At 41.8% G+C, this 288,358-nt stretch overlaps 18 protein-coding genes and 1 long non-coding RNA gene across 24 annotated transcripts in view; 12 read left to right on the top strand and 7 right to left on the bottom strand.

Moving 5' to 3' along the window:
• The first annotated feature begins 11,194 nt into the window (after positions 1-11,194).
• LOC135088047 (protein abrupt) lies at positions 11,195-25,259 on the top strand. The gene is made up of 10 exons (XM_063982925.1): positions 11,195-11,210; positions 18,128-18,279; positions 19,209-19,324; positions 19,403-19,544; positions 19,690-19,856; positions 20,161-20,290; positions 20,418-20,577; positions 20,682-20,726; positions 24,511-24,652; positions 25,118-25,259. The coding sequence occupies exons 1-10, from the start codon at positions 11,195-11,197 to the stop codon at positions 25,257-25,259; spliced, it is 1,212 nt and encodes a 403-aa protein (XP_063838995.1).
• Positions 25,260-25,419: 160 nt separating this feature from the next.
• On the top strand, positions 25,420-31,268 carry LOC135088072 (protein abrupt-like). The gene is made up of 4 exons (XM_063982956.1): positions 25,420-25,565; positions 26,220-26,416; positions 26,959-27,141; positions 27,431-31,268. The coding sequence occupies exons 1-4, from the start codon at positions 25,420-25,422 to the stop codon at positions 27,832-27,834; spliced, it is 930 nt and encodes a 309-aa protein (XP_063839026.1). The 3' UTR covers positions 27,835-31,268.
• Positions 31,269-31,397: 129 nt separating this feature from the next.
• Positions 31,398-36,215, bottom strand: LOC135087356 (mitochondrial fission 1 protein). The gene is made up of 5 exons (XM_063982141.1): positions 36,031-36,215; positions 35,826-35,939; positions 35,117-35,287; positions 32,468-32,604; positions 31,398-31,774 (listed from the first exon to the last, which is right to left on the bottom strand). The coding sequence occupies exons 1-4, from the start codon at positions 36,073-36,075 to the stop codon at positions 32,482-32,484; spliced, it is 453 nt and encodes a 150-aa protein (XP_063838211.1). The 5' UTR covers positions 36,076-36,215; the 3' UTR covers positions 31,398-31,774; positions 32,468-32,481.
• A 163-nt stretch (positions 36,216-36,378) lies between these two features.
• Positions 36,379-41,656, top strand: LOC135087422 (ubiquitin-like-conjugating enzyme ATG3). Its single transcript, XM_063982187.1, has 7 exons — positions 36,379-36,593; positions 36,941-37,129; positions 38,020-38,133; positions 38,599-38,739; positions 39,399-39,566; positions 40,255-40,382; positions 41,455-41,656. Exons 1-7 carry the CDS (start codon positions 36,522-36,524, stop codon positions 41,606-41,608), a joined length of 966 nt encoding a protein of 321 aa, XP_063838257.1. The 5' UTR covers positions 36,379-36,521; the 3' UTR covers positions 41,609-41,656.
• A 1,990-nt stretch (positions 41,657-43,646) lies between these two features.
• Positions 43,647-122,504, bottom strand: LOC135088093 (bridge-like lipid transfer protein family member 1). Its single transcript, XM_063982981.1, has 77 exons — positions 122,349-122,504; positions 122,001-122,230; positions 121,014-121,157; positions 115,449-120,581; positions 115,217-115,362; positions 114,644-115,137; positions 114,333-114,513; positions 114,200-114,289; positions 114,067-114,156; positions 113,934-114,023; positions 113,801-113,890; positions 113,668-113,757; positions 113,535-113,624; positions 113,402-113,491; positions 113,269-113,358; positions 113,136-113,225; positions 109,687-109,848; positions 108,558-108,683; positions 105,680-105,779; positions 102,593-102,685; positions 101,802-101,947; positions 101,263-101,437; positions 100,184-100,360; positions 99,399-99,610; positions 98,515-98,644; positions 97,819-98,070; positions 96,740-96,914; positions 96,354-96,488; positions 96,067-96,234; positions 94,850-95,027; positions 92,865-93,041; positions 92,639-92,827; positions 91,355-91,501; positions 91,198-91,299; positions 91,041-91,148; positions 90,884-90,991; positions 90,727-90,828; positions 90,570-90,671; positions 90,256-90,390; positions 89,456-89,740; positions 88,171-88,293; positions 87,946-88,089; positions 87,734-87,833; positions 87,402-87,619; positions 87,215-87,319; positions 86,178-86,448; positions 85,639-85,755; positions 85,479-85,558; positions 84,896-85,119; positions 84,029-84,220; positions 80,598-82,384; positions 80,445-80,553; positions 79,703-79,858; positions 79,103-79,298; positions 72,627-72,840; positions 71,689-71,896; positions 70,653-70,899; positions 70,428-70,458; positions 69,497-69,647; positions 68,885-68,964; positions 68,173-68,311; positions 66,963-67,120; positions 62,393-65,624; positions 61,502-61,689; positions 60,542-60,777; positions 60,272-60,491; positions 58,596-58,754; positions 57,507-57,689; positions 50,947-51,170; positions 50,667-50,778; positions 49,912-50,042; positions 49,065-49,181; positions 48,712-48,926; positions 48,476-48,604; positions 48,240-48,368; positions 48,004-48,132; positions 43,647-47,410 (listed from the first exon to the last, which is right to left on the bottom strand). Coding segments are annotated over exons 1-77 (21,462 nt in total). The 5' UTR covers positions 122,351-122,504; the 3' UTR covers positions 43,647-47,226.
• Positions 122,505-123,004: 500 nt separating this feature from the next.
• On the top strand, positions 123,005-162,892 carry LOC135088095 (uncharacterized). The gene is made up of 18 exons (XM_063982983.1): positions 123,005-123,126; positions 123,388-123,457; positions 126,794-126,957; positions 127,032-127,130; positions 127,888-128,050; positions 128,817-129,027; positions 129,857-129,985; positions 130,133-130,320; positions 130,811-130,913; positions 132,683-132,832; positions 149,063-149,173; positions 152,439-152,574; positions 155,786-155,949; positions 156,924-157,077; positions 158,110-158,328; positions 160,470-161,119; positions 161,577-161,723; positions 162,680-162,892. The coding sequence occupies exons 2-18, from the start codon at positions 123,399-123,401 to the stop codon at positions 162,860-162,862; spliced, it is 3,030 nt and encodes a 1,009-aa protein (XP_063839053.1). The 5' UTR covers positions 123,005-123,126; positions 123,388-123,398; the 3' UTR covers positions 162,863-162,892.
• On the bottom strand, positions 145,845-148,300 carry LOC135087331 (uncharacterized). Its single transcript, XM_063982129.1, has 7 exons — positions 148,221-148,300; positions 147,742-147,986; positions 147,467-147,520; positions 146,901-147,053; positions 146,345-146,431; positions 145,913-146,226; positions 145,845-145,850 (listed from the first exon to the last, which is right to left on the bottom strand). Exons 2-7 carry the CDS (start codon positions 147,977-147,979, stop codon positions 145,845-145,847), a joined length of 852 nt encoding a protein of 283 aa, XP_063838199.1. The 5' UTR covers positions 147,980-147,986; positions 148,221-148,300.
• Positions 162,893-162,900: 8 nt separating the features above from the next.
• Positions 162,901-185,838, top strand: LOC135088101 (cilia- and flagella-associated protein 43-like). The gene is made up of 15 exons (XM_063982988.1): positions 162,901-163,009; positions 163,810-164,899; positions 165,424-165,544; positions 166,041-166,159; positions 166,641-166,808; positions 167,871-168,044; positions 168,510-168,637; positions 172,260-172,385; positions 172,842-172,947; positions 174,261-174,419; positions 176,642-176,755; positions 182,294-182,437; positions 182,895-183,047; positions 184,042-184,178; positions 185,697-185,838. The coding sequence occupies exons 1-15, from the start codon at positions 162,933-162,935 to the stop codon at positions 185,836-185,838; spliced, it is 2,958 nt and encodes a 985-aa protein (XP_063839058.1). The 5' UTR covers positions 162,901-162,932.
• Positions 185,839-188,168: 2,330 nt separating this feature from the next.
• On the bottom strand, positions 188,169-191,378 carry LOC135087519 (uncharacterized). Its single transcript, XM_063982239.1, has 6 exons — positions 191,067-191,378; positions 190,877-190,991; positions 190,697-190,782; positions 189,517-189,640; positions 188,968-189,089; positions 188,169-188,502 (listed from the first exon to the last, which is right to left on the bottom strand). Exons 1-6 carry the CDS (start codon positions 191,076-191,078, stop codon positions 188,371-188,373), a joined length of 591 nt encoding a protein of 196 aa, XP_063838309.1. The 5' UTR covers positions 191,079-191,378; the 3' UTR covers positions 188,169-188,370.
• Positions 191,379-191,549: 171 nt separating this feature from the next.
• On the top strand, positions 191,550-205,977 carry LOC135087508 (phospholipase A2 group XV-like). Its single transcript, XM_063982230.1, has 6 exons — positions 191,550-191,966; positions 192,051-192,425; positions 192,592-192,819; positions 200,054-200,225; positions 204,970-205,092; positions 205,561-205,977. Exons 1-6 carry the CDS (start codon positions 191,882-191,884, stop codon positions 205,847-205,849), a joined length of 1,272 nt encoding a protein of 423 aa, XP_063838300.1. The 5' UTR covers positions 191,550-191,881; the 3' UTR covers positions 205,850-205,977.
• A 1,284-nt stretch (positions 205,978-207,261) lies between these two features.
• On the bottom strand, positions 207,262-218,793 carry LOC135088114 (TBC1 domain family member 20). Its single transcript, XM_063982999.1, has 10 exons — positions 218,569-218,793; positions 218,282-218,410; positions 218,017-218,123; positions 217,786-217,923; positions 214,750-214,952; positions 213,334-213,557; positions 213,042-213,151; positions 212,246-212,355; positions 211,394-211,600; positions 207,262-207,333 (listed from the first exon to the last, which is right to left on the bottom strand). The coding sequence occupies exons 1-10, from the start codon at positions 218,717-218,719 to the stop codon at positions 207,303-207,305; spliced, it is 1,410 nt and encodes a 469-aa protein (XP_063839069.1). The 5' UTR covers positions 218,720-218,793; the 3' UTR covers positions 207,262-207,302.
• Positions 218,794-224,242: 5,449 nt separating this feature from the next.
• LOC135087526 (putative uncharacterized protein DDB_G0271606) lies at positions 224,243-247,682 on the top strand. Its single transcript, XM_063982254.1, has 6 exons — positions 224,243-224,366; positions 240,186-240,300; positions 244,431-244,646; positions 245,481-245,717; positions 246,298-246,498; positions 247,023-247,682. The coding sequence occupies exons 1-6, from the start codon at positions 224,356-224,358 to the stop codon at positions 247,191-247,193; spliced, it is 951 nt and encodes a 316-aa protein (XP_063838324.1). The 5' UTR covers positions 224,243-224,355; the 3' UTR covers positions 247,194-247,682.
• Positions 247,683-247,818: 136 nt separating this feature from the next.
• Positions 247,819-254,915, top strand: LOC135087527 (phosphatidylinositol-glycan biosynthesis class W protein-like). Of its 2 annotated transcripts, none has more exons than XM_063982280.1 (2): positions 247,819-247,836; positions 253,387-254,915. In XM_063982280.1, exon 2 carries the CDS (start codon positions 253,578-253,580, stop codon positions 254,913-254,915), a length of 1,338 nt encoding a protein of 445 aa, XP_063838350.1. In that variant the 5' UTR covers positions 247,819-247,836; positions 253,387-253,577. The 2 variants fall into 2 exon arrangements, with proteins under 2 accessions (XP_063838350.1, XP_063838340.1); XM_063982270.1 differs by lacking the exon at positions 247,819-247,836 and adding an exon at positions 247,850-248,009 and having other exon boundaries at positions 253,219-254,915.
• Positions 254,916-254,928: 13 nt separating this feature from the next.
• LOC135087539 (metallophosphoesterase 1) lies at positions 254,929-257,741 on the bottom strand. Its single transcript, XM_063982291.1, has 6 exons — positions 257,621-257,741; positions 257,295-257,510; positions 256,908-257,070; positions 256,501-256,743; positions 256,136-256,358; positions 254,929-256,048 (listed from the first exon to the last, which is right to left on the bottom strand). Exons 1-6 carry the CDS (start codon positions 257,635-257,637, stop codon positions 255,855-255,857), a joined length of 1,056 nt encoding a protein of 351 aa, XP_063838361.1. The 5' UTR covers positions 257,638-257,741; the 3' UTR covers positions 254,929-255,854.
• A 343-nt stretch (positions 257,742-258,084) lies between these two features.
• Positions 258,085-265,714, top strand: LOC135088117 (uncharacterized). The gene is made up of 3 exons (XM_063983000.1): positions 258,085-258,456; positions 265,007-265,109; positions 265,523-265,714. Exons 1-3 carry the CDS (start codon positions 258,350-258,352, stop codon positions 265,712-265,714), a joined length of 402 nt encoding a protein of 133 aa, XP_063839070.1. The 5' UTR covers positions 258,085-258,349.
• On the top strand, positions 261,423-262,332 carry LOC135088215 (uncharacterized). The gene is made up of 2 exons (XR_010260972.1): positions 261,423-261,651; positions 262,170-262,332. It is a non-coding gene; the product is annotated as an uncharacterized LOC135088215 (long non-coding RNA).
• A 349-nt stretch (positions 265,715-266,063) lies between the features above and the next one.
• On the top strand, positions 266,064-269,491 carry LOC135088216 (uncharacterized). The gene is made up of 2 exons (XM_063983099.1): positions 266,064-266,157; positions 267,738-269,491. Exons 1-2 carry the CDS (start codon positions 266,084-266,086, stop codon positions 268,036-268,038), a joined length of 375 nt encoding a protein of 124 aa, XP_063839169.1. The 5' UTR covers positions 266,064-266,083; the 3' UTR covers positions 268,039-269,491.
• A 3,434-nt stretch (positions 269,492-272,925) lies between these two features.
• LOC135087550 (G2/mitotic-specific cyclin-B3) lies at positions 272,926-282,451 on the bottom strand. Its single transcript, XM_063982298.1, has 8 exons — positions 282,282-282,451; positions 281,765-282,077; positions 281,104-281,396; positions 280,555-280,774; positions 278,124-278,375; positions 277,438-277,593; positions 275,322-275,496; positions 272,926-274,644 (listed from the first exon to the last, which is right to left on the bottom strand). The coding sequence occupies exons 2-8, from the start codon at positions 282,062-282,064 to the stop codon at positions 274,481-274,483; spliced, it is 1,560 nt and encodes a 519-aa protein (XP_063838368.1). The 5' UTR covers positions 282,065-282,077; positions 282,282-282,451; the 3' UTR covers positions 272,926-274,480.
• A 1,510-nt stretch (positions 282,452-283,961) lies between these two features.
• LOC135087566 (peroxisomal ATPase PEX1) overlaps positions 283,962-288,358 on the top strand; it is a 9,828-nt gene continuing 5,431 nt past the window's right edge. For 3 of the 5 annotated variants that reach the window (XM_063982300.1, XM_063982302.1, XM_063982301.1), the window contains exons 1-5: positions 283,963-284,222; positions 284,366-284,584; positions 284,797-285,898; positions 286,132-286,372; positions 287,075-287,228. In XM_063982300.1, the coding sequence (XP_063838370.1) occupies positions 284,130-284,222; positions 284,366-284,584; positions 284,797-285,898; positions 286,132-286,372; positions 287,075-287,228 (1,809 nt within the window). In that variant the 5' untranslated portion in view covers positions 283,963-284,129. Of the gene's footprint in view, positions 284,223-284,365; positions 284,585-284,796; positions 285,899-286,131; positions 286,373-287,074; positions 287,229-288,358 lie in introns of all 5 variants that reach the window. The other 2 variants (XM_063982299.1, XM_063982303.1) reach the window with 1 other exon arrangement.

Raw genomic sequence — 288,358 nt, forward strand, 5'->3', positions numbered from 1 at the left:
AGCACTGTCATACATTATAAATTATCCCGTAACAATTAAAATTATACGGGATTTATTACTTCTTAGGCTCATCAAAGTAACAAATAACTTAAATAAGCATGTCTTTTCAATAAACGTCATCGCCTTAGACCTTGCAAAAGACTTAATTATCACCCCAACAAACATGCCAACGAAAATATTCTACGCATAAGGCTTTAATTTCAGGTATGTAGTGACTCCACGTGAGTCATAGCATTACTCACGACTCCGTATCTCAAGCTTTCAGGAATCAATTACGACATTGGAAAAGCCCAGTTTTACATTACAGATTTCTATAAGGCTGAGTTGCACCACCTAACTTTGACCGTAACTTTAACGATAACCGGTGTTAAAGTACGTAGTTTTGAATACCGCTGTTGCGACGAACGCTCTACAATTTTTTTCTACTGCCTCATAGTTCCGAATGATGTAGTCGCGAACGATGCTGTTTCGAAAATCATTTTACACTGCCTAATACGTTCCAATGCTTATGAGTTTAATTTTTGACGTAAGTAGTAGTAGTACCTATACTATTTTCAGAAATAGTCTTTACAGACTAAAAGTGTCATAAGATGTATGAAATCTTTATAAGACGTTTCTAAGCATTTGTATTAAAATAATTACTGTTCATTTCTCCTGCTCAACACAGACATTTTATCACAAAGAAATATGAAATGGATGATAGCAAAACACTTTCACCACTGCAAATCAAGCACGCTTGACCGCGCCTCCCCGGTTTACGAACCCGCACCCCGCGAGGCGCAAACCCACGGTGAAACGACCGAGCGCTCCCGACACCGAGGGCTGATCGGGGCCCTTTGTATCGCATTGTCGGCGAAGTAACGCCAAATATTAAGTACTACTTGTCTGAGGAAAGTCTATAAAAGGTTAATAACCTTTAGATAAACTGCGATAATTAGAGGTTATGGTTTAATTTGCATGGAAAATCAATTAGAATTCACTAAATTATGTTATGGTACGCTGAAATATTTATATGACGTAGGCAATCCAATATCATTAGTAACTTTAACTTTAAAATGTCATTTGTATTTTCAAGATCATAAATTAAAGACGAGGCTTAAAGCTTTCATCTAGTTCTTACTACAACTATAAAACTCCAGTAAAAAATAACAATGGCTCACGCAGTCCTAAATCCAAATTTCAAAGCTGAAATTAGGCAGGAGTTTCCCGACTCGGTTAGATATAGCTTTACGCACATCCGGTGCGTGAGCCTCAAATAGCCGGGGTGGGGGCAGACAGACAGGTGAGTGGGAGGGGGCAGGTGATAGCATTGAAAATAATGGCAATTCACGGCGTTGCGTTGGTATAATTGGATTGATCGCCTCTGTTTGGCAAGGGCATAAATACGGGAGCTTGTCCACTGCGGTCGCGGACATGCCTACGTTATTGGCGGGTGAATCATGCGGTCACTGCTGTACAGCATAACTAGCACAGATTACGCACTGGGTTTCGAATTTTACAGTTTTATGGTTGGTTGTGGTTACTAAAGAGATCGGAAAACGATGATGAAAACTGTGTTTTTTGAGCTTGTACTTGGAAATGCAGTAAATGATTGAGTATTGAGAGAAGTAGATTCCGATAACACTTCAGCGTTGAAATACTGGAAATATCAGAAAGTTGTAATGAAAAGAGCATTTTTATTTTGAAATAACTCCCACTTTTAATCCAAAAGTAACTGTGAATACAAGCTAAAATACAGTACAATATAAACCGCACCGTACCGCCGACCACTAACGGTGTTTCCTTCTGAATAAAACATTTGGGTCTTCAATCCTTCAAGGAAAAAGTTAAGGACGCTTTTCTTTCTATTTTAGGACAGACATCTACAACTATATTCATGGGAGATTTTTTCTACAGAAGCATCCATGATACTGAGTTTAATGAAGTTTCCACTTCCCCTGACATATTTATCAAAAACCAATCTTCATTTTTCGAAAGAGTATCACAAAAGCTCTCAAAACAATAGTACTCCACAAAAAAGCAACATTGTTCATCCCTTTATGTCAATAGAGATATAGCAGCCATGTCTGCTGCCATCGGCGATGCATGGGGTTGCGGTTATGCATCTATAAAGGCAGGGGGAATTATAATTGGATCGTTTACTGTCGGTTTTTAAAACAGAACCTTTAAAATTGAAATAACACTCTTTAGAGGTGGAAGTAAATGAGATTTCTAATAGCCTGAACCATTGATGGTTAATGATTAGGAGACACTTAAGCTGTACTTTGGAATGGTCAAAGCATGCATTTGATACGGTGTCTTGAATTTGGTCCTGTTGGCTACCGCATAGTCTTATAACACCTCCTCCTCAGCTAAGTCTAAATGTGTGCAAAAGTAGGTACTACGCGATTTAGTTGCTACAGACAGACATGCTTTTAATTCTTCCCGTAAACGATGTTAATATTTACGCCCTATATCACACGTGAAATGCAATTAATGTATTTATTCACTGACGATCAAGCGTTGTAAATTAGTGTAATTTGGCTGTGTCGAACGCATCGATTGACTCCGTAATGCATCAAAAAAGCGCTTTCAATTGTTTATGCATCAAAAACAAAGCGCATTCAATTGTTTTCAGCGCAATGACACACGAGTGGAAAACCTGACAGTGAGAAGTCCTTTAGAACCGCAACTATAGATAGGTACTCTGCAATAACATTGTTCATCCCTTACAATGGCGGCTGATGGGGCCGCGACGGCCCCCGGCGAGCGGCGGTGAATCAGGGGTACGCGTAATCACATGACTCATGATTGAAGGGCTACTTGCGGTTCTCATTTGCTTTTGTTTTAGTTATTATCGATTACTTTGGTATAATATTAGTTATATCTGGAGGAGGCAAGAAATAACAGCGATGCAAACTAAAATTCCAAAGAGCATGGTATGCATGAAATCTGTTGGCCAAGCTGAAAGCTATTCAAGTGGAGGCAGAGCAAGGGCAACCGCAGTCTGTGTAATAGACAGACTGTGTAATACTAGGCCGCTATGTACACATAATATTATACAACATACTGAAATTGTGAAGCATTCCAGCTATGTAAAGTTTCACCACAATATCAAATACCAAGATTTTGAAAAGAGAGAAAATGTCATGAGCTCAGTCTTCTGCAACAGTTATTTATTTACCAACCTACGTCTTGCATGTTACCAAAACTAAAACGTCCTCTATAAAAACTTATGTTCCGCTGTGCTACACGGCCAATAGCAGTATTTCTAAGTGCTTTCCTAATTGCAATACAGGCTGTATAATCCTCAGCTAAAAAGCGCGAATTTGAATAGGTACGTCTCCGTAATGAAATGGCCGGCGGAGGGAATTTGTCACCTCCTCCGGCCGCGTGGAGGATGACAGGAGGTCTGCTAGGGGGAACTGCGCCGTAGCCTCCTTTTTTATAGGATCCAATAACAACACATAAACAACGCTGAACGAAAATGATTCCGGATCGAAGAGAAGACTATAATATTTCGTTGGTTCGTTTCAGTCAAATGACGTCTACTTCTGGATAAAGGAGTCCCCCAAAAACATCTCTGCCTTGGATTTCGACAATTTTGAAATGCTTAAAATCTTAGCACTTTTAATTTCGAAAAACTGAAAGATAATTTTCAACTTATTCAAATGATTCTAAAAATAGACTTGTTCTTAGTATAATGAAAAAAAAATAAGCCAATGATGACAACAAAATAACCGCTTATCAACGTCACATCATTGGTTTACCCTGAAGTGTAAGCAGCGCACTCATCTTTTACAATATCTAATGAAGTGGCGGAGGAGCGTTGTTGCCTCCTCCCATGATGGATGACGCATAGGGATGAGGGATGCTCGCGGATTGGAGCACAAACTGCTCACTGCTCACTTGGTGCAGGATACTTATTTAGAACTAAACGAACTAATATGCCCTATAATAGAGCTATGAAAATATGTTTCTAGTATAAGAGGGTTTCCATAGAAAGCTATATCATGAAGTATATAAAAGTAGTAGATTATTATTTCATGAAGAATAATGGCAATTTTTAATGCACCTTATTAACACAACATCTTAAAGAAAGAAAACTGATGATGAAAATAATCAATATTTACCACAGTTTAATAATTTTCCCTACGATATACCTATTTTTAACAATAGTTAATAAACGCTACCGTGAGAACGTGATGTCTTTTCCACACCCTAAGAAAAAACCTGATAACTTATTTGCTTTAAAGATATCACAAAATTAAATTCCAAACATTCACGATGCAGCATTCGTCCGCCTGCATGTTACTTATGTCGACGTTATTCTGCAGCTAAAAGTAGCAGCAACTAGCAAGTCGGCAACTTTAATAAAGTGGCTGGCGGGGCATTTGTCACCCGGTCACGTAACAGATGAGGAGGCGATGACACGCGGAGGGGGCCGCTGCGACGACACTTCTGTTTTTATATTCTTTGGCTAAGCATATACGAGTATACTACTCAGTCACTAATAGGTAATATTACAGCATAAAAAATATAGTGACTGAAAAAATATTTTACATACTACGACGACCCCCGTCATTCAGCTACGAAAACTTAATTTGACTACATCTTCAATTTACTCGCGCTACGGGAAACTACGGGAAAGCAAAAGTTTAAAATTAATGCTTAGTGTTTAAACATAACCTAAACCATGATATTTTTAGCGTGTTTGTTTTACACCCCGTAATTACAAATTAAATTCTAATGTTTGAAGAAAAAATATAAAATATACTATGTAAAGAAAACCTATTTTGAGGTTGTCTTTGGTTTATTTTTTCTTTAAGAGTAAAATGTCATGTCACACGAGCATGTCATGTGTCATGGAGATGTATTTTATAAATTACCGATAAAATGTTAATATTGTTTTAAATCGGTTAATGAAACGGAATAAGAGCTTTGAATGTTAATTCTGTTATTTATTTTCAGAAACGCATAAATGCTTTTATTTCGAACAATATCATTATAAATTAACATTCGCTGCAATTATTTCAAGAAAAATGGAGACGTTGAGATTTGACTTTATGGTGAAGCCAACGGCAGATGGAAAGTCAAACACCATTTGGATTGTATCAAAAATTTCAAACTAATGCAAGATGAGGAATTAAACATCATAGGTACAGGGTAACAATCGAAAACAAAGAGATGAAACTTGTATTGAAGAGGACTTAAGTAACATAGACTAACTACCAGCATAATGTTTGTTTAAATTCACAAAATGTCAAGACTCCTGATGTACTAGGTGACAAAAATGAAGAAAATTTACAAACTGGGGTATTAAAACCAGAAAACAGTTATGTAAATAAATGTAAATTTAATGAACACATTGATGCTGAAAGATTTCTGTCAAGATTCCTGATGTACTAGGTGACAAAAATGAAGAAAATTTTGGTTTACTCTGGAAAACACAATAAAATCTCACAATTATAATAAGAAGATATTCGACCAGCGTAGAGAAGACTATAAATTGGAAGAGGGAGATAGAGTCTACGTAGAGAACGGAAATCGATTGAATAGGAAGAAGATGGATGAATTGAGAATTGGTCCATACAAAATTTTGAAGAAGATATCAAATACAATCTATGAAGTAGATACCGGCCACCAGAAATCGGAATCAAATTTCTATCACATTACAAAACTATACCCAATGCATAATGAATGAACAATTACTTAAAATAATTGTTCTCTCCTAGGGGGGGAGATGTAAAGAAAACCTATTTTGAGGTTGTCTTTGGTTTATTTTTTCTTTAAGAGTAAAATGTCATGTCACACTAGCATGTCATGTGTCATGGAGATGTATTTTATAAATTACCGATAAAATGTTAATATTGTTTTAAATCGGTTAATGAAACGGAATAAGAGCTTTGAATGTTAATTCTGTTATTTATTTTCAGAAACGCATAAATGCTTTTATTTCGAACAATATCATTATATACCTATATCTACAGTTTCTTAAGTTGAAGGACGTAAGATGTAATAAAATCATCTGAGAGCTAGATCGCCGAAAAATAACAATAGCATTTTGCACCGTCGTCAAAGGTCATATGGTTCAGATTAGAAAAGCATTCTTGGGTTTTCTGGCAATATTATAAAATGCAGCATGTCTCTGGGATCTCTACATTCATCGACAACTGCCATAAATTAAGAAAAAATATTTAATTTTGGAATTATTTTTATTTTATCAAATAAGAAACAAATGAACGTAAAAAAGACAGAAATTGCATCTTTATTATATTTTTTCATAAGCAAGTGATACCAGTTGTCACTGAAAACCAGCATTCATTCGTTTCGTATTTCCTGAAAACTGAGTTTTGCAATATAAAACTACTTTTCAGCTATGTTTACTACGTTGGTATGCTTTTTTCTTTTCAAACTGACTTAACAACATAATCCTGTGTAATACAAAAAGGAATTTCAGCAAATAAATATCAATAAGCAAAATAATTCCATCATCGCTCAGCAGAAACAATTCGCGCATCGGGCAGCGCAGCGCGCGATTGCGATACAACTATCATTACGGCGCACTATTGATTCCTAATCCGCACTTCCGGATGTTACGCAACCCGCGGGGCGCGGGCGGGGCCCCCTGGCGCCCCCACAAGATTTACAGCGGCCGGCCCGCTTGACGGATGATGGCCAGTCAAACGCTGGCCATGCTATTGTATTGGATGTGCACTTCGGAAACGTTCGGGTATTATTATTTGTGTTGCTTTGTTTTTCCTATTGTTAGACAAAGAACGGTGGGTGTGGGGGATTGATGGACGCTCTGATTGATTTACATTGCAATTTTGCAAATATAATTACAGTTTAGAAATTGCACGCGAGAAAATTTTGTATTCAATTTTATATTAACACGAATATTACCGATAATTGATAGGGTAACATGATTTTTTAAGTAAGGCAAGACTTGAATGATGCGAAAAACAAACGTGACCTACTTTAAGTTGTAGTTTTACAGACCACATTTAACTTCAGATTTCAGTTGCTATTTCGTAGTAGTTAGTACGAGTAGGTATAAGACAACTTTATTTTAGCAAATATTAGGTGGGTTATGTTACACGAAAATAAAAGAAACTTAATTACATTCTTTACACAACTCACGCTTTAAAAGCTTAGCTTAGCTCTACAAGAGATCGCAAAAGAACAAACAATCAAACTAACTAAAGCTTAGTAAGAACGTCTACACTTAATACACATCTTTTCTGCGATCAGACACAAGATCTTCAATAAAATAAGGTGAGTGGGTCAATAGGGTGTCCATAAGTACCCCATAGCGGGGCGTACAGAAACCCCGCGGGGCCGTGGGGCGCGGGCAAACCGATTAAAAGACGAATAACTAGGGACTTGGGCGAAATTCACGAAATTATTCCACTTCGATAGCCGGGGAGTTTATAAAACGGCCCTCCATTATGAAAAATGCATAACCATTTTACTGTGTTTTGTTGTTCTAACATTGTAGCGTTTGAAACTTTTCAAATTGTTAGTAGCATATTGAAAAATTAAACTTAAATTCGAAAATGATCAAAAGACACCTACCTACTCGAAATAAAATATTGCATTAAAAAACAAACAAACAATTGGAATAACAGATCATCTCGAACATTATTGTTATACTTTATAGGTCAATTATGTCTTGATAGTTTAGAAATAAAAGACTTGTAACGATTTTTCTAACACCCATTCAGTCGCACGATACAGTCAATAATACCAGTTTCATTCATAATGTCGCATGAATACGCAAATGTAGAAATTCCACATGGAGTATACTAAAATGTGCTATACGTATTAATGTAGTGACTCTACCCGCGAAACCTCTGACGCATGGAGGGGTGACTAATAAAGCAAATGAAAGCCTATCTTAAGGTTAAATTGTAACTGTAAGACAATATACATCTTTCTTGTGCAATCCGTATTTTACTAAAACAACAATAACTGAGTTTCTAAGACAAAGTTCTGATTGCCGCGATAAATTTTCTTCATTAAGCAATCAATTGTGCAACCAATAGCTGAAAAGGTTCAGGGACGATTTTTCAATAACCAGCAAATTGTATGGAACTAATTTCAATTGACTTTTGTACATATTTTCTATGAAAAACTTTACAAAAGGCAAGACTTCTTACTACGAGTACTGTGTGAACTTGTGAATTCTGGACTTTTTGGCAATGCTGTATGTGCTATACGAGAACGAAACTTTTTACTTAAGAAAGAATCCACTAATACTACCTTTGCTACAACTATTTACCTAACAACATAGAAACAACGAACAACATCTCCGTAATGTAGATTGATTAAACGTCAATGCCAACCTCAAGCGCTCTACCTACCCCAACATATTACAGGCGCTACACACGCCTTACAATGTGGTATCATTGTAAGGCGCATGTAAGAAAATTGCGACGCACATTGCAGAGTCGCAGTTACGACTAGGTACCAAAGTCATACTACGACGTAAAGCAAACAATTTTGAAGCCAACAAAATAGATCTGTTAAACTAATTTAGCATAAGTCAATATAATTAATAGCTCAATTAAACTACTAACTACACAGATTACATTGATTGCACTGATAAGTCAATAACATTTTGATATCGACAAAACACTCGCACATTTAGAAATAGTCAATAGACGTCATTATCAATGCAATACCTTTCCGATTTAAGATTAAACGGAATTATTCAAATTTGCATTTTAAAACCGTCCCTTAGATATGACATTACAATCAGATCTTGCATTTTTGATCATGTTTTCTCCTCCTGAGGGAGCGGGAGGGAGTCATTTATCTCCGTTCGCCCCTCTGTCTTCCTCGCAGCCTCCTGCTTTCGTCGCCGATAATACGCAGTCTCAAGAACCCGGCGTTTTTATCAACAAAATTGGAGCAACGTTACGCAAAATCTTTCAATGTTCATGCTAGACCTCGCTTTAAACTAAAAGACAAATGTTTTCCGTTTGATTCCAGTACATGAAGACTCCCTGACAAAAAATTGTAAATACTTATGTATACTACAAACATCACACACATTAAAGACCCAGTGATCCAAAAATGTGAAAACCAGAAATAAATCGATATAAAAGTGGCTAAGGAAATGATAGTCGTGTTCATACGAATAACTCTACAAGGGTAATAAATACATATGTGTTCCTTGAAGCATAAAGGCCCAAACTCCATTGATTGTTATTTTTAGCAGTCCAAATTGTATATATCGTGAATAAATTAAAGAAAGGACATTGAAATGTCAATAGCCTCGGCGACAATTAAGTGAGATTTCCAGTATAGTGGGATTAAGGATTCGAGGAGTGTGTCGTAATACCACCGGCCCATATGACGAGTGCGGCTTATCAGTCCGCTGCGTGACGCGCTAAGCCGCGGGTGACGAGTGGTGACGCCGCGAGGCGGACGAGCCAGCGTCCTGAAAAAGCTCTACGTCACGCTTCCTGCGGCCGAGCTTCCTGGCAGGGGTGTCAGGCACTTTGGCACAGAAAGTTACAAGACTTTTTCGAAGACGATGCTTTTAAGAAGTTGCAATATGGAAAAACTTAACAATAATAAACAATTGATTTATGTTATTAGAAAAATACAAAATGCAGTATCTTGTTTGTTTTTCCTCATTGCCTACCATTCACAAATTTAACAGCGCGATATCTGATGATTCATTTGCAAATTATTAACAGATCCAGTGATACGCTAAAATCCATTGCATTATCAAGTACCACGTCAAATTAGGATTGAGGGATCGAGCAACCCTGCGAGCGATCGTCCGGCGTTCCGGCGTCCGGCGTCCGGCGTCCGAGCGGTGTCCGGCGGCGTGGGCGGCCGCTGTGGGCGTGCAGCGCTGCACCGCCCCGCCCCGCGCGCCCCACGCTGTTTATTCTCGGCCCGACTGGCGGGGCGCCAGTCGCCCGCGTGACGCGAGACCGTACGCACGCGTGCGTCAGGTAAACCTCGAGCGGACCGAGCGGTGCATCCAATACCGGACATTGCAAAAATTCACTATCATCGTAATTTTCGGGTTTCAACCGGCGGGTGGGTGAAAATCGGTCGCGGAAGGGAGCAGGGCGGCGGTGTGGCAGAAATGCATTTCCCGACGGGTGCAAGGCGCAGGCGGTGCGGGTCGGGGGGAGGGTGCATGCGATGATGGACATCGTATTGATTTCTATCTGGCCGCTCCTCCCTTATTGTGGCGGTGCAGGGCGGCATCGATCGCTGCACCCTCTAAATTAACAGAACGCAATCGATGCAGTGGACGTGACCGTGTGTGTGCTAACTGAACTGTTCTCGCGTCACGTGGTTGTAAGTACGTGAGATAATTAATTTCGACAATAATGCACATTCGACTCGCGGATTCAATAATTGATCGTTAATCATTTAATTGTGTATCGATGATGGTTAATTGGAGATGTAATAAATTGAGTCAATATAAATTAGCTTGTGTCTGCTGGCTAAGTGCAGTTTAATTTTGTTTTATGACTTTTCCACAATATTTTCCTCAAATAGTGCGACAAATTATTACGCAATTTGTTTAATTACAGTGCGTTTTTTTTTTAATTCTAGTGTTTAACATTACATTAGCTATTTTCAAGTGTATTTTAATTTATCATTCAAAGTTTTAAATTAATTTTCAAATTGAATGTGTTTTATTTGGTGTTTTAGATTATTGCATTTTAACGATTCCGATTATTTTGAAATTGATTTTTCTTGGTTCTATTTATTTCACACGTACTTATAACAACCATTTAGCACAATTCGCAATAGCAGTAATTATTTTATTGCAAATTAAATTAAACTCAGTGTAAACGTCGCCGCCTTAGCCCTTCCGAAAAAAGTGCATAGAAAAAAATGAGATTCCGGGTGAAGCACCGCTCGATCCATGCGCGATTTACCAAAAATCGAAACATCGAACTAAACACCGTTTTCCCCTACAGATAAACAAAACACTAAACGCGATTCGTAATTCAAAAACAAAAGAGACGCACAAATAAAACAAAAAAGGATCGCGCGCCGTGGAAAAAGAAGAAATTGGAGAGAAAAAAGAAAAAAGGAAGGAGGTTGGAGTGTGTTTCGGTAGTCAGTCAGCAAAGTGGCGGCGACAGTGGGCGCGCGCGTGGAATGCGCGGGCGTCGACGCGTACAGCGCTCGCGCACGCCCCGACACGGTGCCGCCTTCGGAGCACCCGGCCATGGCGACCGACACCGGTGAGTAGCCGTAAGCTTTCCACGCCGTGAAAATGCACAAAATTTGCACATAAAACAAAGAGAAAATTCAAAAATAATCGTAGTATACGAGTACATCAAACAGAGAATGGGCAGCAGCGCTCTTTGAAAAACATCAACCGCCTGCCAAGCGTGGAGATTATGGCAAAACCCTCCACTATACTGGAGGAGGCTCATAGTCCAGCAGTGGACTGTAAAGGGCTGTTGATGATGATGATGATGAATCGTAGTATAGTAAAGTTTAACAACTTTAATTGATTCAAGGCTAAGCAATGCTGATTTTTCGTAGTCACCTGTCGAGATCCGAGTGAAAAGTCGAAGGAAATCTGTTTTCGACGAGATTATCACAGCCACGATGCTTGCAGAGTGCGATATTTTTGATTGATCTCAAAATAATACATGTTACATTTTTATTTATAACAATCTAATAAGCTATCTAAAAATGTATATTTAATGTGTATAGATTTACAGTTGATTGCTGGTAAAAACATTATCAGTGACTATTCTAAGAAAGACTCTTAATTACTCAATTATTAAGGTTTTATTGCGTCTTAAGGTCTGAGTTTGAAACGGTTTTAAATAATTAACTGGCCACTTTAAGTTTTCTCTCTAGTTTTAGACGCGCGATTTAGAGGCTGCCGCATACAAATACAAAACAGGTACAAGGAAGGGTAGAAAGTCTCTACATATAAGTATAACTCAACCCACAATCCATGTGCAACATACCTAAGTTGAAGCCACAAAATTTTCGGACCCGCACCGCAACCCGAAGCGGGAACAGAAATAAAAAACCAACCCCCGATTACAATATTTACGTAAAACAGGCCGAATTGTTTACCAACAGAATCTATACGTACAACGTGTCGTCCACCCGTCACACACGAACATGAGTTCGTTGATATTCACCCCACCCCCGATCCTGCGGGATCATCCCCCCATCCTGGGAGGGTGGACACCCGCCGCTCTTGTTTAATGATGTTGCTGTCGTTTACTCAAGATTACGGAGTGTGATTTTATGTTTTTCTAAGATTCTTTTTAAGATGAAAATGTACATCTGAAAATACACGTTTATTAATTTGTGTCATAAAAATACATACTTTTATGAGTATACTCGTAATATCATGTGGATTTTGTTTTTATTTTACAGCAGAAAACAAATGCTAGCGTTAATCTAATACATATTATAACGCCTGAGGCTGATTAAGAGAAATATTAGAAGAGAGTTTATAATCCAACCTGTCCATTATAAGCTACGTGATTTTTCATTTGTTTTGTATAACAAACGACATCATTAAACGAGCAAAATCATATTAAAACAATTTATAACGTGGAGACAATAAATCACGGTCCGTGCGAGTTATAAAGTGACTTAGTCACTACCGCGGCACACGCTCGAGGGGCGACTTGATTGGGGGCGGACAACGTGCCCGGCGAAATATTACAGAACAAAATGCATTTCATTCTTATAATATTACTACACAAGTTTTAGGCAACAACAAAACCGAGTCAATAAACAATTTATCTAGCTTTTTAACTGTTAAATAAAGTTATAAAAGACTCTACATTACCAAAATTGGCTCGTTTTTAACCAGCATTTGCGTATCGATTTCACTAACTCAAAATTGAAAGTAAATTTCAGTTCTCGCCGCATAGTTTGCGTTCCCCGTCTTTCGAAGTGCAAATAAATCGAAGTCGTCTTAAATGAATTTCCTGAGATTAATTAGGTTTCCAAATCTTAGCGAGCGAACCGCGACAATCCGCCGTCAAAGTTTCCAACTCGGGCTTAATTTAAAAGTTGTTCGTCTCCCGATTCGCGCCGGGACGTTTCACCCATTCTTCTCTGCAGCCGTGTTTAGACGCGGTCAGCTATGCGAGCCCGACTTAATGTTTAAGCTGGAACAATCAATAACTCAATGCCTCTGAACAAAACTGTCTTCTTCGAGTGCGTATTACGACGTCGGGTTTTTGGTGGGGAATTTGGACGGTGGACAATACAGCAAAATGTACATTTTACGATTACAAACAAATTGATAGACAAATTCTTACAGCGTTCCTATATTTTGTATGAATCCAAACTCTGCGTGAAAGAGAAGGAATATTTGAAATATTGGCACAGTGCAAATAACACTGCATGCGAGGGTTAACATTTGTCGAGGTTATAAGTTCGTCCTCTTTATTAATTATTTACTACGTTTAGATTGCGTCTACAAAGACGATGAAAACACCGAAATAAATAGCAGATGTTTTCGCGGGTGACGCTTTACGGCTGCAGAAATCCCACTAATGTTATTTACGAGACAAATGTGTTTTGTTGGTCTTCGCCGGACATTCTGAATTATTGCATTTTTCATTCATCCTTCAAATAACTTACGAGGTTTGTTTTCATAGTGAGCTCAAAAATTACGAAATTAAAATAAATATGAGTTAAAATAAATGAAGTGTCGCGTTTACGATTTTTGGTATTTAGTTTCGTTTATCTGATTAGGGTTTCCGTTTTCTCGTCGCATCTAGATCGGTATTAATTACCGTTGATCGTACACGTTAATTAATGCTATTAGTATAAATTACTGCTCTAATCGAGCTACAGTGCGGATCCCGCGGGCCCGATTATGGCTCACATCAACACTGCGAACATTTACAGTCCCTCTGCAGCACCAGTGAAGACTGGGAATACTTTACCACCGATTATAAATTACTAAAAGCATAAACTAAAAGACTAGTCACTTAAAAATTTCCGAACGGAAGGACAGCAAAAAAGCCCATTGTACCTACTACTGAAAAATACTTTATTTTAACGACTACTGCAAATTCTACACAACAACAGGGAATACACCGCATCAAGATTATTCTTACAGCAATACTGAAGTATTTTGAGTCCGAGTTCGTTACTAAAAGTAATTTAGCATTACAACCAGCGCTAATACAGTTATAAAATATCCTCAAATATCGCAATGTCTTCCAGAGCCCGTCTATTTCCGAACAAATATAATTGTACAGTGACAAATCATTCGCCGCAGCACTCATTTTCCGTCATATTTTTTACTAAGTGGTTTGTTGATATATTAACTGGACGTGTTTTCTTTACTTGCGCATGTGAGTTATGAATGAAAATATGAAGAAATTGTATCCTGGACGTGTATAGACACGGGAGTTTGTAAGATGGATGAATGTTTGTTTATCTTTCAACAGCTACTAAGATAGATAAATAAATAGAACACACATTATTGTACACAAGACAAGTAAATAACAAAAAAATGTACAAAAATTATACGGCACAATTTAATCTAAGGGATTAGATTTCGATGAAATTTTACAAAGTTAAGAAGATTAATTGACTGACAAAATCAAGGCTTATGAACTTTTCAAACAATAAAATTGAAGCATCCGCTAGGCTCTATATAATTTAACTGGAAAATATGACCCACATTTCCGGTCACTCACTCTTCTGTCTAAAAAAAATGTATCAAAATATAAAAATGAATGAGAAATAGGAGGCGTAACGTTACGTGGTGACTTTCATACATCTCTCGGAGTTATTGACACATGCAAAGCGGTTTCAGTAAGTAGCATTAATAATGTATGGCGATCTTTCAAGGCGCGATTTTAATTTTAAAACGCGACGACCGTTGTTTCTGTGATGTTTTTGCATCGTTTACGCGCAAGTAATCATAATGTCGTTCAAATAAATTCGGCTAAATTTAGTTTTTTGTGGCTGTGACTCGAGCGACGGCTTCTTAAATTCAATGGGTTTTCCTTATCATTGTTAGATTTGTGAAAAGTTATTGAAAGTAAAGGTAAAGTTTTGATAGAGGATTCCGGGTGAAGCTCGCTTCCACCTTCGGCCTGATCGTCACTTACCATCAGGTGAGATACAGGCCAAGAGCTCGTCGTTGTGGATAAAAAAAAACTAAACAAAATATCGGATTTCGTTATAATCAACTGCAATCTACGAGTAATGAAGCAAGGGCCGGTAGCGATCAATATAAAAATTGATAAACAGGATAAAATGAACTTTTTAGATTGAATTTCTATATTTTGGGCTTTCCGAACCCAAACAAAATACAAACACTAAATTTTTTTCCATTAGACATTAAAATATTTTTTTTTTTTTCTGTTGAAAAGGAAGATTAACATGATTGGGAATCGTGATTACAATTCAGAAATGTAGAGTTTTACATCGTAAATTGTTTCAAACATGAAAATCGCAAAAACGAGAAAAACTCCGTAAAAATGTATAAGTATGCTGCTGAGATGAAAAATGACAGCGCGCCCCGGCTCTCCGCGGACTGTTTTCCTTCGCTGAAGAAATTGATATTTTATTCAGTTTTATTCATATTGTATGATTGTCGTAAATTCGTATCGGGCATGAATCATCTTATGTATTAGAGCTCGGGCTTGTGTTGCGTAAAAGATAAATTTCTTTAGACGCCACGTTTCACATTACTGAGGCTTGAAATACCATTTGAAGTTGAATAATTAAACGTATCAAAACTCTACTCAATTAAAGGAAGACTACAGAATTCATTTGGAATTTTCTTAATATTATACCTAATTTGTTATGTTTTTAATAATGTAGAGTTCAAAAAACACACGTTCGACAGAATTAACTTGCCTTGAGTTATTTATTATGGCTTTACGTAATTTAAGTATCGCTGCAATTTGTTGTCTAATTTATAACCGTGAACAGTGAGATACAGTTTTTATTTATAGCTAAGTTTATGTTTTCTAGCGTAATAAAACCTCCTAATTAAAAGTTATGTTTCGAAGAATCGTTTATTGCGAGATACAGTTAGATACTTAATAGAAAACACTTTGTTGTATGTTAAATGAAATGAGCTTTTAGATTTCAATGCAACTTTCTTATAAAATTCTAGATGGTCTTTTACCTGTTTTATGGATTTATTGGTATAAATAAATCATTTTAATTAAATTTTTAATTTTAAGTTAGATTGAAAGGAAAACCATATACTTATCTTCCCTCCATGTTAGCGGGTATAATAGCTTTTTAGCGATACCTACTTAAGTATATTGTAAAGCTGAAACGTTTAGGTGTGTGGCGATCGATAAAGAATATCTAGCGATCAAAATGGTTTTAATCGATATTAATAAATAGATAACTGAAATCGTTTAATAAGAGTTTTTTAATATGTTTTGTTTGACTAGTGAATGATAACTCAGGAGATTATTAAAATAGTGAAGTTAATTTACGCTATTTTTACGCTACGCGGGAACCAAGGGACAAATCACAAAATAAATAAATACAAACTGATTCGATACGGCCGCACATCTGCGCGTTTTGCGAGCGCTTGTTTTCGCGGTCGCAGGCGCAATGTATTTATGGTATAGGTACACCAAATTAAACGCCTCGACACTTCCACAGTACACTTCTTATGCTCGAAGGCTCACATTTGCCTAGCAAGTACAATGATAAGGATCGTGATAACGACATCTGTATCGGTAGCATTGGCACACATTGATAGGAACTCTGAAGTTTCAGGCTATCAGCAAATCGCTTCAAACCTCATTTAAAGAAAGTAAGAACGAATGGATGACGTAGCTGAAAAGTTTAATGAACATTATTTTTATAAATTACGCAATTGTCTGTTGCCAAATATGTTAAAGAACATAATCGTCGTAAGCGCGATTTTAATATTCCAATATGTGCATACTAATACTGAAGCATAAACCGTCTGTTCAGTTAGGTCATTTAGGCGTTTCACTTCCTTCTTTTTTGCAATATTATAATAACTAATCATGGTTGCTTCGAACACCGAGTCATAAAATTATTAATCTTGCGCACCGAGCTGATTTCATTTGGCCAAATAAGTCACAGCGATTGTTCAAATCCTTGACATTTGCTCATTGCCGGATCATCCTTTAGCGTTAGAAGCGTGTTTTTGGTTACCGTTATAATGTCATTTTTTTAGGTCTTAGGTATTTATCGCATATGAAAAAACCAAGCCCACTTGATTCAAAGTTTCGACAGTCATAATGGTTAAAATATTCGCGAAAATAAAAAATAATAATGCAAATGTAATGAAGAAATACACTAACGAGACCGAATTTAAACTTAATATTAAGTTTAGTGTCAAAACAATGTAGAGACCTTCATTATTAAAGTCGATCCATAAATCTTCGATACGATCTGCGACAGAAGTGCAATAAAGTCAAAACAAATAGCTTGAACTCATTCAGAGATCATCAAGTAAGGTAAAATGACCTAATAAATTGTTAGTGGAAGTTAAGGCGATCAATCACAATTGACCTTGAGTCTAATTCAATTTTGCACTCAAAATCATTGAAGTCAAACTCTAAAATTAGTTTTATAATTATTTGGCTGCATCTTGTGATTCATGATTGAGGCAAGTGTGCACTTAAAGGTTTCACTTTGCCGTGCGCGGATATTATAATATCGATCTGGCAATCGATCTTAATACCATGTTAGCTTTTTGCTAAGCTTACTCAAACTTTATTGAATATCAATCTCAAATATTCAGCTGAGTTGCAAGGTTGAAGACGAGCGCTGAATTTTATTAATTACAAACATTAAAATTCAATTGTTTGCCCTCACTACGTCTTTCAGTCCGTGATCTCCACTCGAGAACTTTTCTGCCCCAGAAACCATCATGCAGCTCTACGAGCTATGTGTCCCGCCCACTGCCACTTGAATGTCGGTCACTTTGGTGCTCCTGCGGATCTCATTTCTGATTCGATCACGTAGGGAAACTCAGCATAGCACGCTCCACTGCCCTTTGGTCACTGCCGCATGGATTCAAATTCAAATGTTCTTTATTGCTTCATGTTGGTATACATAGGTTCTTACTAAATACTCGTAGATAAGACCCGTAACATGAACCTTGCTAGCTTTAACTTTAATGTTGTTTTTTGCTTGTGCGCAGGCGGCGCCGCGGCCGGCGGCGAGCAGCAGTACTCGCTGCGCTGGAACGACTTCCACTCGGCGATGGTGTCGTCGTTCCGGCGCCTGCGCGATGAGGAGGACTTCGTGGACGTCACCCTCGCCTGCGCCGGCGCTACCTTCACCGCGCACAAGGTATACACTACTACACACTCTTACCAGAGTGGTCGTGGTCGTCACACCAGGTCCGGTGGCAAGCCTCACAATCCGTCGCCATTCCTACCGCACAGCCTGCAGCCTTTCTTGTGCACTCGTGGAGTGGACCGTTGAGTGCGGTTTTAACCTGGTCAGTCCAACGCATGGGTGACCTGCCGCACGCTCTTGTGCCCTCAACCTTCCCCTGCACGACAAGTCGTTCAACAGAAGCGACGTCTCCACGTGTAATATGTCCAAAGAAAGTGAGAATACGACTTTGGACGATGGAAGAAAGACGCTGTTTGACATCAAGCTCTTGGATGGTACTGTATCTTTTGGCTTCAAGCTAGCGAATGTTAGCTGCATCTTTCGCTGAGCTATACGAGCTAGCGGTTGCTCTACTTGCCAATCAGCTGCGTGACGAGGACTTCGTAGACGTCACCCTGCGCCGGCGCTACCTTCACCGCGCACAAGGTAATAACGGCTTTTGGTTTCATGCTGGCGAATGTTAGCTGCATCTTTTGCCTTCACGCTAGCGGATGTTAGCGGTATCTTTCGCTGAGCTATACGAGCTAGCAGTAATTGCATTACATGTCAATTAATGACAAGTATATGCGCCCAATAATTAGTAGAGTACACATTAGTATGCTGAATCACAGATAGTCAATTGACTGCCAAAGTTGCATCTATTGCATATTAATTATGTGAGCTCATTAGCAAACCACTTGTTTTGTGGCACCAACATTGTAAACATTTACTTTTTTTTTTATAATTTTCATATACAGGTATTTTATAAATAAGCTCTGCTTTTGTTAATACCTACCTTATGTACTTTATACTAATTTAATTTTAAAAAACTAATTTAAAATGTAAATTATGTATGTACCTAGCATCGAGTTGCTCCATTCAATGATCCTCGTTTTATTCAGGTGGTGTTATCAGCGTGTAGTCCGTACTTCCGAAGACTGCTGAAAGCGAATCCTTGTCAACACCCTATTGTTATCCTGCGGGACGTTCACGACAAAGACATGGAAAGCTTACTCAGGTATGATTTCAGTCCTTTTTTCTTTTAAATTGTTTAAGAAAAAGAAAGAAGAAAATTAATCCTTTTTATTGTATACAGGTTTATGTACCAAGGGGAAGTGCACATCGGCCAGGAACAGCTAAAAGAGTTTCTAAGAGCGGCTCAGCTACTGCAAGTTCGAGGTTTAACTGATGTACCAGCGCCAGCCCCAATTCCCACCTTGGATCAGAAGGCTTCACCGGTAAAGAAATAGCTACAGACATCTTACCTATTACATATTTGAACAACACCATGTCGGGCCATCAACGCGTTGGACGCCAAACATTTTTGGACAGAACTTAGTTAAATTTTCTCTAATTAAAATATCTTCTTTTATGCCACAATAGTCGGCGTCATCATGGACAGAGACAGGCAGCGGAGGCTCACGAGAAGGGCGGGAAGCTCAACCACGTGAGGGTCGAAGATCTAGGAGGCCGGAGGAAGGCTCAACCAGCACGCCCCCACCGAAACGCGCGAGATCCTCAGACTTGTATCAGGCACAAATGAAAACTAGGTAAATTTAAACGATCATATAATTACGGAATATTATTTGAAGAAAAAGGTTAGGGCCAGAACAGACAAGTGAAACGCAACTGCAACGAAACTGCAACTGCTAGTTACTTTTGAGTTGCATCTAAGTTTCTGCCATAGCGTCCGTTGAGAGACCACACATGACGCGACCAGTTTGAAACTTTCAGTTTCATTCATCAGAATCATCAGAAAGTTGCAGTTTCGTTACAGTTGCGTTTCACCGTCTGTTCTGGGCCTTATTACGCTCCTGGATATTGTTTACCTACTTAAAAAAGTTACTTTTACAGGACAGAGCAATTGCTGGCAGCTACAGGCAGTCCAGAACGCTTAGGGACAAACGGACACGAACTAGCACTATTTGGACAGACACTAGACAACGTGCAAACCGCGCATTTATCAGGAGTCTCTAATAACTTGGTAAGTGTTAACAAACACTTCATCTGAGTTCTTTGGATTCAAGACTATTTTTCTGACCAAAACGTTCCGTAGTTCTAAAAATTTCTAAGCGTTAATTATCGCGTCTCAAACTACGTTCCCTTTCCAGTCTGGTGATGGAGAGGAGTCATCATCAGACGCTGGTGCGAGTGACACGGAGGGCGAAACGCGCGCCAAGCAGGAACCCCTGGACTACGACGACCCCGCCACCATGGCCAACACCAACGGATCCCTCCCCCACAACTTCCCAGGACTTCTCAATTTGCCAGGTAACAACAACGCACAGTAAAGGAAAAAACCTAATACAACATTCATAGCTTTTCCTCAATTAAAATGAAGTTGATTTGCGATTAATTTATGACGTTTCCCACAGGCTTTCCCGGATTACCCGGACCATCAGGAATGCCAGATAATTATGGTGAGTTACGTTTCATTTGCACCTCTAATGCTTAACTTTTCACATGACTTGATGATGACAACAGTTATAAATACCCACCACAAATGCGTGTACGCGTCCGCAATGAAAAAGCAATTAAAATTACCAGAATTAATAAATTCTAATCTAATATTTAATAATGACGGTTCACGAACAAAGAAATCAAGTGTATCATTAATTGTATTGTACATTATTGAGTCATGTAACGCATGCTGTAAACAACACTAACAACTAAATAACGAGAACAGTACCTAAGCACTTAATTACTCCAATAAACCGTTAGATAAATTCATCGTTTTGCCCCAATGAATAATATTCGAGTAGGAATAGCAACAATGGAAGTTAGGCTAGGCCGCGTTGAAGGCGTCACGCATAGGGTCTAGGAGCGAGCACTGAAGCGACCTCGTCTGCCCCAGGAGCGACCTGGCCGGCCGGCGCGGAGGCCAAGCCGAGCGTTAAGGCAGAGGAGCGGCCGCCCTACGCGCCCTACGCCGCCGCGCCGCCCTACGGAAACGGTGAGCCGGCGCTCAAGCCCGCCTGCCCCGAGTGCGGCAAACTGTACAGCAACAACAGCAACCTCAAGCAGCACATCCTCAACGTGCACGCGGCGCACGGCCTGGCGCACTGCTGCGCCGTCTGCGGCAAGGCCTTCAAGACGCGCCAGTACATGCAGATACACATGAACTCCATACACGGCGTCAAACAGAGGAGGCGCGACCCCGCCCCGTCCGCCGAATACTGCGAACGATACACTCACAATAGCGCTTAAACGATTTTACCGGATGACTGTGTCTAACCGCCGCCTCTGTGTTACAGGGGCGGCTCTCGCGGGCGGGGCGGCGATGGGCTACCGGCCGCAGTGCCCCCTGTGCGGGCGGGTGTACTCGTCCACCTCCAACCTGCGCCAGCATATGCTCAATGTGCACTCGCAGACGGACCGCGACCAGTGGTTCCCTTGCCAGCACTGCGGCAAGAAGTGCAAAACCAAGCACTACCTCATCAACCACCAGCTGCAAGCGCACGGCATCCGCCAGCGGCAGAACTCTTAGAGACGGCGCGACGCCGAGCGGCCCCCGCCCCCCGCGCTCCCGCTCGGCGCCTGGTGGTGACCGCCGGCGTCACGGGAACACCACGCTCGTACAATAATAGGAACAGTTGTGCCAATGGACCTACGCGAACGAAGACGTAACGGAACCGTATATCGATATATTGTATTTAATATGACGTATTTTTAGAGAGTTTATTGCGGTCGTTAGGGGTTAGGGTCTCGTCGGGTTTGCCAACCGCTTCGCCGAATGCTTGAGTAATATGGTGCTGTCGGCATTGCAGATGCCGCGGCGCGGGGCGCGTTGGCAAACCCGGCGGGCGATAGCGTCCCGGACGAGGGCCCGTGGGCGGCGTGGCTGGGTGAGGCGGGCGCCGGGTGCGCGCTGCGCTGCCCGCTGTGCTCGGCGGCGCTGGCGTCGCTGGCGCTGGCGCGGCGGCACCTGGAGGCACACTACCCGCGCGACAGCCCGGTGTGCCCGGTGGCGGAGTGCGCGCGCTACTTCGCGCACCCCAACTCGGTGCGCAACCACATGCGCATCAAGCACCGGCGCCAGTGGGAGCGCATGAAGACGCTCAAGTGGAGCTGCGGCTGGGCCCCGTGAGCCCGCGGGCGCCGTCCGCGCGCGCTGGACGTTTACATTGAAAAACGGCTGTGAAACGGAACTACAAGTGGGGCTTATAATTTTACCACATAAAATCAGAGTCAATGATCTCCAGGATGCATTTTCATATTTCGGTGTCATGTTCATAAGTATTGTATAAAGCGGTAGGATAAATCGACTGAAAATTATTTTTGTAGTAGAATAGACTGATATTAATATTGTTTAAGTAAGGATATAATGTAAGCGCATTATGACATGTGATGATTGGTGCCATTGATAGATTACGAAGTGCAACTAAGAATGTCGATCATTCTCGTGACTTCCTGAGTGTCTAACTTCCATTGTTGCTTCGATTCTTGATCATTTATTGGAGGCTATTTCTCCCGGCGAGATGTCCCGTCCTGAAGAATCCTTGCGGTAAAGTTTGTATGTGACATTTTATAACTGAGCTTTAAAGTGACGAATGTGTTCAGCGCTGGCGGGACATCCGCCGCTCTTCCTCTCCAGTCGGTACCATGGTTTTCGTCGGTATCGCGTAGAATAGAACCCTTCAGGAACTGTAGTCGTGTCGTAGAATCGTGTTTCATGCGTTTCGTGTTCGCGCTGAAAGCCATCGTACCGCGTCTTCTTCCGTGACTCTAATTTCGACCATAGATAAGACAATACGAAATATAAGTAACAAATGTAATGCCTTCAAACGCAATAGTTAAGGATGTGTTTCTTCCAATGATAGAGTATTTATTTTCGAAAATTGTTCATGACGCCATTTACGCAAGTGCACAATCTAAAACATATCTAGTCAACGTAGACAAACATACGAAAATACAAGAGGGATTTATTTAAACTTTTATGTAAATAGACTATTCCATTCGCATATATTTTCGTATCGATAAACACCAAGCGAAAAGTATATTTTAGTGTATACATTTTGTTGTAAACAACGATATAAAATTTAATGTTAGATACTAATAGACTGGACTCAGTTTTTAAACATTTATATTTATGGTAATAAGTATATAGAATTATATTAATGTAGGCGATTCCAATGCAATAATGAATATTTAGCCTTATAAAGATCTATTTCTACGAGAGTACGGTCCCTGCACAAGCGCACGCTCTGCGCGGAGCTCGACGATAGTGACAAAGAAAACTATATCGGTGTAGCGACGGACTAAATCGAAAGATATATCATTCAGTCAATAGTTGTAAGTGTGGGTGTCTGTTTTACACAATAGGAGTTTAAACATATTTTTCAGCGTCAGCGTTTTTCTCAGTCAAAAGAAAACAAACGATAAATTAATAAATACTCCAACAACCTTATGAGGAGAACGTGAGTTAGCACAGATATAGATGCAAAATTTTTGATGACGATTCAAAACAATCATTTGCCTGAGCAAAGCGTTGAGCTGACAGATAACTGAGCTCGCAAAACGCATGTAGTTCACAAAAAGTTGCCTTTAAAATATATGCGATAGGAACCGCAACATAGATCTCCAAAATAATAAAGATATTGGTTATTAAACTTAGCGAGTAGATGAAATTGTTCCTGACGCCTGAGAGGCAATCTCGTATATCTTACTGTAATTTTAAGCGTACAATATATTATGTATTAGTCTTGAATAACCAAATGTTCAATGTGAGTAAACGATACTAGTTGCGATTGTATTAGTGATACGATATATACGTAATAATTTAATTTTTACCCGAAGAAAGTGTCTGCTTATATAAATACATAAACAATAAAACTACCAAGTAGAACGATTTGTTTTAGTACACGATCGTAGGCATTAACACCCGTAACTAACGATGGAAAGGTAAGGATTAACCTGAGTCGCTTCAATGAGGGCTATCGTTTTTATACTTAACAGTTGGCACCCCTGGCGATTGACAGGACCTTACTTTACAGTGGCGCCATCTTGATGAGTGCAAATACGATAGTCCTCCTACCACTTTAGCGCTCACAAGTTGGCGCCACTGTCCTCGCTACTAGAAAGTGACAGGACCTTACTCTACAGTGGCGCTAACTGGTGAGCGCTAAAACGATAGCCCTCATTAATTCCGTTACTGTCTCTCTATTTGAGCCCTAGGCATGTTAACAATAAGGTTCATTGTCGCAGGTGGCTGCCGGCGGACACAAGACCTGCTGCGCGTGCGAGCCACCGACCCGCGCCCGTGCCCCAAATGCGGCAAGATCTACCGCTCGGCGCACACGCTGCGCACGCATCTGGAGGACAAGCATACTGTCTGCCCGGGATACCGGTGAGGACACGCTATATCTCAATATTAGAGCCTCCGATCTATGTTTTTTCACTTAATGGTCCCATGGGGATGACACGGTTTTTGCAATTCTGGCTGTCATCTGGCTAGAGGGATACCAGAACTTACTATCCAGAAGAAAAATCATCTACATCAATCAAAAAGGAACATCTGTCAAAATCTTCTAAAATATCCTGACCTAAATTCTGACTGGCCTTGTGCGATGTCCAGAATATAAATGGTCTCAGTATTTTACTCTCAATTTGCCCAGAAATCACATCACATCAAACGATGTAAACAGAAACTGAAAAGCAATACCAGAAGGTAGAAATGTAGATTTAAAATCTCTCGCAAGCTTGCTCCTCCATTTGTCTCTGGTAAATTGAAGAGGGCCAAATTTCTGGAGCAGACACTAAATATCCCGATGCTAATATTTTTCTGTTTACAAAAACTTTGCGTGCTTTACAGCTGCGTGCTCTGCGGGACGGTGGCGAAGTCGCGCAACTCGCTGCACTCGCACATGTCGCGGCAGCATCGCGGCATCTCCACCAAGGACCTGCCTGTGCTGCAAATGCCCACTCGCTTCGACCCCGAGCTGGCCAGCCAGTGAGTATCATGGGAAACTACATGTCAACCTTGAAGTTAGCGAAGTCGCGCAACTCGCTGCACTCGCACATGTCGCGGCAGCATCGCGGCATCTCTACGAAGGACCTGCCCGTGCTGCAGATGCCCACCCGCTTCGACCCCGAGCTGGCCAGCCAGTGAGTATCATGGGGAACTACATGTTAACCTTGAAGTTAACGAAGTCGCGCAACTCGCTGCACTCGCACATGTCGCGGCAGCACCGCGGCATCTCCACCAAGGACCTGCCCGTGCTGCAGATGCCCACCCGCTTCGACCCCGAGCTGGCCAGCCAGTGAGTATCATGGGACTACACGTTAACCTTGAAGTTAACGAAGTCGCGCAACTCGCTGCACTCGCACATGTCGCGGCAGCACCGCGGCATCTCTACGAAGGACCTGCCCGTGCTGCAGATGCCCACTCGCTTCGACCCCGAGCTGGCCAGCCAGTGAGTATCATGGGAAATTCAAAGGTCAACCTTAACCTTCAAACCCACTTCAGAACATTTGCAGGGGAAGAAAATTTTAGATAGCAACATTTTTAATATTATTAGAAATGTGTGGTATACAACCTTTCTAGCTAAGCTTTCTAAAATGTTCAGAAGCTAGCTTGTGTTAGGAGAGGGTAGTCCACCACAATAGTCCAGTTTAGAAGCTAGCTTGTGTTAGGTGTGTTAGGAGAGGGTAATGCCCGTTTTCACCATCAATCCCTAATTTTTAAGTGATGGTAACACATAACAGGCATTTTGTTTTCATAGGGGTCACTTAAAAATTAAGGATTGATGGTGAAAACGGGCATATGTCCACCACAATGGTCCAGCAGCCAATATAGGAATATTTACGAATCCAGACTCATATGGTTTTGTCTTAAAACAAAAGACACCAGCCCCAACAATCACTACTTGCTATAAAACATCGCAACAAGCACTAAAAACATCCCTATCTTCCAGACTACTAGCCAAAGCCGGCGTGAAGGTGTCTCCCGAGCAGCTACGAGCGCGCGCGTCGCCCACCGGCCCGCGGCGCTCCGACATCAAGCTGGACGCCAAGTCCGCCGCCTCCGAGACCAGCTCCATCTGCGGCGACAACGACAACGACGACCTCAGCCAGTCGCGCTACCAGGACAGCGTGCCCGTGTCCCCGCCTCGTAAGTTGACCCAATATTTGATCCACTCAATCATTTACAAGATCTTACAAAGGTAGACAACAGACAGTCTTTGACGCCAGTGTCGTGTATGGGCATGCCTCCCTCTAGATGAACCGATGAACTGGTGAAGATCGCAGGGAGTAGATACCAGAAGATCTTACGAAGGTAGAACAACAGACACAGTCTTTAACGCCAGTGTCAGCTATTTTCCAATAAATACCTAATGAAACAGCAATGGTATGGTAAGCGTAGTGTGGACAGGCCTACCACTAGGTGAACCGACGATGGTGAAGGTCGCGGGGAGTACCTGAATGCTTAGGACCGATTGTTGTGGAAATCCTTGAGGAGGCCTTTGTTCAGCAGTTCACTGCTCATTTGGCTAAAACGAACGAACTAGACTGCATGCCTGCAACTCGTCACCGTGTTTCCACATGGAATAGTGAGAAAAATCTAATTAAGAACTCTGCAGTTTAGGCCTACTCTGTGACAACACTATTCGGACAATCTCACTTTACAACCTTAACCATTTTTTTCTACTCCAGATATTAACAACCTGGCGAACACGACCATCACGAAGGTGCCTGCTGTGCGCGCGGTGACGGCCAAGGCAGTGGAGAGCCTGCCGCACGGGCTGGCCGGCCTCAAGCACGACGACTACCCGCCGCACTACGGCAACTCCGCCATACTCGACACCTACATGCAGTATTTTGGAGAAAACCTATTTGGTTAGTGTTCTGATCTGACACGATTTGTATGGTGTACCTCACACATGTAACTGTAAATAGAATAGAATAGAATACCCTTATTCAGCATTAACATTTATGTGCATACATGTACAGAGGTTAAATTACTGAGCCATGCTGAAAAGGCGCCCCGCTCAGCGAAAATCGTGACATGACACAAGTCGTCAAGTCACGAAGCTGGTTTTCAGCGGGTACCAACATGGGGGTTATTACGCCAAATAAGCGCCCTTTTGACAGTGACGGAAATACTAATCAACTTTTTTATTCCTAGGTATGAACGCAGCAAAACTCGCACAAATGACAGCTATAAACATGGACAGGAAAACTTACGATGAACCGTCTCCCCAAATGGGCTCCCTGCCCCCGACACATACGCATACCCTCGCCCACCAGCGCTTCTTGAAGCAGATGCAGCGGCAGTACACCGAGAACATGAGCAAACCCGACATCATGCGCAACTCCGATGAGCCCCTCGACCTCGGCAAGGAGCGGCAGCGGAACGACAGCATGTGCGAAATGGACACCGACAAAAACGACATGACTGACAGGGAAATGAGCAAAGACTACAATGACGGCGACAGGAACAGGACGAACAACTCGGAGCAGGAGCACGACAACAGCGGGCAGGACGAGGGGGATTACTCCGAGGACGAGCAGAAGAACGCGTCCTCATGAAATCCCGATGCTACGGTAGGCGTGTTGGATTAGTCGCGTAGACTACGAGTAACACAGATAGGACAATGTTTTGTTGAAGGTATTTCAAACGGTGCTTGAGTGTTATGTTTTGTGGTCATTAGCTGATTCGTTTTGCGGTTTAATTGTTGACCCGTGGAATGTCGTTGGTGCCATTTCCAATAATGTAATGTAAATTAAACGTTAGGATATACGGTGTGAGCCCGCGGCAGATGTCGGTTTGGTTCTTGTTCAAATGTTTTGCTGGATCAGATGAGAAGTTAATGAAGGCGTGTTGGTACAGAGCTCGTCGGCGATACTTTTGTTGGATAATAGGTTGTCGCATTCATTCAGTCAGGAGTTGAGATGCAATTGCCTTTAGTGCACTTTTGGGCACTTGATCGACGTCACAGACCCATCTCGTCACGTAGACCCGAGTACACACTAGATAGTATCGTCGACTCGCCACTTGTTCGTGAGATTGTTTTAGTAGTTTAAAAAACTAGTGAGTAGTGTTTTGTATTGTGTATGTAAGGTCCCTGTCACATAGTAGGGCCTCTTACATAGTAATTCCATCCATCTACCTCAGCATTTGGGCCAATGCGGCGACGTTATAAATAAAAAAAAATATCCACACAAATTGTGAAATTCCATCCATCTACCTCACTTCAATAGATTTTATTTAATATTTTATACAATTTATAGATATAAATAACTGTTGTTTTATGCATTTTGCAGATTGCATTTATATATATACTATATAGAGTATATCGTAGGTAAATATATGCAAGTCATTAGGTCATTGTTAGTGCTGCCCGTAGATACTCGGTAACCGTTACTTTGTATAGAAGCGCACTCACTAGACGACGGTAGTCTGTGTCACGTAGCGAGTATTACATACCCTCTATATCAAGCACACTAACTAATACTATATTGATATCTTTGTATACGAAAGAACATGACAGAGCTTAAAATGTTAATATTGTTAAATAATAAGTGCGTGTGTTGAGACGCATTACAAATTATACCACGATAATAATTTTAACGATAATAAATGAATGAGAATTAAATTTTTAGATCATGTTTTGACATCTACAAACGTTTAGTTCAACTCCTTGAGACTGAGTATACCCAAGGAGCGCCGCGCGCAGGCGCCCGCGCATATACGTGTAAAGTTCAAATTGACCGTTGACAAATCTTATTGAGCATGTATGACAATGTATATAAAATGAGGTGATATGTATAGTACATAATAATATAAACAAATAGAAACAAAAGCAATAAATAAAGTATACCTTGATGTTGCCTTCGGATACGTGTAAATAGATTGTGGGTAGTGAACGGTTTGTGTTGGTTTGCGAACAAATATGAACCTTGTAATAGTAACAAGAAGGTTTATTTTGTGGTAATGATGTGGGCTCGTTACTTAAATAACAATTACTGTGATTACAATCTCAAGTTAGCCTTCAATACTTATACATATTTTTTAGAGTACAATGTTATAGTTATTTAGTATATTGTAAGATTATTTGTAAGTGAAGTCACAAGAATATATTTACTTCCCTAAGCATTAGAATTCACATTATTTAAGCATTTAGAGCAATAGGTGAAGCATTTAACCTTTTATATGAGAGATATTTGACGTCTATGAATTTTTTGTGACACATTATTAGAGAATAAATGATAAATTAGTCCCGATAAATTATTTATTTTTAAAAACAATATAAAGGGACGTTTAATTAAATCAGTGTAGCAGTCTTCCCAATTAATACCGAACAGTAAATATTTCAAATACATCTTGTTAAGTATATTTTCTAAGGGTATATTCACAGTTACGTAACCGGAAGTGTCCCCAAAGAGTTCATAGACGTGCATCCTAGTGTAAGAGCTACGGGTTAATAATTTTGTTTAGTGTGTTAGTGAGATTTGTCAGGTTAAGTCTGTTTGGTTTGCGTACTTATTATAACCTTGTTGACAGTTTACAGTGTTGCCATAGTGATTTTTGACTGTATATAAGTTTTGGTTGTTTAGAGAAGAGTGCTTCATTAATTATTTAGTTGGTATAGAATACACTTCTTTATTTAGATTACTCTGTGAGTACATTATTATAATATTGTTACACACGTGTTGCTTTGGTTGGCTCGTCTTCATAATAGCAGATGCAAAAATACTAGTAGATGATAGGGCAACATTTACATTTAGTGTGAATGTTACCCTAAAGACATCCTGCAACCAAAATAATCCTTGTGTAACCGCATAAAATACAAATACGAATAAAAAATAGATATTTGCACGACATACATAAATATTAACCAATAGTCAGTTACCAGAATGTGATTAAGAAATAAATACGTATATATTTTTTCAGAACACACTCATTCACAGATAAAATAAGTTACAGTGCCAAATATTTAAGTTGCATCGAATGTTGAAAAACAGACGCTGTTGTAATATAATTATGGTCAAAATTTGTTTGACCACGAATCAAACTCGATGTAACTTGTACGCACTGTACAGTTGTTGACTCTGCAAAATATTATTGTACCAGTGAAACATATTATAATAGTTAAGACTTTAAGTCGATCTTTACGGTCTTGTATAATACTTATTTTTAGTTACCTTAAGAACTTTGGAAGTTCGCATTTAGTTTTTTTTTGTGTTTATTGTACAACTATACCTCATTAGCATGACTGCTCATGTAAAACTCATTTTGTTACATTTCTTATACTATAATGTTGCTGCTAAATCTGTTGTGGTATCTTTGTTACATAAAAAACACGCAACATTTCATCAGTTTATCTTAGTCGTTTTGAACGTTGAATAACATTTCTTCTACAATCATAATTTGTATAAACTTATGGGATTTTGCGATATGTAACACCCATGCCACGACACGGCGCGACACAAACGTTAGCGCTTCATAGCGAGCACAAATTTATCTTAACCCTGGTTGGTGTATTTGAATAGATAGTTGATTTCAACATTTTGACTTAATATTTACCACCGGTAATTTTAAGCGACTTAATTTTTTCTGATTAAATCATATGAATGAAAACTAAATTTTCAATACTCAGTTGATTGATTTAGTTTGATTTCGTGATCTCGTTAAATCTTTTGTTTGTTGTCTTGTCCAATTGATAATTTACTAAATTGTCATGCGTTTTCATTTCTTCTGTTTTGTATCGACGCCAAACAGAGGCGCAGGGATAACTTATATTGAAAACGAGGGTACTTTTACGTTGCTATAAGTTGCCATTTTAATAAGATAATCCTTGTTTTTGCACCGTAATGACCCTAGCCATACGCAGAAGGTAACGTGTTAATTTGCATTGTTTTACGAATGGACACGCCTTTGCCATTGTGTACATTAGTGTACTAGCTGTACGCCGCTTCACATCATTATTATACGAGAATAAATAAAAATAATTGTTTTGAAATTCGGTAGTTTGATTTTCAGTCCAGCTCTCAATTGGTTTTAATAAGGTTTATTTTTAAAATTACAAATCTACTTTCTACAATTTGATACAACCCATCACCAAGATACAAGAAAGTATAAAACATCTATCTAAAACAAAACAAATTTATTTAATGGAATATTGACAATTTTCTTTTAAATATTAAATCGATCATGCTCTTAAATTATAGAGTAGTGCCTAAAGCTAAAGGAATAAATACATTTCACATTTATCACATAAATAACATCTATAATATTCATAGAAATACTAAACTACCCTTATCGACAGAAACACGTTTTGGTTTGCGTAGAGAACATTTTTTATGTATTTTTTTTTAATCTTAAGTGATATTTGTACAATAAAAAGTCTATTCTAATGCACACTGAAAGCTGTGTGACGTGTGATGTTGCGACAGTGGCGTCCCCTACTCTGGTTTGGTGTCTTTCTTCTTTTTGAGGAAGCAATGAACGCCTATGAGTGCGTTCACACTGCAACAACGTTAAATATTACTTATTTTAACTAATTTAATGTTATAATAAACCCTATCGCAATAAGAGCGTATTCTTATACGTATACTTAGTACCAACCGTGTCTTAATTAAGCTGTGCATTCATTGATTGAGTTTTCATTGTCCTTAAAAAGAGCGACATCTGTTACAAAATCTACAAAGTATTACATTACATCACTACTCTACTACCAACACAACTATCTACAATTTCCAGTCAATTCTGCCTAAACTTGAATATTTTTTTTTACTAAAGATAAGTTGATAATAGTAAGTAAACTTTATAACTTTCGTATCTACAGTATAAACAGTTGTAGCAAAATAAACAAATTATTTAAAAAAACGTGGTAATGTAACTTTTAATCCAATTGCTTTCTTATATTTTTATAAAATAAAATCAATGAACGTCAATAAATCATATCAATCAATCAATCATAAAATAATGTCAATCAATCAACAATATTAATTATGTTACTAGTTAAGTAAGTTGTGGAAGCAATAAACAAATTTATTTAATTTTTTTTTTCAAGTGAGAACTCATAATTCAAAATAGTAACTTGTTCCCAAATCTAGTAAAAATACTTCAAAAATTCTTAAAAAAAATTTTGAAAATATTTCCACCACCAACTAAATCAAATGTAATATCTACCATCTACCCCATAGTTTCGGTACTCACAGGAAGGCCAAATGCTATTTTTTGCTAGATGCGAGCGCGATGCCGAGCCCAACGAGACCGCCGAGCGCCAACACGGCGCCGCCTGCCACCGCCATGCCGATCAGACCCTCCTTCTCCATGCGTTTGTTGATCTGCCGCTGGAAACAACCGCCACAAGATTAGTGTCACGCACCACCGCGGCGTAGCGTGTGGACAGCGCCATCTCTTGGTTAAAAAAGGAACTGGGATATCTATCTAAGCGATAAACAAATTATTCATATCCGTGATAACTCCTCCAAGTAAAATTATGCTTGCTAGGAGTGAGTCCAACACAATAAACCAAGTGTAAACTTGCTCAATAAAAGTATGTGAATTTTTTCATAACTAAATTGCATAAAAATACAAGTACCTGATAAAGGACACGTAGAATTACAATACTAATTACAATAACGATAGCAGCACTTAATTTAGCACCATTGATATAAACAGCAAGAGAGTTCAGAAAAGAGAATTGGAAATAAAAGTTCATGACTGATTAATACAAAAATAGAATAGTGATTGAAAAACTATACACAATGCACAACACAATGCAATAAACTGCTTCTGTTTGATAAATAATACTATGGTACAACAGCACCTGTACAATGTACAAGAACTGATAAGATAATAATGACTGATATAAAGGACATCATCCATTTTGGTCCAAAATCAAAAGTGCCGGCCAAAAAATAAAAGTGCTGTATTCTGATAGAATACGTCCGCCTTAGCATTTATTACTATGGCACCAAAGCTGTAGCACCACTGTGCATCGTAGTATTTGAGTTCTAAAAATATATGAAACGACTGACTTTGATCTCAAATACTACGACGCACAGTGGTGCTACAGCTTTGGTGTCATAGCACAGAATAATAATAAGTACTACGTACAGAAGTTTTACTTCGCGAAGGTATTTAAAAAAATGTATGCTCAATGTCATTAACAATATGGTGTAATTTAGCTTGTTTCAAGAGTCAAGCAAGTTTGTCAGAAGTTTTGTTGACAAACGTCAGTGATCGGTACTGCACCGAAGCTATAGGGCTGACTTCGGTAAAATGATGTGACGTGAGGTGCCAATCTGCAGAAAATGGCGGAGGAAATACATGATTTAGCATGAATTATCATGAATAATATTAACTACTTATTTACCTCTCAGTGTCTTGAGGCAACTTAAAAAAGTACATTCTGTGTTTTTATTATTATTTAGGCAGTTAAATACTGCACAGTATTTAGTACACCATTTTCTTTATTTTTTTCCATCATACACAAGAATACGCGTGCGTGAGTCAATGTTCGCTCGTATGTGAGGCCTTGTCGAATAGTACTCTTGTAGGGGGCAATCGTGCGTGTTTTGTTTTCGATGTAAACTCGCGGAGATGAACAGGCCTGGTCATAGTAACAAATGCTAAGGCGGACGTATTCTGTCAGAATACAGCACTTTTTTTTTTATTGGCCGACATTTTTGATTTTGAACAAAAAATGTATGAATCGTCGATGAATTTTAGATCTCAAATACTCGACGCACAGTGGTGCTACAGCTTTGGTGCCATAGTAACAAATGCTAAGGCGGACGTATTCTGTCAGAAGACAGCACTTTTTTTTATTGGCCGACACTTTTGATTTTGAACAAAAAATGTATGAATAGTCGATGACTTTTAGATCTCAAATACTCGACGCACAGTGGAGCTACGGCTTTGGTGCCATAGTAACAAATGCTAAGGCGGACGTATTCTGTCAGAAGACAGCACTTTTTTTTTTATTGGCCGACACTTTTGATTTTGAACAAAAAATGTATGAATAGTCGATGACTTTTAGATCTCAAATACTCGACGCACAGTGGAGCTACGGCTTTGGTGCCATAGTAACAAATGCTAAGGCAGACGTATTCTGTCAGAATACAGCACTTTTTTTTGTTGGCCGGCACTTTTGATTTTGGACCAAAAATATATGAAACGTGGATGATGTCCTTTATCATATTATGTATACATTAATTTTGATATATTAATCCCATCCCAACTAATCCCAACTAATATTATAAATGCGAAAGTAACTCTGTCTGTCTGTCTGTCTGTCTGTCTGTTACGCTTTCCCGCTTAAACCTCGCAACCGATTTTGATGAAATTTGGCATAGAGATAGTTTGAGTCCCGGGAAAGAACATAGGATAGTTTTTATCCCGGTTTTTGAAACAGGGACGCGCGCGATAAAGTTTTTCTGTGACAGACAAAATTCCACGCGGGCGAAGCCGCGGGCGGAAAGCTAGTTTTGATATAAAATCAAAGATGTCAGTTACAAATCCAATACCAACAAACAAAAGCATAAAAATATAGCAGTTAGTCAGTTACATTTTTCTGATGCCAATAAAATTTTAACACATCTTTTCCTCTTCTATAAACTGACTTGTATATAGAAAAGGAAATTGCCTTTTTAGAGCATTAATTAGTCTGCTCATGCAACTTTGTTTGTCCATGTAAGGTATTTTTACAGTTATTCCCTTAGATTACATAGATATATGGAATCACAAAGCAATATAAAAGAAGCCCCTGGGAAATCTTGACACAGGGTTTGAGAAGCTCTGACTAATGAGAGAGGTGTTGTATTAAACATAGAAATTCATAAAATATAATAAAATTACCTCTAATGCCAAAACTTGTTGGTTCGCTGGTTCAATTTCAAGGAATGACTTAACATAGTGCAGTGCCTTGTTGTACTCCTTGATTCTTGCGTTGCCAATGGCAAGGTAGAACAGGTAGTCTCGTTTGCCATCCGGATGAGAGTTGAATAGCTCTTTCAGTAACAGAATACCCTGAAATACACAATCAAATCAAATCAAAATATTTTATTCAGTTTAGACCAATATTTTGGCACTTATGAACAACATTTAGGTACTGTAGAAGTCCTGAAGTTATTGTTGTGTCCTGAAGTAAATTTTGTATTTGGAACGAGTGTATCTGCCAAGGAGTTTTAGATTGGTTAAAAATTGGTTTGTTTAAACAACAAATAAAAAATAAAAAAATAAAAACACTACAATGTGAAATGTAATGTTTAGGATAAAGTATCTGTAAAATGTAGGTACAATTCCAAATAGAATGTCATTGTTGCATTTGATTCAATTTTCCTTCAAGATCTGTGGTAGGTATAAGATGATAATGACTAGTAATGAGACACACATAGGTTGTGCACTAACATAACAAAAAGAACTAACAAATAACTGCATATGTTGTAAAATTAATAATATTATGAAATTAATGTGTAATTGTATGCTTTACTCTTACAACTTAAACTATTAATATTGGATCAATATGACGTGGTGTTAAGCAACAAAGTACAATGTTGAATCAGACCTTCCTGATGTCGGTGGGGTATCTGCTGCGCACCAGGCACCACGCGTACTCAAACTGCGCCTTATGCGTCACTTTACCCTGATGCAGTTGTTCATGAAACACTTTCTCGAACTTCTACAGGACAAAAGAAATAATGAAAAGAAACAATGATTGCAAACAACGCAAGAAATGAGTCACGTACGCACAACATTTCAAAAATGCTTACTTGCAAATCTTCCGAAGATACAACTTCATCAAGAACGTCCTCCATAGTGATGTTTACAAACAATTTACTGAAAATACTAAACTAATTCGTATTGGACTAAATGGTGCATTATTTTTCCAAAACTATGGTACAAAAATCGAATCCAAATTTTTTGTCGGTGTGACATTTGTTTGACGCTAACTAGCTGTCAAGCTGACATTATTTTACTTCTTTTTTAGGCACAGGCATACTTTGTTCAGCCTATGAATACTAGTAGACACCACACAACAAAAAACAACTTCTATTCCTGAACGTTTCCTATATGTCACTACTGTCAATTTCCCAGATGTGATGTGTCAGTGTCAAAATTTCGTTCGTCACGTCAATTTCGTGTATCTTTTTCGGCACCCAAATTATTTTAATTCTTTGTGATTTGAGTGTGTGCTATCAGTTTAAAACGTTTCTTGGAGTTTTTAGTTGGTGCTTTAATATTTACCAATTTTTTTTATACAATGCAAAGTGTAATTAACACAGTAAAGGGCACCGCTCTGGGGGTGGCTGGGTATTTGACTCCGGTGCTCAAGGTTCGTGCAGCATACGTTGTTGCTATTCATCATTATCTTTGTTTACCATCCTTACAATGTCAGCTAGTCGCGCAGATGTGAATTATGTGCATGTTATCGCACACGACTCTGTTTACCTTTGCATTCCTAAACAAAGAGTTTAGGAAACTTCCCAATACCTAATTAATTAATTAAGATAATGTAAATTATCATGACCTAGTATTATTTATTTATAACCCTATTCCGCTATTATTTCTTTGTTGATAAGTAAAAGAACTTATGAATCTGTATTATTGAACTATTTTTTTTAATTTATTCTAAATTACCATTTTTCTACAAACTATTAACCACAATTTAATTTTAAACAGGAGTCCAAGTTCCACGAGACTGGTGTGCTGACCCCCGAGGAGTTTGTGGCGGCGGGCGACCACCTGGTGCACCACTGCCCCACCTGGCAGTGGGCCAAGGGCGAGGAGGCCAAGGTGCGGCCCTACCTGCCTGCCGACAAGCAGTTTCTCATCACTAGGAATGTGCCATGCTACAGGCGATGCAAACAGGTAGAAAATTATGTGAAATAAAAAGAAGTAAGAGTATAAAGTGTAATAACACCTATAGGGTTAGTTAGATTAGTGTTGTAGGGCAATCAATTGCCACACTTAAGCCTCATAATTAGGCCCAATGGCCTAATTACAATTTGTGGTTCCACCCCAGATGCCCCAGAAAGGACTACACAGGAGTTGCAGTGGTGGGAACGAGAGGTGGGAATAGTCCCGTATGCCCCAGAAAGCAAGCAGCCTGTCTAGGCCGCTACAGGCCTCCTTTTTTTTTAATGTCATCATCATCATCATTTCAGCCACAGAACGTCCACTGCTGAACATAGGCCTCCCCCAATGCTTTCCATGTTGATCGATTGGTAGCGGCCTGCGTCCAGCGCTTCCCTGCTACCTTTACGATGTCGTCGGTCCACCTTGTAGGTGGACGTCCCACGCTGCGTTTTCCGGTACGCGGCCTCCATTCCAGAACCTTTCTGCCCCATCGGCCGTCAGTTCTGCGTACTATGTGCCCTGCCCATTGCCACTTCAGCTTGCTAATAATACGTCGGGCTATGTCAGCGACTTTGGTTCGTTTACGGATCTCCTCATTTCTGATTTGATCTCGCAAAGAAACACCAAGCATAGCCCTCTCCATAGCACGCTGTGCAACTTTGAGCTTCTGTATAAGGCCTATAGTGAGAGGCCACGTTTCCGAGCCATAAGTTATCACTGGTAACTCACTGGTTTTTTTTATGTGTTAGGAGGCAAACGAGCAGACCTCCTGCAGCGACTATGGTGATTGGAGAATTTGAACCCCTATTGTAAATCCTTGAAGTTTCAAATCTTTTTTATCATTTTTGATTGTGAGTGTGAAATGACCTCTTATTTCTATTTGTAAAATAAATAATTTTCAGATAGAATATTGTGAGGACAAAGAGAAAGTGATAGAAGATGAACATGATGCAGATGGAGGTTGGGTGGACACACATCACTACGACAACACTGGCTCCCCCACTATAGAAGAAAAGGTAAATCAACACACTTAGTTCATCTGTTTACTATTTTTGATAAGTTGGTTGGTGATTACAAATTCTTATTTGTACATTTTTTGTTAGTTAATGACTATTAAACAATTGAGATGAATAACTTAGGAGACTATCTTTGGTACACAAAATAAGCACTGCATACACTGTTTTACACTTGTTGTTAAGTGTTCATTTAACTGTTATGTTAGAAATCTTTTTTTATCTGATGGCAAACAAATTAGTTTAAAAAAAATCTAATTAGTATGATTCTGTCACACGATTTCTAAGGCCTGGTTTAGACGCAGCGTTAATCGTGCAGGTACAGGGGAGTTCTCGTACATTTGCATGAAACCACTTCAGGGCCTCACCATAGGTAGCTTCACTCAGAAACCGCGCGGTTATCGCACGTGTGTGTGATACGTGTCTGAACCAGGCCTATGACTTGAAAATCAATAAATTCGCCATCAGGTGTGCGAGATGACGCTAGAAGCAGCGGACACGGGCGACAGCGAGCCGGCGAGCGGCGACGCGGACGACGACGACGACGACGGCGAGCCCGAGGACATGGAGCAGTTCCAGGAGTCCGGCCTGCTGGACGAGGTCGACCCGGTAAGTACTGGCAGCTAGTTTTTACCTATACTTGCTACGTCTCACTGCATTATCTTCCCCCTTGTTTAGCAGAAGAAATACTTTACGTATACTCGTTGCATTAGGGATTCTTCTTCGTTGCTAAACTCTTGCCAGAGTGGCCGTGGTCGTCACACCAGGTCCGGTGGCAAGCCTCACAATCCGTTGCCATTCCTCCCGCACTGCAGCCTTTCTTGTGCACTCGGGATAGCAATGGTTTATGCGGAATAATGTTGATGAATGGAACTTAGCCTCATGTCTGAAACTGAAACACTGAAACCTCCGCGTGTTTCCTCAGGTCGAATGGTGGAGCACACACTATAACAATGCTTAGACAATAATATTGCCTACTGCTTACTCACCTGACATTTGGACCGGGTTGACATAGACTATAATCACAAGTTGATTGAAACTGAAATAGTCTGGAATGTTGATTCATCTAAATCTAATTTATCATTGATGCACCAAACGCCATCACTCCTTTTTTTCCAGCTATGTTATTTACTACAGCAACTGTTTCTTCTCTAATCTAAATTAAATAAAACCAATATTGTTATAAATGTAACTAAAAACAGTATCTTAAGGGCTCAAACAAGCAATGGGAATAAAAACATCCAGGTTACAATAAAGATTATTTCCAGTCAACAGACCTAGCGCCGCGCAAGGAGCCGAAGAGCGCGGCGGCGGGGGCGGGGGCGGGCGCGGGCGCGGAGGGCGACGAGATCGTGCGCACGCGCACCTACGACCTGCACATCACCTACGACAAGTACTACCAGACGCCGCGCCTCTGGCTCATCGGCTACGACGAGGTGAGCTGATCCTGATGATGAGGCTTGATTTCTTTTTAAGCTGACCGGATCCTGACATACGTCAAGCGTGCGAATATACACTAGTTCTATGGACCGTATAACGGATGTATATTCGCATCGGTCACCGACTTCAGCCTAAGAGGAAATCAAGCATGCGTGGTTGGCCGATTCGGAAACTCTAGGACACAGCGAAAATTAGGGGCGGAAGTCTCGGCTCTGTGAGTTCTTTGACGTCGAGCTGGCATTGTGTAAGCCATGCCCTATGATGAGAATAAATATTTGGAACATTAGCAACATGCTACATTACAGATTTGGCAATTACATAAATGGAAGTAAGTTTCGCTTGTTCCCAACGAGTCACACTCAAACGAGTAACACTGTTACTCGTGTTTCTTACGGGATTTTTTTCCCAACGAGTAACAATATTACTCGTATGAGTTTGAGTAACTATGTAACTCGTTTGAGTGTCTCATCGTTGGGAACAAGCAGTAAATAAGGTTGTGTGTGTGTATAGTCTGGCCTGTGAGCACGTGTTGCTGTCGCGCTCGCACACTCACTGCGGGCGACCGTCGCACAGTTGCGACAGCAAAATAATTACGCGCGAGCGATAAGGATGTGTAGCTTGGGGTCATTGGACAAAATTCTACGTACTCACAGACCGGGCTTTACACGTGCACGTTTGTTACAGGACCGCACGCTGCTGAGCGTGGAGCAGATGTACGAGGACGTGTCGCAGGACCACGCCAAGAAGACCGTCACCATGGAGGCGCACCCGCACCTGTCCGGGCCCAGCATGGCCTCCGTGCACCCCTGCAGGTCAGCGCCATACTTGAAAGGGTTCTTTCAATTGGTCCTTTTGAAGCGGACGTTTGTCGTGCGTTTGCAAGACCGCACACTAACTTATTGGTAACTAGCTGACCCGGCGAACTTTGTTCCGCCTTAATGGCAATAAATAAGCAGACTTTTTTTTTATTTCGAACGGGATAAAAAGTATCCTATGTCCTTCTCCTGGCTCTAAACTACCTCCCTGACAATTTTCAGCTAAATCGGTTCAGCCGTTCTTGAGTTATAAGTGGAGTAAGTAACACGACTTTCTTTTATATACAGGGTGTTAGGTAAATGGGTATATGAGCCGACACTAGCCCATGTTAACATGGTCATATAAATGGTATGGTGAAGTTAGAAAATTGATATCTTCATTTTAATTATTTTATTTTTCATACAAATCAGATTTAATAAAATTTATTTTGGATGAAAATTAAAAAATTAAAATGATCATATCAAATTTCTGACTTCACCATACCATTTATATGCCCATGTTAACATGGGCTAGTGTCGGCTCATATACCCATTTACCTAACACCCTGTATATAGATATAAAGATTGTCAATTTTATTCCGACGCAGTTGCCATACAATTTACCATGTGCGGTCCTGCAAACGCACGACAAACGTCCGCTTCAAAAGGACTAATTTTAAAGAACCAGATTATTATAAGTCCGGCTCAAAACGTCTAATTTGAAAGAGCTCTAAGGCTCATCTCGTGGATCAACAGTCTCCTTGAATGCGTGATACTTGTTGGATGTTGGGTAGTTGACGTTTTGGGTATTACGGATAGTAAACGAGTCAAAAGGATAATTTATTTGAGCTATTGGATTTAATTGATAAAACACGACCAGTTGTAGTAATGTTCTCGCCCTTCAACTAATCTTAATAACGATGTTCAAAAAGTGTTATAAAGTAACATAAAAAGTATATTTTCTTCATCGGAACCTAGTTCATCTTATAGGTCGTGTAGTGTTCGGGTTTCGTGAGAAATCACAGTCACTGGCGATCTTCAAGTGCTCAGCTTGTCAGGATAATAATATCAATAAACTTCCTCCCACCAGGCACGCCGAAGTGATGAAAAAGATCATCGAAACAGTGACGGAGAGCGGCGGCGAGATGGGTGTGCACGCGTACCTCATAGTCTTCCTGAAGTTCGTGCAGAGCGTCATCCCCACCATCGAGTATGACTTCACGCAGAACTTCGCCATGAACTAGCCCCGCCCACTCAGGCCACGCCCACCGCACGCCACGCCCCCTCTGCGCCGGCGCCCGACGCATACGGGTATGAAAGAAACGGCTATAGTCGTATCGTATACTTGTCTGGAGTTAAATGTTCAGAGTGGATACACTTTCGTGCAAACGAGGTTTGAGTTGGGCACGAAACTGTATGCAGTATCTACTGCGGCATAGCTTTACGTGTAGCTAGCTTTAGGATATGGCGGGATTGAAGTGCACGGCATCTAAAGTAAAATTGTTTTTATTTATGTTTCCTAGACACTATCAGCAACAAAACAAACAAGGATTTAAAGCATTTGTGCTACATGTCACCTCAATAAGATAAATATTTGCTCAAGAAGTAGACGCTTTGAAATTTCGAATAAATCTTAACTTTGATGCTGACACATCTCTAGTTAATAATGAGGTATTGATACGCCCCAATTTTTATGGTAGCATTTATACGCACTTCCCGCCGTGTCCATATTATAGGCCAGTTTATTAGATTTTATACAATTACTAGTTGTCTGCCCCCTGGCTACGCCCGAATTCTGTTTTATTTTTGCGTGAGATTGAGAATCAATCTACATATATGTTACTCCGAATTATATCAATGCAATGAATCGCATCGCTTCGTTTCGGTGTGTTATAAAAGCACACTTTCATATTAACAATGAGGGCTATCGTTTTAGCGCTCACCAGTTGGCGCCACTGTAGAGTAAGGTCCTGTCACTTGCTAGTAGCGAAGACAGTGGCGCCAACTGGTGAGCGCGAAAGTGGTAGGAAGACTATCGCATTTCCACTCATCAAGATGGCGCCACTTTAGAGTAAGGTCCTGTCAATCGCCAGGGGTGCCAACTGTTGAGTATAAAAACGATAGCCCTCATTGATGTCTCCCATCAGGCCTTAGTATATTATAGGCCTGCTGATATGCCTGATGACTGTCCTAAGATATTATTCAAGTTCGAGGATAGTGTAAAATTGCCAGTACTGTGATGTTTACTGCTAAAACTTGTGTCTTCGTCACTCGTCTCGACTGCCCATAAAGTGGGAATATTAAATACAGACTGCTAATTACGGTGCCATAAAAGATGCTACATAAAACTGAAGTAACTGTCCGTTTTACTAGAAGATATTAAATAATAATTGTCGATTTACATAATTATTAATTTCACTTGCTCATTTTGGCGGATGCTGGCAGTTCTCCACTATGCTTGGGCCCTATTTAACACGTTCGGCTACTATTCGCATTAGGCCGAATGCAATTTTATTAACGTGAAGTCTTAGAACGGACCGTATCTTATGCAATGTACCTAAGTCCCAAAAATGTTAGCTATTGTAAACAAATTGTACAAATATTCGTATGTTGATCGTTATTTTACGTTTTATTTATAAGTTTTGCTTACAAGTTAAATATTTCATATTCATTTACTTCATATTTATGTTCGGCATTTAGTAAAAAGTAGACTTTCGGGATTATTATATTTATACGTGAACTACATAATCTTGAAAGTTTATTTTCGTATAATGAATCGTAAATTCTTTGTACCTATGTAAATATTTTGAACATTATCATTTGAAAGGTGCATTCCGTATATCGTATAATTGCAAGCACAAAAATTCTGTTCACGTCTTTGTGTATACGTCTCTCAATGTAATTCGGGACATTCCTAAAAAAAGACGAATAACAACCATGGTTGGACTTGGATTTGTATAGCTTCAGATTAAATGTCACGTACATTTAAAGTTATTAAGAACAAAATATCTAAGCACGCTAAACGTTTGTGTGAACCTTGCCAATATTTTATATATCAACGTGGTAAAGTAGTACATAATTTAAAGATTATCTTCATATCTGCGCGTTACAGCAGTACTTCATCGTATAAGATTATAATTACTCAGCGCTACAATGATATTGTATTATTTAAGTTTGAATAATTTTATATTCAATGAATTATTTTGCTATAAAGCGTCTTTTATTTGAAATTAATTCTATTTATTTTGTATTCCAGTGTTTATTTGTCAAATAAAAAATTAATAAAATTTCTAAATTCCTTTATTCATATACATATCACTTTCATTATGTACAAATCATCATTTCTCATAATAAAATATACGAATATAATCAGTACACATTATAAGAAAGCCCACTACATTATAAATACAATAATTCTCATTTTACATAGCAATGTACAAAATAATACACTACAGTTGCAACACAACTGGTAATAATATTAAACATTTCAAATTCACTATTTATCGCCAACAACAGGTCATTTCTCTAATATTAATTTTCGGTGACATACAGAATTTACTACTTATTCGAAGAGTTAGTTTATTGGCTATGTAATTATGAAATATTTTCGGAGGAATGTAGGCGCAAATTTTTATCTACAACAATTATTACAATTCTATGTTTCTATAAAACTGGTTGGTTGTGTATCCTTAAAAAAATTCAAGAAAACAGTACTGGATAGGTAGCACCCATGATGTGTTATTATTCCGAATAATTTAAAGCTGTTTTCAAAAGGTACATAACTGGGACAGCACGAAATCCGCTTAATTTGGTATTAACATTTATCTAACAATAATAAATCACAGAACATCTAAACGTAAAATCAACTTTATATTTTAATCTCGATAAGCGATCTATTCCCTCCCTAGCCAAACACCGCAGCCGTAGTTTATGCATATAAATATTTAAATAATAAGTAACGCGGCTTCGACGTTTGTGTAGGGTTGAAACTGTGTTTTGTATGTTCAAAATATCACTTCACATCCATAACCATAATTCTCCCATCCCATTTCAACTCCCCATTTCCCGTTTTCGTTATAAACTGTCATAAAGACAAATAATTATAATTTCATGCAATCATGCAAGTCGTATAAAATAGACACCCTATCCATTACTACAAATAAAACATTAATAATATCAAAGTAATTGGAATTATAATATTACGATGATAATAACTCAGTGCACAAAAGGAACTAACGAGATAATAATAGAATTCTTAATAAATAATTATCAGGCATTGATTATAAAACAATAAAATACACGTTTATTTATGGGCTGATTGGCCCACTACAGCACTGTTGTGCTACGATGATAATGGTTGGATTCCAACGCCGGCGACATACAGCAGATTGATATAGTTAAGATTTATAAAATGTATTTAGAAATTGCCGCCGGCGCCGGGTATCTAATTTTGGCTTTTCCCAATGAATGCAGCAAGCCCAAGTCTTATCACATGCACAATAGGTGACTAATAGATATGGTCTCTGTCTACCTAGCCTATGTCGACGATGCGGGATGCTGTCATTCTATTCGTCGATTTTACTATCGCGATCGTATAATGCAGAATATGTATGTTGTCAAGAGTATACATTGCATCGTGAAGCATCAAAGTAAAGTGAAGATGTTTGTCGTTTAATACTGTAAAAATACTCAAAAGTGAGAAGACTGAAATAGTCTAAAGTACAAACTGTTAGTTTTTTTTAAAGTAAACGCTAGAATAAAATTGTACTTTGCTTCCGATCAGAATAATGCAACTGTAGAGCATTTCGAATGTAAACTCATTAAAGTCTGTAATAGTCTTTTGAGATGAACAAACAATACAAGAGTCCGAGTGAGTAACAACAATCTATTCATTATCTTTGTTCTCAATTGTCATATTAAAATTCATATTCGATCGGGCACGCACGCCTATTACTGTATGACAATATCTGTCAAGACCTATTCCTAACTTTTTGCTACTGATAATCTATCGTAATCCGTTTAGTTTTATGATTCTGTTTTAGAATTTAGGTCTCTTCTGCCAAATTTTCGATTATCTTTCAATCAACAGTATACCAACGTACGAAATCCTTTGGCCAGTGAAAGACAATCAAAATTAATTAACTCGTATTAAAATATCGTACTCATTAAAGTGATACATTTTTATTTACCTACGTTTATAAATTACCATGTAAGTAAATATGTCAAACCCGAGTATTCGTACTTGAAAGTTGTAGAAATAATTGAAGCTTTCAGTCCATCTAGTTTTGTCACTGCTACATGAAATTATAAAACATTGTGATAGCCACAACTGAGTAGAACATTGGTGGCAGTGTTGTTTTCAGAATCGAATACGAAAAAGTCATCTCATAGATATAATTAATTACGAACCAAAGTAAGAAGACGTCAAGTGGTTAACGGAATACCTTCGCCATTTAAGGATAAAGGTATAATCACGGTAACTATTCGTGTTATGCCTCGGCCGCACTCATCACGATAACCCGAATATTCACGTTATCGCGTTATGTGTAGCCAAGTATTCGCGTATACTTCGGTGCTATTTTGCATAATCGCAAGAACTTCGCTCGGCTGTCGCCCGAATGTTATCGCGATGTGTGTGGCCCAGCCGTTAACGCGCTAGTTTTCGTGCCATTGAATAAAGCAATCGTTATAGCGTCTCATCTCAACCGAGCTACAAGTTGGAAAGGTATGTATGTATACGCGCACGTGTTAAAGTTACAGCCAGAGTGAACGAGCACGAATTTATATGACTTTCGTCGTGTCGTGAAAGGTCAGACTACCGAACGTTGCGCTTACGTCGTGCAGCAGTCACAAGGGGTTTTACGGAGAGCACAGATCATGAGAATATCTAGAATATGGTGTCATAGCTGTTCGCCTTAAACGCAACGTATTGCCCGGTTTCAACTATAAAGTTAATATTCCTTTGGAATAGAGTTTCAACTATAAAGTTAATATTCCTTTGGAATAGAGTTTCAACTATAAAGTTAATATTCCTTTGGAATAGAGCAACAAAGAACTGAGCTAGCGAGATGTCACCAGCAGCAACACTGTGTGATAAAAAGAGATGTGTGATGCCGTCGCCGTTTTGCAACTATTTGGCAGTTCATTGGCACGCTAAAAATATGAGCTCTGATTTTTTAAGATTTTACGTGAGTGAAATGGTGGATGTTTATGAGAAATAGTGCTTGAGAAACGTGGTGACGGGTTCAGTGATTGATTTGTTACAACAGTGAAATAATTCTGACCACTGACACACCAATGACATCCAGTGTCATCCATCCTGAATCGATTTCGTTTGACAGCTCGTGGTTGTTGCTCTATTCCGAAGGAATGTTAACTTTATGGTTTCAACACACACTAGGCTACATCTCCGAGTATTGAAAGTCCATACTTGTTATCACTTGCTGGGCATGCTGGGCAGGTGGTGCATTGTTATCACTTGCTGGGCACGAGCGCGACGAGGCGGCGCAGCGCGAGCGCGAGCAACGTGTCGAGCGGATCGAGCGCGCCGCGTTGAAGCCACTTGGGTATGGTGGTGCGCGCGTTACACGCTAACGGAATACATTGAGTATTGAAAGTCCATACTTGTTATCACTTGCTGGGCATGCTGGGCAGGTGGTGCATTGTTATCACTTGCTGGGCACGAGCGCGACGAGGCGGCGCAGCGCGAGCGCGAGCAACGTGTCGAGCGGATCGAGCGCGCCGCGTTGAAGCCACTTGGGTATGGTGGTGCGCGCGTTACACGCTAACGGAATACATTGAGTATTGAAAGTCCATACTTGTTATCACTTGCTGGGCATGCTGGGCAGGTGGTGCATTGTTATCACTTGCTGGGCACGAGCGCGACGAGGCGGCGCAGCGCGAGCGCGAGCAACGTGTCGAGCGGATCGAGCGCGCCGCGTTGAAGCCACTTGGGGATGGTGGTGCGAGCGTGCCGGAAGCCCAGCTTCTGCAGGATGTAGTCCACGCCGTACGGCTCGATGGACTTGCCCGCCCACGAGAGCAACCTGGAAGAATACCGCCTCGTTAGAATTCCTTTAACAATAGGGATGATGACTGGGTAATGAAATCGAAATTCTATTTAGTCCGTCAGACAGATAATTAGAAAATAATACTCATATTTTTTATTTTTTTCCATAATCGAATAATTACAGTATTATATTGAGTTGAAATGTCGCGTGATTTCACTTTTGAGTAAAAATTCTACTCAAGCGTGACGTATCGCGCCATTTCAACTCGATGGCACTGTTATTATTTAATTATGAAAGAAAATAAAAAATATGAGTCTAATATTTTCTAATTATCTGTCTGACGGACAAATAATTGAAATTTTGTCATCTAAAGCCTGGTCCGTGAGCACGTAGAATCCTGTCCAATGACCCCAAGCTACCCATCCTTATCGCTCGCGCGTAATTATGTTGCTGTCGCGCTCGCACACTCACTGCGGGCGCGCGTCGCACAGTCGCGACAGCAGGGTCATTGGACGGGATTCTACGTGCTCACGGACCAGGCTTTAGCCTATTCTTAAAATTAATAGTTAAACTGGTTCCGTCGTCTCCTCATCTTCGGCATCTGAGCACTAAGGTAGTGTGCGACTCACCGCACGGTGGGCTCGAGGTGCCAGGTGACGCAGCGGTAGTCGCGGTAGTCCTGCGGCGGGCCCTCCGCGCGCCCTCGCCCCACGCGGCATCTGAGCACTAAGGTAGTGTGCGACTCACCGCACGGTGGGCTCGAGGTGCCAGGTGACGCAGCGGTAGTCGCGGTAGTCCTGCGGCGGGCCCTCCGCGCGCCCTCGCCCCACGCGGCATCTGAGCACTAAGGTAGTGTGCGACTCACCGCACGGTGGGCTCGAGGTGCCAGGTGACGCAGCGGTAGTCGCGGTAGTCCTGCGGCGGGCCCTCCGCGCGCCCTCGCCCCACGCGGCATCTGAGCACTAAGGTAGTGTGCGACTCACCGCACGGTGGGCTCGAGGTGCCAGGTGACGCAGCGGTAGTCGCGGTAGTCCTGCGGCGGGCCCTCCGCGCGCCCTCGCCCCACGCGGCATCTGAGCACTAAGGTAGTGTGCGACTCACCGCACGGTGGGCTCGAGGTGCCAGGTGACGCAGCGGTAGTCGCGGTAGTCCTGCGGCGGGCCCTCCGCGCGCCCTCGCCCCACGCGGCATCTGAGCACTAAGGTAGTGTGCGACTCACCGCACGGTGGGCTCGAGGTGCCAGGTGACGCAGCGGTAGTCGCGGTAGTCCTGCGGCGGGCCCTCCGCGCGCCCTCGCCCCACGCGGCATCTGAGCACTAAGGTAGTGTGCGACTCACCGCACGGTGGGCTCGAGGTGCCAGGTGACGCAGCGGTAGTCGCGGTAGTCCTGCGGCGGGCCCTCCGCGCGCCCTCGCCCCACGCGGCATCTGAGCACTAAGGTAGTGTGCGACTCACCGCACGGTGGGCTCGAGGTGCCAGGTGACGCAGCGGTAGTCGCGGTAGTCCTGCGGCGGGCCCTCCGCGCGCCCTCGCCCCACGCGGCATCTGAGCACTAAGGTAGTGTGCGACTCACCGCACGGTGGGCTCGAGGTGCCAGGTGACGCAGCGGTAGTCGCGGTAGTCCTGCGGCGGGCCCTCCGCGCGCCCTCGCCCCACGCGGCATCTGAGCACTAAGGTAGTGTGCGACTCACCGCACGGTGGGCTCGAGGTGCCAGGTGACGCAGCGGTAGTCGCGGTAGTCCTGCGGCGGGCCCTCCGCGCGCCGCGCCGCGTTCTCGCCCCAAGCCGCGCGCGCGCCGCCCGGCATCTACACAAAACCAAGCGTTTTTAATCAAATTCACTGGGAGAGTGAGAGAGACATTCATTTTGTATTGATTTTCCTATACATTTACTGTTGATAAGCAAATTATTGAGATGAAGAGGACAGTTCACACCGTGACATAACACACCGTCCTCCATTAGATTAGCAATGTTGTGAAGTGTTTGCAAAAAAATATTTAACTTCCATACGTTCACTGGAAATCATTGTTTTGCGCCAACACGAGAATTATAGCTCTAGTAGCGCTAAATTCAGGAAGTGCCTGAGGTATAGAAGCGGCACAGAAGGGTGTCTGTATTACAGACGTTTGACATTAGCGAAACCACAGATTTATATGCTCTGTCACGTCGTAATATTATGTCAATGCTCCCATCTCCCGTGCCGCTCCCATATCTCAAGCACTATCTGACAGTGCTTGAGTTAGCGCTAGAACTATAACACAATCATATCGAAAGCATATAAAAAATACTTTTATTCATTACTAGCTTTCCGCCCGCGGCTTCGCCCGCGTGGAATTTTGTCTGTCACAGAAAAACAATATCGCGCGCGTATTTGCTCACCGTTTAGACCTACCCTGGACTACGACAAACATTTTAAAACCAAAATCAGCTCAATCGGCCCAGCCGTTCTCGAGTTATAATCAGACTAACGAACATCAATTCATTTTTATTTATATAGATTATGATCAATGAAATAACTAAACAATAATGTCACTCACCAGTCTATCCTTCTCCTTGATGTATGAAGATATGAGATCGTGGAGGAACAGGAACGCCTCGGCGTCCACCGACACGAAGATGTGGTCTTCGAACTCCGTGATGAAACTGCATTCTACTACCGGCTTCTCATCTATAACGAAAACAGAAAAAAAAATTAAATGGTTAAAATAATGGTTATCAGAAATCAGAATACAATTTGTTTATTAATGTGACCTTGATTCTTCGAGCCGGATATTTTTTGACAACTGATACGTACCTCGCGGCGAAGTATTTTCTACCGTAATGTGACAGTTGTATTCACATTAATGCACATAATCATGTGTACGCACAATGGCCCGATCAGGGGGCTTAACATGGAAAAGCACGACATTTGTATGAGATACGTGTCGTTAGTTTCCACGTGCGTTCATAGCAATAAGAATTTTTATTTTATTTTTATTTATTTGTAATACACGTATAATAATGTAAAGCGTTATATGTACCAGAGTAAATACAAATGAGTAGATCATCTTCATAGAAACGCACCGAGCGCGGTTTGTATGTGAGCGCGCCAATATACGTATGCGGCGCGCACGCACACACTGACAAAATTCGGCGCAACCACGACTGTGACGCCCGTGCGTTTCTATGAAGATGACCTACTCATTTTTGTATTTCGTTTGTATGTACTATCCTGTATCTCATATAAAATCAGGTATGATTGAAGTGTAATATCTGTTTTGTTCCGCATAAAAAGTGTGGTGTTAGTGTGTACCGTGCTCGCTGGGCGGGCGCGGGCGCTGCAGGTGCTGCGTGCGCAGGTGCAGCTGCAGCGCGGGCAGCGCGAAGATCACCTCGCGCACGTGCGCGTCGCCGCCCGGCTCGCGCTCGTATAGTGTGTACAGTTAGTGTGTACCGTGCTCGCTGGGCGGGCGCGGGCGCTGCAGGTGCTGCGTGCGCAGGTGCAGCTGCAGCGCGGGCAGCGCGAAGATCACCTCGCGCACGTGCGCGTCGCCGCCCGGCTCGCGCTCGTATAGTGTGTACAGTTAGTGTGTACCGTGCTCGCTGGGCGGGCGCGGGCGCTGCAGGTGCTGCGTGCGCAGGTGCAGCTGCAGCGCGGGCAGCGCGAAGATCACCTCGCGCACGTGCGCGTCGCCGCCCGGCTTGCGCTCGCGCTCCCGCTCGCGATCGCGCTCGCGATCACGCTCCACGCTGCCGGAGCCGCCGCCGCCGCCACCGCCGCCCGTTTCGCGCTCCAAGGATGGGAACAGCTCGATTGCTGCCAAATGAATATTTTTTGGTTTTAAATAAAGCCACGTTCAGATGATGAGCGTTCAACGCGCGTTTACAACTACATGAATTTCATTCTCGGAGTACACATGCTAACGCGCGCAGAACGCTCATTATCTGAATGTGTACTAAGGCAAAAACTTATTAGCATCACTGCCTAATATCTAAATATTAAAAGTATCTGAAATAACATGCAAAAAGAAGAGCAAGGAATTTGTTATAGTAAACTGCAGAAACTGTAAATTGCTGATTCTTTCAAGGATTTAGACCGTTACGCGTTAGGCAATTCCCTTTGCTTCGATGCTTAAAATTTTTAAATATTTTTAATTTTAAGGGTATGATTTCGTAGGTGATTCCATGCAGCCTCAGAATAAGACGACGTATCGCTGCGACGTTTGAACGAAATTTACGTCTTTCACTACGAGGGATATTTATTAATTGAAAGGCTTTGTTAAATGTAAAATGTAAAATTATATTGCTTCAAATAAAATAAATTACATTTCGTTTTGGTAGAAAATTCAAGACAAAAGAGAAAAGTGACAATCGATGAAAAAACGCAAAAAAGTAAAAAGTATTTTCTAACCGGCCAGGCGCGCGACCAATGAGTTTGGTATGCAACCTTACAATTTAATTTATTAGTTCTAGGTCATCAAAACGGACCTGAACATTTCCGCCCGCTAAAGGACATAATTCCAGAATGTCCTTTACTTACTTTGTTAAACAAACAAGAAACAAACAAAATTCTAATCCATACTATACAATTCAAAGTTAAAGTTAACTATGTACACGATAAGCTTAACCAAAATAAACTTCCTTGCCTTCAGCGGGCATAATAGTAACAAATACTACTAAATAGTTTACGTAGCACATACTCTTAACTAAAACATACTTACTCATTCTGATTAAAAAATTAATAATAAAAATTTAACTTCAACTATACAAAGTTTTGTGAAGATTGCTACAACAAAATATCAATCATAAGAATTAAAGTTATTTTAACATACACATCATATTTACATTTCAACTTAAAATTACAATAATTAATTATTCCGCTAATGGAAGCACACAAATTTTGGACACAGGTCTTTTGATCAAATAATTTTGTGTGAGAACAGTAACCACTCGGGTGATCTGATCAGGGCCAGGATATTTCTGCTCGACTCTACCCAACAAGCCAACAACCACCTGCCAGGAGACATGCCATCTACTTTGATCAAAATTCACGTCACCCAGTTTATTTAGTTACCTTCGGCATCTTTTTCCTAATATACACTACAGCTGCATAACCTGTTTTTGACACATCCGAAACCATTGATTTGGACTTGTTTATCAGAAGTTTTTGTGTATAACCAGCGCAGGATTTTCACATTCTTCAATGCACTCAAACTATCACGGTAAGTACACCATTTGCTTAATAATTCGCTTGGCAGCTCTTCATCCCAGTCAATACCAGCCAACCATAGTTGTTGAAACATCGTTTTTGCTACAATGATGCTTGGAGCCAGCCAGCCTAGCGGATCAAATAGTCTACTTATATCAGATAAAACTCTTCTTTTTGTTACAGGTTCTATTAGAGCAGCAAGATCAACCGAGTACTGAAAGGAATCAGTACGTGGATCCCAGGTAAGTCCCAAGATTTTTGTTATATTTGCATCCATTTCTATCTTGATACCTTCATCTTTGTCTCTTACATCTTCCTTTATTTTATGTAGTGATTCTATACTATTACTTATCCATTTTTGTAACTGAAAGCCACCCTTCGCTAATTTAGCTTTTATTTCACTGTAAATTGAATAACCATCATCTACATTTTCAGTTCCTGTCATGAGGTCATCCATATAGAAATCATTCAGAATGATTTCCTTTATCCTTGGAGATTCCTGAGCTTCATCGTACGCTACTTGCTGCAACGCGCGAACTGCTAAAAATGGCGCGCAAGCGGTTCCAAATGTAACCGTTAGGAGTTCGTGCTCTTCGATTTCCTTTTCAGGATTATCTCTCCACAGTATACGTTGAAAAGACGTATCTTCTCTGTCTACGAGCACCTGTCGATACATCTTTACAATGTCGGCTACTATGCAGATAAGATGTTTTCTCCAACGCATAACGATGTGTCGAAGATCCGCTTGCAGGGTAGGCCCTACCATCAAGTTATCATTCAAAGATATTCCATTACTACCTTTGCAGGATGCATCGAATACGACACGAACCTTTGTCGTTGCTCTGTCTTCGCGGATTACAGCATGATGGGGTAAGTATAAACTTGTTTTATTAACTTCCTGCTTCGTTACCTTTACCGTGTGGTTCAATTCTGTATATTCATGCATCACTTGACTATAGTCAATTTTCAATTTAATGTTCTTTAACAGTTTAGATTCCAAACCCTTAAATCTCTTTTCAGCTATTTGTTTAGATCCACCTTCTGCACAGCTTCGAATATCATCCTTGAACGGCAGTCTGACTACATAACGACCACTTTCATCACGTCGTGTGGTGGCTACGAATAACTGTTCGCATTTTACCTCTTCTTCAGACAACATCTTTTTGGCCACACAAGGTTCTCCTTCAAGCTCCCAGAATTTCTTCAACATGTCATCATTCTCCATACTTACATGCATAACTGTAGTGTTAGTAAATGAATGGAAATCTGCTTCAACGAGTCCAGACAGTATCCAGCCAAAAGTCGTTTCTTGTGCTAACACCCGGCTAGATGCACTGCGTTCGATACCTGCTCTAACTACTTGGCTGTATACTTCAGCACCTAGCAGAACGTCAATTTTATTTGGCTTATAATATTCCGGATCAGCAAGGTCTCCTATTGACAACCCTAACAAATCTACAGGGCATGCTTCTACTGATGGAAGTAGAGATGTTATTGCCTTTAAAACGTAAACGTTAATCTGCATGTTGAAAGTTGGATCAAACCTCGACTTTAAGTGTAAAGTCACGTATGATTTAGACAACAAAGTATTGTCTCCCCCTACACCTGTCACAGTGTGTTTACTAAAGTTTTTCTTTAGTCCTAAGTACTGAACCATTGATTCAGTTATAAAAGAGCCTTGCGAACCTTGGTCTAACAAAGCTCGCATATCACGGTAAGTGCCATCCCTCGACTTGGCTTTAACCAATGCTGTTGGTAACAGAACAGTTTCTTTACAATTTCCAGTCGATAAACATGACACAACTTTATCATCAAGATTTCCTACCTTTGTGCTTGAATTAGCCGATAAACCTTCCGCCCGCATGGCAGAATTGACGCCCTTCGTCGAGTTATCCCCCATAGATTGCGATAAATCGCTGGGATGCAACAATGTATTATGACGCTTTTTGCAAATATGGCATCTGAAAGTAGTTTTGCAAGCCTTGGCAGGGTGATTATTGTATAAACAAATAAAACACAAACCTTTCTCCTGAGCAAAACACCGGCGAGCTTCGTTACTTTCCTGTGCAAACTTTTTACACTTTGTAATTTTATGGCTATCGTTACAATAACTGCAAGTTATACTATAAGTATTATTTTGTGCATGATACGAATGTGAGCTTTTACTTACAGCCCTATCAGAACTGGTCCTGTCTTGTAAGTTTTCTAAACAACGGAATCGGCTCGTTAAAAACTGAGAAAACTGATCATAAGTTGGCAATTCATCAGTTCCGACTGATGAAACATTTAACTCCCATGCCTTTTTAGTTTCTTTATCGAGTTTTCCGCCGATTAAATGTATGATAAATATATCCCAAGAGGAGATATCTACCCCTAAGTTTTTCATGGATTCTAAACAATCAGAAGTTGTGCTTAATAATTGTTTAATTTCCTGAGCCGATTCTGTGTTTAGACATTTTTGATTGAACAACCGTTTTAGTATATTGTTAGCTAAATATTTTTTATTATTATACATACTCTCAAGCTTTTCCCAGCTGCTCAAGTAGTTTTCAGCTGTAACTGAAATATTTCTTAAGAGTTGAGCAGCATCTCCCACAAGATAAGCTTTCAAGTAGTATAATTTTTGTGCTGAATCTAAATTATGATTATTATGGACCAGTCCTAAGAACAAATCTCTGAAAGTTTGCCACTCTAGGTACCTACCTGAAAACGTGGGTATTTTAATTTCAGGTAATTTGAACTGCGTTGTTTGCGGAGCTGATTCTTTATGTGATTTGAAAGTAGGCAATGAAACTAACATGTTTAATTTCTCTTTAATATGTGACTTGTAGTCCATGTACAATTCCTCTACCTCGTCAAACAAATTGTCTTTGTAATAATCAGACTCTTGCAGTTCATCCTCGTCAATGCTACTGACAATCTCTTGTTGAGTTTTAAAAAAGACTGCCCAGTGCTGTTCTAATGTCTCCAACCTAGTTTCAAGATAAGCTTGACTTAACCTGTCTTTTGGACATTTTTTGAAATTAGTAAAAGCTCTTTCGATTGCAGCCTTAGTGGCCTCTTGAACCTTAGCTAATGGTTCCATAGTTGACAAATAAAATCAACAATATACACAACAAGTAAAATAAAAATACAAAAATACAAACGCACAGCAGCAAAATATACAGCTAATAAAACAAAAAACAAGTAAACATGAAAAAATGCAACGTTAGTAATGTAAATGTTCAATGTTAGTTTTCAATCTTCTTTCCGTTTCAAAGTAAATAATGTTTAAACTACTCACGATTGCACTCTCACAACACACACTTGGAGATGATATTACGTGCACCATCATCGCTCCTAGGCGCGTACTTCTTACTCACGCTCGCTTTGCTCGTTCGAATTTAGCGCTCCCTAGCGCTCCTTGGCTGCCGCCAACCGCTGCCAACGACTTAACTGCTCCTCCCGTACGTTTATTATCCAGTCTCCATCCAGAGAACAGACCCTTCCACTGCTGTGTGGACTCCGAAATAGCAGCTTGCTATCCAGTTATTACGTACAGGCGGTATTCCACAATGGACTACCGAAACTTCCCTACCACTTTCAAAGCCAATCCGACTCGTAGGACCATGAACGAAATTTACGTCTTTCACTACGAGGGATATTTATTAATTGAAAGGCTTTGATAAATGTAAAATGTAAAATTATATTGCTTCCATGGACCTATAAAAAAAGTCGGACGGATTCTCATCAACAAAATACTGTGACATTAGGATACACCAGCTTGCCTGTACGTACAGGCCGGCACGCACACATTCACACCCTGATACACCACTTCGAGTGCAAACTTCACACAGTTGACACATTTAGGCGGCGAAAAAACAATACGAATACGACATGTCTTGTGTGATGAAATTGTGTAAAAACCGTTCTGTTCGAACAAACAAAAATTAAGGAATCACATTTCACAGGCAAAATAATAATCCAATCACTTATTTCCCGACATTAAAATATTGAAATTAATTGAAATCAAACGTCATTCACTCGAAAAAATAATACGTCAAAGACCAGTGTTCTCAGTTATTTACGTGGGAAAATTACTCGAAATATGGGAAATTAATAATAATTTTAGGACTTTTCAGTTATTTATTACGCATATGGAAATAAAATAATTTATCATAATAATTGTGTTTTAATGGGATATATTTTCATAGGCAAATTTGATCCTTCCCAAAAATTTGGAACTGCGAAATTCAAATTTTCTTACATTGATAGCAAGTCAGTGTCAGGTTGTATGTTTAAAAAAATCTATCAGAGATAATAATAATATATTGATGATGCATAAGATTATGATTATAATGTACACAAGATTCGTAATTTGTAACTGCGTGAATCATTTTTGATCAACATTATGTATGTACGTACATACCCTGACACACTGACTTGCAAACAATGTAAGAAAATTTGAACATTGAAAATTTCGCGCCTACCTCAACGCATTCACCTTTCATCCTTTTAAAATGGCACGGAATAATTCTGTCTACATTTCCAAGTAACATCTGCCGATCTATGTTTTTCTTAAAATAAATGGGTAAAATGTTTTGGCTAACATGGCATCCCTAAATTCACTCACACAATAGACAAACGCCAAAATTTTGCGTCACAGTTTTGTTGTAGCGCGAGTTCCGTCCGCCTTTTTTTATAGGTCCATGATTGCTTCAAAATAAAATAAATTACATTTCGTTTTGGTAGAAAATTCAAGACAAAAGAGAAAAGTGACAATCGATGAAAAAACGCAAAAAAGTAAAAAGTATTTTCTAACCGGCCAGGCGCGCGACCAATGAGTTTGGTATGCAACCTTACAATTTAATTTATTAGTTCTAGGTCATCAAAACGGACCTGAACAACGTTACCTCGTGCCAGAAAAACCAAAAAAACATCAGAAAACAATAAATAAATACATACCGTCGATCTCGCTGTTGGCGAAGGCGTAATGGAACCATTCGCGCAGCGTCTTGAACTGCGGCGGGAACAGCAGCGCGCGCGTCATGCGGCACACCGTGGCCATGGACTGGTGGCCGCCCGCGCCGCCGCCGCCCGACCCCAGGCTCGCCGTCAGGCTCTGCACCACGTGCACGTCCAGTTCACCTGCGCATGCGCATAATAATATTTTACCACATTTAAGACAATTTTTAGTACTGAGGCTCAGAACTTATGAAGCGGTTTCCACCCGCGCTCGGTGTATAATTTCCAAAGCCAAACTCACGTTGCGACTGTCGCACATGAACTTGGTAAGAACCGCTGATCGCCTGCCAACCGATCGCAGAGATCGCGACCCGAGTGATTCTACAGCAGGGTACTCATCTAGCCGTGTAGCATGTATTGTATCAGATACTGTATCAAGCGAGTACATAGGCATGAGCCCGCGCGTGGTTCTCGCAGCGATCCGCCGAGATCGTAGCGAGCCGCCGAGTGACGGTATCACTGCGAGCACAAAGGCGGCTCGCAGTAAGATCCAGGAGCTCGCAGCCAGATACGCGATGACCGTGGACGAGCCGTACTTACTTGAAGGTTGGTTACGTTACATGCTACGTTACGTGCTACATGGCAGGTGAGTACCTTGCCTACCAGTTGCCCGTTGGACATGAATGAGGAGGATTCCAAACTGGATTAATTAATGTACGCAAGTCATAAATAAAGTTGCGTTACACACGGAGCGTTGTGGATGCACCTGTCCTCTTTTTCTATCATCCTGTCCTCGAACAGATCACAATATAGCTTTTGTAAAGCTAGTAATTTGACATCAGAACCGTCATCTTCAATAACTCCTATTGGCAACAAGCTAGTTCAGTTTAGTGACAAGCTATGAAGCTAATTCAAATGGCGCAGTTACACTATGCGAGATATTGATTAAACAGAAGCGCGAACACGCATTCCGAAGTATGGGCGCCCTACGGTAAATGAACTGAACTGTGTGTTTACACTGTCTCAATCAATCTCCCGCACAGTATAACTACGCCAAAAGACGCAGTATTGTGTGACACTTGTACTAACCTTCCTCGTCCGCAATCTGCTGCGCTTCCGTAGCGAAGCTGATGCAAGGGTCCTTGAGGCTGAACAGCGCCCAGGACTTGGCCTTGAAGCTGTTGCCGTGGAAGCACGCCAGCGACACGTTGGTGCCGTGCAACTCCATCGTGCCGCCCAGCACCGTGCCTGGAGGAGGAATACAGTTCAACATACAAATAAATTGACTTACTAAACGGGTAAGTTACACGTCAGTCAAAATTGAGAATGTTACTAGGTATGCAAAATCACTTGAAACGTTTGTAACGGTTAAGCTTTAACATTATACAAATACATTGGTTTTTATTTCATTCAAAAATATCAAGTAGTTATGATTTTATAGGCAATCAAAGTTCGCTTAAATATCGAGTGCCGCCGACGGTCACGTGACCCCGCGTGACGTACATTCACAGTGTCCGCTCACTAGACAACGGATTTAAACATACTTAAATACATTTTTTTTTGTAAATACATACATATTAACACCCAGACCCATCACAGAACTTAAAATTGAACCAAACCCAAACTTGATGCGATTGTGTCGTTTTATTGCGAAGTACCTTCCAGCTCCATCATCAGACCCTGATTACTATTTAGAATTGAAGTACTCGTCAATACAAAACGAACGAGCCCAAACTCGATGGAGCTAAGTCGTTTTATAATGGAGTTCCTATGGCCACCTTCCAGCTCCATCATCAGATCAGCTCCATGTCATCATAATATTGCATGGTCATCCAAATTACATGTGTATGCGAAATTTCAGCTTAATCGGTTTTCCGGAAGTGGGTCTTAATTCAGCTTGCAAGATTCCACCCATACAAATTTGATCCAGTCACTGTAATATGACGTCACGCGCAGAAAATGGCGGGCCGGCCACCGCCCGCACCTTTAAATTTCAATATCTTGGAAACTAATTGACGTATCGAAATAATTCTTTCACGTTTATTTTTTATTTTTAACAGAGAATACAGAAAGCTAAAGAACAAAATTAGTGAACATTCTTCATTGCGGGAACCTACTTGTAGGCAGGCCTAGGATACGCGGTACAAAACTTTTATTGAGGCATTTAATCGATTCGCACGATAAGCATTTGTCGTCTCAAATCGTCGATAAGATTTTGTCATGGCACGAATCCTGGCCTGGTTGCTTAGGATATAATAAAAAAAACTGACAGTTAATCGTTGTACGAGTGTGACGGCATCATGGTGATTGGTGATAGCTTCGAATACCGCTAGGCGTTTTATTGGGTAATTTCGTCTCTCGTTAAGAGGCTTGCAATATGCAGCACCATTGCCGCCATTGTAGCTCATACTCGTACGAGTTATAGTTGTTGCAATTCACGAAGGCGAGTGAGCTTTACATGCGTGGTGGCTCGCTACTGTTCGTTTTTCAAATGTTTTGACAGACATTACACTATCGTTATGTGCATATACACGTACACACACAAGTGAAGCTCACTCGCCTTTGTGAGTTGCAAGAAGTATACATTACATACCGGTGGCGGGCAGCGGCGCCGGCAGCGTGGAGGGATGCATGCCGGACACTAGTTGTAGGACGCGCTGCCAGTGCCGGTGGTGGCGCAGCTCCGCTTGCGGCGCGGGCTCGGCGCCGGCGCCGGTGCCGGGAGCGGCGGCCGTGGTCAGTGTCGGTGGTAATACAATACGTACCGGTGGCGGGCAGCGGCGCCGGCAGCGTAGAAGGATGCATGCCGGACACTAGTTGCAGGACGCGCTGCCAGTGCCGGTGGTGGCGCAGCTCCGCTTGCGGCGCGGGCTCGGCGCCGGCGCCGGTGCCGGGCGCGGCGGCCGTGGTCAGTGTCGGTGGTAATACAATACGTACCGGTGGCGGGCAGCGGCGCCGGCAGCGTAGAAGGATGCATGCCGGACACTAGTTGCAGGACGCGCTGCCAGTGCCGGTGGTGGCGCAGCTCCGCTTGCGGCGCGGGCTCGGCGCCGGCGCCGGTGCCGGGCGCGGCGGCCGTGGTCAGTGTCGGTGGTAATACAATACGTACCGGTGGCGGGCAGCGGCGCCGGCAGCGTGGAGGGGTGCATGCCGGACACTAGTTGCAGGACGCGCTGCCAGTGCCGGTGGTGGCGCAGCTCCGCTTGCGGCGCGGGCTCGGCGCCGGCGCCGGTCCCGGGCGCGGCGGCCGTGGTCAGTGTCGGTGGTTGAGCTGTGGGGAAACAATATGGTCAAAATTTTAAGCCACGATAGCCGAACGGTGAAGGCGTTGGGACTAGCTGGCTCGAAATCCGAGAAACGCGAGTTTGAATCACGCCGTCACTCGACTATTATGGTGCGCCTATTTAGTGCGAGGGGCTTAAAAAAAAACAAAAAAACATAGTCTATCTAATATCTTTCTTCTGTCTTTCTAGTCACTTTACTTTTTCACCAGAAATAACTTGACCTTCACTGGATGGGTTTTCATTGGCGGTCCAGCTGTAGATCTTGGCTACACAGGTGGTGCAGCGGTGGGAACGAGAGATGGGAATAGTCCCGTTCTGTCTTTTAGAATCATCAGCTCTACCAGTTCGCACTAAAAATTTGGCTAACTCTTTTATAATGCGAACACTCATGGCCTGGAATTCGCTGCCTGCTGCTGTCTTTCCAGGACACTACGTCCCCCCTAGACAATTATCAAAACGTGACAGTTGTAATGTCAAAAGACGGTCCAAAGGCCGTTTTTTTGTATTATATTGTATTGTAGTTACATCGCCTCGTTAACGGATTCGATTTTCGATTCGATCAGAAAGTGCCACTTACTGAGCTGGTATCTTCAAGGTAGCGAATAGGAACTAATAGGACAGGTATGTACCACCCTAGACTGTATCTAACCTAACATCAGGTTCGATTAAGGTCAAATACCTGCCTTATTCTACACAAAAAAGAACACTCACGCTCGCGCCTAGTCCTGGTGTAGTTAGGATGCAGCGAGCTGAACACTCGCTTGCTGGACTTGAACTGCTGCGTGAAGAACTCCTCGAGCTTCAGCTGCATCTTCAGCAGGTCCGGCGTGGTGCTGCGGCTCATCACGATCTGCAGCTGCTGCCAGCTCAGCGTGCCGTGGGTTAGGATGATCGCTGGCCTGGGGAGGGAAGAATCTTTTAGTTAAGCACTTTGCCGCAAACTAAAGAAATAAGATCATGTATGATCGAATTAGAAATGAGAAGAAAAACCAAAGTAACCAAAGTGTCAATCAACTCGTAGAGTTGATGGGCGTCGCGTCGGGGCAAAAAAGTTCTTGAGTGGCGACCACGGCCTAAAAGATTTAGTGTGGGCAGGATTTCCATTAGATGGACTGACGATTTTATGAAGGTTACGGGAAGCACCTGGATGCAGGCAGCGCAGGAGCAGTCTTAGTGGAAATCCTTAAGGGCCTCAGATGAAATTCGCGCGGGTATCTGCATACGGACGGAAGCGCAAAATAGTTTGAGTATCCATACGCGCTATGGGAATGAGCGCATATAGTGCGCCCGCGTAAGTTTAAGCGTAGGCCTTAAAAAGCCTCTGTGGTTTAGTGGTAAGACCACATGCTTCAGACGCAAAGGTCCCGGGTTCGATTCCCAGGGGGGCAGATTTTTCTGTTCGGTTTGGTTGGTGGTAGGGCTTGATCTAAGTTCGCCTGGCTAGCTACCACCATCTTACCTAAGTGTGTCGCCATAACAACAATGTTAACAGCATTGTTGTGTTCCGGTAGTTAGAGGTAGGATAGCCGCATAAGATAGACAGTTCCTCCGTGGTTGAGGATTACGGGTGAAGCTCGCTTCCACCTTCGGCCTGATCGTCACTTACCATCAGGTGAGATACAGGCCAAGAGCTTTCTCGTTGTGAATATAAAAAGAGGCCTATGTCCAGCAGAGTCTAAAAGGAAGGAAGCAAGTAAGAAGGCAAGTATACGCAGCACGGGCGTGCCCATGTACTCCAGCCGCAGCTCCAGCGCCGCCGGCCGCACGGGCAGACGTAGGAAGCGAGTGAGAAGGCGAGTGTACTTGAGCGCGGGTGGTCGCTCGTGCCAGTGGTCGCGCAGCGCGGCCCGCAGCGCCGACACGCGCGCCAGCAGCACGGGCGTGCCCATGTACTCCAGCCGCAGCTCCAGCGCCGCCGGCCGCACGGGCAGACGTAGGAAGCGAGTGAGAAGGCGAGTGTACTTGAGCGCGGGTGGTCGCTCGTGCCAGTGGTCGCGCAGCGCGGCCCGCAGCGCCGACACGCGCGCCAGCAGCACGGGCGTGCCCATGTACTCCAGCCGCAGCTCCAGCGCCGCCGGCCGCACGGGCAGACGTAGGGAGCGAGTGAGAAGGCGAGTGTACTTGAGCGCGGGTGGTCGCTCGTGCCAGTGGTCGCGCAGCGCGGCCCGCAGCGCCGACACGCGCGCCAGCAGCACGGGCGTGCCCATGTACTCCAGCCGCAGCTCCAGCGCCGCCGGCCGCACGGGCAGACGTAGGGAGCGAGTGAGAAGGCGAGTGTACTTGAGCGCGGGTGGTCGCTCGTGCCAGTGGTCGCGCAGCGCGGCCCGCAGCGCCGACACGCGCGCCAGCAGCACGGGCGTGCCCATGTACTCCAGCCGCAGCTCCAGCGCCGCCGGCCGCACGGGCAGACGTAGGGAGCGAGTGAGAAGGCGAGTGTACTTGAGCGCGGGTGGTCGCTCGTGCCAGTGGTCGCGCAGCGCGGCCCGCAGCGCCGACACGCGCGCCAGCAGCACGGGCGTGCCCATGTACTCCAGCCGCAGCTCCAGCGCCGCCGGCCGCACGGGCAGACGTAGGGAGCGAGTGAGAAGGCGAGTGTACTTGAGCGCGGGTGGTCGCTCGTGCCAGTGGTCGCGCAGCGCGGCCCGCAGCGCCGACACGCGCGCCAGCAGCACGGGCGTGCCCATGTACTCCAGCCGCAGCTCCAGCGCCGCCGGCCGCACGGGCAGACGTAGGAAGCGAGTGAGAAGGCGAGTGTACTTGAGCGCGGGTGGTCGCTCGTGCCAGTGGTCGCGCAGCGCGGCCCGCAGCGCCGACACGCGCGCCAGCAGCACGGGCGTGCCCATGTACTCCAGCCGCAGCTCCAGCGCCGCCGGCCGCACGGGCAGACGTAGGGAGCGAGTGAGAAGGCGAGTGTACTTGAGCGCGGGTGGTCGCTCGTGCCAGTGGTCGCGCAGCGCGGCCCGCAGCGCCGACACGCGCGCCAGCAGCACGGGCGTGCCCATGTACTCCAGCCGCAGCTCCAGCGCCGCCGGCCGCACGGGCAGACGTAGGGAGCGAGTGAGAAGGCGAGTGTACTTGAGCGCGGGTGGTCGCTCGTGCCAGTGGTCGCGCAGCGCGGCCCGCAGCGCCGACACGCGCGCCAGCAGCACGGGCGTGCCCATGTACTCCAGCCGCAGCTCCAGCGCCGCCGGCCGCACGGGCAGACGTAGGGAGCGAGTGAGAAGGCGAGTGTACTTGAGCGCGGGTGGTCGCTCGTGCCAGTGGTCGCGCAGCGCGGCCCGCAGCGCCGACACGCGCGCCAGCAGCACGGGCGTGCCCATGTACTCCAGCCGCAGCTCCAGCGCCGCCGGCCGCACGGGCAGACGTAGGGAGCGAGTGAGAAGGCGAGTGTACTTGAGCGCGGGTGGTCGCTCGTGCCAGTGGTCGCGCAGCGCGGCCCGCAGCGCCGACACGCGCGCCAGCAGCACGGGCGTGCCCATGTACTCCAGCCGCAGCTCCAGCGCCGCCGGCCGCACGGGCAGACGTAGGGAGCGAGTGAGAAGGCGAGTGTACTTGAGCGCGGGTGGTCGCTCGTGCCAGTGGTCGCGCAGCGCGGCCCGCAGCGCCGACACGCGCGCCAGCAGCACGGGCGTGCCCATGTACTCCAGCCGCAGCTCCAGCGCCGCCGGCCGCACGGGCAGACGTAGGGAGCGAGTGAGAAGGCGAGTGTACTTGAGCGCGGGTGGTCGCTCGTGCCAGTGGTCGCGCAGCGCGGCCCGCAGCGCCGACACGCGCGCCAGCAGCACGGGCGTGCCCATGTACTCCAGCCGCAGCTCCAGCGCCGCCGGCCGCACGGGCAGACGTAGGGAGCGAGTGAGAAGGCGAGTGTACTTGAGCGCGGGTGGTCGCTCGTGCCAGTGGTCGCGCAGCGCGGCCCGCAGCGCCGACACGCGCGCCAGCAGCACGGGCGTGCCCATGTACTCCAGCCGCAGCTCCAGCGCCGCCGGCCGCACGGGCAGACGTAGGGAGCGAGTGAGAAGGCGAGTGTACTTGAGCGCGGGTGGTCGCTCGTGCCAGTGGTCGCGCAGCGCGGCCCGCAGCGCCGACACGCGCGCCAGCAGCACGGGCGTGCCCATGTACTCCAGCCGCAGCTCCAGCGCCGCCGGCCGCACGGGCAGACGTAGGGAGCGAGTGAGAAGGCGAGTGTACTTGAGCGCGGGTGGTCGCTCGTGCCAGTGGTCGCGCAGCGCGGCCCGCAGCGCCGACACGCGCGCCAGCAGCACGGGCGTGCCCATGTACTCCAGCCGCAGCTCCAGCGCCGCCGGCCGCACGGGCAGACGTAGGGAGCGAGTGAGAAGGCGAGTGTACTTGAGCGCGGGTGGTCGCTCGTGCCAGTGGTCGCGCAGCGCGGCCCGCAGCGCCGACACGCGCGCCAGCAGCACGGGCGTGCCCATGTACTCCAGCCGCAGCTCCAGCGCCGCCGGCCGCACGGGCAGACGTAGGGAGCGAGTGAGAAGGCGAGTGTACTTGAGCGCGGGTGGTCGCTCGTGCCAGTGGTCGCGCAGCGCGGCCCGCAGCGCCGACACGCGCGCCAGCAGCACGGGCGTGCCCATGTACTCCAGCCGCAGCTCCAGCGCCGCCGGCCGCACGGGCAGACGTAGGGAGCGAGTGAGAAGGCGAGTGTACTTGAGCGCGGGTGGTCGCTCGTGCCAGTGGTCGCGCAGCGCGGCCCGCAGCGCCGACACGCGCGCCAGCAGCACGGGCGTGCCCATGTACTCCAGCCGCAGCTCCAGCGCCGCCAGCCGCACGCCGCACACGTGCCCCGGGCTGCAGCCCGGCTCCTCCTCGATGTGCACTGTAACATAACAAAGAACGTCGTCACAATCTAAATGGATAGACACGAGTCACAGACAGTCTGCTTGTGACTACGAAACGTCAAGCTGTGAGTACATTATGCAACTCATTACATAGTAAAAGTCGCGTTAAAACTCGTGTCTTTCTATTTAAGTCGAAATGGAACGCGAAAGTTAGAATCTTATATCGTCACAATCTGGTCACAACACTTTGGCGCTGTGAGGACTTGAGTACATCTGAAACCGACGGTTTAATCTTCACACATTACAGCACACTGCATTGGAACATATCCAAATCACCAAGGTAACCGGTTCTTCCATGATTTACCAAATGGTGGCCGGCTAAAGTCCAGTCGCCGAGCACGTAGAATTTCGTCCAATGACCCCGAGCTACCCATCCTTATCTCTCGCGCGTAATTATATATTGCTGTCGCTACTGTGCGACGGGTGGCCGCAGTGAGTGTGCGAGCGCGACGAAATTCTAAAACGAGGGCTTTAAATAACAAATTTGACCGACCAATGTCACTGCCGCGCTATTCTGGTCCGATCGCTATGGTTAAGACCATGTTGAATGGCCGCTTGAAACTTAGACACAATGTGGTGATTTTTGACGTCTGCTGCTGCCGATGCACAGCCACCCGTAGCCGCGAGCTCTATGTGCCCCTGTGTGACGCACCGTAGGTGTCGATGTGCGCGAGCGTGATGGCGCCGCCCACGATGCCGCCGCGCGCGTCCAGCGCCGAGCCGGCCAGCGCCACGCCCAGCAGCATGTTGCGGCGCCCGCTGCTGCCGCTGCTGAGCCGCCCGGAGCAGCGAGCTCCATGTGCCCCTGTGTGACGCACCGTAGGTGTCGATGTGCGCGAGCGTGATGGCGCCGCCCACGATGCCGCCGCGCGCGTCCAGCGCCGAGCCGGCCAGCGCCACGCCCAGCAGCATGTTGCGGCGCCCGCTGCTGCCGCTGCTGAGCCGCCCGGAGCAGCGAGCTCCATGTGCCCCTGTGTGACGCACCGTAGGTGTCGATGTGCGCGAGCGTGATGGCGCCGCCCACGATGCCGCCGCGCGCGTCCAGCGCCGAGCCGGCCAGCGCCACGCCCAGCAGCATGTTGCGGCGCCCGCTGCTGCCGCTGCTGAGCCGCCCGGAGCAGCGAGCTCCATGTGCCCCTGTGTGACGCACCGTAGGTGTCGATGTGCGCGAGCGTGATGGCGCCGCCCACGATGCCGCCGCGCGCGTCCAGCGCCGAGCCGGCCAGCGCCACGCCCAGCAGCATGTTGCGGCGCCCGCTGCTGCCGCTGCTGAGCCGCCCGGAGCAGCGAGCTCCATGTGCCCCTGTGTGACGCACCGTAGGTGTCGATGTGCGCGAGCGTGATGGCGCCGCCCACGATGCCGCCGCGCGCGTCCAGCGCCGAGCCGGCCAGCGCCACGCCCAGCAGCATGTTGCGGCGCCCGCTGCTGCCGATGCTGAGCCGTCCGGAGCAGCGGAAGTCGCGGCTCTGCCAGCTGATAGAAACAAAACCATATTATAAGCAAATAGCAAACAATGGCATGGCAATTCAATATACACGGCAAGGATTGACCTACAAATGCAATGAGGGTTTTCGCGAATGAAAAATCCGCCAGATGGCAATACGTAGACGCGAGGTCCAAATGCTGCATGATGGTTATTTTTGACATAACATTGACAGATATGTCAAAATCCACCAATCACGACGCAGCAGTCAGATCCCACATCCACGTCCCGCCATCTAGCGGATCATTCATTCGCGAAAACCCTCATTGACGATGACATCATCATTTGGTGTACGAATCGACAGAAAAGGTAGGTGAAATGGCTTGCTAAATTAAAATGCTACTCTTAGGCTGCGTTTCAACCAGAGATGTGCGAGCATGGGTAGCGAGGGATGTGTTTGTAAAGAATATCAATAGAATCGCTTCATTTACTGAGGCGAAACGCAGGTTTAGAGAAACAGACCGTAACCGCCATGTCTGTCAAGTAACGTTTCAAACCGCCATGTCTGTCAAGTAACGTTTCAAACCCAAAACTGATTACAGGTATTCTAGCGCATAACTGAGTCCGTGCTTGAGGTATGAGAGCGGAACGGGAGGGTCTTTTGTGACGTCAAACGTCAGCGAGACTTCAGACTTGTATAGTCAAGCGATTTTGAAACCTCAAGTGGCAAAAATCAAAAACTAACAATCCTTATTACGCCCTTCTGTAAATGTCATAAATATGGTTGTCTATTCTGGCAAAAATTATAACTAATAATCCAGTTTTAAACTGCGATCTCCAACCCGCCTGCCAAGCGTGGAGATTATAGCAAAACCCTCCACTATAGTGGAGGAGGCTCATAGTCCAGCAGTGGACTGTAAAGGGCTGTTGATGATGATGATGAATCCAGTATTGATAGTAGCGCCCTCCTGACAATGTCAAAGCTGGGAGGGTTCAGTGTTGGACATCTGCATGCTCTGTCACAACACAATATGTCAAACCTCGTACCACTCCCATGACTCACTACGTTGGAGTACGTGTCACACAGCATGGTGTTCGTTACCTGACGTTGCCCATGACGTTGCCCATGTTCATGTGGACGTTGAGGCGCGTGAAGTTGACGGCGAACAGCACCAGCGTCTCCCACGACGGCGGCGCACCCGCGCCCGCGCCCGCGCCAGCACTAGCCGCCCGGCTGTCGGCTGGGGAGAACATTTCTTTTTATGCATAACAAGGCAGGTATTTGACCACAATCGCACCTGATATTAAGTGGGGTGCAGTCTAGTATGGTACATATCTGCCCTGTAAAGGCCTATTCACTCTCGCCTTGAAAAGGCCCGGATAGTCTTAGGGAAAGACAGCAGCAGGAATTACATTACATTACGTAAGGCTTCAAAACTTCGGTTTGAAGAATCTTTATTCTCATAAAAACAGGTAGTTCACTTATATGAAATTATAACAATCTTAAAAAAATGTTTAAACTAAAGTCGCTGACATAGCCCGATGGATTGGCAAGCTGAAGTGACAATGGGCAAAGCACATAATACGCAGAACTGACGGCCGATGGGGCAGCAAGGTTCTGGAGTGGAGGCCGCGTACCGGAAAACGCAGCGTGGGCCATCCATCCCACAAAGTGGACCGACGACCTCATAAAGCTAGCAGGATGGCGCTGGATTCAGGCCGCTACCAACCGTGCGATATGGAAATCATTAGGAAAGCTAAAGAATATGAATGACCTTTTCTTCAATGAAGTTCAAAATCTACTTATAATTTACCTTTGGGTTTTTGTGAATCTACAGTCTTTGTTTTCTCTCTCTGGGGCAGCACCGGCGATACGGGCACATTGGCGCTTGTGCTGTAACAATAATCAAGTATGTCAAGAAATACGAACACTTTAAAATTCACACGTTGTGCAGGTTGCACTGCTGGTAATAAGAACATCTGCTTTTCCTGTCGGTGTACAGTATCGCTTCATATGAAATATCTCACCTACGCGGCGGCTACGGGACGGGAATATAGCCACCTCCCTTTCCCGCCGGTGTGACTCCTGTGTAACCAGGATCTACACCTTGACCGCCAATAAAAACCCAACCAATGAAGGTCAAGTTTGTCCCGGGGAAAAGTTAAACTGTCATTGGACCCGCAACATAATTAATCAGAAGAACATAGGAGGATGTTTAAGGGTAGTACTACCCAACATTGATGAAATAAACCGCGGCCGTAACAGCGTATTACACTTGACAAATTTCGACGGGTTCATCCAGTGTCTAAGTAGATCAGTTGGAAGAGTAGACGCCCGGCAAGCAATAGGGTCTTGGATTGGATTCCTGCCTTAGGCAGTCCGATTTTTTCAAGTTGTTTATTTAAAACATAGGAGGAGTTCAAACCTGGGCGTGGGCTGCTGGTTGTTGACGCTGAGGTCCCCGAGGAACATGCGGCGCACGATGGTGCGGCGGTACCACGCCTTCGGGAACGCCAGGATCTCGCTCAGCCGCCGCATGTCGTACTTGAACCACGCCGAGCCCACGTCCACGATCGCTGCGGAGAAAAAAGAGAAATATATTGAGAAACTTTCACATTTACTTTGTATGCTTCCACAGTACGATGATGGATGATAGGACATGGTCCATTTTGTATAGACCAAATACCCAAAATCGTTTAAGACTAAATGGGTATCAGAAGTTTCATCTTAATGCACATTTTACCTCACCGAAAACTCAATGTCAAAATAAATGGGGTATAGAAGTTAGAAACTGACAAATATTGTATGAAAAGTCATGGGTTACTTGTGATTTTTAAGTTTTTAAAAAACAATAATAAATTAGTAGAAGTGATACCCATTTAGTCTCAATCGATTCTGGGTTTTTTCGGACCATCTCTTTTAACTTACTCGAAAACCGCACAGTAGCCTTCGACTGGTCCTGATCCGAATGGAAGTCTAGCTTCCTGGACCGCGATAGATGGAACTTGACAAACTCCACGTTGATGCTGAGCGAGTCTTTGCGTTCTGAGTCGGACAGCGGCGACCACTGCGCCTCCTACTTTGGGTGTCAAAACTGCCACGAACTATTTGACGCTGACTACAAAATTGGCCGATGGCAGGGCAGCAAGGTTCTGGAATGGAGGCCGCGTACGGAAAACGCAGCGTGGGACTTCCACCTACAAGGTGGAGCGACGACATCGTAAAGGTAGCAGGAAAGCGCTGGACGCAGGCCGCTACCAATCGATCAACGTGAAAAGCATTAGGGGAGGCCTATGTTCAGCAGTGGACGTCCTATGGCTGAAATGATGATGATGACAAAATTGAAAAGCACTTACTCGAAAAGCGCACAGTAGCCTTCGACTGGTCCTGATCAGAATGGAAGTCCAACTTCCTGGACCGCGACAAATGGAACTTGACGAACTCCACGTTGATGCTGAGCGAGTCTTTTCGTTCTGAGTCGGACAGCGGCGACCACTGCGCCTCCTACTTTGGGTGTCCAAACTGCCACGAACTAGACGCTGACTGTACAAAATTGAACTGCACTTACTCGAAAACCGCACAGTAGCCTTCGACTGGTCCTGATCGGAGTGAAAGTCTAGCTTCCTGGACCGCGATAGATGGAACTTGACAAACTCGACGTTGATGCTGAGCGAGTCTTTGCGCTCGGAGTCGGACAGCGGCGACCACTGCGCCTCCTTCAGGCTGGACTTCTTGCCGCCGTACGGGTGGAACACGTACACGGAGAAGTCGGCCAGGCAGCCGGTCACGGATAGACCGCCCATTGCTACTGCTGGTTCTGACATTTCCCTGCAAAGACGGTTTTTGTTACTGCCTCTTTGAGAACTGGTTACAAATTAAATAAATAAAAAAATGGAAATGGACGTACTCTACTTTACATGCATGTATCACTCTATGTTAGCAATGACAAATGATAGATTGAATTGGCATTCACGTGGCCGTGATGACGTATGAAAATACGCGACAGGGACCTTAGTACCGTCATTGGTGGGTTGGTTGCTCAATCGCTATGTCAAATCCATCCACATGTATTCACGCGTCTATGCATTTCGCGCGGTCAAAGCGACTAATTAAGGTGAGTATAGATTAGAGAATTTACTTGTTACAGAACAACGAGCCGCTCTATGTAATGTACAGTGTTTCACCCTGTTCGAACTCACTATACTCACCTTTAGGGAGAATGTGCAGTAGTGGGAAAGTAGCATAACAGAAATCATGTGTTCTGTGGATCGTCCGTTATACAGGGTGTTAGGTAAATGGGTATATGAGCCGACACTAGCCCATGTTAACATGGTCATATAAATGGTATGGTGAAGTCAGAAAATTGATATCTTCATTTTAATTATTTTAATTTTCATACAAATCGGATTTTATAAAATTTATTTTGTATGAAAATTAAAAAAAATAAAATCATGATATCAAATTTCTGACTTCACCATACCATTTATATGCCTATGTTAACATGGGCTAGTGTCGGCTCATATACCCATTTACCTAACACCCTGTATACCCAGCTAATGTCCTTCTGTAATGGACAACAGAACTGAAACCGTGTATCCTATACGAGTGTATACTGACTCGTCGCCGGCTCGCTTGGAGCTAAACACGATCTGCAGGCTGGGCAGCTGCAGCAGGCACTCGACGCGCGACGCGGGCAGGCACGAGAAGCGGAAGGTGGACGGCTGCATGTGGAAGTGCACGATGACGTCCACGGGGAACGACGCGTACACGTACTGCCCGTACGACGCGCCCTCCGCCGAGCGCGAGCGCGACCCGCTCTCCGCTTCTGCGGGGCGAAAACAAATAAATAAATATCCTTGAACCCAAACTAAGCAAAGCTTGTATTATGGGTACTAGACAACGGATATAAACATACATAATTTTTTTGTAAATACATACGAGTACATAGAAAAAACCCAGACCCGTCACAGAAATGAACAAATGACGGCACGTCAAACATTGTCATTTTTTGGCGCAAGTACACTATGCGAAAAATTGTCCAATCGGAGCGCTAGTCCGCACACCGAAATATGGACGTCGCATGGCATGGGTGAGGAAAGGAGAAAGTAATCGAGATGGTGTTCACACTATTACGTCTTGGTCAATTTCCCGCATAGTGTACTTATGCCAATGCTAACCTACATTAAGTAAGAATATACAGGCCCGTGATATTTATACACTACCCGGAGCGAACCCGTCAGTTACCACGTGAACACGTGAGTTACAATTTTCAAACAACACCTGGCAATGCGAACATAATTATAGTCCCTGAGTTGAATAAAAAATATTTAAAAAAATACTTCACCAATGTGATGATTTTGTCGCACGACGAAATCAAATAATTACAATTTTAGATTAGAAATCAGTCTTTTTGAAGACCAATAAATACATAAATAGATAACAGAAAGTAAAAGTAGAAAAGCCTCACTACTTTTGTAAATTAAATCAAAAATATTTATTCAATTTTGACCAGTATTTGGCACTTATGCAGTTAGCTTCAATCCAAAGTTACTTACCCGGGGTAGGCGTCGAAAACGACTTGGTGGGTATCGGCTCGAGGGTCTGCTCCAGGAACTCCAGGATGTGCGGGCTGATGATGGTTTCCTCGGGGATGCTCTGCAGCGTGATCCAGGCGAACAGCGCCGCCTTTTTCGTGGCCACCTTGCGTGGAACTCCGCTTATTTGCGGCGACGTGGCTTCCTCGGGGAGGGTCTTGGATTCGTAGTGGACCTGTTAAAATGCAATTGTTCCTTCCGATAGCTTGATTTAGGGTTGTTATTTGCGTAACTAGTGAATTGAAACACAGACGTGATGATCCTTTAGCTTTGTATTATTGACTACTGACTTTTTACAATCGACAACGAGTTTTATACAGGCGCGTAGGCGTTTTGAACTAACATACACCGCCCACCAAAAGGCCTATGCCTTTACACTTATCAGTATCACTTAATAAATGTAATTAACTTTAAAAAAAAATGAAATGCATGCACACATTAATGTTCAATGTTCATTAATTTTATCATCACTAATCGTCTTTAGCACTTATTAATGGACACAATTTAGTAACACATCTTTTAGTAACACTGTCACCACACTTCACACTGTACACACGCGTAGCTCCATCAGGCCCAGGATGTTTGGCCACAATGCGGCCCATCAGCCACTTTCCAGGAGGCAGGCCTTCATGTTTGATCAGTACTACGTCATTTATGTCAAATTCAGGTTGCTTTCTCAGCCATTTTGGACGTTGCTGTAGACGTGTCAAATATTCCGCTTGCCAATTCTTCCAAAATGATTGTAACAATCTTTGTGTATACTGCCATCTTGCCAAATGGTTGATATTTAAGCTGGTTAGATCTGGAGTTGGTACTTCGACTGTAGGTTCGCCGATCAAAAAATGTGCAGGTGTCAGTGGGCTCAAATTGTTTACATCTGTGTCATCAATTGGTGTCAATGGCCTTGAGTTAAGAAGAGATTCAATTTGACATAGCAATGTGGTCATTTCCTCGAAGGTCAAGTTGGTAGTGAGAACCTTTTTCAGGTGGGACTTCACGGACTTCACGCCGGCTTCCCAAAGCCCGCCGAAGTTTGGGCTGTAGGGTGGTATAAAGTGCCACTGCGTACCATCTAGTGCCAATGTTTGAGCCACTTCGTTTTTGAATTCAAGCTGTGCAGCCTTCCAAGCTTCTATTAATTCTTTATTCGCACCTACGAAGTTGCGACCTTGGTCACTATACATGTGCGCGCATCGTCCTCTTCGTGCGACAAACCGTCGAAATGCTGCGATGAAAGCTTCAGACGTAAGATCTCCCACCAATTCCAAATGTATGGCTTTAGTGCACATACATATAAATACAGAGATATAAGCCTTTCGTGTCTTCCCTCCACGGCCTTTGGACATGAGCACGTTGAATGGTCCTGCAAAGTCGACGCCAGTGTATTCAAATGGACGTGAAATATTGACTCTCATGTCAGGTAAGTCACCCATAACTTGGCTTCTTGCCTTGGCATTTGCTTTGGCACATATTATGCATCTGTGTACATGTCTTTTTATTACATTTTTAGCCTTTATGATCCAGAATCGTGACCGGAGATAACACAACATCAGCTGAAGCCCGCCGTGCAGAGTCTTCTGGTGTGCGTCTGCAACTATTAACAAGGTAAGTGCATTTTTATTACTTAATATCATTGGATGTTTTGTATCTCTTTCCAGATTCGCGTGTCGCAGTCTACCGCCCACCCTGAGAATCTGTTCTTCATCTAGGTACGGATTTAATGATTTTAGTGTGCTATTTCTCTTAACTCTTTTGTATTTCTTTATGTCTTCTATCTCTTCTTCAAAATCGACAATCTGTGCCTTTTTAATGCATATTTTCAAAGCTTCATCTAATTCTTTTGTACTTATTGCTCTCATTTCTTCATTTATTTTTAATCTTTTGTAGTTTAGAAATCTTTTCATGTAAATTATAATTTTTTGAAGTTCTTCCAAATTGCTATAGTTTTCAAAATGTAGGATTGTGTTGTTGTTCATTTTGTCTTCTATTATGTTCATATTTATCAATTTGGTTTTTCTTCTCTCAATATCCGTTGGTAGTATGTTTAGTCTAGAAAATGTAATCTGCTCTTCTAACAGCCAGCTGGGTCCGTGCCACCATTGTTTATTTTGCTTCAGCTCAGTCAATTTAGCACCTCGTGACGCGATATCGGCTGGATTTTTATCAGTCTGAACATGATGCCACTGACTGTTAGGAATGTTGTTTGCAATCTCAACCACGCGATTAGCGACGAATTGCTTCCAGCGGTTGGGCTCGCCGAACAGCCATGATAGTACTACTGACGAGTCTGTATAAGCAAATACCTTACTAGTTGGAATTCTCATCGCTTGGGCTGTGTGATACAAGAGTTTGGACAAGAGCACAGCAGCGCATAGTTCTAGACGCGGCATTGAAATCGTCTTTATAGGGGCTACCTTCGTTCGGGCAGCGACAATACTGACATCTATGGTTCCATCGGTTTGAATTACTCTACAGTATACAACAGCAGCAATGGCGTGCATCGATGCATCACTGAAACCATGTAGAGATATGTTATCTTTTGAAGCATTTAGGGTGTTCAGCCATCGTGGAATAGTTATTTCATTCACATTTTTCAGATCATCTCGAATAGACTTCCACTCAGCTTGTAAGGCATCATCAATAACATCATCCCATCCTACTCCTTGTAACCATAATTTCTGTACAAATATCTTTGCTGAAATGATCGCTGGGGCAATCCAGCCCAGTGGGTCGAATAGTTTTTGTAAATCTGATAATACGTCTCTCTTTGTTATGTCAATAGATTGTGCAGGTAAGTTAAGATTGTATTTGAATTCATCATTTCCCAAATCCCATGATACGCCAAGTGCCTTTACGATTCCATCTAATTTCATATCTATGTGTGCTTTGGCTGACTTTTCTCCTTCATCAAGAGATTTTAGAAATTCAGGACTGTTTGAACACCATTTTTGTAATCTGAATTTTCCCTTGCTTAGTACAGTCTTCAATTGCTTGCTTGCCTCTATGGCTTCTTTGACAGTATCACACCCAGACATCACATCATCAACGTAGAAGTCTTCGCGTATAATTCTTTTGGCAATAGGATGGTCTTCACCCTCGTCTTCTGACAGCTGCATTAGTGTTTTTATAGCGAGATAGGGCGCTGATGCTGTCCCAAATGTGACTGTAAGTAGCCGGTAGTGTTTGACCTCGTCAGATATTGAAGTATTCTGTCTCCACAATACTCTCTGGAAGTCGGCGTCTTCTTTTTGAATGAGAATCATTCTGTACATCTTCTCTATATCGCTCACAAAACAGACCTTGTGCATTCTCCACCTCATGATGATACTTCTAAGATCTTCTTGCAGGACAGGTCCATTCATCAGTTCATCATTGAGCGATATATTGTTTGAGCCCTTGCACGATGCATCAAAAACAACGCGGGTTTTTGTCGTTTCCTTTTCAGTTCGCACGACTGCATGGTGTGGTAAGTAAACAGATTTATTGTTTAGTTCGTTTTGTGGTACTTCCTGCATGTGATTTAATCTAATGTATTCTTCCATGACTTCTTTATAATTGTTCTCTAATTCTGGCTGTCTATCAAATCTTCTTTCAAGCATTTGTAATCTTTTCATTGCTATATTGTATGTATTTCCTTCTACTGATTGTGGTGTTTCTGTTTTAAAAGGTAGTTTGACTATGTATCTTCCTTCTTCTGTTCTAGTGTAATTTTCCTTGTAGATTCTCTCACAATTTTCTTCTTCTTTTGTTAGTTTTCGATTCATATCTGTATCAACTTCCCACAGTGTTTTCAACATATCTTCCATTTCTATTTGCTGATGCATGACTATTATCGATTCTTCCCTTACATCTTCACAATCATTTACTTTTCCAAATAAGATCCAGCCCAAAGTTGTTCTTTGTGCAATAGGAGACCCAGGTGGACCCTTTATAACTTCACTTTGTATGATTTGTGCGTATTCATTTACACCAAGAAGTAAGTCGATGTTGGCTGGTTGACTAAACTTAGGGTCAGCCAGTGTTAACCCATCTAAATGATTCCAGTTGTTTGTTGGTATTTTTTGAGTCGGTATCTGAGTAGTCAGTTGCTTTGCAATTACATATGCTTTCACTCTGAGGCTGAATTCTTCATTTCTCGATGAGACCTCTATCTGAACTACTTGTTTTAATCTTGATTTTACTTCACCTACTCCGACAATGCTTCCCTTCACTGGATACCGTCTCGCTCTAATTGTTTGTGCTGCTCGTTCACTTATAAAACATCCTTGTGATCCAGGATCAATTAAAGCTCGCAGAACTGTGGTGTGGCCATCTTCACTCTTGCATTCCACCAGGGCTGTCGCTAGCAACGCAACAGCTGTACTGTGAGTTGTGTTTGTTTGTGACGTCATCACTGCTAAGTTTATTTCTTCTCCTGATTCTGACTCTTCATCTACATTTGCGTGTAAAACCTTTGGCTGTTTCGTATCATTCGTTTCAGTGGGGCCAGAGGCATCGTTTGACCTTTTCGAATGTAGAAGGGTGTGGTGACGTCGCTGACATAATCTGCACTTGGTGAGTAGTCGACATGCTATAACTCTGTGTCCAGGAACCAAACAGTTGTAACAAATGTACTTTGACTTCACAAACTCGCTTCGTTGTTCCGGTTCCATCTTTCCAAAGTCTTTACAATGACTGAGTGTGTGAGTTTCTTCGTATAAAGGACATGTCTTCTCGGCAGCAGCGCCAGATGTGTGGTAAGATCTCACTATTCTTTCTTTGGACGAAGTTGGTTGTTGCACAAGCTCGAGCGTTCTAAATTTAGACTCCAAAAACATCTTTAATGACTCAAATGTAGGTAATTCTTCACTTCCTTGGTTGCTAACATGTTCTTCCCATTCCTTGTGTGTGTTTGTGTCTAATTTTTGCACCACCAGATAGTTGATAAGTGGATCCCAATCATCAGTTCTTATATTCATATTTTTTAGACTATTTAGACACTCAGATGTTGTATCAATAAGTGACCTTATGTGGGAGGGATTCTGGCTATTAAGTTTCTTTTGAGAGAACATGCGTTTTAATAAAGATGTTACAATAAGTCGTTTATTACTATACCGCCTTTTCAATGTCTCCCAAGCTTGCGTGTAATTTGCTTCATTAATTTGAATATGTCGCAATAATAATTCAGCTTCGCCAGTAACGCTCGTTTTTAAATAGTGTAATTTCTGCACGCCGCTAATTGTGTTATTCCGATCCACTAGTGAAATAAATAAATCTTGAAACGTAGGCCACGCTTCATAATTCCCACTAAATTTCGGTATTTCTATACGCGGTAATTTCACTTCTGGGGATTGTGTAGTTGAAGATGTATAGTGTGTTTCTTGTCTCGTTGATTTTTGTTGCGATTCAATTGTAAACAACAAATCTTTCATATCAGATTTCGCTTGCATAGCTTGTTCTTCACAAATAAAGTACTGGTTTTGTTCAAAGTAAGGCAATAATTTCCGTTGTTCTTTTGTCACACTTTTCATTAATGTAGTATGTGCGAGACGAAACTGATTCCAATATTCTTCAACAGATTGTAATTTCACTGTCACATAACCACGTGTAAGCCGCACCTTTGGGCATTTCTTAAAGTTCTCGTACGTTTTCGCAATAAGACGATATAAATCTTCTAATTCACATAAAGTTTGTTCGACGATTTCCATGGTTATTTATCAATCCTTATGCGTAAAAATACAATCACTGTGTAGCTTGTATGTCCAGCAACGCCATTAAAATAATCTTGAAGTGAAATTCCGATGATAAAATGTCCAAAATCCGCAAAATAACGATCAAATCCAAAGTTATAAAATAATATTCTTCACTCGTAAACAACTTTCAATCTTCAATGCTAATTTATGCAAAAAAAAGGGTCGCCTTTTGTTCTCTTATCGCTCGGGTCCGACCGCTTACGCTCCGGCTCGCTAGGCCACTATGTTCCTTCCGATAGCTTGATTTAGGGTTGTTATTTGCGTAACTAGTGAATTGAAACACAGACGTGATGATCCTTTAGCTTTGTATTATTGACTACTGACTTTTTACAATCGACAACGAGTTTTATACAGGCGCGTAGGCGTTTTGAACTAACAGCAATGAATATACAAATCCGATCACTGTTGCCGTTTAAGTTGTATTACGAATGACCAAGTCAAAATGGCGCGACCAACCAGTCCAGGGCGGGGCTACGATAAAATGTTATCGTCGATTTAAGATGACAAAGTGTCCATACAATTTCATTCATCATTGAACCGGCTTTGCCAACCAATAAATGCCTCGATAAGATTATTTCGTGATGCGAATCCTAGGTTGGCTGAGCGTTAAATAATGATTGGACACATTTACATTTGAATTAGATAGGCCTCGTGTAGATATTGATATAATATTTCTTGGCACAACTAAAGATCAACTCATCTAACCTTAAGATCCAACCCAGGCATGCGGAACACAGTGAGATCAAGGCTGGGCTGGTGTCGCGGCACGTGCTGCGGCGCTTTCCGGCGTGCGCCCGGCGGCGAACCGCCCGCCGCGCCGCCGGAAGTCGCGCCCGCCGCCGCCGCCGGCTCCGACAGCCCGCCGGACGCCGATCGGCCCACGCGCATACGAGACCCGCTGCTAATAATAATCAACTCGGTAAATACAGAGCTATAACAGAGTAAATACAAAAGAGTAGGTAATCTTCATAGAAACGCACCGAGCGCGGTTTCGCAAATTCGGCGCAACTCCCCGCTAATCCACGCTAAATTTTGTCAGTGTGTGCGTGCGCGCCGCATACGTATTGGCGCACTCACACACAAACCGCGCTCGGTGCGTTTCTATGAAGATAACCTACTCATTTGTATCTACTCTGGCTATAATTATACATGATACTTGAAATTAAAGTTCTTATAGGCCAAAAAATATGTAAAAAGGTGAAAGCAACATTTATCTCTTTGAAACACCTTTTTGTAAACCCTATTTATTTTCAAATAAATAATTTGAATAAGAAGAATAAATTAATAGAAGATTTTATTACATACATGTTCATATCTTCCCGAGAAGGCTCCTTTGTGTGCAAAACACACTTCCCACTATTGATATGCACTTTGACGTCCAATTCGAAGTCAATGTTGGGTTCAGCTGTTTTTGACTTATTCTGTTTGCCCTCTGAACTCTGTCCCTCCGATGATGGCAAGCTGTAATAATTAAAAAGAAATATGGTGAGTGACGAATATTTACGTCTTTGTCGACGATACAATGACAAACATTTATTTCGGTATCTGGATGTCAAGATCTTCGTCTGTTATTAAACAAAATGTTTATTTATTAATTACGTTCTTGCGACAACTGGCACATGGTTTGTTTATAGAGAGTTAAGGTTCGGACAAACCAACGCGATCACACGCGATCAGCCGGCGTGCAGCGATGGCGATCAATGCATTTAAGTCTGGTCATATCCTTCAACGTTTGCACTGGAGTAATCGGTGCTTTTTTAGAAAAATCTTTCTGTTACAACAACTGCGCAGTTTTAAGATCCTATGACAAGTGGTGTGCGTGAGTCGGCAGTGAGCTGTATCAAGACGGGTTCTAGTTAGCAAGTATCAGGGTCAAGAAAGGAAGTCAGATAAGTAGTGGTTGCGACTGAGTCAACAGTTCATCTGTAAGTAACCATAATATTATGGTCGGGGTGCGCGGGCAGCGAGCTCTGGCTGCACGGGCGGCGGCTGCAAGGTCTGCACTGGCAGGAGCTCACGTGGCAGCCGCTGAGCTCGCTGTACTCACTTGTCGGGCTTCCTGCGCAGCTGCACGGCGTCCAGGTCCAGCGGCCAGTGGTCGGGGTGCGCGGGCAGCGAGCTCTGGCGCTGCACGGGCGGCGGCTGCAAGGTCTGCACTGGCAGGAGCTCACGTGGCAGCCGCTGAGCTCGCTGTACTCACTTGTCGGGCTTCCTGCGCAGCTGCACGGCGTCCAGGTCCAGCGGCCAGTGGTCGGGGTGCGCGGGCAGCGAGCTCTGGCGCTGCACGGGCGGCGGCTGCAAGGTCTGCACTGGCAGGAGCTCACGTGGCAGCCGCTGAGCTCGCTGTACTCACTTGTCGGGCTTCCTGCGCAGCTGCACGGCGTCCAGGTCCAGCGGCCAGTGGTCGGGGTGCGCGGGCAGCGAGCTCTGGCGCTGCACGGGCGGCGGCTGCAAGGTCTGCACTGGCAGGAGCTCACGTGGCAGCCGCTGAGCTCGCTGTACTCACTTGTCGGGCTTCCTGCGCAGCTGCACGGCGTCCAGGTCCAGCGGCCAGTGGTCGGGGTGCGCGGGCAGCGAGCTCTGGCGCTGCACGGGCGGCGGCTGCAAGGTCTGCACTGGCAGGAGCTCACGTGGCAGCCGCTGAGCTCGCTGTACTCACTTGTCGGGCTTCCTGCGCAGCTGCACGGCGTCCAGGTCCAGCGGCCAGTGGTCGGGGTGCGCGGGCAGCGAGCTCTGGCGCTGCACGGGCGGCGGCTGCAAGGTCTGCACTGGCAGGAGCTCACGTGGCAGCCGCTGAGCTCGCTGTACTCACTTGTCGGGCTTCCTGCGCAGCTGCACGGCGTCCAGGTCCAGCGGCCAGTGGTCGGGGTGCGCGGGCAGCGAGCTCTGGCGCTGCACGGGCGGCGGCTGCAAGGTCTGCACTGGCAGGAGCTCACGTGGCAGCCGCTGAGCTCGCTGTACTCACTTGTCGGGCTTCCTGCGCAGCTGCACGGCGTCCAGGTCCAGCGGCCAGTGGTCGGGGTGCGCGGGCAGCGAGCTCTGGCGCTGCACGGGCGGCGGCTGCAAGGTCTGCACTGGCAGGAGCTCACGTGGCAGCCGCTGAGCTCGCTGTACTCACTTGTCGGGCTTCCTGCGCAGCTGCACGGCGTCCAGGTCCAGCGGCCAGTGGTCGGGGTGCGCGGGCAGCGAGCTCTGGCGCTGCACGGGCGGCGGCTGCAAGGTCTGCACTGGCAGGAGCTCACGTGGCAGCCGCTGAGCTCGCTGTACTCACTTGTCGGGCTTCCTGCGCAGCTGCACGGCGTCCAGGTCCAGCGGCCAGTGGTCGGGGTGCGCGGGCAGCGAGCTCTGGCGCTGCACGGGCGGCGGCTGCAAGGTCTGCACTGGCAGGAGCTCACGTGGCAGCCGCTGAGCTCGCTGTACTCACTTGTCGGGCTTCCTGCGCAGCTGCACGGCGTCCAGGTCCAGCGGCCAGTGGTCGGGGTGCGCGGGCAGCGAGCTCTGGCGCTGCACGGGCGGCGGCTGCAAGGTCTGCACTGGCAGGAGCTCACGTGGCAGCCGCTGAGCTCGCTGTACTCACTTGTCGGGCTTCCTGCGCAGCTGCACGGCGTCCAGGTCCAGCGGCCAGTGGTCGGGGTGCGCGGGCAGCGAGCTCTGGCGCTGCACGGGCGGCGGCTGCAAGGTCTGCACTGGCAGGAGCTCACGTGGCAGCCGCTGAGCTCGCTGTACTCACTTGTCGGGCTTCCTGCGCAGCTGCACGGCGTCCAGGTCCAGCGGCCAGTGGTCGGGGTGCGCGGGCAGCGAGCTCTGGCGCTGCACGGGCGGCGGCTGCAAGGTCTGCACTGGCAGGAGCTCACGTGGCAGCCGCTGAGCTCGCTGTACTCACTTGTCGGGCTTCCTGCGCAGCTGCACGGCGTCCAGGTCCAGCGGCCAGTGGTCGGGGTGCGCGGGCAGCGAGCTCTGGCGCTGCACGGGCGGCGGCTGCAAGGTCTGCACTGGCAGGAGCTCACGTGGCAGCCGCTGAGCTCGCTGTACTCACTTGTCGGGCTTCCTGCGCAGCTGCACGGCGTCCAGGTCCAGCGGCCAGTGGTCGGGGTGCGCGGGCAGCGAGCTCTGGCGCTGCACGGGCGGCGGCTGGAAGCTGACGGAGCGCGCGCCGCCGTGCCCGCGCAGCGACGCCGAGCGCGACGGGCCCGCGCCGCCGGGGGTCGACTTCAGCTCTGTGGAACGTCTCATGGTTTAGCAACCCGATCCAGTTAATTGCGCACCTGGCGGCCGTGACGTCACATCGACGCTCTGTAGCCTTATTCACGTAACAAAACTTCAACGACAATAAATCGCCGAGTTGCGATCCTATCGAGTAATCGTTCTGTCGAAATGACCCTTATGAATACGGATTTAGAATTGTTTTGCAATAGGACGACTTCTACACGTCAACGAGATTTTGTGACGAGACTGTGTCAAAATACGTGAATTAGGCCACTGGTACAGACGGGGCAAACACGGGGAAGTATGGTAAGTGGGAGGAAGAGTCGCATTCAACGAGATGCGCAGATAACTCGATTGGGTTGTACAGATGATAGTCGTAAAATTTTCTTACAATAACTGTCTGAAATGATGATCACGATGATGATGAGCAAACAATACACAAAAATTCTGGATAATAAATCGAAATGAATGAGTCGATTTAGACCATGCTTTGTTGACATTTTTTTTATGTGACAGGAGGCAAACGAGCAGACGTATCACCTGATGATAAGTGATTACCGTTGCCCATAGACACCCGCAGTTTCAGGGGCGTTACAAGTGCGTTGCCGGCCTTTAAAGTGAAGATACTTTAAGATAAGATGTTTTCCTAAATTCTACAAAATGGATTCAGAAGTACCGTTGAGCGGCTCGCTCTCCATGGAGCTCCAGCTGCCGCCTTCGATGATGTCGGCGAGGCGAGTGTCGTCGTCAGCGAGTAGCAGCGTCTCGCCCGAGTCACCCGCGCAGCCCAGAAGTCCGAGGCTAGGCTCCAGGCCACTGTGATAAAGACAAATACATTGAAGCTAAATGATTTTTTTACCTACAAAACATTTATAGGCAATTTTGAAAGGCTTTATCTCGAAAATTATTGGGTCTGTAGAGGCAATTCGAGTCTCATTGTAGTTTTAATTTACTTAGAAAAAAAGTTCTGAGTAAACTATAAAAACTGAAACTAGTCCAAAGTGTTAAAATCACCAAAATCTGAAAAAAGTCGCAGATGTCGCGGTTTTTTAAGTTTTTGAAAAAGTTACGTTTGGTGCTCGAAGTCACAAGCTTGGTTTATTTTTTAAATGATCCAACAAAAGTCTGCAAAAATAAGGACTACCAGAAATGACGCATGTTACCCCCCCTTCCCAGACTACAAGTTAGTTTGTTACAAAACTTTCATATAGTTGGGACAACATTTATTACGAGAACAGAACTGATTTACTACCTTTTAGCTTTTTAGTTTCCCAATTTTAGACAATAAGACACAAATACATTGTACCTAAAATATTACTTAAATATAAAAGTTTGTATCTAATGGAGCGACATTGTCATCTTGACAAAGCTCCCTAAATAAAGAGAGAGAGAAAAAAAAGAACTGATTTATTAGTTGTCACTCACTTGTCGAAATGTCGTCGGTCAGGCGAGTCACGTGGCTCAGCGCGTCGTGGTGAGAGCGGCGAGAGAGGCGAGCGGGGCGAGTCAGGCGCTTCAGGCGGCGGCAGCGTGCGCACGCGCCCACCTAACCCCAGCTTCCCCTTCGTGATCGACGACGCGCGCACGCTTTGACGACGCAGCTTCTGGATCATATCTCTGCAAACACATAATACTTACTCAGCCTGAGAACTGACACGAACTAAAATAATAAATAAATTCTTTATTGAATAACTTATTGACAGTTTTTAACAATAGGCTAATATTAAACTATAATAGGTAAAAGTACATACGTGCCTGAACTAAGAATTATAATTTCTGTATCTCAGGCAAAAAAAAGGCTTACATTACTTTATTAATAGAACTATTTCTAGCAAAATATATAATCTAATATGTATACATAATAATATTTAAATTAAAAATTAAAATCTACACAAGTTACATTTAAGATTTAAAATCAATACAATGTGCTACACAAAATGCTGAGTTTTTTTTATCTTAATTTCAAAAACAAAACATCGATTTCAATGGAGATTACTAACCCAAATAAAAGTGATAAAAGAGGAATACATATCTTTCCAAAGCATCATTTATGAAGTCCAAGATTCTTTATTTATCAATGCAACTTTGGAAACTATTCTTCTGTTTCAACTTTGACTATACATACGGTCAAAGATGAAACAGAGGAATAGTTTCCAAAGTCGCATATAAAATAGTAAATCAAACTCCATAAACCGATATACGTCTTGATCAATCAAAACACTTACATTTGACATAAATAACTTCGAAATAACATAACAACAGTAAGCACAAAAGTTCTTCACAAATTATTACCTCCTGAAGTCCTTGAACACCAGCGCCTCCAAATCATGCAGCCTCTTCATTTCATACTCTATGGTAGAGTGGGAGGCGCCCAGCGTACGCAGGTCGTTGATGATCTTGGCTTGCTCATTCATTTCTTTCTCGATGAGCTTAGACCGCTTCTTGGCGTCGAGGCTCGTGTCGAATACGAACGCTGGCAGGTGGTCCGTGTACTTGCGACGGAGGACTATACTTTCCTGCAATATCAATGTGTGGTGTATTTGCTCAACGTGACAAAAAATCGGAGCGGTGAGATAGTGGCGCCCTCCTGTCAATGTTATGTATAATTTAAAATGTTGGCTGGACGAGGCAACAGCTGAAAACCAGCGTCGGGCACGCGTCTCGATTAATGCTGAGCGGGCGCCTTTTTGGTACAAAAATATGCGTGTATAGTTTTAAGTCCCGTTGTTCTTTTTTGATTTTCTTTTTGTGTCAAATAAAGTTTTTCTTATCTGATCAATAATTTAATAAATATTAAATAATCGAGTACCTATTCAATATAAGTTATAATTCTAAGCGAGTACATTCTTTCTTCGAAGAAGTTTAAGTTACGTACTTGTGAATCTTTACTGTTGTCTGCTTCATCATCGAAATCGCTTTCGTAGTCCATTTTCAAGGGGTCTTCTTCTTCGAAACCTAAAATCCAAGTTGCATTTATATTAACATTTGACAAATCTTTTAAAAAATGTTTTAATATCAAGTGTGTGACGTCAGACCTGTGAGCATTGTGAGCGTGTGCCCGAGCGCGGACAGTTGCTTGCCGACGTTCACATCCAAGTGAATGTCCACTCCCTCCATTTGCCACGAAACGTTCAGGAACCATTTCGCATTTTCTGAAAGAAAAATCCATTTTAAAAAAGTAGAATTTCTCACACAAACAAATCAAAGTTGTAAAAGTTCAAGAAATCCTCCAGAGGCTTCATCCAGATAAAAGTGCTTATTAAAAGTCTTTGTACTTGCAAAAATAAAATTAGCTTTAATTCTCATAAAAACTTTTTATGAGAAGTAGGTCTTCCAAATCCAACTGGTCTATCTAGAAATCATTAGAGCAGGAAGCCTGGCCGACACATTAATCGTCCGTGAATAAACTCCTAAGTCACATTTTATTTTTGCAAGTAGGCTCTTATAAAGCACTTTTACAATCGCAAACAAAGTCCGTACTCTATAAACTCTCGATTCCTAGCCACGCCGAATAAAATACTATACCTGACACATGTTCTGCAAGATAATGTTTTAATGTCGTCATCAGCCTCACCGTTCCTCTTGGCGGCAGCGGTCCGGCTGCACACCTCGTAGGTGCCCTCAGAGACGCTGCACACGTTGATGCACGCCTCGTCGGGGTCGGGCTTCCAGTCGTCGAGCGAGGCCTCGAAGTCGTCGGCGAAGCGCAGGCACAGCCCCACGAAGCGGCCCTTGCTGACCAGCGCGCCTGAGCTTACGGCGCCCACGCTGGTGCTTTCTAGCGTCACCACCACCGCGCCGCGGCCTTCCGCCTCGTAGCCGCGCCCGCCGCCGCCCCACGACGCCTGAAGTATCGAACCAGGGCCCGTGAGAATCACTATAGTCTGGTCTGCGAGCACGTAGAATTTCGTCCAATGACCCCAAGCTACCCATCCTTATGGCTCGCGCGTGATTATGTTGCTATCGCGCTCGCACACTCACTGCAGCCGCCCGTCGCACAGTCGCGACAGCAATATGATTACGCGCGAGCGATAAGGCTAGGTAGCTTGGGGTCATTGGACAAAATTCTACGTGCTCACAGACCGGGCTTTAGTCCAAAAGTACTACAGGTTCAATGGATCCTGCGTAGTAAAACGGTGCAAAGGGGTGCGTTTATGTTACATAAAAATTCAACAAGACTTTTAGATATGCCTCAGACATGTAGTACGTACTGACCGTGACAGGTCTGTTAATCACATGTCACTGCTGCAGACTGCAGTACCTAATACCTAACATACTCAGTAGTGCACTGTACTGAGCCCCGATTACGGTAACTTTTAACGTCTACAATCCAGACACGCTTCATCGATTCTGCGATAGGATTGGTCAAAACAGCTGACGTACGCTGTTGAACGACCAATCGTATCGCAGAATCGAGAAGCGTGTCTGGATTGTAGACGTTAAAAATTACCGTAATCGGGGCTCTGACCGCTTAACTGAATTTTATAAATATAATCATATAGATATTTTTATCATGATACAGGAATATATTATTTATATTTTGTGATGAAGATGAACAATGAAATACATCTAAGTTTTGGTTGCACAAAATACAAAATAAAAATATCTTACCATTGGCGGTTGGTTCAAAGGTAAGCAGATGCCAATATCATCGACATTCAACTGCAGGAACAGGGTGCTGAGGTGCGGTGTCGTTATTTGAGACGTCAATTGGACCTGTCAAATGAAACAATCACATTTACTATCATCATTTAGCACTATTAAAGTTTGTTACAAGCAATTATTGAAGGTTACATACCTTCTCGAAGACCTGCTGCGTCGCTGTAAGCACTTCTTTGTTCAAATTTAGCCTCTTTTCGTTCCAGTATTCATAAGCGTTCTTGTAGTTAAGCCACACCAGAATCGCCTTGTCGATGGCCACGGGCTGGATGTATATCAGCGGCCGCTTCAGGTTTATCAGAACCACTTCCTTGTCCTCGCCGGCTACCATCTCGTCTTGGAAGGCGTTACGCATGGCTACACAACGTACAAATAAATATTAATAAATGTGAAAACCATATCATTGAGTACAGGGATCTTTACATTAGTGACAGTTCCATTTCATGTGATATTAACATATTCTTAGCTTACCAATTCTCGTGTTGAAGAAGGCGTATTGCTGAAACTCTGGTTCCGCTTCATCAAACATAGCATTGCGAATTAATTGGCCTAGACTGAGATTGACGTCCACCTAAAACAAATTATAATATGCTCACAAAATAATTCAGTAATTTACATATTAAACATCGCTTTACAATATAAAACTTATGAATATTTTAAGTCAAAAAAGTACAGTTACGTACCTGTGCTCTCGCGAACAATCGTAGGCCATGGGGTTCAGCGGGCTGGGGTACATTTTGTACCCGATTGGACAACTCGAACTCCACTGCGCCCGTTTCTAGCCGCACGGCGCTGTTACTTGGTGTCGTGGCGGTCAATTGGATACGCTAGAAAAAAAGGGATCATATCACATGACGTGTTCATGAGTACATTTACTTGTTAGTAAATAAATAGTTTGAATAACTTACCTTTATCCTAATAATAAGTGAGAATAAAATCCGGCTGAGGGCAGAGGTAGACGCCTCCTCCTCGTTCCATAGCGGGACCGGTTTTTCACCTCCGTATACTTTTTGGACCACTTCATTTACTTCCTGTAATAATGCCAATGATTAGTACTCCATTCCAATAAGAGCTATAGTCCGGTCGCCGAGCACGTAGAATTTCGTCCAATGACCACAAGCTACCTAAACCTTAATTCTTTAGAAATTTCCATCGATGTAAACAAACACTTGTGCACACAATTACACTATAATACTCACGTTTTCTTAATATCATACACATTATTTCACAAGCTCATGAAACCAACTTTATTCTCATGATGAAACAAATATGAAATCTAACATTGAAAACAAAATATTTTAACAAAATATTTGGATGGTGAAAATTTGTGCTTCATGTTAAAATGTCAAATCGACATTTGACGTTGAAATTTAGGTCCTATCTCTGGAAAATCTGTAAGTCATAGACAATATTCATAGATAATAATCTGTAAATTTTATCGATTTTATTTCAAGTATTCAATTATTTCAATTACCAATTACTTTGATAATAAAATAAAATATAAACGAGGTTATATTCAACAATGTATTTTTTCTTCATTGAATGCAACAACACACTTTGCGAAGAAGTCTTTGAATTCAGCTTTATTATACAGACGAGTGTCACATAAAAAAGGCATTTCGACCACTTTTCGACTGGTTTACGATTTTATTGTGCACTTTGTCTAGACCCACAGCATAATTTAAATTATATTTCCTAAACAATTAAAAAAGGGAAAATTAAATTTTCTTTGATTAAGAAGATCCTATTTTGACGATCACATTACTGATCACAACATCAATCAGAAGAGGGATTGATCTTAATAATTACAAACGATCTTTAAAAATCTAATAATCGTCTGTTGCAGTCCGTAAATGACATTTACAGAATTGCGATTAACGAGAGATTTTGTCGCATCACTAGTAGATCAACTGACATAGACTAAAAATACGTCAATGTCAGTTGGCCATATTTGTTTACATTTAGGGAAATTTCTAAAGAACTAAGGTATATCCTTATTGCTCGCGCATAATTATATTGCTGTCGCGACTGTACAACGGGCGGCAGCAGTGAGTGTGGGAGCGCGACAGCAATATAATTACGCGCGAGCGATAAGGATGGGTAGCTTGAGGTCATTGGACGAAATTCTACGTGCTCGGCGACCAGACTTTAGACGATTTTAGCTCGTATATTTATATGGCAAAAGGAACTAACCTTCATGAAAACTTTTTGCACAAAGACGAGATGGTTGAGCAGATCGGTTGATAACGTATGCTCAAATAGGCCGATGTCAGCTGTCGCGGCCAAGTAGCGGCCGGCTCGCAACACCACGCCTTCCGCGTCGCCGGGGCCCGCGGTGCCAGTACTGGGGCCCGCCGGGGCGGCAGCAGGGCCCGCGGGGCCCGTGGTAGAAGCTCCGGCGTGTTCAGCCACGCGAGCCCGCACTTGAACGCCGGGGAGCGCCACCGATGCGGCAGCTGGGAGCTTGGCCTCGGTCATCTAGATAAACATCATGTATGAATTCAATATTTTTTGTTGTTGTAAACTTGTTACGGAACCAAATATATTTATAAATATTGTTTAGGGTGTCTTGAAAATAGAGGCGTGAGGAAACGTTGCAGCGCCACTGCACCACTATTAGTTTTTATACAATTAATTTCTGGTGGGTTGCGCTCTCTTACAATAATATCAGTTTCTTAGTGAAACCAGTCAAAATTTGCACACTACATTAATATTGCGGACAACAACACAGGACCGGTCGTGGTGAGAGATTTTTGTCCAGCAATGGACGTCATTTGGCTGAAACGAACGAACTCCATATTACCGACAGCAACTAATATGTCAAGTATTCTCTGACCTGGAGCTTGGTGACGAAGCTGAGCGAGTGCTGAGGCAGGTCGACGGTGAAGTGCGCCTTGGTGCCCGTCACTCCTGAGCTGTGCACGTGCTCCATCTTGTACTGCGCTTGTAGGGACGGCAGCAGCGCCGCTGTTATGTATCAACTATGCTCTGACCTGCAGCTTGGTGACGAAGCTGAGCGAGTGCTGCGGCAGGTCGACGGTGAAGTGCGCCTTGGTGCCCGTCACTCCCGAGCTGTGCACGTGCTCCATCTTGTACTGCGCTTGTAAGGACGGCAGCAGCGCCGCTGTTATGTATCAACTATGCTCTGACCTGCAGCTTGGTGACGAAGCTGAGCGAGTGCTGCGGCAGGTCGACGGTGAAGTGCGCCTTGGTGCCCGTCACTCCCGAGCTGTGCACGTGCTCCATCTTGTACTGCGCCTGCAGGGACGGCAGCAGCGCCGCTGTTATGTATCAACTATGCTCTGACCTGCAGCTTGGTGACGAAGCTGAGCGAGTGCTGCGGCAGGTCGACGGTGAAGTGCGCCTTGGTGCCCGTCACTCCCGAGCTGTGCACGTGCTCCATCTTGTACTGAGCTTGCAAGGACGGCAGCAGCGCCGCTGTTATGTATCAACTATGCTCTGACCTGCAGCTTGGTGACGAAGCTGAGCGAGTGCTGCGGCAGGTCGACGGTGAAGTGCGCCTTGGTGCCCGTCACTCCCGAGCTGTGCACGTGCTCCATCTTGTACTGCGCTTGCAAGGACGGCAGCAGCGCCGCGGTTATGTATCAACTATGCTCTGACCTGCAGCTTGGTGACGAAGCTGAGCGAGTGCTGCGGCAGGTCGACGGTGAAGTGCGCCTTGGTGCCCGTCACTCCCGAGCTGTGCACGTGCTCCATCTTGTACTGAGCCTGCAAGGACGGCAGCAGCGCCGCGGTTATGTATCAACTATGCTCTGACCTGCAGCTTGGTGACGAAGCTGAGCGAGTGCTGCGGCAGGTCGACGGTGAAGTGCGCCTTGGTGCCCGTCACTCCCGAGCTGTGCACGTGCTCCATCTTGTACTGAGCCTGCAAGGACGGCAGCAGCGCCGCGGTTATGTATCAACTATGCTCTGACCTGCAGCTTGGTGACGAAGCTGAGCGAGTGCTGCGGCAGGTCGACGGTGAAGTGCGCCTTGGTGCCCGTCACTCCCGAGCTGTGCACGTGCTCCATCTTGTACTGCGCTTGCAAGGACGGCAGCAGCGCCGCGGTTATGTATCAACTATGCTCTGACCTGCAGCTTGGTGACGAAGCTGAGCGAGTGCTGCGGCAAGTCGACGGTGAAGTGCGCCTTGGTGCCCGTGACTCCTGAGCTGTGCACGTGCTCCATCTTGTACTGCGCTTGCAACGACGGTAGCAGCGCCGCCGTTATGCTGAGGCTCTGAAAATTGCACAAGATATACATAATATACAATTTCAGTCGCATTCGCATCGTTTTAAACCTTGACTATAGTTCTAGGGGATAACTCAGTCAGTGTGTACGAGTCAACTCGCACATTTTTATTACTAAATATTTTATTGTTAACTTGCATTTATTCCTGCACTTTGGCCAGCTGTGCCTGACCTACATTTGGGACTTTGGTAGTTCTAACGTTTTTAAAATCAGTGCAATTAAAGCATTCGGAGGCTATACGTCTTTTCAATAAATCCCATCAGCAGTTGATACGGCGTCGTTGTCCGACATCTTGACATCAGTCTTACTTTGACACCACAACTTGCACAGTGTTTGAGGTATGGGAGCGGCACGGGAGGGTGCTTTTTGGTAAGTCAAATGTCAGCGAGACTTCAGATTTGCATGCTCTATCACGTCATAGTCAAAATCACGCGTCCTGTGCCGCTCCTATACCTCAGGCATTGACTGAGATCAATTAAATCTATAGTTCGATTTCAGTATGTCTACTGTGAATAGAGATAAAATGCAGGCTTTGTTTTTGCAAGCAACATAATTTCAATCAATATGATTATTCGCAGGTAACTCTGTTATCAATAATTTATCAGCGTACCTGCAGCCATCGTCTCTACGAGCTATGTGCCCCGTCCACTGCCACTTGATTTTAGCAATTCTGCGAGCTATGTCGGTTACTTTGGTTCTCCTGCGGATCCCGTTCATTGTGGAAAACCTTGGGGGAGGCCTTTGTCCAGCAGTGGACGTCATTAGGCTGAAACGAACTGTTATATCCGGTATATGTATCTCTTATTGCTGCCCTGGCTGCCCATCCCGCCATGTCAGCAGTTTGGCATCGAAAGCCCTGTCCCTTAGCCGTTCGAGTCTTCAGTCCGTGTACAGATCTCGAAACCGGCGGTTGCTCTCGGATAAATAATCCAAAAATCTATTCTAATTCAAGTTCGAATTAAAAGTTGTTTTTAAAAACTTAATTTCAATTCCCCGCGTAACATTTTGGTGGCAGCGGTGGGATCCGGAAATCTCCAGTGCCCAAGCACCGCCCCACGGACTCGCTCCGGATTCCTATCCTGAAATAAATAAAAACGTTATCCTTGAAAACTTGAACGAACGTACCTGCAGCACGATGGAGAACTGCAGATGCAGCGGGTGCAGCAGCGGGTCGGCAGCGGTGCGTGGCGGCGGCGGGCGCGGCGGCGGCACGCGCGGCGCCTCCTCGTCCTCGCCACCGCCCGCCGGACCCGCCGCCGCCGCCGCCTCGCTGCCGCGCGACAGGCGGGACGACGTGCGGGTCACGCCGAGTTCCTGGTTGGTTAGTGAACACAGTGTGTACCTGCAGCACGATGGAGAACTGCAGATGCAGCGGATGCAGCAGCGGGTCGGCAGCGGTGCGTGGCGGCGGCGGGCGCGGCGGCGGCACGCGCGGCGCCTCCTCGTCCTCCGCCCCGCCCGCCGGACCCGCCGGCGCCGCCTCGCTGCCGCGCGACAGGCGGGACGACGTGCGGGTCACGCCGAGTTCCTGATTGGATACGAAAATGGAGGTTAGATTCAAATTAATTTTCAACCGACTTCAAAAAAGGAGGAGGTTCTCAATTCGACCCGTATGTTTTTTTTTTTTTTCTATGTTTGTTACGCGATAACTCCGCCAATTATGAACCGATTTGAACAAATCTTTTTTCGGCGTATAGGTAATACCTCAAGGGTGGTCCCATTTAAATTTAATAATAGAAAAAACAACCCCCAAGGGTGGAAAATTGGGGATGAACTTTTTTATACGCAATATTTTTAATTTTTAGTTTTTTTTTGTGTTCACGCATTTGAAGTCGGTTTTATTTTTTTTAAAAAGTTAATTATAAACTATGCTTACTACTTTATGCTACTTTAAACTGTGCTATGCTCGGAGTTTCCCTGCGTGATCGAATCAGAAATGAGGAGATCCGTAGGAGAACCAGAGTGACTGACATAGCCCGTAGAATCGCTAAAATCAAGTGGCAGTGGGCGGGGCACATAGCTCGGAGGGCTGATGGCCGCTGGGGAAGGAAAGTTCTTGAGTGGCGACCACGAGCTGGAAGACGTAGCGTGGGCAGGCCTCCCACTAAGTGGACCGACGATCTGGTGAAGGTCACGGGAGGTGGCTGGATGCGAGCGGCGCAGGACCGGTCTTTGTGGAAATCCTTGGGGGACGCCTTTGTCCAGCAGTGGACGTCTTTCGGCCGAAACGAACGAAATTTTAAGTGCAAAGCAAAGCATTTCAGTATTTCAAAGTGTGTAGCAGTAAATTCGTTTTTGACTACAAATGTATGTCACAAAATCATGACGTCACATTACTGTATTCTAAAACCATTACACGAATCCTAAAAAGTATTTCAATTGACTGTGTTATCATACCTAAATGTGAAAATCTAAAACTAAAATTCACATGCCAGCTTCGCTGATAAGCTGCACCTCTTTTTAACTTAAGACCACATTTACTGTACCACATTATATCTCTGTGAATAAAAAAAAAGCAACTGTAAAATCCGAATAAGATAAATGCGCATATTTGAAATGCGACTCTCTCGCACACCTCCCCGAATTCATCCCGTCCGTACCGGAGCGTCGATGGACATCACGCCAAGTGCGCAGTTAATTCGATCATATTGTAGTAACGGTTTTTTCACCAATCATCGGCATCGGCGATATAATAGTGATTCACACGCATGTCACGTGAACAACTTTTACAAGGACTTCGTGGCGGGAATATGAAGCGTCATGTTAGCGGTTTTGTTTTATTTTCTAAAATTCGTGATTAGATGACTATTAATGTGTAATAATGGTGGGTCATTGACCATTGTTCGTGAACGTGCATGAGTGTGGGCAAATGAAACAAAACAGTGCAGCGTGATTCTTCGGGTTCTCTCAAGTATTCCATTATGATGATAATATGATCCAAAGGATGGGAAGGGATATCATCTATCATCCTTTATTAATTGGTCCTAACTCGTCTCTCATAAAACTTGAAAATGGTACAAATCAAGTCGACCTCGACGTGTATTCAAAAAAACAAAAAACAAGAAAAAAATACGAAGAACTTTTACATCGCCTGAATGTAGCACGTACCTGTAGAGTCGAGGACAGCTGGCGGCTGGAGCGCGTCATGACGCCGTGCAGCGCCACTGGATGCTGCGGCAAGTCCACACGAACACCGCCGATCGACGCCAGCGCCGCCGCGCCCGGCCGCCCCGCCTCCCACGAGTATAGCGCCTGGGACTTGCCCACGTTCACACGGACTACGGTCCTGTGCTAAACAGTATTTGGTCGTCTACAGCACTTGAATCTAGCACGTACCTGTAGCGTCGAGGACAGCTGGCGGCTGGAGCGCGTCATGACGCCGTGCAGCGCCACGGGATGCTGCGGCAAGTCCACACGAACACCGCCGATCGACGCCAGCGCCGCCGCGCCCGGCCGCCCCGCCTCCCACGAGTACAGCGCCTGGGACTTGCCCACGTTCACACGGACTACGGTCCTGTGCGGTAACAAACAAGACTGGATTAGATAAAGCTCTGCTTAATATACGTTATAGTTCTTGCAACTCACGAAGGTGGGTGAGCTTTACTTGTGTGTGTACGTGTACATAACGATAGTGTATTGTATATCAAACAGTAGCAAGCCACCACACATGCAAAGCTCACTCGCCTTTGTGAATGAGGGCTATCGTTTTTATACTTAACGGTTGGCACCCCTGGCGATTGACAGGACCTTACTCTACAGTGGCGCCATCTTGATGAGTGCAAATACGATAGTCCTCCTACCACTTTCGCGCTCACCAGTTGGTGCCACTGTCTTCGCTACTAGCAAGTGACAGGACCTTACTCTACAGTGGCGCTAACTGGTGAGCGCTAAAACGATAGCCCTCATTGCAACAACTATAGGATAAAATGTCGCCCTACATGACAGAGTATGAATGCTCCCTGCCCTCTGGGTTGCGTTTAGTATTCAATGAGGGCTATCGTTTTTATACTTAACAGTTGGCACCCCTGGCGATTGACAGGACCTTACTCTACAGTGGCGCCATCTTGATGAGTGCAAATGCGATAGTCCTCCTACCACTTTAGCGCTCACCAGTTGGCGCCACTGCATCGCTACTAGCAAGTGACAGGACCTTACTCTACAGTGGCGCCAACTGGTGAGCGCTAAAACGATAGCCCTCGTTGCGCTGACCCAAAACAACAACCACACGGATTCGAACTGCGCGGGCGTTCGAATTTTAAATGTCATTTGAAATTCGAACGAGGTGCAGTGAACGCGGTAACCACGCAAAGAATGCGCAGCCCCCTCGCGATTACATAGGAATTTAAGCACTGCTGCTTAGAAAACAAAATTCACACGACTGCAGCGACGTGGTGGTGCGGCCGAGGTTGCCGGTGAGCGACCACTGGCGCGGGCGAGTGTGACGTCAGACTCACTGGTGGTTGGGCGCGCGGCCCTCCAGCAGCACGATGGTGGTGCGGCCGAGGTTGCCGGTGAGCGACCACTGGCGCGGGCGAGTGTGACGTCAGACTCACTGGTGGTTGGGCGCGCGGCCCTCCAGCAGCACGATGGTGGTGCGGCCGAGGTTGCCGGTGAGCGACCACTGGCGCGAGCGCGATGCCGACAGCGACGCCTGCAGCGACGTGATCTCTGCTTCAAGCTTCAACCCGGATAGCGAAGCGAGTAGACGAGTACGGTGGATTCTGGAAACAGAAACACAATGTCAATACATGGTTAAAAGATTCAAAGTTATCACTTTGTAGAGTTAAATCACAGATTTTACGCTAGAGAGAGAGATTTCTACTTTGTAGAGTTAACGCACCTGGCGCGTCCAACAAGAACCAATGCCAGCGAAGGATGCTGCGCGCTCGACGACGAGTTGCTGGCGTTTTGTTCTCTTGAGCTCGGTCTTCCGCGGCCTCGGCACGACTCGGGTAGTTCTCGGGACACAGAGAATCTGCATAAATGCAAAAAAACAATTGAAGTAAGACCTGCCGTGCATACAGTCAGCGTCAAATAGTTCGTGACATAAGCCAAAAAGTTCGCAACACGTCTTTGTTATAATTGAAATAAGGTTGGGTTGTCAACTTTTCGGCCACTTTGGGTGTCACGAACTATTTGACTCTGACTACAACGAACTTTGTTCGTTATTTCTGAATTCTCAATAAGATTTTAATATTTAAATAAGTGTCGGTAAGGTGTCTAGACCTGTGCGTGATGGTCTCTGCGTCGGGCATGTTGGCGTAGAGGTCGAGCAGCAGGTACACGGTGCGCCAGCAGCGCGGCGCCAGCTTGCCGTCGGGCGCCGGCGTGGGCGGTGCGGGCGACGCGCCGGCGCCCGCGAACATCGGCGTGTGCGCGCCTTCGTTCAGCGAGCTGTAGCCTGCACAACACGTATTGTATCTAACGCCCGTATTCACAAACATTACTATGTGGACGCACAGGGTGACACACGAACCAATCACAGAGCTCTATTCAACGCTGTGCGTTAGATTTGCTGCTTCACTTAAGCAGGCATCGTTTGTGAATACGGGCGTAAGTGGATGGGTTTAAGTAAAGCGGTCAACAGCCGCATACGGCTGCCTATTGATGCACGGAAATGCACACGTGTGGAAGTCCGTTACACGCAAGCGAGTCTAACACGTGCGGACGCCTTAAACGAAACATATTACACTTTTAGTCCCACCACTGCAATTTCTGTACAGCCAGGATCTACAGTGTGGCTACCAACGATACTCAACTAAGTTAAAGTTAAGTCAGAGGGGATAAATCTTGGAACCTACAACGAACTTTATCAAATGAAATACGAGAGGAATTCTAAGTATAATATCGACTTCCATGCGTGACGTAAATCAATCGTCGTCGTCGTCGTCGTTTCAGTTAAATGACGTCCACTGCTGGACAAAGGTCTCCTCCAAGGCTTTCCATAATGAACGGTCCTGCGCTGCCCGCATTCAGATTCTTCCCGCGACCATTATCAGATCCACCACCTAGTAGGAGGCCTGCTCATGCTAGGTAAATCAATCAAGCGAAGACTTGTACCACTAGGCAAGTACTGGACTGAGACATTGCTTACCCAGCTTCCCCTTGACACTCTTGCCCGTAGACCTTAACTTCTGCGCAAAGGACTGCGGTCGCGGCCGGGCCTGCGCGTGGCTCGCTCCTACATGCGCTACGCTCAGCTTGTGATGACTAAGTGACGGCGTCACCGGGCCTAGCTCCGGCCTGGTGTTCATCCAGACAAACGTGTCACAAGATAAGCTATCCTGGACTGAGACTTTGCTTACCCAGCTTCCCTTTAACACTCTTGCCCGTAGACCTTAACTTCTGCGCAAAGGACTGCGGCCGCGGCCGGGCCTGAGTGTGGCTCGCTCCTACATGCGCTACGCTCAGCTTGTGGTGACTGAGCGACGGCGTCACTGGGCCTAAGTCCGTGCTGAGGGCCGGCTGGACCACCTCCCACTTTGGGTCCAAGGCACTGTACTGGGACTCCTTGTCGAGAGACGTTACGCTGACTAGGTTCTCTCTGAAGTCTGACACTGGGGATGGAAAAGAGCAAAGATTCATTTAACAATGTTAATAAAATCAAAGGCACAATTTACAACTGAACAGAAAATTCCATACAAGCATTTTATGGCTTCGCTGCAGGACAAAGTTTGTCGTCAGCAGGTATGTCTAACATTTACAATAAATAACTGAGCATTCTAATTGCTAGACTCTGCACGAAGTTGCACATTATCTCAGCAGCAGCACGCCTGCAGATGAGATCATAATGTTTATGACCATTATGTTGACAAAGGTGACTGAGTTTCTTCCGCCACTTCTCAGTACCAGCCCATATGTTGTCCTGAAGTAGTGGTAGGGCAAGCCATATTTTGGACCTGTATAAGTGCCCTGGAAAGGGCCTATGTACTGAATAAGCTAATTTTATTTTATTTATTTTAAAATAGCACTTATCACAAGCATATAAGGTGTCAGCTCACCCGAGGAGGAGGTGTGCTTGTCCTGGCGGTGCTGGCTCTTGGTCTGCGAGCGCAGCTCTGTCTGCGCGTCCTTCACGTTCTGGTACATGTTGCTGATCTGGTGCAGCAGCCGCAGCAGAGGCATGTTCACCTGGGGGATGGTGAAAGAAAGAAACATTTATTGCTATGAACATCACACAAGGACAAAACAAAGGTAAATAATAAAAAAGACAGAGACAAAACATAACAATGGAAGAGAAAGTGGACTGAGCAGTGCCACCCTGTCGCAACAGCGATGCCCATCGCAATGGGACCCCACTCAACAGATGCCGTGACCCAGGTGCCGGTGGGGAAGGCCACGACGCTGGTTTTCAGTGTGCCTCATGCATAAGTGAGCGGAACTACAGATGCAGTTCAATTACAGCAGATTTTTTTTTTACTCTTATACCAAGCTCTGATTGAATTATGTCAGTCAAATCAGTTATGTCTAACAGCATTATGCATTAAGATCAGGGTCTCTCCCCGTCACCTTAAGATAAAAGAATTAGGGTAGGACTTCGAAACTGACAACTTTGCGTGATTGTCAAACTTCGTTCGTTGCAGGCGAATAACGTCCACTGCTGGACAAAGGTCTTCCCGAAGGGTTTACACAACGACAAGTCCTGCAGGCACTTTTAGGTCGTCGGTCCACCTAGTGGGGTGCCTGCCCACACTACGTCAATCATAAGTGACCGACGACCTAGTGCAGGTCGCAGGAATTTAAGCTGGATGAGGGAAGCACAAGACCAGGCGTTGTGAAAATCTGTTAGGACTTGTTGACCAGCTGTGGACGGTATTTGGTCGAAGAGAACTCTGGCAACTGACAGAAAGGTCACAGTACGCATATTGTCAGCGGCGTTCATTACCTGCTGCGAGATGAACCGCACGCTGATGTTGAAGTTGATGACGGTGCTGATGTGCTTCTTGAGCTGGCCGCGCGAGATGTAAAGAACGTTCTGCCGCTGGATGAGGTCGTCCACCGCCATGTCCGCCACCTTCTTTAGGTCCACGTCGATCGACACCTTCTCGCAGAGGAACGCTGGCGTCTCGGACGGGATGTCGATGTATGATGGGTTGCCTGGTAATAATGTTTGAGTTTTATTAGATTTCGAATAAAAAAAACTGATTTTATTTTTGCAAGTAGGCTTTTGAAAAGCACTTTAACACGTCCCATTAACCTTACCACTGCTTCGGGACAATAAATGGGCCAGTGCTAAGAAGAAGCAGCACAAGAAACTCAGTTAAGAATTCGATTAATTCTGGTATTGAGGGATTCTTAATCATTATTATCACGAGAAAAGGGGAAGATTTCGCGGTATAGACCACAATAATCGCAAGGTTGGTACGTCCATTGGCGCTTACTGTATACGGGGGTTTGAATCCTAAGGCTCGATGGCATAGTTCTTTTGACGCCGAGTTCAGTATCCTCGGTCATTTCAGCTACCTGGTCTGCGTACTGTTTTTAACTCAACCTTTCACTTTACTTTGTGGAATATAATTAAGAGAGAGAAGAGAGACAGATAGAGAGAGAGGGGGGGAGCAAAAAGTAAGATGCGAGAGAAAGAGAGAAGATTAAGAGGAGTTGCAGAACTTGTAAAGAAGGCGTTACTATGAATTATACCAATACCACATTTCTGCAAGCACAACTCACCCTTGCCCTTCTGCTGCGGGTGGCGGCGGTCGCGCGCGGCGAGGTCGCTGACGACGATGTCGATGCGGAAGGTGTCCACCCACGCCAGCAGCGACAGCATCGAGCCCAGCGACTCCAGCGCCGGCGCCGCCGCGCTCGAGCCCGACCCGCCTTCGCCGCCGCTCTTCTTTGACTCGCCTGGCAATCGTAAAATTAAATACATAAGTAGGTAATTAAATACATATAATGTACTCTTTCTCAGAGATAAAATAAACGCATGTGTTGCTCTGTAAAATAAAAGAAACGACATTTAAAGTTTATTATTATCTCTTAAAATATCTTCACATTTTCCACAATGACTTTTCACTATGACATTCATTTGATAGACGTCAAAGTCATAGACAAACCATAGACCTTAAAGTAAAAAAGTATTTACTTTACATACATTAGAGAGCATTTATGACTCTTAGGCTGGGTGGCACCACCTTACTTTGACTTTAACAAAGTTAGGTGGCGCAACTCAGTCTTATTTTTCTGTTTATAAACATCAACTTTGTATATTGCTCACGTAGTCGCTGTTTCAGCGACAAACGTCACCTTATTTGTGCCGGTTAAACGTAACGCACGTGACGTTGACGTAAGCGCGTGACGTTGATGGGATGGGATTGCAGATGCGATGGGACATCCTACACTTACAACGATGTTTTATTTGCTGTTACTGCTAATTTAAAACGCTGTAAAAGTATCTCCTTTGAGCTTTGGCATGGACGCGGTCCAGGGGTGCATGCGGAACGCCAGGTCGCTCGCTGTGGCTCCTGCAGGTCTACTCCGAAAGACGTTTACGTAACTTCGAGTCTATCTGTCACCGACGTTCATGCTCGCATCTCGCGTTGCGTGAAAGAGATGACAAAATTCTTCGGATGTTTTTCGAAGAAACCCCGCTGTCTCCATGTCTATAGTCTGGTCTGCGAGCACGTAGAATTTTGTCCAATGACCCCAAGCTACCCATCCTTACCGCTCGCGCGTTGTTAGCCGTTGACAAGGATGGGTAGCTTGGGGTCATTGGACAAAATTCTACGTGCTCACAGACCGGGCTTTACCTTGCGTGATCTGGTTGGGAGACACGCCCAGCGCGGCCAGGAAGGGCTGGAACACGAGGTGCGCGTCCAGCAGCATGAGCGAGCCCTGCAGCGGGTACAGGCTGCACGCCGGCATGGACGCGGGCCGCGGGTTCATGCGGGACGGCGGGATGATCGGCTTCTTGCTCTTTGGCTCCTGGATATGCAAGAAAAACTCATTAAATGGCTTGGTTGTGGGTGTGTGATCTCACTAACAGAGTGTATTTGATCAATATTTCTTTAGTAATGCGCATAATTCGGTAGGTTTTGACGGAGGTGGAGCGGTGAAATGCCGCAAAAATGTTATCACGGTCTACAAGTCTGAAAACTCACGGTATATGACATAACCAAAGAAATCTCTCCCGCACACCTTCACTAATGAAAGAAGAACCTACTCAAGTATGATGAAAAGCTTGCTTACTGCAATTATTTATTATCCATGCTTAACACTTGCGTTTTAATATCACGAGATCACAATAAATTCGCAACATCGGTCACGAGGTTGAATCAAAACCACTTACCACTTTGATCGGCTCTTGCTTAGCCATCCACTGGTAAAGGTCTTCTCTCGCGCGGTCGCTGCGGAGGTTCTCATCGCTGTCGTGCGGCGAGTACAGCGACGGGTTCGAGCCCACCGTCGGCAGGTCCTCCTTCAGCGTGCCGTAGTCTGCGTGCCGGGATATTTACACGTCATCATGATAAAGCACTCTTGACACAATGCAGGGTGAACGTCAAACCAAACTTTAGCTTCAACTATGCATCTGCAAAACAAGCTTCAATCCCATTCGGATGTCTGATGCACAGATGGCTTTTCTATGGCTCGTGGATATTGAAAACAGAACATTCAGATAAGGCCACGACCCAAAGAAGTTTCAGAAAAAACAAGCAACACAGAAGTTAGCAGAGGTCAGCCTAAAGCACGTGCCAGCCGTGCACTGATGCGGCTGCGCTCGAGGAATGATCACTAAAGCGCTCAGCGGAGCGGGTGTGTCAACGGGCGCGCCCGTTCCTGTATCCGTAAACTGAGCCGGGAGCCTGCTACAACTAGGCCGAGATCCACAAAGAAAACGAGACTTTAATAACGTACAAATAACTAAACCATAAAATATTCCAGCAAGTCATAACTTGGATTTAGCAAACCAATGTTTCTTGTTGAACTCGTTTCTCCAGCGACTCGTTTTGAATAATAAGCACTTTTTTAATAATAATCCTTTTATCTAAGCGTACTAATCTATCACTTGTCTCATCTCATTTCCTGCTCAACAAACCACGCTTAGCTACGACACATGGGCGGACAGAGGGCGCTACTCACTAGCGATGGCGTCGTCGGTGAATGGCGGCTTTCGCGCGGAGAACGGCAGCGGGGGGAACGCTAGGCTCGCGCGGCTGCTCGGCGCGCCGCGGGCTGCGACACACGCTCGTTAGCCACGCGAATGTGGTACTAATGTACGCGCACATGTATTTGACTCACGACCAAAATTGCCGAAGGTTCTTATTCTTACGCTTTGTAAAGCCTGGTCCGTGAGCACGTAGAATTTTGACCAATGACCCCAAGCTACCCCATCCTTATCGCTCGCGTGTAATTATATTGCTTTCACGACTGTGCGACGGGCGCCCGCAGTTGGTGTGCGAGCGTGACAGCAACATAATTACGCGCGAGCGATAAGGATGGGTAGCTTGGGGTCATTGGACAAAATTCTACGTGCTCACGGACCAGGCTTTAGACACTGTCTTTATCCCAATCGGAGGAAGACCCAAAGCCTTGTATAAAAAGGCAACGATAAAGAAGCCAAATATATGTGTGCGTAACGTAAGATACTTAATAGGATTGGCTTATGACAAAACTTGGAATCGAAGTCAGATGAATTGAAATGAAAAAGTTTCAAACAAATAATGACCATAACATTGCGATTGCGAAAGGTATTTTAATAAAATGGAGATGATGACGATCATGGCAACCGGGGTAGCACAAACACTTAATACTTGAATGACTGTGACATCGAATATGACTATGACGATGAAAGAGATAGCTAGTTGGATAAGAATGCACGAGAATTTGAATGGAAATATTTTGGACAACGATAAACATACTTTGAAATTAGTGCAATACCAAAAACAATGAAAAGAATTATGATATTATATAAAATGAAGTAAGAAAAATAAAGATTCAAAAAGCAGATTCGAAAAAGTTAATAAAAAAAACACAACAAAACAGAAGATAACTTCAATATTTAAGCCAATACAAAATTAATGACTCCACAACAAACATATGACACTCACATACACCAAACTTGAGAAAATAAGTACCTGTATGCAGTCCCGAAAACAAGTCATACAGCGTGAAGGGTGCATTGGATGCTAGACAAAGCTAGAGAGAGACAGACGACCATCAAGAGGGAGACACGACTAGAAGAACATCTACAGTTTTTGCTGTATTCGAGTGCACGCCTACTTTGCTTGTATGATTTCATGCATTTGACCATTTGTCCCGAGTGTGTTTTTTTCTTTAATTTTAAATTTCATACTTATAGTGATTGATCTCAACCATCCAGGCGTGATAGTGCAAGGCCACAGATCAGCAAAATACACGCGCTCCCGTGGACAAAAACTAAACAATCATAGCACAAAACAACACACCATGCTGTCAAACTAAACGTTTCCAATCAAACCAACGGCGCACGTGACTGAAAGTCGTTTAAAATAATAATGTGCGGTAAACTATAATAGTACTAAGACAGAAGGCGGAGACGTAGTGGAAGCAAAATACAACTTCGTCAACTCGCTAACACTCCTCTGTACTACAATACAAATTACAAATTATGTTAGGCAACCATTCGCCAACTTACAACAAACTCGTTCGTTCGTTCGTTCGTCTCAGCCGAAAGACGTCCACTGCTGGACAAAGGCCTCCCCCAAGGATTTCCACAAAACAAACTCATCTACTTAAAAATGGCACTGATTGAGATCATTTTTTATGCTTTAATTACCACTTTTAAAGGTATTTAAATTATAATTTGCCTTAATATGTGCCACTTACAGCATTTAACATTACATAAGTGCATTTTAAACGCCAGGCGAAGGCTGTTAAGCTACATTACACTACACACCTCCAAAGGTGTAAAATAAACCATAACAAACTAATAAGTAACTTAAAAAAACTTGTGCACAATATCCATCATCTATAAATATTCATAATGTATCACGTCAGTAAAAAAACTGCCACTCGATTTTCCATAGACACGGATCGTCATTATAGTTATCCCATTTTCACATCGACTCCGTCTACGCCCTACTCTGCCTAACATTTCCAACTTCATTTTATCATTAAGTTTCTTAAACGACTTTGATTAGCTTGAGATTTGTGAATCAGCTGCAACCCAATATTTTTTTATATAATATCAGTATAGTTGTAGCAATTCACGAAGGCGAGTGAGCTTTACATGTGTTGGCTCGCTACTGTTCGTTTTTCAACATTGTTGATAGACATTTAACTTCGTTATGTGCATGTAAGTACATACACGTACACACACAAGTCGCCTTCGTGAGTTGCAAGAACTATATTCTAAATTGGGTTTTAAGTGAAACGCATAAGGTCCACAAATGTCAAGCCAGCGCGTGCTCGGCTTACGAACCGGACGGCGGCGTGGAGGGGAAGGAGTGCGGGCGCGGGGAGGCCGCGGCCGGCGCCGGCGCTTCACCAACAACACACATTATTACAACACCCGTTGTCGTCAATTGTGAAGGAAGAACAGATTCTGTTGGGTTCTAGAAGTATTTGACAGTTCGAGAATATGAACGCGTTAGAGTGGGAACAAAATGTTGTAACTCTGAATTCTCGCTCTTTAAAATGTTTATAAGAAACAAGCCGGTGCGTGTCCGGTCATCTCCCCAGTCTAATACAATTACTAAGATGCTTTTAACTTGTTTCACTTTTGAGATATTTACATTTAACGTGAACCATGTTCTGATTGCGAAAAGAAATCTTGCTTCACTAAAATATGTTACTAGAATACCTTCATAATCTGTTCTTGTAATGTTAATGTCCATAAACCAGTGTCGAATGCAGTTATAAGTGTTTGATAGATATAATATTGTATCGTGATTCTGCGGTATGTTTGTGTATCGTCTGCTGAACATGATTTGCAATGACGTCATTAAACTATGAATAAAATAAATTGTTATGTCTTTGAAATAGGTATCTGCATTGTGTTATATGGATTTAAATACATAAATTAGAATTACATTATTATTATGACTTTTTTATCTATACTAAACACACTGATATGTGAACTAAGAAAAGAAATATAAGTAAATCTATCAACTTTAAATCTCAACTGGTTTTTTATAGATCAAACAACAAATTACTATTAGGAATGAACATAATACATAGTAAACTCACCGGGGATGTTGATCTTATCTGAGTCCATGTTCAGAAGGAGGCAGTTCTCATCCAGTGCCTCGTTGTCCAAGGGATACTCCTGCCAGCCCTCGACAGAGTCCTTAAAGGGACAAAGCAATGCTTATTAACAACACTAATTATTTCACTATCTCTGAGTAACGTGTCAAGTAGGCTACTCGTTTTTTAGTCATGAGTAGCAACAAAACCTATTGATATTATGAAATTGTGAATAAAGACTTCTTGTTTTTACTTACTAAATTGTGTTCATCAGAAAGCAACTACTTACACTCGGCATCAAATAAATCGCACCTCCCGCAACAAGCACTTCTCAAACGTATGCATCCCCACTTCCCACCAACATTGGGTCCATTTGAAAGCCTAGTTCTAAACTTCATTTCATTATAGGAAAGGTTTTTACCCCAAAAATGTGTTTTTAGAAGGATCCAGAGTCACTTCTTCAAAAAATAGGTAGTTACGCTTGAGCCAACTTTTATGGCTATAAAACTGTTAAATTGGGATTAATCGCTATCCATCTGTTAAAAAGGACACGTAAGATCATTATTTCGTCTTATAACCACAAAAAATGGTCTAAATGATCCCAGAGGTGAGCCCCAAGTGAGGCCTTTTTTCAAGTCACATTTATGGTACCTGTTAATTGTTTATAAAAAAAAATAATGTGTTTTTCTTTCAGTTTATTTATTATTTATTGGGCTTTCAAATAACAATATTGTTGGGGCACCATGATTGTGTCAGAAGAAAATCTTTAAAGTTCGCGTCGCGGAAGGTGCGATTTATTTGATGTTGAGTTACTCGGAAATCGTGAGAGGCCGTTATACGCATACAAGTGAATACACAAACGTAAGAATTGTTATCTTGAATGTGTTTAATAGTAAAGACTAAAAAAAGATTATTACAAAGTTACAGGTTTATAACTTAATAAGCTGAGCCATTGTAAAAAATAACTTAAACTTTTTACGTTTTGATTTGGTCGAGATTTAACATTTTCTCTTGGTTTTTGAAATCGGTACTATTTCCACCTCTCGTTCCTGCCGTTATAACTCTTGTGTAGCCAGGATCTACAGCTTAACCGCCAATAAAAACCAAACAAGTGAAGGTCAAGTTTGTCCCGGGGGAAAGTTAATCAGAAGAACGTAGGAAGAGTATAACTTCGAACTCATCTTATGTTATTTTGATTATCTTTTGGTTCAACTTCTCTTCAGTGCAAAGTGGAAGACAGGTAACAAATAATAACCTCTAAGAGTAGGCGCACACCGTTGATTTTTCGTCGGCCGATGGTTTAGTCGGGCAGTTGATCAGTATGGGTATGTATGTAGTACGAGAGCCCACGACCAAAACCATGTCTCATAGCAATACGGCAAAAACCCTATAAAATCGTTAGATTGTATGATTCTGAACCCGACTAGGTGTGTAGTAACGGTCGAAAGTGTAGCAACTGCGTGGGAGGCCATTTCTGCTGTGTCAAAAAAAAAAAGACAGTCGGTATTATAGCAATACGTCTGATAGTGAAAATGTACATAGATTTTATAATTGTATTACGAAAAAGTTTGTTTTCAGACATTTTGCGCGTAGCATATAGCCTGAGCGCATTTTTGAAAATGTCAACAAATTTAGGCGACCTGTATCATAGCAATACGGATAAATTTTATTTTCAACTTTTCGTATTGCTGCCATGATTACCAAAATCCTGTTTTCAGACACTTTAAGTGTAGCATATACTCCCAAAAACGAAAATAACGTTTCGGAGTCGCCTGGCCGACGCCTCTGTTAAATGTTTTTTTAAAATTTACAGCCTTCATAGATATTCAAGAATCTCCCTTGTCTATTATATGTACGATGTTTATTTTACAGAAGAGGACGTTGAAGATCTCCCGAGCGACGTCGAGAGTGATTTCGAAGACGACGATTCCGAATCCGACAGCGATTGAATACGAGAATATTTTGTAACTTTGAATAAACCGTTTTTTTTTCAACTTCATCCCAGTTTCCTTTTGTGCGATTTATTTCAGTCCTTCAACTTCAATGTTACGGTTTCGGGTAAACTCTTTGTTAATTATCATCTAATAAATTCAGGGTCGCAACGTATTCATTGGTTTGTAACAGAAAATTCAAGATGCCTCAATACGATTTTTAAATCATATCTGAGTATCGAAAAGTTGTCTGATAGAGAAGGTGCTACACTTAATTTATCTGATATAAATTTTTTGCACATGTGGACAACTTATTTTATCATGTCCAACAATTTTCAGACATATTGCTATGATACCGATCGGTAAAATTTGTTAACATTTTCAAAACGGTCTCAAAATTTAATGCGTTCACATTTCCGTCTGAAAATTGTTTTGTTCGCATCAAATAACCAAAATTTACTAATAAAAAAGATTTTCAGACGTATTGCTATGAGACATTTTTTTTGTCTCATTTTTAATTTTTTTAAGTGATTTTACGGGTTTGCGCTACACCACTAACGTCTGAAAAATATGTTTCCGGTATCTCAGAACTATCATTCAACTACAGTCTGCAAATCAGACATATTGCTATGATGCAGTTCGGTAAAATTCTTTGACAATTTTGAAAATTCGGTCAGATAAAACGCTACGCGCAAAATGTCTGATATTGGTATTTTCGAGTTCAGGATAATCGTATCTATCGATTTGATGCGGTTTTGGCCGTATTGCTATGAGACAAAAATTTTGGTCGTGGGCTCTCGTACTAATGGGAGTGCGCACACTACGCCGATTCGATTTGGCCGATTCTTCATACAATTTGAAATCGGGCACAACTATCGGACAACTAAAAATCAACGGTGTGCGCCTACTCTAAGAAAACATGGTTTTTGAAAGTAGAACAATGCAGTTACCTCGAGCAGGTCGGGCAGCGCGAAGGTGACGTTAAGCGGCTTCATGACCTTGCTCTTGTAGTTGTGCTCCAAAAGCAGCGGCGTGTACAGGATGTTCTTCCACTGCCGGCTCAGCACGATCACGCCCTGCGGAGTGAGTCAAAACAAAGCTGTATTATTCGAAGTTATAATTTTTGCGATTACCTGTGTAATGAGACTCACTATAGACCCGCATTGTTATTCAAACTTCCCGCGTACAAACCCTGGCACGTGAGTAAAATGATACACTATGGTTTTTTAAAAAGTTAGAATTGACAGATTGTTTTTGTTTAATGGCGTCTGTACGGAAAACTAAAGGAATATTTTAATTGTGAAGCAAATAGCTTTAAATGTTGTTTCTCTTTTCAGGTAGGTAATTACCTATTTAATTCTATGTAAAATATGTGATTGTTACTAAAAAAGCAGTTTATTAAAAATAAATATTCTCTTTTCAGAGCAACACTTTTGGCTTTTTGTATTATATCTGTATACGGCTAAGTAGATAAAATTTAAGTTTTCATTATTTGTATTGGTTGCTGTTGGTTTTCCGAATAAAAAAAAGTTAAGACTGTATGTGTATTAAAAGTAGCCGAGTTCGGCGCGTGAGTGTCGAAAACGGTTGAGAGTTGATGGGCGATAATCGCTCGACCATTCAGCGGGTGCATCGGCCTGCGTCAGCCGCGCAGCGCTACGGTTGCTAATGGTTCGTTCGCGGTAGGTATAAAGCTTCAACCACACCAACGCGTCACGCCATCGCCGGCGCGATCATAGGCCAATGACAGGTACCGTGACCTGTCATCGATAGCGTGTCATTAAGCTGTATCCACCGGCTTGTAGATTATATTTCGGGCCTGTATTTACAGTATGACCACGTGGTAGATCACCAATGAGATGGACGGACCAGATCAAGGCCGCAACTAAGTGCTCGGTTAGCGAAAGTACCCGGAAAGCTGCAGTCCGCGAGGAATGGCGCCGTATTACGAGGAACATCACTCTGAATCGTGATTCAAAATGATGACCACGACCACTCTGACAAGAGTGTACCGACTGAGAAGAAAGAAGAATTTACAGTATGACAGCTGCAGCGAGGCTCCTCACACTACACACGCACCTGGCGCAGCGTGGACAGCGAGGGCAGGTGCCGGTCGGCGAGGTCGGCCTGCACCGCGGCGGCGTCGGCCTGCAGCGCGTGCCGCAGCAGCACGCCGCACAGCTGCAGCGACGGTTCCTCGCGAAGCTGCTTCGCCATCGGCGTGTGGCGGCCGTAGCGACTCTGTAACCACAATCATAAAGATCACAGAACACTTTCAACTTAATAAAAAGCAAGAGGACACTCTTTCTATATCTTAATCACTTTTTCTCCATCTCCGATTCAGTGCCAGGACCCGAAGAGTCTCGTCAGATGTTAATAGGTAGGCCCCATCCTTCTGCGCTCTGGCGAAGACGGCTGGGAGGAAGATAGAGGGGGTTTGCTCTCCTCGTTCCCTCTCCCTAGGTGAGACCAGTGGGTGTTAGGAGGCCCACTCACATTGCACGGTCTCACCGTGTCTGGAGAGTCTACCAGTGTACCACCAAGCCTGTTCATCTCCGTGAGTTTATGTCGGAAACAAAACAAGCGCGATGGCACCTCACAGGATTACTATTCATATACACCGTGTTACTTTGCATTCTTGCCATATTCACAGAGATAAAAGTAGGGAACAATACCTATTATTTAAGATAAACAAGAGACTCCCATAAAGAAAGTACACTGAGTTTTTAGTAAATTTGGTTTTGCAGTACAAATTGGAATAAACCAATTTTGTCTCGCACGTTCTACAGGCGCAATTGGAATAAACCTAGTGGGCGTGGCCTAGTTCTTATTAATCTGTGATGTGTTATGGCTCTGGGTACCAGCCTTTTTATCCAGTCATAATAATTATTTTAAAATACTCTACAGTTGATTTTAGATTTTCCTTTCTACTCTCAGTTTCTACTTTACGGGCTTAGGACCGCCAAAAATACATGGGAATTATTAGGCTTTTAATTAATTTTTAACATTTTTCCCTATTTTTACAAATTAATAAATTAAGTATGAAATGAAATCAGCTTATTCACGATTAATTATTTATTTATAAGCTCCTACTTACAAAGTTTACGTAGGTACTGTGAAGCAAGTGTTCAAAGTGTCCTCCGTTCTGATGAAGGCACAGTCTAGCACGGCGAAGCGTAGGTTTAGTTTTCGCAACTAATAAACGTTTTGTCTCACAGTTTCGCTGAAACAATCCTTTCGTGTAACACGTTTACACTGTTTGTCTCTTCTGCGCATACCAGTCGTTTCATGTCACTCCAAAAATAATAGTCCATTGGTGTTAGGTCCGAGGATCGTGGTGGCCAAGCTACTGGACCCCCTCGTCCAATCCACTGTTCACCAAACGTATTATTCGCGCACTTGACGTCCTTAATGTGGGGGAGCACCATCCTGCTGGTAGTAGAGCATTTGGTGTAACGCTAAGGGTACGTCATCAAGCATTTCGTCTAAGACGTCTTGCAGACACTCCAAGCACCATTTTGATTAAATAATTCGTTGTTTGAATACACTTCAGTCATGTTTGTATTATTTATAACGTGATTTGTGATTGATGGATTTCTCAGTTTTTTACAAAAGTGTCAAAAAGACATTTTAAATAATTGTCTTTAAAATGTCTTTTTGACACTTTTGTAAAAAACTGAGAAATCCATCAATCACAAATCACACAATAGACTGCAAGAGATATTTAAAAATACAATAAAAAGTAAAAAAGTCTCCATCGCCATCGCTAACAAGTGATGTGCATGCGTTACGATAATTAGTGATGTGTTTAATAGATTGTCGATAAAATAAAATATTCAAAATTAAAAATTAAAATTTTCGGGCATTATTTTTTAATGGATTTGTGTTCAGTATCAGTAATATAGTTACCTCTGTAAATATGGCAAGAATGCAAAGTAACACTCTGTATATCACAGGAGCGAGCATTGACTCACGCAAGCGTAAAAAAAACGGTGTACTAAATACTGTGCAGTATTTAACTGCCTAAATAATAATGAAAACACAGAATGTACTTTTTTTAAGTTGCCTGAAGACACTGAGAGATAAATAAGTGGTTATTATTATTTGTGATAATTCATGCTTTCATGTATTTCCTCCGACATTTTCCGCAGTTTGGCACCTCACGTCACACATCATTTTACCGAAGTCAGCCCTATGGCTTTGGCGCAGTGCCGCTGGCGCCGATCACTAACGTTTGTCAACAATATGGTGCTCGACTCTTGAGACAAGCTAAATTACAAAAATATAATTTTCTTTAACTATTTCAAGTTTCTTGCGGGCAAACATCTTTAAGCCAGACCGTGACATTTAAAAAATGAATTTGTAATCTATGGTAGGAAAAGTCTATGGCCATAACCTAAAAGCGTCTCGTACCTCTGAAAAAACAATATTTAATTTTATAGAATTGAAATACCAATTACCATTGGATATTCTAATTGTGGTTTTGGAACCGACATTGTAATTGATAACATTAAATGTCGTTTCTTTCTTACAGGTACGTAAGAATTAAAATTCTGTTACTAAAAATATTATTATCCATTTCATGTGTAATTTGTAAACTATAGCCTGACCAGGAACATAAAAACCCTGGCATAGAGGCGCGTCAATTGCATTTGATAGTGCAACACTGAGTACAGTCGTACCTGTGTTAAATTAATAGGCTAACTTTATGTATCAGGATTCAGGATTACGTCCTAATTTGATATTTTCATAAATTAACGAATAAAGATTATAGAGGTAACCTGGTTTAAATAAATTAAATGAAACCATCAATCGAGCTAGTAGGATTTATTTTATTATTCATCAATAATCAAATTCAAAACTTGAATAATCAACTGCAATGTCTGCTCATGAACGCTTCAAACTCGGTACTTCTTTCCCAATTCCATAAAATTCAACACTTAGAAAGTGACAACAATCTTTAAAATAGGTATAGTTGAAACAAACCACAGCTAATTTTCATAGTGGACTGTACTATACGATAAACATGTCAGTCAATTTGACAACCTTTGTCGGAAACATTATTCAATGAAAATATTGTCCGAACCTTTAGTATTTCTCTTCGAGAAATACTTTAACACATTGTGAACCACTTTTCTTTCACGACTATAAAAAGATTTTAGCAATTTAATTCACAAAATCAATTGCGCACATTTAAAATAAAGTTTGTTTACACTTTGACAGCAATAGACTGACCTGCAAGGTGACATGTCAATGAAGTTTTCAGTTACTGTTGCCATTAAAAGAAATTAGTACCATTAGTTTTCCGCAACATGGCGAGGGTTTTTATGTTCCTGGTCGGGCTATAAAGAATAAATTCTTTCTTACAGAGAAACTCAATTGTGTTATTTTGACTGTGTCGTCCAAATCACAAAGTATATTGGAAATCATCTTATATATTGTTAATGACATTGAGCATTTTTTTTTTAAAAACCTTCACGAAGTAAACCTGTACGCCTCTTATTATTATTCTGTGGTATCACACTGACCTTGGGCGGCGTGTGGTGCGGCGCGAGGTCGAGCGCGGCCGCCATGAGGCTGGCGGCGGTGGCGGTGAGGCGGCGCGGTGAGTGCTGCGACTCGTGTCAGGTGTCGCATGGTGGCGGGGCGAGGGTCACTGACCTTGGGCGGCGTGTGGTGCGGCGCGAGGTCGAGCGCGGCCGCCATGAGGCTGGCGGCGGTGGCGGTGAGGCGGCGCGGTGAGTGCTGCGACTCGTGTCAGGTGTCGCATGGTGGCGGGGCGAGGGTCACTGACCTTGGGCGGCGTGTGGTGCGGCGCGAGGTCGAGCGCGGCCGCCATGAGGCTGGCGGCGGTGGCGGTGAGGCGGCGCGGTGAGTGCTGCGACTCGTGTCAGGTGTCGCATGGTGGCGGGGCGAGGGTCACTGACCTTGGGCGGCGTGTGGTGCGGCGCGAGGTCGAGCGCGGCCGCCATGAGGCTGGCGGCGGTGGCGGTGAGGCGGCGCGGTGAGTGCTGCGACTCGTGTCAGGTGTCGCATGGTGGCGGGGCGAGGGTCACTGACCTTGGGCGGCGTGTGGTGCGGCGCGAGGTCGAGCGCGGCCGCCATGAGGCTGGCGGCGGTGGCGGTGAGGCGGCGCGGTGAGTGCTGCGACTCGTGTCAGGTGTCGCATGGTGGCGGGGCGAGGGTCACTGACCTTGGGCGGCGTGTGGTGCGGCGCGAGGTCGAGCGCGGCCGCCATGAGGCTGGCGGCGGTGGCGGTGAGGCGGCGCGGTGAGTGCTGCGACTCGTGTCAGGTGTCGCATGGTGGCGGGGCGAGGGTCACTGACCTTGGGCGGCGTGTGGTGCGGCGCGAGGTCGAGCGCGGCCGCCATGAGGCTGGCGGCGGTGGCGGTGAGGCGGCGCGGTGAGTGCTGCGACTCGTGTCAGGTGTCGCATGGTGGCGGGGCGAGGGTCACTGACCTTGGGCGGCGTGTGGTGCGGCGCGAGGTCGAGCGCGGCCGCCATGAGGCTGGCGGCGGTGGCGGTGAGGCGGCGCGGTGAGTGCTGCGACTCGTGTCAGGTGTCGCATGGTGGCGGGGCGAGGGTCACTGACCTTGGGCGGCGTGTGGTGCGGCGCGAGGTCGAGCGCGGCCGCCATGAGGCTGGCGGCGGTGGCGGTGAGGCGGCGCGGTGAGTGCTGCGACTCGTGTCAGGTGTCGCATGGTGGCGGGGCGAGGGTCACTGACCTTGGGCGGCGTGTGGTGTGGTGCGAGGTCAAGCGCGGCCGCCATGAGGCTGGCGGCGGTGGCGGTGAGGCGGCGCGCGTGGGCGCGGTACAGCGACACGACGCGGATGCCGAGCCGGTTGCACGGGTTCATCCACGCGTTGATGGCCGGTGACGCCGTGCTCAGCAGGTTCCAGTCCAGTCTGCAAACGAAACAATAGCCTGCATGAGCAATTTTTCTAAACTACTCTAGACGATTTTGTGGAATTTTAAGGTCAGTGTTTATTTGGGTCTATCAAAAAACTAATATAAAAGAAAAATCCATTTCAATACCTGGTATAATCGATCTTTTTTGTTATCGGCGTCCGAGGCGGCGCTGCGAAATTGAACCAAACCACTTTCAAGTCGATAGCGCACGATGACGTGTTCCCGTTGTCTTTGACCGGCACCATGGTAGTGGTGCTGTCATTATTCGACGGCTCGTCGGGTCCGGGCGTGGACGGCTCAGGCGGCACGGGCGGCGGTTGAGCCGTCCCCAAATTGGGCGTGCTCGGCTTCGAGGTCGACTCTCTCTTCCTAAAAAGATCTTCGATTCCTGAAGTCCGCCCTTTGGTAGTCTTCTCCTTGTCAGGTTTCAACTCCTCGGCCGATTTCACGGACTCGCGGCAGCTTTCGTTGTCGTTTCGCGGAGGTTTTTTCTCCTCGTTGGGTTTGTGAGACTGGGAGTGTTTGGACACTTTGATGGATGTTCCTTCCAGTCCACATTCGAACATGATGTAGCCGATTGCGTTCTCTTTCTGGGTATCTGTTCCTCCATTTTGACAGCACTGCAAACACAAATAAAATAGTGACATTAAAAAAATTAAAAACCCAGATTTAGCAAAATTAGTCGTACACCTTACTTACCATAGACTCGCAGCCTTTAGCACATGAATCAACTCTGATGAACTTGAAGCACACTTTGGAATGTTGGCACGGGATACCCGTTATAGTCGCGTCCTTGAGCTGCGATGATTCGTTGCGGATCCTACGCAGTTGACCGTGAACTTTTCCTGCAATGAAAAATTACATAATATTAAAATCATACTCCTCCAAATAAAGTTATGATGATAAATTAAAAATGTGATATTTTACTAACCAACGTTCAATGTGATAGTAGTATCTTCGCATTGCTGCTGCGAAGTCTCGATGAGAACCGGTTCACCCTTTTCAGGGCCTCTCTTTCTGCCCGAGCCCGAGGACTGTGCAGATATCAACGATCTGGGGCCCTTCATTATGCCAAAGCTTTTCTTGCTGCCCAAGGCTCTTAAAGTAGGTCTGTAATACAACTGCACCGACTCCAGGGTCTTCTTGGAACTGACGTACTTGGCTATTATATTCTCAACAGACACGCCAAACAACGACACGCATGTCAAGTCTTGGATGTTATCCAAAGCAGAAAACGATATCATATCCTCTACAACAGACGACTGGATGAAGACCATGTTGACCTTGGGCACGGTCACCGTCGCCTGGAGCTGTTCGCAGATCGTCTCTTCGTAAACGTTCGTGTGTGGTATGGTCGCCAGCTTGCATTTGTCATCTTTATCGAAAACCACGTTCGATTGGTTCCGGGCCTGCATCTGCGGCAGCCAGTTTTGGATGTACTGCTTCTGTTTCAAGATGTTACCACTTTCGACGGACGAAATGCAAAGAAGACGTAAATGGTTGATGACCGTAATCGGATGAATATTCGCTAAGACGGGTGTCAGTGATTCAACAAACTTCTGGGTGCTTTCCAGAACTAATGGCGTTAACATAATATCGATTTCTCCTTTTAACTTTACGAACAAACCGTTTTTGCTGTCGCTTGTGGTGGTAGCTGTCGACGTCGTGCTCTTATCGGTGGTATTCTCTTGGTTGTCCTGGACGTTTTGTTGGACGTCCCACCAGCCCTGTGGGTACGGATGGGCTTTGACTTGGTTGTTGAAATGCGGCGTCAAGTTCGAGTACGGCCCGTGCTGGTTCTGACTGTTGTGGCCTTCTTTTTTCGCAATCAACTTCAAGATGTTAATCTTGCCGACTTGCTCGAAACTGGGTAGGTATTTCTGTCCAACGTATACAAGAGTCCCGTCGTCAGCTCTCTTGAATAGAGGCAATGTGAACACGTCGCTGCCACTTGGGAGCGAGCAGGTGTTCCAGTTGGAGCATTTGTACTGCGGCAAGTTCTGCATGTAGCTCGCCATAAGCAGTGGAGATTCTACAATAGGCTTGTTAGTTTGCATGTGCAAGTTCACTAAAGTCATGTCCTCTTGTGAAGAAATTGCCGAGATGAAGGAAGTCGACGATACCGACCCACTCTCGGAGTCTGGCTGCGCGCCGGTGCTCAAGTTGCTTATGGTGTCCGCAGGCCCATCTCCGACTTCAGACCGAGGCATCGAGTTGGTCCATTTCTCATTAGTAATGTCATTAATGCCGAAGGAGCTTTTATCTTTGGGGTTACTGTGACGACTGCCGAAGGAATGCTTCAAGCTTGACGATCGACTCGGGAACATGTCCTCGTCTGCAGAAAAGAAGGCTTCCGAATGATTTTCACTAGTAATTGACATTGTTCGTTGCACTTCCTGCTGCAGGGAGTCATCGTGAGGCACTTGTGAATTGAGAGAGTAGTGGGATTCGGACACTCCCACGCTGCGAGCGGGCACCTTGGGTACCGCGAAGGCGTCAATTTCAGTCTGGTGCGGTTTCTTGGACGTCACATTCGAATTGTCTTTCACGACACAGTTCAGTGCCAGCTTGGAGTCCGAGACGCTGCTCTCCATTTGAGGCACATTCAGTATAGTCTTGTTTAGCTTAGAGTCGCTATCGATTTTGGTACTGCCCAGGGGCACTGAGGAGTCCACGAGGCGAGCGTACGGTACGTCGCTCTTTGTGCTCGAAACTAGAATATTGGTGCTACCTTTACCCATGCTTGTGTAAGAAAATCTTCGTGTCAAACTTCGCCGTTCCACGCTTTGCGGCGATTTGTTTAGGGTCTGAGGTAAAGGCGACGGAATCAAAGTTGCAACATTGGTGGGTTGCAGGCAGACATTTAGACTATTATAGGGCGGCGTATGAAATACGAGCTGTCCTGGGTGTAATAGACTTTGACCATATCCATACTCTCCGGGGGTGGTTTCAATAACGTTGAACATAGCGATATTGATGCCCTCGTTGAGATCAGCAGGACTCGGCTTCAAGAAGTTAGGCCCATTTCGATTGGAACCGAAGAAAGCGCAGCCCCCCGTGCAGCCGCATTGCGACGATTTCCCTTCGTTGGGCCACAGGAACCATAGCCGTTTAGTTTTGTCATCGTGAAGTTTTAGAAACTTTTGCTGTACTAAATGGATGTTTTTGGGGCTCTGAGGCAATGACGATGCAGCTTCAATCAACAGTGGACCGAGCGAGGCAGAGCCTACTCCTACCCAGTTTTCTCCATCGGGCGGTTTGTTTTGGCTGCTATTGCTGCCATTGGAGTGGTGATGGGCGTTAGTTTGCAGATTAGTTTGCGTGTAGAGAGCTAGTTTTATGTTAGGCAACAGCCCCGTAACACCAGTTCCGAAACCAGAACCGTGAAGGTTACAATAACTCAGTCTAACCGGGGAAAGCCACGTCTGGAATGTGGTGTTTGAATCGGCGATATAGATATCGATTAAATCAATCGCCACTCGAATCATCTTGTATTTGATTTCATTTGGAGTTGGGCATCGATACTTCAATATCCCGTCAGTCTCGGGACACATGACTGTGTTGAAGCCGTGATGACAGTGCTTGACAGGGTTCGGCGGAATCAGCTCATTTTCGCTGTCACATATTAGTAGCAAAAACGTTTCTAATGAAGAAATTATTTGATATAGTTGAGGTAGCGTCAAACGACCTGTTAGTTGACCCAGCTGAAGTTCCATCATCCAGGCATATTCGACGGTGTCTTCTTCGACTGAGCGATTGGCATCGCTGAAAAAACCGTTGCCCCGCAGTTGGAATGAGGACAGCATCAGGTGTCCCTGGTAGAGCGCCCCGGAATTGACGGGATTCGTCCTAGACAAATTATTCGCTGACACCAATATCGAAGGGCTCAACAATAGTTGTAATTTTGTCTCTCTAAAGCTTTTGTCCATCTCAAATCCAAATCTTTCTATTAAAATCACGGGACACGGAGGTTCGTTCTCGCTACAATTTTTTACTAAGTGTGCTTGAATGTCGTGAATTATAATCGACACTGTCACATCTAAAGGCCTACACTTTCTTGGATCGAATGGACCCTTGTTTTCGTCTGTGGAGTCATCAAATGATATGTCTGCATTTTGATTGATACTACTTTTGTCATTCACTTTAGTAGTATGCTCATTGGACCAGTGAAATGTGTCCGTATTGGGCGACTTCTGCATGTCTGTGAAAGTCTGATCCTCTCCAAATATGTTTTCAAGTAAGTTCATGAAACTTGTAATGATGGTTCCATACGCTAGCAATATGGATGGTCCCACTTCAAGCTCGACACTCACTTTGTCGGGGGGAAGAGATGTTCTGTCGAATTTGTTGCCATCTAAGGGCCAACTTATTTGAGGTTGTTTCCTCATTCTTGGTATCCTCATGGGGGACAAGAGAATCTCTTCTTTCTCTGGAGTCGTGATATCAGCCTGAGGCTCGGGGCCGAGAGGTGGGATCGGGTGGTAGTTGTACCGGACGCTCAGAGCCACGATAGGCACGGACCAACAGTCCACCCAGCCCTGAGATTTAACGCATTTTCTTCGCCACTTCGACGCTTTTAATCTGCACGGTACCAATTTCATATTTTTGTCAATAGACAGCAAAAGCAACCTGGACGTGTTCACTTCTGGCAAGTACAGGCTCATATCGACGGCTTCGCCTTGTATCCATATCTTTAGGGGTATCACATCAGGCAAGAAATCGATAAATGGCAAATCAAACGACACGTCCAGGAGGTCGCCACAGAACGCCACGTGATTGTTCTCTTGGTTGGTAGAACTGCAGTCTATCCAGTTGTACTGATTGCTCACCGTCACAACTTCGCACTCTTTCAGCAAGAGGGAAATTTTCCATGTGTAAGGAACAAAGTGGAGGATATCCGGGCGCGCCTTGCTGGCCCAGTCGTTGATCAGGTCTTGAAAGAAGTCAATGTGGGTGTATACAAGATTGACCGTCGCTTTACAACCCGTCAGGCCGAGCTGCCAGCACTGGTGGTGATTCCACACCAGAGGATAGTGGCACTTGACCGTGTACTCCAGCGTTTCACTCTCAGCTAAACTTCTGTATTGGAGACTCGTCGTGGCTTCGAGATGGAGGAGCTGGCCCGTGATCTTGGTCGTGTACCCGTCCTGGAGCACGATCCACGGCAGCGTCACCTCCAGGTACGAGCCCGCGCCGATGTTGATGTGCACAGCGTTGGTCTCCTTATTTTTTGTGAACAGAATATCTATGGTGGCCTCGTTGAGCGTCGACAGTCGTATATCGAAAGACTGCATCTGTCTTCGGTCGCCGGGTTTCGGCTGCGGCGTCACCTCCAAGTTTTTATAATTCGGTGGGAAAAAAAATTTGAACAAATGGTCCCTCTGCCTGTCCGCCCACGGGCCGTAGCTGAAGTCGGTGCCCTTCCCGCACTTTATGTCGACGCCCCAGATGGGAGGGGCGGACTCGACGATGTCGCCGTTGGCCAGCTGAAGGAGCACCGGCCGCTCGGGGACCAGGCCGGGCTCGTCCATATAAAAGTAGACCTCTATGTAATTGGAACTCATAACGACGAAACCCTCGCCCATGTACCTGGGGGGTTCGTCGACCATGGCGGTGTAGTTGGGACTGGGCGCGAGTATGACTTTGCAGTTCTCGGCTTTGGCTTTGACGAAGTGCATGAGGTGGTCGAGGCTGGAGGCGGGCGGCTTGGTGCTGTAGACCAGGTGCGCCTCCTCCACGCTGATGGAGAGCGTGGTGGGCACGAGGCGGTTGCCGAACACCACGCGGCCGGAGCAGACGTCCAGCTTGATGACGGGGATGAGGTCGCGCCAGGTGCGCGCCATGGCGGCCTCGGAGCGCACGGTGTCCTGCGCGCGGCGCCGCTTCTCGTTGGCGTCGTTCATGGCCTTGTCGCGGTCGGCGCAGTCGCCGTCGTCCTGCTGCTTGATGACGGGCTCGAGCCCGAAGGTCTTCTCGAGCTCGTTGTAGAGGTCGCATCTGTTGTAGAAGTGGAGTTCGAAACCGTTCAGCATTATAGAGAGCCGCGTGTCGGAATGAGATAAATCTGAAACCAAAAATTAAATAATAATTAAGTCACTTCAACCTTTGCTGAATCTGCAACATATTCTTGCTGGTGCATTGCCGTTGATCTAATAAGATTGTTTTAATAACCAACCGAGACCTATTATCAAGATAGAAGTCACAATGACACTCTAGGTATTTTACTGCTTGCCTGTAGAACTAATTTATAAGCACAAACCAAAATTATGGTTATAATTTGCATTAAGATTTAATAAGTACCTAATTATGTAAATAAGTACAAATACTCATGAAAAACCTAGCATGTGAAATCTAAAAATGGAACTTGAATTATTCAAATACAAGCACATTAAAACCAGTAAATTCATACTCCAATTAGATTCATAAAACATGTAGAAAGCCGATGACTATATGTTAATTAAGTTATACTTTGTGCATACAAACACTTATTGTTTACCTTCAGAAACATCTTTGGGCACATACGAGCGCCACCATCGGAATATCAAGTAGCCGTCTTGAATACGAAGCGTGTAGTCATAGTTGATGTACACAATGTCCCGAAACATAATCTTGCCAGACAGCGCATTGAGTGTAAAGGAACCTGAAGCAGATTTAATTAGTTCAATGATTAAACAACACAAAACAAATAACTAATTGCACTTCATTTAAAGGAAACAAACAAAATATCAGTGTCCTTTTAATGGTCATTTAGTGTAATAGAATGATGTTTTGTTTGAGTCCAAATATAACAATTAGTGCATATTAATGTTAATTTGCCCTCATCATTTAGTAATGCATGCAAAAGTTAATAAGGACATTTATAATAATATAATATAATAATAAGCAATACTCCTTGGAATGAATTATTGTGTATTAATCAACACCTTTTTTTTTATGCATAACAAGGCAGGTATTTGACCACAATCGCACCTGATGTTAAGTGTGATGCAGTCTAGGATGGCATAGCCTAGGCAGGTGGTTGTAAGGCTACAATTTTATTTAATAACATTTAGAGACAGACATTGTTTATTTTTAATTATACATTTAATATACTGTTACTGTTCATAAGATAATTCTAGTTTTGGTATTTTTTGTTAATAAAAGCTATTATCAACTATTTTACATTAGTAAAAGTTCAAGGTGAGAGATTTTCTCAATGAATAATACAAAAACATATTAGAAATCGTTTTTAAGACTTAAGTTCAAGTTAATAACATAAAAAAAGAAACATGCATTAGCATGTTACCTAGGTACATGATTCATTTTACATTTTATCATTGTTATTCAGATTTCAGATAACAATTTCGTCCTGTCAGTTTTATCAACAAAACACTCATTACTGATAGTTGAGAACTATTGATATGTCCAGAAATACAAATATGAAGCCTTAATTCATAGATTTCTTTATTTATAATCTGAAAACAAAATGTAACAAGTTACTCACCAATTTTGAAGTTTTCATCTTGGAAATAAAATTTGTTTATTAGCCTCGTCAATATGTAGCCGAGCACGCGACTGTTGTAGTAAGTTATATAAACGATCCATGCCATCGCCGATATCAGGGACACCAGCAACAGAATAAGATTCTGGTCTATTGGGATATGACTGAAGCTGTCCAGGGATGAGTTCCATCTTTGGGCCACAGGGTCGTCTACGAATCCGGTGATATTATCCCTGCACATACACAAATACACTTTACCAACAAAAACAACAATAGAAAGACTGTGAGTAATCTGCATTTAGGACATAAACAAGAAAAATATACAAAGCTACGCAGGAGGCAATAACTTACATTGTAGTAGGATAATCAATCACTGATATATTTCACATTTTACACTGTAATAGGGATATAACAATCCCAGCCTTAATTGCATTTCCTAAAGCTTTTTATTGTTTCTTTTCTTATCAAATAATCACTCCCCGATCATCCATCCGTCCGTGGTTCAGCCTTTTTTGACAGCTACTGATTCTTGTAGTTTCGTTTTACACAAAGCATAGTCCAGATTTCGAAAATAGTCTTTAAAAAATATCTGAATTGTACTAATATAATTTAATTTAATTATATTTGACGTATTAATATTTTATTTATATTATAACACTTTTTTTATACTATGCCTCTAATGTACAAAATTTACAACAATTAAAATATTCTTTTTGATCAACAAGTTCTGTGTGTAGAGAATAACTGATAATAAAACAGGTACTTTTAGATGCCAAGTAATGATAAATAAATCACATGATGTAGAAAATCCAAAAATTCTCAAAGTAGTCTCAAAAAAACAGTTTAACAATTGATACTTGATATGAATTTTATAATTTTGATGAATCTTGTACATTTGTTTCCATTTATAATTGGTAAAAACTCAATCTTATTTTACAATCATATAATTGACATTAAAAAATACTTTGTTTCAAAATAGTTTTGCTCAGTATTGTTTTGATTTTGGATTTTATGATTTGTCGGATTTTGGGATTTTGTTTGTTTATCCTGTTGCTAAGAAGTGTAAATAAAATTATTTCTATTTAGTTAAAGCCGTAAATGTGAAGTCGTACACTATCTTTTTAAAGACGTAAGTAAATTCACAAGCTTTAAAATGGTTTTCATTGCAATTTGGTTGGTTTGGTAATATTACCTACCTCCCAATAGGTGTTCGCTTTTCTTGTCTTTGTAAGTTTGTAACTCATACAATTTTGCTTAAATGTATTAGACTTGGCGATAAATAGTTTCTGTAAAAAAATATAATGGGGTGATTGTGATAACTGCATTCAAATCCGTCAGGTATTTTTATAGAATGCTGCTCAATGAAACTTGACATTTTCTCGCTTTTCAGTAGGTATCACCATGCCTGATAGTAATCCAGAGCCCCACCCAGATGATTCCGCTTATCAGCCAAGAGTAAGGTAGGTGGATGACATGATTGACACTACGCTGCTGGAAAACAATAATGAAAATATTTTTTTTATAATATTTATAGTAAAAAAAAACTTTTAAATGACCTCATTCATCTTTTCTTGTTTTCTTAGATTGATGTCTTCACCACGTAACAATAATATTACATTACACTTTTTTAATTTCATTTGTATAAAAATTCTTAAAATAAAGCTGGCTAATCCATCATCAGGTAATAACAGTTAAGGCGATTAGAGTCCTCAATGACCTTGGGCGTTTGACCTTCACGCCACGCGCAACACCCGCGTACCCCGCACGAAAACTCCGATTTGACACCGATCAAAAATACACGGGCATAAGTAGATACAGAATAGAAGCTCTTTCTTCATACATTACTGCCTATTATTTTAAACTTGAATTGATGAAGCTTGATGTCGGTTTCATTTAAATCAGGCGTGAAGGTATTTAATAAAATTAACAAAATCCATGAACATTTTGTACGGGATAAATTTTTTTTTATATTTTTTTTTTTGTAAATTTTCTAATATTTTTGTCGGTTCAGCCGTTCTCGAATTTTGAACAAACCCGACTTTATTACAAACTGTTATTAAGCTTGCAATTAATGATTTATGTAGGTAACTACATAAATGTTTGTTCGGGTGGAATCTTGCAAGCTGAATTAATTACATTCCTGACGACAACCTACAGTTGTTGTGTTCCCAGCGGTTCCATAGCGCTGTTAATATGCGAAAATGCACTGCCTGAAAGAATCACACAACCTATTCCGACTACACATGACTAGCTGCGCTAATGAATCGCTGGAAAGGGGGGTATCTTTATTCAACAATTACGTCAAAACTAATGAACGTAGACTAATGAATTTACATTTGTTTTGTAGAATAGCTCAAATACTAATACATAATACAATGCAAAGAAAACATACTTTAACGACCTGGTTTTACTTGTGTTGGAAGAAAACTGAAAAAGAAGTGAAAAAAGTCATATTTCTTTCTAATTAAATCTATTCTTACTCCCTCAAAATGTATTCAAAACTTGTGTCTGTTTTCTACTTCTACTAATAAATAATTTTATTGACTATTGCATGATATAAAATATTTGCTTATTAGTGTTAAGTTTCCCACACTTTCACTTGTTTTTAAAGGAAGAGATGAAAACTAAAAATTAAAAACTTAAACCCTTGTAAATTTGCGAGAAATGGGTCAAGCCCCAAATTTGAAGTATTTTCATCGATAAAATTGTCTAGGTATAGATCATGCCCTTAAAGTTTGATCACTACATGCCCGAACACACTGTATAGGTACGTTTCATGGTTAGGTAATTTAGGGAAGTTTATTTGCACTTAACATGAAAAATATGGTATCAATGTACTCGGCTGAACCATTTAAGAACCTAGTAAGGGACACTTTTGCAGATTTTCGTTTTTTGTCATAAATCACCTTAGAATTAAGGTCTCCACAGGATGTGAAGACAGAAATCGCTCTATTACACTTAACACCGGAGAAACGCGTTGCTAAAAACCTAGTAAGTCCAATTCAAATCTGCAAAAACCATTATCAAAACCTAGCAAGTTACAATGACCATTTAAAACCTAGTAAGTGCATGGACTTACTAGGTTTCAAAATGGTCAATGTGACTTACTAGAGGTAAAATGCTACTGTAATTTAAATATTATTTCGAGTTCTGTTGGCTGAGACTCGGTAACCATATCAAAATCTGGGGACTACATGAGTACTGATTCATATTCGATTTTGATTTTGATTTTTACGAGGCACTTTTGTCAAAAAAATAATTTTTAGTGTTAGTAAAGAGCATAAAACTTGCAATTTTTAACTAAATATATTCTTTTATTCCATAAAGTATACTTTAGTAACTAATCTTTAATATAAACATCGGAAGTTATCCAAATCTTTAAGCATCTTAGCAGGGCAAATGAAAATGCGTTTTTTCGCTCTCCTGTAAAATTTGCTCCGCTGCACTTACTAGGTTCTTAAATGGTTCAGCCGTACTGTCTATGCACCTTCAGTGGCAACAACAAGGTCTAGTGAGTACCTACCTATAGTCTACTAAAGGCATGAATAGATTAATTTTCACTAAAAATTAAAACCAACTCCAAAACGAATCACCAAAACGTAGGCTGCCACCGACTCCGAAAATATCAATCATAATATACGGGCTAATTTTGTAATCAGTATCCAATTTTTTTAATAAGCTGTATAGAAAAACGAGCTTTATATCAATACCACTTTATATTAATTATTTTTAATTGTGGTATTTTCGCGAATAAACATATTGAAAATCTAATTCTAAATGGCCCATTTGCGCCGAGCCTAAGTATGAAAAATATAAATTGTTTTCTTCACGTAAATCGATTAAGTTACTGATTCTGACTCGCTCCTAATTTGGATACTGATTGCAAAGGCCTAGTAAATAAATAAAGTAATAATTTTTCTACTTTTACTTATCTAGTGCAGTTGTTTTGGAGTCGATTTTAGTTTTATTACACTAATAGATTATATTTAGGTAGATAATAGCGTTTAAGCGCGTCATAATTCAATCGTATCGTCTGGCTGCACGTACTCTATGAACAACTCTGACATAAAATCTATTGTCGAACAAAAGCTGGGTTGCAACATCTTATTTTAAATTTGACAAAAGTCAAAAATCTGTCAAACTCCATACAAAAAAACACCGGTTATCGCCAAAGCTACGGTCAAAGTTAGGTCACGTCAGGTGGTGCAACTCAGCCAAAGGAAAAATTTATTTTGATCGCTAATGTCAGTTTGCAGCGAGTGACACAACCTCCCCGTCTGAAGGCCAGCGGCCGACTGCCGCCCGCACCCCGCGAAGGCCCCCTCAACAGCAAAACGTTCGGAATTTATCAAAAGTAAAATTTATGAATGAAAGTAATGTTCGATTGAAAAACGCAACGTATCATTTAAAGATTAAAGAATTCCTAATCTATTCGTGCAAAAATCTTTTAAATTAGCATAGCCGTTTGGGAGGAGTAGGGAATTTAAGTAAAAAATCGATGTCCCGTATTTATTTTTTTAATCCAAAACAAAGAGACGTAGCGAAAATTCAAACGTCACAAATGTAGTCCTTGAACTGTTGTATAACATATATTTTTTTCAACTACTTCTGTCCAGCAGTAAAAGAGGAGTAGGCTTTACAAAATGCCCATTTGACGCGGATTGAGGACTCTAATCGCCTTAATTGCAGTTATTATTATGGTGTATCACCCGATGGAAAAACATATTTATTCTACTTGACATAAAACTTACAGTTTGCTCAGAAACCAGATTTACTTATAAACTTTTTTGTTGTAGATGGGTGTTGCCCAACAGAGTGGACTTCGTGACTTTCATGGGCAAAGATGTGTTCATAATAGCACATGACATCTACATAGTATTTTTCAACTTGAAAACTCATTCAGAACTGGTGTATGTTGCCAACAGCCAGAAGAATGGAGATGGGGTTGATGTTGTTGCAGGTAGATATTTTTAAAGACTAGAAATTATACTTATGCAGGTAAATAAATCTTAATTCTTTTATTTCTTTTTACAGGACACAGAAGTAATACATTTGCATTTGCTGAAAAAGTCAAGCATGGAAGAATATTTATTGTCAATTATCCTGCATTCAATATTGTTGCTGAGTTGAGAGGTGTGTTTCGCTAACAATCACTGTTAAATTAAGTATTAGGTCATTATTGGCACTCTGAGACATAAAAAAATTGATGCCACATTATTTCGTTATGGGCTTCATTATTCCGCGTTCTCTGGGATGGGATATAGTCACGTCAAAGCACACGCGCAGCATTGGCGAGTCTCATCGTTCATCGCGACGCCTATTTAGTGTTGGCGTCGCGACGCTGGCGAGACGAAGAAGTTCGAAAGATGCTATCTAAAGTCTGTTCGCCGAGAGTTGATAAATATTATGAAATGTCTTGCAATAGCGACTGTCGCTTAATTATCGCATTCTGTATGGCGGGCGTCGTTTGTCACAACGCGCACTGAGTACTATGGTACGAGCCACGCAGCTGCCGTCAAGCGCCCCGGCCGGCGGGCCGCAATGTGTGAAACGGAATAGATTTATTTTACATAAGACCGAAATGAATGGTATGACAGTGGGTAGGGCTTTGCCCAACATTGGGATACACTATAAGCCACTTGATAATAATAAAATAATTTTTATCCAACACATGGACGCCACGTGTTTGATCCGTATCCCCACGTATGCCCATAACCGGAATAATTCCTATTAAATTAATAAATAGATAATAATGATAATCTACCAACTTTTTCATTATATCGACAAAAATAATTAGCGGGCCGCAATTTATAATGAGTTTAGAACCTCTGATATATTTTTTTTTTTATCAACTCTCGGCGAACAGACTTTAGTGTGGTTTACTTTCCAGATAAGACAGTGAACCGGTACAAAGGGCTCTGCATGATGGAGTGCGAGCTGGTGGCGGGCTTCAGCGGGTTCCCCAACTACGTGGTGTCGGTGTGGAACTGGCGCACGCACCAGCGCCTCGTCAGCGCGCCCACCGGCGTCGTGCGCCGCAGCCAGATCTACATGTGAGTGGGGGGCATCGCATGTTGACAGTAGGGGGTCGATAAAATTTCATCATGGTGTGATTTTTTTTTCGACTGGAAAATACATTGAATTGCACAGCCAATAGTGGGCTAATGGGTTATGTAGGGCTCTCCCTGCCAGAAGAGCAGTGTGGGTAGGCCCACTAAAACCAGTCGGGTCCCTCTGGTCGCGCTTAGTGGGGCATGATAGAGTCAAAGGAGTCGTTTGTGCATGCCCCACCCACGCTACGGCCGCAGCCTCTCCCTTTAGGCGCTCTAAGCAGGCGCCTTTTCTCCGAAACGCGCGGGGATTCCGCGCGCACTTCAAGCCTCAACGTTAGCGAGGCGGATGCACCCGCGTCCACCTCCATGAGGCTAGCCACCATGCCATTTCATGGCACCGGCTGCGGCTTTTGCGGCGGCTGAGAGCAGTTTTTCGCCCCTAGTATACCTATGTGCTCCGAGCTCCTTCCATTGCCTTCTGTCCTCCGTGGCGGAGGACAGAAGGCAATGGAAGGAGTTGGAGGAGGCCTTTGCCAATAGGCACACCGAAATCTTAGACATTTTGTGAAAGTTTTTTTTTAAGTGAAGAAAGCGTCAAATGTAAAATGTAAAAATGTTTCGGAAATAAAAGGCTTATTATTATATGTGCTCCGATGACTCCCCTGCCGCTACGCACAAAAGGCAGGGGGGTCCTCGGCCGAACACATCTTGAATACCCAGCCGAATTATTATGGGGCGACCAAAACTGTCTTTTAATTAATTCCAGGGCCAGCCGCACTCACATGCTAATCTGCGAGTGCTGGGGCGAAGGGCTGATCGTGTGGGAGGTGGCGCAGTGCTACAAGCGCAGCCTGCTGCTGCAGCGCGCCAAGCAGGAGGTGACGGGCTGGGAGGTGTCGGAGCCGCCGCTCGTCGGCGTCTGCTGGAGCGGCGAGGGCCAGCTGTACGCCATCGACCCTGCCGCCAACCTGTACAGCGTGAGTGCAGGCGAAAAAAACTTAAATTTTTTCACCTACGGCGTATTTCCACTCACTAGATGGCAACTCACTACTAGCCAGTAACAGAAGCTCATACTCTCCAGTGGCGCCAAGAGGCCATCCATAAAGTATGTCACACGAATTTCATGATTTTTTGACCCCCCCTCTGTCCTTGTCACAGGTGGTCACATTTCTGAGACCCCCCCCCTCCCTAGTGTGACGTCACATGTTTTGCAATTTCACATCGAAAAATTATTAAATTAACAGCAATTAGTTTTATTTCCATTTAAATTAAGTACTTTTTTTATGAAATCAACATTACATCAAATATTTGAAACAATTGAAATGTGATGTCACGAAACTTAGGACCCCTCCCACCCCTTGTCACACCATGTCACACTTTGTCAACCCCCTCCCCCCCTCTTTACGTGTGACGTACTTTATGGATGACCCCCAACTGGTAAGTGTAATTAACATAAATTTTAATCATAGTCTGCGGGCACGAAACTAGCGTAGGCCGAGCGATTGCGACAGCGGGGCGGCGAGGCGCTGGGCGATGCATACAACATCATGATAGTATAATGGTGACGCGCACGAAACAAGCCGGCGGCGGAGCGGGCCGATCGCAATACTATTCCTCATCGCCGCCCCGCCCGTCGCTCGGCTGTCGCCAGTTTCGTGCCCGCAGACTTACAAACAGACGAACCATAACAAATATTTTTTCACTGTAACTGTAGGACTCAAATTACAGCTCATATTTGGGTTCAGAAGTGCAGTGAGAGCCATTGTGCAATTTCAATCCGTAATTTAAATACCTGTTCCTTTCTAGGTGCTGTCAGACGGTATAGGCATGGTCACCAACCTGGAATGGTCTGAGAATTTACATGGAAAAATCAAACCATGCATATGTGCGTTCGGAAACGGGTTCTTGATCTACGGCCCCGACAAACTTCTTCGTGTAAGCTGATCTCATGCTTAATACAACTTTTTCAATCCTCATTACTTTACATCACTTCAGCATTCTGCCACATAATACATTTCTCCAATTTATTATGAGCCTTACTTTAACGACATAACGTTCAAATTGCAATGAAAAAAATTTCAGGCGCTAAAAAAAGCCGAGCACAAATGGAAGGTAGCGTGGAGCTACAAACCTCTGGACGTGATTACTCGACTGGTGGCCAACGCTACCTGCGACTTGGCCGCTATGTGGGCGCGCTGCGGGCTGGGATACAAGATCACCGGCGAGTCCGAAGACAAGCTGGATGTCAAGATCTTCACCTTCAAGCAGAGGTAACGGGACTATTCCCACTATTCGTTCCCACCGCTGCAACTCCTGTGTAGCCAGGATCTATAGCTTGACCGCCAACAAAAATCCAACAAGTGAAGGTCAAGCAAAGGTAAGAGGGGCTTCATCATCTGAAGAATGACCTGATGGTCATTTAGTCTGTAGCAGGAGCACGACCCACTCCTAATTTACCAGAGGAAAATTGAAGACTTGGCTTACAATTCCCAAGCTGGCCAAAGGCGTTAGGAGGGAGGCCTGTTGAGTTTCTGAGCGAGATGAGTCAAAACTCGCTTGAAATGGAACTCTTCATCCGATTTCTCTGTAGGTTTTAGAAAAAAACAAGACGTTACGACACAACTACTTTCGAACAAAATGTTGCCCGTTTAGTTAAATTTTTATTTACACAGTAATTGAAATAGACCAGTTTGCAATTTTCCTATAGTAGTAGCATTTACCCGAAAGAGCGCTGAAATAATACTTTTGTCTGAAATACAGGAACATCATAAAGGTGCAACTGATAGCACCCGACTACAAGTACGTGGCGACGATGAACGACTCTGGTGTGCTGTGCATCTATGAAGCAGTATCTGCTAAATTAGTAAGTTTTGCAAACACACATAAAAGGTTCACTTAGTTTTATCAGGCCTGTTCATCTCCGCGAGTTTACATCGAAAACAAAACACGCACGATCCCCCACCTACAGGATACTATTCGACAAGGCCTCACATACGAGCGAACATTGACTCACGCACGCGTATTCTTGTGTATGATGGAAGAAAATAAAGAAAATGGTGTACTAAATACTCTGCAGTATTTAACTGCCTAAATAATAATAAAAACACCGAATGTACTTTTTTAAGTTGCCTCAAGACACTGAGAGGTAAATAAGTATAGCCTGACCAGGAACATAAAAACCCTCGCCATGTTGCGGAAAACTAATGGTACTAATTTCTTTTAATAGCAACAGGATGACCCACGCTGAACTGTCCCGCCAAACTCAATGACAGGGGGGCGCTACCATCGTTCAACTATATGGTTTCCAACATGGCAAAAATCTGAACCAGCGATCCGGTATTGACGGTGGCGCCCCACTGTCAATGTCATCGACAGGACAGTCCAGTATTTTGGAACTATAACTGAAAACTTCATTGACATGTCACCTTGCATGTCAGTCTATTGCTGTCAAAGTGTAAACAAACTTTATTTTAAATGTGCGCAATTAATTTTGTGAATTAAATTGCTAAAATCTTTTTATAGTCGTGAAAGAAAAGTGGTTCACAATGTGTTAAAGTATTTGTCGAAGAGAAATACTAAGGGTTCGGACAATATTTTCATTGAATAATGTTTCCGACAAAGGTTGTCAAATTGACTGACATGTTTATCGTATAGTACAGTCCACTATGAAAATTAGCTGTGGTTTGTTTCAACTACCTATTTTTTTTTTTGTCACTTTCTAAGTGTTGAATTTTATGGAATTGGGAAAGAAGTACCTACCGAGTTTGAAGCGTTCATAAGCAGACATTGCAGTTGAATATTCAAGTTATGAATTTGATTATTGATGAATAATAAAATAAATCCTACTAGCTCGATTGATGGTTTCATTTAATTTATTTAAACCAGGTTACCTATAATAATATTATTTCGTTAATTTATGAAAATATCAAATTAGCCCGTAATCCTAAATCATGATACATAAAGTTAGCCTATTAATTTAACACAGGTACGACTGTACTCAGTGTTGCACTATCAAATGCAATTGACGCGCCTCTATGCCAGGGTTTTTATGTTCCTGGTCAGGCTATAGTTAATATTATTAATGATAATTCATGCTAAATCATGTATTTCCTCCGCCATTTTCCGCAGTTTGGCACCTCACGTCACATCATTTTACCGAAGTCAGCCCTATAGCTTCGGCGCAGTGCCGATCACTGACGTTTGTCAACAAAATGGTGCTTGACTCTTGAGACAGGCTAAATTACACCATATTGTTAATGACATTGAGCATACATTTTTTTAAATACCTTCGCGAAGTAAAACTTTTGTACGTAGTACTTATTATTATTCTGTGGTTTTATTATTTTTTTCCTGACCAAATCAGTAGGTATGAGAGGTCGCCACAAGACGTGTCGAAGTATAAACCAACTATGTTTTTTTTTAAAGAAACAGAAATACCAATATCAGATCCAAAATCAGAAATGCCTGAGCAGTAGATGCCAGACTGCCGATTAGAGGTTTCGTATTTCGATCGTCTCCAACAACAATGAGCACGTTCAGCTGAGCCGTATCTGGAAATTCTTGTGGAGGTCTTTGTCCAGCAGTGGACGTTATTTGGCTGGAACGAAACTACGATGTCTTCTAAATCAACAGGTAGCGATAAAGTCCATCGAAGGCAACGACATATCGTTCGAGGCGAGCCCCGTGGAGCCCCTGCTTGCTATATTCGGCGAGGTGGGCCCAAACTACGGGCTTATGCTGGCCGCCATACGAGACAATGAAGATCGCGTCGAGATTGACAAGGTGGGTTGAACAAGCTGGAAATAGAGACGATTCTGAAACGTCAAGTGGCAAAAATCTAAACTATATCCCCCTTATTACAAAATTATTATTATTAGACTCAGTTTGAACCCTGGTTTAAATTGACTTTTAGTATGGAAATGTCATTTTAAACCAGAGTTCGTCTCGGGTTTATCTTTTTTGTAATAAGGTCCTAGATGTCCAACACTGAACCGTCCCAGTTATGACATTGTCAGGAGGCTGCTACTATCAATACTGAGAAATCAAAGACCGTAGTGTATTCGTATCGCGTTTAATATAAGACTAAACTGTCAACGGCGCTGCACACATATTTATATAGTGGTGTTAAGTCTACCCTCTTTATTCTATACATTACACCTCCCTCCTTAATAAACGTTTACAGTAAAACTATAAAATATTATCACAACAAGTAACTTACAACTAAGTATACAATTTTATTATTACATTTCATTATGAGTAGCCGTATCTATTAGGTGGTTTCCTCTCCCTTAAGGGGTAACGGCGTTCACCGGTGGACGGTACAACACTGTTTGTGTCTGTACTATGAGTACCACTGCCCTCCACCCCGCCGCCCAGCTCAGAGCCAATCGACCCGCTCACCGAGTCCGAAGACGACCCCCCAGTCTCCGACTCCACTGGCAACTGTGGCCACCCTACTAAGCCTTGCTTACTTGTACCGTTTGAATGAGTTGTTGTGCCTTTTGGTAAACTTGGTTCATGGTGTTTTGACTTAAGTTTTATTTGATCAATGTGTCGATGTACCACTGTGCCGTCTAAGGAAATAATATTGTAATCCGTACTGCCTAGTCTTTCATCGATTGCACCTTCTAGCCACTTAGTTGGTCCCCGGTACGTGCGATACCACACGGCGTCGCCCGGCTGCAGCTCGCGGTGCCCCCCGCCGGCCGCCCGCAGCTGGCGCTCCTGGGCCCGCTGCACTCGCTGCTCCCGGGAGGGCTTCAGTCGGTCCAACCTAGTACGCAGTGACCGCCCCAGCAACATCAAAGCTGGGCTTTCCCCGGTTGTGCTATGTTCAGTATTACGGTACATCAGTAAATACCACTGTAAAGCCACTTCTGTATTCACCCCCTGTCTGACAGCTTTTGTGATGACCATTTTACACGTTTTTACGGCATTTTCAGCGGCTCCATTCGAAGCTGGATGATAAGGGGCCGATAATAAATGCTCCATACCGTTATGCATAAGAAATAATCGAAATTCCTCGCTACTGAAAGGTGGTCCGTTGTCACTTACAATCTGTCGGGGAATGCCAAACCTCGCAAAAATCTCCCTTAATTTATTAATGACTGAATTCGCTGTAGTTGTGTTCATTTGACATATTTCAATCCATTTTGAATAAGCATCTATTAAAACTAAATAACGACGCCCGTCTATAGGCCCTAAAAAATCCAAATGCAATCTGGACCAAGGTCGACTTGGCCAGGGCCACGGCTGGGGTGCGTGGTGGGGCGGCGATGCCGCGGTCTCGGCGCACACGCTGCAGGCGCGGCACATCGCCTCCACGGCCTCATCGATGCCGGGCCACCACACATAACTACGAGCTATACATTTTGTCTTAACAATACCCATGTGAACGTCATGAAGTTCTTGTAAAATTTTATTATGACACAATTTAGGTACTACCAACCTATGACCCCACATTATACAACCTAACTCAGAATATAATTCGAGTCGTCTATTAAAGTATGGTTTCAGTTCCTTGCTGTCAACCTCATCTGGCCAACCATCTCTGATAAAGCTTAACACCCGGCCGAGGATTGGATCCCTTTGTGTTTCCTTTTTTATTTCCCTGAAATCTAACATCAATGCCTCCGACGCAAAATGTAAATACGTTTGCTCTGGTTCATCATCATTGCTGCTACTCCTATCTTTTGCTTTATAACTATCAACTAACCGCGATAAAGCATCAGCTGTGTTGGCGTTTGTATTTATATACTCAATAGTGAAGTTATAAGCCGATAATAACAGCGCCCATCGTTGCATACGACTCGCCGTCATACTTGGAATGCCGTATGCAGGCCCAAATATGCTTACTAAGGGTTTATGATCACTCTTTAACACAAACGACCGCCCATATAAATATTGGTGAAATTTCTTTACTGCGAAAACAATAGCTAGTGCTTCTTTGTGTATTTGACTATAATTAATCTCGGCCGGCGTGAGAGCGCGCGACGCGTATGCAACAACGCGCTCCCGGCCCGAGGCCCGCTGCGCCAGTACCGCGCCGACACCGCGCGCGCTCGCATCGCATGTCACCACAATAGGTAATGACTCATCGTAGTGCGCTAACACCTCGGACCCCGTTAATATTTTTTTTACATAATTAAATGCATTGCTATGTTCTAAGCCCCAACACCAATGCTTACCCTTTTTTAATAAATCGTATAACGGTGCTAAGTGAAAACTTAAATTCTTAATAAATTTTCCATAAAAGTTAATCATACCCAAAAAAGACTTGACTTCGGATACATTCTTAGGAGGAGACATTTTCAAAATAGGCTCAATTTTACCAGAGTCTACTTTGACTCCATCTTCGCTAATAATAAAACCTAAGTACTTGACGGAATCGGAAAAAAATTCACATTTACTTTTTTTAAGTTTTAGGCCCTTTTCCATGAGTATGCTCAATACTTTGTTTATGGTATCAATGTGTGATTTTATACATGAGCTGCTTATCAAGATATCATCTAAAAATACCGTGACATTAGGTATATTTTCAAATAACTGAGACATAATTCGTTGAAAAATACCAGGACTCGACGCGAGTCCGTATACTAACCTGTTGTATCTAAATAAACCTTTATGAGTGTTTATAACTGTCAGATTTCGTGTATCATCCAACATAATTTGATTATAGGCTTGTGATAAATCTAACTTCGTATAATACTTACTGCCATGTAAACTAGAAAATAAATCCTCAATTTTAGGCACTGGGTACTTATCGACTCGTAACGCGCGGTTCAAAGTTACTTTATAATCGGCACAAATACGCAAGGCCCCATCGGGTTTGTGTACAATTACCAGTGGGGTCGCCCAGTCGGAGCAGTCCACGGGCTCGATGACGCCGGCGCGCAGCATGGCGTCCAGCTCGGCGTCCACGCGCTGGCGCAGGGCGTAGGGCAGCGGGCGCGCGCGGCAGAACACCGGCTGGGCCTCCGGCCGCAGGCGCAGCGTCGCCCGTCCACCGTTGAAACACCCCAGTTGACCATCAAACAGCTCCTTAAATCTAGAAAAAATGCCATTTATAACTTCTGTTTTCTGATCATTTATGATATTGTAATTATGACAAGTTGACAAAATAGGTACGGTCATTTCTAACTCCGCTAGCCATTGCCGTCCTAATAAAGTTGTCATACCGTTTTTAAAAACATATAAGTCCAATATTTTTCTCCTATTCTTGTAATTTACATCGACCTCTAAGTAGCCTAATGGCTTAACTTTGGAACCGTTATAAAATTTAACAGATAAATTACATTTTTGTAACGGAACATTTTTAAAATATTTATTGTAATCTACAAGAGAAATGCACGATAGTGGTGAGCCTGTATCAATTTCCATTTGTAAATTAACGTTATTTACATTTAAAATTATGCTCACCGGTTTGTAACTACTCAATGACATCTGGTACATTGGCTCCTCCTCTTCTTCATCCCGTTCTGCCGTCTCCCGAGCGTCCTCCAGGTAATGGGCTCGGGTGGATGCCGGGGTTCTGGATCCTCTGCTCTGTGCAGCGCCGCGATTGCCTCGGTGGGCAACTCGGCTCCCCTCATTCTTCCCGCCAAAACGTGCTGTCGCCGTTTTAGAGTTTTCTGGACACATTCGACGTAAATGTCCCACTTTCTTGCACCTACTACACTCGTATTCTTTGAATTTGCACTCGTTCCGCCTATGTCTGTAGTCCCCGCATGCAAAGCAACCGCCAATTTGTAGGTTGTTGATGGCATCTTCACCGCCGACTGAAGAAGGCCGTCCCGCTGACAGCCGTGAGCGGGACCCCGAGAACGCGTCTGTGGAGTACGCGCCCGCGGCCGCCCGGCCGCCCGCGCTGGCTCCGTCCGCCGCCGCCTCCACGACTGCCGCGTCCCTCACCGCCGACTCGAATGAAACCGCTATTGCCACCGATTCCTTGAATGTTATTTGGTTTTTTGCAAATAACTGTTGACGAATTCCATCATCACGTATGCCACATATAAACTGGTCTCTGAGATTCTCTTCCAAATTCGCTCGAAATTCACAGTTTTTAGATAGTTTTTTGAGTACCGCCACATACCCCAAAATATTTTCATCCGCCTTTTGTTTCCTTTGCCGGAACACAAAACGTTCTGCCAAAAACGATGGTTTGGGGTTCAAATGTTGTTGTAATATTTCACTCACTTCCTTGAAAGTCATGTCGGCCGGTTTCCGTGGGCTCGCCAAGTTCGTCAATAGTTCGTATGCGCGGTCTCCCATTGTAGTGATTAGTGTTGGTAATTTCATTTCTTCACTAATGCCGTTCACTTTAAAATACATTTCCAGCCTTTCCGCGTACAACTGCCAGTTTCCGCAATCCAAATCAAATTCCGTTATCTTGCCGACCGCCATATTTAAACTTAAAATCCTGTCGCCACTGAGAAATCAAAGACCGTAGTGTATTCGTATCGCGTTTAATATAAGACTAAACTGTCAACGGCGCTGCACACATATTTATATAGTGGTGTTAAGTCTACCCTCTTTATTCTATACATTACAAATACTAGATTTTTAGTTCCGATTTTTACCACGTCGGACAACTTTGAATGTTAATAAAGATGTGGTGACACTTGAGAACTTGAAAACTGATGTTGCACTGTTTTGTTTAATTTGCTTACACTCATGCACGATCACGAACACTTAATGTTAATAATCCACCATTATTACACATTGAAGAAAAATAAAATAAAACTGCTGCACATGACGCTTTACGTTCCCACCAAGAAGCCTTTTTGTTTCTTTCCCAAAAAAAATCAATCACATATAACCCGATCGAGTTAACTGCGCACCTACATGGAATGCGACTCTCCCTCGCCTCGCTTACCTCCCCGAGTTCGCCCCGTCCGTACCAAAGAGTCTACGTGACGTCACGGCTGCCAGATGCAGTTAACTCGACCGGGTTGTAGCTTATTTGTAATGTCTGATCAAACCGTCTCGACCAGAGGGGCGTGCAATCCTCATCACGCGTTGGTTCCCGCTGAAAACCAGCTTCTCGACATGACGATTGTGTCAAGTCGCGATTTTTGTTGAGCTCCTGTTCATCATATTTTTATTTTTAAGATCATGTCTAGGTACTCTTGCTTTGTCCGCCTCATTGTGCTGAATAAAGACTTTTTTAGAGCGCTTTCACATTAGGCGTTATTAGCGCGACAGCAGCGCGGCAGCGGCGTTTTCATAATGTGAAGGCATGCATCCGCTGTCACATAGTATGAAATTTTCGGCAGCGCGTCTGTCGCGCGTTTGTCGCGCTGCTAAAGGCCGATTCACACATATCAGTGAAGTCACAGTTCAGGCTCAGTACGAAATATTTTTTCATACAGTTTCTATGAACGCATCCCCACTTGTCAGTGTCAGTGACGACACAGTGCTCTCAGTGTCAGTGCCGACACGGGCAATCACGGACGTATTCGTTGACGACGATATTTTTTGTCGGATCACGGACGCCGCCGCGGCATCAAAAACAAAATAACTTACTTCATAGTTTCTGAGCAAGAATATTGAAACAGCTCTCTGACATTTTAAAATATTCAAAATATTTCACTGACGCAACACTGTAGCACTGATACTGAACTGAGCGGACACCAAAGAGCATAAAAGAGTAAGAGACGGCACTCCATAGATATTTTTTGAGCTCACGCACACATATGCATTTTAGAGAACGACCCGCAAATCTTTACCAACCGCACAAACTACAGGCGGAGCTACCAACATAATGCCTTATTTTCTGACAGTATTAGTGACGTTCGTAATAACTTATCGATTATCGATACTTTGCTAGGGTTGTAATTGCATATCGATATCTAGTATAGGAACCTTCAATATTTTAATGATTACTATTTTTATTTTATACTATGTGTAAGTAAAACGAAGTTTTGTAACGTAAATTATTTATTTCGAAATAAAATAGGTATATTACAATAAGTATTGAACATGACATAGCAGTTGTAGGCATGAGGAATTATTGAAAATTATAACAAAGTACAGAAATGATAATTTTGTAAACTTTTATTTTCACAACTTTTTCTAAGAAAAAATAGGATTTTTATTTATAAACATCTTTAATTTTCTTATCAGCTGATCGAACCTCAGCCCTAAGATTACTTTTCAATGCTTTGTTGCTGTGCTTTTTTACTTTTGTCAGCAAAATTGTTTTCACTTTTTATGAAGCTGTCATTAATGATTTTACAACTTTTTCTTAGAAAAAGGTAACTTAATATTTTAAACATCTTATCATAAATTTCTTTATTATGTTGTTGACATTTAAACCAACTAAAATTACAATTTGTACTCAACATTAAGAAAATGAATTTTCCAACATTTTCCATATATATCTGGTCGGCAATATGGTCATGATAAAATTGTTTAGCTTCATTTACGGTGGTACATAATTGAATTGTTGGATAAACGAGACTTTTTTTATCATGCCACCATTCGCGAAGAGATATATATGCATACAAATCATTGTCAACAGGAGTTTTCACGCTCAAACACTCTTCACAAATTAAACAAGAACTGTTCTGTAATAGTTTGGCAGCTAAATACCCGCTTACATATACTACTGGTTGGTTTTCAAGGCTACACAAATTTTCAATGGGCTGTTCTAAGTTTTCAGGGTCCGGGATAGACAACACAGGATAAAATTCAGTGTCTGTGGAATCTTGAACATTAATTTTTATTTCTGTTGTTTTTAAATTAGTTTTTAAAATGTCTTTATATTCCAGCATATGTTTATTGTTGTCTGCTTCACAATTAGCACTTCTGCTATGAGGCACTTTCAGCCCAGTAACCATGCTTGTTTTAAGCGCTGCAGTAAAGTGCGTGATAGTGGGATTTCTATTGGTTACACTGTGTTGCCTAATGATTCCAAATAAGTTTTCCAGAGAGTCTTGGTTAAACTGTCTAAGGTTCATATATTTAAACCCTTCATTCTTTAACTTTTCCCAAATATCGTTTAAGGATTTGATAGATATTTGATATCCCTTTACGCATTTAACATTTTTTAGTATCGTGTTTTCTGCTGTTATAAATTTTATGGTTTTTAACTTATCAGTATAAAAGGTCCAAGACTCAATGTGATTACTTGATGTGGAAACATTTTCCCGGATCCCTTTCTTTACGTCATTTAAAGATGATGGACCATTTGTACAATCAAATAGTTTATCTAACTGTTCAATCACAAATGCTGTATCATTGCAATCAGAAACTTCTTTCCATGCCATCATTTTTAAAATAGCTGCCACGGTATTACTCAGAGCATGCGCAGCATACTTCACCCTCATCTTAGTTTTGAATGTTGGATTTACAATGGTACTATTCAGTTTTTTAAAATTTAAAAAATTTCTGTTGTGTTCTTCTGCAACTACCAAATGCCTCCATTGTGCAATTTTTCCATCGAAAGACATATTTCCACTTTTAAAGAAATTGTTTCGTAATGATTTGAACAAGTGAGGGATGACATAGATTATAAAAATTTTGTCATTATTTACAGAGAAAAAGTTGCTATCTATGCCTTGTCCACAGTTTCTTTTTAACATGTTAAGAGCTCCTATATTTGTAGATCCCTGATCACAAACTGTTGTTAGAACCATAAATCCGATTTCTTTTAATTTTTTGATGATATAATTTTTGCCAGTTTTGCTGTTGATATTGTGCCTTCCACAAAATAGTGCGCAATATATTGCTTGTATTTATGTTTAGCACCCTGTATCATAAACACTAACGCATGGTCTGCAATTTTCTTTTCTCGTCCCATGTTCTCGCCCTCTCCATAATCCACGTAGCCATCCACTTTATCAGCAATTTCGTTATAAATTATCCGTTTCTTTAACGCCATCTCGTCAAATATTAACGAGCAATATTTATTTTCCTTTGGCATACTTGATGCTTTTGCCTCTAACATATCAATTATATTTTTATTTATACCAGGCTCCATTGGGGAGTAAGGGGAGAATGGACTTAACAGCTTATCCTACCCAACCGTCAACCTCACCTGCACGCGCCAGATGGCGACACTACCCAATAGGTTACTGTGGTGCTCCCTGCTAGATAACAGACGAGGCACTGGCGACCGAGCCATGGCGGTATAACCATACACCTGATCAGGCAACTGTTCGGAGGAGGCTACAGCGAGCCTTAGAGCCTAAATAGCTCTTAAAAGGTCTGGAGTAAAGAAGGGAGTTAAACAACTATGAAAGCAAATTTGAAAGAGAAACTACCCCAGGAGGGTACCGCTGATACCGGAGAATCCCTCTCTGGGCTTGAGTCAGCCCAGCATAACTTGACTGACCCAAGCCCAGGCTGCCCTTCGTATTCTGGGGGGGGCACAACTTTGCTTAATGAAGGATTGACTACCAAGGAAACACCAACTGACAAACCAAGGAAATTACTCACACAACAACTATTCCACCCAGGGCTATTCAACCGTCAAAGATCTGCATCCTTTGGTGAAGCAAATGAAAACAGCATGAGAAATGAATGCAATCTGAATAGACCGCAAACGCTTACACAGAAGCGAACTCGCTCTCCAGATGAAAAAGAATTAAAGAGGAACCAAGCAAAAAGACATATAGCCAACCGAGAGATAAATAGCCATGCCCACAATGCCAACCTAAATATTGAGACAAGCAACAGTTTTGCCTTGCTTGATGAAGAAGGGACAGACATCCCAGTCAAACGCATACCAAAACCGCCACCGATCATTCTCTATGGGGTGGACGACCTGAGCAAACTCACCGAAACAATTGAAGAAGTTGTAGGGAAAGAAGACTTCACCTACAAGATACTCTCAAAGAGCAAACTCATCATAACCACAAACACCATAGAAAAATACAAAGAAATGATAGAGCACATCCGATGCAAGGGTTTAATAGGATACACTTTCACGCGAAAAGACCAAAAAAGTATGCGGATTGTTATAAAACACCTCCACTTTAGTACACCAAAAGATGACATTGTTGCTGCAATAGAGAAAACTGGAAACACTGTACAGGGAGAAATTGTAACAGCCCGAAAACCAGGAACCAAAGAACCATTAAATACATTCTTTGTTAACATAGCCCAACATGAGAACAATAAATTTGTGAAAGACATAAAAGTAATCTACAACCAAAGAGTACTCATAGAAGACCCGAAAAGAAAAAACTCCGTAGTACAATGCAAGAGATGTCAACAATATGGGCACAGCAAAAATAACTGTATGCGACCTTACAGGTGTGTTAAGTGCGCTGGAGCCCACGAAACCACTAAATGCACTGTTGATAGAAACACCCCAGCACAATGCGCCCTATGCTCTGGATGCCACCCTGCTAGCTACAAAGGATGTCAAGTATATAGAGAAGTCTTAGCTAGAAAACGACTCACGAACAAATCTTTAGTACGGCAAAAAGCGAACATAAATGACGACTATGACGGAGATCGGCAGACTTCACCGTACAAGAATAACACTCCAACAACTGCTACAACCGAGCCCAAAGACACTGTTAAAAAACTATCAGACCAAAGCAAAACACAAGAACTGACTGCAGCTCAATGCCATCAACTCTATAGTGAAATAGTTAAAAATAGACGATCGAAATATAACCAAAACACAAAAGAAATGGAAAAAATTATAGACCTTACAAACACACAATATACAGAAAAAGACCCCAAGCCCCTAAAATCGCAGAAACAAAATATAAGAAACAAAGGAGATCACATGGAAAATAAAAGAACATATACTGAAAATAAAGAAGATTACACTCAAAGAAAAATAACATATACAAGAAATAACGATGACATTGTGCAGTCTCAGAGAACATACGCAAGAAATAACGCTAGGCATGAGCCACAGAAACCAGAAATGACAAAAACGGAACCTGAATATACTCCACGTGAACGCAGACCGAATCTAGAAACGCTAATAATGTCACAAACTGAAAGAATAGACCAGCTGATCGCCCAGCTAAGTACTATGATGAACCTTATCATCACTCTCATGAGTAAACTATCCCAATGACTTCCCTAAGAATCGCTACCTGGAATATAAATGGTCTTGCGCCAAACAAACAAGAACTAGACATATTGCTGAAGGAAAATAAGGTTGATATAGCTCTAATATCAGAAACTCATCTCAATGATACAAAAACATTCAATATGAAGAATTATAAAGTATACTGTACAAACCACCCTGACAGTACCTCTCACGGTGGTGCTGCTATCATTTTAAAAAATAACATAAAACACCACCTGCATAGTCAATTCCGAGAAGACTGGATGCAGGCCGTTACTGTTACTATACATGAGAAAATGGGCCCCATAAATGTTAGCGCTATTTACTGCCCCCCAAAGCATAACCCAAAACAAAATGAGTTCGATGGATACTTTGAGAGTCTGGGAAGCCGATTCATAAGTGGCGGTGACTGGAATTGCAAGCACACGTATTGGGGTTCAAGATTGACGACTACCAAAGGAAGAGAACTAAAAAAGAGTATCGACAACCAGAAACTAATAACACTGGGAACAAACGAGCCAACGTACTGGCCGACTGACGCGAATAAAATTCCTGATCTTGTGGACTTCTTTGTTGTGAAAGGTCTATCAGAAATGTACTTCAAAATTGAATCCTCACTTGACTCTGTATCTGACCACACACCAATTATAGCAACGTTTAGTACCTCAGTAATAACTAAAGAACCGATATCGACATTATTTAACCACAAAACCGACTGGGACTCATTTGCAAGATACATAGAACAGGAAATAGACTTGAAAGTTAAATTAAAAACAGCAGAGGATATAGAAGAAGCTGCCTTCTATATAACAAATCTCATCCAGGTCGCCGCGTGGCGTGCAACACCGGCCCTAAATAACCCTGCCCCAAAAAATAATATTCCACTTGAAATACGTAACAAGTTGGTAGAAAAAAGAAAACTACGAAGGCAATGGCAGACAGGTAGACATCATGGTGACAGAGCAAAATATAACAGAGCCTCCAGAGAGCTGAAAGAACTTATAAAAGAGAATCAAAATGAAGCATTCCAACATAAGCTGTCCAATTTATCCGCTTACAAAAAAGACGGCTACTCCCTTTGGAAAATAACTAAAAACTTCAAAAGACCACAAAATCACATTCCACCGATAAGAAAAAGTGCAGCTGAAGCGTGGGCCAGAAGCGGAAAAGAGAAAGCGGAGTTGTTTGCAGAACACCTTAGTCAAGTTTTCACTCCGAACGAGTCATCCTCTACAGAATTCGAAGCAGAAGTCGAAATGATGATCCAAAGTGATCAACAATTGACATTGCCACTGGCTTTGGTGACTCCTAGGGAACTCAAAAGAACAATATTTAAACTAGCCAACAAAAAAGCACCAGGCTTCGATCTTATAACGGGGGAAATTCTCAAACAACTACCCAGAAAACCAATAGTATTTCTAACAATGCTATTCAATGCAATCCTCAGAATACACCATTTCCCAAACATCTGGAAGATATCTACCATATGCATGATTGCGAAGCCAGGAAAACCTCCAACTGAACCCAGTTCATATAGACCGATAAGTCTACTTCCAATCTTATCTAAGTTGTTCGAGAAGATACTACTGTGGAGACTGAAGCCTATATTGGATGAGAATGGGATCATACCGGATCACCAGTTTGGGTTTCGGGAGAAACATGCTACTGTTGAGCAAGTGCACAGAGTGGTCCAAAAAATCAGGCAATCACTTGAGAAAAAAGAATACTGCTCTGCTGTATTCCTAGACATACAACAGGCATTCGACAAAGTCTGGCACAAGGGTCTACTATACAAACTAAAAACCCTACTACCGAACTCAATCTACATGATCCTAAAATCCTACCTGGAACAAAGAAGGTTTCAAGTAAAATATGAAGAAGAATTCTCCAAGCTGTGTGAAATCAGAGCCTCAGTACCGCAAGGATCAGTGCTGGGACCTGTCCTATACTCCATATATACGGCAGACCTGCCTGAGACACCTGATGTAGTGACGGCTACCTATGCAGACGACACCGCGTGCCTCTCAAGCGATACAGACCCGGAAAAGGCATCAACCAAATTGCAGACCCAGCTTAACAAAATAGACTTGTGGCTGAAAAAATGGAGAATCAGGCCCAGCGTAACTAAGTCCACACAAATAACCTTCACCCTTCGAAAAGGTGATTGTGCTCCTGTCACCTTGGAAGGCAAACCCTTGCCAACCAATAACACTGTGAAGTACCTGGGCTTGCACCTCGATAGAAGGCTAACCTGGGCAAATCATGTTAAAGCCAAGAGAACTGAAGCAAATATGCAACTCAGGAACCTGTCATGGCTGATAGGACGACAATCCCGACTCTCTATCAACAACAAACTGCTCGTCTACAAGTCTATTATCAAACCAATCTGGACCTACGGAATAGAACTCTGGGGATCTGCTAGCAACTCCAACCTGGAAATAATACAGAGATTCCAAAACATCGCATTGAGAACAGTCTCCAGCGCCCACTGGTTTGTGAGAAACGCAGAAATACACGAATACCTTGAGATGCCGACTGTAAAGGAGGAAGTGAGCAACTACAGCAAAAAGTACAGACAGAGACTCGACAGACATAGCAACGCGCTGGCCAAGAACCTGCTAATGGACGAAGATACAAAGCGCCTCAAGAGATGGCACATCCTCGAGCTCAGCGAGAGAAATTAGAGCTCTTACCAGTGATGGACTTTGCTATTCAATGGAATACCAGTCAAATAATCCGCTCCCAGAACACATCTAATTATGGCTATGGATGGCCGATCGTAGATAATAAGAGGAGAAAAAAAAAAAAAAAAAAAAAAAAAAGGCTCCATTGGTATTTTTTAAAATCCTTTGGAGCGTTTTAGTGCTTGGTAGCGTAAACAGCTTTTGCATATAGCGGTATGCTTTAGGGGACCGTTTAAATATAGCCAAAGCATATATTTTGTTGGCTAAAGTCCACCTTTTTCCTTGTGACTTTTTTTTGTTATTCTGCACTACATCCTTTACTAACGATGTCAGCACTTCCGAATCTAACTTGTCTAAATTCACTCTTGACTTCGCTATATTCCTTATTGTTTTTTTTGCATTTTGTAACTGTCGCCAAAGCCTCTTCTCTTTAATTGTAAATGTTGATGAAGTGTCTGTAATAAAAACATTTCCATTAGTAAAAAAAACAACATTAAAGCAAATTGAATTGAATATTGGTTAATTAATCAGCAATTTTACTTAGTTTTTTAAATTAGGTATGTTTTATCTTACCTTTCATTTCAATGTTTTTCTTAGGTCTTTTATAACTGTGGACTAATATTTCTGCCTGTGCATCTTGATGGCAAATGTTTTTATCATCTGAAATATTATAAATATGCAAATTAGTTTAAAATTTATTTTGTTGTTTTATGAAACATATTATTTCCAAATCAATCAATCATTATCAAGTTTTAAAAAAATGCAAAGACAGGATAATGATAGCTCTTCTCATAAAATATGAAGCGTGGGCCCACCTTCAATAACAATGACAATATTAAATTAAAGGCATTTAGAGGTTTTAATGTTCTGCATTCTGGATGCGGTCTGCGGGTATGTCAAGACAATCTGTAAGTGGTCGTGATAAGGCAATCAGTCACGTGTGCTTTGCGTTCTTTGTTCGTATCCGCACGGTCAAATCGCATTAATATAAAATGTACAGAAACCTAGAATGTTGTACATATAAGTTCATTTTGACCTGACTGCAGACTGCAGAACGCATCCAGGGTGGCATTCTTTAGTTTGAGGGAAGGCATATTTTAGAAGGTAAATAATTAGTTTGTACACTTACCATGAGTAATGGGTTTATAGGTCATATGTTCTGGTGCATTGGAAGTAGAAGGAAGAGGTTCAAAAGTTGTTTTCGCAGAAATACCAGAATCTGGTATATCCACAGCTCCCAAACATGTTGAATTTAGTTGTTTGGTTGTAGTTGTAAGGGGAACTGAAAGCAGATAATGAAATGTGAATTGGGTAATAAAATGTCATGTTCTTACCCAACTTTAGGGTACAATCAGTCTAGTACCTACATGTCTTGCTCACATTAAAAATTACTAGCTTATAAATATTATTAAACTAGCTGACCTGGCTAATTAATGTAGATTGCCTAAAATTTTTCAAATTGGTCCGGTACTTTTTTTGAAGAATTTGTATTACACAAATTACTAAAGTCCCTCTAACTCAACACACATTCTAAGCTAAATTGTGTTACGAGTGGGTTTACTACAATATTCAAGCTGTGGGGTTCTAACCCGCACTTTAGGCTATCTTGGCTTCGAGTTACGGAGCCGATCAAATACAAACAAACAATTAAATATTTCCTTTTTATATTATTAGTATAATTTTAGATAAACATACCTCGTTCAACTGGATTTGACTTCTTTGGAATGCAATATGAATGATCATAAAGAACTGTAACAAAGTATAGATATTATTAATAATTGAAATTATATATTATTTATTGATAAGCATACAACACATGTTTGTGGTTACAAAGAAAGAACCTTGTTAAATTGCATTCGGTTGGTTTGTTTTGGAAACCAAAGAAAATTAATTAAGACATCTAAATAATTCAGAAAAATTGATAGATAGTAAATTAAATTTAAAAAAAATAATTGAAGTCATCATCATACCTGTCTTGAGGTTTTCTTTATTGGAGTCTTTTACATGAAGAGGAAACTCTGTCAAAACTTCATCTGGCAAGATGGGATTGCTCAATTCCAGTGTTGGAATAGCTGAGTTCTTCAGCCGAGTTCCTTTGGAATTGAAGGATTCAGGAGTGAAGTGCCCACCACAAACAAACTTCAGTTGGTGTAACTTTTCAATAGGTACATATGCTAAGTCTTCTAAGCCAGCATTTTTAACCCACATTCGACAACTGAAATAAGAAATACCTATTAGAAAAGAAAAAGAATAACAAACTGAAATTTATTCATCAACTAATTTCTTTTAGTATTGTTATGCAATTCATTTGCAGAGTACGAAACAAAATACTGAAATTAAAAATTGGTTATGGTTATTTACTGTATGATTAAAAATATTAATCCCAGCCTTTAAGTTTACACAATCAGTAAAATTATCTTGTAATAAATGAGTGTTATTAGAAACTTACCGGTCAGAATCCAGAGGAAACCTACTCAAAAGTAAGGGTGATCCACCACGACTTCGCCTCTTATTACAAATAACGCACTTCTTGTTGTTTCTACTCTCCATTATCAATAGAAGCCTAAAATGAAATAGGTATTAATTAAACAAAGCCTATAATTTCTCTCCAACCAGTGTCAATGCCCTGGTTCATGCATTTACCAGTTTTGAAAGTACATTTACATTTTCATCACATAGGGTTGTTTTTAATGAAAATTTATTTGTAATAGATGTAATATTTCAAGTAAGTAGATAACATACCCATTAAACAGAAAAGTAAATAAGAGTTTAAACTTCTGTAGAAGTTGAAACACAGCTTATTTAAAAGAGTCTCTATCTCACAAAAAACATAACACTGAACAGAAAACTTTATCACGCCCGATACGGAGGAACTTAATCAACTCAACGTAAACGACAGAAAAGTTTATTTACAGTAATATTGCACCAAATCTGAGAAAATAACTTCACACGAATCAATTCGCCGGTTAAAAACTCAAACTCAATTGACAGACATTTTTTTTCATTTGTCAAACTAACAATACTACCAACATAAGGACACTAACAATTATTTTTAGTATGGTGGTATTGATCCGCGGGTTCCCCTGCTATAGTGAAATCAATCCAAAATGCACTTTATTGCTTAAGGGATAAGGTTGTATATCAATTGCTACATATAGAGACTAGTTTTTGTATGAGAAGTGTCTACCCACTGGCGGACACTGTGACGGAACTGTGGCTTCACTGATATGTGTGAATCGAGCTTTAATCGCCTAAATGTGAAAGCGCTATTATTGTAATGTCCATCGGCAGGTGGGCCGCATGTGCCTGACGCACCAGATCGTGTCGCTGGTGGCCTTCTCGCCCACGGGCAGGGAGATGGTCGCCGCCGCCATGTCCGCCGGACACATCTTTGTGTTGAAGGTAGGCAGTAGGCACGAGCAACATGAATCCAAAGTCCGTTCGCCGAGAGTTGATAAATATTATGAAATGTCTTGCAATAGCGACTGTCGCTTAATTATCGCATTCTGTATGGCGGGCGTCGTTTGTCACAACGCGCACTGAGTACCATGGTACGAGCCACGCAGCTGTCGTCAAGCGCCCCGGCCGGCGGGCCGCAATGTGTGAAACGCAATTTGTGTGAAACGGAATAGATTTATTTTACATAAGACCGAAATGAATGGTATGACAGTGGGTAGGGCTTTGCCCAACATTGGGATACACTATAAGCCACTTGATAATAATGAAATACTTTTTATCCAACACATGGACGCCACGTGTTTGATCCGTATCCCCACGTATGCCCTAACCGGAATAATTCCCGTAAATTTAAAAGAGATAATAATGATAATCTACCAACTTTTTCATTATATCGACAAAAATAATTAGCGGGCTGCAATTTATAATGAGTTTAGAACCTCTGAATTAATTTTTTTATCAACTCTCGGCGAACAGACTTTATGTTTAGTAAGGTCTTTATTTAAATTACCTCGAAAAAAGTATTATCTCAAGTCATATTTTGTGTCTCAAAGTTCTGAATATGATTGATGATAGTTTTTGCCCGCGGCTTCGCCCGTGTGAAATTTAGGGTCACAGACAGTGGCGTAGCTAGATAATCAAGGGCCCTGGGGCAAATAAAAAAATGGGGCCCTACACTGCAATCTAAACTGCTTAGGTTTTATTAAAGGACAATGACCAAAAATGTATGGAGTGTGGTCCAAATGTCCATCACTAACGAGACCTATGTAGTAAAATAGTCTACTAAATACTGATTCATTATAACCAACCCGCAATCAAAAATATGCTGTCAGTAATAAAAAGTTATGACTGAATGAAAAGTCATGTTTTTTACCTTTTCATCTGAAAAATGTTCTTGATATCATTCTATCCATCGCACATTTTGGATTAATCTATGCATGTTATGTCATGTCGCTTAGTGTGTCGTGTTAGATTCTCGCTAAAAGAAAAAAAAATAAACTAAGAAAGAAAGACAACAATATTGGAATTATGGTCGGGTGGTCGCTGCTCCGCCCCTATTGGTTGTAGGGTGATGTTATATAACCTAAAACCATCCTTTATAAATGGGCTATCCATAACAAAAATAAATTTTCAAATCGGACCAGTAGTTCCTGAGATTAGCGCGTAAACTACTACAATTTTTCATACAGTCATAACTTTTTACTGACAGTATATTTTTGATTGCCGTTTGGTTATAAGGAATCAGTATTTAGTAGACTATTTTACTACATAGGTCTCGTTAGTGGTGGACATTTGGACCACACTCCATACATTTTTGGTCATTGTCCTTTATAGCTTATATTATGTTAATATGGGTTACAAACAATAATAGTACTGTAAAGTTTTAATCCGTTCAGTAGTTTTTTGCGTGAAAGAGTAACTAACATACAATCATGACATCCTAACATTCATACAAACTTTCGCATTTATAATATTAGTAGGATACTAGGGAAACTAAACTAATCTTAATTCACTGGCAATTTCAATACTTTAGTATTGCGTTACCATTCAAAAATTATATTACTCAACTTGGCGGGGGCTGTGCCCCCAGATTATTAAGTCTGTATACTATGCAGGGAAGTATTAAAAGAAACGAAAAAAATCAAATGCAATCGCGATTTAAAGTCGTACAGCGCCATCTATTGAGTCACGTGCTACAACATACATCTTTACGGAAGACACGACGCGCAACATAAATGAAATCTTATTCGAGTGTCCATAGAGGGCGCGCGTGCAGCCTGACCAAGCTCATATTGATAGCTAGCTAGATCTTTGAATGTTCGACAACGAATTAATATTATTTATTACTATAACAAATCTTATACTACACTAAATTTTTCCGCGACTTCGCCCGCGTGTATGTATGTAGTCTTATCACATTGTTTTTGTAATTAGTGACCCGATAAATCATACAAATACCTATGTCGATTTTCAGAATTTATAGCCCTATTTAGGAGATGAATTCAGAAATAACCTGAAATAAGTTTTTTATTCATTTATGGATAGGACATTATAAACAACATAAGTTACGTTGTAGGCGTGTAAACATTAGAGCGGTAAAAGACAATGCCGGAAATTGGCGTCTTTTTTTTTCGCGCGGCCATCGACCAAACTTTATTTTTTGATTATAAAATAGTGTAATAAACCAAACTTACTATGACATGTATACCTCTAAACTCAGTCTGAACTGAGTTACGAGCATTAGAAGTTTGATGATTTTCATACTAGATTTTTTTTTTTTTTTTTTTTATGTGATAGGAGGCAAACGAGCAGACGGATCACCTGATGGTAAGCAATTGCCGTCGCCCATGTACACCCGCAACATCAGTGTTAGATTTGCTTTTTGCGCGCAGTTTTGTAAGAAATTGCAACAAAATAGTGAGATTGTATGTGTAAACAAACAATACCATCCATTAAAGGCTCCAGAAATCAGTATGGAGCAAGAATCAGCGCAATAAAAAAATAGCGCAATATTTTGTTGCAATTTCTTACAAAACTTGCGCACAAAAAGCAAATCTAGTATGAAAATCATCAAACTTCTAATGCTCGTAACTCAGTTCAGACAGAGTTTAGAGGTATACATGCCATAGTAAGTTTGGTTTATTACACTATTTTGTAATCAAAAAACAAAGTTTGGTCGATGGCCGCGCGAAAAAAAAAGACGCCACTTTCCATACAAAATCTGGCATTGCCATTTAATTAATAAAATTTTAGTATGAAAAAAAAACTAGCCATTTTTTAAGTCGTAGAACAAAATTAAACGTTTGTTGCTTATGATTCCTGGTGTTTTAGAAATACCTAGCCTACCTAAATACTAGAATGATAGACCTCCGTCCCTCGCTCAAGTTCGCGCGCTAAGTACCTACCCACCGCTTAGCGTATGTTCGCTTCGAACGTGCAAGTATTGAACCAACCATAACGTATTCTCATACCGCTGCACGTCATCGCGTACGCGTCGCTTGAATCTATAATAAATAATAAATTCTAGTGTATGTCTTGTTGGTTGTCCTATTAAATATGTAAATATGCACTTATTAATAGGCACTTACAGGGCAGATAATATGTACCATCCTAGACTGCATCTCACTTAACACCAGGTACGATTGCGGTCAAATACCTGCCTTGTCTAGCATAAAAAAATAAAAAATAATAGCTAGTGTTCTGCCGGCAGCTGTCGGAGGACTACAAGCTGTCGCTGGTGCGGTACACAGAGCTGGGCCGCGGGCTGGCGGACTGCTTCCTCATGAAGGTGGGCGACGCCATGCGCTGCTTCAGCCTCGTGCTGTTCTCCGACAAGTACGCCATCGGTGAGTCATCAGGGAGCGGTTCTGGGACCGCTTCGTCTTAGCCTCTTAGGGCCTACGCTAAAAGTTGCGCCGAAACGAGCGCTAACTTCGGACGTCTGACGCCCACAACACTTGACCTTCACTGGTGATGGGACATGCTTGACCTTCACTGTTTAGGTTTTTATTGGCGGTCAAGCTGTAGACCACACAGGAGTTGCAGCGGTGGGAATAGTCCCGTCTGACGCCAATCTGCTTGCATTTTATGCTCGTGTCCGCTTCTTAATGCACGGACACGCACGATCACCCCAAAATGTGTGGAACTTTCGCGCACACGCATGCGTGCGCCCGTGCGAGCTTTAGCGGAGGCCCTAGATCACTATCATTATCAGGTTGAGGTGATCTCTAGCCTTATTCCAAATTAAAAAACTAGGGCAATATTTATTATTAATAATTGTAATTATTTCATGAACGCCATTTTAAGAAGTTGAGATAAAAGCAGTCTAAAGTACGATTTTAATTCCCGTTCTTGTCCCCGCTCACTTTTACACAGAGACTTTTATACAGAGACTAGGTATACGTGGCTGAAGTTCTACATGTAAGTATGTGTACATTAGTGTTCTGACATATCTGCAGACCGTTTTCTCGTGACATATCGATGCCACGCCCCTTTTATCCCGTGGGTATAGTCCAGTGATTTACAATCTGTGGGTCGCGACTCTAATATAGATAAGTTTTAAGATAGATTCATCCGAAATCTAATTATGCAAATGCGTAAATGTTGTATGTATCTACAACATCTTTGTAACATTATAACCGTACCGCGCGGGAATAACTTGACATCTCGACCTGCACTTTTTTTTTTTTATTAGCTTAAGCGCTTCCTCTGCCTCTACCTTATACCCTACTGGTATAAAAAACTCAACTCGAAATACCCAAAAATACTTGAAATACAGCTCTTGTTCATAAGTAAATATCTCTAATTTAGGCAATAAATATTTGACATAACGATATATCCAATGAATATTATTCGTACAAACATTTATATTTCGATTTATCAATGTATGTCAGAACATGTATTTATTAATATCTCGACTTATACAATTATGGATTTTCGTTTTTAATTTGACAAAAACAGTTATCAAGTTATGATCCCCTCTGAGTACTAAACACATCCATGATATGTGCAGTTGTCTTGTTATGCACGCAGTCAAGAGTTTGGATATTTGGAGTTATCCAGCTATTACCTTCGTATAATAATATTTTTATATGTGTCATTAGCAGTTGTTAAAATATAACATTGTCAGGATTTCGAGCGTCTTTAAATATTTTTTACTTACCAACCCCTGAAAATATTTTTTTAATATATTTAAGCGTTAATTATTACTTTTATTACTATTTTCAATAGTTTAAAACTAAATTAACGTTTAAATAGCAAGTTGAAAGAAGAAGGATAAGTTTAGTCAATAGGTAGGTACTATCTACTAATGTTTTTTCATAACAGACTAATTTTCGTTTGACAACAGAATTTAAGTAAAAAATCTAATAATAAACTTTTAGGTCAATTTTAAGTTCCGGATAATTTTATTTTTATAGTCTATTTGACTTCAATGACATTATTTAGGAATTATGATGAGGTAAAAGTAAGTAGGGTCGATACGCCAGATCTCGTCCATTTAGTGAGTTGGTAGATTTGAGGAATAAAAATAATATAAAATTTTTCGTAATCATTTTGAACAAAAAATTGTTGTCATTATGCTCCCTTTAGTCTTTATAAGTATTGTATTAAACTTGCTCTAAACCATTAGAAGTTTTAATATTGTCTTTGTAATATTAATAAAATATAGAAAAAAGCATTCAAAATCACTAATAATTAATAACAGCATGGAAATAAAAAAATATAAATAAAATCTTACTAATTGGTATTCAAAATATTTAGGTATCACACTTAATAATTATAAACATACATATATTTTAGTTTATTTCATTTTTTGAAATTTCAATAGTATGGCTCAATTTGCAATATGGTATCCTCTTGGTTTGCTTTTTAATATTATTTACAACGTCTGTATTTAGAAAATAGTCGTGATAATGTAGACGCAAATTGGCTATCACAAGGGTGAGCTACATTAAAACCGTGTATTAGCGTCCAGGAAAAGGCCTAAGTACTGAAAAAAATCTTTGTGTTCGATACGTCATGTAATTGTAACGTTTTACATGATATAAAACATGCATTGTTTTGTATATTTTAATATCTTAGACCCAGTTAGACCAGACCGCGATCACTTCTGACGCAAAGTGGAAATTGCATTGTAGTAAATTCGCATCCACCTTATTTTAAGTGTCATTTAATAAAGTACAATCACCAATATCATTATCCGTATTGTATGGTTCATGGTTAAGGCTTATAGACTGCGGTAAATCCCAAACTAGACCTAAATATATTAAAAACTTACCTTGAAATGCGCACCTGCTCATGTGGGATTTATTTTTGGCAAAAACGGTAGCATGCTATAAGTTTTTTTTAATGTGGGTTTACGTGTCATACATTCAGGGAATCATAGCAACAGCTTTCGTTCTAGAGTGATCCGTCATTTGGACGTGAACTGGACGGTGGACGCGAAAGGGCGTGTCGACCTTACGCAAAAATGTATCCAGCTAATTTTAATTATTTTAAGCTTAATGGTAAGCTTAAAATAATTAAAATTAATTGTGCTTGTTATGAAGCATGGCTTTTGTTCTTTTATTTGTCTTTTTTTAAATTTTAAGTAAACTTACAATTACCTGATCAAAAGCGATCATAATCTGCGATTATATTTGATTTTTCTAATAAATTTGCTACTATTTCATTGCAAAAGTGATAAAAATATGTTCTATTTTTATGTTTTGTTTTTTTACTTAAACTTCATTCAAAATAATTAACTTAAATCCAATTTTTACACCTTAAATATTTGTTTTTCTTTGGTGAATAACTTGACAAGTCGTCGGTACACAACTTGACAAGTCTTTTTTTTAATAGATTAAGAAGATAATTTAATCAAATTCTTACACCAATCGAAAGATATGCATCAAATTAGCTTATTTCAATCATAAAAATATCAATTATCATTAATTGCGATTTACCAGGGAACTCTAAACTTTAAAATCGCTCCCCTGAAAAGTACGCAAAAATGACATGTCAAGTTATTCCCGCGCGGTACGGAATTTAATGCATGAAAAAAAAGCCCTGTTGCAGGCGAGCGCATAATCTGCATCAACGCAGAGACGGGCAAAGACAACAAGTTCGCGGGCAAGATGCAGGGCCCCTACGCCAAGCTCATGCCGCTGGCCGCGCGCGACACCATGCTGGCCATCCCGCATCTCACCACTAAGGTGCACGTGCTCAAGCTGGCCGGCGATGTGAGTACCAGTAAAGCCTGGTCCGTGAGCACGTAGAATCCCGTCCAATGACCCCAAACTACCCATCCCTCCTTCGCACACTCACTGCGGGCGCCCGTCACACAGTCGCGACAGCAACATAATTACGCGCGAGCGATAGGGATGGGTAGCTTGGGGTCATTGGACGGGATTCTACGTGCTCACGGACCAGGCTTTAGCCTTATTCATGTAACAAAACTTCAACGATAACAAAACACTGAGTTGCGATCCTATCGAGTAATCGTTCTATCAAAATGACCCTTGTGAATAAGGATTTAGAACTGTTTTTAAAGGGACGACGTAACTAAACTTCAATAACAACAAATCGCTGAGTTGCGATCCTATCGAGTAATCGTTTTATCAAAATGACCCTTGTGAATAAGGATTTAGAACTGTTTTTAATGGGACGACGTAACTAAACTTCATTATCAACAAATCGCTGAGTTGCGATCCTATCGAGTAATCGTTCAATCAAAATGACCCTTGTGAATACGGATTTAGAAATGTTTTTCATTGGGATGACTTCTGACGGTAGCGAGATCTTGACTGTCAAAATACGTGAATTAGGCCACAGTAGCCATAGATCGTTTCATCCACGAAAACGCGCCCTGCCATTCTTCCGCTAACGTTTGAGTGTTATCGGCACACGCTAAATTATCTATGAGTGCACACCCACACTACAATAATGCCGCTCGGATTACTCGGATCAAAGTCAAACTCCATGAAGAAGTTCTTCATTAAGTCATTGAACGCCGAGACGCTAGACACAATGGAAATTGTATTGTTCGAGGCTCACCGGCTTACCACATCTCCAAGTTTGAGGTGTCCAAAATGATTACGGTTTGGTACTTTTCCAATTTCTTCCAGACATTACCAATGGCTTTTTTTCGGGGTAAAGCGTTATGAGATTCACAACTTTGCACAGTTGTAACAAGTTTCTTTTTCCTGGCGTACAGAAAGGCGTGACGGTATCGGTGAAGATGGGCCCGATGATAGACACGGGGCACGAGATGAAGCAGTTCAGCGCTTACCTCGGCGCGCGTGCGTTGCTCACGTACGGATACGACGGCGCCGTCATCCTGCGCCGCCCCGACTTCCCCGAAGACTATGGTAAGGGGAACACTAGAAGAACACCTTTCCAAAGTTGATCTCTATCTTTTATATGATTTATTTTTCAGTAATATGGCAGCTGAGTTGCGGATATTACCATAAACAATGGTCAGACAGGATAATAAAAAAATAATGCTTATACCAAATATTGCCGTATTAATAATAAAATCGTATTTGATTGTTTCAACAGCTTTTGATCAAACATTCGAATGTTCTACGCAACTCGAAGGCCTGCTTCAGACACGCACGATAACTGCGTGGTCTCTGGGTGGTTCTGAAAGGTTTATTGGCAAGGCACTGAGGCGGTACCGTGGGGTTACGGTTTAATGAGGGTTTTCGCGATTGAAAAATCCGCCAGATGGCAATACGTAGACGCGAGGTCCAAATGCTGCATGATTGTTTATTTTTGACGTGACATCCCAACTATCCCAACTATCCCAACTATATTATTATATTATTATATTATTTATATTATATATTATAAATGCGAAAGTAACTCTGTCTGTCTGTCTGTCTGTTACGCTTTCCCGCTTAAACCTCGCAACCGATTTTGATGAAATTTGGCATAGAGATAGTTTGAGTCCCGGGAAAGAACATAGGATAGTTTTTATCCCGGTTTTTGAAACAGGGACGCGCGCGATAAAGTTTTTCTGTGACAGACAAAATTCCACGCGGGCGAAGCCGCGGGCGGAAAGCTAGTTGACAGATATGTCAAAATCCACCAATCATGCAGCATTTGGACCTCCCGTCTACGTACTGCCATCTGGCGGATTTTTCAATCGCGAAAACCCTCATTGCGCGATTATCGCTGTGTTTGAACTAAAGTACGGCCAACGAGAAGCGATACCAAATGTAAACAAACCCAATGTCATGGGTGAACCCGTCTGACTATGACATATTTTGGCGGGAGAACGAGACATTACGACAAATACACAAGATGGAAAGAGGCAGAATATATTGTGAACTCGACAGTCGTATCGACCTTTTGTATCGCTGCTAGTTGGCCGTACTTTAGGTCTAAATCTCCACCAGAACTGAAGCTAGTGATGAGCCACCGCTACGAGTCGGGAGTGCGGCAGGCGGTGATCGACGCCGACAACCAGTTCGTCATCCACCTGGCCGGCAACCGCACCGTCGCCTGCGCCTTCCTGCACGACAGAGACGACCTCAAGCACGAGCCCGTACACGAGGAGCTCAGCCCCAGCCTGTTCGATAGTATGGAGACCATGATCATCATTGGCGATAGAGATAGTGAGTGCTATTTGATTTTTTTATCTAATCAAGAAAATATGGATTCTATGTTCTAGGACTAACAATCGGGACTTGAATAGTCTCACCGACGATAAATATACCCTCATCTACTGGACGATGTTAGACTTAACTACGGTCTAGTCACATGTGCGTAATGCCAGGCCTGTTCATCTCCGCGAGTTTACATCGAAAACAAAACACGCACGATGGCCCACCTACAGGATACTATTCGACAAGGCCTCACATACGAGCGAACATTGACTCACGCACGCGTATTCTTGTGTATGATGGAAGAAAATAAAGAAAATGGTGTACTAAATACTGTGCAGTATTTAACTGCCTAAATAATAATAAAAACACAGAATGTATTTTTTTAAGTTGCCTCAAGACACTGAGAGGTAAATAAGTAGCTCAGAATACGGAACAAACCAGAAACCGTCAACGGGCGTAAATGTGTATTCATATAAATTACTCCGAATCGCACTAATTTGACTTTAGAGCAATTAGTCAATGGCCTGCGCGCGCATTGTTTACATATCCGTCAGATAAAGTCAGATTGACACTTTATAATTAAATTATGCCGTCTTGTGCCGTTCCAACATGTAAGAATGCTACTGGAATTACGAAGAATGTGCATGGGATCATGTTTTATCCGTAAGTAGCACATTTCCAATTAATTTTAATTAAATAATAATTTTCAAAAAAAATCACGGTTGTTTTTTTTTTTTTTTTTTTTTTAATCCTTCCTGGCCTGGAAATTTGTACCATTGGTTGTATTTTGTAAGTGTTGCCACAGGTCAACGGAATATTTTACCCTACTTTTTTATATTGAATTACATTTGTCTATAAAAAATTCACGCGTTAATTTTGTTAGCGTTACCACAGAATAATGGAATATTTTCCCCATCCTTTTTGTTTTAATTAGTTTTTAGTGTAATTTCATCCATGACATGACAACCTGATTAATTAAATTATAAGTGCCACTTGTGGTCTAAACTGAATAAATATTTTTGATTTTGATTTGATTTTAATATTTGAATTAATTTATAATATTACTCCCTAAATAATGAGGAGATAATAAATTACTATCGTGAATTTCATACTTTCCCATTTATTCAAAAGTAAGGCATTGGTATCAACAGATCAGCAGCAGCAATATTTGTATATTTAATAATAATTTTAAGTAATTAATTATTGCTTACATACTTACTCTGATTTTCTTTCAGGATACACAGCCAGAGTTGCCTCGCAATCAAATTCAAGTATTGGTGATGTTTTTGATTTGGATTCTGTTTTTGACTCCAAGAAAAGTTAAACTAAAAGCACTACTGCGCCGTAAACAAATGTTTTGTTGTCGATATGTTTACATAATAAAGAACCTTAAGTTTCTTTTTTGTTTTACTTGGCATTCTAAAATTTATATTCGACTTTTGTAATTGACTTTTAAATAACATTATTATACCTACATGTAGTATATTACACTATTTAATAGAAATAAATAATCATCTACACTTAGTTACTTCGGAGTAAAAATTAAATTCATAGGTAGGTAGGTACTATCTATGCCTATGGCCAGACATGTCGTCTCGTTCTATCGCAAAGAATCACCATTTGATGAGAGCGAGAGCAAAAACGGAAATGGATAGTTAACACTGTGGCCGTGTGTACTTATTTCACTTACTTATTTTTTACTTGTTTAACATCTCTTTAAAAAATTACATAATTTTACCCCAAAAATGGGGGTGTCACACGGCGCTAGTAAAACTAAAGGGGGTAGAGGGGCGCGGGAGGGGAAGTATTTTGGACACAAGTTGCCGCGTAGAAATGTTATCGAACACTCCTTCTGGTTTGTTCTGTATTCTGAGATAAGTAGTTAATATTATTCATGATAATTTATGCTAAATCCTGAGGCTAAATCATGTATTTCCTCCGCCATTTTCCGCAGTTTGGCACCTCACGTCGCATCATTTTACCGAAGTCAGCCCTATAGCTTCGGCGCAGTGCCGATCACTGACGTTTGTCAACAAAATGGTGCTTGACTCTTGAGACAGGCTAAATTACACCATATTGTTAATGACATTGAGCATACATTTAGTACTTATTATTATTCTGTGGTAATGCGCCAATAATGTTCCCATCAGAGAACTACCTGGACCTGCAAGAAGACAAGAAAGTCCACGAGGAGGCAATGGACTATAAACGCGCGCGCGAAGAAGTGCTGCGCGTGTTCGACAGCGTGCGCGCGCGTCTGGTCGCGCTGCTGGAGGAGAACCTGGCCGAGCGCCCGCTGCACCAGCTCTCGCTGGCCGAGTTCAACCTGCACCACGAGCACAGGAAGGAGCGCCTGAAGCAGGTACAGGCGACGGACTGCTGGAGGAGAACCTGCCGAGCGCCCGCTGCACCAGCTCTCGCTGGCCGAGTTCAACCTGCACCACGAGCACAGGAAGGAGCGCCTGAAGCAGGTACAGGCGACGGACTGCTGGAGGAGAACCTGGCCGAGCGCCCGCTGCACCAGCTCTCGCTGGCCGAGTTCAACCTGCACCACGAGCACAGGAAGGAGCGCCTGAAGCAGGTACAGGCGACGGACTGCTGGAGGAGACCTGGCCGAGCGCCCGCTGCACCAGCTCTCGCTGGCCGAGTTCAACCTGCACCACGAGCACAGGAAGGAGCGCCTGAAGCAGGTACAGGCGACGGACTGCTGGAGCAGAACCTGGCCGAGCGCCCGCTGCACCAGCTCTCGCTGGCCGAGTTCAACCTGCACCACGAGCACAGGAAGGAGCGCCTGAAGCAGGTACAGGCGACGGACTGCTGGAGGAGACCTGGCCGAGCGCCCGCTGCACCAGCTCTCGCTGGCCGAGTTCAACCTGCACCACGAGCACAGGAAGGAGCGCCTCAAGCAGGCCAGTCCACATTACACCTTTTATAATTACATTTTTTTATAGCTCTGATGGCTTAAATTATCAGCATGAGGCTATTTAGGCCGTTTTCTGACTTGTCAGCGCGGCAGCGGCACGACATCAGCACCCTCGCGTTCCTGATTGAGTCTGTGCCACGCCGGAACGCTGGAACGCTCCATTGAAATATAAGCGCTCGGTAAGCTTTCGGTACCGCGTATGCCGAGCGTGCTGCCGCGCCGACAAGTCCGAAAACGGCCTTAGTTGCCCCATCATTCCGCACGACCCTCGCGTTCGTTCGTTTCAGCCAAATCACGTCCACTACTGGACAATAAGTCTTGTATATTCTTCCAGGCGGAGCGCGAGCGCGAGGAGCTCCGCTTGGCCACGGAGGCTCGCATCCGTGCGCAGGACAAAGTAACGCGCTGGATCCGCGAGCGCTGCTGGGACACCATGCTCACGCCGCGCGTCAAGCTGTTCGCCATCTTCAGCCACTACCAGGTCAACACCAGATTAAAAAGTAGCAGCATTGGCAGAATTCTTAGATGCTTAGCCTTTTAACGGCCTCTGTGGTCTAGTGGTAAGACCACCTGCTACAGACGCAAAGGTCCTGGGTTCGATTCCCAGTAGGGGCAGATATTTCTGTTCGGTTTGGTTGGTTCGGTCACAGAATAATAATAAGTACTACGTACAGAAGATTTACTTCGAGAAGGTATTTATAAAATTGTATGCTCAATGTCATTAACAATATGGTGTAATTTAGCTTATCTCAAGAGTCAAGCACCATTTTGTTGACAAACGTCAGTGATCGGTAGTGCGCCGAAGCCATAGGGCTGACTTCGGTAAAATGATGTGTGACGTGAGGTGCCAAACTGCAGAAAATGGCGGAGGAAATACATGATTAAGCATAAATTATCATGAATAATATTAAACACTTATTACCTCTCAGTGTCTTCAGGCAACTTAAAAAAGTACATTCTGTGTTTTTATTATTATTTAGGCAGTTAAATATTGCACAGTATTTGGTACACCATTTTCTGTATTTTTTTCCATCATACACAAGAATACGCGTGCGTGAGTCAATGCTCGCTCGTATGTGAGCCCTTGTCGAATAGTAATCCTGTAGGGCAGCGGTTCCCGAATGGTGGTCCGTGGAACCCTGGGGTTCCGTGGAAAGGCCGCAAGGGTTCCGTAAAAAATATTATCCCACGTTTCGTGACCGACGTTGTTCGCTCGCACCGACTTGTTTACGCACAGGGCGTGCGGGCGGAGTAGTACGGGGGTTCCGCCAGGAAAAGTATAATCAATTAGGGTTCCTTGGCAAAAAAAAAAATTGGGAAACCCTGCTGTAGGGTGCCATCGTGCTTGTTTTGTTTTCGATGTAAACTCGCGGAGATGAAGAGGCCTGGTTCTATTGCCAGGGTAACATGGTAAAATGTTTTCCCTTATAATGTCAGGTGGAGAACTACGCGGTGCTACCGACGCAGCGCGACCTGTGGCCCGAGCTGCAGCAGACCGAGGCGCTGCGCGGCGTGGAGATGGACAACGACGACGACCTCTTCCGGCCCTGGGAGGAGCCCGAGGAGCGCGCCAGCGAGGACCACAGCGCGGCCCAGTCAGTATACCGAGCCCGACTGTAGCCAGCAGCCTGCCGACCAGCGCGACCTGTGGCCCGAGCTGCAGCAGACCGAGGCGCTGCGCGGCGTGGAGATGGACAACGACGACGACCTCTTCCGGCCCTGGGAGGAGCCCGAGGAGCGCGCCAGCGAGGACCACAGCGCGGCCCAGTCAGTATACCGAGCCCGACTGTAGCCAGCAGCCTGCCGACCAGCGCGACCTGTGGCCCGAGCTGCAGCAGACCGAGGCGCTGCGCGGCGTGGAGATGGACAACGACGACGACCTCTTCCGGCCCTGGGAGGAGCCCGAGGAGCGCGCCAGCGACCACAGCGCGGCCCAGTCAGTATACCGAGCCCAATGAGGGTTTTCGCGAACGAAAGATCCGCTAGATGGCGGGACGTGGATTTTGACATATCTGTCAATGTCATGTCAAAAATAACCAATCATGCAGCATTTGGACCTCGCATCTACGTATTGCAATCTGGTGGATTTTTCATTCGCGAAAACCCTCATTGAAATTAGAATTGGAATAAAAACTTCTTTGTTCATAAATCAATCTTCTCACATTTTATTATTAATAGGCCGCTGCATATAGCTTCGCGATAGGTTAGCCTTGCTTGATATAGTCAGTGCTGGATTAAGACTTCTGGGTGCTCTAAGTAATCCACATCTGTGTCCGGCGCAGAAACACAACTCTTTTCAGTTTTCCAGAGGCAAAATGGGAAATTCCCCACGTTGTTGAGGAAGTTTGATATATATTTCTCCCTCAATTGCCTCCCACGAGTCCACGGAAAGAGTGAGGATTGTCCCATTTCACTCTGCCGGAATCGTGCAGCTTATTCTGTTCTGCAGCTCCTGCGCAGCATGTAAATTATGGTCGCAAAGACCCCAGACGAGCGGCGACCGATTACACTTCTCACGCCGACCTCCGAATAGTGTTAATTTTCAGCACAAAAACGCCTCATTCCAGAGTCCCAGAAGCGTCCGTCCAATCAGTCAAAGAAGCCCGCAAGAGCACGGAAAGCGAAGCTATCGTACTAGAGTTAGACTCGGCGGAGCAGGTGCGCGGGCAGCCGTATGTCCTGGCCGGCTCCAACGTGCACCGCTTCGTGCCCGTGCCCGCCTACAGCGTGCCACAGACGCTCGCCTTCAGCTTCCTGCAGATGGGCTGGATACAGCACCTCGCCAAGGTGACGCACCTCTATAGACTAGCGGGCTGGCACGTGCTGGCCGGCTCCAACGTGCACCGCTTCGTGCCCGTGCCCGCCTACAGCGTGCCACAGACGCTCGCCTTCAGCTTCCTGCAGATGGGCTGGATACAGCACCTCGCCAAGGTGACGCACCTCTATAGACTAGCGGGCTGGCACGTGCTGGCCGGCTCCAACGTGCACCGCTTCGTGCCCGTGCCCGCCTACAGCGTGCCACAGACGCTCGCCTTCAGCTTCCTGCAGATGGGCTGGATACAGCACCTCGCCAAGGTGACGCACCTCTATAGGCCAGCGGGCTGGCACGTGCTGGCCGGCTCCAACGTGCACCGCTTCGTGCCCGTGCCCGCCTACAGCGTGCCACAGACGCTCGCCTTCAGCTTCCTGCAGATGGGCTGGATACAGCACCTCGCCAAGGTGACGCACCTCTATAGGCCAGCGGGCTGGCACGTGCTGGCCGGCTCCAACGTGCACCGCTTCGTGCCCGTGCCCGCCTACAGCGTGCCGCAGGCGCTCGCCTTCAGCTTCCTGCAGATGGGCTGGATACAGCACCTCGCCAAGGTGACGCACCTCTATAGGCCAGCGGGCTGGCACGTGCTGGCCGGCTCCAACGTGCACCGCTTCGTGCCCGTGCCCGCCTACAGCGTGCCGCAGGCGCTCGCCTTCAGCTTCCTGCAGATGGGCTGGATACAGCACCTCGCCAAGGTGACGCACCTCTATAGGCCAGCGGGCTGGCACGTGCTGGCCGGCTCCAACGTGCACCGCTTCGTGCCCGTGCCCGTGCCCGCCTACAGCGTGCCACAGACGCTCGCCTTCAGCTTCCTGCAGATGGGCTGGATACAGCACCTCGCCAAGGTGACGCACCTCTATGAAGACAGCAGGCCAAAGATGCGCGCCACGATAGAATGGTCTCGATGATTTTAGACGACAAATGTGTAGGCTTATCGCGCGTAATCGATAAAAGTTTGTCGTGGCGAGCATTCATTCTAGGCTTACTGGTGCAGACGCGTTATAACCGCGCGGTTTCTGGGTAGTTCTCATTGTATCCACTGAGGCGGTAACCATGCGGTTACGGTTTGATGTAAAATGTACAAGAACTGCCCAGCAACCAGCGCGATCGCTGTCTGTCAGACAGCGATCCCAAGGGCCTATGCTAAAACTTGCGCGGGTGCATACTGTTTTTTGATACAGATACGCGTGCGGTGCGCCCGTACGAGTTTAGCGGAGGCCCTAAATAGTACCAACTTGTAACTGTTCTTTCAATCAATACATTTACTCCTATCATCACAGGTCATAACTTGCACTTGATACTTTTTTATATTTAATCAAAACATCAAATAATATGGTAGAGTTTATTCATGCCAGAAGCAATCTTCCAGCTGAACGTCCAGAACATGCGGCTGTGGTTCAACAAGCAGTTCGACGACCTCATGAACCTCAAGAAGCGGGAGGTGGGCCTTGTGGAGGAAAGGAACGCGCGTCTGCGGTTCATTATTGATGGTTATTCCACCTGTCTGTAGGGTAGACAGCTAATAGTGATCCAGAGGGTAGATAGTCGCACATTTTCGATTGGTTTTTGTCACTCGCACATATTTTTGCAATGTCACGTAGTTATATCGTTGTGATGCATCATCTTGCCCTCTCGCACTCATATGTTTGTCAATGTCACGTAATATTTTTGTGATGCGTCATCTTGCCTCTAAGTTAGATAGAGTGAATTACAAACAACACATCACGACTTTTTTGTAAAATAGCTCACTTATTACATGATAAGGGTTTAGCTTAAACTGTTGTCGTCTGTCCATTTTGTGATTAAAGAGGACTCTTTTCTTATCACCAAGAGTATCGATCGTTCGTATGTTTCAGCCAAATGACGTCCACTGCTGGACAAAGGCCTCCTCAAGGTTTTTCACGATGAACGGTCCTGCATGCCTGCATCCAGGCTCTTCCCGTAATTCACCTTCACCAAGAGTAAAATTAAAATGATTGTTTATAGAGCTAAACAAGCTGTCGGACCTCCGCGGCAGTTTCCACCACCTGATCATCGAGATCAAGGACCCGCAGTGGCGACAGGAGGAGCAGCCGTCGAAACTGATCAAAGTCGAACCGGAAGAAGTGAGTACTTTTGTTGACAAATGAATATCAAGGTATGGAACAAATATTTTAAATTTGGCAACATTTTCAATGGGGTATATACGAGAACTCGCATAGACTAATATAGCATGTTGTTCTCAGGTTTGCGTAACTAAAGAAAATACTTGTAAATGTTGACAACTGTTTTAGGGCCTCACGATTTCAAGTTTCACGATGTCCGAGTAAAACGCTAGGGTGTCAAAGTCTTGTCAGTGTCATGGTTTTGTTGCTACTCAGTCATGACTAAGCAATGAGTAGCCTACTTGACGTCAGAAATGGTGAACGATGCTCTTAGGCTGGATTGTTCCATCTTACTCTTACTCAAAAATCTATAAAACTGCATACAAAAAAACACCGGTTATAGTTAGGTGGTGCAACTTAGCCTTAGTAGTGTATTTAGGAGCTGGTGAGCTATCTGATAATGACTAGAATTATATGCTTTTTTTCTGTTTCCTGCTTTCAGTGCAGCATCGAACCCTACATCAGCCCGAGCCAGATCGTGATCATCCCGCCGGACCCGGGGCCCAAGGACGACTTCCGCGAGCGCGCGCTCATGGACATGATGGACGGCGTGCTGGAGAAGCTCTGGCACGAGGAGATCAAGAAGCCCATCCCCATGCCGCAGTGCATGGTACGGAACACCACTTTACCACCACACTGGGTTGCGCGCCACGATATAATCTTATCGTCCATTTTAGACGAAAAATGTCATCAAATGAAAAAATGCCGCGATAAAACGATATAATGGCGCATCCTAGGCTAGCACGACAATGAAATTTTATCGATATGTGCTGGATTTCTATATTCAATCTTAATCCAAATTGGACGGATTTGGATTGTCAACTGTCAAATTTTAAAATGTTTTTAGCCAAAATATCTGCGGTTTTTGATGTTTTTACATTTTTATATTGTTTATAAGACTATTTAAACAATATTAAAGTGTAAATGCGTCGAACATTTTGGAAATATAATCTAAAACTGAATTCAATTTGACAGTTGTAATCCGGATTTGGACAAGAATTGAATATACTCGTAGGAATCGGGCGATAGACAGATGGCGGCGTTTCACCACGATGCTATTGTGGGGTTTATGTACACGGAGTCGTGTATTATTGTTGTACTGTCGAGGTTATATGTATGTAGTCTGAACCCTGGATTATAATATTGCAAAAGCTGAATAGGTCTAAAGTTCCGTTTTTGTAGCGAACGAGGAGAATTTTGCAGGATTTTCATTGTTAAGCTTTCAGGGTGTCTAATTTCACCTATTGACTGGACGTGACATGAAACACCGCGACCTAATGCGACCAATACTTTATCTGCTTAGTATGTCATACTACGCGACTATGTAGGTCACTATTATAAAATCCCAGCTACTTGAGTATATTTTCGCCTAGCGATGCGACGCTACGCGTTTCGTCGCTCACTTAGGCCCAGTTTTTTGATTCATAGTTAAAATAACCAATAGTCAAATTTGACAGATGTCAAATGACAAGTGGTTAAATATCAGAAAAAAATGTTTTTCGAACAATGGTTAGCTTGACTTTTAGTACATTTTTTAACTATTAGTTAACATTTTGTTAATATTTAACTATTAGTAGCAAAAATTAACAATTTGTTATTTTAACTATGAATCAAAAAACTGGGCCTTAGGACTACCAATCGTTTACGACACTGTGTTCTCATTAAATTCCAGCTGGACAAAGACCCGGAGCACTTCAACGAGGACGACCTGCGGCTGGTGTTCGACTACGAGGCCAAGGTGCGCTTCCGCAACGACGAGCGCGACAAGTACCGCAAGATGCTGCACGCCGAGTACGCCAAGCTGGCCCAGGTCCTCAACGAGGGCGTCGTCAAGTTCAACCAGCGGGTCAGTGTGTACTAATAAACACATTTTTTTGCAATTTCTCCACTTTTTTTAGAAGAAAAGGACCCCCTTGTTCTATACATACCTAAAGCGTCCAGCATGTCAATCATTTGGTTAGACATTTCCAAGGACCTACGCTTAAACTTGTGCAGGTAGCGGGTATGCGCCCGTCTATTGGTTGAGCCGCTAGTATAAGTCGCGTTCGCTGGTGGCGTGCGACCGCCTCGCACTGTGCATGTTAGGCCCAGATTCATCGAGGCGAAGCGGAGCGGAGAAGTGTCGGGCGGACTAATTTTTGACAGCGGCGGCAGCGCGGCGTGATGCGCAGAAGAGAACTGGAAATAATGAAATCTGATTGGTTATTTGAAACACTTCTCTGCTCCGCCTTGGTGGAAACCGGGCTTAACCGGGCCTTAGGCTATTATCGTGTCAAATACGGTCCATATTTATAGGTTTAATTCCCGGCAGGTGAAGGAGATGTGGCTGACGAAGCTGCAGGTGGACTCGGTGATCGGGCAGGAGAACCTCAGCCTCATGCGCCTGCGCCGCGCCAACCTCGACCGCGTCGAGGCCGCCGAGCGCCTCGAGGACATGCGGTGAGCGCACTATAATGAGCTCTATTTCATTTTGATAGATAACCAATTTTAATGAGGGCTATCGTTTTAGCGCTCACCAGTTAGCGCCACTGTAGAGTAAGGTCCTGTCACTTGCTAGTAGCGAAGACAGTGGCACCAACTGGTGAGCGCTAAAGTGGTAGGAGGACTATCGCATTTGCACTCATCAAGATGGCGCCACTGTAGAGTAAGGTCCTGTCAATCGCCAGAGGTGCCAACTGTTAAGTATAAAAACGATAGCCCTCATTGCGACAGTGGTGGTGGCAGACAGAAGGTGCTGTCACTCGATATAGTTCTTCACTCATCAGGTTATCACCGCTGTCGAGTGAGATTCTTTATAGTTATGCCATGGGTGGGTGACAAGCAGAAGGAAGCCTCGGAGCGAGAGCGCGAAAATGATCCAAACACGCTCTCGCTCCGGCGATGGCGGAGGAGTCAGAGGAGGCGACAGTATGATCGCCTCAGGTTCCTCTCCTCGGTGATGGCCAGCGGGCTGGGGGCACGGGGGCGCCCCCGCTTGCATAGCACAGGCCACCACCACCGTCAGACGGGAACAGCTGTGTGCTCCTAGCTGCCGGGAGGGACTGTGGTAGTGAAGGCTTTGTCCGGAATCCCACAGTTCCTTCCCACTAAGGCGAATAACGGAGCACCGGGGTCTTTTAGTGAGTATGCCTTTGTCCTTATGACTTGGTGAGCCCCACATAACCTACCCTGTCCCCGCAGGGTATTTTTTCTCAAAAAAAAAAAAGGGTGGATGACAAGAGTGGGTGTTTTTGTGACGTCAAACGTCAGTAAGGCTTCACGTGCTTCTGACTTGTATGCTCTGTCATGTCATATGTCACCCGTCCTGTACTTCTCTCATATCTCAGGTACTGACTCAATGAGGTGCAAGACCTGTAGCGTCGTCAGAAAAAAAGTGGTTAAAATTCAGAAAACTATATAGTGAAGATCCACTAAACAGTAGACCTATCTCCACTTCCAGAGCGGATATAGCCAAGTACGAGGCTGAAGTGGAAACGCTCCAGCAGGAACTAGCCGATATCCAGACGCAAAGCGCGGAGTGCCAGGCGGCCTACGACGCGCTGGCTGCCAAGGACAAGTACATGGAGCGCTCCTTCAAGAACCACTTCGCCGACCTCTCGCCCATCATCGTCGACCAGTGCTACAAGGTGTTCAAGTGAGTGCGGTAACATTTATATGTCGAAGTGGAAGGTTCTCCAGCAGGAACTAGCCGATATCCAGACGCAGAGCGCGGAGTGCCAGGCGGCCTACGACGCGCTGGCTGCCAAGGACAAGTACATGGAGCGCTCCTTCAAGAACCACTTCGCCGACCTCTCGCCCATCATCGTCGACCAGTGCTACAAGGTGTTCAAGTGAGTTTGGTTACATTTGTATGTCGAAGTGGAAGGTTCTCCAGCAGGAACTAGCCGATATTCAGAATAGAGCGCGGAGTGCCAGGCGGCGTACGACGCGCTGGCTGTCAAGGACAAGTACATGAAGTGCTCCTTCAAGAACCACTTCGCCGACCTCTCGCCCATCATCGTCGACCAGTGCTACAAGGTGTTCAAGTGAGTGCGGTTACATTTATATGTCGAAGTGGAAGGTTCTCCAGCAGGAACTAGCCGATATTCAGAATAGAGCGCGGAGTGCCAGGCGGCGTACGACGCGCTGGCTGCCAAGGACAAGTACATGGAGCGCTCCTTCAAGAACCACTTCGCCGACCTCTCGCCCATCATCGTCGACCAGTGCTACAAGGTGTTCAAGTGAGTGCGGTTACATTATATGTCGAAGTGGAAGGTTCTCCAGCAGGAACTAGCCGATATTCAATCGCAAAGCGCGGAGTGCCAGGCGGCGTACGACGCGCTGGCTGCCAAGGACAAGTACATGGAGCGCTCCTTCAAGAACCACTTCGCCGACCTCTCGCCCATCATCGTCGACCAGTGCTACAAGGTGTTCAAGTGAGTGCGGTTACATTATATGTCGAAGTGGAAGGTTCTCCAGCAGGAACTAGCCGATATTCAATCGCAAAGCGCGGAGTGCCAGGCGGCGTACGACGCGCTGGCTGCCAAGGACAAGTACATGGAGCGCTCCTTCAAGAACCACTTCGCCGACCTCTCGCCCATCATCGTCGACCAGTGCTACAAGGTGTTCAAGTGAGTGCGGTTACATTATATGTCGAAGTGGAAGGTTCTCCAGCAGGAACTAGCCGATATTCAATCGCAAAGCGCGGAGTGCCAGGCGGCGTACGACGCGCTGGCTGCCAAGGACAAGTACATGGAGCGCTCCTTCAAGAACCACTTCGCCGACCTCTCGCCCATCATCGTCGACCAGTGCTACAAGGTGTTCAAGTGAGTGCGGTTACATTATATGTCGAAGTGGAAGGTTCTCCAGCAGGAACTAGCCGATATTCAATCGCAAAGCGCGGAGTGCCAGGCGGCGTACGACGCGCTGGCTGCCAAGGACAAGTACATGGAGCGCTCCTTCAAGAACCACTTCGCCGACCTCTCGCCCATCATCGTCGACCAGTGCTACAAGGTGTTCAAGTGAGTGCGGTTACATTTATATGTCGAAGTGGAAGGTTCTTCAGCAGGAACTGGCCGATATTCAGAATAGAGCACAGAGTGCCAGGCGGCCTACGACGCGTTGGCTGCTAAAGACAAGTACATGGAGCGCTCCTTCAAGAACCACTTCGCCGACCTCTCGCCCATCATCGTCGACCAGTGCTACAAGGTGTTCAAGTGAGTTTGGTTACATTTGTATGTCGAAGTGGAAGGTTCTCCAGCAAGAGTTAGCCGATATCCAAACGCAGAGCGCGGAGTGCCAGGCGGCCTACGACGCGCTGGCCGCTAAAGACAAGTACATGGAGCGCTCCTTCAAGAACCACTTCGCGGATCTCTCGCCCATCATCGTCGACCAGTGCTACAAGGTGTTCAAGTGAGTGCGGTGCTACATCTAGTATGTTAAAATATTTTATGTTCACTTCAGTCTACAGTCGACCGACACGTTATAAAATATCTCTTCCCAATATTCCCGTCATCCAACGCAATTTAAAAGAGTGTCAACGAGAAGACAAACTCCCGGGATCAGTTAACAATTTTGATGACTACTTTTTAACCTAATTTAAAATAAATTGTCAGACATAGCCGATAAAAACACGTTGCCTGCTGCCGATTGAGTGACGATCTATCTTGATAGACAAATTAAAATAGCTTACTTGTGTATTGTTAAATAAGTTCTAGTTCAACAGTGGCGGGGCAAGACCTAAATTTGATGTGGGCAAGACAGATTTCGCGAGGCCTTGTTCTGTGGCGAACTGAATTATAAAAAAAGTAATAATAAAAAAACAATGAACACTGACAAGTTTTTATTCATAAAAATACAAATAAAAAAATTAATATTAAAAAAAAATTTTTTTGATGCGCGAGGCCCCTTGTACCGCGAGGCCGTAGGCGGTGGCCCACGTCGCCCACGCCTTACGCCGCCACTGTTCAACGATATATTTATTCGTCTGTCCACCCTCTAATGACAATAAAGTCATTAGAGGGTGGACAGACAAGGTTAATTTAATAATTAAATTAACCTAAATTATTGATATTTCTCTCAGGAAGCGGCCCAAGTGGCACCAGCGCGCCACCACGACAGCGGCCGCGCTGCACGAGCTGGCGGGCAGTATTCTGGCGTCGCATCGGCCCGTGCACATGCACCCTGACTGCGTGGAGTATTACAAGGGGTGAGGCCCACTGCTTTGGAGATCCGGTATTCACACAAGTCTGCGGTAGACGACCTCATAATGCCTTTTAAAGGGGCTGAATGCAGGACCCTACCAACAGGTCGATCTGGAATCATTGAGGAAGGTATGTGTTCGGCAGTGGACGTCCTATGGCTGAAGCCGACGATAGCCCAATTCGAGAATCGGTAGTTCAAATCCCGTCGCCACTTAAATGTTGTAGTGAATCCATTCGTAACACAAGCTTAGTTCGAGGATATGCAAAACAAATTACAAGTTTAAAGTATTATTTTCTATAAAAAAGATGTATAATATTAGACTAATTACTAGTGGCAGAAGGTGCTGAACCTGTTTGTAATTTAATATGTTGCTGTAACCACTTTCTAGTATTTTTTTAAATTTGATTTGACCTTGTCGCACGGCCGGCTTTGTTTAAGAATGCCTTACTGCTCCCCGCAGCGTGGAGCAGCTGGACCTGGTCAGCAACATGCCGCCGGTGATGGACGAGGCGCTGTGGGCCACCATGTGCAAGCTGCGCCGCGCCAAGATCGAGAACGAGATACGGGTGAGCACACGCTACGCCTGAGAGGCCCGGGTTGTTCTCCGTATGGCTGAGTCCACACTACAGTCTTTCCCGCAAGCGGTAAACCGTCAAACCGCGAGACCTCCCGAAACGTATCGTTTCAGCCAAATGACGTCCACTGCTGGACAAATGCCTCCCCCAAGGTTTTCCACAATGAACGGTCCTGCGCTGCCCGCATCCAGGCTCTTCCCGCGACCTTTACCAGCTCGTCGGTCCACCTAGTAGGGGGCCTGCCCACGCTACGTCTTCCAGCCCGTGGTCGCCACCCGAAACGTATACGCGGGAAAAAGCCACAGTGTGGACGCTTGCATTAGTTTTACTTGGCTAAAAACCGCGGTGATTTAGCCGTATTGCGGACTCGGCCTAATACTGGGATATGTAAAAATCAAGAGTCATTTTTATTTTCTGCAAATATAGGCTTTTGAAAGTCCCGTATTATCACTGTACGTATACGTACACGCGCGCGCGCCTCTTTATGTGCAAGCTGCGTAAATGCGTGCGTTCATTGCAATGTAATACCCGAAATAGATATAAGCCTAAAAGTTGACTTTTCTGAATCTTCACCTGTTGATATTTGGAAACATTTCGGAACCTCTTCTTTCTTTATTTTCATCATCATCATCATCATCATTTCAGCCATAGGACGTCCACTGCTGAACATAGGCCTCCCCCAATGCTTTCCATGTTGATCGATTGGTAGCGGCCTGCGTCCAGCGCTTCCCTGCTACCTTTACGATGTCGTCGGTCCACCTTGTATTCTTTATTTTTCCACAGAATAATAATAAGTACTACGTACAGAAGTTTTACTTCGCGAAGGTATTTAAAAAAATGTATGCTCAATGTCATTAACAATATGGTGTAATTTAGCCTGTCTCAAGAGTCAAGCACCATTTTGTTGACAAACGTCAGTGATCGGCACTGCGCCGAAGCTATAGGGCTGACTTCGGTAAAATGATGTGACGTGAGGTGCCAAACTGCGGAATATGGCGGAGGAAATACATGATTTAGCATGAATTATCGTGAATAATATTAACTACTTATTTACCTCTCAGGCTGGAGGAGGCAACTTAAAAAAGTACATTCTGTGTTTTTATTATTATTTAGGCAGTTAAATACTGCACAGTATTTACTACACCATTTTCTTTATTTTGATACGCGTGCGTGAGTCAATGTTCGCTCGTATGTGAGGCCTTGTCGAATAGTATCCTGTAGGTGGGCCATCGTGCGTGTTTTGTTTTCGATGTAAACTCGCGGAGATGAACAGGCCTGATTTTACCCTCGAGTTTTTCCACCAGATGCGCGCGCTAGTGCAAGAGACAGCGTTCGTGGAGAGCGCGCAGACGGGCTGGCAGAAGGCCGTCCAGGCGCGCCGCAGCCACCTGGCCAGCACCGCCGACCTCATCGTGCAGCACCGCGAGACCCAGGAGCTGCTCGCCAGGAACAAGACCATTCAGGTGCGAGATCACTATACACTTTTTAACACGCTTTTATTAGGTCGTCGTGTATGTAACTATGTAATGGAATCTAAGAATCTGAATTACACGTGCACTTCTAATTCTTGTATCATCGTGAAACTTGGCAATTATATGTAGATCAGATGACAATACAATATTATCGTACCATCAAGCTGGTCTGACGATGGGACTGGAAGGTCGCCATAGGAACTCTTAAACGAAACTGCGGAATCGCATCGAGTTTGGGTTCATTGGATTTGTCTTTTCGAGCACTTTATTGGCCTTTTTGTGCAGTAATTAAGAACGTGTTTTTAGTTTTTTAAACTATTAATTTATTGTAGGTAAGATCGATATAATATGTAATGCACATTCGGTAACTGGCAGCCGGCAGCAGAAGAGTAAAGTTTTATAGTGGTTCTACGCTAGACGAGTCGTGCACGAGCGGAGCACGAGCCGAGCCAAAATTCGTGTAGTGTGGACTAATTTACGAGCTTCGAACGATTGCACTTCGAGCGTTTGACTCGTGCTCCGCCTGTTGTCGGTATTTTTACGAAGACAGGGACTTTCATCGCGTCTACACTTGACACCGCGGAAACCGCGAGTAGAGCGACTTGGCTCGTTTAGCTATACGAGGGGTGGCTGAAAAGTTTTGAGCCTAAGTATCTTCAAGTGTTATTATTGACTCGCACTAAATTTTATTAATTTGCCAATAACCTCCTTAGTATATGTACAAAGTTTCATTTTATTAGCATCATCACGCTTTTAGTAATTAATCCGTAAACATCATCATGTCTCAGTCATCCGCGCAATGTACGAAATTGAAGTACACAGTTGTCATAAAATGCCTCACAAAGAAGAACAAAACGCTGACGGTAATATTTGAAGAGATGTCAACAGTTTATGGGGAGACTGGGACTTCATTTGCCACCATGAAAGATTGAATCCGATAATTCAATCATGGCAGGGAGTCGCTAAAAGATGACCGCAAGTCAGGGCGGCCAGATTTCGCCATTAACGAATAAAATAATGAAAAGTTAAAGAATCTTGCTCTAGAGATCCGCGAATTAAGCTGTGACAGATAGCTGAAGCCATAGGCATTAGCAAGGAACGTATCGGCAATATTTTTCATACTCATTTGCACATGAAAAAGGGGTGTGCGCGATGGGTGTCAAAAATGCTCACGCCACTCGACAAACAGCGTCGAGTCACAACTTCGCAGGAGTTTTAGGACATCTTTGGCCATAATCCTTACAATTTTTTTTCTCACATTGTCACTATTGATAAATAATAAATTCAGCAGTACGATTTAGAGTCAAAACAAGAGTCAGTGCAATGGATTGAAAAGGGAAAACGCCGCCGCGGAAATTCAAAGTGGAGCGATCGACACCCAAGCTCATAGCCACTATTTTTGGGATTGTGGAGGAATTTTATTCATTGACTACCTACTTAAAAAAACTACAATTAACGGGGATTATTTTACTGTACTGTTGATAAGAGTGCGTCAAGTGGTTGTCGAAATAATAAGAGGTAAACTGGCGAAATGAAATCTGTTATTGCCAGACAATTCGCCCGTGCACATCGCGCATGTTGCAAGGCTTGCCCCGGGTAAAACTGGATTTCAAGAAATTAATCACCTACCACATAGTTTAGTCCAAATCCTTAGCTTTTTTTTCTAATACTCAATTTGGAAAAAGGACCTCCAGGGACGAAGATTTTTGAGTGACAAAGAAATGAAGGCGTCGTTAGAGGATCATTTCGAAGGCAAAGTTTGCGAATTTTTTTTCAGTGGGTTAAAAGCTCTTTTACACAAATGTAAGAAGTGCGTTGTAGTAGAGGGAGATTAAATAGAAAAATATATTTTTTATACTTTTCTATCGGCATTTTTAATACCTTAGGCTCAAAACTTTTCAGCCGCCCCTCGTACGTCTAGCACACTGAAAACCAGCGTCGTGGCCTTCCCCACCGTGGGCCACGGCATATGCTGAGTGGAGTCCCATTGCGATGGGCATCGCTATTGCAACAGGGTGGCACTGCTCAGTTCACTTTTTATTTCCTTGTAATATTTATGTGCTATTTCTGTCTTTTTTCCGCATACTTTTTTTTGTCCTTAACTAAGTGATGTTCATCGTAATAAATGTTTCTTTCTTTCTTCTTTCTTTCAGTAGCCCTTAGTTGTTATTGTGAAAATACCTATGTAGTTTTAATCATGTTGTGGTGTGTAGTTGGTGCTGCCGGCGGGGCAGGTGGAGATCATGACCACGGGCCACATGGAGGACTTCGAGGACGCCACCCTCATACTCAAAGAGGACATCGAGAAAATCAACAACGTCATTCTGGTAATACAATCTGTCCGGGGATTTATAATCAAACTCTGCCGAGCTAGGATGCACGCCGTTATACAGGGTGTCCCGTAATGTAACGTCAAGCCGGAACTGGGTGTTGAGGCAAGTTGTGCTGGTTATCAGAAAAATATAAAAAAAAATCTATGTGGCATATTTTAAAAATAATAGGCATTTAAAAAAATCAAAAAATTCTACTCCAGGTGACGGTCCTTTTACTCGTGTTGCCACAAATCTTCACTTTTTCCAAAATTTTTTTTTGTTATGTAACCCTGAATAATGCTTCTCTAAATTGTTATCAAAATTACAAAACCAGCTGCTCCAACTTGGATGAAAAAAATACATTATTCCCAAAAAAATATGAAAATAAAAATTTTACCTAGTTTAAACTGACTGTACTGAAAAAAAATTGCACTACGCGAGTGTGGCAAGTGACGTCATAATTTAGCGCATTTAGTAAGGATTCCAAAATGGTATAACACTTTGTAAAATCTTGCTGTAATTGTCGACAATTTTTGTTTATTGGAAATAATCCCGTTTTTAACTTTATCTACCTTGGTTAAAAATATTATTCTAATGTGCCCAAAATGCAAGTTTCTGGCTTAAGGCTTGGTATTTCTTCTAAAGTAGGTATTTCGCGCTGTCAAAATCTGCGCGCGCAATTCTTCGCCGAAAACAGCGCGTCAAAGAGCTCCCGCCACAATTTCCAGCTACACAGTATAGAAATACGCAGTTGGTTAGGTTACTTCCTTCCCTTCAAGCGTCACACTCACAACACTTTCTACTAGAAATCATATCCAAGTGATACAAATTAAAACACCTTTCAGACTTTTTGGGAATATATTCTAGAATCGAATAAATATAAAATATAACTGCAGAAGTAAACACGGTTCAAAGTGACCGTGGCGTCGCCCGACCTTCTGGAAGTTCTGCGCCGGCTTAAAGAATTTCAAGATTACGTCACCCGACCTATCGGTAGGCCTTTGGGAGCTTGAGCGATTGGAATTTTTTATTATGATAAGTTACTCTTAGTAGCGATTATTTAGAGCTTGGATAATAAATTTAATTATAGTTGTTGCAATTCACGAAGCTTTGCATGTGGTTAATAACATTAATCAGTATAGGTACGCATCAATTTTGTTCAGTCTCTTTGTTTATTAATAAATAAAAATATGATACTAAAATTGCCGAAACATTGTTTGTATTGGTCTGGGTGTTTTCTTTCTATAATATGTATGACGTATGTACGGGGTTCTGTACCTATCGAAAATTGCTATGAGCATCACACGCGGTTACCTGCGTACCTCTGTGCACTCATGGGAGTTTAAGCAGAGGTCCCTAGAGTTTGACTTTGAGCTTTGTTTATAGTCATTACGAAGCAGACTGATGGGAAACTGCACTGTCTTGAATTCGAAAGGGTAATTTGACGGTGTTAGGGGAATTCTAGGAATAAATACAGAGTCTCCTCATTGAGATTGAGACATTTCAATTTGAGATTTCACTTGACATTGAACACAATCTGAAATGGAGTTTTCAAACACTTGTAAAAATAAAAAGTAATTAAATCAAAGGCACTAAGTAGTATTGATATCAACTTCGAAGAAAATGACTGCCAAAATTACTTTCTACCCGTTCCACACGTCTTTCACGAATTATATTAAGGTATTGTTAAACTAAATTTCAGGTAGATTGAACCAAGGAATCACTTTGTCCCATACAAACTTTGCCCCCTTTTTTCACCCCCTCTATTTCATGACCCCATTTCAGAAAATATTTTCTTATGAGATGCCTACGTCATAAAAAGAACACACCTTCCAACTTTCAGGTCTCTACGATATCCGTCAGTCATTTAGGACAAAGCATTTTTAATACTTGTTCAAAACTCTATCGTTCCAGGTATGTCATTGACAGGAGGGCGCTACTATCTTAATGGGTTATTCATTAGTCCACTTGACATTTCAGAATCGTTTGACTTTAGATACCTAAGCGATTTGATATTCGGAGTCTTTTAATGAAATCAAGTTCTGAAATAACTTGAGGTGTTGTACCCGATCAAGCTTTTCATTGCAGGACAGTTAAATAGTTTTATTATTAGTTTCTTCTCTAAGTCTTAATTTGTCAGAGTAGGTAAAGGCTCCATGAGAGCAAAATTTAGCTTTATAATAGTTTTTAATTTTTTCTTGAAATATTTGACGCCTTGTAATCTCTTGTAATCTCTCGTTAATATAGGTCCACACAAATAAAGAATGTTTGACTTCGACTTTAATAATTATGCTCTTACATAATTATAAATAAACTAGCTTTCCGCCCGCCGCTTCGCCCGCGTGGAATTTTTTGGTTTTTATATAACCTATTACACTCAGAATGATATAATGTGGCTTTCTATTGGTGAAAGATTTTTTAAAATCAGTTCAGTAGATCCCGAGATTACCCCTTACAATTTAACAAATATACAAACACACAAACTTTACCTCTTTATAATATTAGATTATAAATAGGTAATTTGAAACCCTATTTTGTTTTATTCTTTTTTTTATTTTAAATATTTCACGATCCAAACTAATATTTACTGTAAGTAAATGCTAAATAGTAAATATTAGTTTGGATTGTGAAATATCCTACTAATATTATAAAGGCGAAAGTTTGGATGTCTGGATGTCATGATGTCTGGATGTTTGTTACTCTTTCACGCAAAAACTACTGAACGGATTTTGAACTTTACAGTATTATTGTTTATAACCCAGATTAACATTATGACGTGGCAAATAAATTTCAATAAATAAATAAGACGTGTCTAAAAGCGCCATCTATCGTCATTGGTTAAAATCTACAGCACTGGACAAACTACGGTATGACGTTCGTAAATATTCATTCGGGGGAAACCGTGAAACGCCATCTATCAACATGGGTAAAATGAGGTAAAACATCATATCTAACGGGGGTAAAACGAGGTCCACGCGAACGAAGTCGCGGGCGGCCGCTAGTTTATAATAGGTAGCTTTCCCTCCGCAACCTTATTGGTATTCCATGTATGTGTCTTTTAACTGAGTTCTGTTAAACATTTCATGTAAAATTTGTCCAATTATAACTCTATTTACATCTGCATCTGTAAGCAAGGATTCATGTTCTCCAGCCCAGATGCCGAGTAAACAGAATCGTCTTTCAGTGACGTGCAGCTGCCCCTATATTTGACCCACTGACCTAATTTTTTATTATTTATTTGTGTCAGTGTGCTCTTCTAAAGAGTGAAGACGATTGTATGTAGGTACTATTAAAATGTAATTTTAACTCATTGGTTTTGTCTCATATTTGAGGAATGTACTATGTATCATGAGTAGAGTCTTCGTTTAAAAGGATGCCAACGATTTAAATTTCAATAGGTAGACAAAATTCAGAATTCTTAATTATCAAAAATTTTAGCTTTCTCCAGTAACACTGGTATTATTATACTGTGACTCATCAAAGTCATCATTGTCAAAAATATTGACAAATCGAGAACTGTCACGGCCAAAAAACTGGCACGCGTCCGTCCTCCGTAAGCGCCACCGCGCGACTGATTGAGATTGTCCAAGCCGTCATGGGCGATTTTTTCCACATTTTTTAACATAGTAACTAAATAAGACGCAATATAAAAATTTCATCCGTTAAAAGCCCTCAAGTTATTTCTGAACTTTAGTTTAGTAAAAGATTCAGAATCTCAAATCGCTTATTTTAAAAATAAAACCATAATTAGAAAACGAATAGAGGTAACTTTGGGAATTTATTCTATCGAGTCAACTTCATCAAATCGTGTTTCCATCCGTTAATAGCCCTAGAAAATATCCTCAACTATGCCCAAAAAAAATTTTAGCCTTTTATTTTACTGTTTAGTACCTCAAAAATGAAAAATGAAAACCTCATTTTCGCCATTTTCTCTGTTACCCGGCCTTAAGTGAGGTGGAGAAGACATTTTAAAAGGTATGAGCGGGACGGAGAGGGCCATCTTACCAAGCAGGGATGTTATGGATATCCGTAACCGTAACCGAAACTATCGGATATCCGAAATAAAAAAATGTCCATAACCGTAACCGAAACGGATTCAAAAGTTACGGATAGTTTCGGATAAAGGTCAAACTGCAAAACTCTATGAAATCTGCAGTATACACGCCGCAGCTGCAATGCCGCGCTGCCGATTTCATAGTTTTGCAGTTTGCGGTCTGCGACCCGTCTTGGAATTGTACCTTAAATCTTAATATTTGTTACCAACTTGTCTGGCATTCGCTGGCACCATCTAATATGCCAGCCTGTTTTACCTTTATCATACATAGGTGTCGTCTTAGTTGGTACATAAAGTAGCTATGTGGGTCACGCTCACGCAGCATCTTGCTATTTAAATTATACCTACATTTTTGAAATTCTAATAATTCCGTAACCGAAATTATCCGAGACTTTCGGATAATCTGAAATGATTTCATATCCGTGACCGTAACCGAAACCGGTATAATATTATTCTAATATCCGTAACCGTATCCATAACCGAAACTTCATATCCTTATTATCCATGTTACCAAGTACAAGTGCAGGCAGAGCAGGTAGTAAAGGCGCGCGCGCACGGATGACTTTTGTCACAGTATGTCAACTACTAATTACTGTCATGGTGACAAAAGTTTCTGTGACTGACTGTACGGTAGTCAGTCACAGAAACTTGAATTTTGGGCACATTAGAATAATAATTTTTAACCAAGGTAGATAAAGTTAAAAACGGGACTATTTCCAAAAAACAAAAATTGTCGACAATTACAGCAAAAATTTACCAAGTGTTATACCATTTTGGAATCCTTACTAAATGCGCCAAGTTATGACGTCACTTGCCACACTCGCGTAGTACTTTTTTTTTCAGTACAGTCAGTTTAAACTAGGACAAATTTTTTTTTTTGAAATTTTTTTTGGGAATAATGTATTTTTTTCATCCAAGCTGGAGCAGCTGGTTTTGTAATTTTGATAAAAATTTAGAGAAGCAGTATTCAGGGTTACATAACAAAAAAAAAATTTAGAAAAAGTGAAGATTTGTGGCAACACGAGCAAAAGGACCGTCACCTGGAGTAGAATTTTTAGATTTTTTTTAAATGCCTATTATTTTTAAAATATGCCACATAGATTTTTTTTTATATTTTTCTGATAACCAGCACAACTTGCCTCAACACCCAGTTCCGGTTTGACGTTACATTACGGGACACCCTGTATACTTTAGCGACTTCAAAATGTATGGGCAAAATCGATAAAATGGCGTGATAACCGCTTATCACGGCGCACATCCTAGGCCTAAAGGGCGTGATCTATAGACAGTTTTATCAATAAAAATACCTCAGGCTTAGTATTGCCATTCAGCGAGGAAATGCAGCCAGCATCCTCGCCTCTTTGCCTCATGGTCACACTTTTATTTTTGAGTAAAATAAGTTTACATTTTTATTTTGTTTAGAGTTAAGTTTGCCTTAGTTTAAAAAAAAATCTGTTTATTGTAAATAAATAACCTCAACATTGACTTTATGTAAACAGAAAGTGGGCGAAATGAAGCTACGTATGATGCGCAAGCAGATGGACTTCCGCAAAGGCATACTATCTACGGAGTGGCAGCACGCGCAGGCCAAGATGAAGCTGCGCCACATGACTCAGGAGCTCTACTCCTACCAGCGGCTCAAGGTAGGCTGCGAAGTGTTGATAGGTAAAGCCCGGTCTGTGAGCACGTTGAATTTTGTCCAATGACCCCAAGCTACCCATCCTTATCGCTCGCGCGTAATTATATTGCTGTCGCGACTGTGCGACGGGCGCCCGCAGTGAGTGTGCGACCAGACTATAGTAGAGCGAAGTGAGGGGTTAATGTGGAGTGGAGTCGTGGACAACGTCTGTCCATACACGCGGAGAATGGTACCGGGGCGAAGCAAGAAAATCTACGGCTGCTCTGTGCTCCTTGGGGATTGTTTTTCCGGATACGCAAGAACGCGAGACCGCGAGCACGCGACGAGTCAATTGATTTTTCAACCACGCTTTCTTGCTCTGTTCCCACTTCGCTTCTCTGTTCCGCTTCCCCTTCTTCTAAGAATCTTTCCGTTTTCTAATAGATCTTGTAGCACTCACACGTATCCTCATGTCACTGCAGATCCCGAAAGAGCTTCAGCTGTACTTGAAGAACAAGGAGTTGGGTTACACAGAGGAGCAGGACTACGTGCGCATGGAGAAAGAAATGGAGGCGTCCAAGATGTCCGTCAACAAGCTGCTGGCTGAACAGGTCCGCCGCGTCGAGGAGCTCGAGGTTAGCATCAATATCATTTCTTTTTTTTTTTTTTTTTTTATGTGATAGGAGGCAAACGAGCAGACGGATCACCTGATGGTAAATGATTACCGTCGCCCATAAACACCCGCAGACCCAGGGGCGTTACAGGTGCGTTGCCGGCCTTTAAGGTAAAGATACGCTCTCCTCTTGAAAGCCATTTCAGCCACAGACGTCTACTGCTGATCATAGGCCTTCCCCTATGATTTCCAGATTGGCTTGTTACCGCGCTATAGCCATGGCATATCAATTCACTCCAGGTTATGGCAGTCCACTGCTGAACTTAAGCAAGATCTCCAGTTATCTTCTTGAAATGGTGGTTAATAAAACCACTTTTTTTTCTTTTTTTTTTTTTTTATTGTGCTTTTATCAAAGTAATGATCGTCATTCCATTGTGCTAAATAGTACTAGTGGCGCCCTCTTTGTCAATGTTTTGTCTTTGTCAATGTTCTGTTTTTGTTTTGTTTTGTTTAATGTTATTTTTTTATTTTTATTTATAATGTTGGTTGGAGAGGCTCCCGCTGAAAACCAGCGTCGGGGCACGCGTGGCTCGATTAATGCTGAGCGGGCGCCTTTTTGGCACAAAAATATGCGTGTATAGTTTTAAGTCCCTTTGTTCTGTTTTTTATTTTTTTCCTTTTTTGTGTCAAATAAAGTTTTTCTTATTCTTATTCTTATTCTTACTTGAGGACTTAACTTGGTTAACCATTTGAGGACTTGTTTACTTCACCTTTCGTTAGTTCTCTGGCAACAGATCAAAATTAATTTTACAAATTACCAAAGTTTGATGAAGTTTGAATCATCTTGTTGTACGTGGGTACGACTAACTATTGTAGAATATTTAGTAATGTAAGGGTCATAAGTTGAGACTTTTAGTTTAAGATCACCACCTATGTACACTTATGAAGCAATAAATGATTATGATGATGATGATGATCTTTTAACTAATTTTTCCTCAAATGTTTGAATGTAACAGGTGAAAGTGAACAAAGTGACGGCGCAGGCAAACGCTCTGGAGAAGCTGGTGGTGGCGCTCAACGTCAAGGTGTCGGAGAAACGTCTGCACGAGGACCCGCTCGAGCCCATCCGTGTGCGACGCATCTTCAAGCGCAGGTTATTACCAACCATCATTATTAGGCATTTAGTCTCCATTGAGGAAAATGACCCTCTCTAATAATTTACCAAAGGCAAAGGGAGGATTTGGCTAAGACCTAGAACGCACTATCCGGTTAGCCGGAAGCGTTCAGCCGTTTGGTGAACCTCTGTAAAAAATATGTATCGAAACCGGCTTTTACCCGTGGTCCCCCCAACATGTCCCCCTGGTGGTAATATCAAACGCCGAGTAGGATATGAGTGACTTTAACCCACATGTGTGATGTGAAGATATTATAAAAAATGTTCTTGCAATTATTAATTTCGATGTATCCTTTATTCTCAAATAAATATGAACTTAGAAATTAAGTCTTATAAATCTATGGTGCCGTACCTACCTATAATTATTTTCTATAATTAATTATAGATTTATATATGTTACGGTCAAAGTGATAAATGTGATTAATATGAAGTCATTTATGTGTGTGTAAAACTAAATAGGCGGCTTAGGGGTGGCCCAAGGGCCATCCCCGCCGCACCTTAACCTATTTTTCACTTTAAATCAAAACATTATGTTATAGGCATCATGGAAAAGTAATATTATGCAAGAAACATTCCAAACTCATTATGCCAAATTATATTAATATATGATGTTAAAACGTTCAAAAGTTTGGCTGTACACGAGCACGTACACAAGATGTTGTTCTCTTTTATGAAATTTGTTAGTACTAAGGTTGAATTATTAAATAATCACTGTTAAATGTGATTAATTTATCACTTTTACCGCGACTGTCGGTAATTATTCATAATAACCGGTTATTATTAATAATTTTCAATTTATCACATTAACCGTAACATATGTAATATTTTTAGATATAGGTATCTATAATATAAAAAAAATATATAAGTGCGGTGGGACCATGGTTAAAATTAATTACCCGTAGACCCACTGGCAAACACTGTTCAGAACGGTGGGACAACGGGTAAAAAAAATTACCTGTGGACCCACCAGGGGGACATGTTGGGGGGACCACGGGTAAAAGCCGATCGAAACAGCCGCATGATAGTGCGCATAAAAACTAATTTTCAACACATATTTTTGACTGCGGTTAACCGGACGGCTGACCGCATAGTACGTTCTAAGCTTTACACTCCTCACGCTAGCTAGATGGGTTGGGTAGCCACGATGGTCGCATATTTCTCGATTCGACTTCTAGAATCGAGAATTTCAAGTTTATACTGCACTTGGCCTCCATTTCCTAGGATGATTCTCTCCACTTCCAAACTCTGTCACTACTATTGTTTTTCGGCACCCGAACGCAAATACCCTTAGGGCACAGCAAAGTGCAGAAAGTTCGAGCGGGTTTTTGCCGACAGTTAGCTCCTGCACACGACGCCGCCGCCGCGCCTTTGCACTGTTTACTGGCGCTGGCGAAATTATGCTTTGATGGCGCGGTGGCGGCGCGGCGGCGGCGCGGTGGCGGCATCGTGTGCAGGAGCGCTTAGAATGTTGAAAATACCTTGAAATAACTGTTGCAGGATGGAGACGCTGGTGATGCGTAGCCAGCTGATCCGCGAGGTGCAGGCCAACCACACCAGCGTGGTGCTGCTGCAGACCGAGCTCGAGCTGCTGCGCCTCAAGACCTACCCCACGCTCGCCAGCTTCCGCACCTTCAGCTAGTCGCGCGGTGCCGTCAGCTAGCAGGGTGTGCCGTCAGCTAGCCGTGTGTGCCGTCAGCTAGTCACGCAGTGCCGTCAGCTAGCAGGGTGTGCCGTCAGCTAGCCGTGTGTGCCGTCAGCTAGTCACGCAGTGCCGTCAGCTAGCAGGGTGTGCCGTCAGCTAGCCGTGTGTGCCGTCAGCTAGCCGGGCCTCTGCCGTCAGCTTGCTGGGCTTATGCCGTCAGCTAGCCATGTCTGTGCCGTCAGCTAGCCGAGCCTGTGCCGTCAGCTAGCCGAGCCTGTACAGTCAGCTAGCTGTACCTGTGACGTCAGCTTACAACGCTCGCGCTGTCAGCTAGCGCAGCGACTGCACCCTCCGCTAGCCAGCGAGTCCCACCCTACATGGGTGAACATGGGTCTACAAGAATGCTAGACCTCGATCAACTGAGTCCACCAAAGATGTGCGTAAGTTTAATGTAACATTATTGTCATACTAAGAAATCTTCAATGATGCATTAATTAATTCATGCATGCATGAATATGGATATAAAGTAAACAAAAGTGGGACTGGGCCTGATGATTTATTACGCTTTTTGGAATAAAGGTTATGTGGGAAGTTCAACATGAATATTATGTATTAATAATTTAAGGTTTTATTTACTTTAATATAGTATTGTAGAGCTACTATTGTTTGCTGTTTCGTTATGATTGTGCCGTCCATCTAGTTTTAACTTAGATTAATTATATGGTTGGTGGTAATGGTGGTTCAATAAACCTGATTTGATAAAAAGTGGTTTACATTGTAGATAAATAACACAAACATCTGGTTACAAAATTCTTTATTTCCCATAAACAATTCTACAAGTACATATTGATAAAACACGTGTCGTTAAGATTATGATAACGTTGAATACTGATGTATTTATTTCTTAGAATATGAGGAAAATATGTAATTACACTTAGGTACGATGTATAATTAGCGATATAATGCCCGCTATTTAACTAACTACAACCAGCTCAGATAAAGAATATCAGATTTGTTTCCTCGTGGTCCTATACAATAGGTGGTTTGATTATTTTTTTCAAGAAATACACAATTTGATGACCACTAGGTAATTTAAATTGATTTACTATATCGGCTAATCTTCGTGTTCCAACCAAATTGTACAAAAAATGAGCGCACGCGCAGTGTGTACAGTCGCGAACAAACGAGTATTAGTGAGCAAACAACAACATGAAAAGGACTAAAACAATTTTCTACTTACATTTAATACTTCTCTAAAATAATTACTAATCGCAATATTACGCCTAAACTACTCTAATTCTACTAAAATATCATAATGTACGATTCAAGTAATTTTTAATTTAGCTATCAGTCGACATAATAAAAATCATAAAGATGAAACTTTGGCATTTTGTAAATAGCAATTGTCGCACGTTTTTGTAAATTGATCGAATAATATTTGCTAAAATAATTACTTATTACGTTTTTGCGTGACTGTACGAACTCTAGTTAGATTAGGCCACAATTTCGTTATAACTTTTATCACATAATTTGCAATCACAATTTTAGCCAATTTTTGGGTAAACAAAATACATATTTCTAAATGGACAACAAGTTAAATTACAATTGAAATTAGCATCTTATTCTAAAAAGTTTAGGACCGCATTTCATTTGGGATCTGTGCGTTTCGTTCACGACTTAATTTTAACAGTATTTTAATTTTTTTTATTGATATGTGGCTTAAGCCTAGGCGCGGATCACCGATTTTTAGTTTGCCAATAGTTGGGTCGGGCTGTTAATCAGTATGGACATGACTGTATGGAAGTGCGCACACTAGGTACACCGATGTGGTATCGGCCAAAACAAATTAAAATCGGGCCCAACTATCGGCCGACTAAAAGTCGACCGTAGCTGTACCTAGGCTTAAAAGAGGAAACAAAATCACCAAAAAGGGATCTTATTCTAAAACGGGAATTTAGTAAAAATTGTATAACATTCACTACTTATTAACTTAGATACAAACGGTAGGCGCAATTTGAAATATGAGGTTTTATTATAATAGTATGTGTAATAGATTTATTAACCGTTATGGGACCCAAATTCACATTAAGTTTGGTCGACTTCGAAAGATGATTTAAGAACACACTCATTTAATCGATCCAAAACTAGAGCTGCGTAACACCTTAATTCTTCGACCACACATCAAGATAATCAGGTGTGGTATATTAAAATATGTGCCTATAATTATGGAATTAAATCTAACTGACTGACATTCTCTGTACAGTCAATAGCACATCACTGTATATTTTTATAGCAAATTAGCAGCTATTACTTTGATATAAGATGGTACAGTGTTAATCTTGATTTGATGTCGTTCGGACAGTACATATTAGGTTCAGTTATCGCCGTTATTTATTGTCAACCCTTACTATATGATTCGATGGTGTTGTCTTTGTTGTACATGCTGTACTTATTGTGGTATTTAGGCTTACGTTCAGCAGTATATTTCAAATGCGGTCTGTCAGTAGCAATGGCGCAAGGGGGCGTGGTTTAGAGCGCGGTGCGCTGGTCGTAGACGATGACGGCGTCAGCATCAAAGAACTGGCTGTGCGACTTGCTGAGCGCGATGATGGCCGCGTGCTCGCTGCGCATACGGTTCTTGTACTTCTTACTCAGGTTCACCTGAAAGTCATAAATGTTCTGCAAACATGCTTTATAAAAACCTGTGCGCGTAAACCAATCACATCATGGTAACTACGCAGCTACGTACGGTGCCTACGTACCCATTTGATCGTCAGTGCTACAAACAGGAAATCGTCAGGAGATACACAATATTTTCGATAATATTGAATGACCAGGTATGCTGCATGTATTGAATTTGAGGCGTACTTGAGGATCCAAGTCTACAAACATGTTTTCTCCCATGGCCAAATCATTGGGTGCAACTTGTACTTGTTCTTGTAGTTGTCTTGTCAGTTTCTGGCCTAGGGAAGGCAAATCAGATTTTTATTCTCTAAACGAAAGAGCTTGAAATTTCCAAGGGAAGTCGGCTGCTCTCAAATTCAATTGGCTTTCACGTGGAGAAAACAATATTCAGCAGTGGATGGGAACTATTGGAGTAGAAGGAGAGTAGAACGAGTGTCTCACCTTGGCGTAGAGCTGCTGCAGGTCGTCCTCGGTGGACAGCGGGCGCGGCTTGGGCCGCAGGAAGGCGGGCAGCGAGCGCGTCTTCAGCGCGTCCATCTGCGCGCTGTCCAGCTCGTCCAGCACTGAAGGCATGAAATTCAATTAATCCTTCAAGGCCCGCGAATCTAGACACAATAGATAATCAATTGTTATGACATTAATGAATGATGCGGTTAAGAACGCTTTCACATTTAGGTGATTTAGCAGCGCGACAAACGCGCGACAGACGCGCTGCTGAAAGTAGGATGTCTACCTACAAGGTGGACCGACAACCTCATAAAGGTAGCGGGAAGGCGCTGGTTGCAGGCCGCTACGGTTCGCAGGGAGATCGTAGCGACCCGCCGAGTGGCGGTATCACTGCGAGCACAAAGGAGGCTCGCAGTAAGATCCAGGAGCTCGCAGCCAGATACGCGATGACCGTGGACGAGCTGTTCTCACTTGAAGGTTGGTTACGTTACGCTACGTTACGTGGTACATGGCAGGTGAGTACCCTGCTACTGGGTTACTGACTGGTGCTAGAAGCGTACTGCTGGGCGGGCGCGGGCGGGCGCTCGGGGCGCGGGGGCGCGCGGCTGCGGCGCCACTCCGCGTCGCCCGCGTAGCTGGCCGGCCGGCTGTGCCGCTGCACCTGCACCTGACGGAACACATCGTTCCAATTTTAAAAATATCTTATTACTAAAGCCTGGTCCTCGCACACTCACTGCGGGCGCCCGTCGCACAGTCGCGACAGCAATATAATTACGCGCGAGCGATAAGGATGGGTAGCTTGGGGTCATTGGACGGGATTCTACGTGCTCACCGGACCAGGCTTTAGCAGCCGCCCGCGACTTCGTACGCGTGGATCCTGTTTTACCCCCTTAGGGGTGGAATTTCGTAAAATCCTTTCTTAGCGGATGCCTACGTCATAACATCCACCTGCATGCCAAATTTTAGCCCAATCTGTCCAGTGGTTTGGGCTGTGCGTTGATAGATCACTATGTCAGTCAGTCACCTTTGAGATATATCTACCTACACTTTGTTTGTTTGGTTGTAATGAATAGGCTCAAAAACTACTGGACCGTTTTTAAAAATACTTTCACCATTCGAAAGCTACATTATCCACGAGTAATATAGGCTAAATTTTATTTTGGGAAAAAATAGGGTTCCGTAAAATATGTAGATAATGTAGCCCACACGCGCAAAGCCGCGGGCGGAAAGCTAGTTATGTATATTTAGATTTATTTGGTGCCAACATTATAACAAGAGAGAGAAAAATAGTCTACTGATAACAAAGGGTGTCATTTATGGACTAACACAGCGTAGTTTTACACTGACTATGTACGCGCGTTTGTAGCGATAGATACAGACGCGATACACACGAAAGTCGGGCCAAATCTATAGACATTTGTAGAGAATAAGAGAAAAAGAGGAAAAACTACTGATCACAAAGGGTGTCATTTAGGGACACAGTGTAGTTTTAATGCAACAACACGCCCGTTTGTAGCGATACACACGAAAGACGGGCCAAATCTATAATTAGTTGGAAATTGGCGCATTTAAAAACTGTGATGTGTACAAGGCCCTTATTTATCTCACCACCAAGATTATGACTTAAAAAATGCTTTTAAAATTAAAGAGATAGTTACAATAGTATTGCTATGGAATGCATATTTGTAAAATAGAATGTACACAGAATAATATGTAAATTTACCTCTGTATGCTTCATTCTATAATTTTCCTGGCTCGTATAAGCATGATTTTCTTTGATTGCATAGTTCTCTTTGAGATATTGTTCATCTGAAAAACGATAATGATTATCTTACAGTACGTCATACCAGAATATTTATTTAAGTAATAAATTACAATAACAATATTAGAAAAAAATACCTACCAAAAGATTTCTGGTGGCGCGGCATTAGGCGACAGTAGCATATAATTATTAACAAAATAACAACTCCGCAAACGCCGCCAATAAGCCAAGATAACCAAACAATTATAACGCGACCCTGCAATCAGAAAGTCTTTTACAAGGGGACAATATGAATGCATGCAAGATGCACTATCGATTTATCTACGCTCACCTGCAGAAACATTTCAATTCCTAAGGAAAAAGCGATATCCGCTCCTTTTTGTTCCCTTTTTACATCGTGCCCCTAACATTTTACGGACCTTACTTAAAATTCTACTTAAAACTACATTAACTACAGAAATATAAATTAATAATTACGAAATAACATCAGAGAAAGGACCTGTCATCGGTGGACATTTTAACTTTTTCGAAATAATGCGCGCTTGCGCTCTGTCGAGTTATCAATAGAAACGAAACGTTAATTTTTATGATATTGATGTAGATCAAAATTTGAAAGTAATAATCAGGAAAACTTAGAAGATAAGTACCTCAGAATATAAAATATCTCAAGCTTTAGCCTAATTACATTATTTTGAGTTAAATTTTTAATTATTTATCATTTTAAAATCTCTCATAAAAATATTTTTTGTAGAATGGAACCTACTGACATGTTGTCAGCTGGCATGCTGTCAGTGTCAAAACATAAAACTGTCAAACAAAAACAGTTGTTTTACGAGGAGGAGTGTGATTGTGCATTATTATTTATAAATCTTATCAATTAATTATCGTACTCAGAGTGGTCTTGATGATTATTGTCTGAAGGATTGTTATAACGGTTGATTTTGTTGTTATCATTCGCGTGTTTGTTCCCCCCCGCCAGTATCTACGAGAAAAACATCGAACGACCCACTACGTCATTGGAGTCCATGATTTTACATCGATCGCACAAATTCTTACGTAAAATAAAGGAAATAACATTCGAGAATTAACAGGTTCGAATAACCGAGTATAAGTGTCGACACCAAACGTGCTTCAGGGTTTGATGAAATGAGTGGAAAATTCAAATTCGTGCTGATATTTACTTATTGTATTCTGGCGCAGGATTCCTTTGGATTGTCACCAGTTATTTTGAGTGAGTACAGAAACATTTTTCATTTACAAAATTATTGTAGCTTAAAATCGAGTGAGCAGTTCAAAAATTTTGCATTTACTTTAGTTCCAGGTGATGGAGGTAGTCAGCTGGAGGCTAAGCTGAACAAATCATCGGTGGTGCACTATATCTGTGCGAAAACGTCTACGGACTATTTCAATATCTGGTTAAATTTGGAGCTGCTTGTCCCATTTGTGATCGACTGCTTTGTGGACAACACTAGGTTAGAGTATGACAATGTCACTCGTACCACAAGGAACCCAGAAGGGGTTGATATCAGGGTGCCGGGCTGGGGTAACGCAGAGCCGGTGGAGTGGCTGGACCCCTCGCATGAGTCGCCCGGAGCCTACTTCAACACTATCGCTGATGCCCTCGTGAAAGTGGGATATGTTAGAAATGTCTCCATCAGAGGAGCTCCATATGACTTCAGGAAAGCACCTAGTAAGTGTTGTTATTTATTCTTTTTCTTGCTTGTCATTTACTTTTGTGAGTTAAAGAAATGTACAGGCAACTGATAAAACATGGCTCTGTATTAGATTCTCAAATAATAAGAATAAGGAATGTGCAGACAAAATACCATTTAAATGTATATTTTCTACAATTTCAGATGAAAATGTTGATTTCTTTCCAAAGTTAAAGTCCCTGGTGGAAGAGAGCTACAACAGGAACAACAAGTCGTCCGTGACGCTGGTGGTGCACAGCATGGGCGGCTCCATGGCGCTGCACTTCCTGCGGCTGCAGACGCAGGCCTGGAAGGACCAGTACATCCGGCGGATGGTGTCCCTCTCCACTCCTTGGGGAGGCTCTGTTAAAGCTCTCAAAGTATTTGCTATAGGTATGGTACTTTTTTTTAATATAATTTACTCTATCATGCAATTAGTCAGAAGACTGAGCAAAAATTTTCTGTGATTAGAAGCGATGAGAGCAGAATCCCCACTGGGTCTCCCTCCATGATTAATTCTGGCTCTCCATGTCCACAATATGCCGTCGTTTCAGTTGCCACATAGCTGGTACTACTAATGTTAATTTTTTTCTGTATTATTTATGATGCAACAACCTAAAGTACTATCTTTGTTTATTTATTTAAAGCACACAACACAAGTTGCATAACTAAGTTCAACAAACTGTACGTAGGTATCTAAAAATACATAGGACTTGCAAAATAGGAGTTTGTCATATTAAGTCTTCTAATGAGTTGTAGAACTGTTATAGGTCTACCAGAATCTCATGGCAAACAAAAATATTGGAAAAGTCTGTTTTTCATATGGCAATTGTCTATGGTTTAATTGTCACCTGTCAAAGAAAATTATGAAATCTGTCAGCCGCTGCAAAAATTTTGTAATCTCTTCTTGACTATTTGTTATTTTTGTGAAAAAGTCGAAAAAGCTCAAGCAAGTTATATTGTTTTCAATGTGAATTGTAAAATAAGGCATAATTCAAAGTCAATCTTTGATTCTAAAGCACGTCGTCGAGTTGACAGTAAGTTGGACTGAAATGTTTTGATGGTTATGTTTTTTTATATTATTCTTAATAACTGCTTTATCGGGGTTTTCAAGTATTATCTCACAAATTGGTGCAGAGGAATGGTCAAAATGTTATGACAATGTAAAGAAAATTGAAAAAGATTTCATCAAGCAAGATTGAATAATGGAGAAGTTTCCAATTTTTTTCTTTGAAATAAACTTAAAATAAATAAATAATAAGTAAAATTAATAATAATTGTGAAAGAATCATGAAAATATCTCTACAAATAAAGAAGTTACAGAGCCCTAAAGTTGCGCATAACTATTCGCGCCATTTTGATCGGTGTATTCACGACAGTCATTCGGAGTACAAACAGTAAATCACCCCTGATCCAGTGCTGTTGACAGATCCATTTTTTTTAATCTAGCAGTTTTAATTTTTTTAGCAAGGGTCAATCAAGAGTTTTCTAGTTCTGACTGAAGCGATAAGTTAAAAGTATGATGCATAATAAAATTAGTTACGTAAAGTAATATACGATTTAATTTATTTTTCAAGACATTTTCCTATGTTAAAAACCCGATATATTTTATAACAACATTCTTCATACACATACCTACCTAAAATGTATATTCGTACTTCATGTTCATTAATATTAAAGTCATAAAAGTAAAAAATTAAACAGTATCAAGATCGTGTATTCCAATTTCCCCAGTATTGCTCTAAACAAAGTTTATTTTCCCTATTTGCCATGAGATTCTGGTACACCTATATACTGCAACATTTATTTCTACTTGTAATAAAGTACATTGGCCCCTATTAATTATTCCTTACCAGTGTAGGTAATTAATTTATTTTATCTGTATTAATTAAACACTTATAATTTTACTGCTTTAATATGTCTTATCTTTTTTATGAGTTGGTTACATTGATAGTCATATTCAGTGCCGTTAACAAGGAAAAGTACACAAAAAAAGTTTTGTTTACTTACCTGTAGCATAGAAAAAATGTATTTACTCTGCCTGCAGTACACTAGACGAGAGAGTGCGAACACCCCGCGCCATTTCCGTATTGCCTTCTATGGCTTTATTCTATTTCTGTATTGTATGTTTATTTTTGTAAATTATGCATGTTTTCTGAATTAAAATAAGACATTACATGCTGGCGATAATTGAATAATAAATTATGTGATAACATTATCATTACATTCTGCAAGAGGCACAATGATGAGAATAAAATTAAATGAAGCTACAAATTAAATGAACATTATTTTGTTTAGATAGTGGGTGGATAATGGTTTCGCGCAGGTGCCCGCGCCATGCACCTGCGTGAGTTTTATCGTAGGCGCTTATAGATTAGTAACAGTCATTGTGTAACTTGGCTTTTTCATGCTTAAACTTCGTTTTGACTTGATATTTGGTTGATGTGACTCATTAGCATCAAGTAACCGGGATTCGTTATCGTCAATAATAAAAGATATTAACGTGTATCGTTTGCCCTAGAAACCGACCTGCATTGCATAGGATGTAATTATATCATCGAATCAAGACAACAATAAACCTAGGCGCAGACCACCGATTATTTGTCGACCGATAGTTTAGTCGGGCCGCCCAGCACGGCGGCCTGCAGCTCGAGCCTTGGGATGGACGTCAGCTTGAGGGGCGCCACGCGCGCCCTGGCGGCGGCAAGCGTCACGTGCACTCTACCGTCTTCGTCTTCAGTGCGCCAGTAGACAGCAGCGGCGTAGGCCTTCTCGCTGGCGTCCACGAAGGTGTGCAGCTCGCGTCGGGTCGCCCGGCTGTAGCCAGGGTGACATCTTGGCAGGTTGACGTCTCGGAGCGCGGCCAGCTGCCGCACCCACTCACTCCAGCCCGTCGACAGCGGCGGTGGTAGGCGGACGTCCCAATCGACGCCTACGCGCCACGCCTCTTGTAGCAGCTGTTTCGCTACGATGGTGATGGGGGAGGCGAGGCCCAGCGGGTCGAACAGTGACATCACTGTCCGCAGAGCCTCCCTCTTCGTCGGAGTTTGCCCGCTGTCGACGTCAGGCACCCGGGCGAAGTTCAGATTAAATCCCAAGGTGTCGCAGGTCGGCCTCCAGGTGAGGCCCAGGACCTTCTCTTCGATGTCTTCAAGTGTGACGTCCCGAGTGGCGGCAGCTTCCGCCCGATGGACTTCTAGTACTTCGGAGCGATTCGAGGCCCACTTGGCCAAATGAAAATTGGCATCCGCGTGCACTGTGCGCACGTCGGTGCTCACTCTAACTGCTTCTTCAACTGTTTCAAAACTCTGGAGATAATCATCCATGTAGTGATGACGCACGATGGCTTCGGCTGCGTCCGGATGGTCGGCCCGATGACGCTCGGCGTTGTGATTCTTGACAAACAACGCCGTGCACGGTGAGCAGGCTGCTCCGAAGATGACCGACTTCATCCGGTACTCTGTGGGCGGTCCCTCCCGCCGGTGTGAGCGCCACAAGAAGCGCAGCGCATCTCTATCTTTCTCGTGAACTTGTATTCGCAGGAACATCTCTTGTATGTCCGCGGCGACGGCGACGGCGTGCTGGCGAAAGCGCATCAGCACCCCCGGCAGCGACTGCAGGAGGTCCGGACCCGACAGCAGGTGGTCGTTCAGGCACGTACCCTTCGTGCGAGCGGCGGCGTCGAAGACTGGCCTCACCTTCCCGGGCTTGGCTGGATGGAGCACCGGGAAGTGAGGCAGGTACCAGATGCGCCCGGTGGTCGATGGTGCGGTGGCGGCTTCCTCTGCGTATCCTTTTTCTATCAGCTGTGTCATCTGCCGCTCGTACGCCGCCCCGAGCTCCGGCTGCTTGTCCAGCTTGCGCTCTGTGCTGTGTAGGCGCGTCAAGGCTTGGTCGTAATTGTTGGGCAGCTCGGGGTGGTCGGTGGCCCAAAGTAGGCCCGTTTCGTAGCCCGCTGTCGGCAGCTTGATGGTTTCACTCTCCAGGATGCGAAGCGCCCGCTCTTCGGGGTCGGCGCGCGTTTTCTTGGGTGTCACGCCCAACGATTCGATTGCGAAATGCTTCTTGATCATTTCTTCTATTCTATTGTCGCTCTCTTCATTGAGCCTGTATACGTGGTGGACTGTGTGCCCCAGGCTCCGGCTGCTTGAGCCGTGGAGCACCCACCCCAGGGGTGTGCGGGACGCCACCGGTTCTGTTGCGGCGCCACGTCGTACCTCGTTGGCCAGTAGGAGTTCCCAATTGTCCTGCCCGATCAGGATAGTGGGCCGCGCCTCCGCATACCGCACTCGCGTTTCGATATCTTGAAGGTGTTGATATTTTGACAAGTCTCGGTCAATGTGCTGGGCCGCCAGTCGTAAGTTCTTGATAGTGCGGCCTCGCAGGGAGTGCTCTTCATCCTGCCCTCGTAGCACAAGTTTCACTCGTCGCGAGTCGGTACGCGTGACGCGGGCCCCCGCTATAGCTTCTATGCTCAATGGGTCTATGGGTCCTGTAGCGCCCGCGCGCTTAGCCAGGTCTTCGTCTATGAGTGTGACTGTCGAGCCGTCGTCTAATAGTGCGAATGTGTCTATATTGGCCTTGGGGCCCACCACTGTCACTGGTAGAATTTTGAGGAAACTTACGGTTGACTTTCCAGATGAGTTTGCTGCTGTCACTGTTTCACTCCGGTTGGCTGGCACTTCGGGTCTCTTGAAGTGCAGTAATGGGTGGTGGGTCCTCTCACAGCCGTCCTCTCCACACTGACGGTCTTCACACTTATGCCCCCCTCTCCTGGGGTTCAGGCAACGGAAGCATAGTCGATCCGCTTTCGCTATGCTCCATCGTTCACTGTTGTTCGCACGCACAAATTTTCTACACTTGTCGGCGCTATGGTTCGGTAAACTGCACACTGGACACTTTTCGCTTCTGTTGTCGCACTTTTCGCTGTCACTCCGACTGTTGTAGGCGCGCTGCGGCCGGTTGCGTGGCGCCGCGCGCTGCTGCTGCTCCTCGGCGCCGCCGACGAGCTCGGGGTCTGCGTACTTCCCGCACGCCTCCGCCTCCCTGGTCACGAAGCGGTGAAGGCGCACGAGGTCCGGCTCCTCTGGCGGCTGGTCCCGGCTGAAGTCGAACCACCGGTACCGCAGCGACGGCGTCAGCTTCTCTGTCACTTGCTTGACCACTTCCGGATTGTACATGTACTGTGGCTGCTGGAGTGCGCGGAGTGTAGCGACGCTGTTTTTTATTCGACTCGCGAACTGTATTATGTCCCGTGGCGCATCTGTAGGCTTCTGTACGTTGCGAAGTCGTTCGATCTCGGCGAGCGCAATCGTCTCCGGTCTGCCGAATCTTGTCTCGAGTTCGCCGATTATTTCCGCCGGGCTAGTGTTTACTATGAGTAAACTGCTAACCGCTTCCTTGGCTTTTCCTTTCAAAGCCCGTCGCAGGCGGGCTGTATTCTCGATTTCTGTGAAGTATCTCTCTGTTTCTTGATAGCCCGCTCTGAAGGCGAGCCAGTCGAGATGCGAGCCCCCGAAGGGCATCAGTTCTCCGATGAATCGCGGCGTGGCCCCATGTGGGCGCGCGGCCTGCGCGATGGCGGCCGCCAGCTCGTTAAGGTCGAATTGTCCCTCGGACCGATGATACCCCGTTGCTGCTGGCGGCGGCTTCGATGACGACGATTGCTTCAACTGTACGCTGTGCGGCGGCGCCACGCCCGATAGCGGCGCGGCGAGCTGCTGTGCGATCGATACGCCGGTCGGCAGCGCGTGTGGCGCGCCGGGTGGCGGCGGTGGTGCGTGTGACACGCCGGGCGGCGGTGCATGTGGCACGCCGGGCGGCGGTGCTACGCCTGTAGACTGTTGCGGTGCACTGAGCGGCGCGGCGGGCGGTGGCGGCGGCACTGTATTCAGCCACTCGGCCACTCGCGCCTGGCCCAGCGATTCACCCGATGCGACCGACTCGCCGTCCTGGCTGTCCTCCTCCAGGACGGCAAGCCTGGCCTCTTCCAGCTCCAGCTTGAGTCTGGCTATCTTCTGTTTGGCGCGCGCGATCCTTCGCGCACGGTCGGATTTCGTCGACGACGCTCTTGCTGCGTCGTCGTGCTGCTGTTGCGACGACGGTGCTGGCGGTGGTGGTGGCGCCTCCGACGGGGAGCCGGGCGGCTCGATATGCCGCACCGGTTCCGGCGCTGACGGCCTCGGGGCCGCCACTGACTGTGACGCGGTCGCGGGAGCGCTCTCCTCAGGGCGCTCCTGTGCCTCGATCGGCTCCGCGGGTCTGCCTCTACTCCGAGTCACCGGCATTTTGCTACGCTCCCCTTGCTTCCGGTTATGAAGCCGATGAAATTTCCCACTCGCTTTTGCTGCCGAAGTGTCCAATCCGGCTCCGAATGGACCAATGTGCCGGACGGTATGGGGTAGCAACCCTGTGCGGACCCTGAATACCGTACGCCGACACGGCGCGATGCGGGGTGCAGCGCGAGCGGGAGAGCGAGACGAAGGGGGCGGGGAGCGCAGAAATAATAACTCGGTTGTGGTTGAGACTGTGACCGGTTCCTCGGAGCAGTGGCGAGAGCTTGGTGTTGTAGCTTGTTGAGGAGAAAACGCGGAACTGACTGGGTCCGGATGGCACCCCGATATTTATTTACTTTCATTAGAGTGAGAAAACCTAGCTGCCTCTCGCTCTAATGAAACAGCAAATCTATTGCCCTCTCTCTCTAATTTAGACCCCCCCTGGGCGGCAATACCGTATAGAGAGCCTGTTTTTTATCTATTCGGTGACCTATTTTTTAACTATGACCTTGACCTAATTCTTATCGGATTCTAATTAGCTCTTCCACTATTCTTTGGAATCTATGTTATTTATTTTCAGACAAATTACTTCTTACTATTCGATAGGTAAATAAAGGTACACAGGTACAGGGTTAATTACAAATAAATCATTTGTACAAATATTAGGGCTCATTTGGCCACACTATTTTAAATTAATTGCCTTTATGGCTAATTAAGATTATCACCAATTAAAAGTAAATAACTATAAAGATCTACACATAATTATCTATCTAATTTACATATTATAAATATGACTCGACATACATAACTATGCGAAATTATAGGTTTAATCGATATACATAAAACAAAGGGCTATCAAATTATACATTTCTATGGTTTTCTAAAATAAACTATGATTTATACATCTCCAACGTCCCACATACGCCTATTAATCAGTAATTAAGGACTCGACACATTACTAATTGAGAACCAACTAAGAGAAAGTGGACTGTATTACGAAGTCATCGAAATTTAAACTATACAAACTTTATAAAACGAAATAACTATGAAACAACTATGAAACAAAAACGAAACAATTATTTACAGCTATAAGTTTCTATTCGGGGCCGTCCGTCGTGCACACATTTAATCAATATGGGCATGTATGAAAGTGCGCACATTTTTACACCGACATCGCCGATTCTTCATACAAATTAGAATCGGGCCCAACTATCGGCCAACTAAAAGTTGGTGGTCAGCGCCTAAGCTAATAGCACTCTGGCAAGAGTGTACCGAGTGTTCAGCAATTGACATCTGGCCGATGATGATCCTAAGCCAGTTGGCTTGTTGTAACACGTGTTCGTTCCCCCCAGGCGACGACCTGGGCTCGCTGATGCTGCGCGAGAGCGTGATGCGCGCGCAGCAGATCACGTGCCCGTCGCTGGCGTGGCTGCTGCCGTCGCCGCTGCTGTGGAAGCCGGCCGAGGTGCTGGTGCAGACCGACAAGTTCAACTACACCATCCAGCACCTCCAGAAACTCTTCACGTGAGTGCTCACTTACGCGACCTACGCCGGTATTCACAAACGATGCTTGCTTAAAGCTTCAACCACACCAACGAGATCGCAATCGCCGGCGCCAGTTCACGCGATCTGTCATTGGCCTTTGATCGCGCTGGCGATGGCCATCTGCACGCGTTGGTGTGGTTGAAGCATAAGTGAAGCAGCAAATCGACCGCACAGCGTTTAGTAGAGCTCTGTGATTGGTTCGTATGTGACCCTGTGCGTCCACGCGCACTGTGAGACCTTATAGTAATGTTTGTGAATACAGCCTAGGCATATACATTTATTTTTGATGCGCACGATATAATCTTATCGTCGATTTTAGACGCCAAATGGGCTTATAGTCCGAAATTCATAAAGTTATTGTTGTTGTTAAGGCGATATAAGGCGCGGAACCTGACATTTTTCCAAGGTAAGCATGGGCATGTTTGCAAATTATTATGCAGTTAGCACTGGACGTGCCCTCCGGAGCGTGAATTTTAATGTGCTCCGGTTGGCGGCGTCTTTTCAAATGCTTGAGTTACATATCCGCGTTTTCAGTAGTTTATGCATATTTTTTTGTAAATAAAACTACTGAAAACAGATAAAATTATCTGTTGATAAATAAATAATAAATTAATGGCCACTTTTTCCGTTTCGAAAATAATGTAATTTAACTCGTCGCCCTCGCCCTATTGATTTAAAAATAAATAGTATACTTATGTTTCTTACATAATACATTTAGTGTCCGACCGAATATCGGTTTCGGTTTCGTTTTCGGTTGAGTTTCGGTAAAAACACGAGTTTCGGTTTAGTTTCGTTTTCGGCGACAAACTTGCCGAAATTACGACCGAAACCGAATGTGCATTCGGGAGTTTCCGCGCTGTTATCGGATGTTCGGCGCGTTCAATGAGTGAATGAATCCGATCAGAGCCAATGTCGTGATTCGCTCGCTTGTTTGTTTGCTTGTTAGTTTTGTTTTGTTGTGGTGGCGAGTTTTCGAGTGATTTATTTTAAATTTGGTAAGTTTTATCTCGTTTTATGTCGTTATAACATAAGAGCGGGTAGTAAACATAAAAAAAAAATATTCAATATGACTGATAAAAGTATAATCAAGTTTAATCTACCCTATAATTTTTTTTTGGTTCGCAAATGCTATACGTAAACAAACATTAGTTAGGTAGTAGTAATGACTATAGTGCATTTCATGGTGATAATATTATGGATTCAGAGTTTCAAAGTTCATTTTAGTATAATTATCACCAAGGTATCCAAGTGGCAAGTACCTACAGTAGATACTAACTTACGTACTACCAAATTTGTTTTGAAAAATTATTAAGGTAAAAGACCCGACCATGGGACGGGTTATGTAGATGTCCTGAATATTGCGAGTAATTAAAAAAAATCTAGACTCTTAAATCCTTCTTTTTCTTTTTTAACCGACTTCAAAAAAGGAGGAGGTTATATGTTCGACTGTATGTATGTTTTTTTTTTCTATGTATGTTCACCGATTACTCCGTCAATTGTGGACCGATTTTCAAAATTCTTTTTTTGTTTGATAGGGTACACTTCTGAGGTGGTCCCATTGTCACCAAGTCAGGATCTGATGATGGGATCCTAGGGAAATCGAGGGCAACTCCCAAATTTTATAGGGACGTATATCGTTTTTCAAACGTTTTCTTAAGTTATTCAAGTATTTGCTCCTGGAAATCATCATATCATATTGATGAGCTGATGATAGAAGGTAAAACTCCTTAATGTTTACTAATTACTTATTTATTAGGACGAATTAATATTTATGTATACCATGATTCATACTTCTGGAGTCGGTGCCAAGATTATGAAACGTGTGAAGTTTGCCTGCACCGACTCCAAAAGTATCAATCATGGTATACATAAATATTAATTCGTCCTAATAAATAAGTAATTAGTAATTATTTTTCTACTTTTTAATAACAATAATAACATCGGAGCTTCTGAACGCGGGTGGAACACCGATACTGAAAGTCCTTCAGAGACTCTTTAACTCCGTCTTACTCCAGGGAACTACGCCAGAGGCATGGAACAGAAGCGTGGTGGTGCTCTTCTTCAAGAAAGGTGATAAGACCTTGCTGAAGAATTACAGACCCATCTCGCTTCTGAGTCATGTCTACAAACTGTTTTCGAGAGTCATCACGAACCGTCTCGCGCGTAGGTTCGATGACTTCCAGCCTCCCGAACAAGCCGGATTCCGAAAAGGTTATAGTACCATAGACCACATCCATACGCTGCGACAGATTATACAGAAGACTGAGGAGTATAACTTGCCACTATGCTTGGCGTTCGTGGACTATGAGAAGGCCTTCGATTCGATTGAGACCTGGGCAGTGTTACAATCTCTCCAGCGGTGCCGTATTGACTATCGGTATATCGAGGTGCTGAAGTGCTTGTACAAAAACGCCACCATGTCGGTCCGAGTACAGGAGCAGAGCACGAAGGCGATTCCACTGCAGCGAGGCGTTAGGCAGGGAGATGTTATATCTCCGAAACTGTTCACCGCTGCATTGGAGGACGCTTTCAAGCTCCTGGAATGGAAAGGATTCGGCATAAACATTAATGGCGAGTACATCACTCACCTTCGGTTTGCCGACGATATTGTGGTCATGGCAGAATCGTTGGAAGATCTTGGCACAATGCTCGAAGACCTTAATCGAGTTTCCCAACAGGTAGGCCTGAGGATGAACATGGATAAAACGAAGCTTATGTCGAATATCCATGTTGCGCCCTACCCAGTTTCAGTTGGGAGCTCAATTCTCGAGATTGTCGACAAGTATGTCTACCTCGGACAAACGATCCAGCTAGGTAGGTCCAATTTCGAGAAGGAGGTCAATCGTCGAATCCAACTCGGCTGGGCAGCGTTCGGGAAACTACGTAACATCTTTTCGTCCAAAATACCCCAATGCCTGAAGACGAAAGTCTACAATCAATGTGTGTTACCAGTGATAACTTATGGCTCGGAAACGTGGCCTCTCACTATAGGCCTTATACAGAAGCTCAAAGTTGCACAGCGTGCTATGGAGAGGGCTATGCTTGGTGTTTCTTTGCGAGATCGAATCAGAAATGAGGAAATCCGTAAACGAACTAAAGTCGCTGACATAGCCCGACGGATTAGCAAGCTGAAGTGGCAATGGGCAGGGCACATAGTGCGCAGAACTGACGGCCGATGGGGCAGCAAGGTTCTGGAATGGAGGCCGCGTACCGGAAGGCGCAGCGTGGGACGTCCACCTACAAGGTGGACCGACGACATCGTAAAGGTGGCAGGGAGGCGCTGGATGCAGGCCGCTACCAATCGATCAATGTGGAAAGCATTAGGGGAGGCCTATGTTCAGCAGTGGACGTCCTATGGCTGACATGATGATGATGATGAATTATTTTTCTACTTTTTAGTGTATGTTTTTTTTAATACATAATTTGATACCTTTTAGAGTAAAAAGGCGCTTTATAAGTTCAATTTTAATGCAATTTAAAGAGAAAACAATAAAGTCAGCCTTTTGGTGTAGTGGTTCAGAACGGACTACTACGCCGAGAGGTCCCGGGTTCGCATCCCGGCCGGACAGAAATTGAAGTGATGAATTTTAATTTTCTGTGACGGGTCTGGGTGTTTTCTATGTATAATATGTATTTACAAAAAAAAAGTATCTAAGTATGTATATCCGTTGTCTAGTACCCATAGTACAAGCTTTGCTTAGTTTGGGGCTAGCGGCGCAGTGTAAAATGTCCAAGGATATTTATTTATTAAAGACTGACTGATTTATAATAACGTTTTCTTTATTTTTCCCTCAAATATGAGTCTTGTAAGGAAGTTTCGGTTTCGGTTTCGGCCGAAATAGACACCGTTGCCGAAATTCGTTTTCGGTTTCGGTCGTAAAACTAGTTTCGGTCGGACACTATATACCTACATTATTACATATTGATGAAATCAACAATACACTTCAGGCAGTTAGACCTTTGACCTAATGACTACTTGACGCGTTAAATGTGACGTAATTATTACGTATGATATTACGCTGCTCCGTTTATTTGTTGTCATACAAAATATATTTATTATTAAGCATTATAGATAAGGATTTATTAATTTTTATTTATAACAAAACATTAAGTTTCAAAGGTTAGGTTTTTAAACAATGAGTTGCACTTTTTACAATTTTGCATCACTAGATGTTATTATTTATGTATTGTTGTAACTAAATTATATTGATAACGATTTTGCCAAATCTTTTAGACGTAAATTTTTGTAATATCAACAACATTTTGGCAGAGTAAATACAAATGAGTAGGTCATCTTCATAGAAACGCACCGAGCGCGGTTTGTATGTGAGCGCGCCAACACGTATGCGGCGCGCACGCACAGTACGCACACACTGACAAAATTCGGCGCAACCACGACTGGCTCCCCGCTAATCCACGCTAAATTTTGTCAGTGTGTGCGTGCGCGCCACATACGTGTTGGCGCGCTCACATACAAACCGCGCCCGTGCGTTTCTATGAAGATGACTGCTGATGCTTAGTGCTACACCGTCATTTATGTTCGATTGCTGACTGCCGCAGCCAGGTTACCTAGTGCGCGGGGTCTCTTAGCGTATCAGTATATGGCCCCCTTCCTTTTTATTTCTAAAGTACAAAATAGTTTTATAACATAAAATATGAGTGTTACAACTGAATCGTACGACTATAACCCTACAGTCCATACAAATAAAGGGCATTATTGCAGTGACATGGAGCTGCCGAACGCGTGGGAGATGCGCAAGGACACGGAGCGCTTCAGCGGCGACTTCAGCGCGCCCGGCGTCGACGTGCACTGCCTCTACGGGTATAACATCTCCACCGTTGAGAAGTGAGTGCGCTGGATGAGCCTGCAGTTTATTTCGTAACACCATCTCAGTAATCTGACTTTTAAAATGTTATGCAAAGAAATCTTTCCAGTCTCGTCACTGTACATCAACATCATTTCAGCCATAGGACGTCCAATGCTGATTATAAGCGTCCCCCGATGATTTCTACATAAACGAACTAAAGTCGCTGATATAGCCTGGCGGATTAGCAAGTGGCAATGGGCAAGCAAGGTTCTGAAGTGGAAGTCACGCAGCGTGGGACGTTTCTATAGTGTATTTTCGAAAATTGCGACGAGATCGTATTTTTCAAGTGGCAACGAAATTTTTGCAAACTTAAAACTAGAGGTTTTATAGGTTCCTGCTGACTGGATATTAAATTGACATATCATCTACAGATAATGGGAATACAAAGCCTTTTTCTCGGAGTCTACTTTAAACAACATCTCCAAATCTCACTATTTCCCTTCCAGATTGGTGTACAAGCCGGGCACATGGCTCGACGGGTACCCGACGTTGGCGATGGGCGACGGCGACGGCACCGTCAACCTGCGCTCGCTCAGCGCGTGCCAGTTCTGGCGCCCGCGCCGCGCGGGGGCCTGGGGGGCCCGGCCGGGGGCCAGGGGGGCCCCGACGGGGGTCAGAAGGGCCCGGGGGCGCACGGTCAAGGCCCTGGCGCTGCCGGGAGCGGAGCACCTCAAGATCCTGCACGACCCGCGGGCCATCGAGTATATTACCACCGTCATGACCATGGACGACTGAAGGTGCCCAGGTTTTGAATCCAAGAATCTTCCTATTGACAGAGTAAATACAAATGAGTAGGTCATCTTCATAGAAACGCACGGGCTCGGTTTGTATGTGAGCGCGCCAACACGTATGAGGCGCGCACGCACGCACACACTGACAAAATTTAGCGGGGAGCCAGTCGTGGTTGCGCCGAATTTTGTCAGTGTGTGCGTGCGTGCGCGCCTCATACGTATATTGGTGCGCTCACATACAAACCCCGCTCGGTGCGTTTCTATGAAGATGACCTACTCATTTGTATTTACTCTGCTATTGACCATCGCTGCTTAGAATTCTCAATATTGTTGAACAACCTCCGTGATTTAGTAATGTAAGACTCGATGTTTTGTTTTGACCCCATTTTTTTTAGTTTAGGTCTTTTACCTAGCCATGAAATATGTATTCTACATGAGGTGCAGCAATGGTTCTTAGTATCTTCGACAAGACAAAAAATTTAAAATATTTACGAGAATGTTTGCTCTCGCACTACTATTTACTACCTAGTAATGAAGTTTAATTAGTATGAAAATCTAGCTGCCGCGTATAGAAAAATGAAATTAATTAATTTTGCTGATGATCCCAGTGATTTTAAAGTTCGACCCCGTAGGAAATGAATATAATTATATTATTAGAAAAATATCTTCTATCATAGCTCTCAATAACTTCTATAATGTATGACAATTTTTATTATCAGTACATCTATACTGAAAATAAAATAATTTTAATTTAATTTTTAATACAACTTGCCATTCTTGATCAACTCAGATACTTTAATTCTAAGTTTTGCTCAAGTCGCATAATACTACCTATTAAGAAAAATATTTAGTATAATGGAGCATCTATTAGTCAATGTAATTTTTATGTTAATAGGTAAATGTGGATTCAACGATTTTCGCTTGAACATATTTCACTCTCTGTCATGTCAGCTTTAATATTAAAGACCCAGTTAATGTTGAATACTTAATTGCTCTCTTATTTTAATTTTAGGAATTAGGTTACCAAACAAATATTTTAATTAATAAGTAGAAAATTTTACTCATCTGATTGTATCTTTATTGGTAGAGACACTTAAGCTTGTACGGCTGTGATAAATACCTCTCACTTTAAAATACAAAGTTTATTATTTCAAGTAATTATTATTTTTGTTTTTCATCTGTTAATTAAAGTTTATTTGCTATTTACAAGCATTTATTTTCGATTAGAAATTAGTCCTCTTGATCATTCGATTCTTTTTCAACAATCACAGATTTCGTCCATTTATGTAGTGTGTATTATCATAATGCATATCTATTGTGTTCAAAAATGTTGTCTTCAAAAAAATCATCTAGAAAGTTATGAATGCCAAATTATTTTAGCATGTTATTTATAAGGTAATAAAGAAAAAATCTACCTTTATATTCCTGTCTTTATTTTTGATATTCCTAACACCCCTTTACAGTTCTCGGACTGAATCATCGTAATTTCTGAAAAAAATAAATAAAACAAATGTTAAAATAAACTATTGATGACAGGTATGTAATACTGTATGATGTATTCCATCACCTAATAGGTACTACCTACACCAATGAATGTGAAAAATCTAAACGCAAAATAAAGCAACGTGAACGAAAACTTTTTACACATTTTAACTTTTGAGACGAAAAACTAAATCTAAATTAAAACACTTCATCGTAATAAACATTTAATTTGCGAGTCGGTCGTTTGTTCAATGCCATGTTCACATCGTACAAAAAGACGTACAAACATGCAAACGTCTCTTAAATAGTAGTTATAAATAGCCCCAATACATAAAGCTTATTAATACTATTTAACACTGCAGCGATGAAATGACACGAAACAGAACTTACTGCAGTTTGTTCTGTGGCGTTGATGCAGTGGAGTTAGGAGTTATAAAAATTGACAAATAAATTCATCTGTTCTCTAAGTTAATCTATGGGTTTCCAAAGAAAAACGAGTTCTAGGACTTATAAACCATTCTTTGGCTTTAAACATTTGCTTTTTTACTATCCCTCGTAGCAGGCGAGACACGTTATGAAGATACCCATAGATTTCATAGATAATTTTATTATTATCCTTCACACTAAAGTGAGTACAGACTAGAACATTTCATAGAGCGCATTGTTGTTCTGTTACAAGTAAATGCTCTAGTCTTATAATCACCTTAAGGTTCAGCTACTAAAATTAAATAACTCTGATTTAGAATAAAAAAATGTGTTAAAATAATTTACCAACATTTTTTCAGAATAATTTCTAACGTGAATACTATGCCTAATTATTTAAATTTTTTATTATATCAACAAGGCTCTAGCACCTTAATAGACATAGAAAAAGTAGAGAAACAAAAAATAATAATTAAAACAGATAAAAATAACACAATATTGGTATTAATTATTTTTGATATTAAGGTTTAAAATATTTAATTAGAAAGTTTTATTGGCCGCCGTGTAGGGTACATTGTAAAATATATTCATTTGTTCAAAACAAATTCAAAGATATCAATTAAGATGATGATGCGATTCTATTTTCTACAAAATAAATTACTAACTTTTTACCATTAATCATACGAACTAACACAGTCGTATATTACACTCAAAGATCTGTCAATCACAACGTTGTAACATAATTAATTCATTCAACAAACAATTTGCTTGAAAGCAGGTAGTTTACACTTACACACAGCTCATGTATTACCAACCAAGGAAAATTAATCTTAACCATAAATACAGTCTGAGCGTTTATAATACAAATTATAGTGCAAATTGAAACCTTAACGTAAGTAACTAAAGGTGAAATAGCTTAACTGTACAATATAACAGTGCGTGTTATTATCCATTACATTAATAAATGCTTTGTAATTCTTCCTCGTAGTTGCGCTGTAGTGACACTCGCGACTCGCGTGTCACAATCCGTTACTTTTTAATATTATGATTAGTTATCGCATTTTGAGGAATGAATTAACACATTATCCTAAACACTAGGTAAAGTAACAAAATTAATATCACATTTTCAACAAAACTAGAACACAATATACACACTTGAGAATAATTTACTTTGATAAACATTCGTTGGAATAACCAAATTTAACAATTTCATAATAAAGGAATATTTGGATTTTCACATAAACTACAATAAATAATAACCTCACATTTGTAACCCAGTCTAATATAATCGTAGTAATGTGAGGTGTTCATGGTTATATCTATTTACAAACTATTTTTTGTTTCTGTCTTGTTGGCCAGGGTCGTCTACCCTACAATAGCATCCATTATCACTTATTGCGCCTACCCTATGTTTAAGTCACAACTAAGAGTAGGCGCACACCGTTGATTTTTCGTCGGCCGATAGTTTAGTCGGGCAGTTGATCAGTATGGGCATGTATGGGAGTGCGCACACTACGCCAATTCGATTTGGCCGATTCTTCATACAAATTAAAATCGGGCACAACTATCGGCCAACTAAAAATCAACGGTGTGCGCTTACTCTAAGTTATACTAAATGTTAATTTTGAGACAATCTTGAATTCAAATCAACATTTTACGATTAATGCACTGTCCCCCATGAATATAAATGGACACATCTTTAGAGTTAACCTTTAATTAATTAATTAAGTATGAATAACGAGAATGTCTCAAAAATTGACACTAATCAACAAGTTCGTACAATAAATATTTTCTTGAACAATCTATCTTAAACTTGTAAGCTGTCTAAAGACTTACTGGCAGCAATACTTCGTTAAGGCAATTGTGTTCTCTGCGGAGCTCCCAGTAAATATCTCAGTCCAAGCCTCGAATTTCCCGCCGTTTATCATTCCTCAATTATCATAAGTTCAGCAAAGCGATTTCGATATTTCGGCTGTTTCTTTCACTCGTTCTACCCGATCCAAAGTGAGCAAAAGAGAAAAGGATTGCTCCGAAATCGAAATAGAATTGCGACGTTGGACCTCTTCACTCCCTTCTCTGAGACGAGGTATTCTCGATAATATTTTATTAAGTATCCTACCCTATCATTATTAGAAATTGCATTATACATTCGAACACTAGGATCCGATAAAGCACAGATTAACAAGAACATTTCATTTTGTTAATTATTTGTAAAAAGCGTGCCAATTTCATTCTTTACTTTTGTTGTTTGGGTATATGCAAGTTCTTTGACATTTTTTAACCAATCGCCGAGTCATTTAACATGGATTTTTTAATAAACTTAGAACAATCAGCAATTACAACTTTGTGACGTCAGAAGAAAGATACAATTTAATACTATCTAGAGTATTTTTTTCATCAAATAGTTATGCATATACCCCTTCACCAAAACATGAAATCTTGCAGATTACTGCTCTACTGAAATTATGCACTCTTTATTTTATCCGTCTTAAAATAGTCACTGTTCACTTTCATTTTCCAGTCTCTAGTCTGTTACCACACAAAAACGTCCCTTATATCTCTAACAATAGAGTCAATTTTATAATTTAACTCCTACACATCAGTTTGTCTTCCCACACCAGCGATTTGGTGGACCGATCGATGGTCCGAGCTGACCCGAGCATCATGTTCCAATAAAACATTCAACATCTAACAATGCACATAATTTAGTTTAGACATTCGTGTTTCAATATCAGAAACTCTCGTAAACGTAATTTAGTTTATTGTTATTTATGAATGATAGCATATTAAAAATAATAAATGAATTGCTAAGGCTGTTATTTATTTTGTAACGTTAGGAGCGGCAATGTCATATCGTTACACTAATACATTAGGATAATTCGTTCAATCAACGCAAACTCAGTGCGGTTAGGTAAGAAGCCGTTTAGGAATCAGTTTTAGGCCAGTTTAAAATTACATTGATAATAAAGGAACTATAAATTAGTAAGTACAAAAGATGGTATTCTATAACTCCAGCTATTGACACAGAAATTGCAGTTAAAAATAATTTAGACATGTGTTTATTTTTGAAATAAAATACAGTAAAACTGACTGCAATTCCTGCGTCAAATAGTGGTTATATTATGACTGTTAGTAAACATACCCTATACCCGTTTGACAGTAAGTTAGGTTACAAAAGCAGCCACTACAACAAAGGCAGGGACACCTCGAACATGATTCTGGGCGCATTTGGCGAGTGGCGAGGAGTTCGGTGTAAATGCGATATTGAGTGGTTCACAAAGGTAACATCAGTGGCAAGGTACATAAGCCATATACAGGGTGGTTTATTCCAGTAAAATATTAAATGGCTTTAAGACCACCTTTAGCATTTCAGGTGGTTATGTTAGAATTATCAGATGGTACGATGTGTCGTATGTGTTACAAAATTTAATTAGTGATTTATTTTGTAACACATACGATTTTACTAAAGTGATTGAAAGTAGATTTTGTATTGCAATCCCTGTATATGTCCCGTCACAAATTGTTATTCCTGCCACATCACGTTACCTTCACGCTACACGTTTCACCACCAGCACCCACACCGCCCCTCGCCAACTCAGCACGCTAATAGCGGAAGAAGACAAACTGATACGCGTGGCGTTACCTGTTGAAGAGGAGATCGGGGCGGTAGTACACGTAGACGCCGAGCAGCACGGTCGCGGTCGCGAGCAGAGTTCGCCGCGACGCGAGCGCGGGCAGAGCACGGGCGAGGCGCCGCGACAGGCGTGTAGTGAGCGATGGATTGTTGCGCGCGCGCACGGCAGCCTGACGACGCTTTAGACGCTCCTCCTCTAGGCGGCGTTGCTCCTCTCTGTTAAAGCAGTAGTATGTAGGTATTGATTAAAAGATTCTTCTTTAGATTGATTCTTTGTTCAATGAGGGTTTTCGCGATTGAAAAATCCACCAGATGGCAATACGTAGACGTGAGGTCCAAATGCTGCATGATTGGTTATTTTTGACGTGACATTGACAGATATGTCAAAATCCACCAATCATGCAGCATTTGGACCTCGCGTCTACGTGTTGCCATCTGGCGGATTTTTCAATCGCGAAAACCCTCATTTTTTACAGTTCAAAGGACATCATAGCTTTAAATAGAGTAGTTGAAGTTGCCAGTTATAAAATGTACTTGGTAAGAGCCAAAACGAAATTCTCAAATACAAGGCAAAGGACTTGTTCGTGATTTTTAAAGTTGCCCACTTAAAATCTAATTTTGCAGTTAATTAAAAACTTTAACTGATAAGAAAATATTCCATTCGAAATTCATAATCTACAATAATACCGTCTATAAATAACCTTTAACCATTCATTGAATCTTTCCAACAAATTATAACTTATCGCTTCATTATATTTTATCGACTTAAAATTAGCAGAAAATCAACAAAGCAAAACATATTAGTCTCGGATCGAATTGTGAATGTTATCTAGCACAAATGGTAATTGTATTTGAACTCACTCTCTCCTTTCCAGCGCGGCCACCTCTGGCTCGAGATCAACTGGGTCGTTTTCTTCGTACAGTTTCTTGGCCGTCACCAGAATGTCTTCGAAGGGCAAGTCATCTGGTAACTGAAAAAGTGAACAAGGATATTATTAACTGCCACAGTACTTTGAATTTCAATCAAGCTTAGGAAAGCGTCACCTAAAATTTTGTTTAGGCGCCGATCACGCATTTTACCATGCGTCTAAAATATCCACTATTTGCAGAGAATCAACAAACTCGTCAGTTGTTTATCGTTATTTTGTAGCTGTTTCATAGGTACACAACACACAAACATTGTCTGTTTCAAACCACAAACTAGGGATTGAATATCTCATTGATGACACATCGATGTATCAAATTCGTTTAGGTTTATATCAATTCAAAGGGAGTTAACACATTATCTCGCAGACTATCCATCTATCCGTTGTATTCTGTCGTCTCTTTTCATAGATGAAATTCAAAAATATTGGTTACCATTGTGGATACTCATTCTTTAGCAAGTTGATATAAACACAACTACAAAAGATAGATAGACCTTGGGCATTACCAGGGCAAGAGACTATGCATCTAAAAAAATCAGAAAAACGATTAGCTTTACAAAAAAATATCTAAGCCTGGATGCGAGCGGCGCAGGACCGGTTTTTGTGGATATCTTTGGGGGGCCTTTGTCCAGCAGTGGACGTCTTTTGGCTGAAACGAACGAACAAACGATCTAAGCAGAGCAATGGATAAACGTCGACGTATTTATTTAGTGGACACATCCCAAACTCACCCTAGACAGCAGACAGTGCAGCATGGCCATGTCGCACTCACACGCGCGCACCTCGTCCCCTCGATACGCCACTATGGCGGCGGTGACGTAGACGGGAACAGGGTTATCGCCTAGAGAAGACCTACTTTACAAGAAATCTGTCACAACTCACCCTAGACAGCAGGCAGTGCAGAGCCATGTCGCACTCACACGCGCGCACCTCGTCCCCTCGATACGCCACTATGGCGGCGGTGACGTAGACGGGAACAGGGTTATCGCCTAGAGAAGACCTACTTTACAAGAAATCTGTCACAACTCACCCTAGACAGCAGACAGTGCAGCATGGCCATGTCGCACTCACACGCGCGCACCTCGTCCCCTCGGTAAGCCACGATGGCGGCGGTGACGTAGACGGGGAACAATGGCGGCGCGCAGAGGAAGTAATCGTACAGACGCACGACGTCGGAGTAACGGTTGAGGCTGTGCCCGAACCATGTCAGGTACCATGGGAGGGCGAACATCGTGCCCACTTGCGCTCTGTGGAGTTATATTGCACGTCAGAAACAGGCTTTTAAGGATGCACCAAGCCCGTTGACAGCACAAACGGCTTGATGTTGGCAGTTACATTTCAAATTAAACATGTCAAAAGTAGACGACTTATGTCGGCGGGTCGGCGGTTTGGTGTGTAGGTAGACTGCATTAGAATGACTTTGTTGAATCAACTTGTAATTGCTTCATGTTTCTACAGAAACATGATCTTTTACAAAGCGATATTATGCGTAAGAAATAAGCAAGTCACTAATGGATTTTCAATTTTAAGAATGTTGAATCAAAAATTGCATAACGATTCTATAGAAATTCATGACAATCCAAACAAAATAAGTTATTAAAAACACGTAAAATTAGATGTTACAATAATATCTGTATAGATCTATCCTTGATTGGTTTTAAAGGTATGATCCGAAGGGGGATCACAGAATAACTGTATATGAAAATCAGTATTTTGACTTGATGGGCCGTAACAACACAGTATAGCTCACTTGTCAAGGCAGTCCGCAGCGTCACGGTCAGCTCTCATCAGTATGGGCAGCATGTAGTTTAGCAGGTGCTGGTTTTTACGAAAGATCTATCCTTGATTGGTATTAAAGGAAACTGTATACGAATCTCAGCATTTTGTCTACTTGATGGGCAGTAACAACACAGTATAGCTCACTTGTCAAGGCAATCCGCAGCGTCGCGATCAGCTCTCATCAGCACGGGAAGCATGTAGTTGAGCAGGTGCTGGTTTTTACGAAAGATCTATCCTTGATTGGTATTAAAGGAAACTGTATACGAATCTCAGCATTTTGTCTACTTGATGGGCAGTAACAACACAGTATAGCTCACTTGTCAAGGCAATCCGCAGCGTCGCGATCAGCTCTCATCAGCACGGGAAGCATGTAGTTGAGCAGGTGCTGGTTTTTACGAAAGATCTATCCTTGATTGGTATTAAAGGAAACTGTATACGAATCTCAGCATTTTGTCTACTTGATGGGCAGTAACAACACAGTATAGCTCACTTGTCAAGGCAATCCGCAGCGTCGCGATCAGCTCTCATCAGCACGGGAAGCATGTAGTTGAGCAGGTGCTGGTTTTTACGAAAGATCTATCCTTGACTGGTATTAAAGGAAACTGTATACAAATCTCAGTATTTTGACTAGATGGGCTGTGACAACATAGTATAGCTCACTTGTCAAGGCAATCCGCAGCGTCGCGATCAGCTCTCATCAGCACGGGCAGCATGTAATTGAGCAGGTGCTGCGTGGGCTGCATAGTAGTCTGCATGAAAGGCGCGAGCGGCGCGCGCGGGCCGTGCGACAGCCGGCACAGCATCGGGAACGACGACACCGACCCGCAAACCAGGAGTAACGTGATCGCCACGTCGTGGTAGCCCTGCGCATACACAAACATGTTCATGCCCTAGTACAGTCGACAGCATTTTTGTTGCAAAATAGCCCGTATTACAACCAGATAAGACCCCACTGTGTTTAGCTTGATGTGCTGTCATCCGTACATTGGTTCCCAAAGTGGGGGGCGCACCCCCAGGGGAGGCGCAAAGACCTCTAGGCTAAGAACTCACGGCGCGATTTTCGCGGTTGTGGTTGTTTAATTGCTGTTTTATTTCAAAACTCACGGAAGCGGTTATTTGTGCGGTTAGGCTAAGAACTCACGGCGCGGGTAAAAATCGCGTCTCGCTAAGTCACTGGTACAAAATGGTCGCCCGCCGATCGATCGCAGAGCGCGCGGGCGCAAACCACGTCGTGAGTTATGCATTAGTTTTTACATATTCAGTATCTGCATTCTACAGAAGCTGCGGGCCCGCAACCGCCGCGGGCGCGGGTGATAATCGCGCCATGAGTTCTTAGCCTTAAAGGGGGGCGCGAGCCACCTGTGTACTTAAGTATAAAAAACCTGCGACCGCTGAAAGAATGCATTCCAGACTGCACGATACGACCAATAAATAATCTTGACTGGAGGAGATGAATTTAAAGGGGGCGCGGAATTTTTTTATGGTCGAAAGGGGGCGCGTCTCAAATAAGTTTGGGAACCAATGCCCTAGTAGGTAGGTAGCCTTGCACACGCACGCAGATAAGGGCAAGTGGGACGGTAACATCTACACATGTTGTTGTTTAGTATCATTTTTACTTCAAAAACATTTCAAATCATGTACAGTGCACAATTTACTACTGATTACACAATTCAGTTATAAAAATATGCATAAACAAACACCCTAAGCAGATCATAATGTCATGCTTTTCTGCAAGCTGTCCACAGTGTTCTTTTGTGTTACAATAAAAAGTAGTTGTAATTGAAATAAGGCATAAAACACAGTAAGACCACAAGATAATCTATATGTCAATCCTTGACATATTACTTTAATTACATTTGGTCATTGACTTTTGAACAATTCACTGTGTGTAGTGGTTCTCTTATTATTTTTTTATTAAAATAAGTTGAATAAAACTTTATCTCTTTTGTAGATTTACAGAATGAGAACTTTAAATTCAATAAATTATCAGTTATTTCCTTATTTGTTAGTACCTATGCAAAAGGTAGTTCATATTGATTGCTAACAAGCAAAATGGACAAGAACATTGGTGTCAACTTTTAATTAAGATAAGGGGCAATACGAAGTTGTGTGTGTGCAGTAGCTTAACCAATGTGGTCAGTTGATAAATTACTAAAACTGTAAACAACTGAAGTAACCGTACATGTCATTATCATTAAATAGCTGAACCAAAATTAATGTATTAACTTTTTGTAGAAAGACAACAAAAAAATTTGTAACAAAGTATTACACTGCACAACAGCATTTTTGTTGCATGGAATGTTTTTTATGGATCTAGTTGCTTTTTTTACCCTGATTCCAAATCTGTACTCAGATTTTCGCTAGCAGCTCTACTTTTTGAGATGTGAAGAGTAGCTATTTTTATCAAAAAAACATGGTTTCCTGTCATATAACAATTTCTTTAACTATGTAATTAGAACAAAACTTTCTTTTATGTGACTTTTTTTAATGAGTTCGAGTGCTACTACTATTCTGGATAATCCAACAGTATTCAGCCATCATATTTTCACTCCAATAGCCCTGGTACCGCTCTTCTATGGCGCAAATATCCTGATGAAACCGTTCTCACTGCTCCTCGCTTAAATCTCCAAGATTTTCAGGAATTCGATCAAGGTGGCTATGAAGGAGATACATCTTAATGCTCATGTTGTATTCAAGTTGCTGAAAGTATAGTACTAACTGATTGACGTGGTCAGGAAAATTGACGGACTACTTATTTCCCAAAAAGTTTTTTACGAACCAAACAAACTCATTCCAGGCATTTTTTTTAGCGTTTGTCATACTTTCAGTAAAATTTACATCGTTTATTAATATTTTAAGTTGTGGTCCATCGAAAATTTCACATTTTAACTTCTCAACACTCAATTTTCGTAACGATCCATTCGTTGAACATTTTCATGCGGACGTACTGTAAGTACAGTACCTGAGATGTACATGGTTGGGGTTTTAGTGTATCAGTTGAACGCAGGACAGGTCTAGTAACTAACGGCATATTAGAATAAACCCACTTAGAATGATTTGAGCGGTTAATTCCTGTTATGTTTACAACGCAGAAATAACAGTCGTCGTGGTGGGTTGACGGTTCCCGCCAAATCATAGGACTAATAAGGTTCAAGGGATCCCTCTTGTTATTTTTCCATAATCGTAAAGACTCCACACACGTTTTACACACTATATTCGGTATCCAGGGCTTGTTATTTGTTTCCAACAGCCGTTGAAAGTACTCCAAATGGGCATTTTTCACGAAGTCTGACACATTTAAACAGGTTTTTTTTAATGTATATCTGCCACAAATGTGAAAATTCTATTTGGATTGTTTACACAGGTCCTTCTAGACGAAGTCATTGCAAAAAAAGAAACAGAAACTAGTAAGACGTTGACGATAGCGATATCAGCAGTCAAATGGAGAGTACATTTTAAGAGGGTACCTGTATCTCATAAACTAGAGCTGCTAGAAAAAATCTGAGGGTATATTTAAAATCAGCGAGCCTAAATTAGTAAACAACAAGTGAAAAATCTCATGCAACAAAAAAAAAGTTCGATTTTGTTGTGCAGTGTTATTTTAATAATTGATTATGTCAGTAAACATAATAGCTGAAATCCTGGCTTACTGATATGACAGCATTTATCTATAAATAGAAAATATTGTGTCCTCACCTGATAGTATTTTAAATGAGGGTACTTTATGATAACCCGAAGAATAAGTACTGTGAGTTGGTCCTGTAACGCCACACGTTGTTCGTAGGGGATACCAGGTGGAAACCTTTTCAGAGATCTGTTCACGTCTAACACCACCTAGAAGAATATGTCAATTCAAAGTTAATAAGTAGTTATTTTAAAAACAAATTAAGTATTATTTTTGTGAAATATGTTAAGATAAGAACCCACCTGATTATACTCTGGATGTGTCGATAGTTCATCCAGGGACGGTGGATCTGTCATTTCTTCTTTTGTCACTCCAACTAATAATGGCCATATTGTTTTCCTGTAATCATCTGCAAACAAGAAAACCGTTTCAATATCAACTCTGGAAATTGTTTGTACAAACATAACGTAATTATTTCACAAACGCTGTAATTTATTATCTTTATAAATAGCACTTAGTCACCATATTCATGAGGTAAACAAAAAGAGTGCAAGCAACAACACTCACCACTTATTAAACCTCCTTTGCTTTTGGCCAAGTTCTGCCATTCTTCTAAATTAACTGAATCCGGATCTGATAGGCATTTTTCTATCCCTCTTCTCTTCTCAGTGATGTCAGGGTCCTCGAAGTTAAACTCTGCACACAGTGACAACACAGCATTGTTACGTTACATTTAACTTTTGTGCAACAAATTTAATTAACTTTCGAAGTATGAATATGAAAGTAGAACATAAACTTGTGGACTCTAACCAGGAAGTAATTAAATCTTAAATGTAAGTAATTGTTTACAATACCTTGATCGAATTTCAATTCGGAAGGCGTAGAAATGTCATCGATATTTTTGGCGTGGTTCATGTTGAAAGCTGGCTTTTTCGGCGGAGATGAACAATCACCATTTAAATTACACTTATCACCGACATCGGTGTCTATTAAATTAGACTCCATCGTAGAAAGTTAAAATTTAATCGAGCGAAAACATTACACCATTTTTCTGACTTCTGACGTGACGACAATTTGACATTTCGTTTGAAGTGTGTCGTTCAGAAATGTATTACATTTACAAAGTGACTTCTATTTTGTGTGCGAAAAAGTAGAGTGATTAATTTAGGATAAATAAATGGAGCTCGTATTTAAAATAAAATTATTGAAAATGACAACAATATCAAAATATAATTTATCCAACATCTCGGATGCAGCATAGAGAAAAGTAATACATAGGAAATAGAGAACCCTCTCTGTCAAATTTTTGAACCTACTAATTGACAGCCTGGTGTTAAATTCCCTGTACTTAACCCTTAACACCACTTGGTATTTTCAGCTTACACATCTACACTCGTGGGGGACCTAAGTCCCCACTATTTGTATTCAATATTTAAGTAATTTAGTATGACATATCTTAGGATATTTTTTCATAAAATAAACAAGAAACATATATTTAAGTGAAAAAACAGGTTAAATCGTATTTTAAACATAAAAAAAATATTATTTCTAGCTACAAACAAAAAAGTTACCAAAAAACTAGTTACATTTATAGTGTTTTCTTCACAACCCCAAATAATATTGAAAATTAGAATATCAAAACAAAAAAAAACTTTTTTCTAATAAACCAATATACCTATGAACAAAAACAAACATAAACTTTTCAATAAGTTTAAGAACTTGAAAAATCACAATAGGAATAGTTGGCCCATATTTTTTTATCTTATTCTAAAAATGTCTTAGCAGTCTCAATAATAATTAGTCTCAACATTATGATTATAATCTAAAATAAACTTATTGCTGACATTTGGTATATATTTTGACAGACATTTTTCATACATTTGGAGCAAACTCTGGGAGTATTGCTATCTTTACTTCGTGGGCACATGACACCTAGATTTCTTTCTTTTTTTTTATTTTGACTAGGTCCTTGTGTTGGTAGATCTTCAGGTAAGTCAACACATCTGCTGGGGATTCAAATATTTAGCCATATTGCAGCAAAACCAATGAAAAATACAAATTTATAAAAAATCTAATATGGAAAAATACCTACATAACTACACTCGTGGGGGACTTAGGTCCCGCAACGGCATGTACCTCACAAACCACAAACGTGAACAGCGCACACGTCCGTCCCCTGCTAGCTCTCGGGCATCACTGGGAATACACCGGACCGCAACCGCGTCGCATTTTAAATAATAATTTTATTTGCAAAAAAGTAGGCGGTGGGGGAGCTAGGTCCCCCACGAGTGGTGTTAAGGGTTAACCTACGTACGTAACGCTCACATACATACATAGTACACGCACACATACATACATAAAGTCCACGCACACATACACACAGTTCACGCACACATAGGCCCTCATAACCTTCAAAGAATTATTGTTTTTATGATGTACAATGTAGAATTTTTTCAAATCCATTATTTTGAAAATATTTATCTTTATGGTGTACGTATTGCATTATTTTCAAAACAATGAATTTGGAAAAATTCTACATTGCACATGGAAATGCAAATAAGTAAACAAAAACTTTTGAATTTAATAATTTTACTTTATTTATGAACACACATAATATTATACACCAAAAGCGTCTTTTCGCAAAGTTTTCAACAACACTAAAAAAGCATTTGCACATTGAGAAAACTCAGATCACTTGTGAACATAACAGAAAGTTTCTTCGCGATTCACGAAGGAACGAACAAAACTCCGATGAACCAGAACAGCAGCAGGTACGAAGGAATGAACTTGAATTTGACTCGACGACTTCAATACTTTATAGGGCCACAGAACACTTAAATGATGGCTAAGAAAACAAGAATGCATTTAACATAACAAAAACAACACCGGCCATTTTGGAGGAAAAACAAAGTTGCCATATGTTAAATAGTAATTTCTAACACTCTATTATTTAAATTGTAACAAAAAATGTCACCGTTCAGTTTTAAATTAAAACAAATTAATTTCATTTAAAAAAAGTTTTCACATTGTAATTAACAATATTCTCAAATATATTTTAATTAAGAAAAAAATGAAAATATGAAGGAAACAGGAGCAGCGACATCTAGAGCGTTTTAGGGTAGTTAAAAAGTATTTGAATTTATTCACCGATGTCGCTGTTTGGAAGCAAGTTTCACTTCGATGACCGTTGTATGGAAGTTTCCGCACCCTGGGATGCAGTGCAGTGTCAGAGTTTCATATTTTTGAACGGACGTAGTTCCATTTTACGCAGCTTTTAAACATACGGCTACGCAAATCAATACAAAGGCGGACTTAAAGCTGAATGTAGTTTACTATCAGCTAACTTAGAACCTCAACCAAAGATAGAAAGTATCTGCATATTACGGATCCCAAACAATATTTTTTTAAATAAGTACTTGTATAGCCTGACCAGGAACATAAAAACCCTCGCCATGTTGCGGAAAACTAATGGTACTAATTTCTTTTAATGGCAACAGTAACTGAAAACTTCATTGACATGTCACCTTCCTTGCATGTCAGTCTATTGCTGTCAAAGTGTAAACAAACTTTATTTTAAATGTGCGCAATTGATTTTGTGAATTAAATTGCTAAAATCTTTTTATAGTCGTGAAAGAAAAGTGGTTCACAATGTGTTAAAGTATTTGTCGAAGAAAAATACTAAGGGTTCGGACAATATTTTCATTGAATAATGTTTCCGACAAAGGTTGTCAAATTGACTGACATGTTTATCGTATAGTACAGTCCACTATGAAAATGAGCTGTGGTTTATTTCAACTACCTATTTTAAAGTTTTTTGTCACTTCGTAAGTGTTGAATTTTATGGAATTGGGAAAGAAGTACCGAGTTTGAAGCGTTCATGAGCAGCAGACATTGCAGTTGAATATTCAAGTTCTGAATTTGATTATTGATGAATAACAAAATAAGTCCTACTAGCTAGATTGAGGGTTTCATTTAATTTATTTAAACCAGGTTACCTATAATAATATTTTTTCGTTAATTTATGACAATATTAAATTAGCCCGTAATCCTGAATCCCGATACATAAAGTTAGCCTATTAATTTAACACAGGTACGACTATACTCAGTGTTGCACTATCAAATGCAATTGACGCGCCTCTATGCCAGGGTTTTTATGTTCCTGGTCAGGCTATAAATACGGAATTAAAGCTTTAGAAACTCTTTACCGATAAGGTTTACTTTGACATGAGTCTAATTGAGTAATTAATGTCAGAAAACAGCCTGCTTGAATAAAAATATTAATTTCAATGAATAAAAATTCCTAAAATAATAAATCCCCTTAAAAACAATTAATCATGGATCTGAGTGTTCCTCCCCAAGATGAGAATATTAGGAAAATTGAGGACATTATTGATATACAAAAAGCTAAAGGCAATTTCAGTGTCCGTCAGGTGGCCTTTAACCTGCCTTCAGAGAGTAACAGCACTGGATCCACGAATTTAGCTAAGAGCTTAGAATCGGGCCTTTCGATCGAGAAGTCCATACATAAGAAATTGAAGAAGCTGAAGTCAAAACGAGCGAAGAGTCCTCTGCCGGATGTGATATCGTGGCCCAGCGATTCGGACATAACCGTTTTGAGAATGAAGCTCTGCTTGACGAGCAGCAATTTGAAGGAGAACGTCGGAAATGTCATTTTGGGAGACGGCTTGCATCAACCGGACAGTTCTTCGATGGTGAATCTTGCGACTCTGATATTGCAGTCGCAGAGTCCTTCGAAGCACAGCATGAACGTCGAGGAGTACCTGCTGCCGCTGACGTCATGGGAGCATCAGCACAGCCGCGACCTTGAGAAGAACTTGTTGGTTGAGGAGGAGAAGTGTGAGGCGCTGACGGCGGAGCTGGATGGGCGGGCAGACGCCATGTGCAGCCACGAGGATGAGCAGTACTTCAGCTCGCAAGACAGCGACTACTCGAAGACGACGAGGAAGTCCAAGATGGCGCGGTTCCTGCGCCTCTACTTCTGCCCGTGCTGCACTTGCCTCTACAGGCTGGAGAAGATGCAAGAGGAACCGTCCGCTTGTTTTACTAAGCGCAAAGAGTCAGTCAACATTTACTAGCTTTACCTCTAACATTTTTGTCGATGTCGTTATTAAAATTGATTTTGTTCAAGACGTCAATATTCGAATAAACAATAATAATAAATGTATCGAGTACTTACTGACTTCAAATATGTACTGCTGCATAAAGTAGACTGCTAAAGTTATCAGCTCAATACTTCATACGTTTTGTATGGCTTTATCCATCCATAGGAAGACGAAATACGTAACATTTTGCTAAGTGAGCAGGACAAAATGAATCCTTGAGTAGTCAAGATCGTTTTCAAACTTCAGCTGCTACTTAAATATCTGCCGGCAAAACGGAACAGCAGCCGACCAAGCTTTATATTTGAGCATACCTACTCTACTAAATGTGAATTAAGATGAAACATATAGCAAGTGACGTTTCTTCCTAGCAAAGTTCTATCAGTTCTATCAAAATAACAATGGTTATGTAAAATTTTTTTCTCAAAAGGTTTACTTAATCAAAAGTCCTGTGTGTGGTCGTACGATTCCGATGTTGGGACCTTATTTGGGAATAAGGTGTTATGTATTCATGATGTGTTCAGCGTAGTACAAGTAAGTCGCCCTGCCCTGCCGGCCGCGATGCAATGCATGCAGGCCGATAATGGTCGTGTTAAGTGTTTCCAATCGATCAAATTGACCAAATATTCATAAACTTCTACAAGGATGCACTTGAATAGACAAGCCTAGCTTTGTTCGTAAATTGTTGCGGTGGCAGTCCTTCCTAATTCTCACTTGGTGGTTTGCTATTTTGCCACTTAGGTAGGTATCTTTGCACACACACTTTGTTACAAGTCATTTTTCCTTAAAGCAAACCTGAATCAATGCAAAAAAGATATGAAACAAACACTGTAAAAATGATTGCCTGAATGTTCGAGTATTTAATACCTACTTAGGTAGAGATTTATATGGTGTCCCGAAAATAATTTCGCAATCAAGCACACAAAAAGTCCACAAAGGTAGAGCGCTTATTGCGAGTATGCGAGTTTATCAATTACAACACAATTTTCGTCAGGCACACATTTTTTCATGAACAAAATAATTAAAGAAAATGTGTGGGGTTGGGGGTGATTCGAGGCTATAAGATAGGTGATCCTAAACTTGACCAAGTTTTTCGATATTCTGTATAATGGGGCAGTTTTACTTTACGCAACAGTGGAAAATCATAAGATAAGACTATAGTTTAAAAATCTTACATCCGTATCATAAGCATTCATTGAACCGGTTCCAGAGTGTTCTTATCGAACTTTCAGTTTCATCGCTGCCAACGGCTGGTAGTCGTCAGCGCCACTTCCGAAGCAAATCTGATTAGTTGGTATGATAGCGAAATAAATCGTATTTACCGAAATTCGTTCGTTTCGCGAGGCATTGCCAAACAGTTTCATTTCTTCGCTCGCCCCCCGGCTGGCGGGCAGGTTATAAAGCGAGAGAAAGCACGCGTCGGCGCAGTCGCGTACCGCACGGCTATTTTACCGCGTATCGGTTTTGCGCGTTTTTCACGCGCCAGTGTCGCCATTGAGAAGGACTTTTGGTGAATTAAAAATGGAAATGAGGTAAATATTTTATTTTTAAATAAATTAATGTGCTATAAAATAGTGTTTAACTACATATTTTATTTTAATCTATTCACCAGTGAATAGTTCAAAAGTTTTGAAAAGTTCTGCGTTGAATTATGACAACCGCACGGATAAAATTGAAAGAACATGAATTATTTATTTATTTCATGAATTATTTATCGAGGTGTGAATGTTAGTAAATCAATCGTGAATTTCCAGATATTAATTGGACGAATTCGCCTAATTTACTTTAAAACCAAACATTTAAAAGTACAACATCCTTAAATGCAACAGTTTTTACTTTTGGTATCAGAAATTGTAATTTATCGTGTCACTTTCTCCGTATTGAGTAATGTTCGTCATCATGTTGATTTCGTCCACCCCGTGTATATTTGTGGATGCTTCTTATGCAGTTTCCCACACTGCGCACGCGCTCAATGGTGAAACATGGCCACCGTAGCATTATGTTATGATGAGTATCTCGGGCGAGATCCCATGGTAAAGTAAGTCAGCACTTAGTACTCAGATGTACATAAATGTTACTTATTACCTGTGAACGAGATTTCATCTTCAACAGCTGTACGTTATGTGGGATTTGTTAGCTGCATAAGCTCAACAATACAATAAGGGTGAATCAGATAAGTTGGCAATAAAACTAACATTGAACTGACATCAACCTTAGGTACTTTACTAGTTAATTACTTCTTAGCTGAATTTCCAGAGAAGTAGGTACACACTATTGTACACATCAATTTGGGAGAAAAGCTATGACAGCTATCGAGCTTATTAACTAAGCACCCTGGGTCCAAAGTTGATTAAACCCTACAAAAATTACGTTTGAGTTGTAAAGATTAATAATTTATTAACAGACCACTTTACTTTGCCCGACAGTATCCACGCGGCCACGTAATGTAAAATGTGAAACAATATTTCACTTTTTAATAAACAAGTGTTGTAGACGCAACAAAACATTAATTTAACTTTTTAATTTTAATTATTTTCAGTTATTTATCAAACATTATGTAGCTTAAAGTAATAAAAACAAAAGTAATTTTACGTAAAAGTTAGATATAACAATAATTTAATTTTTACCGCTCAAAAGCTTTTGTAAGCTGCCCCTTTTGAAAAGCATAGGTATACATTTTTATTTGTCCATTCTTGTTTTTTCTGACGACTCGCCAGGTTTTTTGAAAGACATAAGATTGTATGTATCTTTTCCAGTGGCGTAAATAAAGAGATCTACCTATAGCTATAGTATAGTACTTTACTGATGTGCAAAAATGCTTTAAGTAAAGGATGATGCACGTTCGGTCAGAGGTGGAACGTAGTAGCAATTACATTACCTACTTAAGTTGTTAGCTTATGAGAGTTTCGTACCGCAATCGACAGCTTTATGCAGCTTATGTAAGCTCCTCGCTTCCTAAACAAAGTAGCGTTTATTTACTTACTAGGTGAGTAGGTACTGCTAATTTATATCCGGGCATCTATTCGTGAGCAATAACTCATAAAATAATGAAAGTAACTCAATCAATTAGTTATAAACTCATTGTTATTTTCTTCCTTCGCAAAGTTCTGAAATGATTTCACCTTTAAAGTCATTGAACTGGTCAAATAAAACGTTTGGGATACAAAAGAAAAAAGAAAATGAATGGCAATGACCTCAACATAATAAGGTAAAGCTTTTTTGTTAAAAGGATCTTGAATTTTGAAAAGGGTCTCGAGAAAATAAATATCCTTACATGAACCTTTTTGGTAACATATGATATCCGCTGCGCCTGCGACGAATCTTTGTTACTTACCGTCATATATCAATCGGTACTCGAGTTTTTTTATTTTTCTTCTTATTTATTTCTTTGAAAAGTAAGTAATTATTTTGAGATTAAAGTTCCAGAGAGAAAATACTGAAAGTAATATTGAATTAATTTCCGTTTTTGCACTAAAAATAAGTTAAAGATATACCTGCACTTTATATAACTGTATAGGTACCATAATTTACAGCTATTGGGTATTTTATAATCGTAGTATAACTTTTTATAAATAACAAAGCATGATGAACCTAATTCTTAACTCGAGATTTATATTTAAATCGGAATTCGTCACGTTTTTTTGTTATTTATATTGCTCAATTATATTGTCATGGCTAGGTATTTAATCACGCCACACTAAACAAGCAGAAAATTTTAATTCTATATAATGAACTGGCTCATTATTTACAGCTAATAAAACCTTGCCTATTAAGATAGGGTTAAAGGGCCTTTTAATATTTTTAAAAGTTCTGAAATTATTACTTTAAAACATAATCCTGCAATTTTTTAGAATAGGGATCATATTATATAAATTATCTGCAGTATCTCCATCCTACTGGAAGAAATCTCTTATAAAATCAAGACAAGCTTTCCTGAACAATAATTTCAATGAACTTAAATATCAACTTTATAAACAACCATTTAATTAATTTTGTATAATTACTAATTTAAATTGTATCAGGCGTTACTTTGCGGAAATCCATAATTAGATATTATATGGTTATCTTTTTAATATCTAGCTAATTTCGCACAAATAAATATAACAAAAGGACTGCAACCTATCATTGAAATCAAAAGCTACAATCTTATCCTAATTATAGACGGCTCCATTATTCAGTTCAAGACAATAAGTGCCTACTCAGTGAGACAAAACATGCCTTTCTCGTAGCCAGGTCAAGGCTGGGCAACCCACTATCGATGCACTGATAAACCGATTAACCGATACACGACGATATGATTCACCAAGGTTAGTCGAGACTTGATACACATTCTATACCGTGCCCTTAATTTTACCCCTTATTTATTCGTTCGTTTCACCCGAATGACGTGGACGTCATTGCACTGCACACACACACATTCACACAGTCCACAGCAGTGGACTGCTGGACAAATTATTAGGGTAGTTCAGCCACCCCGTATATCCTTGGACATTTTACACTACGCTTCTAGGTCCCAAACTAAGCAAAGCTATGGGTACTAGACAACGGATGCAAACATACTTAAATGCTTTTTACATAGTAACACCCAGACCCATCCCGGCTGGGAATCGAACCTCTCGGCATAGTAGTCCGATCGGAACCACTACACCAAACGGTCGTAGGATACAGGGTGGCTTGGTACGAGTATACTTGGCTTGGGCCAAGTCTGATAGAGACATAATTATCTTCCTGCAATCGATAGCTTTTGAATAGTCAAAGCCAAAACAATGTTAATTTAAATCGTTATTATAATCCGTTTAACCATTTCATCAGACAATCTGCAAAAGCTCCATTAACTTCTCAAATCGACATTTAATCGATCTGTTGTAAATGGAAATTAATAATTTCATTTTTATTAACTTAATTCTTAGTTATAAATGTCTACGTTTAAGCAATGATCGATTGTTGCAAGGAATACTTCGACTTCTATATAATAACAAAATTAACATTTAACAACAATTAAAATAATGATGCCATTTATTTACAAGCCGGTTGACAATGGGTAACGAGAAATACAGATTCTCAGAAAAATAATTTGTTATGTAAATTTAAATCCAATTTACAGCATCTTATCTCTCGAGCGGAGTATGTAGCCAGCCTTACACAGAATGAATGAAGAAAGCGTCCATAAGCAGCTGTTGCGTAAGCGCATAAAGCTGCGTCCATACGACTGCAGCCGAATAAATTCAGTTCCAATTTCGTACCCAAATATTTAGTCTTTTATTTATTTTAGGGATTCTAGGAAATACCGTTGAAATGTCTAGAAATGCGATATTATAGTAGCTATGTTATGCTTTTAATGAAATTATTTAATAAGTCGGATCGGTTTAGTTACCTAATATTAAATCCAAATGAATAAAGCTTGCAAACTTGGGCGTTCGTGGAAATAGCTCGCATATTCCAGAAATATTCAGCTACGTTGCTATTAACACCAATCAGCCAAAGATATAGTAAGGACAAAGTACTACACAAAACCATAACTTATGTTATGGGCGATAGTACCTCTCTAAAAATTATACTCGTACGATATTTTAAGCGATTACAAATGTAGACCATTGTAGACCAGGCTTAATGGGTTCAGTCCGAACCTGCACGGTGGTCTCTGGCATTTGTCTAAGTGTTTGCATACAGAGGCGTGTAATTATTCCTTAATGAGACCTGTAGGCGAAACAGCAATGTTGTTTTTGCTAACTTATTAATGTACATGGTCACCTTCAAGGACCTCATTTTCTGGATGTCAATTGCATTATTTTACATTTTGGAATTCCATTACTCAAAACCGGTAATATTTTGTCCTAATAAGTCTTACTTAATATTATTTATTATCTACCACAGAATTTTATGTTAGCCCTGAAAATGCGTGTGCCTTAAGCATGCATGTAAGCACTGACAATAACCATAACGTTGCAGCTCCATCCAGACTGTTCTCCCACATACGACGCAAAAAATGACTCGATCGTTGCGTACCCATAACGTGTTGATACATTCCGATACCCGTTCTGCTTTCCTGCAGCTGAAAGCCGACACCACCCGGTTTATTTGCAAGCTCCCCGAAACTTTGCAACCCAATATGGCAGGAATGTTCCCAAAATAACCACAGCTAAGACCGCAAAGCAAGAAAAATACAAACAAATATTTTGGTAATTCCTCGTGTCACCGAGAACCACTAACTGAAGTATTCAAACCACGATGTGTTTATTCAAATTAGCTACACACAACGAAATCTATCACGAATGTCACGTGACAATAATGGAACAAATTAAATAGGTGAACAAATTGCTGCGGAAATCGCATATTTAAGAAATAGTAAGCGACCAACTCTATGGTACGTAATTAATTGAATCGTAGCATGCGTGCGCACGACAATTAATGAACCTTGTAAAATCGTGCTTATCTTTCACTAACGCAACTCTATGTAATCGGCAAAAACTATAATCACTGATTTAATAATAGGTAGTAGACAATTTAGCTAGGGTTAGTTTACGGAAATGCAAAAGGCGATAATAGCATTATTCCGCCAAAAATAATTAATAGGATGCGCGCGATTTATGCAAAACCTATCCGTATCATGTTTTCGCTGATAGAAACTGGAGGCCTTCACATACTATGGGTTTCTAGATAATAACAAGCTTCTTATGAGATGGACGAAACATAATATACCATTGTAAAACAGTTTCATTATTAAGGTATTGTTTCAGAATGGGAGTCTAACGCGTTGATGTCTTTTGTAGGCAAATTAAATTAGTGAAATTATTTATATTTTTTTCTGCTGTCTATACTTAGTTATTAATAATTAATTAACTATTAGAGCTCTAGCTTAATAATAACATAAGAAACAACTTAGGTATCCCACGATAGAAATTGTTTTCATTTGAATTAATGAGAACTTTCGCGTCCGCTGATTTGCGTATTCAATTCAGATATATTTTTTCTTTTGTTGGATATTTTTATATTCATCTTATCTATAATTTGTCAACGCTTACCCAACATGACCTACACAAACATCAATTCGCGAACAAGTGCAAATGAAATTGTCAATGCGATCAATAGAGTTGCGCAATCCACTCACGCGCATACATTGACACTTGACGGGTGACAAGTATGGCGGCTCTCTTGGCACACATCCCATGCCTGGTGGACTGAACTGGTCTTACTGGACCTGCTGTTGACATCGCTTTGATGTGACCGCTTTGGGCGACCTTGAACCAGTTACAATTGTAACTTGTTTTTAGAGCTTGGGGTTTGTGTGTCCATGTCACACAAGATGTGATGCTATTTGAGTAACACTTGTACTACTACAAGTACTTTTTAGATTCCAGCTATTAATAAGCCTAAATGTATCGTAAAAAGTGCCTATTACAGTTACATCCTATAATTTAATCTTATTTTCTTGCAATACATAAATAAATTAAGTTTCTACCTTTCACTAGAGCTTCATTGAATAAATTAAACCTGCATAAGATATTTATCAGGATTACACAGCGAGGTGGTTAAGGATATAGTTAGTCAAAGTTAGCCTTATGCATAGCGTTACATTAGCATAAAGAGTCGATGTTCGTTCGAATGTCCCGGTTCTCTTATCCACTCGTATGCGGTTGGAATCACTTCGTTTGTTCGTTTCAGCCAAATGACGTCCACTGCTGGACAAAGGCCTCCCCCAAGGTTTTCCACAATGAACGGTCCTGCGCTGCCCGCATCCAGGCTCCTCCCGCGACCTTTACCAGATCGTCGGTCTACTAAGTAGGAGGCCTGCCCACGCTACGTCTTCCAGCCTCAGGTCACTACTCGAGAACTTTTCTGCCCCAACGGCCATCGTCTCTACGAGCTATGTGCCCCGCTCACATATCTATCACTTGGATCTAAATAACAGTTCGTCGGCTCGTAATCTCAAATTAAGCTTCATTACTTGTACCGTTCGTATTGCAGGGCCGGGCAGCGTGACCTTTGTGCGTTATGTAACACGCGTAAGATTAATCGCACGCGTTTAGCGTAACGACGTCACTTACGGGCACAGTCCAGCGTCCAGAACAACTTATCCGGAGCTAGGGCTGTTACGAAAGTAAATATGAAAAGTATAAGTCGCAAAAAAGGTAATGTCGTATAAAAACTGATGTATGGGCATGGGCAGATTATTGGCGTTTTACGGGTTCGTCGTAGCGTCGAACTTTAATTAACACGTATTGTGCATTGGGCTGCAAAGGCGTTGAATTCTGATATACTGATAGTTTTTCATTTAAAAACTACAGTCACATTTTAAAATCTCATTTTACTCAAATTATATTGAGAAGCGAGATTTCAGTAAATAATACGAGTAAACTTTGAAAACCCTATCATTTATTAGATTGCATTACGCGTTAAAGACTCCACACGCTGGTTAATGTGGTATCCGAGTGTCGGCATTTACTTTTATGGCTAAAGCTAATCACATCTAACGAAATGTAAGTAGCTACCTTACTCAATTAAATAACTCTTAAAGATATTTAAAACAGGCTTAACATATCACACTTAATCTATTACGATATGAATGGATAAATGATTGAACTTTATTTAACCTACGTCATAGGTAACATAATACTAGTATGCGTGAAGGAAAATTCCGTAGTAATCAAATAGGCACTACATCATATTGTATGGCAGCCTAACATGGTTCGCAACCTAGACCTTCAGATGATGTTAAAGTGTGTTTGTAAGTTACCATAAGGGCTCTGTTGAATTTTGGTGATAGCTGGAATTTATTTTGTATGTTTGGCTACAGGCTCTATTTCGTAGCTAGCTTCGAGGCAATGATTCATTATCCTTACAGCATTTGAATGTGGATATCTAGATGCTGACTAAGCGCTTTAATACTTTATTAGCCAGTCATTCTTCAGTGGCGCAATATTCATAACCAGAGAGCTGAATTATGATTAGACAGTCGTAGAAGGCGACGACCCTTTTTGTAGAGTTGTTTTGTGGGTTGTGGTTGTGAGTGCGAATCGGAACGTCTTGTGGTTTCAAAAGGCACAGTTTTGACGTAAAATATCAGAAATTGCTAGAAGAACCATATAACCTAATATGGAGAGCCCTACATTTTGTAGGCCCCTGCTATCTTTGACCATTTACAATTATTATCCAGAAAAATCTTTATCTTGACGTAATTAGATATTTTCTAGTCTCTAGGTCTAAAAACGCATTTTAAGTGAATTATAATTCTATCAGAACTAAAAGTTATTCAAATGAATGTATGTGAATAAAGAAAGTTGGAAATACACATGATCAATATCAAATTGGCTATTTAATTTCGCGCTTTATATGGTAGATGACTACTCTCACAGTGGGAGGCCTGATAATCTATTATCACTTATGAATATGGTTTCCCAATAACCGATCCTAATCACTATTCTGAAGAGAAGGGGTAAATTAACATTGTGACTAGACACGTGCAAATAAGCCGCGTAGGTGCGGCGCGCGCGCATACTTCGAGCTTGCACACATGGCACAGACGACAGCACATCAAGCTATGTACTTTATACAGTAGCAATAAGGGCGATTCTGCAATAAAAATGTTCTAATGGTGCTGTATAACTGTACTAACATACGCATGTGCTCTCGATCTAATTCTCCGTTGTGCAAGCCCAATCAATGTCACGATAAAATCGTGGACACCATAAGGCCGGGTAGCAGAAAAAATGGCGAAAATGAGGTTTTCATTTTTCATTTTTGATGTACTAAACAGTAAAATTAAAGGCTAAGATTTTTATTGGGCATAGTTGAGGATATTTTCTAGGGCTATTAACGGATGGAAACACGATTTGATGAAGTTGACTCGATAGAATAAATTCCCAAAGTTACCTCCATTCGTTTTCTATTTATGGTTTTATTTTTAAAATAAGCGATTTGAGATTCTAAATCTTTTACTAAACTAAAGTTCAGAAATAACTTGAGGGCTTTTAACGGATGAAATTTTTATATTGCGTCTTATTTAGTTACTATTTTAAAAAATGTGGAAAAAATCGTCCATGACGGCTTGGACAATCTCAATCAGTCGCGCGGTGGCGCTTACGGAGGACGGACGCGTGTCAGTTTTTTGGCCGTGACAGTTCGCGATTTGTCAATATTTTTGACAATGATGACTTTGATGAGTCACAGTATAATAATATCAGTGTTACTGGAGAAAGCTTAAATTTTTGATAATTAAAAATTATCAATTTTGTCTACCTATTGAAATTTAAATCGTTCGCATCCTTTTAAACGAAGACTCTACTCATGATACATAGTACATTCCTCAAATATGAGACAAAACCAATGAGTTAAAATTACATTTTAATAGTACCTACATACAATCGTCTTACACTCTTTAGAAGAGCACACTGACACAGATAAATAATAAAAAATACTGTCTAAGGTCTGTAGCTAAAGGTCTAAGCTGTAAGATAGAAGAATCTTCTAGCCAAAAAGATGGCAGATGCAGCATATGTCAACGGATTTAAAACTGGAGTTCATATGGCTGCTTTGGATTCGGTGGAAAGGCGTGCCAGAAGACTTATCGACAGCCCTACCCTTGTTGAAGCGGCGCTCCAGGAACTTGACCATCGCCGTAAGGTAGCATCCCTATCGGTTTTCTACAGGCTACACTTCGGAGAATGTGCGAAAGAATTACACGAATTAATTCCACTAGATCTCTTCCATCATCGGGGAACCAGACGCAGGTTAGCGTACCATCCCTATATTGTTAACATTCCACCAGCTCGCACTAAGCGTTTCGATGACTCTTTTATAACAGCTAGGGACTGGAATTCGTTGCCTGCTGCTGTCTTTCCCGAAAACTATAATCCGGGCCTCTTCAAGGCGAGAGTGAATAAGCACTTACAGGGCAGATATGTACCATCCTAGACTGCATTCCACTTAACATCAGGTGCGATTGTGGTCAAATACCTGCCTTGTTATGCATAAAAAAAAAATATGACTCCTTGTAGACTTGAGTCTCTAGAGCGTCCCTTCCTCCACCATGCGTAAGAATTTTCACAAAAATACTGTCTAAGGTCTGTAGCTAAAGGTCTAAGCTGCAAGATAGAAGAATCTTCTAGCCAAAAAGATGGCAGATGCAGCAGATGTCAACGGATTTAAAACTGGAGTTCATGTGACTCCTTGTAGACTTGAGTGTCTAGAGCGTCCCTTCCTCCACCATGCGTAAAATTTTTCACAAAAATACTGTCTAAGGTCTGTAGCTAAAGGTCTACGCTGCAAGATGGAAGAATCTTCTAGCCAAAAAGATGGCAGATGCAGCAGATGTCAACGGATTTAAAACTGGAGTTCATGTGACTCCTTGTAGACTTGAGTGTCTAGAGCGTCCCTTCCTCCACCATGCGTAAGAATGTTTCAAAAATACTGTCTAAGGTATGTAGTAAAAGTCTAAGCTGCGAGATAGAAGAATCTTTTAGCCAAAAACATGGCAGATGCAGCATATATCAACGGATTTAAGACTGGACTGGCACCACCTTGCAATGTCATCCTCTCATTGTTATCTGTAATGTAAATTATTTTTAAAATGTATTTAAAAAATAAAATGTTCGTTTTATTATTTCAATAATCTGACCTCTCAACTCAACTATACTACACAAACACCTTTGTTCGCAACTGTACTGACGAAACCTCGATATTATACCGTTCATTTAAGATGGCAAGCTTTTTGCTGCGGTAATGCACTCCAGGTAACCGTGTGTGATGCTTATTGCTCATAGTGATTTTCGATACAGAGCCCCGTACATACGTTATACATAAATTATGAAAAGAAAACACCCAGACCAATACAAACAAATATGTATGCAATTTTAGTATGATATTTTTATTTATTAATAAACAAAAAGACTGAACAAAATTGATGCGTGTACTGATTAATGTAATTAACCACATGCAAAGCTTTGTGAATTGCAACAACTATAATTTATTATCCAAGCTCTAAATAATCGCTACTACGAGTAACTGATCATAAAATGTTTTTCCAATCGCTCAAGCTCCCGAGGATCTACCGATAGGTCGGGTGACGTAATCTTGAAATTCTTTTAGCCGGCGCGGAACTTCCGGAAGGTCGGGTGACGCCACGCCTCTTTGAACCGTGTTTACTTTGGCAGTTATATTCTATATTTATTCGATTCTAAAATACATTCCCAAAAATTTTAAAAGTTGTTTTAATTTGTATCACTTGGATATGATTTGTATTAGAAAGTGCTGTGAGTGTGACGCTTGAACGGAAGGAAGTCAACCTAACCTAACCAACTGCGTATTTCTATACTGTGTAGCCGCGAGAGCTCTTTGGCGCGCTGTCTTCGGCGAAGTATTGCGCGCGCAGATTTTGACAGCGCGAAATACCTACTTTAGCAGAAATACCAAGCCTTACTATGCTTAAAATAAATACGCCCTACTTGTGCTCGTAGTCAGGATGAAAGGATCTGAAGGAAAATTAACTTACAAGGACTTTCATTTTATTTGTTTCAAATTATGTTAGAAACGGTACGAGACCCACGTATTTTTTATACTGTGAAAGAACTCCCAAGAAACAAAAATCCAGCAGCAAATCGTGGCTACTTGTGTAAGATGTATTACCATCATAATTGAAGCGTTGTAAGTGTTACAAAGTACTGTAAGTGCACGTGCACGTGCAATGCATCTTCTGAGTGATTTTCCGTATTGTTTCTAGTTTCTTCTCACGCACTTGTTAGATTTTTGGGCATTAGTCATTTCTAAATTAGGAAATATTAATGTATTAAAGCAGATTCTTTAATTAATAAAGTTACCACAAAAAGAAGAATAATAGTAAGCAAAATCTAGCATAAATACTTTATGCTATATTCCTATCATATCGTATTATACCATGGAAACATATAGGACTATAATACTGTAATTTAATAAGTTCCAAATTAAAAATCCAATTTCAAATTCAAATAGTTTATTCAGTATAAATCCCTTTTCCAGGGCATTTATACACGTCCCAAATATAGCTTGCCCTACCACCACTTCGGGACATCATGGGCTGGTGCTGAGAAGAAGTGGCGGAAGAAACTCAGTCACCTTTGTCAGCCTCTTTTCCAACCAGATACAACAATTTATAACTTACATAAAAATGAATAATCTAGCAGTAATTAAGTCTTATTTATTATTAACATTTTGACGGTATTTTGTATAACCAGTATTTATAATCAAACACACAGAACACAAGTTCTAAGTTAGGTTACGTTAAGACTTAGGTTTTGGTTAGGTCAAGAGTTAGATTTAGGTTAGGTTAGGACTTAGGTTTTGTACCATAACATAACCAGCAACTATTAGCATTGTCCTTCTTTATACTGGTCAACAAACTACCGACCCGACCCCGTGGCATGTCACCATCAATTGGCCAGGTGTCAAAATAATAGCCCTGGCGCAGCCACATAGCCAGGTGTTAATACAATATCACAATAATACAATACAATACAATAACACAACAAGCACAATAATAGTACCAATAAACAATGTACACTTAACTTTGATCAGCATCACCTCAAAGATCCATCGAGACTGCCTTTCAACGAGGAATTCCATATATTTATACCCATACTCCTACCTTTCCTCTACTCAACTCTGATTGGTCACTTAAGACGACCAATCAGAAAACAGGAAGTTAGATAATATTTAAACGGACCCGGAAGTTGGAATTTCTCATTTTACAATATTTGTTTTTGATCAAAAGATAGTATGTTGGCTTATTAATTATACTTTTAATAATATTTAAGAAATATTAATAATTATTATCCAAAAGCTGGAAATCTTACAATAAATTCTATAAACAGGAAGTTCGAATATATTATAACTAATAATATTAAAACGGACCCAGATTTATTTTTGATTGAATATTAGCCAGTTGGCTTATTAATTTATCAATTTAATTATATTTAAGAAACATTAATAACCACTATTCAGAAGCCGGAAATCTTACAATAAATTCTTATTTGCAAACGGAAGTCTTAATTTTATCTGACAGTTAATATGGCGGCTGTTTGATACTTGGTGTGTGTGATGTTATAGAAAGTTAATAAATAGTGTAGTTACTAATATTAATTATAGGTCACATGAAATATTAATATCAATCAGGTATGTACATAATATAATTAATCTAACACACTCGTTATCTTTACAAATATTACTTGAGAACCTAATATTCACTTTTTTATTAATATTGCAAAATACAGCACATGTCATCATTTGCCCAAAGGGAAATGTACTCGTAGATCGATATCATTTGCTATGCCACGTATAAGGCTACGCTTATGTATGTAAGGTATTTTGTAATTTGTGGATTATTTCTCGTTAGTTGTCGTGTATTATTTAACTGGTACTGAAATGCGGGCAGAATGCTTATATGGTCTGTGTTAAACAGCTTCGCTTCCTTGAGAGAAATTGCTCTACTATTATCGGTTATAATGGCTACATCATGCCACTGTTGTTTCAATGACCTGAAAAATGAAGAAATCTAAAATAATTTGGTGTGCTTGAAAAAGAAAAGAAAATACTGTATGGAATAAGTTGTAAAAACTACACATTCAGCAGACTTCATGGAAAATTTGAGTTTTCCCAATGTGTCACTTAGGTATGTGACTGCCATACACCATCTACAGAGGTTCCCTAATCATATGCACAAGTGAGCAACGGCTGTTCGTCAAATGGAATATTACAAAACTCACTTCAACGTGTTAAATTGTTATTTGCGAAACTCAAAGGGTCACAGAAGCCGCGTCGTTGACGTTTGTGACTATGAATAACCAAATTTAACGGAGATTCTGCGCCAGCGCCGAGACCAATCGGCCCGTTAGCCTGAACGGAGCGATCTGGTCCACTCAGCAAAATCTACATAAATCTAGGAGGCTGTTACGGTTGTTACGTAACAGACGAAAGTGAAATCAGTGAGATAATGTCGCATCAACACGCGATACAACCCACAAACAAACATTGACGCGACAACGGCTTCTGTTTGATACGATGACGGTGCTTTTTCAAAATTGCAAAAATTACTCGTAATGTACACGTAATATAATTAACATTACACGTAGACGTTTTTATGAATGGCGGACGTAATCAAATTAATATAAATGACATTACGACTGCTCTTTTATAGCGGTAAATATAATTAAAGTACGAGAATACAAGTTATTAAAATTTCATTCAAGTGCATTTGTGCAATGCACACCAGATTCAAGCAGAACATCTCTACATTATTTTATTGAGATTCTGATTAATTATTACTGCTTACGTTTACTTAATTAACCTAATTTGAGTCAATTTACACAGTATCCACCCTGAAGTGCAATAAAGATTCAAGTTTCATGAAATACACGTCGAGATAGTGCGGTTTTCGTCATTCGACCTTCTTATCACCGCGCTGTTAACTCTTATTTAGTATGTTTAAGTATCAATTTGGTGGCCGGTGCTTTTGAAATTAGTTTCATTTAGAATTAGCCCAACTTCTCGTCACGGACCAGAAACGATAATATTACTATAGAGTCGCAATCCAACGGTCAAGTGGCAAACGTTAATACGCAAGTTTCCATTTCACGAATGGTTGGTTCTGATGGAGAAAGCCTGGAATGTCTGTGAATCTATTCATAATTATTTGCAGGCCAGTCTAGATATTTAGTTGCGCAACGTTTAGGCAACGGGAATAGTTGTATGAAATGGTCTGCAGTAATCGAAATTGCGCACTCTATTGTTAAGCTGTCGATGACACTGCGCAGATACATAGATAAATTGGTTAGTTAGTTACATTTATTTATGTATCTCTTGACGCAGCTTTTACTTTAGTAACTAGATACATAGATAGAGCAATCTTTTATAATAAAACACTTTTTCTATAATTTTCACATGATTTATACAACAATTTGCGTAACTTTAACAAAGAACTTGTAAACTCTCTAGCTAGGTCATTATCAAGAAATAATGACATCATGAAATAGCTTAATTTTAAATTGTGTAATAGGAATAAAAGTGAAGTGCACACTATGTAAAATAGGAATCACTTGTTTTAGCAAATTTATTTTTCTTCCACTGTCCTTGTTTTTTAACTGGGTCTACCGGCTGATCTTGTTAATTACTTGCTAGGTATCTGGTGTTTACTGAACTATTAAAAATACCAAGGGCCACACCCCGGTGTCGCAAAGTAACACATAACATGCCCGCCGCATTCTCGATTGACCCCAAAACCTAACAACTTATGACGTGTATCATGAAACGATCTTGTCGTATATCGTACGATACGGTAGGACACTTCACGACACGTTGGACATGTCATTCCGGTGATGTATCAGTAGCACTTAGAAACTGGTATTAGCATTAAAGTATTTATAAGATCTAGCGTAAAGTAAATAGATTCTAATCTACAGATTATAGATTATGAACATAAAGTTACGGGAACATACTTAATTGTCGCGTATTTTTAACTGGAACTTTTCAATTTCTAGATGTGTAAATAAATGTTAGTGGAGTGGAATACCTATGTTTGAACTTGAGAGAAACAAAATAATTTAATTATTGTTTTGTTAATTTAACTCTATTCGATTCGAGTAGATGTCTGCCATCACAATACAGACATAAACTTCAGGTATGATCTATCATATTGACACGGAAGGTGAGGACAAGCGTGCATAGTAGCATCAGTAGCATGGTAGAGGCCTATTCCAACGGCAGGGACAGCCGATTCGATAAAGAATTAATGACCTTATCCGCGGTAGATTAACAATTTCCCACATCACCGTAGCCGCTACTCCGCATCAATTACATTACACAACTGATCTGCGCACGCGCCTCGGTTCATTTTGGTGAAAATTCTCTTACGCAACCCTGCGGCCAACTGGACCCGTTAACTGGACCTGTTATTATAATTGTCGCGATGAACTGTTTCCCGACTGGTATCTCCTTTTGGCATTTGCAATCAAGTTATGTATGTGCGATGTTGACAGTCGGCAACCTACATCGGTGTTGTTGTGATACCGGTGGTTTTCTGGTCAATTTTTATCGAAAGATTGATGATCTCAACTTTATGGGACTCAACAGCGACTGAATACTATGTATGACGATTATCTTTGCCCAACGGTGGTGTATGAGAACTCAAGTCAGTTTATCAGTACATAGTCTTTTCACGTAGCAGTTCTGCGTGCATGCATGCATGATGACGCTACGAACTATTTCAACCTACGTCCAGATCTTTACCTTAAGCTCAGTTAACCATTTGTCCTCGTGGTTTCATCGCTGTACCGCATAAAGTTCCTAAAGCAAATAAGGTAAAGTAATCCTCTTATTGTTTGTTCCAGGTGGATGTTCTTAATAGCGCTGCTGTTGGTGGGCACAACCCTGGCTGCTGAGGAAGACGACGTGCCTGACGCGGGCGTGGAAGAGGATGAGGATGACCTGGCCCTGGACCAGGAGGTAAGGACTTCAAAGAACTTTGAAACTGAGGCTATTGAATTTAGTAGAGAAATCTATGACATGTCTTTGAAACAGGGAATATTGAATTTGGTAGAGAAATGGGACTTTAAAAATGATGATCTCTTTGCTTAGGGTTTACAATTGATTCATCTATTTTATAGACGATGTATTGTGCATCAATATCTTGTCTAGGAACCTTGCTGCTACCTAACTCGAGTAAACTACGCAAGCTCAAGCTAAATAGCTTACTTAACTTTTCCGAAGTAAGTTAATTGGAAAAATAAATAAAAGACGTCGACATTGGATTACGGGCAAACGGATAAGTCAGAATTGGTGACATGATGGCTAGTTAAACGTATATCCTTCCAAGCAAAAATAATTAAAACATTAATTAATTCCTGATTAGAAAGGTTAGGAAGCCCCAAATTCGCAACGGATTTCTCCAATAATTCACAATCAATGCCGATACTTCCTAGCCAGTTAGTTTTTCATGCAATTTAGACACCCTAACATACAATTAAAGAACAAAACATTGTAATTCACGTGCCTTTGTCCAAATAGTGACGTCATATCTGAATAGGAATCGTTCATTATTGCAATTGTCGCGGCGGCCATAGCTTTCAGATGGAGCAGTAGATAGCACGTTACTTTCGATTTGAACTAAACTACCTCAGGTGCACTATCTGTATTTATAAACCGATCTAGATGTGAGTGCGCTCTGCTTACTTTGCGTTATGTGAGACGTATTCAAGCAACTCGTGCGATTATTAAGTTTACGCAACGAATTTCACGCTGGAGCTCTTGGACTTGAGATATCTTACGCTCCATATAGAGTTTGTCATAACTTGTCGTATTAAATTGACTGTGATAAGACGGTACAGTAACGTCGGTAATAATCATTTGAACTACATAATATAAAATACTTCTTAAAGTATTCAAATTCGTAACAAGAGGACTCTATTGGACAATCAGACTATACGTACAATGTGCGAAACTAGAGATAATGTGAGCTCTGTGTATGAATACAACAAGCCCGTAGTAATAAAAAGATAGTAAGAGTATTACGCTTACACTGTGAGAGCTTCCTAGACCCAGATCAGTTAAATTGATCGTAACACTCTCATAGCTACAACACGATTCCTGCTGAGCAATATCGAGGTGGTAAAAATGATTTGTTATTGAGGTGTTTGTTGTTGAAATAGGTGTTAAATCAGTCTAAACCTTCAGTCAAATAACAAAAGGAAAAACCTCAAAAATAAAGAAAAAAGAGCCCGAAAAGTAAAAAAAGAAATAATTGACTGAACTGGAACTAAACGTAGTAACGTCGCGTACGTATAATTTTCAGTATGGGATGCTCGTATGTTAACAATTAATACACAAGATGATTTTATAAGTTGAGTAATAAATAATTGTAATAATCAAAACCTTCCAGGACAAGGTTTACACACAGTAGATGCGAACCATTGGAAATTAACAATTAGTAGGATTGCGGCAGTGTACTCGTATGTACGAAATGCCAATCCAGAAGATTTAGATACCTTTCCTATCTTACTTTTTTAACAAATCTAGCGAATGTAATGCATCACGTCACGTGCGATTGAACGATTGGAAATTTCCAATAAAGGCGTTGATGCATGTTCGTAGTTTTACCGGTCCATTACATCAGGGGCGCGAGGAAACCGTTGGATTTCCCGCAAATTGCTCTGCATCGTGACCGAAATCGAGAGCGTTGCAATTCTTCTTGACCAGGTGTCAATGTCCGTAAGCAAGGCCGCTAGCAGTGAAAGTGGAAAGCAGCTCATTATTTTTTATAACCTATCCTCTTTTTTCATTTCTGAACGATTGCTACCGATTCCGCGGTACGCATGACAAATTGACAGTTTACGTTAGCGCGCCAAAACTTTAGGCGCGAAAGTAGAATTTTCCAAGGTTTCTAGTTTTCATCATTTGTGTTTTTCTCGAATTACTCAGAGTGTGCAACGTGAACAATGTTACTGTAGTATTGTTCTTTTAATACTTATTTAGGAAACTAATAGGTATTTTATTAATATATCCGTAAACTTGATGATTTCATGTTTCAAAAGCATATTAGCTCTGCAGCGTCGTTAAAATAAAAGCAATGCAACTATTAATTTTTGCACTACGTTTCCTCACGCGTATGTAAATTTCAATCAATTCATAAACAAAATAGTAAAGCAACGTAACGTGGTAGTAGCAACCGCGCACGCAGAGGAACTTGCATCACGCGTGAGAAAAACGTATGATAGCTTGCACGGCCATGATCACAATCATTGACAGAAATTAATTTCGTCATACACATAAATGTGTAGACTGGTCAGATTTTATACAACTAATATGAATTTTCTAAAGATAAGCTTGTATAATGTATGGGGCCCTTATGTTTTAATAGCTACCCACCACCATTGCACTAGGTGCACTATGAATCATAAATCTGTGGATCTATAAAGAATCTACGAATGAAACTACTGTTTTTATTCAAATGATGTAGCATCATTGTATCTAGCTAGGTATTAAGAAATAAAATGTAAGTCCTGAAATTAATTTTAATTAGGTAATCAAGTAATGCAGGAATATTTTCATAAATATCGTAATATCGATTTATGTAATCGAAAGTGTAATTTAATTTGTTTACCAAGCTCCCGTTCACCCGGATCAGCGCACACGACAATTGCTATGATATAATTCCTCAAAATAATTACACACGACACAACGTCGTCCCGCACGAATGGTTGTGTCCGATTTTTTCCGATTGTCTTTTTTCGTTCTTTACATTACAATTTCGTACGCGATGGAAATATTGAAAAGTGTTAATTACGCGCAATTACGTGTGTTGTGTAACAAGTCGAGCCCAAAGCGCTGCTGTAATATTGTAATGAACTTGTACCTCTAATAATAAAATTAAAACGAACTCATTGAATGCGTCTTTATGTTCTTAATGATAGAAAGTTATGTTATGAGCACCTGTTACGGAGAGTTGCGTTGCAAAAATAATAAAAATCATCAACTGAGAGTTGGTAGCGGTGGGGCTTGCGAATCTTCGCGACATAGTTCTACAAAAGTCCGGGGTTCTAATTAAGTGACCATACTATGAAGTTAAAGATAGATAAGATATAAATTCCATGAAATCAGGAAATTCAGACCCCAATTACTTTTTTCCCCTTTACTTTTCTGTGACAACAATGTAACTTGTAAAAACTGAAGGTTCTGTTGGTTCTTTAATAATGAAATGATATCGAAATAACACCAGCAGTAAATGAAAGTGACTGAAACACTAATGCACCGATCGCGATGTTGTCAATACAATAGCTGGTGTTACAAATACTATCAATCAATCAATCGAAATACTATTTAGTAACTTTATTGTAATCGTTTAGATTCTAGATTATAATAGCCTGAAACGGGCCAAGCACTTAAGTTTTGGGCAATTGCACGCGCCTTTACGCAGTTTCGAAAGAATTAAAAAATTAACAATACACACATATAGCCTTAATAAGTTTAGGGTAAAAATAAGTTCTTTTTAAAATATGTTAGTCACCTCGTTTTGCGAGACTGGGATCATTTTCCAGATGTAGATATCCGATCTTTCCCTTTCTTGGGTTAATTTCTTAGCCTGCTCCACTCGATGTAGCATGATTGGCCACCGGGACCTTCACGATAAATGCCCATAGAAGTTCAAAACAATAACGTTACGAGCATTATACATGCTTATTTGTTTCGTCACAGCTGTGGAATTTCAGCATATCAGGAAATTAAAGCAAAAGAAAAAGTCGGAACAGTGACATGCATTATTGAATTCATTACTGAAGCATTGAATGGATGGACATGATTAGATTCATATTGGTATAACGAACATGACGGGTCTACGTCCATAATTTATAATTATCAGCTATATTGCCGAGCTACGCTTGATTGAGCATTAGTACTTTGTTTGTTCTTACATCTTTATTAAGAGTCTCTTCATGACTTACTCTACTACTTCACAACTCCCATACCATATTACTACAAGAAATAACGATAGATACAAGTAATAAAAAGTAAATCATTCAACTCGCATTACCGTGAGATGGCAAAGACCTCACGTGATCACAGTCAACAATTTACTTTCACAGGAAACACGCAACGTGCGACCACGTGCGTACACGGCGAACGCGTACAACACACTGCCGAGCGGATTCCGGCCCACGGCGTCGCTGGCAGAACTTGCTGGTTACCAGCAGCGACAGCAACAGCAGCAGCAGGAGCCGCAGGAGTTCGTCGGCCTGGTGGCCCCTCAGCAGCACTTGTACGAAGACCAGAGAGCACCTGCTAGAGCACCCAGCAGAAAGGTAACCACACAATGCCAACCATTATTAAACCAACCGAATTGAGAACCTCCTCCCTTTGTTGAAATCGGTTAAAAAATCTGCTACCTACGCTAAGTACTAAGGACTTGTTACTTGCAGCAGCACCTAAAACCACAGCAGAAGGAGTTAGTCGGCTAGAAGCCCCTCAGCAACGCTTCATAGAGCACGGAGAGTAATACCAGCTCTATGTATACATATGTCTCTCAGTGTACACAGAAGCATTCAAATTCAAATATTTTATTCAGTACATAGGTCCTTTCCAGGGCCATTCCATACACGTCCCAAATATAGCTTGCCCTACCACGTTGTAGGTAAGTTGGAGTTAGAGCACAACAAGGGACTCCTATACGACTTCAATACGACCATTTATGGGGCTACAGGTACGAGTATGCCAATATGTGATCGGTAATCATGAAATTATAGCTAGGTCATTTACGCCCAATTAGACAGAGAAAGTAATAATCTAGACCGGGTCTAGACGACACTTTCTACTATGGAAATTACGACGATGTTATATCACACACTCCTACGCAATGCGCGAAAGATCTACAAAGCCTATTAAAATACCTACTACATTATGAAAAACATAATTCGCCATTCTCAGAGACATATTAATACATTACACTGTATTATGTAATGAGAATATAATTTGAAACAGTTAACATTAAGTTTCACTCGTAAAAATGTTTCTTTATCATCTTCGCGTAAGAGTTGTTTACATTGTAAAATGTCTTTGTTTTATTTAATTAAGTAGGCTAATTGACTAATTATTTCCCAGTGTCGTGATCCATTTAACATGGATTTTGTTTCCACCAGCCTCAAGACCACAGGCCAGTTAAGGTGCAGCAGCAACAGCAGCAGGAATTAGAGGATGAGGAGGAGAAGGAGGAGCCCGACCGTCTGTCCACGCTGCTCCAGCAGACCAAGTTCGACTGCGTCAGCAAGCAGAACGGCTACTATGCTGACCCTGAGCTGAACTGCGAGGTGTTCCACTACTGCGCGGATAATGTCAAGCACTCCTGGATTTGCCCCGAGGGATTCACCTTCCACCAGGTGAGCATCAAAAGCTTTGATGATTGAGGGTTTTCACTATGCGAAACGTATTAATACTCAGCAATTTCTTAACCGAACAAAATAAAGAACGATAAGAACGACCGAAAATAATAACATCAAGATGAGTACCTATTCCCTAAAGTACGAGGAATAGTGCCATAAAGTAAAGGTATTTCACGTCTATCAACTTACGAGTTGAGGTTTAGAGATGACAAAGTATCGATGCCTTTTGAAATCGAGAGTTTACACGCTTTTTTGCGATAATGAAGCAATCGGCAACAAAGCAGAATCGCGTGAATACAATAATGGCAATTTCTCACATAGCGATTGTATTGGACTGACTCCGACTAATATGATAAATGGCCAAAACAATAAACCTATACTGGCTACCCATTTGTTAGCCTCTTGGAATGTTTAAACAACCTCTTGTAACGATAATTTTCTATTATTTGTTTGCCTAATTGCCTATTATGTTTTTATCCTTTATTGTAAGTTTATGTTCGTATACGTATGTATCATAATGTATATCCCACCATCATAACTCTGAGCAGAATCAACAAGCACCTTTTACTCTTCCCAGGTCCACCTGATCTGCATGCCGCCCACCCATGACAGCATCTGTCAGAAGTCCGCCAAGTACCACTTCGTGAACGAGTACCTGTACCGGCCGATCAACGAGGAGGAGGTGCAGAGGAAGCCCAACGTGTCCCTCAAGTACTCCGACCGGTACTACCCTGCTGAGGTCTACAGGGACGACAGATACGAGGATGAGGAAGAGGAGGTACTGATTTTAGACTTCAACTAAAGCTTTAACCACACCAACGCGCGACCTATCGACAGTCCGCGCGACCTGTCATTGGCCTATGATTGAGCGATCGCGCCGGCGATGGCGATCTGCACGCGTTGGTGTGGTTGAAGCTTAAGTTCATCCAAAATAGTCGTTGCAACACACGTTACTTACAAATACGTAAATAGAAAAAAGAGTTTCTTTTTGATCGGGGCACACTTTCAAAAAGTGTATCCACGTTAGTCAGTTAAAGAGCAAAGCAGTTAAAAATATTCAAACCGAAACTCGGTACGCAGATAAGTTCCACGGATCCAATGTGATCGGTAGCAGCGTCTTCTGGACTATCTATTCAGAATAAGAAGAGGTAACTGGGGCTGAACAATAGGCCATTAAAAAGCCAAAAAATCAAAGGAAAGAAGGCAAAAGAAATATGCAGCTTAACTCATATGGTATTTGGACCTCAATTGATGTGTTCTGATCTGTCGGGGCGCCTTAGTCATTGCATTTGTGTTTTACAGGAGGAGAGGAGACAGGAGCAAGCCGTCCACAGAGCGCCCCCACAGCAGTTGCAGGCGCGACCCTCGCCGCGGCCGCAGCAGCAGCAGCCCCAAGTTTTCCACTCCGCGGAGGAGGTCAATATCCCTCTCGGCCAGAGGCGTCCCCAGCGCCCCTACGACTTTGACTTCTAGCCAGCTCTTTTCAGCCAGTAGTCTTAAAGTTTCACAACTGCCAGATACATCGGCTAGAGCCGATAAAGTCCTTCATGTTTCAGCATCGGGGAGGGAAATTCACGTTTAGAAATTATTTCAATTGTTGTGCGTTTAAACATCTGCAAGAGGCCAGAAACGCATGTTTTTGACTTTCTTGCTTTTCATGTCAACGGCACAACAATTAATTTCTGAATCCTTACAGCAACCTGTATTTTAAAGCACGAAAATAAAAAGGAGATGTAAATAATTTGCAAACATTTTGGTGCTAGGTGCATAATCTATAAATTATTCAAACCATATCCAGTATTGTACTGCTCAGTCTTGTGTGTAAGTTAACGTTTAGGGTAATAAACTTATTTATACTTAGGTACATTAAACTATTTGAATGTAAAAGTAAGTCACAAATTAGTTTTAAGCTAGTCTTTGTGGTAGTTATTTGTAAAAATAAAGAAAGTGTGAAATCTTCAATGATTTTTTTGAAAATCCCATCCACGCATCCTTTGCCGCTCATTTCACACACTCCGAATCTTTGGGACCTTCTTGGGAAAGATTTCTGAACGCAACAATCATACGTCAAAAATGACATTGACATAACTATCAGCTGAGCTGAGAGATGTTTTAGGTTATGTTTTGGGCTGGCTCGCCGCATGTGACAGTGGCAACACGTGTTTCAGGTGTTTTCGGTGTTTTCAGTGAAAAATCAAAGCTTTAGCGTTCATTTTAAGCAAATAACTTAATTCTAAGCTTAGTTATTTTTAATAAGTAAATACAGGTGACGGTCTTATCGGGTAAACCGTAAGTATAATGGATTTAACCCCTCCTGAACCCCCGGACCCTCCGGACCCGGCTTCCCTCCCAATGGACATCTCTCAACCGCTTTTTTCACAAGCCGCGACAAAGCGCCGCCTAGATACGGAGGTTATCGCAGAGCCCGCTAAGAGATCCAACAACCCTTCTGCTCCAATGACATCCCCAAGCAGTCAACCGGTGTACACGCACCCATCCTTAGTTATTGCTCCTAAAACATATACTGACCTTGACAAAGGCCCTTTCTTGGTTCATGTTTCACGCATTGAATCCGAGCCTAATTCCCCAACCTTCATCCAACCAATACGATTTGGAAAATTTTTGGTCACCAACAAAATCTCAGACGTCATCAATGACGGTGTTAAAAAAATCGGCAGGAACCGAATCTCCGTAGAGTTCTCCTCTGCCAGTGCGGCGAACAAATTTTTGAATAGTGAGGTTTTATCACTCTGTAAGTACTCTGCTACTATCCCCACTTATAATGTGACCCGCATGGGCCTTATTAAACAAATCCCTTCTGACCTTCCAATGGAAGAACTTGCAGAGTCGTTGACGATCCCTGATGGATGTGGCATCCTTCTGAAAGCCCGCCGTTTAAATAGAAAAGTGACCACAGATGGTCAGGCGTCCTGGGTCCCTACTCAATCGGTGGTTGTGACATTTAAAGGACAGGTCTTGCCAAAAAGGGTGTTTTTGTTCCACAATTCTATACCAGTCGAGACATATCAGCTCCCCACCATTCAGTGCCTCAACTGCTGCCGCTTTGGCCATGTCAAAGCCCAATGCAGGTCGAAGGCAAGATGTTTTCGATGCACGCAACCTCACTCCGCGGATAGCTGTGATGTTACGGAGGAAAAGGCCACCTGCATTCACTGCACTGGCCCGCACTTCGCACTCAACAAATCCTGTCCTGAGCACTCCAGACAAAAAGCAATAAAAATAGCCATGTCTCAAGACAATATTTCCTACGCTGAGGCTTCGTCCCTGTACCCAACAACTCGTAGGTCTTATGCCGACATCACCAAGTCTCCTTCCTCACAACCTCTATCCTCTCCATCCCAACCACTTCATCCGCATTCATCTCACCTCCCTCTCTCCTACAAAAAAATCATTTCCCGCTCCCCCCGCTCTCACGCGCCATTAGGAAAAGGTTATGACAGGCAGGCACACCAAGCCATTATTGGCAATTGTGCGTCTAGCCTCCCTAATGGTTGTGCCATTAATACCAACAACTCTTCATCATCGCCGTTAGCCGACGAGAGTCTATTAGACCTCGTCCTAACTCTCATCCTTCAGATTGTTACCCAGCACAAAAATAATATACCGTCCAACGTTGCCCACAAACTTTTCCAAATCTCTCAGTTATCCAACAATAATGGCAATCCAGGCGGTCCAGTGGAACTGCCAGAGCATTAGACGGAAGAAACATGAATTATCCTACTTAATCAATAAATATTCCCCGTCGTTTCTAGCCGTCTCGGAGACCTGGCTTGTACCGGAATCACACTTCCGTGTGTCTGGCTACTCATGTCTCCGTGATGATAGAAACGACGGATACGCAGGAAGCGCCTTGCTTGTAAGGCGTTCCCTTTCCTATTCCCAAATCCCTCTTCCCTCACACAGCCAAGACATTAATGTCGTGGCTGTGAGAATTTTCGACCTTTCCATTCTATCCGTATATATCCCCCGTCCTAACTCATCCTCTCTTAATGAACTGCGTTCAGCCATTTTAGCTCTCCCTTCTCCCGTCCTTGTCCTAGGTGACCTTAATGCCCATAATACCGCATGGGGCTCATACCATACGGACTCTCCAGGTTCCTTACTTCTTGACCTCTTAGACGACCTTAACCTATGCGCACTGAACAATGGCTGCCCGACTAGAAGATGCTCCCCATCTCAGAACCCAGTTTCCGCTGTGGATGTGTCTTTCTGCTCCCCCAACCTTATGTCTCTGCTTTCCTGGAATGTTCTGAAAAGTACTTTCGGCAGCGACCACTTCCCTATTTTGATCACCATCCCTAACAAATCATCCCCAACAGCCCGACCCCCTCCTTTACTGAGATACAAATTAAAGAACGCCGATTGGTCAGCTTTTTCCGTATCGGTGGATAACAAATTAGATTCCCTCCCTATAATTACTCCTTTAAACCCTATTTTAGTATACGAATCCTTTACAAATATCCTTCGGTCGTCTGCAGATGAACATTTCCCCCAAAAAAAACCTATTCAAAAGATCTCCCCTCCGTGGTGGGATGCAGAATGTTCAGCCATTATTCTTAAACGTAAGGAGGCCGAAAAGCAATATAATAGGTCTATGACTATGGAGAACTACCTACACTATCAGCAGATAGCTGCCCAGACAAAGAAATTTTTATCCAAAAAGAAAAAGTTAGGATGGATTAACTTTTGTGAGTCTTTGTCCCCTAGGACTCCGTCTTCTGTGGTATGGAAACAGATAAAAAGGTACCGTCAATCCCTTTCAGCATCCAACTCTCCCTCTAATGATCCCTCTGTTTGGCTGGATAAATTTGCTGACAAGTTAGCCCCTCCCTTTGTTCCTTATATAGATTGCTTCCCATCCTCTCCCCTTGTTCCCATCGCCCCAACTGGTATTTTAGACTCCCTCTTTACTGTTGATGAACTCCTTTCCGCATTAATTGGCCTCTCTGATTCTTCCCCTGGAGCCGACGGATTGCCATATTCGTTTTTAATTAATTCCTCCCTTCGAGCTAAATCTTTCTTCCTACAACTAATTAACAACTTTTTTGACCAGGGTATCGTTCCTGACTCTTGGAAGGAACAAATCGTCATTCCTATACCAAAGCCAGGGAAAGACCCCTTGGAACATAGCTCCTACCGCCCTATCGCCCTATCCTCTGCCCTTCTAAAAATCATGGAACACATGATTCGAAACCGACTAGAATGGTTTATGGAGTCTCGCGGTATTCTGGCGAAGTCTCAATTTGGTTTTCGCAAAGGTCTTAGTACTCTGGACAGCCTAAGCATACTTACTACTGATATCAGACTGGCATTTACAAATAAGGAATTCCTGGTGGGAATTTTTTTGGACATTTCTTCCGCTTACGATAACGTCTTACTTCCAGTGCTCAGGCAAAAACTGCTACATCTGAGTGGCTCGGAGAAGTTGGTTCGTTTCATCAGTAACTCTTTAATGGCAAGATCTGTCTCAATTAAATGCCAAAATATCACATCCCCGCCCCGTCTACTCTGGAAGGGTCTACCTCAAGGATCGGTGCTCAGCCCACTTCTTTATAACTTATACACCTACGACCTTGACCAAACTGTGAATTCCTTCTGCAACATTCTACAGTACGCCGATGATATTGCCCTTTACATTACATCTAAATCGATAGATGAGGCAAACACACGCCTTAGTGCTGCTCTTAACTATCTCGGCGACTGGATGACTGCTCACGGCCTATCCATCTCTGTGCCGAAATGTTGTTGTGTTATTTTCACCCGGAAACGGCACATTCCAGATATCGAGGTATCTTTAAACGGTGATCCTATTCCTAACTGCAACCAGGTCAAATTCTTAGGTCTGATCCTGGATACTAGATTATCGGGTGTCGCTCACTTTACCTACATCCTTAAGAAAGCAGAAAAAGGAATCAATGTAATTCGCGCCCTTTCTGGCACTTGGTGGGGGGCCCACCCCTACTCCCAAAAGCTTCTTTATAACGCCATCGTTCGCAGCCACTTTGATTACGCGTCTTTTCTTCTAGACCCTTGCAATAAAGTTCCCCTCGATAAATTAGCTAAAAGCCAGTCAAAGTGCTTACGTATAATTTTGGGAGCCATGAAATCTTCGCCTATAAACGCGTTACAAGTTGAGTGCGTTGACCCTCCCCTCTATTTACGTAGGCAATACCTCAGCGACCGTTTCTTTGTCAAGGTCGCTCAGAATGCTTCCCACCCTCTTTTAGAAAAACTTGAGCTTCTCTCCTCTCCTAATAATCCATCATCTTCTCAAAAAACCCCTTGCATTCTGCTAAGCTTCCAAAAATTTGGTCGTCTCCCATGTCCCATTACTAAAATTACTACTTTCCCCCTCTTCTCAAACAGCTTCGAATCCTTAATATTTCAACCCCCTATTATTCTAAATTTTGGTATTTCAAAAGACTCCCCTACAGCTCCTCAAGAATTCAGAAATATTCTGTACGAACACTGGCAAGGATGGCTCACGATATACACAGATGCGTCCAAGCTCGCTGATGATGGCTGTGTCGGCGCCGCAGTGTGGATACCTGTGTACAAAGTCGCACTTAGCTTTAAATGTCCCCCGGTTACATCGGTTTTCACCGGTGAAGCTACAGCTATCTTAGAAGCCATACTTTATGTGAAATCCCATTCGTTAAATAACGTTTTAATCTTCTCGGACTCCCTTAGTTGCCTACAATCAATTTTAGCTAACCCTTTCAAATGCAAAGTAAAATTTCCCACAGTTCTAAAAATAAGACAAGCCCTTTTCGATTGTCGACTGAAGGATATCAACATAGTATTGGCTTGGATTCCTAGTCACAGAGGAATCCCAGGGAATGAATCTGTCGACTCATGTGCTAAACATGCCATATCCTTTGGTTCACTAGAGCACTACTTTTTATTCTCACACGATGCTGCATCTCTCTCTCAAGCCCATCTCTATAAATCGTGGAGAACTCATTGGGATAACTCAAAAAGGTTGGCTGGCAAATATTATGCAGATATTCAAAAAGATATTCCTCCTAGACCTTGGTTTTTTAAATACAAACACCTTCCTAAAAGCTCTGTTTCAATTATATGTCGGTTGCGAATTGGTCATGCGTGTACTCCGGTTCACCTAGCGAAGATGCATATAAAGGATAGTTCCTTGTGCGAATGTGGCTTAGACGAAGGCACAACCAATCATATTTTTTTTAATTGTCCAAACATAGGTTCCTCCTTATTAGATTTCCTCCCTGACAGCGTCCCTCGCCCTACTAATATTAAATGTTTACTAAACTCCATGAATCCTCCGCTTTTAAAACAATTATCAAAATTTATCCAATCCCGAAAAATTCGCTTGTAGGTATAATCAAAATTATTTTTCCCCTCCCAATCTCCCATCCTACCCTCCTTCTCCCAACTATTTTAATCCCTGTATTATGTATATATTTGTGTTGTCTCAATTTGTGATGTCTTTTTTGTTTTGTTTTAGGTACTCACACAAATAATTTCGCTTATTGTTAAAAACTTAAATATTTTCTTTTTTTTTTCTCTTAAAACCCTGTAACTTTGTCAAAGCTGTTTACGTGACATTGGCGAAATCATGGTTCTCAAAACCAAGCCGTCGCCAAAATAAAAGAAGAAGAAGAAGAAGAAGAAGGTTATGTTTTGTTTACGCAAGTTGATATAAAATCTGATTTCGTGTATGAAATTTTAATCAGAATCGTGTTATTTGTGGGCAAAATTATTACTGCACATACCCAGACTAGCTAACAGTGTAGAACAGATTGTTAATTCTATAAAAATTGCGAATGAACGCTCTGGATAATTCCGTAAACAAACGAAGATATAATGGACGAAAAGCTATTGAAAATGAACGCTACAGAATACAAGAAGTACCACGAGTCGTTTATGACGAATAACCACGGATCGACGGCGACCCACACGTTCCTGTACATATTCTTCACCGTGCAGTGCTCGCTCTTTTGTTCGTTATCAACGAAGCGTCCCCAACCTCTACAATACATACTTGAATACTTTCTTATCGTACTACCTCTCATAACTTCTTGTACTATACTATCTGAATACATATATTTACTAAATTGTATTGTATCTACAATGCTACTTACCAAAATTATGTTAAACTATCCCAAACTACAGATACACAAGACTTTTAACACAAAAAACTACTTTAAAACTAGCAAATTACATTCCATATCTTTGATGAGAGGGTTAACGTATTTGATGACAGTATTCTGTATTCTAGCTGTGGATTTTCAAAGCTTTCCTAGGTACTTGGCTAAGACTGAAAAGTATGGATTTAGTCTCATGGACTCAGGGGTGGGTCTGTTTGTGCTAATGAGTGGACTGGTTCATAAAGACTTGCGCAACCAGAGCTTGAACTCAATACTCAAAGGCAACATCAAGTTTCTATCCATACTAATTTGTCTCGGAGTGGCCAGATTTATTTCTGTAAAGCAGTTGGACTACCAAGAACATGTTACTGAATATGGAGTACATTGGAATTTCTTTTTCACTGTAGCAATCTGCAAACTTATATCAACTGTACTTTTATACTACTGTAATAATTCAATTCTATGTGGGTTTGTGATTTTGGGCCTTCATGAAAGTATGTTACATTTGGGATTAAAGCAATGGGTGTTTGGAAATACTCCTCGCACCAATATAATAAATGCTAATAGAGAAGGTATATCATCCAGTCTTGGATATGTATCTTTGTATTTATTTGCAGCATATTTAAAGTCTGAAATAAAAAAGGATACAGTCAAGAAATATGAAGTTCAGCTGAAACTTATGTTCTTGAGCATTATTATGAGTCTCTTAGCAGTCACAGCACATTTCTACAGCCCAGCATCAAGAACTTTAGCTAATGCTGGCTACTGTTTTTATCTACAAACTGTTCTAGTAGTTATTATGATGATAATGTACTTCCTTGAAGTGCAGTTCCAAAATAAAGACCTACAGTTTCATGTTCCTCTAATCATATCTGCTATAAATAGCAATGGGCTAGTATATTTCTTAGTAGCAAATCTCCTTACAGGTGCTATCAATTTGTTAATGAGAACATTATTTATTTCAGCCTTTAAGTCATTTATATTACAAAATATTTACATGATATTGACAATATTTTTAGCTGCATATCTGAAGGAAAAGGGAATATCTGTGTAAAGAAAAAAAAATGTAAATATTAAAAAAGATAATTTATTTGTATAAACTATTAATTTTTATAACACTACAGTAAATAAACTACTATTATACCACAATCAGCTGTATTTTGTTATACTATTAACACTATGAATAATAAATGGATTTAATACTCTTCAAAAATACTGTACTTACTATACAAAAATAGTAATTTACTGATAAACCAAGACAAAATATTATATGGGTTATTCTTTCTACAACAAAAATTGCATGCCAAAGATGCAATTTTTATAAGTTGTTACCAAAAATAATGTTCTTATACATATTAAGTTACTATCATAGTTTTGTTAAATACACAACATGCACAATTTTCATAAATTAGAAATCACGACAACTGAAGCTTCTCTCTCTTATAGTGTAATGAGACTCAGTGAAGAGGAGATTCACAGTTGCCTAATATGCAATACGGAATATGCTAACTAATTATACTAATATTTTTAATAATGGATAATAGTTGATTTGGAAACAATATTTTGTAATTCAGCTCATAGTTATCGAATTGTTACCCTGTTCGTTTAAATTATAAAATATTCATCACTATTTTGCTAAAGTATTTTAAACTTCCAAAATTAACATGTTGATAGTCATGGAATATTCATCTTTACAGACGGCGAGGGCGGAATAGACGCCCGAAAACTATAGACACTGCACAAGCATTTCATATTATTATTTTTAAACACTGCTAAAAGCTCTTAATTTTAAAATATTTTCCTGGAATAAGTATTTGTACATTATTATAAAATAATACCTACTCATTAGTAAGTATGTATTTAAATTCCTAACATAAATAAGATTTTAAAACTCTGGAGATTTTAATATTGCTTTTTAATATAAATCAGTCATTAGGGAATGCTAAAAATAGGATCACATTAAGGTGCCCCTAGGGTTTATTTATCTGTAATACTAAATACGGTCCAATAGTGGCAATTTATCAGCATTTGGGGCCTTATGCTTGGGCAATCGACTGAATAACCTACCTGCACAGTAAAGGAGGCAGTACACTGTGAGACATATCAAAACAGCCAAATAGAAGCGTAAATATGGAAACCTTGTTGGAGACCAGAAGACTGTGTACCTCATGTCTTCATTGTTGTTTTCTGCAAAGAGTTTTGAAGAATAAGTTAATGATTTACCTAGATAAGATGATTATATCTGATTCTTTACATAATAATGAGTTAACAAACCTAATATAGCAGCTCCAAAGCCAATATTGACTGTGCCCATTCTGTAAGAACATGTTGGCACATAGATTTCATACAGCTTTTCTTCATCAGTACTTATTTCTAACACTTTCTCATCATAAAGAGGGTATGTTTCTCTGTGTGTCAGGTCTTTACTCTGTTTCACATACTTGGACTCATGCTCATGAGCACAAAAATATATATTGGGGCGTATTCCATCATTCACCTGTAATGAGAAAATACATCTTATTTCTCAGTATCCACAGAATTTAAGTGAAAATGATTTAGAGACACTAGCATTGAATGATGTATATAAGGCAGTAATAGCATTTAGAAATAAAACATCATAGAAATTAATACACAATTACCTTATGCCCAATAATATGCCTTATTGTAATGGGATAGTGGGACACTACAATCTTGAAGTTGCTTTCGTCTTCTTCCAGTGCTTTTGGTACGGTGTGTGTTATCCCATTGACTTTGTAGAATGATATATTCTTGTATGTGATCACAGACGGCTGGTGAAAGACCTGTTCAAATTCTCTGACCTTGTCTTGCTTGATTGGTTCAGTTTCACCCCCAATGTCATTGTCACCGGGCAGCCATACTTGCTGTAATTAAATTAATTATATTATTTTGGTTTCTTTACTATTCTATGGTTGGAAAGGATAAAACACCTAAGTTTCCAATTCACAAAATAATAATTTATTCCAGTTATTCAGTCTATTATTTTATATCTCTATTACTATTTTAATAGATGTAAAATGTATCATACCACTACAGGATAAGTGACTTCAAATATCCCTGACAGTCTCTTGACATAGCTGTGGAACTGAGCCATTGTGGACACGGAGCCTTCGTCCATGAGGTCTCCCAGGTACACCAGCACATCTGGCTTGAACTGGTTCACTGCCACTGCAAATGTTGACTTGAGATATCTGGAAAAATTATAAATTAATGTTATACATATTATGTCATAAGTACCTAGGTACTGGATTAGGTTAATAAAATTAATGCATCCTTTTATCACACCAAACTGTGTTATAAAAACATTTACAAAGAGATTATGGACATTAATGGAACTTATCATAAAAATTTATGATAAGATTATGATTATGAAGAATTGGATTAAAAAATGGTAGACAGCATAATGTATACTCACCGATCGCTATCCCAATTGTAAAGGTAGCTGAGAGGCGGCGAAACAGCGAGGTCCCCCTGAATTTGGGGGTCCGCAATGAACAATATTTTAGTGCACGTCGCGTCATAGCCCCTGCACTCCAGCCTCTGCCAATACCGGGGCTGTACGATGTAGATGAACCACTCACAATAAAAAGCGGCACCGACTATTGCCGCTACAAAGTATTTCAGTGTAGTGCTGAAGAGTAAATAGTAATATTTTAAGAATATTTTAAAGGTACTTACAAATTTTGATGAGCGAAATAAAACTCATCTACTCACACTGTACTTCTACTAAAATAATCTTACCTCCTCCGTAAATACATCGACAGATTTTTATGTTAATAAATTCAATTTTAAAAAATACAAAAAAATATGGTGCACCGTCCGTACACATTCCAACCAAATAAATAACAAACGTTTCATTCTACGTATGCTACGACACACATATTTTGTGTCATAAAAACAATCTTGAAATTGCTCTGAGTTCGTTGGTGTTCGTGGATTCAAATAAATCATGAAATGCGTACATCGGAGTGCATTTTGCTCACATTTATGACATTTGTTTTGGATGCGTTCATAACTATTTTGTTTATGACTTCGTAAATCTGCCAATATTTTGCCATTAAAAGAATTTATAATGCATTTCTAAATTAACTAAGAAGGTTATTTTGATAAATTAATTGATCAGATATCGATGAATAGAATATAGCATCGTTTTTAACAAAGATTGTTTTTCTTAAAAGTAAATATTTTTAACTTGAACGATACTTTACTGCGGCGATTTGATTTGACAGGTCAGCTTCGAGCCACTTTTTAGCTTTTCAAGTAGCGTATTTTCATTTTATTTTGTGTTATCCTTTCATTTACGCGTCGTAAATTATGTTTGATTAGCCCTAAAAGTAGATAAATTCGTTTATTATAGTTGTTGTAAGTGCACTTACAGTGTTACATAAACTGTAGAGCGCTAATCGTGTCGGCAGACCCGATGTGTATAACTACATAGTACGTCAGTGAACGAATGGTGGCCGTAAGATAATGGATGTGGATGCTCCTAACTTACTGAAAAGGTGCAGCAGCGCACCCCTTATCAATGAGGCAGCCTCTACAGCGGTGACCTCGCCTTCCACCAACACTGCGCCCAGGTAACGTGCTGAAGGAGGTAACGACACGCCTGCGGGAGGCATCCGGGTGGTTGTTGCTACGCTGAGTGCCTATTTTTGACAAGTGCTGTGGTGGCTCGTAGGTGCCATGCCTGTGCTTAGTGCTATTTCATGCATTATTCAGTCTGTGCTCTATTATATTACCCCTATTGTAACCTGGTTGCATCTTGTTTTCTAATCTCAGCTTAAAATGTAAATTTATGGTATTGGATCACTGATATTGACTAATAAGTAAGTATTGCCAGGTTTCAGACTGAAAAATAACATGTATTTCTGAAGCAATATGTCATATATGTTGCAGTGTGTCCTTTTTATAGTATATTGGGTCATTTAGAGCATATTTGCCAATTCTATATGTATGTGAAGATTGTTTGTTTGTTTGTTTTGGTTTGTAATTTCACTGACAGGATTGGTATGACTTTTTTTTTACTGGTACTCGATATGAATTTCTTAGAATATCTTCTGATTAAGATTTATGCGTAGAAGCTGACTCAAGTGTCACAAAGTCAAATTAATTATCATTGAAACATTCACATGTACAGTGCACAAGGTAGTTTAAAACTGCATATGTTATGAGGACTTTTTATGATTCGTAGTAATCTTGGAAATAAAGTAGTTACCTATTCTCAACATGTAAGATATCACCTAAATCCATGTTGTTGTAAAAGAAATTGAATTTAAATTATTTTTACATTTTGTCCAGTGTGCTATCATGTATACCGTAATGATTTATGTAGTTCTGAAAATAGTTATTTCTTTACAATATATATATGGAACTTCATGGACTGAATGTGTGATGTATCAAGTAAGTGACTTTAGTAGTTAGATTTGCTACTAGAGATTCTTTTGCAAATAGTTATTTAATAGCCTCAACTTGTCTCAGCCACATAAGTAACCTCATCCCCAATTTTTGCAGTGCCAAGAGAGACAATTAGTAGATTTAACATAAAGTAATATAGTTATTACATGCTTGTTAGTAACAAGAAATTCCAACAAGTTCCTTAATTTTGGTGTAACAACTTGTTACACTATGTTGTGAACTAAGACTTCTCAGTTGCCCAGTGTCAGGTTACACTAACACCTTCATTCTAACCATATTTGCTGTTTCCATAAATAACACATTTGTAGAATAGAATAGAATAAAATATGCTTGGTATAAAACATGGTATACAGTTGTTACAGCTAAAATAAGTGCATGTTTTGCTACATCATGCAGCATGCAATATATGTAGCATATAATAATCATATCTAGCATGTAATTACATATTGCTAATGCTACAGATGTAATTAATAAACATTCCACGATCCATTACATTTTAAAAATAAAGCAGACATTCCTAGAATTGTAAAACATGTTACAAAACATGATTCTTTAGGCTGTAAATGAATGTTTTTAGTAGATAAAAATTGGTATCATTCCCTACTCTGTGTTAATAGGTTTTTATTTAACCTGCACAGTAAACATCACTATCTACAGAGTGTTTAGTATAAACAATAATTTATCAAAACATTTATTAACACATCCAATTGTTATTTCAATATGCATTTACTTGCCTGCTGTTATTATTATGGTTTGTGTTGCCATGTAAATCATAACATTGTGGTTGGATTGGTAATAAAAGTGTGCACTCATCAAGAAGGCTGCAGCCACATATCAAGTGGTCACTATTGCTGATTTGTGTATTGTGGTTATGCAGTCAAAAATATTCCACATTAACCCTTCATTTGGCAGTGATGCTTTTAACCCACTTGTTACTAGCGTTTGATATACGGATCAACATAAAAATTAAATTATTATAAACAATGAGGGTAGTTTGTGATAACATTGTTTATGTTAAACTATTCCTGTGGGGTCCCTTTGTCCATCAGAGGTGTTCTGTTCTCCATTGGGTGTCACATTTCAATTGTAAGCGTTTTGTTGTTATCGTCAATTTTACGATGAGTTTTTCAAGGTGAATACAAACATGATATGTATTTATTCTAAAGTATTTCTTGCCGAAATATGAAAGCTTGTAGTCCACTTTATGTAAATCTATAAAATAATTATAAATATTTTTATAGTAACTGTTACTAATTCAACGTTAAACTTAGTGATCCGTATAAGGAACGCTAGTAATATGAACTGCGGAATTTTGGTGTTTTAGCGCCTGCCTTCGAGGCCCTTTCCTTTAAATGAAATCATTGAAGAATTGGAGAAAAATTAAACGAGTATATCCCTAACTCAATCACAATTTTCCCGCCGGAAAATCCGGAAAATTGTAATGGTGACTTAGCCAAATAGAACTCTGATGACGAAAATAGTGTCATTAGAAATTTGTATGGCTTACAAATGACAGCCCACTCAGAAATCACTAGAGAATTCCTCATTCAGTGATGATGAAGAAGACTGCCATCACGTTAGATAGCCATTTATGTCCTAGAGATGGGATGATAATTTAATAGTGTGGTCACAGTTGTTTCCAAAGTTCAAATGCATTGAAAATTGCACCAACTGTCAAAACCAAGAGATTTTCTCCGCAACATAAACAAAGGATGAGTATGACCATCTCAAATTCAATCACATCAGGCAGTTTTTATGAAACCTCGCGCTTTGATGACATTGATCATTCATAATAAAATACAGTGCATCAGACTATGCCATACAAATGCAATGTTTTTTGCAAGAAATACAATGTTTCCCTTTATCCCAGATTTTTTTTGAGTCATATCATACAGATCACACTATTGGAATTAAATTTCAAATATAATAAATTTAACTCTTATGTTTTTTTATGTATGAATATTCCATATTTTATGGAAATACTTTAATAACTTATGCAAATCGCAACGAATTGGTATTATCACTAAGTTCAAACAAGCGGCCGTACATATTACTAGCGTTCCGTATATCAAACACCATTTTCCAGCTTTTCCGTGAGACCAATATTTTTTTTTGTATTTTTCCTCAGAATACGGAACAAACCAGAAACCGTCAACGGGCGTAAATGTGTATTCATTTATAGTACTCCAAATCGCACTACTTTGACTTTAGAGCAATCAGTCAATGGCCGGCGCGCGCATTGTTTACATATCCGTCAGATTGACACTTTATAATTAAATTATGCCGTCTTGTGCCGTTCCAACATGTAAGAATGCTACTGGAATTACGAAGAAAGTGCATGGGATCATGTTTTATCCGTAAGTAGCACATTTCCAATTCATTTTAATTAAATAATAATTTTCAAAAAAAATCACGGTTGTATTTTGTAAGTGTTGCCACAGGTCAACGGAATATTTTACCCTACTTTTTTATATTGAATTACATTTGTCTACTTATAAAAAATTCACGCGTTAATTTTGTTAGCGTTACCACAGAATAATGGAATATTTTCCCCATCCTTTTTGTTTTAATTAGTTTTTAGTGTAATTTCATCCATGACATGACAACCTGATTAATTAAATTATAAGTGCCACTTGTGGTCTAAACTGAATAAATATTTTTGATTTTGATTTGATTTCAATATATTGAATTAATTTATAATATTACTCCCTAATAATGAGGAGATAATAAATTACTATCGTGAATTTCATACTTTCCCATTTATTCAAAAGTAAGGCATTGGTATCAACAGATCAGCAGCAGCAATATTTGTATATTTAATAATAATTTTAAGTAATTAATTATTGCTTACATACTTACTCTGATTTTTTTTCAGGATACACAGCCAGAGTTGCCTCGCAATCAAATTTAAGTATTGGTGATGTTTTTGATTTGGATTCTGTTTTTGACTCCAAGAAAAGTTAAACTAAAAGCACTACTGCGCCGTAAACAAATGTTTTGTTGTCGATATGTTTACATAATAAAGAACCTTAAGTTTCTTTTTTGTTTTACTTGGCATTCTAAAATTTATATTCGACTTTTGTAATTGACTTTTAAATAACATATTATACCTACATAAAATATAGTACATATATTACACTATTTAATAGAAATAAATAATCATCTTACACTTAGTTACTTCGGAGTAAAAATTAAATTCATAGGTAGGTAGGTACTATCTATGCCTATGGCCAGTCATGTCGTCTCGTTCTATCGCAAAGAATCACCATTTGATAAGAGCGAGAGCAAAAACGGAAATGGATAGTTAACACTGGCCGTGTGTACTTATTTCACTTACTTATTTTTTACTTGTTTAACATCTCTTTAAAAAATTACATAATTTTACCCCAAAAATGGGGGTGTCACACGGCGCTAGTAACACTAAAGGGGGTAGAGGGGCGCGGGAGGGGAAGTATTTTGGACACAAGTTGCCGCGTAGAAATGTTATCGAACACTCCTTCTGGTTTGTTCTGTATTCTGAGTATTTTTCCTGTTACTTTGATGCATTAAATAACCTATATACACAAAATCACAGTAATCGTAAGAAAAAAGGGATATCCGTAACAACTGGGTTAAGCAACAACCACTTTGAATATTTCTACAGCACCAAATAATAAGTTTTGTGCAAATCATTCGATTTTGTTACAAAGCTTAGTTCAGCAAAACACTAGTAAATCGGTCGTCGACTGAGTTTTGAGTGATTTCATATCCATATTTCTGTCAGACGCCAAGATGACGCGCAATGAGAATAACAAAGACGGAAGTTTTATGATTTTGTACTATTTTATCATCTCTAATTATTTTTGTTTTGTCTAAATTTAATTCATAATAAATCAAACTAATCATATAAAGCAATATTTGGCGTAGAAATTGTGTTTTCTAATACATGACATGCTTCCGAACCTCGATGTTGCCTAGAAGCAACAGTGCCAAACATCTAACAAAATAGGTTTAGCTTTTTGTTAATACAAAAGAGTGTCAATACACAATAAATCAATCATGTATTACATGAATAATGTTATAGAGATGGTATAGTAATTACTTTTGATGCAATTACGGACCCTGTCGGGCACAGCATTTTAGGAGAGAGGAAGAATTTGCTGTCTGTCTCTGTGTTGTCTGTCTTCACATTTATACCGCTGAACTGATTTAAATGATAAACACATTTTTCTTGCGTTGAAGTCAACAACTATAGCAGATAACGGTAACATACCAGTTTCAGAAGCTAAAGAGAAAATAAAAAGCCAACCTTGGCTCGGCATATTGATCGTGAAGTATGATGACATACGTCATCTATCAAATGTTGGAGAAAAAGGTCATTAATCGACTTTGCGAAAATGGCCAAAAAAAAGTTTTATGCATAAAATGTGAAATACGATTGATTTTTTTAAGATTTTCATATAAAAAAATTAATTCTATAATATATCTCAATTTTTTATTTAAGTACCCCTATTTGGCAATGTGGTAAATAAGCAACAATCGTTTTTCGCGAAAATACCAACCAAATATTTTTTTTACTATTTTTCTTAAGTTAATTTGATAGTAACAATTAGGTCTAAATAGATTTTATTGAAAAATTCAAACAATTTGTGTCTTGCCAAATGAAGGGTTAAAATAATTGATGCGGCTATTTATTAACTCATAAATATGTTTGTTCAGTGAAACTGTACACAGCTACATTTAATTATTGGTGAGTTTACATTATTCTTTAACTTGTAAGTAATTTCTTAAATACATATGTCAGGTAAATTAGCTTCCATGTTATTGAGCAACTATTGAAAAAAAACAATCATTACCTCATATCAAGATGTCTGCATGTTACAGGAAGTTCTTAGAAATAAATTGATGAATTAATAGACATGTGCATAGGATAAGGTTTATTCAATATTTAATTTTTCTGTGTATATTTAGCCCTGATTGAACCCGCATAATACAATTTCGTGGTATATTACTAACATAACAAGCCCAAGGAGAAACCATAATTTGGATTTTGTATGATGTTAATTAATGTAAATGGCGATTGCACATAACATGATTAGTGCAAGTGGGAGGCATTATGCTAAGCTGTGAGGTCATACATTCCACATCCTTTTATGATGTTTTAATACCTCAGTAAAAACAAATTGTTTGTTTGCTTGTTTATTGCCTTGGGCAGTTTTAGTGGGTGGATATCAATAATACACCAGACTCCATATTTACTTAAAAACCTTTTGTCTTTTGAGAATCCTTTGCTAAGTATGTGCTTAATCTTGTTCTCAGTGCATGTGTCACACTTAATCCAAGAGAGAATGTTTCTTATCTGTCCATTCACAATAAAATTTAGTATGATAAAATAATAAATATTTACTGCTCACTACAAGATCTATAAAACTTACGCTCGTATTCACAAACATTACTATGAGATCTCACAGTGCGCGTGGACGCACAGGGTGACACATGAATTCAAACTGAACCAATCACAAAGCTCTATTCAACGCTGTGCGTTCGATTTGCTGCTTCATTTAAGCGAGTATCGTTTGTGAATACGGGCGTTAGTCTGAATGGTAGGCAGAGGTCAACATTACCGAGAAATAAAGTGTTTTATTTCCGTCCCTGTGTCACTGCTGATGACAAAGTGTCCTATACTTGTGACTGTCTCGTGTCAAAGATTGAACATGTGGCAATTTGTTACAGAAGCGCCCCTTTCTTCAGCATGCTGTCTAACAACAACTTGTCGCGGATGCGGCGGTATAGCGGGAGCAGCTTCAGCCCGCTCTCCGCGCCTGTCAATTCTACTGTAAGAAACCTGATATTCTATAGTCGAAAACTAGCAATATTTTACAGCAATACGTGGACAGCAAGCATGGTCGATATTGCAGTAGATAGAGGATTTTTCTCCCATAACATTAGAATTGCCGACTGCAACATTATTTCGACTCATTTGTTTCTCTTATTCAATCTGGTATGTCCTCATGAATGAGATAGATGGGAGGAAAATGGCCATCGTCTGGAGCAACTGCTAAGCTATGAGATTATTGTTATATTAACTGCCTTTTCGAATAACCCATAGGTCACGTTAGCAATCTATTTTACAGATAATTTTAAATTAATTTTGATTTTGGGGACTAACGTGAAGTGTATTTGTCTCACCACCCTTTATAATCTATAATGTCTTCCAATGGTGTTTTACCCAAACGCATCTCCTTCCAGCAAAACTCGTGGGCGCCGCGTCTGACGCCGCGCGTGAACCAGCTGCGCGCGGAAGAGTGCGCGGACGTGGCCAACACTCGCGAGGTGGCACACGAGCGCGAGGTGCACTCCGCCATGCAGATGGGGCAGTCCTGCGAGGACCTGACCCTCGTGGCCGGCCTGCAGAACTCGCCCACGAGGCTACACAGGTAACTTGTCTATTTCAGCCAATGACAGAACGCTTTAGGATGTTAAAGAGCGCCTCGAAGCCGTAATTCCTACCTGATTTTTCATCCAGCTATTGGATCTCATGCCCGTGTGTACACAGGTACTGATCATTATTCATTTTAGCTGATGAGAGTCCGCTGCTGGATACACACAAAGCAGCATCTTTCGTCTTTCTGATCCAGCTTCTGAACGCATGCTTGTAACAAGCCTGCGGAACTCGCCCGCGAGGCTACACAGGTAACTGATCGTCATTTATTTGTCACTGATGTACTGTAGCCTCCACAAGCGGGACGAGGAGTGTGATGACGTGGCTAACACGCGCGAGGTACGCACGAGCGCGAGGTGCACTCCGCCATGCAGATGGGGCAGTCCTGCGAGGACCTGACCCTCGTGGCCGGCCTGCAGAACTCGCCCACGAGGCTACACAGGTAACTTATACTTCAGCCTGTGACAGACTGCTTTTGGACGTAGAGGAGCGCCTCGAAGCCGGAATTCATACCTGATTTTTCATCCAGATATTATTTGTGCTGATAAATCATTCATTTTAGCCGATGAGAGTCCGCTGCTGGATATAAAGAAGCTACACACAAAGCAGCATCTTTAGTATTTCTGATCCAGCTTCTAGAACGCATGCTTGTAACAAGCCTGCGGAACTCGCCCGCGAGGCTACACAGGTAACTGATCGTCATTTATTTAGTCAATGATGTACTGTAGCCTCCACAAGCGGGACGAGGAGTGTGATGACGTGGCCAACTCGCGCGAGGTGGCCACACAGGTAACTAAACAAAGACTACTGAGGTACTGACGGATGTAACTTTCTTGCAAGAAGCGCCACAAAGCAGGAACCCTAGTATATTTTCATCAAGGTAACCTCACGATCACGACCTCACGCTCGTCGGGGTTTGCAGAAATCGCCCACGAGGCTACACAGGACAGGTAACTGCTCATTGATTTCAGCTGATGTCAGTTTGCTGCTGGATAAAAAAGCGCGACAAATCAGGTTGTAGAACAGAAACGCTCGACGTAAATAACCGCCACACAGCAGGAACTTCTGCCTAATTTTATATCCACACACACATACTGGATACATAAGCAGCCCAGCAAACAAACAGAATTTTGTTTACCTCTTTATAATAAGTAGAGATCAAAAGTCAATACCTAAATAACGCGAAGAGCGCATGTTTATTTCATAAAATTTTAAGTATCGGTTTATGACCGGGGCCAGTGACTGACATAACTATAAAGTGCGTCACTGGCAAAATTAAATGCCTTGTAATGATTTTGAAGTTACTGTATTCTATGCAAACTTTGAACTAGAATAACAATAAGATAATATTATGAAAGTTAGAATTTAAAAGAATGTGAAGGTCAGTTACATGAGAAACGATTTAATATCGGCGTTATTTGCCTATAGATTTAGAAAGATTGTGATGTGAATGATAGCTTTTATTAGAGATTAGATTAGATAGGTAATATATCAATATTACTATTTGCATTTGCTTGTTGAAAAAAATGCAAAGTAACTGAAGAAGGTTGCATTCTTTGGGAAATTGATATATGCTTGGTTTTTCTATGATGTTTATGATACTTAATAAGGTAGCAAGTTTTGTATCTGAGGCAAGTTGATATTATTTATACTTTTGAACTCAAATACTTATTTATCTTTATTGGGAAATACAGCATTTTACATCATGAATTAAGATTTACATTACCCACCATTGATAACTGCACAAGAAAGTAAACTGTTACCTTATTTCCATGCTAGTACTGAGAAGCATCGTGATTTCTGAACAAATTCTCCCCAGGGATTATTTAACCATCACTGGTTGGATTCAATTGCTGGCCAAACTGTCAATACAGCTGCGGTGTTGTGGTGGGAGAAAAACTACTTGATTCGTCGCCCCAATGATGAATTTGTACTGCGGCACTCTTTGCACCTATTAAGTTACCTACATACTATCAGAAAACCTGCAACGGCCATGAGCTAAACCCACGATTTTCCTTTCAGATTTTCACCAGTCGTGTCCCCGTCGCCCACGCGGAAATACACGACGCGGCGGAGTCTGTCGCCGATCGCGATCCGAGCGTCGAGCTTCAGCCCGGTGGGGCGAGGCGGCGGCGGCTACGCGGGCGGCAAGCGGCGCTTCGACGAGGCCGACTCGCCGCTGTCCAAGCGCATGTGCACAGAGCGCCGCACGCCTTCCACGCCCGGCACGCCAGGAACGCCCGACTCCGAGCTCGAGTGCACGTTCCGACCTGTCTCCCCGCGCGCGCCCGCTCCCCGTCACAAATCCCCCGAACCCAGCTAGTGCCCCCCCACCCCCGGGGAATCCCCCCCCTCGATAGCCAAAGCATACAAAACTTTATTGTAAATATTTAACCGCGCTCAGTGTACCGAGCGCGGTCTTGTATATAATATCGGTAAGAACGTAGCCATAGTGTGAGAGCGTTGGTTTTATTGTGATCGTTTGCGACAGTTTTGAGTTGACCGCCGAATTTATTTATTGTGAGCTTCCGTAGCGTCCTGACGCGGTGTGAGCGCTTTCGCGTTGGGTGTATAGGAAACCTAAAGTGAAAGCGCTGACATAATTTATCTTCATTACATCAGCGTGTTGTTTTTTGTATGGAGCTTTTGCTCCGAACCGTTCGATAGACTCGTTTTTGGGATGCGCTCCTGCACAAACATTGACACTGAATGACTCGGGTCGACAATGTGAGGCTGTTAGCCGGCTAATTTATATAAAATTATTGACATTTCGCAATTAAATTAAAATAAATTGTTGAGCTAAAATCATAATATAATAAACATTGTAAGCGTTGATTTATTTTAATTGAAGGTTATGAAGGAGTTGTTTTGTTTGTAATTGATTTGCATTCATCCATTGTGTTCATTGTGTCACATAGCTTATAAAACCACTATTATATGATACTGATATATCATAATTCGTAGGGTAGGTAGCGATTCAAGTTATACATAAATCCATTTAATAATATTTTAAGTATGATGTACCACATTAAAGTGCTCATTGTTGATTTTTTAATCAAATATAGCATCGGTATTTGGAAATTCATTTAAGTTAGTTTCAAGGTGTTTATTGCGTAATTTACCTGTGTTACCAAATTTAACAGTATTTTTACTGCATATTACTTGTTTTTTGTACATTTCTCTGTTGTTATTTGAATATAATCAAATTAACTATCCATCAAGTGTGTTGAGAGACGTGGAAAAATTGTACTTTTTCTTTGAATGCTATGAATTTCTGAATCAATAGTGAAAATAGTTTGTTTATATTGTAATGAAATCCGCAATATCTTGGTGTAATTAATTTTTAATACCTCAACCACACCGTATGAGCTGTTGCAAATTGCATTTTTATGTTAATGTGTAATATTTTGTACTACGTACATAGTTAATGAGTATGGCAAATGTAAGCGAAGTAGACGGGATAGAAACCAATTGGGGTCATTCCTGTAGAATTTAGGCGGGCGTGATCAAAAGTTATCGATTTTTAGGAAATTATTTTCGTTTTGCTATCCAAAAATCCGAATGCATTTTCGGAAATGTATATAATTATAATAGAATAATCTTATTTAGTTCGACTAACAATGAGTAGTAAGGATTTATAGGTAAAAAACTGGTTCTCAATTTAGATGAACATTCTTTTAAAACAACAACGAAAGACTAACGTTATTTCTGTGCCTCTAAGGCTTTATTTCCTCCTACGCTGACGTCGGTCGCGTACATCGGTCGAGCGTACGAATAAACACGGCGTTTACCCGTGGTCCCCCCAACATGTCCCCCTGGTGGGTCCACGGGTAATTTTTTTTACCCGTTGTACCACCATTCTGAACAGTGTTTGCCAGTGGGTCTACGGGTAATTTATTTTAACCATGGTCCCACCGCACTAAGTGGCAAACATTGCTTGTCACCTAGCCTAGGTATCTATAATATTATAAAAAAATCTATAATTAATATAGAAAATAATTATAGGTAGGTACGGCACTATAATAACTTTATACTATCTTCACATCACACATGTGGGTTAAAGTCACTCATATCCTTCTCGGCGTTTGATATTTCATCCCAGACATAGGTGACATGCAATGTTTGCCACTTAGTGCGGTGGGACCATGGTTAAAATAAATGGAGACATGTTGGGGGGACCACGGGTAAACGCCGAATAAACACAATGTTCTATGAAGCACCGCACTGCAACGCCGTCGTCAGCGGCAGATGATTACATAGAAGTAGTGTGTAATCGTGCGCGCCGCTGACGTCGGTCACCGATGTCAGCCTAAAAGGAAATCAAGCCTATAAGATATTTTTTAATTTTGCTGCCTGGTTGCTACAGAATGACCCTTTGGGCCCGTGTTTATCCCACTTGTGTACCTATCGATATGTAAGTAGGTACTTTTGTATCTTTTGTAATGTTCGTCTGGGAGTAATAATGAAACTTCCGGGACTACCATTGTTTTCAAGTGTGATTAAATCACAACATGATCTTATTTGTTTTCTTATTATTTAAAACAACACCTATACTAATAAGTTCAAGTACCATAATAAAATTCTAATGAGTAGGTAACCATGCATTTACATTTTACAAGCAATTTTGAGTTCTAAGGTTGAGTTACACCACCTAACTTTGACCGTAACTATGACGATAACCGGTGTTTTTTGTATGGAGTTTGACAGATTTTTGACGTTTGTCAAAGTTAAAGTATGATGGTACAACTGGTACAACCCACCCTTACAGTTATAGGTCTAGCGCTTAACTTAGTGCCTGAGGTATGTGAGCGGCACGGGAGGGTGTTGTTGAGACGTCAAACGTCAACGAGACTTCAGATTTCTTTCAGTTTTGTTGTATGCTCTGTCATGTAATGATGTGTCCTCGTGTCCCATCTGTCCCTCGTGTCGTGGGGCACTGACTAAGTTAATAAGCGCTAGATCTATAGCTGATGGTGTTGTGTAACAAAGAATGCGACGTTTCAGCTCGGAATGACAACTTCTCAAAATGACAACCGGGGCGCAAAATGTCCCTTTATTCGGATAAGGACAGATTCCCACTTCTCGAAATGACAACTCTAGAAGAACTAGAACTCTAGAAATAATGAAAATAAAAATCAACAAGTAGGGTAAACCACCCAATCATTGGCACTCTACCAATTTATTGGCATGCTCCAGTTTTTTAAGAAAATTAAGATTCTTTGTAGCCAAACCTTATATTTTTTAGTAGAAATTGAAGAGTAATATCATTTATTACTCAACTGGCTACACACGTTTATTATTTTTTCAAACATCGCGGCGCTTCAACCATTTGTTTGACAAACCGGGACCTGTGCGAAAAAAACAATCGAAATATTCGTTTTTTACTAAGGTAAGAGCTATCATAATCTTTAAAAAAAATGCAAATCTATTTTGTTGTTCTTATACATAATCATTTTGTCTTATTATTGAATATATTAACTGCCTTTTTAAAACATTATTTTATAATTTAACCGCCAACTTTTAATTATTTGTAGTATGCCAACATTTGGTATGCGTAAAATTTGTTTATCCATTTTATTGGCACACATGCCAATAAAAGGGTATTTAAAATAATTTGAGTTTATTAAAAATTATACCTTGTTTGTCTCAAAATTGAGTTTAAATTGCATTTAAAATATTTTCTAACGTTTTGGATACACCAATCCAAATGTTGGCCCACTGCCAATTATATAAAATCCATTTATTGGCACGGGTGTCAAACATTGGTTAAAAAGGTGCCAATAAAAAATATTATCTTTTTAGCCACTTTCAAAGCCTTTCAAAGTCTTATTCCACTAATCCCCGTTGACAATCCCCGTCAACGGGATTAGTGAACTTTTTGTTCATTAATCCCCGTTAACGCCAATGGAGTTTATAACGTTAAAAATAAAATACTAATGTAAGAATCAGGTACCATCTATTTATTATGGGATAAGAACTCACTTATTATTTGTATTATCAAATTAAATTTAAGACTGATTACAATACTTTAAAAAAATTAACACTTACCTGATTAACCAAAAGCACTATGGATATTGAATCGTTATTCCTCATTCATCATTTAAAAGAAGATGGAAACGATTACATACAAATTTGGCCCAAAATGTAACAAGATAAAAATGGTGTAAATTAATAGCTTTGTAATCAGGCTTAAATTTAATTTAATTTGATTATAAAAATAATCAATAAGTGAGTTGTTATCCAATAATAAATAGAAGGTACATGATTCTTACATTAGTATTTTATTTTTTAACGTAGTTTTCTGAACAAAGAAAAATAAAATAAAGTAATGGGGATTAATGAACTTTTTAGTTCATTAATCCCCATTATAAGCTCCATTGACGTTAGCGGGGATTAATGAATAAAAAGTTCACTAATCCCCGTTGACGGGGATTAGAGGAATAAGCCTGTGAAAGGCTTTGAAAGTAGTGCCACGGTCTACTATAATTCAGATTGAAACATCCTGATCATCGCTCTAAGACCGGTCCATTCACAGTTTTAACTGACGAGGAAGAACAGCTTTTTGTTGACTGGATAAACTAAAAATCAGTAGCAAAAAAGGATTTCCGAAGAGAAAAGAAGATTTGATAAAAGTGGTTATGGAAAGTTTAAAACCATATTTAAATATAAGCGTTTGAACTGATATGGTATGTTCCTATACAAAAAAAATGTTACTTTTCTTTAAACAAAGGATTTTATTTTGTTTATTTCTATCATGAATCTCTTTAAAACCTCTACATAAGACCTAGCAGCTATTTTTCAGTCTTGCGAGAACAGTGCCAATAATAGGTAATTATCACTGCCAATAAAAGGTTTGGCTATGCCAACAACTGGTATTTTGAGGTATTTTTTTAAAAGGTACACTATATTGAATAAATGATTTAATTTATTAATGATAAGTACTTTATAATATTCTGCAAAGATTAAAAGACCAATATAAATGTTTTTATCTTCGATAAAACATATTTTTACATGTAAATTTTACCGGTTTTGTGAAGTAGCTGCTTAAAGTGCCAATAATTGGGTGGTTTACCCTAGTTGACATTATGCGAAGTAGACCAAATGTGAATTTGTCATTGTGAGCAATAGCGAAGTTGACATTTGCGCCCCGGTTGTCATTTTGAGAAGTTGTCATTCCGAGCTGAAACAGGGTTATAAATCAAAACCGAAATACAAACCAAAATCGTTTATTTACATCAGTTTTACATTGCCTTTGTATAATTAGATGACAAACGATATTAAGAAAAACAGATTTAAAAGTGAAATTAATCTAAAACTTACCATTAATGAACAACATTATAATAACATTCCAATATTTTGTACTCTTTAAAATGTGATAAATTACAAAACATAAGACATTGATGCGAATAATCTCACAATAATTACTATGTAAATTAATTAAAACATTACAAAATCCATTAATAATAGTTATAATTAAAATTAAAAGAGTATTAGCAAAGCTTGCCAAGTACAATACATATTACATGTATATAAAAACGATACACTTTGTTTTATCCGGTTCAAGTTGTCACATTGATTACGTCCAAGGAGAAGTAATTTCATGCCGCGACACACGTGTGCGACTCGCGCGCATACTTTTCGCATTTTATTTATCGCGCCGGCTGCGCAACGTCAAATACCATACATTATTATAAATAAGAAATTTTACTTAATAAGTACCAATTTTTTGCATAGCAGTAACGCTATGCGTTCATTAAAATGCGACAAATATACAAGTTTACAATACCAAATACCTATTGCCTTTAAATCGCTATAGGAAGACAGTAATTCTAATTATTTTTCTATAAAGCAAGGCGGATAAATATCAATATTGGAATGTGGATTAGGGCTACATTTTTGGTTGAGTTCTATTGAGGCGTCGGTGAGGAGGTGACTGAGATTTTGGTTTTAGTTTTTTGTCAAACAAAACTGGATATAAATATTCGATACCTAGTTTCACTGGGTTTTATTAACTCCATTTCAGAGGTGTCAGCCTCGAGTCAATGGTGGGATCGATGCCGGGCGGCATTCAGGAGACGATGCTCCAAAGCGGCGAGACCGACTCGTCGTCGTTTTGCAGAATTTATCAGTCTTTCTTTTGAGAAAAGTTGTAAATAAACTTTGCATAAAAACGCTAATATCGACTTTCAATATTATAACAATCGCGTTAATGCAAACGCCGCATTAAAATGTAAATCGTCAACACTAATTCTTAATTGTTCTAGTTACATTACTAGTTTGTTCTACTTTAGCGGCGGCGGCCCCGTGCTCTCGAGTGAGGCGCGGCAATCTCTCGATTTCGTATCCACCGAGCGAAAATTGACTGAAATGTCCTATAATACGCAGGAATAATACTTTACATCGGCAGCGAATGTGCCGGTTATTCACAAACTGAGATTCGATTATACGAATTTTTAGTCAACTTCCATTTGGCGGATCATAATCAAGAGTTTGCCAGAGAGCGCGGCGCTGGCACCGCCGCCCATCTTACATTAGCTCGGCGTCCGAGGGGCGCCTTAGATTAAAAATTTGTTAATTAACTAATAAACGCTACTCCCTAGCCCGATTCGAGTGTTCCGGCGAAAGGCGTAAACAAACACACTGGCGCTTACGAAGCTATTTGATTTCGATCACTGGTATCGCTACACACGAAGCAATTGTACAACGGATTGGATGATGGGGACCCACCTGAAAAGTTTTTACAGCGTGATAAGTGTCGGTGAGCCTCAACTGCTGAGCGTGGAGTCTTCGACGAGAGGTACTTTGGCGACTTCGAAGAATATCGTGTGGGAGTATTTGTTGCGTACTGTGCTGATGGCCGACTTGGGCTTCTTGTGAAGCGTTGCGTTCTGCGCCATCGCGATCGGGAGTATGTCTTGGAGCGTGTATCCTGGAAAGATGCAAGTTTGCCGTTAGATCCGGTTTTAATTAACTATGCAATTGGTGTTGGTCCTCAAACAATAGGCCCACTGAAGCGAACACACTTGTTCGACAGTCTTTCAGCGTTGGTATCGCGATTATGTTGAGCTAGCACTGCGTCGACGGAAGCAGGTACTAGCGAGACGACGACGCTCAAAAAACGCTAGTATGACGGGTCCTAAGAAACTTGCAGCAGGCGCAATGACCCAATGACGGTGCAGTCCAGTTGTCCCCCATGGGGCAACTGGTGCTCTAGGCCTAGAATGCGCGCTGTGATAAGCTTATATTGCGTTATTTTACGCGATAAGCCCATGCATTTGTCGTCTAAAATCAACGATAAGATTTTATCACGGCGCGCATCCTAGCCCGGCTGGACGTTCTGCAGTGGGCGCGCTAGACGAATGAGGGCTATCGTTTTAGCGCTTACCAGTTACCGCCACTGTAGAGTAAGGTCCTGTCACTTGCTAGTAGCGAAGACAGTGGCGCCAACTGGTGAGCGCTTAACTGGTAGGAGGACTATCGCATTTGCATTCATCAAGATGGCGCCACTGTAGAGTAAGGTCCTGTCAATCGCCAGGGGTGCCAATTGTTAAGTATAAAAACGATAGCCTTCATTACAACTGGCGTACTTATAGTCCAGATACGCACCTGTGTAGTAGGCGAGCGTGGGCGTCCAGCTGCCGAGCGCCTTCATGCGCAGCGCGAGGTACAGCGCGGCCGCCGCCATCTTGCTGTCGGAGTGCGACACCAGCGAGTAGTCCAGCAGGCACTGTTCTAGCACGAAGCGAGCTAGCGTCAGCGTCGGCATCGACACGCGGGCGCACTGCGGATAGAGATAATGCAATTAAAGAAAGATGACGAGGCACCAGCCAGTGTATTTGCCTGTGGGTCTAGACCAAGGCTGCTCAAACCCAGGCACGCGGGCCACACTGGCCCGCGCATGTACAGTTCGAAAAAAAAAAAAAACGCACCAAATTAAAAAATCCCGCCGCACACAGTACATACAAACGTTAAGACCTCTCTGAAGTTAGCTGTCGAAAATGTAAGTGGCCCGTCGTTAACGACTGAATCCACCATTTGGCCCGACTCTTCAAAAGGTTGAGCAGCCTTGGCCTAGACAAAGTGTACATTATAATCGCAAATCAGTCGAAAAGTAGTCGAAATGCCTTTTTTTTTTGTATGGAGTATTGACGGATTTGATTTTCGATTTGATCAAATAGTGCATTTTGTCTAGGGGGGCTGGTTCAGACACGGTGATAATCGCGCGGTTGCTGGGCCTGTACATTTGCATCAAACCCGTAACCACACGGTTACCGCCCTCAGTGCCTCGCCAATGAGAAACCGCGCGGTTATCTCGCGTGTCTGATCTAGGCCTAAGAGCTATCAAAGAACTTGTAATGCGCAATGCGCATGCCACGTACCCGAAATTTGAGTGATTGTAAATCAGAATCTAGACTAAACCAATGCCACTAGGACAGCAAAAGAACTGGAAAAGAATGGGCTTTTTTTATCCCAGTCAATCTCTTTGTTCATTGTGGCTATTTTCAAACAAGTTTTATGACCATGTCCATTGTCATTCTTTATGAAGACCAATTTCTATCACTCAACTCGCTTTCAACTATCAACAAGATTCGCAATTGGGTTGGTTAGACAAAGTAGGTCAAGGTTGCGGAGACGGACTGATTGTTGTACAGGGTCACAGATTACTTTTTGAGGTCAGTCACCAATAAAGCTGAACTAAATAGGAAAACATCCATTTAGCCGATTGATGAAATTAAAATAGCAACACTATCGTTTTTCACATAAATAATGTCAAATTCTAATGTGTAGTCTTATAACATCTATATAGTTATATGTATAAAAATGAAACCCGTTTTCCGTTGTCACGACATAACATGAAAACGGCTTGACCGATTTGGCTGATTTTTTTTTTGTAGTTTTCTAATACTCTGTACAAGGTTTTTACGGAAAAAAATATAAAGAAAATCTCTACGCTAAGGCGGTACGAAGTTCGCCGGGTCAGCTAGTTAATAGATAAAGTTATAAATCACAACGTAAAGCAAGGGTAAAGAACTGAAGACTCAAGCTTCTTTTGCTAGATTCAAGATTCGTGTTAAGCAAATGCAACATATTATTATCATAATAGTGACTGAGATTTCTTCCGCCACATCTCAGCACCAGCTGTTACGTTGTCCCGAAGTGGTGATAGAGTAAGACATATAAGGACACATAATATGTGTATGGCTTTATATTATAAAGCCTTATCCACCTGACTCACACTTGTTATGAGCACTCAGACTTAGGGCTATATTTCACTGGGACACCATGGCGGCGCAACCAGTCGCCGGCTACCAACAAAAGGTATACAGCTCTATAGAGAGTTACTCACCTGGTGTCCGTTTGGTTGCGCAAAGCTGCATACATTTTGTTTGTAGCGGCGACTGGTTGCGCCGCCATGGTGTCCCGGTAAAATATAGCTCTTAGGCTCGGCTCAGGCGTCTACTCTTGAGCAGCCAATTGAGCCTCTCAATGAAAATGGCCTACATATTTAGAATATGAATGTATCCTCACGCGGGCATACCGCCGTAGGAAGCGGTAGGACAGCGGCACTCCCAGGTCGACATCCACGACGCGCAGGATGTTTAACTCCATCTTGAGCTGTCTACCGCCACTTCTTATCACCAGCCGATATGTTGTTCCAAAGTGGTGCCTACCATCCTAATTATGTGACCTACATACTAAAAGAATATGAATGTATCCTCACCCGGGCATACCGCCGTAGGAAGCGGTAGGACAGCGGCACTCCCAGGTCGAAGTCAATGACGCGCAGGATGTTCATCTCCATCTTGAGAAGCTGGCTTAGTGTGTACGCGCCGTCGCAGATGTACAGGAAGTCGTCTACTAGCGGCGGGATGCGCTCCTGGAAACAGGATGAGGTTCTAATGCAGATCTTGAAATGTGTTTACACTTAAAGTAGACATGAATGTCTTAACAGATGTTATAGTTTTTGTCGTCAAGTCTTTTCAGTGCTGATAACTCGTGAGCTGCACCTGGAACCTCAGTTTTTGTCAACCAGTGAAGTTTCCTAGAATACTTCAACTTTCTGACATTGGAATACCAAGAAATATTAAGCCTCAGAGGTTTTTGTACGCCGACACTTTGTTGCCTAACTTTGTTTGCGTGCGATTATTAGCGTGAGTCATATTGTATCTGGTGTACTATGATGTGTGAAAGAGTTAAGCCATGTTTATTATTTGCTCTCTAGATGCAAGTGATGCAACTACAACAGGAGTTTAGTAAATCTGTCTTTTTTCATGGCATCATTGAGATGAAAAAATTGGCATGTCTAGCAACGATGTTTTTGCTTGAACATTCGCGAGGTCAAGTCCAAACAACTGACTCTAGTCTCTAGGTGCTTACTTATGAATCAAAGCATTTGAAACCACTCACGTCAAACTTAGAAGCGATAAACAGCGCCGACGCTCCTAACAACTGCAGCTCTTCTTTACTCAGCTGTGGGCGCTGCGGGCGCTGCGAGGATCGCGCCAGGAACAGGTCAACCAGCTTGACGGCCAGGTACAGCGTCTCGTGGTTCAGCTCGAAGCTCTCCTGCACTTCCACCATCCAGTCCACGAGCAACGCCCGCATCCAGGACGTGATGCCGTTCATCCGCTGCAGGTAGTCGTCGATGGGGAATAGCCGCTACGAGAAAAATGTACTCTTGTTATTTTTAAGTGTGTGAACACCACATGTAAACAAAACAGAGACAGACATAAAGAAGTTTGTCAACAACCCATACAAACAAGCAGTCCTGGATCTGTCAATAGGCCGTATAGGCCGCGTCCTAGGGGCGGCAGATTTCAGATGACGCTTACTCGATTTCAGAAGATAAAAGTTAAATAAAAATCCAACCCCACCCTAGCCTACGGGCGGCAAAACTGTAAATCCGCCACTGCAAACAAGTATCAATACATTTTAGATGAACTAGATTACTAGATGTACTGGTAGATATTTTGTGAAGTAACTCAATATAAAATTAAATACACTGCCAAGCCGCCTCGACTTCGCATGGGTGGTATTTATCATACACATAAACCTATCTCATACATCTATTACTGAAAAGTGCATTAAAATATATCGCATAGTATAAAAGATCTAAGCGTACAGACAGCGCGAGCGACTTCATTTTATAGGTTATACAGAATAGGTTACTTTTAGCCTAGGCGCGGACCACCGACCATTAGTCGGGCCCGATTTTAATTTGTTTTAAGAATCGGCCGATACCAAATCGCTGTAAATGTAATTAATGTAATTTGCACACTTCCATGCCCAAACTGATTAACTGCCCGACTAAACTATCGACCAACTAAATAAAAGTTTTCGAAATCCTGTTGGCTCGACCAGGGGGGCCAAGCAGGGGGGACAACAGGACTGCACCTAAAAGTCAGTGGTCTGCGCCTAGGCTTATCCTAGAAATGCACAATTTGCATGGAGCGATTGGCGAGTGTTTATCGACGAAATCCACGTGAGAAAAGGCTTCGTAAATTTAAATATTTGCTAAGCATGTGCCAACCGTGGGTCCCACCCTTCGACAAATTTTCGCACGCCCTGTTGACTAGGGCGGCGAGAATGCGTCCTTTGTCATCCCATCTGTCTGTCAGCTTCTTAGCCACTTCATTTTACAGTCTTTTGTTACAATTTTACAGGGGGACATGCGTCAGTTACGCCAAACTTGTACCAAAATAAAGAATAACTTTTTTTATCCCAATGTCAAGGTATTATGGTGTATTTGTTACTGTAAAAGTTCGAATTGCGGAAATCCTAAGATATTCCAGTAAAACCTAAGATCTACCAATTTCTAATGGTAAATGTCCCAAAAGGTATGCGATTCGAACTCTTACCACCATTTCGTTGGTAAATCTTAGGATTTACATTAATGGCACGGTAAATGTTGAAAAACAAAACATGTCATAACGTGCTCAGCGCATCTCATCATCATCATCATCATCAGAAATTACTTCAATTGGAAAAAAACGAATCTATCTTAATATTGAAGTTGCCCTCTTTGTATTTCTAGCCACTCACTTAGTAATGTAGTCGCACGGACAGAATTTTAATATCTAAAATGGATTAAACATAACCCACTTTTTGTAAGCTCGTTCTGCATTCGATTATATTAATTAATATTCGTCGTTAGTTAAGTTAATTTTTCGCTTACTAAAATTCATACCCTTCAAGTTATGAAAACAGTAAGTATGCCATCATCAGTCGCTAAGTTGTTTTTTAGTCGATCGTGTTGTAATTCCCCATTAAGAATTACTCATTGTTTTATTCCTAAAACCAACATCTACCAGCTGGCAGAGGTAAAACCTAGCATATACTGAATTCGAATGGTAAAAGCTCGAAAAAATCGTCGTATTTTCAGAAATACTTACATTTACCAACTCATGTCGGTAAATCCTAAGACTTACACTTAAATCTTAAGATTAACCGTAGTTCGAGCTTTTACAGTAACATATTCAAAAATTCCTGATTGAAAAATCAGTTAGGATGCAAGGATGAAATAAAGATCAGGCAGCAACAGTAGCAGCTGGTAAAGGTCAAGTTTCCCAAATAGTTCAGTAAAACTTACAAGTTGAATATTCTATACCCAGAAAATTATACACTTTGATTAATAGAGGTAATTAATTAAATCTGCACCATTCGAAACATTTCCTTATTTGCATTATCAATAAAATTATCATACAGAAAACTGTAAATGACAAGTGTTGTTATCAAAATATTTCTATGTTAAAAAAATGTAGCACTATAACCGTAAGGATGTACGCATAAACAAACAATAGATAACATGGACAAACATAAGGAAATAGCAAGTACTTACCTCTCTACTCTTTAAATAGTTGAATATGTCCATGGCGTAGTGTGAAACCTGGAAAGGATCATTCCAGTTTTCCTGGTCGAAGTCTACCACATCGCTGGGAGCCTTGTGTGGGGTTTCTGTTTCTACGTCCAGGGATCTGTTGATGGTGTCATCCAGGTTCACCTTGTCTAGTTGTTCGCTAATTGTTTTGTATTCTTCTTTTGTAGAATCAGAAGGGCTGCTGAAAGATAAGGTCTTACATGAGGTATCTTGGTAACTTAAAATGTGATTGAAGTAACTAAAGTTTATGTTTATTAACTTTAAAGATATTACTTGATAATATTATTACTTGAGTGTGGTATTAAAATTACTCAAGTGTGGTATTATATTAAATGATAAAGTACCATGTCTAATGTAAATAATAACATACACATGATATTACTTCATATGACCTACATAAACTGATAGTTAAATATCTTACTCTAAATTCTGATAGTAATAATGATCAAAATAAAAAATGTAGGTACATAACAATAATTGTGAAAAGGAAGATAACTGAAAGCTACTGACATATTTTCCAATGCAGTTGTGTATAGAGAGCGCTCCCCAGAGACGTCACTCTTTGCCGACTTCACGGACGTCTGGCTGTGATTCTGGTTTTCCTTTCCCACTGGTTTTCTGTCAATATCCACTAGTTTTCTGTCAATATTCTTGAGGATTCCGTTCTGAGCCCGAGTCGAGATTGGTTTGGCTGTGTCCTTAGTGAAATGTTTCTGGACAGACTCCAAGGCATTTGTAGCTACCCTCTGCAGGGTCTTGCTTTTGGATATTTTGCCATTGAGTATGGTTTGTGGCTTGACACTCTAAAATAAATTATATAGGTAAGTAATGTGTTGTCAAAGATTTTTAATGAATATTATTTAGGAAACAGGATGAAAGATTATTACAAATCTGTTGCTAGGAATTGTCAAGATTCAGAAGTAAAGGAAACATGGAATCTATTATTTTACTGGTTATTCAAGATAAAAATAAAAACATTTGAAGGGAAAGTTCATTGACCTCTTCATTATGACAAAAACTGTAAAGATACAATGTAACATAGCCTTTGCAACAGGAAGAAATGCAAAGAAGCCAAACTCAATCCAAAATTGAACTGTGCTTTGGCCTTTGATGCATTTTTTTATTATGTTACCCACGTTATAAAAGTTGCATGCAAATGAAGGTTAATAACCTTGAGTGTTGGGAGCATCTTGGTCTCCACTGTGACTTTTTTTGCCGCCAAAATCTTGTCTTTGTCATTGTTAGCACAGGATTTGTTGATAGCATTCGTGATGTCTCCAAATGCCGCCCTTTTTGCAGTCATGTCTTTTAGCGGACTATCCGCTTTTCTTTTATTCGGGACTTTCAAGCCATCTTTATGGCTTTTCAGAGAAGCCAACTGCTTACTCCTCGTCGTTATCCCATGGGTCAAAATGCCATTCAAGTTCTCATTGACGCCGATCGGCTTTGTAGCCAACCTTGTTGGCGCCATTACGTAGGAGGTACTGAAACAAATATCAATAATCACGTGCACTGGTCAAACGTGTTACTTTTCGCACTAATAAATTAAACACATACACGAAACGCTTGTACAAAACGTAAACAACTATTTCAAAATCGTCACTTCTAACGACCAAAAATGGAGGCAAAACAAGCGAACGTTGACTGAGCGTCAAACGCTGTTCTAATGATGAATTTTTTTTACTCACAGTTCTAGACGGCGGCCGCCGTTTTGTAGATATTTATTCACTCTATTTCTAAAGTTGCACAGCCCGATAAATTAATTGCAAAGAGTAATTTTTGCTGAATTTTTGATAATCACTCGACACCGGACAGACGAACGTTTACAGAAAACCGTTGAAGATTATGCTTTGAATTTCTATTGGCTGCGGATTCAACCAATCACGAGGATCGCTCAGTTCCGTTTCGATTCACGACTGTAGCGTTTTCGTAACTTTATGGAAAGGAATATTTTTAGATGTTCACAAGACTTATTTAAATTAAATAAATTAAGTTTGTTATTTTTTTATAGCGAATAAATTTATGATCAAACGTATTTAGCGAAAAACGTATGTTCATTTCAAAATTAATTAGGAATAATATCTACTTACATGAAACGGAAAACTGAAACGGTATAATTATTTTCCGTTTTACTTACCAACAACATTACAACGGAATAATAATTTTATAATAGAATTTACAATTTGAATAGTAATTAAAATCAAGAAACTTTATTTGAACAAAATAATAATTAAGGTAAATATTTTTTTTTATATGTGCGATTTGAGGCTAATAAATTTTAATTCCTATTTAAAGCGCGCTCTACACTCGCGGCGCGAAAGGCCGCGAAAGCCGCGAAACGCGTGTGTAGATGGTTTCGCGGACTTTCGCGCGTTCACGTTCACGCTTCGCGCCGTTCCCCGTTCGTTGTCGGTTTTTTGTCCCGCGACAAAGGTTCGCGCTTGGTTCACGGCGCGCGATCGCGAACGCAACTACACTCGCAGTTTTTCGCAATAGCTGAGAAGACGCCGTCGCAAGTGGTTGTGCATTATTGCGTACTTACTAACGTTCTTTTTTTTTAAATGAGTACTAGGCATGGAATAATGAACTTGAGTTGAAATTTATCGAGTGTTTTCAATCCGAACCAATACTTTGGCAGTCCAAACACAAGGACCATAAAAATAAAAATAAGACCCACTATGCCTGGACGCGGATAAGTGACATTTTAAATATTCCTGTGGGTGAATTTAAAAAAAAAAAGGACTTTATGTCCAGTTATAGAACCTATAGAAAGAAAGTTAAGGATTCCACTCATAGTGGGGCAAGCTCAAGTGAAATATACCTACAGGGTGTTAGGTAAATGGGTATATGAGCCGACACTAGCCCATGTTAACATGGGCATATAAATGGTATGGTGAAGTCAGAAATTCGATATCATCATTTTAGTTTTTTTAATTTTCATAAAAAATAAATTTTATAAAATCCGATTTGTATGAAAATTAAAATAATTAAAATGAAGGTATCAATTTTCTGACTTCACCATACCATTTATATGCCCATGTTAACATGGGCTAGTGTCGGCTCATATACCCATTTACCTAACACCCTGTATAAACCCATTACATTTTTTATTTGTGTCTTATTTTTAATACATAGGTAATTGTAATACGATATAGCACAGAGCGTCACCGCAGCAACAATCACGTCGTCATCCATTGAGGCCGCGAACGAGACTGCGAGGTTTCGCGAGTGTGGAGAGACACATATAAACGCGAAGTGCACGGCGCGAATCGCGGCGTGAATTCACAGCAAGAATCGCGCGCGAGTGTAGAGCGCGCTTTAGACTGTATAAAAGTATTACTTATGTGAAACGAATCGCTTAAGTCAAGTCAGAAAATGTCAACTGATGTCAACATGACAAAATTGTACAAAATTGCAGTAAAAAAGCAAAACAATGAGAAAATTATTTTTCTTTTAACCTAAATCATACTGTTAATTAAAGTACTTAAGTCGCAATAACTCATTGGTCTCAAGTGCAGAATTGTGTATTTATTACAATGTTAGGAGGTGCGAAACTGAAAGTCGTTTACACTCACGAAAAGACTTGCTTTGCTTATATTAGTCCAAAGTACAGCACAAATAATGAAAAGGTAAAGTAATCATTACTATTTTTATATCATGATTTTTTTTATAACCATCTACGTATGATTACACCTTAAATAGCCGACCAAAGGACTAGCTAATGAAGTGAGGTTATTGATAACAATATTAACAATACTTGTTCTTTTTTCAGTCGCAATGTGTGCAAGTCCTGTTGAGAGATAAGCACGTACTGCTGTGGGTGGTGTATAGCAGCAGCGTGACGGAAGGCCAGATAGCATGTAACCCCATCTTCAGTAGGCTGGTGGGTTTGGAAGAGGGGTGGGAAGTCTTTGTCTCCCCCTATGGCGATGTTAAAGTGTTGGATGAGCTGTACATAGACACTGATAGTCCTGATGACCAGGAAATATTGGTAAGTGGTCTATTCTGCCAAAATGACCATCATAACTTTGATTTAAATTTGTTGCTAATTGTTTGCAATAAAACTATGACTTTGTTTTATAAGTTTTGTATACCTATGTCAGTAATTATTATTTATTACATCATAAATTATTGATACGTATTAATTTTGCAAGATATAAATGAAATGAGTTGTCTAATTTATTTGTCACTTTTACTTTACAGGAACACAATGTAGAGCTTTTACAGTTAAGGATCTTAGATCAATTAAGGCTAGTTGTATCAAATCAAAAGGCTGTTGTTTGGATATCTACATCTTTACCGATAGTGTTTACACCCAAACAAACCGGCCTGCTGGTCACAAACAGTAGGATTGTAGTCAAAGTAGATGCCTTCAACTCGTTCCATGCTCCACCGCCAACTACCTCTAATGTGCCTAAATTAGAAGACTCTAAACTCAAAAATATAGGTATAATAAACAAGGGAATTCTACAGCCATATTTATACACTTTAGACAGGCTAGTGCTACGAGCTTTGCCCATTGATAGTGATGGCAAAAAGAATTTGATACACCCATACATTGTTTTCATTCATGAAGACTTATTAGGTGAAAAGTACAAGCATTCCACTGTAGTGCTAGCAACAATGCAGAATATCCCATCAATTTTACAAGAAAACAATGATAATGAGAATAATAACAATAAAATGAATGACCTGTGTGTTGAGATAGTGCCTGTGGACAGTGTGGTATTTAAAAGCCTATGCCATGAGGATTACAATAGTAATATACATACAGTGCTTATACCAAAAGCTTTGAATGCCATAATCAATATAGAGAATGGAACTAGGATTATATTTACGATAATAGGTGATAAAGTTGAGCAGCCTGAGCATATAGATATAGTAACTTATTCAGACATGACACAAACTGAAAGCGAGGTCATAGAAAAATTCAAGAATTGTGTCATAGAGAATACACATTCTGGTAAAAAGTTCCTTATAAATGATGGGGTGGTAAAACAAAACACACAGATAAGTAAGGGCTTCCTGCAATTTAAACTCAAACCTGAAAAATTAAGATACACATTGTTGAACACTGAGTCATTTAGACACTGCACTGTAGCTGCAAAATGCTTGACTGATTGTGATTTAGATATTCCTAAGACTCCCATGTCTAATTTGGAGTATGATTATAAGAACTACTGTAGAACAATGAAGTCTATGGAGAGTCTAGTCCAGAAAATTGTTTCACATGCATACTTTGAAATACATAGAGAGGCCACATTCAAAAATGTTTCTGAGATAAAAAGCAACATTTTATTAACTGGTAAGTGACATACTACCTAACATTTTTACAATCTTTATCAATATATTCTGCTATTTCAAGAATTAAATAATGCATGTTTTGCAGGTACATTAATTATTTTTAAAGTTAATTATTTTATAAAATGCCTTTCTTCATAAATTCTCTGCTGTAGAAAGACAGTCAAAAAACTCATGTCTGATTTATTTAAAAGTAGATTATTTTGTCCTTACACAAAGATTTTATTTATTTTATAGGACTGAGTGGCACAGGAAAGTCAGCAATCTGCCACATAGTGCAAAAAGAGCTGACTCTATGGACGCGTGTGGTCCAGTGCCGCTCATTGAAAGGCCGCAAGGACATTCCCGAAGCTTTGAGCGCGGCTGTTCTATCGTGTCGCGAGAGAAGACCTGCTGTGCTGGTGTGTGATGACGTGGACGCTCTGCTGCCGGCCAATACTGAAGGCGCTTCGCCGCAGGACATAGCTTACTACCAAAGGTGAGGCTGCTGATTGATTAAAGTAAGAAAAGGCCGCAAAGGCATTCCCGAGGCTCCAAGCGTGGCTGTGTTGTCGTGCCGCGAGAGTTGACCTGCTGTGCTGGTGTGTGATGACGTAGATGCTCTGCTGCCGGCCAATACTGAAGGCGCGTCGCCGCAGGACATAGCTTACTACCAAAGGTGAGGCTGATGATTAATTGAAGTTAATAGAAAAAGGCCACAAGGAGATTATCAATTAAATTGATATAACAAGGCCTCCTCTCATTTTATAATATGTCCTAATGGACATCCTCGAGGATCTGAGAGACGGCCCGAGGTGCTGGTGACGCTTTTGCGAGTGTGGGCTCTGGCTAAATAATACTAGTATGTAGTATGATAGTAATAGGAGTCCAACTCAAACAACTAATCTATGTAGATCTCTGGGATAATGTCGCACATAGACAGTACAATAATGCGCAACGTGACGCACAGTAGAGAAGCCCTGCCTTACACTAATGTTAACAGCATTGTTGTGTTCCGGCAGTTAGAGGTAAGATAGCCACTTCCTCCGTGGTTAAGGATTCCATGAATCTCGCTTCCACCTTCGGCCTGATCGTCACTTACCATCAGGTGAGATACAGGCCAAGATCTTCCTCGTTGTGGAAAAAAAAATTGTCAATTTATATATTTTTTGTTGATGGCCTGTCTTATTTACTCTCACAGACTAGCCGTAGTACTAAAGCAGCTGCTCCAGACGTGTTCTGGCGTTTGCGTGCTGATGACGGCTCAGAGCGTGAAGGCGCTGCACCCCACCTTGAGGCAGTTCAGCGGGAAGCCGCTCTTCACGGCGCACTTCGATATACTGGAGCTAGAACAGGTTAGGGTTCAAATAATAATAATAATAATAATTTTTATTTCAATATAAACCTTTTACAAAATCTTTGACAATGGAATCACCCTTTAGGCATAAGGTGTACCCTGTGTTAGGTGATACCGCTCTTCCCTAGACATATAATGTAGGTAGGTATTTTGTATAGAAGTGTGTGTATGTATGTACATATTATTATGTGTATGTTTATGTGTGTGTGTGTGTGTGTGTGTGTGTGTGTGTGTGTGTGTGTGTGTGTGTGTGTGTGTGCGTGTGTGCGTGAAGGATGTAAGTATGAATGTGAGTGTGTAATGGGTATATGTGTGTTTGTATGATGTGTAATGTGTATGACGACGATGACGGCTCAGAGCGTGAAGGCGCTGCACCCCACCTTGAGGCAGTTCAGCGGGAAGCCGCTCTTCACGGCGCACTTCGATATACCGGAGCTGGAACAGGTTAGGGTTCAAATAATAATAATAATAATAATTTTTATTACAATATAAACCTTTTACAAAATCTTTGACAATGGAATCACCCTTTAGGCATAAGGTGTAGCCTGTGTTAGGTGATACCGCTCTTCCCTAGACATATAATGTAGGTAGGTATTTTGTATAGAAGTGTGTGTATGTATGTACATATTATTATGTGTATGTTTATGTGTGTGTGTGTGTGTGTGTGTGTGTGTGTGTGTGTGTGTGTGTGTGTGTGTGTGTGTGTGCGTGCGTGCGTGCGTGCGTGCGTGCGTGCGTGCGTGCGTGCGTGCGTGCGTGCGTGCGTGCGTGCGTGCGTGCGGGCGGGCGTGCGTGCGTGCGTGTGTGTGTGTGTATGTGCGTGTGTGCGTGAAGGATGTAAGTATGAATGTGAGTGTGTAATGGGTATATGTGTGTTTGTATGATGTGTAATGTGTATGACGACGATGACGGCTCAGAGCGTGAAGGCGCTGCACCCCACCTTGAGGCAGTTCAGCGGGAAGCCGCTCTTCACTGCGCACTTCGATATACCGGAGCTGGAACAGGTAGGATAAAATCAAAATCAAAAATGTTTTATTTGTTAACAAACCAATTTTTACAAAAAAACTTTGTTGACATACCTAGTAAGTAAAAATATACCTGTATCAGGTAGTCACCGCTCATTCAGAC

The sequence above is a fragment of the Ostrinia nubilalis genome, chromosome 3 (assembly GCF_963855985.1).
Source record: "Ostrinia nubilalis chromosome 3, ilOstNubi1.1, whole genome shotgun sequence".
In the NCBI taxonomy this organism is placed as follows: domain Eukaryota; kingdom Metazoa; phylum Arthropoda; class Insecta; order Lepidoptera; family Crambidae; genus Ostrinia; species Ostrinia nubilalis.

What these genes read in the sequence shown, in the direction of transcription:
- LOC135087422 (XM_063982187.1), top strand. Translation starts at nt 36,522, where the DNA reads ATGCAAAGTGTAATTAACACAGTAAAGGGCACCGCTCTGGGGGTGGCT. An exon ending in ATTTGACTCCGGTGCTCAAG is followed by an intron (nt 36,594 to 36,940) that starts GTTCGTGCAGCA and finishes AATTTTAAACAG; the next exon opens with GAGTCCAAGTTCCACGAGAC. An exon ending in CCCCCACTATAGAAGAAAAG is followed by an intron (nt 38,134 to 38,598) that starts GTAAATCAACAC and finishes ATTCGCCATCAG; the next exon opens with GTGTGCGAGATGACGCTAGA.
- LOC135087356 (XM_063982141.1), bottom strand. Translation starts at nt 36,075, where the DNA reads ATGGAGGACGTTCTTGATGAAGTTGTATCTTCGGAAGATTTGCAA. An exon ending in TATCTTCGGAAGATTTGCAA is followed by an intron (nt 35,940 to 36,030) that starts GTAAGCATTTTT and finishes TTTGTCCTGTAG; the next exon opens with AAGTTCGAGAAAGTGTTTCA. An exon ending in ACCCCACCGACATCAGGAAG is followed by an intron (nt 35,288 to 35,825) that starts GTCTGATTCAAC and finishes TGTGTATTTCAG; the next exon opens with GGTATTCTGTTACTGAAAGA.
- LOC135088072 (XM_063982956.1), top strand. Translation starts at nt 25,420, where the DNA reads ATGGGGAACTACATGTTAACCTTGAAGTTAACGAAGTCGCGCAACTCG. An exon ending in CGTGCCCGTGTCCCCGCCTC is followed by an intron (nt 26,417 to 26,958) that starts GTAAGTTGACCC and finishes TTTCTACTCCAG; the next exon opens with ATATTAACAACCTGGCGAAC. An exon ending in TTTTGGAGAAAACCTATTTG is followed by an intron (nt 27,142 to 27,430) that starts GTTAGTGTTCTG and finishes TTTTATTCCTAG; the next exon opens with GTATGAACGCAGCAAAACTC.
- LOC135087331 (XM_063982129.1), bottom strand. Translation starts at nt 147,979, where the DNA reads ATGTGGGTTAAAAATGCTGGCTTAGAAGACTTAGCATATGTACCTATT. An exon ending in GTCAAATCCAGTTGAACGAG is followed by an intron (nt 147,054 to 147,466) that starts GTATGTTTATCT and finishes ATCTGCTTTCAG; the next exon opens with TTCCCCTTACAACTACAACC. An exon ending in CTATAAACCCATTACTCATG is followed by an intron (nt 146,432 to 146,900) that starts GTAAGTGTACAA and finishes ATAATATTTCAG; the next exon opens with ATGATAAAAACATTTGCCAT.
- LOC135087508 (XM_063982230.1), top strand. Translation starts at nt 191,882, where the DNA reads ATGAGTGGAAAATTCAAATTCGTGCTGATATTTACTTATTGTATTCTG. An exon ending in TCTCAAAGTATTTGCTATAG is followed by an intron (nt 192,820 to 200,053) that starts GTATGGTACTTT and finishes CGTTCCCCCCAG; the next exon opens with GCGACGACCTGGGCTCGCTG. An exon ending in CACCTCCAGAAACTCTTCAC is followed by an intron (nt 200,226 to 204,969) that starts GTGAGTGCTCAC and finishes GCATTATTGCAG; the next exon opens with TGACATGGAGCTGCCGAACG.
- LOC135088047 (XM_063982925.1), top strand. An exon ending in CAGGAGTCTCTAATAACTTG is followed by an intron (nt 20,291 to 20,417) that starts GTAAGTGTTAAC and finishes TTCCCTTTCCAG; the next exon opens with TCTGGTGATGGAGAGGAGTC. An exon ending in ACTGTCTGCCCGGGATACCG is followed by an intron (nt 24,653 to 25,117) that starts GTGAGGACACGC and finishes CGTGCTTTACAG; the next exon opens with CTGCGTGCTCTGCGGGACGG.
- LOC135088114 (XM_063982999.1), bottom strand. Translation starts at nt 218,719, where the DNA reads ATGGAGTCTAATTTAATAGACACCGATGTCGGTGATAAGTGTAATTTA. An exon ending in CAAAGGAGGTTTAATAAGTG is followed by an intron (nt 218,124 to 218,281) that starts GTGAGTGTTGTT and finishes TCTTGTTTGCAG; the next exon opens with ATGATTACAGGAAAACAATA. An exon ending in TGCACTGTCTGCTGTCTAGG is followed by an intron (nt 212,356 to 213,041) that starts GTGAGTTTGGGA and finishes TCACTTTTTCAG; the next exon opens with TTACCAGATGACTTGCCCTT.
- LOC135088101 (XM_063982988.1), top strand. Translation starts at nt 162,933, where the DNA reads ATGGACAACGACGACGACCTCTTCCGGCCCTGGGAGGAGCCCGAGGAG. An exon ending in GGATACAGCACCTCGCCAAG is followed by an intron (nt 164,900 to 165,423) that starts GTGACGCACCTC and finishes GCAATCTTCCAG; the next exon opens with CTGAACGTCCAGAACATGCG. An exon ending in AAATCAACAACGTCATTCTG is followed by an intron (nt 176,756 to 182,293) that starts GTAATACAATCT and finishes TTATGTAAACAG; the next exon opens with AAAGTGGGCGAAATGAAGCT.
- LOC135088117 (XM_063983000.1), top strand. Translation starts at nt 258,350, where the DNA reads ATGGATGTGGATGCTCCTAACTTACTGAAAAGGTGCAGCAGCGCACCC. An exon ending in TCCACCAACACTGCGCCCAG is followed by an intron (nt 258,457 to 265,006) that starts GTAACGTGCTGA and finishes AATTTGTTACAG; the next exon opens with AAGCGCCCCTTTCTTCAGCA. An exon ending in CCGCGCCTGTCAATTCTACT is followed by an intron (nt 265,110 to 265,522) that starts GTAAGAAACCTG and finishes ATCTCCTTCCAG; the next exon opens with CAAAACTCGTGGGCGCCGCG.
- LOC135088095 (XM_063982983.1), top strand. Translation starts at nt 123,399, where the DNA reads ATGCCTGATAGTAATCCAGAGCCCCACCCAGATGATTCCGCTTATCAG. An exon ending in TGGGGTTGATGTTGTTGCAG is followed by an intron (nt 126,958 to 127,031) that starts GTAGATATTTTT and finishes TTCTTTTTACAG; the next exon opens with GACACAGAAGTAATACATTT. An exon ending in GGAAGGAGCGCCTGAAGCAG is followed by an intron (nt 161,120 to 161,576) that starts GTACAGGCGACG and finishes ATATTCTTCCAG; the next exon opens with GCGGAGCGCGAGCGCGAGGA.
- LOC135087527 (XM_063982280.1), top strand. Translation starts at nt 253,578, where the DNA reads ATGGACGAAAAGCTATTGAAAATGAACGCTACAGAATACAAGAAGTAC.
- LOC135087550 (XM_063982298.1), bottom strand. Translation starts at nt 282,064, where the DNA reads ATGGCGCCAACAAGGTTGGCTACAAAGCCGATCGGCGTCAATGAGAAC. An exon ending in TTATCGCTTCTAAGTTTGAC is followed by an intron (nt 277,594 to 278,123) that starts GTGAGTGGTTTC and finishes TCCTGTTTCCAG; the next exon opens with GAGCGCATCCCGCCGCTAGT. An exon ending in CACGCTCGCCTACTACACAG is followed by an intron (nt 274,645 to 275,321) that starts GTGCGTATCTGG and finishes GCATCTTTCCAG; the next exon opens with GATACACGCTCCAAGACATA.
- LOC135088216 (XM_063983099.1), top strand. Translation starts at nt 266,084, where the DNA reads ATGCAGATGGGGCAGTCCTGCGAGGACCTGACCCTCGTGGCCGGCCTG. An exon ending in TCGCCCACGAGGCTACACAG is followed by an intron (nt 266,158 to 267,737) that starts GTAACTTATACT and finishes TTTTCCTTTCAG; the next exon opens with ATTTTCACCAGTCGTGTCCC.
- LOC135087526 (XM_063982254.1), top strand. An exon ending in AGGGATTCACCTTCCACCAG is followed by an intron (nt 245,718 to 246,297) that starts GTGAGCATCAAA and finishes TACTCTTCCCAG; the next exon opens with GTCCACCTGATCTGCATGCC. An exon ending in ACGAGGATGAGGAAGAGGAG is followed by an intron (nt 246,499 to 247,022) that starts GTACTGATTTTA and finishes TGTGTTTTACAG; the next exon opens with GAGGAGAGGAGACAGGAGCA.
- LOC135087539 (XM_063982291.1), bottom strand. An exon ending in TACAATTGGGATAGCGATCG is followed by an intron (nt 257,071 to 257,294) that starts GTGAGTATACAT and finishes TAATTTTTCCAG; the next exon opens with ATATCTCAAGTCAACATTTG. An exon ending in GGCATATTATTGGGCATAAG is followed by an intron (nt 256,359 to 256,500) that starts GTAATTGTGTAT and finishes TTCTCATTACAG; the next exon opens with GTGAATGATGGAATACGCCC.
- LOC135088093 (XM_063982981.1), bottom strand. An exon ending in GGCGCCGCTGCCCGCCACCG is followed by an intron (nt 58,755 to 60,271) that starts GTACGTATTGTA and finishes TTCCTCCTCCAG; the next exon opens with GCACGGTGCTGGGCGGCACG. An exon ending in CACCTCGAGCCCACCGTGCG is followed by an intron (nt 47,411 to 48,003) that starts GTGAGTCGCACA and finishes GTATTCTTCCAG; the next exon opens with GTTGCTCTCGTGGGCGGGCA.
- LOC135087519 (XM_063982239.1), bottom strand. An exon ending in GCGCCACCAGAAATCTTTTG is followed by an intron (nt 190,783 to 190,876) that starts GTAGGTATTTTT and finishes ATCGTTTTTCAG; the next exon opens with ATGAACAATATCTCAAAGAG. An exon ending in TGCAGCAGCTCTACGCCAAG is followed by an intron (nt 188,503 to 188,967) that starts GTGAGACACTCG and finishes TATGACTTTCAG; the next exon opens with GTGAACCTGAGTAAGAAGTA.